General features: G+C 37.5%; 1 protein-coding gene across 4 annotated transcripts; it reads left to right on the top strand.

Moving 5' to 3' along the window:
- The first annotated feature begins 50,812 nt into the window (after positions 1 to 50,812).
- On the top strand, positions 50,813 to 267,485 carry FUT9 (fucosyltransferase 9). Of its 4 annotated transcripts, none has more exons than XR_011388612.1 (4): positions 50,813 to 51,543; positions 55,190 to 55,280; positions 162,256 to 162,344; positions 163,581 to 181,977. XR_011388612.1 is itself a non-coding variant. In XM_070073764.1 (4 exons), the coding sequence occupies exon 4, from the start codon at positions 255,238 to 255,240 to the stop codon at positions 256,315 to 256,317; it is 1,080 nt and encodes a 359-aa protein (XP_069929865.1). In that variant the 5' UTR covers positions 51,078 to 51,543; positions 55,190 to 55,280; positions 162,256 to 162,344; positions 255,230 to 255,237; the 3' UTR covers positions 256,318 to 267,485. The 4 variants fall into 4 exon arrangements, 3 of the variants coding, with proteins under 3 accessions (XP_069929865.1, XP_069929864.1, XP_069929867.1); XM_070073764.1 differs by lacking the exon at positions 163,581 to 181,977 and adding an exon at positions 255,230 to 267,485 and having other exon boundaries at positions 51,078 to 51,543; XM_070073763.1 differs by lacking the exons at positions 55,190 to 55,280; positions 163,581 to 181,977 and adding an exon at positions 255,230 to 267,485 and having other exon boundaries at positions 51,078 to 51,543.
- The last annotated feature ends 20,873 nt before the right edge of the window (positions 267,486 to 288,358 follow it).

The following is a 288,358-nucleotide window of genomic DNA, read 5'->3' as shown; positions in this document are numbered from 1 at the left end:
CTTGATTTTGAAAAAAACACATGCCTATACAAGGCTTGGATTCAAAATGAATTCTGTGATATGTGGTCAACATGAAGGAACTTCATTTATTCTGGCAAGCTTAGAGACAGGGCACCTGCTTATTTGGATGCAACTATGGTAGCAGTTTGGTATCCAGCCACCCACCATCATTGGTATGAGGAAGGAACTTGTAATGACAAAATTATTTCTAATAAAATATGCTCATCCTTCAATTGAGTAATTTTCCTGGCATATTTTTACTGTCACAGCAGTAGCAAAACATGATATTATAGCACTCACAGTGTGTCTGTGAGTTATTTGGTACATTAAAATAAATTGATTTTTGCTTATAATAGTGAAATTTTGACTCATTTTTGATAACAAAATCTTTAACAAATCCAATAGGGCAATAATAGATATATAATAAATAGATGATAGAGAGAGAGAGAGAGAAATGACAGATAATTATAATAGATGATGAGTTGTCTATAAGGCATTTATACAAATGGAAATGTCTGGATCAATGACATTTGGGACGATCTTAATCTCACTGATTTTTAAAATTGTTAATTATATTAATATTGTGCATTTGCTGCAAAGAAACTGCAATATTAGGTAGAAAATATGAAGTACAACCAGAGACTTTCTTCTTTATGCCGTATTATTAAAAGTAGAATGATCTCTATGACAGAGACTGCTCTTAAAAAAACATACTGCATATAAGCACATAAATATATGTCTGTTGCTTCTTCATGGGGACATACCCCTTGCCATGGGGTATGGATACACTGTTATCTTCATGATCACACTATAAGGATAAGCACACTATAAGGGATGCTTATACCAAACCTGACCCACATAAACATGCCATGAGCAATCCTCTATGCCCTCTGCTTCCCTCTCTAGCTGATGTTAATGCCTCTGGTGACCTTGGAATTCACATGTTGAAACAAAAAGTAACCATCAGTCTGTCCTGGATGTCTGCATAGGGAAAGCCCAACTATCTACTCAAATGACAGCCATAACTACTAGATGAGAAAGAAAACAAATCCATTTTTTTAAGACTCTGTATTTTGTTGTCTATTATGTAGCATACTCAACATTAATATAGTCTTCGAATTTCTGTTCATCTTCCATATTTTGTAGCCTTCAGTTTTTGAAATTAGGATTACTTGTAGTGTTATTCTATGCCTTTTGTTTAATTTCCCTAAAAGCTGCCTTGTTTCAGCACCTGGAGATGGTTCTTAAAACGCTTATCTGTAGTAGAACACACAGAAATTGTTCAAATTATATAGAATAATGTTGGGATGTTCCTCCAGCTTTAAAAGCAAGAAATTCTGTCCTATATTGTTATTTTTCTTAGCATTGCTACAATTTAATATATTACTAATTACCTATTCTTACACTGACATATTTTAATAAATTTTTATTTGAAATGATTTCTCTTGTAGACTATTTTTTTTAGCAACAAATTGGAATTACTTATGTAAAGAGTGGGAATAAGAGAGAGAAGAGATGTACAATTTGGGACATGCTCAAGCTGACTTGCCCCAAATGGTAGAGTTAGAAACGTGCCAGGGGATTCCAATTCAATCCCATCAAGGTGGCATGTACCAATGCCATCTCACTAGTCCAAGTGATCAATTTCAGGTCACAATTGGTCACAATGATAGGATTAAGAGTTGACATAAACAAGACTAGTGTCTGAAAATACTAACCCATAGAATAAAAAAGGGAGAGAACAATGCAACATGGGAAGTGAGATACACAGCAGACTCATAGAATGGCAGATGTCCTAAACAGCACTCTGGCCTCAGAATCAGCCCTTAAGGCATGCGGATCCAGCTGAAAAGCCCATGAGAGTATTTCAGGCATGGAAAGCCAAGACACTCTGGGGGAAAAAATGACCTAAATGAAAGATCTCTGTGAGTGAGATCCCAGTGGAAAGAACAGGTCATCAAAGAAGGAGGTACCTTTCTCTGAAGGGAGGAGAGAACTTCCACTCTGACTCCGACCTTGTCTAAATATGATCAGAGTTGGCAAACTCAAAAGGCTTCCATAGCCTTGGCAACTCATGACAAGAGCCTAGGGTGATTACTGACACCATAAACAAGAGTGTCAAATTGTTAAGTCAACAACATGAGTCACTGTGCACTTACTTCTCATGTAGGATCTCTGTCCTTAATGTGCTGTACATTGTGATTTAATGCTATAACTAGTACTCAAACAGTACTTTATACTTTGTGTTTCTGTATGGGTGCAAAGTGTTGAAATCTTTACTTAATTTATACTAAATTGATCTTCTGTATATAAAGAGAATTGAAAATGAAGCTTGATGTGAATGGAATGGGAGAGGGAGCAGGAGAGGGGAGGGTTTCGTGTGGGAGGAAAGTTATGGGGGGGAGCCATTGTCATCCATAAGCTGTACTTTGGAAATTTATATTCATTAAATAAAAGTCAAAAAAAGATTTATTTCATTTATGTGAAAGGCAATTATGGGGGGTGGAGGGGAATAAAGGGAGAGAGAGATCTTCCATCTGCTGCTTCATGCCCCAAATGGCCACAACGACCGGTGTTAAGTGAGGCTGAAACCAGAAGCCAGGACTTCATCCAGGTCTCCCATGTGGATTCAGGTGCCCAAGGATTTGGGCCATCCTCTGCTGCTTTCCCAGGCACATTAGCAGGGAGCTGGATTGGAAATGCAGCATCTGGGGCTTGAACCAGCACCCAGCACCCATATGGGATGTTGGCACTGTAGGCAGCCTATTAGCCAGCTATGCCACAACACCAACCCCTAGTGAGAGGTCTTCAGATCATTGAGAGCTTGCCCTTAGAGTGTTGTCCTTGGGAAAAAATTGGTTACTTAAGCTGAGTTCATCCTAGTTTCTCTCTCTGTGCCTGGTGGCTCACCAGATGATCGCCCCTCTGGAAAAGCTCTCCATTGCCAGTTTCCATTAGTTGCCAGAGTCATGGGACCATCTGAGCCTGATCTGTGATCCTCCCAAACTGTGAGCTGTAAAGACCATTTTCCTTCCCAAGAAGTTCTTTTCAGTTATGTCTATTTTAAGAAAGCTAATAAGCTACTGAATCAAAATTGGGGTCCATTGGAGCCAAATTCTCAGATCTGATATTGATGAATCCCTAGATTATTCAAGGTTCATCTTTACTGTGGCCTGGTTTCTTAACATTCCATGATTCCTCAAGCACATGTGCTCAATATTTTCTTTCATATATTTTTATTTATCACTGCATGTTGTGCTTTCCAGATTCAGTCTTTTTTCAGAGTCATCTTAATTTATTCTGCACTCACCATTTTTTTTTTTTTTTGGACAGGCAAAGTGGACAGTGAGAGAGAGAGAAAGAAAGGGCTTTCTTTTCCGTTGGTTCATCCCCCAATGGCTGCTGCGGCAGCCACGCTGATCCGAAGCCAGGAGCCAGGTGCTTCTCCTGGTCTCCCATGCAGGTACAGGGCCCAAGCACTTGGGCCATCCTCCACTGCACTCCTGGGCCACAGCAAAGAGCTGGACAAGAAGAAGAGCAACCAGGACAGAATCCGGCGCCCTGACCCGGACTAGAACCCAGGGTGCCTGCGCCACAGGCGGAGGATTAACCTATTGAGCCGCGGAGCCGGCCTGCACTCATAATTTAACTGCAGTCTTCTTAATTCAAGGAATGAGTTTTAGCGGTATTTTTAAAATTTACAGGCAGAGAGGAGAGAGACAGAAAAGAGAAGGGGGAGAGAAGTGAGAGGGAGAGACAGAGAGATTGCACCTACTTATTGACTCCCCAAATGCCTGCAACAGCCAGGACTAAGTCAAAATTGAATTCAAAGGCCAGGAACTCCATCCAGGTCTCCCAAGTGAATATCAGGGATCCAAGTTCCTGAACCATCACTTATGCCTCCCTGGTACACTAGCAGGGAGCTGTATCAAAAATGGAGGTCACTCCAATATAGAATAGGACTGAGCAAGTAACAGCTTAACCCACCATACCACAATGCCCATTTAGAGACAGGCTCTTATTTTTCTTTTTAATCTCCATACCTCTTATAACAATAGGATATATAGCTTTTGCTATATTTTACATATCTTTGCTGTATTTTAATTAAATTGATTTAATTAAATTGTTCACGTATTCATATTCACTTAGTATTTCTGCTTGTAACCTGCCACTAAAACCAAGTTTCCATGACAATCCTGGATGATAGAAGCCCTTTCTTCTAAGATGTGCATAGTGGTAACAAGAAAAAATGGAGTCCTATATGGAATAAGTCGAAAAAAAAAATTGTTTCTGAAATCATTAACACTAATACCTTGAGGAAAAAATAATTGAGCAGCAGTTTTGGTCACACAAAATGGGATGATTTTACACTTAGCAATATATTGATTAACAGGATTGATAGGGAATTTAACTAATTTTTCAACTTTATGTCATTTAGAAATATATTCTAATCCTCAAGTCCCAACTGAAGCTGTATATTTAGAATAAAATGCATTCTTTGCATCAAGCTTATTAAAGTAAAAGCAACTGGCACTTTTGCACAATCTGCTATCAATCCTACAAGTGTATACTCTGCAGAAATTCTCTCAGCTTAGTTGATACACCAAACATTGTACAATGATAGATCTTTTTGAAATTTTATGATAAATTTTGACAAGAAGGCTTTATGCTCTTGTCAGGTATAAGAGTTATGTAAACACCAAATATATTTGTCTTATGGAAAGCTTAAACTTAGGAAGGGAGTATAAAACTTTTCTATGTGTCAAGAGCTGTTACAGACTGAAAATGCAGGGCAGCATTTAAATAATGAAAATCCACAAACAGTATGCCATTATCTGGACTATATTGGTATATATTTTTCATGATAGGCTTAAAAGGGGGAAAAGAATAATTTTATTGATTATATTAAAATCATATAATTTAATAACAACTTTCAGTCAAATGGGATAATTTTAAACATGTTATAAATCTAGGATTTCATTTACAAAAACTTTAATTAAATGGCTTATGTGTATGCAATAGACTATTATCCATCTATAATAAAGAATTAACATGGTACAACATGGTTGAATCTTGAAAATATTATGTTAGATTATATAACTATAAACAAAAATGATACAGATTCTACTCACATGAAATTTCTAGGTATAACAATAAAAAAAACAGAAAGTAGATTAGAGTTACCAGTGACTGAGGGAGGTATGAATAAGGAGACCTTGCTTAAAGACTGCAGATTTGAGTTGATGGGGAAATTTGAAAAATAGTGAAGATGTTTACATAACATCATGAATGAAATTAATACCACTGAGTTCTATACTTTAAACTGGCTAAAGTGGCAAATATTACATTACATGATCTGTCATAGTAAAAAAGAAAACAATTAAAGTAATGAGTGGTTATATGGCAAATAATAAAAGTACCGTTGAATATTTTGTATTGTTTAGTGTTATATCTTCATTACTTTATGTAAATATATTTGAAATAGATCCAGCAGTATAATGAAATCATTCATGGATTTGAATGTCTTGAGTCTTTATTTTGCCTTCCACAAGTAAATCCTTAATCAATCATAGATTCTTTCTCTAGTTTTAAAACTTCACCATGATACTTGGAGGAAAACTTTTAAAATAATAGTACATATTCTACAGAAACTCCACAGTTACTTATTTCTGAAAGGTCTAGTTATTTTAAAAATTTCTAGTGAATATCATTTAATAGACTACTCAAAGAATTCTCATTTCTTGATTATACTCATAAATAGGAAACCATTCTAATCTAAATTTAAATGTCAAGGTACAAAATGGACTGACTTACTGGGAAACGCATACCATGAACTTCACAGTTTCAACTCTGCATGTTGATCATTATCCTTCTGACCATGCGCAGAAAGAAATAAAGAAATGTCATCATAAGAAATTTCTGATCAATGTCAAACTGCATTCTGATTACCACTGGCTTGTTGGCCTATAGTATTGATGTGCAAAACTTTCTGCAGTTATAAATTATAATCTACTTACAAATCATGAAAATTTTATCCACAGAAATGGCAGAGGTAGTCAATATGGAAGTAAAGGTGTGAACACAAACTGTTTTTACTAAAGAAGACACAAGTGGCCTGGTGTTGTGGTGCAGTGGGCTAAGACACTGCCTACTAAGCTAGCATCCCACGTGGATGCCAGTTTGAGACACGATTGCTCCACTTCTGATACAGCTCCCTGCTAATGCACCTGAGAAAGCAGTGAGATGCCCAAAGTGTTTGGCTCCTACACCCACATGGGAGACCTGAAGAAATTCTGGGCTCTTGACTTTGGCCTGGCATAGCTCTGGTCATTGAGGCCATTTGGAGAGTTGAACCCATGGTTCTAAGATCTTTATCCATGTATATCCCTCTCTCTTTCTCTGTATCTCAGCTTTTCAAATAAATGTAAATAAATAAAAACAAGGCAAGAGGATTCTTTGTGAGACTTAGGTTTCTATAGTATTTAATGTCTGGAACAAGATAGTTTTTAATGTCATGCTTCCTGTTCCCCAATAAGTAATCACAACATACATTGTGTTTCTTTCTTTGGGAATATTTGAATATTGCCTCAATGCCTGAAACAAATTGGAAACATCGATTTTGATAAAACAGTGAAATTAGTCATAAGCTTTGGTGAGGAATATCATTGCCTTTTTCCTCTTCAAAACTACATTTTGAGGTGGGTATAAAAGATAGGGATCTCACTTTCTTGGACATATATTTTCTAGCTTTCTGAAAATGTTATAATATATGTCCTCTATCATATAATTATATACTTGTGGTTTGAAGATAAAAGTACTAGAATTCCAAAGTGGCTGAATAGGGGAAAGACATACTGAATTTGACCAGGAATATATAAAAGAAAAAAAAAGTGTAAGGTGTACACTCTTAGGGGAGGGTTGGAGAGAAGTTCACAGTGGAAATTCTACAGGAAGAATGCTGTGAGGCAGTGTGAAAAGTGAAGACACTTGATGGTCGGCGGCAAGATGGCGGAATAGGAAGGGAGCACACTGATAGTCTGGGGAGAGACAGTTTAATAAAAGTGGAGATACCGCAGGTTAAAGGAAGAGTAGGGGAAGAAACAGCAGAGTAAACTCTTCCGGAACTAGTGATTCACAGTGGACCTGTGTGGAGAGCATGGGAGCCCACAGTTCGGGACACCAGTGGCAGACTCAACACACCAGCGCTGGAACGCGAGGTGAGCAGAACCGCAATAACCCAAGACACCGGCAGGCAAGTGGAAAGAGGAGACTAGAGGGAATGACCCTGTGGGGATAAGTTCACCAGGCTAACTAGAAGAGAGAGAGAGAAAAAAAAAGTGACCGATACGGACACAAGTTTCTCTCTCTGCTCACCTCTCAAAGGCGAGCAAGACAAAGAGCAGGCGCCATCTTGGACATACATCATAAGCAGGGCAACCTCAGGTCTGCACCGGCCCTGAGCCTAGCAGCAAAATCTGACTCTGGGGAGGGGGGTTAATTAACAGGAGATTAGGACCTAGTGAATGTGTGGTGCTACTGAATTGAGACTGTGAAAAAACAGATGGTGGGGGAAAGAACTCACGGAATTCATGTGAGTACTCTCCAGAGACTACAATTTGGTCCTTGGCAACCCAGTGGGAGACTGCAGAATTTGAGTGCACACTGAGGGCAGGACAGATTCCCTATGTGGTCAATTGGGAAAGAGCTTCGGATCTCTGGCTCCTGTGGGTATATCATTTGCCTGCTAACTACCTCCAATTCCATTCAGCTATGTGGAATTACTTCCCTTTTGAATCAAAAAAAAAAAAAAAAAAAAAAGAAAGAAAGAAAGAGAGAGAGGTTTACCATGCCTAAACTGGGAGTGTCACCTTTGGCATACTCTTAACCCTGAGGAACCAAACAGAGCTCTCAGGCCACACCCATCTCAAGCATCTAAGGCTCCATCAAAAACAGACTGTCCACTTAATCTAGAGTCATAGTATAACAAAAAAAACACCACAGTGAAGAAACCAAAGAATATCTCCAACATGCCAAATAACAAATGCAAAAACTGAGGTAATAAGAACAAGGAAGACACTATGACGCCCCCAAATGAAAAAGACACCCCAATTCAAGATTATGAATGTGATGACATAGAATAAATGTAAGAAGCGCATCTCAAAAGATTGATAAGAACATTAAGAAGTTCTCAAAAACAAATTCTTGAACTACAGAAATCCTTAATGGACAAGACAGAAAATCTCTCTCATGAAAATGAAATATTAAGGAGGAATCAAAATGAAATGCAGAAACCAGTAGAACATGACTGTGATACTGATAAAAATAATAATGAAATGAAGAATTCAATAGATCAAATGACAAACACATTAGAGAGCCTTAAAAACAGAATGGGTGAAGCAGAAGAGACAATATCGGACTTAGAAGACAGAGCACAGGAAAGGATACAGTCAAACCAAAGAAAAGAAGAGGAAATAAGAAATCTAAAAAATATTGTTGGGAATCTTCAGGATACTATTAAAAAAACCAACATTCGGTTCTAGCAGTTCCTGAAGGCATGGAGAGGGAGAAAAGATTAGAAGGCCTTTTTAGTGAGATACTTGCAGAAAATTTCCCAAGTTTGGAGAAGGACAGACATCCTAGTACAGGAAGCTCATAGAACCCCCAGTAAACATGACCAAAAGAGATTCTCACCATGACACGTTGTAATTGAACTCACCACAGTGAAACAGAAAGAAAAGATCCTAAAATGTGCAAGAGAGAAACGTCAGATTAATCACAGATGATCTCCAATTAGAAGTACAGCAGACTTCTCATCAGAAACCCTAAAAGGTAGAAGGGAATGGCGAAATATAGCCCAGGTACTAAGAGAGAAAAACTGCCAGGCCAGAATATTATATCCTGCTAAGCTCTCATTTGTGAACGAAGGTGAAATAAAGACTTTTCATAGCAAACAGAAATTGAAAGAATTTGTCGCCACTCGTCCAGCCCTGCAAAAGATGCTTAAAGATGTGTTACACAAAGAAACACAGAAACACGGTCATCAATATGAAAGAGGGTAAAGGAAGGAAACATCAAAGCAAAAGATCACAGGGAATTCAAAGCATATATTTATATTCGAAAATATCTTTGGCAAATGGCAGGACAAAGTTACCACTTATCAATAGTCACATTGAATGTTAATGGCCTGAACTGTCCAGTTAAAAGACACAGGTTGGCTGATTGGGTTAAGGAACAAAACCCATCTATTTTCTGCTTACAAGAAACACAGCTTTCCAACAAAGATGTATACAGACTGAAAGTGAAAGGCTGGAAAAAGATATACCATGCCAACAGAAATGAAAAAAGAGTGGGCGTAGCCATCTTAATATCAAACAACATAAACTATACCACAAAAACTGTTAAGAGAGACAAAGAGGGCACTACAAAATGATTAAGGGATCAATTCAACAGGAAGATATAACGATTATCAATGTATATGCACCTAATTACAGGACACCGGTTTATTTAAAAGATTTGTTAAGGGACTGAAAGGGAGACTTAGACCCCAATACAATAGTACTGGGGGACTTCAATACTCCACTCTCAGAAATAGACAGATCAACAGGACAGAAGATCAACAAGGAGACAGTAGATTTAAACGACACTATAGCCCAAATGGATCTAACAGATATCTACAGAACTTTTCATCCTACACAGAAAGCATTTACATTCTTCTTAGCAGTACATGGAACATTCTCTAGGAATGACCACATACTAGGCCATAAAGCAAGTCTCAGCAAATTCAAAAGAATTAGAATCATGCCATGCAGCTTCTCAGACCATAAAGGAATGAAGTTGGAAATTAGCAACTCAGGAATCCCTAGAGCATACGCAAACACATGGAGATTGAACAACATGCTCCTGAATGAACAATGGGCCATAGAAGAAATTAAATGAGAAATCAAAAATTTTCTGGAAGTAAATGAGGATAACAGCACAACATACCAAAACTTATGGGACGCAGCAAAAGCAGTGTTAAGAGGAAAGTTTATATCAATAGGTGCCTACATCAAGAAATTCGAAAGGCACCAAATAGATGAGCTTTCAATTCACCTCAAGGATTTAGAAAACCTACAGCAAAACAGACCCAAATCTAGTAGGAGAAGAGAAATAATTAAAATCACAGAAGATATCAACAGGATTGAATCCAAAAAAAAACATTACAAAAAATCAGCCAAACAAGAAGCTGGTTTTTTGAAAAAAAAAAAAAAATAAACAAAATTGACACCCCATTGGCCCAACCAACTAAAAAAAAAGAAGAGAAAAGACCCAAACCAATAAACTCAGAGATGAAAAAGGAAACGTAACAACAGACACGACAGATATAAAAAGAATAATCAGAAAGTACTACAAGGACTTGTATGCCAGCAAACAGGGAAACCTATCAGAAATGGATAGATTCCTGGACACATGCAACCTACCTAAATTGAACCAGGAAGACATCGAAAACCTAAACAGACCCATAACTGAGACAGAAATTGAAACAGTAATAAAGGCCCTCCCAACAAAGAAAAGCCCAGGACCAGATGGATTCACTGCTGAATTCTACCAGACATTTAAAGAAGAACTAACTCCAATTATTCTCAAACTCTTCAGAACAATAAAAAAAGAGGGAATCCTCCCAAATTCTTTCTATGAAGCCAGCATCACCTGAATTCCTAAGCCGGAAAAAGATGCAGCATTGAAAGGGAATTACAGACCAATATCCCTGATGAACATAGATGCAAAAATCCTCAATAAAATTCTGGCCAATAGAATGCAACAACACATCAGAAAGATCATCCACCCAGACCAAGTGGGATTTGTCCCTGGTTATGTAGGCATGGTTCAATGTGCACAAAACAATCAACGTGATACACCACATTAACAGACTGCAGAACAAAAACCATATGATTATCTCAATAGATGCAGAGAAAGCATTTGATAAAACACAACACCCTTTCATGATGAAAACTCTAAGCAAACTGGGTATGGAAGGAACATTCCTCAATAAAATCAAAGCAATTCATGAAAAACCCACGGCCAGCATCCTATTAAATAGGGAAAAGTTGGAAGCATTTCCACTGAGATCTAGTGCCAGACAGGGATGCCCACTCTCACCACTGCTATTCAATATAGTTCTGGAAGTTTTAGCCAGAGCTATTAGGCAAGGAAAAGAAATTAAAGGGATACGAATTGGGAAGGAAGAACTCAAACTATCCCTCTTTGCAGATGATATGATTCTTTATTTAGGGGATCCAAAGAACTCTACTAAGAGACTATTGGAACTCATAGAAGATTTTGGCAAAGTAGCAGGGTATAAAATCAATGCACAAAAATCAACAGCCTTTGTATACACAGGCAATGCCATGGCTGAGGAAGAATTTCTAAGATCAATCCCATTCACAATACCTACAAAAACAATCAAATACCTTGGAATAAACTTAACCACGGACGTTAAGGATCTCTACGATGAGAAGTAAAAAACCTTAAAGAAATAAATGAAGAGGATACCAAAAAATGGAAAAATCTTCCATGCTCATGGATTGGAAGAATCAATATCATCAAAATGTCAATTCTCCCAAAAGCAATTTACAGATTCAATGCAATACCAAAAAATTCCTGAAGACATGCTTCTCAGATCTGGAAAAAATGAGCTGAAATTCATATGGAGACACAGGAGACCTCCAATAGCTAAAGCAATCTTGTACAACAAAAACGAAGCTGGAGGCATCACAATACCAGATTTCAGGACATACTACAAGGTAGTTGTTATCAACACAGCATGGTACTGGTACAGAAACAGATGGATAGACCAATGGAACAGAATTGAAACACCAGAAATCAATCCCAACATCTACAGCCAACTTATATTTGATCAAGGATCCAAAACCAATCCCTGGAGTAAGCACAGTCTATTCAATAAATGGTGCTGGGAAAATTGGATTTCCATGTGCAGAAGCATGAAGCAAGACCCCTACCTTTCACCTTAGACAAAAATTCACTCAACATGGGTTAAAGACTTAAATCTATGACCCGACACCATCAAATTATTAGAGAACATTGGAGAAACTCTGCAAGATATAGGTACCGGCAAAGGCTTCTTGGAAAAGCCTCCAGAAGCACAGGCAGTCAAAGCCAAAATTAACATTTGGGATTGCATTACATTGAGAAGTGTTTGTACTTCAAAAGACACAGTCAGGAAAGTGAAGAGGCAACCAACAGAATGGGAAAAAATATTCGCAAACTATGCAGCAGATAAAGGGTTGATAACCAGAATCACAAAGAAATCAAGAAACTCCACAACATCAAAACAAACAACCCACTTAAGAGATGGGCAAAGGACCTCAATAGACATTTTTCAAAAGAGGAAATACAAAGGGCCAACAGACACATGAAAAAATGTTCAAATCCCTAACAATCAGGGAAACGCAAATCAAAACCACAATGAGGTTTCACCTCACCCCGGTTAGAATGGCTCACATTCAGAAATCTACCAACAATAGATGCTGGAGAGGAAGTGGGGACAAAGGGACACTAACCCACTGTTGGTGGGAATGCAAACTGGTTAAGCCACTATGGAAGTCAGTCTGGAGATTCCTCAGAAACCTGAATACAACCCTACCATACAACCCAGCCATACCACTCCTTGGAATTTACCCAAAGGAAATTAAATTGGCAAACAAACAAGCTGTATGCACATTAATGTTTATTGCAGCTCAATTCACAATAGCTCAGACCTGGAACCAACCCAAATTCCCATCAACAGTAGACTGGATAAAGAAATTATGGGACACGTACTCTATAGAATACTATACAGCAGTCAAAAACAACGAAACCCGGTCATTTGTAACAAGATGGAGGAATCTGGAAAACATTTTGCTGAGTGAATTAAGCCAGTCCCAAAGGGACAAATATTATATGTTCTCCCTGATTGGCGACAAATAACTGAGCACCAAAGGGGAAACCTGTTGAAGTGAAATGGTCACTATGAGAAACAGTGACTTGATCAGCTCTTGTCCTGACTGTTGATGTACAATGTAATACTTTATCCATTTTAATATTTTATCTTTGTTTTGTTCTAGTACTATTGGTTGAACTCTGTAATTAACACACAATTATTCTTAGGTGTTTAAATTTAACTGAAAAGTGATCCCTGTTAAATATAACAGTGGGAATAAGAGAAGGAGGAGATGTACAATTTGGGACATGCTCAATCGGACTTGCCCCAAATGGTGGAGTTAGAATCATGCCAGGGATCCCAATACAATCCCATCAATGTGGCATGTACCAATGCCATCTCACTAGTCCAAGTGATCAATTTCTGTTCACAGTTGGTCACACTGATAGGTCTAAGAGTCAAAGGGATCACACAAACAAGTCTAGTGTCTGCTAATACTAGCTGATAGAATCAAAAAGGCAGAGAACGATCCATCATAGGAAGCGGGATACACAGTAGACTCCTAGAATGGCAGATGTCCTAAACAGCACTCTGGCCTCAGAATCAGCCCTTAAGGCATTTGGATATGGCTGAAGAGCCCATGAGAGTATTTTAGGCATGGAAAGTCAAGACACCCTGGAAAAAAAAAAAAGAAGACCTAAATGGAAGATCGCTGCAAGTGCGATCCCAGTGGAAAGAACGGGGCCATCAAAGAAGGAGGTACCTTTCTCTGAAGGGAGGAGAGAACTTCCACTTTGACTATGACCCTGTTGGAATAAGATCGAAGTCGGTGAACTCAAAAGGCTTCCATAGCCTAGGCAATTCATGACTAGAGCCTAGGGAGATTACTGACGCCATAAACAAGAGTGTCAAATTGTTAAGTCTACAACATGAGTCACTGTGTAGTTACTTCTCATGTGGGATCTGTCCTTAGTGTGTTGTCCAATGTGAAGTAATGCTATAACTAGTACTGAAACAGTATTTTACACTTTGTGTTTCTGTGTGGGTGCAAACTGATGAAATCTTTATTTAATATATACTGAATTGATCTTCTGTATATAAAGATAATTGAAAATGAATCTTGATGTGAATGGAATGGGAGAGGGAACGGAAGATGGGAGGGATGTGAGTGGTACATGCTCAAGCTGACTTGCCCCAAATGGTAGAGTTAGAAACATACCAGGGGATTCCAATTCAATCCCATCAAGGTGGCATGTACTAATGCCATCTCACTATTCCAAGTGATCAATTTCAGTTCACAATTGATCATAATGAAAGGACTAAGAGTCAAAGGGAGCACATAAACAAGTCTAGTACCTGCTAACACTAACCGATAGAATAAATAAAGGAGAGAGTGATCCAACATGGGAAGCGAGATACTCAGCAGACTCATAGAATGGCAGATGTCCTAAATAGCACTCTGGCCTCAGAATCAGCCCTAAAGCCATTCAGATCTGGCTGAAAAGCCCATGAGAGTATTTCAGGCATGGAAAGCCAAGACACTCCGGCAAAAGATCTCTGTGAGTGAGATCCCAGTGGAAAGAACAGGTCTTCAAAGAAGGAGGTACCTTTCTCTGAAGGGAGGAGAGAACCTCCACTTTGACTATGACCTTGTCTAAACAAGATAAGAATCGGAGAACTCAGAGGGCTTCCATAGCCTTGGAAACTCATGACTGGAGCATAGGGAGATTACTGATGCCATAGACAGGAGTGTCAATTGGTAAAGTCAACAACAGGAGTCACTGTGCACTTACTCCTCATGTAGGATCTCTGTCCTTAATGTGCTGTGCATTGAGATTTAATGCTATAACGAGTACTCAAACAGTATATTTCACTTTATGTTTCTATGGGGGTGCAAACTGTTGAAATCTTTATTTAATGCATACTAAACTGATCTTCTGTAAAAAAAAAAAAAAAAAAAGGAAAGAAATTATCAATTCCCAACTTGACTCTCACTGGGATTAAACATGACAATAGGTCTGATCTGATTTCATCAGCATTTAAAAAATCATCTATTATTTTTCACTTTATGTTTCTGTGTGGGAGCAAACTGTTGAAATCCTTACTTAATGTTTACTAAGCTGATCTTCTGTATATTAAGATAATCGAAAATGAATCTTGATGTGAATGGAAGGGGAGAGGGAGTGGGAAAGGGGAGGGTTGCGGGTTGGAGGGACGGTATGGGGGGGAAGCCATTGTAATCCATAGGTCGTACTTTGGAAATTTATATTCATTAAATAAAAGTTAAAAAAAAATAAAAAAAAATAAAATGTTCACAAGAGAAATGCCAGATTGCCTTCATAGGATCTCAGGATCTCCAATTAGACTCACAGCTAATTTCTCATCAGAAACCCTACAGGCTAAGAGAGAATGAAGAGACATATTCCAAGTCTTAAGAGAAAAAAAAGTCAACCCATAATGCTGTACCCTGTAAAACTCTCAGAAGGTGAAACAACAATTTTCCATAGCAAACAAAAATTGAAAGAATTTGTCACCACTCATCCACCATTATACACACATAAAAACATAAATATAGTCATCATTAGAAAAGAATGTAAAAGCAGAAAATCTCCTAGTAAAAGTATGAAAGAAATCCGAAGCAATCATTCGAAATGTTTATGGAAAAATGTCAGGACCTAGTTGTTAATTAGCAATAGGAACCTTGAATAGAAGTGGCCTAAATTCTCAAATTAAAAGATACAGACTGGCTGAATTTGTTAAAAAAAAAAAAAAAAAGCCTATCTAATTTCTGCCTACAAGAATCTCACCAACAAAGATATATGCAGACTAAAAGTTAAAGGATGGAAAAAGATATCCCATTCTAATAGAAAGAAAAAAAAGGCAGGTGTAGCCATCCAAATAATAGGGAAACTAGATTGTAACACAAAAACTGTTAAAATAGACAAATAAATGCATTATGTAATAATTAAGGGATCAATTCAATAGGAAAATGTGCCTATAACAATTGTATATGTACCCAATGCCAGGGTGCCTGATTGTTTTAAAAAAGTATTAATGGATATAAAGGGGGACATGGATTGCAATAAAATAGTAACGGGAGATGACAACACCCTATTTTCATCAATGGACAGACGAACTAGGCAGAAAATCAACAACAAAACGACAGTTTTAGTTTATAATATGGATCAAATTGACCTGTTATTCACAGAGCATTCGACCCCACAATTAAAAAATATACCTTCTTTTCACTGGTGCATTTAACACTCTCTAAGATAGATCATATGCTAAGACATAAAGCTATTTTCAGCCAACCGGAAAAAATGAAATCATGCCATGTACCTTTTCTGACAACAATGGAACAAAGCTGGAAATTAACAACTCATGAATCTCCAGGAATTATGTAAACACATGGAGACAACAAAATGCCCCTGAATGAACTGTGCATCATAAAAGAAATCAAGAGAAAAATCAAAAAAATTCTGGAAATGAATGAAATTGGCAATACAACATATCAAGTGTTAGGGAGCCAGCACAGCGGCTCACTTGGCTAATCCTCCTCCTATGGCGCCGGTACCCCAGGTTCTAGTCCCGGTTGGGGCACCAGATTCTGTCCCAGTTGCTCCTCTTCCAGTCCAGCTCTCTGCTGTGGTCTGGGAGGGCAGTGGAGGATGGCCCAAGTACTTGGGCCCTGCACCTGCATGGGAGACCAGGAGGAAGCACCTGGCTCCTGGCTTGGATTGGCACAGCGCGCCAGCCATAGCAGCCATTTGGGGTGTGAACCAACATAAAAGGAAGACCTTTCTCTCTGTCTCTGTCTCTCTCTCTCTCTCTCTCTCTGTCTAACTCTGCCCGTCAAAAAAAAGAGTTAGGGAATATAGCAAATGCAATATTAAGAGGGAAATTTCTAGCAATTAGTGCCTGCATCAAGAAATTGTAAAGACATCAAATAAATTAGCAATAAATGCATCTTAAGGTCCTAGAAAACAGTAACAAACCAAACCCAAAACTGGTAGAAGGAAAGAAATAATTAAAATTAGAGAAGAAATAAACAAAATTGAAACCAGAAAAAGAATACAAATGATCAGTGAAATGAATAGCTGAATTTTAAAAAAAAAATAGACAAAATTGATACACCATTGGCCCAACTAACTCACCCAAAATAATAAGACCCAAATCAATAAAATCAGAAATGACAGAGTAGATGTAACAATAGATACCACAGAAATAAAAAGAATAATCAAGAATTATTACAAACATCTATATGTCAAAAAATTGGAAAATCTGGAAGAATAGGATAGATTCTATTTCAGGCAATCTACCAAAATTCAGGCATGAAGACATTTAAACCTAAACAGAACAATAACCAAGATGAAGATGGATTCTGTAACAAAGACACTCCCAAAAAAGAAAAGTCCAAGAGCAGACAACTTTGCTGCTAAATTCTACCACACTTTTAAGGAACTAATTTCAATTCTTCTCAAGCTATTCAAAACAACTATAAGGAAGGAAATCTTCCAAACTCTTAGTATGAGGCTAGAATCACCTTAATTTCAAAACCAGAAATAGAAACAAGAAAGACAGTTATAGACTAATATCACTGACAAACATAGATGCAAAAATCCTCAACAAAATACTAGCTAAGCAAATCCAAAAACACATTAAAAGATCAGTTACCTGGACTAAGTGGGATTTAACCCTATTATGTAGGGATAGTTCAACATTTGCAAATCAATATAAGTGATACATCAATTAACAAACTAAAAACAAAAACAATACAATTATCTCAATAGATGTAGAGAAAGCATTTGATAAAATGTAACATTCTTTCATGATAAAAAAAAATCTTCAGAAAATTTAGTATAGAAGGAACATTCCTCAAGACAATCAAGGCAACCTATGACAAACCCACAGCCAGCATCACACTGAATGGGGAAAAGATGGAGGCATTTCCATTAAGATCTGGAACCAGACATGGATGTCCACCTTCATCATTACTATTCAATATAGTCCTGGAAGTTTTAGCCAGAGACATTAGACAAGGAAAAAAAAAATCAAAGGAATACAAATTGGAAAGGAAGAAATTAAATTGCCCCTATTTGCAGATGACATGGTTCTCTATAAATGATTCCACTAAAAGACTATTCACATACAAGAGTTTAGTATAGCAGCAGGACATAAAATTAACACACAAAAATTAATAGCCTTTGTATACCCAGACAATACCATCACTGAGAAAGAACTTCTAAGATCAGTCCTGTTCATAATAGCTATATAAAAGTCAAATACCTTGGAGTAAATTTAAACACGGACATCAAAGATTTCTATGATGAAAATTATAATATATTGAAGAAAGAAATAGAAAACACACAAAAAATGGAAAAATCTTTCATGTTCATGGATCAAAAGAATCACTATTGGCTGGCGCCATGGCTCACTAGGCTAATCCTCCACCTGCAGTGCTGGCACCCTGGGTTCTAGTTCTGGATTGGGGCACCGGATTTTGTTCCGGTTGCTCCTCTCCCAGTCCAGCTCTCTGCTGTGGCCCAGGAGGGCAGTGGAGGATGGCCCAAGTGCTTGGGCCCTGCACCCGCATGGGAGACCAGGAAAGCACCTGACTCCTGGCTTCGGATCAGCGTGATGTACCAGCCGCAGCGCACTGGCCACGGCGGCCATTGGAGTGTGAACCAACGGCAAAAGGCAAACCTTTCTCTCTGTCTCTCTCTCACTCAGTGTCCACTCTGCCTGTCAAAAAAAAAAAAATCACTATTATCAAAATGTCCATACTACTGAAAGCAATTTACAGATTCAAAGTGATCCCAATCAAAACACCAACTCCTTTCTTCTCAGATCTAGAAAAAATGATGCTAAAATTTATATGGAAACACAAGAGAATCTGTATAGCTAAAGCAATCTTAGACAACAAAAATAAAGCCAGAGACATCATAATACCAAATTTCAAGGCATAATACATGGCAGTTATAATAAAAACAGCCTGGTACTGGCACAGAAATAAACATGAAAAAAAATGGCACAGAATAGAAATTTCAGAAATCAATCCACCCATCTTCAATCAACTAATCTTTGACAAAGGAGGTAAAATAAATACCTGAGAAAGGACAATCTCTTTAACAAGTGGTGCTAGGAAAATTAGATCACTGCATGCAGAAGTATGAAACAAGGCCTGTACCTTATACCATATAAAAATAAATCAAATGGATCAAGGACATAAATCTACAACCTGAGTACATCAGATTTACTACAGAACATTGGAGAAACTCTACAAGACATTTGCATAGGCAAAGACTTTTTGGAAAAGACCCCAGAAGTCAGTGCAAGTTTTCAGCTGATTGGATGGGGCCCATGAGCATTTAGGGAATACTCTACCTTACTCAATCCACCAATTCAAATGTTAATCTCATCTGAAAATACTGTCACAGATACAACCAAAATAATATTTTACCAATGTCTGGGCGCTTACTAGCCTAGTAAGTTATTATGAAATTTATCACAAATGGTTTTCTTTTCAGTTTGCAGATATAACCTCCATTTACATTCCATTAGACAGAAAGTAGTACAAGGTTTATATGTGTAGGAGAAATGCTGGAAAATGTAGCCTATATCTGTGTGGACATAAACTGAGCTTAAACTTGTGGAGGTGCCTGTTATTGCAATGAAAAAGAGAAGAACATACTAGAATAACTGAATCTGTATGTGTGTATTTGTGTGTGAGTGTGTGTATATGTTTCTGATGTTTACCTTCCTTTCTTCTCCTGGAGTAACACAGCAACAAAAAGGTTTTTTAAACTAATATATTATGAAAAATTTTATTTTATTTATTTATTTTTTTTGACAGGCAGAGCAGACAATGAGAGAGAGAGATAGACAGAGAGAAAGGTCTTCCTTTTGCCTTTGGTTCACCATCCAATGGCCGCCATGGCAGGCGCATCGCGCTGATCCAAAGCCAGGAGCCAGGTGCTTCTCCTGGTCTCCCATGCAGGTACAGGGCCCAAGCACTTGGGCCATCCTCCACTGCACTCCCGGGCCATAGCAGAGAGCTGGCCTGGAAGAGGGGCAACTGGGACAGAATCCGGCGCCCCGACCGGGACTAGAACCTGGTGTGCTGGCACTGCAAGGCGGAGGATTAGCCTATTGAGCCATGGTGCCGGCCAAAAAATTTTATTTTTAAGAGGTCAGTGGGCCGGCGCCGCGGCTCACTAGGCTAATCCTCCGCCTAGCGGCGCCAGCACACCGGGTTCTAGTCCCGGTCAGGGTGCCAGATTCTGTCCCAGTTGCCCCTCTTCCAGGGCAGCTCTCTGCTGTGGCCAGGGAGTGCAGTGGAGGATGGCCCAGGTGCTTGGGCCCTGCACCCCATGGGAGACCAGGAGAAGCACCTGGCTCCTGGCTCCTGCCATCGGATCAGCGCGGTACACTGGCCGCAGCGCGCTGGCCGCAGCGGCCATTGGAGGGTGAACCAACGGCAAAGGAAGACCTTTCTCTCTGTCTCTCTCTCTCACTGTCCACTCTGCCTGTCAAAAAATTAAAAAAAAAAAAAGAGGTCAGTGACGGCCTGCGCTGCGGCTCACTTGCCTAATCCTCCGCCTGCGGCATTGGCACCCTAGGTTCTAGTCCCGGTCGGGGCGCCAGATTCTGTCCGGTTGCCCCTCTTCCAGGCCAGCTCTCTGCTGTGGCCCAGGAAGGCAGTGGAGGATGGCCCAAGTACTTGGGTGCTGCACCCTCATGGGTGACCAGGAGGAAGTACCTGGCTCCTGGCTTCAAATCGGTGCAGTGCGCCGGCCATAGCAGCCATCTGGGGGGTTAACCAATGGCAAAGGAAGACCTTTCTCTCTGTCTCTCTCTCTGTCTAACTCTGCATGTCAAAAAATAAAAATAAAAAAATAAAAATAAATAAAAAAGAGGTCACTGACAAACATAATCAGCAACAAACTAAATTTTTCATCACGTTCTTCTCATATAATTCTAATAGTCTTCCTTCTTAATTCAAGCTTCTATTGTAAATAAAAACAAACCAAAAAAATTCCAAAGAGAGAAAGATAAAAGGTCTACTTCTTAATCCACATTGACTTCAAGAAAAAAAAATGAAGTCTGTAAGTGCTTGGAAATCCTCAACCAGCACCTCAGCTTTCCTCCTCCAGCCATTCCCAAGGGCAGTGAGATACCTCGATCCAATAGCATTAAAACTGCCCTGCATGTGCCCAGATCCAAAGAGGTGCTGGGGATTAAAGGTGCTGAATCCTCTTCCATTTTTATCCCTTGCCAAATATAGTTCTGGCTGCTTCATCTTTCTCCAACCTCTTCAAATACCTCACTTTCCCTATCACTTTAAAAAAGTGCAATAAGAATTCTCTAAAATTGTTTCTGAGGCTCTCTACCTTTTGTTAATCAGGTACTTGTGTCATCCTCCACTTTGAGTATTTGTTCTTTACAACCCTCTTCATTTCTGAACTCTACCAGAATTTAAATGATTTTTTGGAAAAGGATTTAAGCTAATGTGCCAATATACAAAATTTACAAAAGAGAACAGAAAATTGTGATCTAATGAAGTGAACTCAATTGCCTATTCTAAAAGAGCCTTACTTCTAAACTAGAAAGTTTCAAGTTTGGCTCAGAAACCAGGAAGGGTTTCTCCTTCAGAAATATATATATATATATATATATATATACACACACACACACATATATATATATAAATATATGTATATGTATATTTAAATTTACTTTCTTTTTTTAATTCTTTTTTTATTTAGTAAATATAAATTTTCAAAGTACAGTTAATGAATTGCAAGGGCTTCCTCCCCCATAATTTCCCTCCCAATCACATGCCTCGTATCTCCTGCTCCCTCTCCCATTCCATTCACATCAAGATTCATTTTCAATTATCTTTATATACAGAAGATCAATTCAGTATATATTAAATAAAGATTTCATCAGTTTGCACCCACACAGAAACACAAAGTGTAAAATACTGTTTCAGTACTAGTTATAGCATTACTTCACATTGGACAACACACTAAGGACAGATCCCACATGAGAAGTAACTACACAGTGATTCCTGTTGTAGAATTAACAATTTGACACTCTTGTTTATGGCATCAGTAATCCCCCTAGGCTCTAGTCATGAGTTGCCAAGGCTATGGAAGCCTTTTGAATTCACCAACTTCGATCTTATACCAACAGGGTCATAGTCAAACTGGAAGTTCTCTCCTCCCTTCAGAGAAAGGTATCTCCTTCTTTGATGGCCCCATTCTTTCCACTGGGATCTCACGCACAGCGATCTTCCATTTAGATCTTTTTTTTTCCAGATTGTCTTGGCTTTCCATGCCTAAAATACTCTCATGGGCTCTTCAGCCATATCCAAATGCCTTAAGGGCTGATTCTGAGGCCAGAGTGCTGTTTAGGACATCTGCCATTCTAGGAGTCTACTGTGTATCCCACTTCCCATGATGGATCGTTCTCTGCCTTTTTGATTCTATCAGCTAGTATTAGCAGACACTAGACTTGTTTGTGTGATCCCTTTGACTCTTAGACCTATCAGTGTGACCAACTGTGAACAGAAATTGATCACTTGGACTAGTGAGATGGCATTGGTACATGCCACATTGATGGGATTGTATTGGGATCCCTGGCATGATTCTAACTCCACCATTTGGGGCAAGTCCGATTGAGCATGTCCCAAATTGTACATCTCCTCCTTCTCTTATTCCCACTGTTATATTTAACAGGGATCACTTTTCAGTTAAATTTAAACACCTAAGAATAATTGTGTGTTAATTACAGAGTTCAACCAATAGTACTAGAACAAAACAAAGATAAAATATTAAAATGGATAAAGTATTACATTGTACATCAACAGTCAGGACAAGAGCTGATCAAGTCACTGTTTCTCATAGTGTCCATTTCACTTCAACAGGTTTCCCCTTTGGTGCTCAGTTAGTTGTCGCCGAACAGGGAGAACATATAATATTTGTCCCTTTGGGACTGGCTTAATTCACTCAGCATGATGTTTTCCAGATTCCTCCATCTTGTTACAAATGACCGGGTTTCATTGTTTTTGTCTGCTGTATAGTATTCTATAGAGTACGTGTCCCATAATTTCTTTATCCAATCTACTGTTGATGGGAATTTGGGTTGGTTCCAGGTCTGAGCTATTGTGAACTGAACTGCAATAAACATTAAGGTGCAGACAGATTTTTTGTTTGCCAATTTAGTTTCTTTTGGGTAAATTCCAAGGAGTGGGATGGCTGGGTTGAATAGTAGGGTTATATTCAGGTTTCTGAGGAATCTCCAGACTGACTTCCATAGTGGCTTAACTAGTTTGCAATCCCACGAACAGTGGGTTAGTGTCCCTTTTTCCTCACATCCTCTGGAGCATCTATTGTTGGTAGATTTCTGAATGTGAGCCATTCTAACTGGGGTGAGGTGAAACCTCATTGTGGTTTTGATTTGCATTTCCCTGATTGCTAGTGATCTTGAACTTTTTTTCAGGTGTCTATTGGATATTTTGATTTCCTCTTTTGAAAAATGTCTATTGAGGTCCTTTGCCCATCTCTTAAGTGGGTTGTTTGTTTTGATGTTGTGGAGTTTCTTGATTTCCTTGTAGATTCTGGTTATCAACCCTTTATCTGTTGCATAGTTTGCAAATATTTTTTCCCATTCTGTTGGTTGCCTCTTCACTTTCCTGACTGTTTCTTTTGAAGTACAAACACTTCTCAATGTAACGCAATCCCAAATGTTAATTTTGGCATTGACTGCCTGTTCTTCTGGGGTCTTTTCCAAGAAGCCTTTGCCAGTACCTATATCTTGCAAAGTTTTTCCAATGCTCTCTAATAATTTGATAGTGTCGGGTCATAGTTTTAAGTCTTTAACCCTGTTGAGTGAATTTTTGTTTAAGGTGAAAGGTAGGGGTCTTGCTTCATGCTTCTGCACGTGGAAATCTGATTTTTCCAGCACCATTTATTGAATAGACTGTCCTTACTCCAGGGATTGGTTTTGGATCCTTGATCAAATATAAGATGGCTGTAGATGTTGGGATTGATTTTTGGTGTTTCTATTCTGTTCCATTGGTCTATCCATCTTTTTCTGTACCAGTACCATGCTGTTTTGATAACAACTGCTCTGTAGTATGTCCTGAAATCTGGTATTGTGATGCCTCCAGCTTTGTTTTTGTTGTACAAGATTGCTTTAGCTATTGGAGGTCTCCTGTGTCTCCATATGAATTTCAGCTTCATTTTTTCCAGATATGAGAAGAATGTACTGAGGACCTGCAAAGGAACCCATCTTCTCATGACTGACAGTTTTGGAAAACAGATGCTCATGCTAAGGTTGGCAACAGAACTAGAAATGTCCTTTATTTTGGCAGTTTCATGAAATCCAGTTAAGTGCCCAGATTTTCTAGCTCACCCTTGGGATCATGGGTGCACATGTGGCATTGGTGCTGCTTTGTTTATTCTCAACTTACTTCAGACCTTTCTCTTCCTCTATGACCTTAATATTTACATTTGCATGACACTCAACACCATTCCACTCCCCAGAAGTGGGTTTAGGATCAAAGGACGCAATAATTCCAATGTTTTCACCTACAAGTTGTAAAATGAAATGGGCCACCCAGATATGAAGATTCTTTCACAAGTTCTTATTTGGAATTTGAATTGGGCAGGTGTGACCTCAGTATTCCTATGGCAATTTGACCTCAAGCCAGGTAGTACAATGCAGCCATGTACCTATTATAGGGGTTTTCTACTCCCACACCTCAGTATTATGAACTTTGGTGCCAAGGGAAGCCATCAGAAGGCCATCCAAAGGGATGTTGATCTGTTCTCATTATGATGTCTTCCTGAAATCAGAAATGTTTGTTGCTGTCTATGTTAGTTATCCATTTACATGTGTGCCTCAAATTGATCTCTGCAAGCTTAAAGTTGTACTTGAAAGCATCACAGAACAGAACACCAGCTTGTTGAGTCCTTGAGGAGAATTTCCAAAACCTGACATCCAGAATAAAATACATGTCATTATATGGGCCCTTCAATCAGAAAAGACCTGAGCCATCAAAATTCTACTCAGGAAGCTTCCTCATACTGGAGCTCACAGTCCAAGATCTGGATCTTGTAGTTCAGTCATTTTCCAGTGCCATCAATCCAGATATAAATGGTTTGGACCTTCCTATTTTTTTTTTTTTTTTGACAGGCAGAGTTAGACAGTGAGAGAGAGAGACAGAGAGAAAGGTCTTCCTTCCGTTGGTTCACTCCCCAAATGGCCGCTACAGCTGGCACGCTGCGTGGATCCGTGGATCCACGCCAGGAGCCAGGTGCTTCCTCCTGGTCTCCCATGCAGGTGCAGGGCCCAAGCACTTGGGCCATCCTCCACTGCCTTCCTGGGCCACAGCAGAGAGCTGGACTGGAAGAGGAGCAACCGGGACAGAATCCAGCGCTGCAACAGGGACTAGAACCCGGTGAGCCGGTGCCGCAGGCGGAGGATTAGCCAAGTGAGCTACGGCACCGGCCCCTTCCTATCTTAAGGCAGGACCACGTACAGTTGCCAACACCCAGATTCCCAAAAATTGAATTTTTGTCTATCAATCTAAAATTATGGCTAAAGAAAGGCAGCTGCCTCACCAGTCATTTTTCCCTTTACACATAATTGTCAGTTATCTTTGTAGATTATGTACTCACTCATTGTTTCACTCTACAAGTGTTTCAAGAGTATATCCTCTATTATTTGATAGAGATTAAGGAGATAAGAATATGCTGGGTCTGGTGTTTAGGCTAGCAGTTAAGACACTTGCTAAGACATCCCCTGTGGGAGTGTCTGTGTTTCATGCCTTGCTCCACCACCGAGTCCAGGCTTCCGGCAAGTATAGATCCTGGGAGGCGCCAGGGGATACATCAACTTGTGTCACCGTTAGCCATATGGCAGATCTAGACTGAGTGCTTGGATTCTGAATTTGGCCCCATCCCACATATTATAGGCATTTAGGGAATGAGCCTGCAGATGTGGACTCTTGCTTTCTGTCTTTCCAAATCTTAAATAAATAAATAAGCATTTAAAATACAAACCAATTATTTTTTCCTTCTGCTGTTTTCATAGTCTCATAAGGGAAATAGCCAATTATTTATAATACAAGAAAGGCCATAATTACTAGCAAAGTGGAGCTGTGAGCAAAGCAACATAAAACACAAGGGACAAAGCTGTGAGTTCCCTTGGATGGTATTTACAGAGATGCCATTTGAATTGGGCAATTCAATTGTCGCTACTGTATGGTCTACTTTTGACTTTGCTGGATTTGGGCTTTGTCCCTTTTGTCTTTTCTGTGTTCCCATATTATGTCTATGTCTATAAGTTGAGAATTTTTCAATAAAAATGATCTCAGGGCTTCTGTTTGTTCATTAGAATCCCCAGATTTTATGAAGCTGTATTAATTATTTTAAAATATTTGACTTAACTGTATTAAGAAGAAAATTATCCAAATAGGTCATATGTAATATATAATACATTAATTTTTCAGATAGGTATTTTTTTAAATACTAGAAGAGGCTGTTTAGCTATACTGTGGATATATTTGAACCTATGTGTATATTATCATTGGTTACAGAAATTACATCATTGCCACTTTTTAAATGCTCATAAATTTGTATATATGAAATACATAAAATTTGTTCACCTTAAAAATAAAAATTTTTAAAAGAAAAAAATAAGTGCAAGACAATGTGAATGAGTACCCTAACAGGATATAGTAATCTATAGCCCATATTTTATAATATCATATATCATATCATTTATAAAGATTGAGTTATAGATGTTCTTGTGATGGTATAATAAATGCATAAAATTGATAAACAAGTAGAATTACAAAAATATAGTACAATAGATCATTTTAACGTATATGTTCTAATTTTAGTATTTATAGCAAAAATATGACATTTGTGAACAAAACTGATTATAACACATAATAATGTTTATGAGTCAATATGACAAAACAATTTGAATATATTAGTGTCAGCTAATTTTTCTTTTTTTAATAAGATATATTTTTATTTTAGATATTTTTATTATTTATTTACTTGAGAGATAAAGTTACAGGCAGAGAGAGGGATAGGCAGAGAAAAAGATCTTCCATCTGCTGGTTCACTCTCCAGATAGCTGCAACAGCCAGAGCTGAGCTGAGCCGATTTGAAGCCAGGATCCAGGAGCTTCTTTTGGGTCTCCCACATGGGTGCAGGGGCCCAAGCACTTGGACCATCTTCTGCTATTTTTCCAGGCCATAGCAAAGTGCTGGAATCGAGCAGCCAGGACATGACCAGGCACCCATATAGGATTCCAGCACATCAGATGGAGGCTTTGCCCACTATGCCACAGCACCAGCCCTGTGTCAACTAATTTTTCAAGGAATACGAATGCACTAGCTCTTGAAAGTGACATTTATTAGAGTCATTCACCAAATAAATTCAGTTATCTTCCTGGGAAGCAATAGGATTAAACTTTGTACCTTTGCCATTCGGTGTGTCCATGGAGTTTGCAATACCAGAAGGGGGGTATGGAGACAGGTATTTGTTCCAGCAGTTAGGATGCCATTTGTGACACCTGCATCGCATGTATGAGTTCCTGGTTCAAGTCCTGGCTCCATTTCCAATGCCAGATTCCTCCTAATGTGAATCTTGGGAGGCAGTGGTGATGGCTCAAGAACATGCATCCTTGCTATCCACATGGAAGACCTGGATGGAGTTTCTGGCTTCCAGTTGTGGGCTGACCCAATCCAAGCTGTTGTAAGCATTTAGGGAAAGAAATAGTAAAAGATTCCCTCTCTCTCTCCTTCTCTCTCTCTCTCTCTCTCTGCCTGTCTCTCTGCCTTGGAAATAGGTACAAATCAATGAAAAATATTTTTAGAAGAAAGGGAAAGAGGACTCTATGATGGGGAAAGAGGGAACAAAGTTTTAAAGTAGGACAGAGTAAAGACCACTAAAAATCTTCTTCTCTAAAAACAGCAAGGAAATCAAAGATTTTGAAATTCCAAATTTTCAGAACTTTATAAATTAATCAAAGTCTGGACAACTTGAGGAGCCATGAATCAAGGAAAAAATGGCTAAGTCTTCATAAGGGAGACGTTTTGTGATTAGCATCTTAACATCTGTTATGCTGACTCTCTTCTCCCCAGTTCTGCATTAGCTTAAAACCAATAACCATGAAACCATGACATCTGTGAATACCAGCAGTTCAGCAGCCCCTAGAAAAAGTACACTATGAGTGGACTCCACAAAGAACCCCTTGCCCACAGAATTTTTATGATTTGACTTGTCTGATAGCTAACAAAAAGCTGTAATCAGGGCCAGCACTGTGGCATAGCGAGTAAAGCCGCCACCTGCAGTGCCAGCATCCCATATGGGCACTGGTTTGAGTCCTGGATGCTCCATTTCCAATCCATCTCTCTGCTATGGCTAGGGAGAACAGTGGAAGATGGCTAAAATGCTTGGGCCCCTGCACCCATGTGGGAGACCCAGGTGAATCTCCTGGTTCCTGACTTTGGATCAGCTATGCTCCGGCCATTGCAGCCATCTGGGGAATGAACCAGTGGATGGAAGAGTTCTCTCTATCTGCCTTTGCCTCTCTGTAACTCTGCCTTTCAAATAAATAAATAAATCTTTTTTAAAAAAAAGCTGTAATCACAAGATTTTCTTTACTTGATTGCTCTCTTTCTTCTGGAACTCACTCAGTAGGAAGACTCCACTCTACATAGTATTTGCTGAAAACAATGAGTGGTAACTGTTCAACATCTTTTCTGCCCAAGGAAGTGATATAGTTTGAAACAAGCAAGAGTCTAAGCAACAAAATAAGAAGAGAGACATGGAGAATCAGATATTCACAGAGGTATCTGAAAAGTTTCAGCATACATCAGGGGATCTATAAAGATCTAAATAAATTTAAATTAATATATATTACAAAGCTGGGTAAAGCAAAATCCAAACAAAACAAAACAAAACAAAAACCCATACAAAAAAAGTAAAGATTTAGGAAAATACAGACATAATCAAGGGCCATTTTTTTTAAAGATTTATTGTATTTATTTGAAAGAGTTACAGAAAGAGGTAGAGACAGAGAAAGAGGTCTTCCATCTGCTGGTTCACTCCCTAGATGGCCGCAATGGGCAGAGCTGCAACGATCCGGAACCAGGAGCCAGGAGCTTCTTCCAGGTCTCCCATGTGGGTGCAGGGACCCAAGGACTTGGGCCATCCTCCACTGCTATCCATGGCCATAGCAGAGAGTGAGTGGGACTAGAACTGGCACTCATATGGGATGCCAGTGCTTCAGGCCAGGGCTTTAACCCGCTGCACCACAGTGCTGGAAGGGCCATTGTTTTAAAACTTCTTTTTTGGTGCAGACATTACTGAAGTCATAACATCTTTATGAAATCACTAACCCCTGGAGCTGGAAGCCCAAATGTCTCCTTATAGTTCCTCTCCATTTCTTCTTTCCAAGGACTAGAGTAATAGTGTCATATCAAGCAGGAGATTGCATTGCCTTATATCATAACCCTTTTCTGTCAAAATACTTTTTAATGCTTTTTTTAAAGTTTCAACTATCTGAAACATAGAATGAGATAAAGAAATATGTTCAATCTGCTGGTTTATTACCCAAGTGTCAGACTGAAACCAGGAGAATTCTAAGTCTCCAATATGAGCCCAAGCACATAGTCATTATCCACTGTCCTCAGGATGCCTCAGCAGGAAGCTGGATTGGAAGTGGAGAGCAGGGACTCCAACTAGCACGCTGATATGGGGTACAAGCATACCACGCGGAGACTCAGTCTGCTCTGCCGTAATGCCTGCCCTAATGTCAAATTGTTTTAAAAACATGATAGATAGATAGATAGATAGATAGATAGATAGATAGATAGATGATAGATAGACAGACAGATAGATTGTTGGGGTAGGTATTTGACACAGGAGGTTAGACCAAAGTTTACAATGCAGGCATCTCATATCACAGTTCCAGTTGGACTCCTGGCTGCTCCACTTCCCATTGTGTTCTCTGCTAATGCACCTGGAAAAAACAGGAGAAAATGGCCCCAGTACTTGCACTGCTGCAAACCACATTGGAGACTTGTATGCTGTTTGGGCTCTTGGCTTCAGTCTGGATAGCCACAGCCATTTGCAGTCATTTGGAGAGTGAACCAGTGAATGGAAGATATTCTCTTTCTCTTTCTCTCTCTCTCTCTCTCTCTCTCTATATATATATATATATATCACAAACAAATTCAAATAAATAATAAAAATCTATTAAAAAACAAGTATTTTATCAAATGCTTTCTCGGCATCTATTGAGATAATCATATGGTTTTTCTTCTGCACTCTGTTAATGTGGTGTATCACATTGATTGTTTTGCGCACATTGAACCATCCCTGCATGCCAGGGATAAATCCCACTTGGTCTGGGTGGATGATCTTTCTGATGTGTTGTTGCATTCTATTGGCCAGAATTTTATTGAGGATTTTTGCATCTATGTTCATCAGGGATATTGGTCTGTAATTCTCTTTCAATGCTGCATCTTTTTCCGGCTTAGGAATTCAGGTGATGCTGGCTTCATAGAAAGAATTTGGGAGGATTCCCTCTTCTATTGTTCTGCATAGTTTGAGAAGAATTGGAGTCAGTTCTTCTCTAAATGTCTGGTAGAATTCAGCAGTGAATCCATCTGGTCCTGGGCTTTTCTTTGTTGGGAGGGCCTTTATTACTGTTTCAATTTCTGTCTCAGTTATGGGTCTGTTTAGGTTTTCGATGTCTTCCTGGTTCAATTTAGGTAGGTTGCATGTGTCCAGGAATCTATCCATTTCTGATAGGTTTCCCTGTTTGCTGGCATACAAGTCCTTGTAGTAATTTCTGATGATTCTTTTTATTTCTGTGGTGTCTGTTGTTACGTTTCCTTTTTCATCTCTGATTTTATTGATTTGGGTCTTTTCTTTTTTTTAATTAGTTGGGCCAATGGGGTGTCAATTTTGTTTATTTTTTCAAAAAACCAGCTCCTCGTTTGGTTGATTTTTTGTAATTTTTTTTTTGGATTCAATCCTGTTGATTTCTTCTCTGATTTTAATTATTTCTCTTCTCCTACTAGATTTGGGTCTAGTCTTCTGTAGGTTTTCTAGATCCTTGAGGTGAATTGAAAGCTCATCTATTTGGTGCCTTTCGAATTTCTTGATGTAGGCACCTATTGATATAAACTTTCCTCTTAACACTGCTTTTGCTGCGTCCCATAAGTTTTGGTATGTTGTGCTGTTATCCTCATTTACTTCCAGAAAATTTTTGATTTCTCATTTAATTTCTTCTATGACCCTTTGTTCATTCAGGAGCATGTTGTCCAATCTCCATGTGTTTGCGTATGCTCTAGGGATTCCTGAGTTGCTAATTTCCAACTTCATTCCTCTATGGTCTGAGAAGCTGCATGGTATGATTCTAATTCTTTTGAATTTGCTGAGTCTTGCTTTATGGCCTAGTATGTGGTCAATCCTAGAGAAGGTTCCATGTACTGCTGAGAAGAATGTAAATGCTTTCTGTGTAGGATGAAAAGTTCTGTAGATATCTGTTAGATCCATTTGGGCTATAGTGTCATTTAAATCTACTGTCTCCTTGTTGATCTTCTGTCCTGTTGATCTGTCTATTTCTGAGAGTGGATTATTGAAGTCCCCCAGTACTATTGTATTGGGGTCTAAGTCTCCCCTTAAGTCCATTAACAAAACTTTTAAATAAACCTTAAAGAAAGAAATAGAAGAGGATAACAAAAAATGGAAAAATCTCCCATGCTCATGGATTGGAAGAATCAATATCATCAAAATGTCCATCCTCCCAAAAACAATTTATAGATTCAATGCAATACCAATCAAGATACTTAAGACCTTCTTCTCAGATCTGGAAAAAATGATGCTGAAATTTATATGTAGACACAGGAGACCTCGAATAGCTAAAGCAATCTTGTACAACAAAAACAAAGCTGGAGGCATCACAATACCAGATTTCAGGACATACTACAGGGCAGTTGTTATCAAAACAGCATGGTACTGGTACAGAAACAGATTGATAGAACAATGGAACACAATAGAAACACCAGAAATCAACCCAAACATCTACAGCCAACTCATATTTGATCAAGGATCCAAAACCAATCCCTGGGGTAAGGACAGTCTATTCAATAAATGGTGCTGGAAAAATCAGATTTCCATGTGCAGAAGCATGAAGCAAGACCCCTACCTTTCACCTTACACGAAAATTCACTCAACATGAGTTAAAGACTTAAATCTACGACATGACACCATCAAATTATTAGAGAGCATTGGAAAAACCCTGCAAGATATAGGTACCGGCAATGACTTCTTAGAAAACCCCTAGAAGCACAGGAAGTCAAAGCCAAAATTAACATTTGGGATTGCATCACATTGAGAAGTTTCTGTACTGCAAAAGAAGCAGTCAGGAAAGTGAAGGGACAACTGACAGAATGGGAAAATATATTTGCAAACTATGCAACAGAAAAAGGGTTGATAACCAGAATCTACAAAGAAATCAAGAAACTCCACAACATCAAAACAAAAAAACCACTTAAGAGATGGGCCAAGGACCTCAATAGACATTTTTCAAAAGAGGAAATCAAAATGGCCAACAGACACATGAAAAAATGTTCAGGATCACTAGCAATCAGGGAAATGCAAATCAAAACCACAATGAGGTTTCACCTCACCCCAGTGAGAATGGCTCACATTCAGAAATCTACCAACCATTGATGCTGGCGAGGATGTGGGGACAAAGGGACACTAACCCACTGTTCGTGGGATTGCAAACTGGTCAAGCCACTGTGGAAGTCAGTCTGGAGATTCCTCAGAAACCTGAATATAACCCTACCATTCAACCCAGCCATCCCACTTCATGGAATTTACCCAAAGGAAACTAAATTAGCAAACAAACAAGCTGTATGCACATTAATGTTTATTGCAGTTCAGTTCACAATACCTAAGACCTGGAACCAACCCAAATGCCCATCAACAGTAGACTGGATAAAGAAATTATGGGACATGTACTCTATCGAATACTATACAGTAGTCAAAAACAATGAAACCGGTCATTTGCAACAAGATGGAGGAATTTGGAAAACATCATGCTGAGTGAATTAAGCCAGTCCCAAAAGGACAAATATCATATGTTCTCCCTGATCGATGACAACTATCTGAGCACCAAAGGGGAAACTTGTTGAAGTTAAATGGACACTATGAGAAACAGTGACTTGATCAGCTCTTGTCCTGACTGTTGATGTACAATGTAATACTTTATCCATTTTAGTATTTTTTTTGTTCTAGTATTATTGGTTGAACTCTGTAATTAACACACAATTATTCTTAGGTGTTTAAATTTTAACTGAAAAGTGATCCCTGTTAGGAATTTGGAAAACATGCTGAGTGAAATAAGCCAATCCCAAAGGGACAAATACCACTTGTTCTCCTTGATAGGTGACAACTAACTGAGCACCAAAAAGGAAATCTGTTAAAGTGAAATGAACACTATGAGAAACGGTGACTTGATCAGCCCTCACCCTGACTGTTGATGAGCAACTTAATAGGTTATCCCTCTTAGTATTTTTTTTGTTTGTTCTACTTAATACTTTTGGTTGAATACTGTAATCAATACACAATTCTTCTTAAGTGCTGAAATTTAACTGAAAAGTGATCACTGTTAAATATAAGACTGGGAATAAGAGAGGGAAGAGATGTGCAATTCGGGACATGCTCAAGCTGACTTACCTCAAACGGTAGAGTTAGAAACATACCAGGGGATTCCAATTCAATCCCATCAAGGTGGCATGTACCAATGTCATCTCACTAGTCCCAGTGATCAATTTCTGTTCAGAACTGATCGTAATGATAGGACTAAGAACCAAAGGGATCACATAAACAAGAATAGTGTCTGCAAATACTAGCTGATAGAATCAAAAAGGGAGAGAATGATCCAACATGGGAAGTGAGATACCCAGCAGACCCATAGAATGGCAGATGTCCTAAACAGCACTCTGGCCTCAGAATCAGCCCTTAAGGCATGCGGATCCAGCTGAAAAGCCCATGAGAGTATTTCAGGCATGGAAAGCCAAGACACTTGGGGGCGGGGGGAACCCATAATGAAAGATCTCCGCGGGTGAGATCCCAGTGGAAAGAACAGGTCATCAAAGAAGGAGGTACCTTTCTCTGAAGGGAGGAGAGAACTTCCACTTTGACCATGGCCTTGTCTAAATATGATCAGAGTCGGTGAACTCAGGGGGCTTCCATAGCCTTGGCAGCTCATGACAAGAGCCTAGGGTGATTACTGATGCCATAAACAAGAGTGTCAATTTGTTAAGTCAACAACAGGAGTCACTGTGCACTTACTCCTCATGTAGGATCTTTGTCCTTAGCGTGCTGTACATTGAGATTTAATGCTATAACTAGTACTCAAACAGTATTTTTCACTTTATGTTTCTGTGTGGGAGCAAACTGTTGAAATCTTTACTTAATGTATGCTAAACTGATCTTCTGTATATAAAGAGAATCGAGAATGAATCTTGATGTGAATGGAAGTGGAGAGGGAGTGGGAAAGGGAGCGTTGTGGGTGGGAGGGACGTTATGGGGGAGAAGCCATTGTAATCCATAAGGTGTACTTTGGAAATTTATATTCATTAAATAAAAGTTAAAAAAAAAAACAAGTATTTTCTGACAGAACATGGTAACTCCATCATCAGAGAACAGACAACACAATGAAAAGTTATTTTCTTGACAAAATAAAAGTCATTCTGATGGGAAAAGTAATATCATTATATGGAAAAGACTTTAAATAGTCCTATGTATGGTCTATTAGAGATATAGTATGCAATCAGATCTCAGAAGCAAAAATGATTGGTTCTGTAACAATAACAAAGGTCTATGAATCATGAAGGAGTAATTTTGCAAAACAATTTGGACTTTTGAAACGCAACAAATAAAGATTTGTTCATGGGAAATATAATTATTGAAAGAAACTTTTAACACTCAATAGATAGGACTAATAGAAGATAAGACAAATTGGTAAAGTGGAAATTTAAATTAATAAATAATTTCAAATGAGAACAAGAATATAGACAGATGAAAAGCTTGAAAAAGCACTGAAAATAAATAAAGACTAGATTCTACTGATTCAACAGTTGTTTCTAGTTAATCCCCAAAAGTTCGACTTATAAAACTCCAAGCATAGTATTGACAGCTAAGGTTTATTAGAGTATACAGTTACAGAACAGACGCAGTAAGGAAACGATGGGCATTGGATGGAGTCCAGAAAGATAAGTTGCAGTTTTCTTAGTCCTCTGAACTTTGAACACAAGATATTTTTCCCACAAGCAGTAAACCACAAGGACCTGTGTGAAATGTGTCTGCTCACAGAAATGTCCTGAAGTCTTTAGGGACTGAGGCCTTTGTTTGGACTTGGTCACAGAGGTATATCCTGCTAAGCAAAAAATGAATCCAGGTGCACAACATCAATCTTGATCTTTGTGCAAAGAAATCACGGCAGGTTAGACCAGCACAATTCACTCCTTTACAGGTGCAAACAAGTATCTTCAGTCATTAACATGAATAACACTCTACGGGCCACATACAAGATAATTTCCAGTAAATAGTAAAACCAGGCTCTCATGGAGGCATGCAATATCAAAGCAATCAAATATGTTGTATCAACCCTTTTCTTAAATCTATCTAATAGATATTTCAACAAGAACCAGTGTTTTTAAAATTTATCAGTAATAATTTCTAGACCCAAAGAATTAGTTTACATGGGAAAATGCTGTCAAATATCAAAGTGGCATAAAATACTGAAGTTATATTATTCAGAAAAATAAATCAAAATAAATTGCTAGACACAAACAGTGTAAAAAGATTGTTAAAAAAATTAAAATGACATTAGTGGTGGACATTTGGTCTGGCAGTTAGATGCCCAGTAGGAAACACACTTCCCATATCAAAGTGCTTGGTTTTGAGTCCCAGCTTTTCTCCCTAGTCCAGCTTCCTGATAATGGAGAACCTGGAAGACAGTGTCGATGGCACCAATAGTTGGGTCCCTGCTACCCATGGTGGAGACCCTGATTTAGTTCCCCCTACTGGCTCCAGACTGGTTCATCTAGAACCATTTGTGGACATCTGGGGAGTGAGCAAGTAAATAGAAGCACTCTCTCCCCCTCGCCTGCTCTCTGTCTCTCTGTCTCTCAAATAAATAAGTAAATAAATAGAATAACATTAGATAGAAGTCTAGCAATATCAGAAACAGTAAATCAACTATTTCTTTAACATTCTGAAGGAAACACAAGTGAAGTTACAATAATGAATTACAGTAACTCCTTTGTTTTCATAATTCAAGATTGAAGATGAAATATAGATTTCTTCAGAAACCAAGGTTAGTTTTGGAAGGTTTAATAAATATCTACGCAACCATTTAGAAAAAAGTATAAGCAGATTCCTTCAACGAAGACCTTGGAAATTGTGGTTGGTACAGAAGCATTGTAAGGCTTACAGAAACTAGATGCCAATGAATAGAAATATGTAGTCAAGACTTAGAACCATTCCTACTCTGGAACAACATGGATGGAAATGTGATGGTCCAAGAAGGGAGATGAGGCAATACAGGATATAGAAGAAGTTAACAGAGTAATCTTCTTCAGAGAGAGGTTGTTCCAGTGAATATTTTTTTATTTTGATGTAACAATATAAATCTAAGCTATTGATGTCAATAATATGAGAATAATTGCTAGAAAAAAAGGAACATAAATCTGTCAAACAATGAAGAATGGATCAAAATTCAAGGAATTTAATAAGGAAAAAATAAAAGAAACAAGAGAGGTAAATAACAATAATAAAATATGATCCAAATAATACACTTTGGGAGAGTGAAATTGAACTTATCTGCTAAAAAGTATTTTCATGGCATTTTACAAAAGATTTTATTTATAAAACATATTCTATATTTATATCACTAGTAAGACAAATGTGAAGCAAGATCTTAAGAAAAGTTTAAATATTTTGATTTAATCAAATGTTAACAAAAACAAAGCTTGTAACAATCTTCACATTAAACAAGTAGAACTAAGGAGAAAAGATAATAATAATTTAAAATACCAAGAAGAAATTTCCCTAAGGATAAATGTAAAAGAAGGATCATGAAGAAGATCAAGAGAGATATGCTGTCATTTCAGGCATGGAAAGTCAAGACTCTGTGGTAAAAAATATCCTACACTGAGGATCTCTGTGAGACCTCAGTGGAAAGAAGGGCCATCAAAGAAGGATGTACTTTTCTCTGAAGGGAGGAGAGAACATCCATTTTGCTTATGGCGGTGTCCAAATACTGATGGAGTCTAGGGTCATAAAATTCTTCCATAGCCTTGGCAGCCCATGGCAAGAGCCTCAAATGATCACTGACACCATAAATCAGAGTGTTAATTGTTCAAGGAACAACATAAGTGACTGTACACTTACTCCCCACATAGGACCTTAATGAGTTGTACTATGAAAATTTTGTTCTACTGCAAATTTTGTTCCCAAACTGTACTCTATATGTTGTGTGTGTGCGTGGGTGCAAACTGTTGAAATCTGTGCTTACCATGGAGTTGGTCCTCTATATATAAAATCAAACTAAAAATGAACCATAATGAAGAAGGGGATGGGAGAGGGAGAGGGAGGTGGGATGGGAGTTGGGGTGGGAGTGTGGGTATGGGGGAAAGAACCACCATATTCTAAAGTTGTACCTATGAAAATGTGTTAATTGAATAAAAGCTTTTAAAGAAGAGATATATGCTTGCATCTACCATTAGCATTGAAATATCTAAAATAAAAACTGACAGAACATAGCAAAACTTAATACCAAAAACAAAGGATTATACCATACACTTATTTCTAAAGAATATTTAACACACTTTTTTTAAAAAGATTTTTATTTATTTATTTGAGAAGTTGAGTTCCAGACAGTGAGATAGAGAGACAGAGAGAAAGGTTCTCCCCTCTGCTGGTTCACTCCCCAAATGGCTGCAATGGCCAGAACTGCTCCAATCTGAAGCCAGGAGCCAGGTGCCTCTTCCTGGTCTCCCATGCAGATGAAGGGGCCCAAGCACTTAGACCATCTTCTGCTGCTTTCCCAGGCCACAGCAGAGAGCTAGATTGGAAGAGGAGCAGCCAGGACTAAAACCGGTGCCCATATGGGATGCTGGTGTCGCAGGAGGAGGTCTAACCTATTGCACCACCACGCCAGCCCCAAATATTAAACACAGTTAAAAACCTTTTTTCTGAAAAAGTCTTACTTTTTTTTTTTTTTTTTTTTGATAGGCAGAGTGGACAGTGAGAGAGACAGAGAAAAAGGTCTTCCTTTTTGCCATTGGTTCACCCTCCAATGGCCGCCGTGGCCTGGCGCGCTGCGGCCTGCGCATCGCGCTGATCTGAAGCCAGGAGCCAGGTGCTTTCCTGGTCTCCCATGAGGGTGCAGGGCCCAAGGACTTGGGCCATCTTCCACTGCATGAAAAAGTCTTCCTAAAAACTCAACATGCAGCAAAAATTTAATACTGAAGTCATATTCACTGATCACAGCATAATTAAATTACACTTTTTATACATAAAATGGATTATTAAAAATTCTAAACAATTAATTAAATGATAAATAATTGTACAATAGAATTAACAAAATATTTAGGACCAAATTAAAATAAAAGAACTGTATATTGTGTCTGTGGGGTATAGCCTAAGTTGTACTCAGGAAGTTAAAGCAAAAATATACCTTCCTAAGAAAACAAATGTTTAAAAATCATAGAAGTTTCCAGCTAGGTAAATGAAATAAGAGATTAAAAGAAAAAAATCTAAAGAAGCAGCATTGTGGCAAAGCGGGTTAAGCTACCTATGAATCAGCATCCCATATAAGAGTGCTAGTTCAAATCCTGGGTGTTCAGCTTCTGATCCAGTTCCCTGCTAATGTACCCGGGAAAGCAGCAAGCGATGGCCCAAGTGCTTGGGCCCTTACCACCCAAGCAGGAGACCTACACAGAGTTTTCAGACGCTTGCCTCTTCCTAGACCAGCCCTGGTCATTGTGGCCATGTGGGGAGAAACCCAGAGATGGAAGGTTTCGATCTCTCTCTCTCTCTCTCTCTCTCTCCCCCTCTCTCTCTGCCTCTCAAATTAAACCATTTTTTTAAAAATCTGTAAATAAAATTAAAATAAAACATGAAAATGAAAAATAAAGTAGATCCACAAAATAGAAAATTGGCTCTTGGACTAAATTAATGAAATAGGACACTTTTTGAAAGTATGTTGGAGGAAAAAATAGAAAACCACTAGTAGTTATTAAAAGAGAAAAGTAGGACACACTGGAAATGTGACTACTATTCTTCACAGTAAAAGTGAATTATTTGAATAACTTCACGTAAATCCATTTGGTAAACTAGCCACAAGTGATGGTCTTCCTTTGAAACGCATATTATAATTATTGGCACAATGAGACTAGGAAAACAATCATAGAATACTGTGAACTAGTAAAAGGGTTTTAAATATGGCAAAAGCATTAGCCTTGTATTATCTTTTCTTCATTTAAGAAAATAAAATATAGAACACAGGGCTGGTGTTGTAGTATATACAGAAAGCAAAGCTGCTGCCTGTGACGCCTGCATCCCATTTGGGTGCTGTTCATGTCCTGGCTGCTCCACTTCCTTTCCACCTCCCTGCTAATAGCCTGAGTAAAGCAGCAGAAAATGGCCCAAATGTTTGAGCCCCTGCCGCCCATGTGGGAGACCCAAACGAAGCTCCTGGCTCCTGGTTCCTGACTGGCCCAGAAGCTGTTGTAGCCATTTGGAGAATGAATTAGCAGATGGAGGATTTCTCTCTCTCTCTCTCTCTTCCCCTGCCTCTCACACACTATGACTTTCAAATGAATAAATAAATCTTAAAAAAAGAGAGAGAAAAGAAAATATGGGACACTACCCAAATAATCGCACAGAATAGAACTGAAGATAAGTCCATTTGAAATAGAAAAAAAAAAATAAGGGCAGGTCAAATTCAAACAAGAATGATATGCCTTCTTATTTTGACCCTGTCAGAATATCATATTGGTCAGAGTGTGGTGATATATTAATGTTCATAAAGTAACAAAGAACAAAATCAGTGCATAGTTTTGAAAAGCATTTTAACTTTAGTTAATGGAAAGACTTATTCTAATAATTCTACTTCTGAGAATATATTCTAGAAGATCTTGTGCTCATGTATATGAGAAAACATAGACAAGGTATATTGCTCAATCAATTTTAATAATAACATGTTATAAAACTAAATGTATATCCAGGGGCAATAGATAAGTAAATGTATTAATCCATATGATAAAACACTATATAGTCATTTAAAGAAATGAAATTTAGATCTACAGAGATATTTTTAGGTAAACACATTGTAGGACTATAAATACAGTATGCTATTATTTAAATAAAATGTTCATGCACCTTATGCCATATACATATTTACATTTATATACAACCCAACTTCAGAATTATAACACATGAAAAACTGAAATGATAAAGTAATAGATTATTTTAAAGGTTATTTGAGTGGTGTTAAGTGGTCTTTCTACTTTTTACATGTTGAACGTCATAGTTAGTAGTGCATTAAGCATTTGATTATAAAGTTGAAATTATGTTATTGCAAAAATTAAAGGGAAAAGAAAGGAAGGAAGGATGCAGAACTAAGAGAGGCCGGCGCTGCGGCTCACTAGGCTAATCCTCTGCTTTGCGGCGCCGGCACACCGGGTTCTAGTCCCGGTCGGGGCGCCGGATTCTGTCCCCGTTGCTCCTCTTCCAGTCCAGCTCTCTGCTGTGGCCAGGGAGTGCAGTGGAGGATGGCCCAAGTGCTTGGGCCCTGCACCCCATGGGAGACCAGGATAAGTACCTGGCTCCTGCCATCGGATCAGCGCAGTGCACCGGCCACGGCGGCCATTGGAGGGTGAACCAACAGCAAAGGAAGACCTTTCTCTCTGTCTCTCTCACTGTCTACTCTGCCTGTCAAAAAAGGAAAAAAAGAAAGAAAAAAAAACTAAGAAAAAGGTGACAGAGGGAAGTACGGTTGGTTGCCTTCTTAGAATTGTGTCTATGAAACACATGGAATCTGTTCTCTTTATATTAAAAACCCTCTAAAAAGAGGGGGAATGACAGAAAACATCAATATTACCAAGGTACTAGTTCCACCCAACTTGATTTATAGTTTCAATGAAGTCTCAATCAAAGCCAATTATTTTAGAGATATCAACAACTGATTCTCAAGTTTATGTGGAAATACAAAAGGCTAAAAATACTCAGCACAATGTTTAAAGAGAACAAAATTGGAGGGCTGACATTACTGAAATTCAACCCCTACTGTAAAGCTACAGTAATCAAGACAGTGTGATATTGTCAGGAAAATAGACAGGCCAATGCAACAGAATAGAGAGCACAGAAATAGATCTACACAAATACAGTAAATTGATCTTTGATAAAGGAACAAAGACAATGCAGTGGAGGAAAAATAATCTTCAACAAGTGGTGTTGAAGCATTCACATGCAGAAGTAAAAGAAAAAGAATCTAGACGTAGACCTTACAACCTTCAGAAAAATTAACTCAAATAGCATCATAGTCATAAAAGAAAAATAGAAAACTGTAAAACTTCTAGAAGACCCTTTAAGACAATATTTAGATGGTCCTAGGTATGGTGAGGACTTTCAAATACAACAACAATGGTGTGATCTGTGAAAGGAATAATTGATAATGTGGACTTAATTAAAATTTAAAACTGCTGCTTAGCAAAGTACATTTTTAAGAGAATGACAGGACAAACCACATTCTAGACGAAAGTATTTGCAAAAGGTATACATGATAAGGGCTGGCATTTTAGATCAACAGGTTAAGTCGTCACCTGCAACTCAGGCATCTTTTATTGGAGTACTCATGCTCTGCTTCCAATCCAGCTCTCTATTAATGTGTATGGAAAAGCAGCAGATATTGGGCCAAGCATTTGGACCCCTGCCACCCATGTGGAAGACTGGATGGAGTTCCTGGCTCCTGACTTTCTCTTTGTTCAGTCCTGTCTGTTGCAGACTTCAGGAAGTGAACAAGCAGATGGCAGATCTTCCCCACTAACCCCAATCAGGCCTCTTTCTGTCATTCTGCCTTTCAAATAAATACATGAATATTTTAAAATATGTAGAAGTGATAAAGACTGATACCAAAAATATACAAAGAACACTCATAACTCAACAATAAGAAAACAAGCAATCTGATTAAGAAATGGATAAGAGGTGGATGTTGTGGCACAGCAGTCTGAGCCACTGTTTGCAATGTCTGGATCCCAGACTGGAGTGCTGCTTCAAGTCCTACCTATACCAGTTCTTCCCTGCTAATCCACCTGGGAAGCGAAAGATAATGACCCAAATGCCTGGATCCCTACCGCTCATGTGGAGTCCCAGGTGGAATTTCTGGCTCTTAGTTTCAAATTGGCACAGCCCTTGCTGTTGCAGTCATTTGTGGGACGGATGAAAGATAGCCCTCTCCCCTCCTTTCTCCCCTCTCTCCACTTTTCCCTTCCCCCTCTCCCATCTCCCCTCTTTCTCTGCTTTTCTTGGTTACTCTGCCTTACAAACAAATAAATAAACATATAAATAAATAGGTACATATGTTTTTTTTTAAAAAAATAGAATTCTTCAACAGATACCTCATTAAAGAAGGTCTACACAGATGTATATAGAAAAATGCTAAATATCATAGATCATAAGGTATTGAAAATTAAAGAACAATGAGATACCACTACACAACTGTTAGAATGGCCAAAATCCAAAACACTCACACCAGAAACTGCTGTCACAGATGTGGGGCAACAAGTACTTTCATTCATTGCTGATGGGTCAGCAAATTTGTGCAGTCGCTTGGAACATAGTTTGGCATTTCTTATGAAAATACACATACTCTTACAATATGACCTAGAAATCACATTCCCAAGTGTTCACCTACGTGAGGTGAAAACATGTCCACACAGAAAACTGCGCATGAATGCTTGTAGTAGCTTAATTCATAATTGCCAAAACTGGTAAGAAATCAAAATGTCCAAATGTAGGTAAATGGGTAATTAAACAGGTAAATGCAGATGATGGAATATTATTCAATACTAAAATAATGATATATCAAGCCATGAAAAAAATGTAGAAAGCTTAAAGGTATATGACTGGTGAAATAAGCCAGTCTAAAATGGCTACACATTGTATGATTCCAACCGTATGACATTATGGAAAAGGCAGACTTTGGAAAGAGTAAAAAGATCAGTGCTTGCCGGAGTTTCATAGTAAGAGATGAACAGGTACAATAGCAAAGATTTTTAGGAGAGTGAAACTATTCTGTATAATACTACAGTAATGTATACACACAAATATACATTTTTGAAAACTCATAATGTACACAACCCAAACAACGACTCCAAAGTGAACTGTAGGCATTGGATCATAATGATGTGGTAACACAGACTCACTGACTATAATGAATCTACCATGGTTGTGGAGGATTTTGAGGGAAAGAAAGCCTGTACATGTGTGTGGGCAGTGGGTTGTAGGAACCCTTTATCTTCTGCTTAATTTTCCTATAATCCTAAAATTGCTTTAAAAATAGTCTATTTTACATAAAGTGAGTGCACTCATATATCACTATTATAATTTGCAATTATTTTTAAATAGGTAACTGGTTTTGTGTATACTTTGAATTTTCAAATTGATTTTAATTCTTAGTATATATTAATAATAAAGCAAAAGAAGATAGGATATAAAAAATAATGGCAATTCTGAGAAGGGACAAAAGATGAGAACACAATAATAAATCAACACAAGGAGTTTATATTCAAGAAAATGAAAACAAGATTTATATTACTATAAAAAGTATAGTCATTTTTAATATCTTATGAAAGCTGATAGACAAAACAGATAACATTTATGAAAGGCTTATTCTCTGCCAGGCATTCTTGCTAAAGGTTTGGTATGCAATAACTCTTTTAATCAGCATGAGTAAAATCCAGTAGAATGAATACTGATATTGCATTTTTATTTTATAGATGAGGGAAGTGATGAAGTATATTAATAGATTTTCTAACATGCAGTCATCTTTAAAGTCTTTTAAAAATTACACACACACCCTTGATAACAATGCAGTGATATACTGTTAGGTTATATTTGTCAATATTTTACCAAGGATTTTTGCATTGGTGGTTCTAAGTGATATTCATCTAAAAATGTATGTAATATTTAATCTTCAATATCTTTATTCTCTGTTAATTTGGACACTCATAAATTAACAGTGTTAAAATTCCTATCAATACTATGCTTCATTCTATTTTCTTCAATATTTGTAATTTTTGGCCTAGGAATGTTGGGGCTTCATTGTCATCTTAATTGTTTTGTCCATAATTGAAAAGTATCTATTACTGTGATCATCATAAAATATGCTTGCTTATTTGTTAAACATGTTTTTGGTTTTATGTAAACTTGCCTTTCATTAGGATTCTCATTCCATCATGCTGTTTGTTTTCATTTTCCTGGTATATCTTTTTCCATTATCTTATTTTTCAAATTTTAAATGTTCATATTATAGATATAAAAATATAGAACTCTACCTTGTTTTTTGATCCAATCTATATGTCTTTTTTTTTCATAATAAATGAGATAAAATTATTTATATTCAGTGTTTACTCTTGGTTCTGTAATAATGTTTTATGTTATGTTTTCACTTTTTGTAGTTTTGCCAATTTGTTCACTCTGGTTTATTTAAAATTTTGTTCTCTGTATACTTAATATTTGTAAAGTGTTTATGTTGTGTATGCTACTTTTGCAACTATTCCTTTATAAATTAATTATGTACCTCTTTTTATGGATTGTATATATTATTTCATTAAAAAAGGCAAGGATTGTCGCTCCCCGTCTTCGTGGAGGAACGACACAGGACCCTGCGTTGTTCTTTTGTCTGCTCGGCCCTCCCCAGGTTTGCTGCTGGTTCTTCCCGGGTTGGCTACTGACCCTTCCACCTCCGTGGAAGGGCGGTTCCCCCTGGCCACTTTCCCCACTTCTGCAGGGGAGTGGCACACCGCCAGCTGGCTCTCTTGGGGGCTGCACAGGTGTTCCTTCAGATAGATGTTCCTCGGTGCATGTTGTCTCTCTCCTCCTTTATAGTCCTCTTCCACCAATCCCAACTCTGCTACCCACACGCCGAGTACGCTGCTCTCCTCCAATCAGGAGCAGGTCCTAGAGTTTATTGGTTGAACTGGAGGCAGCTGTGTAGAAGCTGTTACTCCCTTCTCAGCGCCATATTGTGGGAGAGCAGATGCATAGAATAAGTCTTAATTCCAGTAGCTTAGTCTAGTCCGAGTTGCTCCCAGTTGCTCCCCACAAAGGATAAAAATTAGTGTTTCTGTTCCTCACAATTTTCCCCCTTTCATATATCATTTGTTAAATATTATCTTAAATTTACCTTTGTATTGTTAAATACTAGACTACTTATTGGTTGATTTAAGTGATTTTCCTGTAACTACAAGTCATTACACAATCAATACCTTTATATTCCATCTTCTTTTGTCTTGCTTTTTGTCACTTTTTTGAGGTCTTTATAGTCAGATTCTATGGGATTTACTTCCATTCTGTTGCTTTCATTCTCATATTGTCATATTTTAAATACATTAATGTATTAATTTTAATAATTGATTTTTGATCTGCATATCTCTTCTATCTATCTCTGAGAAGACTGAATTTCATTCTCCACTCTAGTCATTTACTGAAGATGAGTTCATGAGAATCGTGTTCCTTGCATTCTTTCATATTCAAAACTGCTTCTTTAAATCCATTTTATTTGAAGGATTGTGTGGACAAAAAAAAAAATAAAACATAGCTCTCAAACTGTTTTCATTGGTTCTTTTAGGCTTTGCTCTGTTATCGAATGCCACTATTCCACTATGAATGTTGCATTGAAGAATTCTATCAGGACTATACAACTTAGTGATTGTTTTTGCCCATATGATCCAAAAATTCTTTTTAGTATTTATATTTAATTACTGTACTAGGACACATGCTACTGTTGATGATTTGGGGGGAATTTTCCCTAATAATCATTATTTCCTTTCAAACATTTTTTTCAAGAATCTTTCTTTTTTAAATCATATATTTTAACATTCATTTTGTCTGTCTTCTTCATCTTTTATATTCTCTCTAATCCTACTTATCTTCTACTTTGTTTCCAAGGTACTTGGCCCCTCTAATGTTTGCCTTTTCTTTTCCTCTCTGTGTCTATTTTATCTTGATAAATTCTTTCATTTTCATTCTTAAATTTGAGGTGGTGACATTTTATTTCCATTTCTTTCCTGAGTTTTGTCAGCTGTGTCATCAGCTCATGTTGTCTCATCATCCTTCCCCAACATCATGCAATTTTTCTTGTGGTTTTCCTTCATATAAACGGTTCCTTCAGTGTGCCTTTATGAAAATTTATGACAGAATGTTAGAACAAATTTGTCAACTTCTCTATGGCAACATTGTTATGGTGTGAGTATTTCAACAACTGATGCATTTTGCTACTTTTCTAGCCTTTTTTTCTGTATTATTTTTGTAGTGACACTGTGTCAATTCTTTTTTCAATTACAACTGAGTTAAATTTTTCTCATCTGGTTTTACTAGGAAAAGGAGAGGGTGAAAACAGCCTTCTGGGAATTACAAAGGTTCTGTCTTCACTGTTGATACAGAGCTGGATGGTCTTCCACAAACCTCACTTTTCTGTCTCATCTTAGTGTACCCTCTATCACTGCCCATAGGAAACATTCAGGTGGACTTCTGTCTTCAGCTGTACTCCTTATAGTCCCCACACTTAATGCCACAAAAAGAAATATGAGTTTCACAAGTCAATCAGAGTAACTTGCCTTATAAAATTGTATTTTCTTAGGGTTTGTGAAAAAGCCACAACTCAGTTCTCTCTACACAAAATATGCTTCTTCCATTCTTCCTACTTTTGCAGCTACACCCAATTCCACTTTCTGAATTCATTGTTGCAACCAAGGAAAATAAAATTTTCAAATCCAAGTGACTCTTGTCACTTGTATTGGTCCATTCCAAGACTAGATATCATTGGGCCCATGCTCTGCCCTTCCTACTACTTTCTCGTCTGAGACTTCTCATTGACCTCCAAAGTTTTGGTATCTCAGAGAGGTACTTTAGAAATTGCACATTTGCTGAAAATGGAATTTGTAGGGTCCTTTCTTCTTAACTCTTCTTGATTCCTTTGTGTGTTCCTTAGGAGGACAAAAGGAAAGCTGATAATTTTTGATAAATTTCTTGCCAAAATTAATCCATATATTCAGCAGTGCTAATCACATTATGTATATTTGTGTGTGTGTGTTTTTAACTTTTATTTAATGAATATAAATTTCCAAAGTACAGCTTATGGATTACAATGGCTTCCCCCCCATAATGTCCCTCCCACCCGCAATCCTCCCCTTTCCCACTCCCTCTCCCCTTCCATTCACATCAAGATTCATTTTCGATTCTCTTTATATACAGAAGATCAGTTTAGCATACATTAAGTAAAGATTTCAACAGTTAGCTCCCACACAGAAACATAAAGTGAAAAATACTGTTTGAGTACTAGTTATTACATTATGTATATTTTTAATAAATCTCTAAAACCTCAAATACATTTATTATTCTATATTTCTCCCCAGAGTGACAGGAAGAGACAGAGAAAGAAAGTAATCTTCCATCTGCTCATTCACTCCCCAAATGGCTGCAATGGCCAGGGCTAGGCTAGGCTAAAACCAGAAGACTAGAAGTCCATGCAGGTCTCCTACGTGGGTGCTGGGGCCCAGACACTTAGACCGTCTTCCACTGCTTTCTGAGGTACATTAGTAGGGAGTTGGATCAGAAGTGCAGCAGCTGAGACCTGAGCCAAGTGCTTTAAAGTAGAATGCCTGTGTTGCAGTGGCAATATAACCTGCTGTGTCACAATGCTACCCAAGATATTTACTTTTAAAAGTTAAGGGTTAGCAAAATTTTCCCTAACCTAATAAATAATGATTATTTCCTTACGCTGGAACAAATGTGGCTTTCTTTGCTGACCGACCGATCTTTCTTTCTTTCTTTCTTTCTTTCTTTCTTTCTTTCTTTCTTTCTTTCTTAACAGGCAGAGTGGACAGTGAGAGAGAGAGAGAAAAGGTCTTCCTTTGCCATTGGTTCACCCTCCAATGGCCGCAGCGGCCAGCGCGCTGCGGCCAGCGCACCATGCTGGAGCCAGGTGCTTCTCCTGGTCTCCCATGGGGTGCAGGGCCCAAGCACTTGGGCCATCCTCCACTGCACTCCCGGGCCACAGCAGAGAGCTGGACTGGAAGAGGGGCAACCGAGACAGAATCCGGCGCCCTGACCGGGACTAGAACCCGGTGTGCCGACACTGCAAGGCGGAGGATTAGCCTAGTGAGCTGTGGCGCCGGCCGCAATCTTGCTGTTTTTCAACAGTTCACATAAAAAGTGACTATAATAGAGGCTGATGCTGTCTTCATTTTTCTTAATCCTCTTATTTTAACAATTTAATTATATTTCTTTTGGGGGCTTGCAATCATCATCATGAGCATTATTATCACTGATCTTTATTATTGGATAGTGACCTACTAAGCCTTACAAAGGCACAGACAACTATTTTCTTGTTGTATCATCCCTGGAACCTAACGTGATGCCTGGCCATAGGCTGTGTTCATAAAATATGCATTCACTAAATAAAGGCATGGTATTTCTTTTCCTAACTATTATTTGGCATTTATGCTGTAATTATTCAAATATAGAATTTGAATCTTTCTGATGTCAGAAAATATCAGTGTGAGAATTTGTTTTTAACTAAGTAAATTCAGAAGGACAATATTTAAAACAAAGCTTTTATTTCATTAATGAATTTACTTTTGGCTTCCCATGTTGTGATGCATAACACAATGTGACATGTACTGAGACGCAGAAGGGGCAAGGCACGTAAAATGAAGAGAATGCTGTGGCAGAGGTGACAGGAACGTTTTCACCCAGCCTGAGCATCTAAATTGAAATCCGAATCCTCCAGCAGGAAAATTAGAATGTCATTCCATCTTTTATCATCCCGTTCTTGTCTCTGGTGGGCCAAGTGGTCCGGGAGGTAAATGGAGTGAGGAGTTGGAAGCTTGTCTTGCTTTGCTGTAACTGTTATCCTTTCTGTTTGCCTGACTTTAAGGGATTCTAGTTTGCGTTTTTTATACATCACTTTGGCCATAAAATGGGACTACACAGGTATGGTTATTACAGCTGCATAATCAAATATAGGAAGAATATAATAAAAATTCTCAAAGGTGAATTACTTTAGGAAGGCATGGATGAGAAATATTCTAATCAGGGATGAGAAAAGTTGAGATTTAATTAACCTTTGGTAACCACCCTCCTGCCCAAGTTGCCTCTCACATTTGTAAAATTTACTGTTCACCTGTTACACACACACCATTGAAAAGACTCAGGCAGCTGAAATGATCTGCAGGTCTCCACCAACCATTTTACTTCTATAGTCTTCTTGGAAAGAATAATAGCTGGTGAATTTGCGTGTGCACCACTGGACCTCTGGAGCCAGTAACACTGGCCTTTTAAAGCTGAGCTGTACTGGGAGAGTTTAATTCTGTTGTTTCCTTATTGGAAGTTGTTCCTGTCATTCGGGGCATTAGGTAGTTGTGAAACCAAACCTTTCTGTTAGGAGAAAGAGTCAATAGGAAAGAGTCTGGCAAACTAGAATCCCCAGACCATCAAATGGTGCTTTCTCACTAGCGCTTTTGTTCTCATGTGAGTGCATACGGGAAGATCTAGAGGCTATTCATCAACATTTGGATATCATTTATTGCATTGAAAGTGTCTTTTCACACTGCGCTTACAATCGAGAGTGCACTTATTTTACTGAGTGCATTTGTTATGTAAGACACGATTATGTAAGCTACAATGCCTAATTTATTTCTTCTAGAGACTAAGAATCTTAGGACTTTTTGAAGAACTGACGCTTCACTAACTGAACGATTACTTCAATTTTTAAACAGAACAACAAAAACAAAAATCAGAACCCTTTTCCTTCCAGCGTGCTGACGGGGAGTAACTGGATCACCTTATGCATTCAGTTATTCGAGGAGAGTTACACTAGACTTCTTTTTTTTTTTTTTCTAGTCATATCTTTTACATAGACTCTACTTGTCTCCTGCCTGTCCCGAACTACCACGTGAAGATTGTGAAACAAAATTATGGTTCATGGAAATCAGTCAATAATGTCCCGATTGTTTTTATATTTACTGAATGTTTGAATTCACTCCCTGGATCTCCTGAGTAGAAAGGGCGCTAAGTACAACATCTATTCCACTGTGAGTCATTGTGAATATGCAAGACTGATTTACAACCCAAGAGAGCAAACACAATCCACTCCTAGGAAAACCCTAAGGAAAATGAAAAACTCCGCAATAATGAGATCGAGAAATATTTCGGTTAAACGGCTGAGTCGTGCCCCTCCACCCCCTCTTTTTAAGATGTTGGGAAAAGGGAGGAGGGGAACCAAGCACCATGCCCTTCACACTTACAACCTCCCTGGATCACTGAGATCAGAGTCAGAGGCAAATGAGCCCAATTTACCTCCTTAGCTGGTCAACCCCGGTGGCAAACAAACAGCCACTCCTGTCCAGGCAACAGCTCCTAGGGGCGATGGTTGCCTGCATTGAAGCTCCCCGCCAGCACCTTCTGGCCGGACAGCCGGTGCCAAACAGCCCCAGGGAAACAAACAGCGATGGGGAGCTACACAGATGTCATGGATGCACAAACATGATCATAATCTAACCAGAAAGGGGAGAGAGCGAGGGCGGAAGCCCGCAGATCGCTTGTGGGAGCCGCCGCAATGGAGAGAGCGGCGTTGTGTGCGCGCACAGGTGCCACAGGCCAGCGGCGCGGAGAGCTGTCGCGGCTGCCTGCCGGGCTCGGCATTCCCACTAGGGCGCTGGAGCCCCGGCTGCGGCGAGCCTGGGCATCCCCCAGCCTGAGCCCGGGGAGGAACAGCCCAAAGAAAGGGCGCGAAGGGAGCAGGAGGGTGGGTAGGTGGGGGCGGGGGAGATTCATCGCCTCATTCTCGATTTCCCCCTCCACGAGCGTCTCGAGTGGGAACCTTTGCCGGGCTCGTGTGCGCCCCCTTATCCTTTCCCAACTCCGGGTGATCATCTCCCCTCTCCCCCTCGCTCTTCTCCTCGCTCCCTCTCTGGCTCCCCTCCCTTCCTACCGCGTGTCTCCTCCCCTCCCCCTCGCCTCCCTCAGCTCGGGCGGCAGCAGCCGTAGCCGCTCCAGCACAGCCGGCGATGGGCAGAGCGCGCGCGCGGCGCAGCAGCTCCGGACGCAGCGCTCTCCCTGCCCGCGGCTCGCTGCGCCCCGGCCGCCACTCTTGCTGCCTCGGCGTCCCTCGACTTCAGTCTCGCTCCTAGGATAGCGCCGCCACCGCCGCCGGGCCCTGCCTGCCGCCTGCGGCGCGCAACCCTCCCGCGCTCCCCGGATGGCGCGTTCCCCTCAGCACTGGTGAGTAGAAAGCGGAGCCCCGGGGCTCCGGAACTAGGGCTTGGCACCCAAGGAGCATCTTTTGATTTGGGAGGAAACGCAAACCACCTGCTGTGATTCTCCAACCTCGAGGCAGAAGGTCTCGGGAGGGTGCACTCTGTGGTCCCCGAGGGGATGTTTGCTTTTAACTCCACCTGCTGGCCACCTGAACCCTCTCCTTTCCAGCTACCGGGGCTTCCACAGTGGCAGGAGCAGTGTCTCCAAACAGGGTCATCTCTGCCCTCGCCACCTCCCAAGTCTCCTCCTCTGACTTCCCTCTTCTGGCAGCGCGCGAAGCCGCCCTTCACCCGATCTCGCACTGACAAAGCCTGCCCAAAGTCCGCCCCTGACCCACCTTGCCTCATTCCCCAAAGCCTGGCTCCAGCGTGGTCCTCTCGGGGAATCCTGACCTCATCCCTGGACACTAAGCTACCTCAAGAAATTGACATAGCCGCTCTGTGGTCCTGGCTAGCGTATAGTTACCGTGTTTCTTAGCACCTGGGTTGTTGTGGATATGTTTAAGCTTGAAAAAAGAAAGACAAAAACAATCTCTTTGCGACTAAACTTTTTGTCATTATTGTTTTAAAGCACACAACTGTTTGCACTGCATAGATTCCTTCTATTCATATACAGGCGTCTTAGTTAGTGGGGGACAGAATGCCCTCATGTTACCTCGTCCTCCGAGATTGGTCTTAGTCCCAGGTTGAGAAAGGAGCACCTGCCTGGTAAATTCCCTTCTGCAACATACCTACCCAAAGCTCAGCGACTCTTGAGGATAAAAAGCTTTTTCCTGAAGAGGAGAGTGGCACCAAACTTACTCCTTTAAATCTTCTTCGACACTGCAATAAGCCAAAGCCCGTGTTTTTCTTTAGGTTTAGTGGCTAAGAAAGGGATGTGGAAGGATTAGGAAACACTGCACCAAGAAGCTCCAGGCGCTATCTGGGTGCTCTGGTCTTGTGTAGAGTCTTTGCCTGGAGACAGGATTTCTGTAGAAGTTTCCTTAAGACGGCAACCTTTCCTCTGAAACCATGTTTACCGTCTTACTATTTCTCATTTGTTTGAAAGGAAATAGGGAGTTGTGTTCAGTGAATGAATATGGCCAAGGGTACCGAGGAAGTGAATGACCATAGAGAGGGAGCATTTTAATATTAAAATTTGTACCCCTTGTATTGAAATCTTAAAAATTGAAAATAATCCTACATGGTTTATGATTTCATTTTTAAGATAAAATATAAAAATGCACTGATTTTGGCATGACATGTTACTTTATAGAATCCTTGGTCATAGGGCTTGTGTTCCAAGCAATACAGGTAAGACTATATAGAAATAAATGTCAGAAACTTTAAAAGATGCCACGTTTAGGTATGCATGTGTGAACAAAAATTCCTGATGTTTTATTATTTTATTCTTATAAACATTCAGGTCACTAAGAATTAAATTGTTATTCTTACTCTTGTAGCTGGTTGAGAGAGAGAGAGATGCATCCTCACCCTACACAAGCAGGAAGGGAAAGTTGAGTAATAATCTAGGATTTTGTTTTTGTTTTTGTTTTTTTAATGGGAAGTGTCTTAAAGTCTCACTTTCTCCAATGTCAGAAATTTCTTTGCCTGTTTTGTTACTATCAAGCCGTATCCAGGGCATTCTCTTTTCTTGTATAGACATAGGCAAAAAACAATGACAAGGGGAAAGTTTCACATAAATGTAGACAGCTGCATCAAGGGTTAGGAGGGGTTAAGAATAATGACTTTATTGTTGGGTTTCTATTTTGGAAATGTTGGTTTGTTAAATATAATGTTTTACTAAGAGATTTGAACTATGTATTTAAACTTGCAATTACTTCAAATAGTCACATGTGGCTTTGTAGGTGTTTAGTAGGTAAGTTAAGAGCTGAATGAAAAGATTATTTATTTTTTTCTCTAAATATATCTATTCTTTAATAACAGTGGGATGATTAGCATGCACAGTATGTATAATAATACTGAATCAGTCTTGGAAAAGATACAACCCAGTTGAATAAAAGAGAAAGTAAGGTGTAATGCTGACTGTGATCATTTATTGTTCATAATTTTGTGAATGATCAGTTCAAGGAAGTGCATCATAACATAATTCTAATTAATTTTGGAAATATTAAAATGACCTCAGAAATAGCTATAAGAATGAAAATAATCTGCTATAAATTATGAATGAAATTCATGTAAACATTCTTAGTGAGATGAGATAAAATATTTCTGTATTGAATGCTATTGTTATCAATAAGATTATGTGAAACAATTATGTGCAACACATGGGGTAAAAGGTATTCCAATACTGGAATGGCATATTTATAGAAATATTAAAGCCTGTCTTATATTGCTCATAATTACATACTACTAAAAGATAAGTCTAACCTAAGTATTTTCAATAGTAAAGAAAAAGAGGAATTTTAAATTGTGGAAATTATGTAAATTATCTCATTGACAAGTTGTCATTAGTTGAATATTTTCATGGGCAATTATTTTCACTTTGTGTGTGTGGTGGAAAGAGAGAGAAGAATTGAGGAAGAAAAAGCATCAAGAACAGAGAGATAAATGGAAAGAATAAAATCTATAGATACTCAAATTCTTTATTCAAGTGAGGATTAACTCAATGGATGTTCTATTATTTTGGCATTTGTGGTAACAGCTGTTTCCTAACTTGGATTTTGAGAAATTCTTCTTTAATTACAGGAATAAAAATACAACTTTTTTTCTTAAACAGTGGTTGATTTTTTTCAACACAACCTAGGGATCACAGGCAGATTATTTTATGCAGTCTACCTGACTAATTAAACAAAATGAAGTTTTACAAATGTTTGAAACCAAAACCTTGAAAGAAGAAAAGCACCTCAGATCACAGTATCAGATAAAGTACTTTGGTGTCTTAGAAGCCAAAATGAATCTGTCACGAGATAAACACAGTATTCTCATAGCTTAATAGTAGTATATATTTGTTTACACTGGTTGATGAATTAATGAACTGTGGTTATTTGCATTTTTATTTATAAATGCACAGCTTATATATTATATAATGCAAATTTTGTAAATTCACAGTTGTCCTCAAGTTGCTCTTTCATGTTTCAAATTATTACATAAATGTTCACAAATGTTCTATTTCTATCTTCATTCTATAAAAGAAGGAATATTTAGCAAAAATCATTTTCAAGGAACAAATATGCAAAATGAACTAATCAAAACTATCAAGATGATTTAATACAATTAAAACTCCTACAGAAAGACACCTTTAAATTATTTGATTTTACATATGGCAGACTTGTGAAATATTCTTTTATTCATTTAGTGACAAACACAGCATTGGTATTCTTAATAGAAGGAATCACAAAACTTAAATATCATTGAGAAATATAGAGTATTTCATTTATATCATTTTACAAATTAGTTGGCATACTATTGTGTACTTAATAGAGATAAACCAGCTGTCCTGACTATGCTGTATCTAACTTTCTATAAAAGAAAAGCCAGTTTTTCTTCCTTATTTTATTATATGATGGTAATAAGGGAGAAATCGGCTTTAGTAGTGAAGAAAACCAGAAATGAAACAAAATAAAGGGCCTGTGTATATTCAGGGAGCATCTTATTATTTTGTCTTGTAGCCATCATAGTTGAAAGTAACCAGCCCAGTGTTTCTGCTCACCCTTCGCCACTTTCAGATTAAAGCTTGGGACATACTTTTAATATTAAACTGTAAGTATTCCACCTAATAACATTTTTGCAAAATTTTCCTTATAAATTCTTCACTCAAACAATATAAGTTTTTGTTTTATGGTAATAGTATGTCATGAACAGTTCCATTTTAACTTTATGGACAGTTGTCTGAAAATATTAAAAAACAGATTGTGTTTTTTTATAAGCAAAGCAAAGCAGTGGAAATGAACTTATAGTTACTTATATTTTCATCTCTGTGCTTACTCAATCTTTATGTCACCACAGAGAAAATTTGGGCATTCATATATTATTTATTTATTTGTTTTCATAGACTGTGTAGTCTATGATAGACAAGGGGAATAAATTTTTTTCACAAGGGTCCAAGTCCATGTTGAAAGCCCTGGCACTTTTAGCTTTCTCTTCACTGATGGCCAGAGGGATCAATGAAAGTGAACGACTAATGAAGAGCCATCATCATTACTTGTTAAAATAAATTTTCTAAGACACTGATGGTGAAGGTGGCTCATTAGTGTCACCTCTCCTAGAAAGAGTAACCTAGTGATATAGATTGGTATCTCAGTTACACTAGCTAAAACAACAGTGCATCATCTTTGTATGCCTGATTTGGTGGAAGTTGGGGGAATATGTGATCTCAGACTCCTGGGTGACTAGTTCAAAAGCTGAGGAGGAAAACTTGTCTTAGGAATTGGCCTTCTTTCAATCAATTAAGATGCAAATTTGGCTGAAAGAAGAAATACATCCCCAAGGCTCCTATGACCCAATTTCTTTGGAGTGCTTTTCAGCCTTATTTACTGAAGTCCTACTACATGGCAAGAGCTCAAGTGATGGCCATGGATGCATGAGTGAATATAATATAGGCTCTCAAACAGCTCAGAATTTACTGGAGAGACAGATAAGAAAAAAACAGGAAAAAGCCATGAGATACCAGCTGCCTTTAACCTATGACAGCCACCATGTTACTGCTAGAGAAAAATAAAATGACCATACTAAGGCTTGACACAAAAGTAACCTAGTTAACTTTAAAAAGCATTTATTTCTATAGCATCCTATATTAATTCCAAAGATTTTTTTAAATAATGCAGGTACTAATTAGTATAACAAATATAGAGAGTCCCATACTAATGAACCCAATTGTCAAGTCAGTCCTTATAGGTTATAGGATAATTTTCTAAAAAAACAAACAAATAAAAAACCCAAAACAAAAAAACCAGAAACAACTTATGAACATTGAACATACATTTGAAATGCCACGACTGTCTTTTGAAAACTCTGTATATTCAAGGAACATTCACAGGGAGGGGTGAAGCTTATGAACCATTTTCCCTGGATGGGTATTTGATGCAGTGGTTACAAGATGCTTCTTGGGATGTCTGCACCCCATACTGGAGTGCCTAGGTTTGAGTCTTGGCTCCTTTGTCCATTCCTGTTTCCCGCTAATCTGCACCCTGAGAGGCAACAGGTGATGGCTCTATTAGTTCCAGGTTCCTGGCTTCAGCCTGGTCCAGAGCTGGCCATTGCAGTCATTTGGGGGAGTGAACGAGCAGATGGAAGAGCTGTCCTTCTATCTCTCTCTGCCTTTTTAAGAAGATGGAAAGACAATTTACAGACTACTTTAAGAACATAGAAATAAACTTACAAGGTAATTTAAAATCTTTGTATCATATTCATTCTGATAATGCACATTTATTATGTAGTTACAACTGAGTGATAGAGAAGGAAAATGACTTAGAGCTGGGATGATAAAATGTATAGTCACAAATTAAATTGAGAAAAATTATAGAGCCACATTTTAACATTACATGCCATCCAAGCTAGAACAAGGACTGAATATGTATTTTCATAATAGCTGAAATTATTAATATTTTTATTATAAAAATAATGGCCCAAAACAGCTTTGGAAGGTGTCTGAATGATGCTACAGGAATAACTCATACATGTGAAGAGTCTGATTCATTTAGTTTCATTGTTTATTTTCCAAGAAGACAAAAGTGTTAGATTTTTATCTCTAAGGGGAAAATCTGACTCATAAGTTGTTGGCTTTGTTTTATGGATTCTATACTACTTTATATTTACAACATGTTTTATATCTAGACAGTGATGTAGCTAGATAAAACAATATAATTGTATATCATTGGGGGAAATAGGAAAACCTTTGGTAAGAGATGAGTTACAAGAAATATGGCTGTTAGTTGTGCTTCCTTGCTTTGAAAGGACTGCATCAAAGCTGCCAATCCAATGTGTCTCCTTTGTCCACTCATAGGCTGGTGACATTTTTCTTCTCCCACTGGGTGATTAAGAAGTGGCTACAGAGCCACTTTTCCACAGGAGTGGAAAAGACATCCAGAGGTGTTATTAGGTACTGTGCTTGGGAATTCAGAAGTTGGGACCATCACCTGCTATTTACAATGCATTTTTTGTTGTGATCAAGGGAACTACAGATGCATTCATGATCAGAGCTGTTTCGGGATGGCAGATGTAGCGGATGGTCAAACTTAAGGCCCCTGCAGCAGTTTGAGACAGTCATTTTTTCATGTAAATCTGAGATGACACTGGAGAGCTGGGAACTGTGGGCTTGAATATACTATTTCCATTTTGTAAGCAAAGTTCATAAGATACTCTCTCACCTTGCTAGTCATTAACTCTGTCTTGACCCATCCCAAAATGACAGCTGCAAGGCCTCTATAGGCCAAGAGTTCAGTTTTGACAAGGGCCCTGTAGCAAGCTAATAGCCATTTTTCAATAGGGACATACCTGATAGGAGTGTATCTTGCATGCAGGGCAGGTGACCAGTCTAAAACCTAGAGGGTGTCTACAAGTTGAGGCTGCTTATCTTTTCCAGAGACTTAAAAGAGAAAAATCATTGTCCACAGACTTGTAGCTCACAGATTATTTAGGCATGAGGGGCCCCAAATGTAGATAGCAGTCCATAGCCTATTGAATAACTTTTTTTTTTTTAATTTGAAAGACAGAGTTATAGAGATAGAGGCAGGGAGGGAGGGTGGGAGAGTGAGAGAGAGAGAGAGAGACAGAGAGAGAGAGACAGAGAGAGAGAGACAGAGAGAGAGAAGTCTTCCACCTGCTGGTTCACTCCCTAGATGGCTGCAGTGGCCAGGATTGGGCCAGGTTGAAGCCAGGAGCCTGGAACTTCTTTCAGGTCTCCCACACGGGTGCAGGGGCCCAGGGACTTGGGCCATCTTCTGTGCTTTCCCAGGCCATAGCAGAGAACTAGATCGGAAGTGGAGCAGCCGGGACTTGAACCAGTACCTATATGGGATGCCATTACTGCAGGCAGCAGCTTTACACACTGTGTCATAGCACCGGCCCTTGGATAACTTCTAACAGTGAGTTAGTTTGTACCTCACTCAGTGGATGCTGATTTTTTAAAATTATTTAATAAAAAGATCCAAGTAGAATTTCCAAACAAAGCATATTCCATCCCCAAAAGCTAGATGCTGATTCAGTAAGAAGTAATTGAGAATGAATAGCAAGTTTATTTGACTACTAGATGGATAAAACATTATGACTCTGCCCATATAGCCACACAATACTATTTGATGAACAGAGGTCTGAATTTTGTCTGGGGTTGTCAGTTCCTGTAGTTGATAGAAGTGTGATAACACCATAGTCAATGCCATGGCAATGGAGATTTCTGAGATGCTTTTCAACAGGACATTACCTCTGTCCTTAAAGCTGTCTCATTATAGCACCTACTGCTGATGGCAAATGGAAGAGGGATTTTAGATACCCTTGGTGTTATCTTCTAGTAATTTGAGGGGTTACTGCAAACGTGTACTGGTGGTCACCAAGGTAACTTGCTCTTTGTCCTCAGAAGCTAATAGAATAGAAAATATGGCATTAGCACAGTTTAAGATAGCATGTCAAGAATTTAGTCTATCCAATGGATTCAGTAACATGAACAACTGAGGCTTTGGATTTAACAACTGGATTTAGTTGGTGATAATCCATCCTAAGATTCCAATTTTTATTAATCTTTTTCACTGGCCATTCAGTGTAGTTGCATTAGGTATCATATTTATTACTACCTATGTTAACTTCAAATCTATGATTTCCTTTTTACCTCCTGGGATTTCAAGCTATTTCCTTTGGACCAACTGGGAAAACATAGAGAGGAAGACTAGAAAGTGATTTAAATGTTCCATTAGCATGTGGCCTTTTCCAGTTTGATAATCTTCTCAGGCATGTAATAGATGACAAAGTATATATATATATATGTGTGTGTGTGTGTGTGTGTGTGTGTGTACAACACAATTCCTACTATGCAATCAGAAAAACAGTAGAAGTAACAGTTCACTGAATGGATCCAAAAGATGTCATCCACAAGATCACATTAGTTCACCTTTACCATGGTTCATGGTGCTTAAAATGATCTTTTTCTAAAGGTGACTTGGGTGTCCATATCCAACATATTCTAAAAGTTCTACTTGTCACCTCCCTAAAGTCAATATACCTGGATGTGTGCATCTGTCCTTTGATGACCTTTGGGGATAGGGATAATTTGGCTTCATGTTTCTGTTTAAATTATCTGAGATCACAGAGAAGGGGCAGAGAAGAATGAGAGAGCAGGGTATGAGGAAGGCTTCATATGTACCTTCAGTTTCAAGTAATATGGCAGCCACTCATGGCATGAAAAAACTAACTTTGAATATTTTTTCTGGACAATACTCCATATTGGGAGTACTATTCTCATGGATGACATCCTCTCTTTCATTCTTGGGAAATTGTTGACTCAGAAATTACAGTCACATTCCTCTTTCTTCTGGGGCATGGTTTCTACAATCTAAAGCTGACTCAGTGTTGGCTTACACAGTGATGATTTTCTTTAATGAATCTACCCTAATCTAAGGCTTACACAGTGATGATTTTCTTTAATGAATCTACCCTAATCTAAGGCCTTAGCCTCCTCCACTCTGTATATAATATCTCAGTAATTTTACAATTAGGGATAGGAGTTTTTTGGTGGTTTTTTTACTTACTTCCAGAGCCCTTGAGAATTTATATAGGTTTCTTTTTCATTGTCTAGGAGGCAGTGTTTTTCAATATGGGGGGAAACGCTTCATCTATCATTTGTCTCTCAGGAAAATCTCAACAAGAGGATTACAACTCCTTTATAGCAGCAAGGACTCACTTGTATCATGCTGAGTGAAATAAGCCAGTCCCAAAGGGACAAATACCATATGTTCTCCCTGATCGGTGACGACTGACTGAACACCAAGAGGGAAACCTGTTGGAGTGAAGTGGACACTATGGGAAACGGTGGCTTGATCAGCATAGCCCTGACTGTTAATGAACAACTTAATACATTATCCCTCTTAGTAGTTTTTTTATCTGTTCTACTTAATATGACTGGTTTAGTTCTGTAATTGATGCACAGTTATTATTAAGTATTAAAAATTAACTGAAATGTGATCCCTGTTGAACATGGGAGTGGGAATGGGAGAGGGAAGAGATGTATAATTTGGGACATGCTCAGGCTGACTTGCCCCAAGTGGTGGAGTTGGAAGCATACCAGGGGATTCCAATTCAATCCCATCGAGGTGGCATGTACCAATGCCATCTCACTGTTCCAGGTGATCAGTTTCAGTTCACAGTTGGTCATGGTGGAGGGACTGGGAGTCAAAGGGAGCACATAGACAAGTCTAGTACCTGCTAACGCTAACCAATGGAGTAAATAAAGGGGAGAGTGGTCTAACATGGGAAGTGAGATACTCAGCAGACTCATAGAATGGCAGATGTCCTAAATAGCACTCTGGCCTCAGAATCAGCCCTAAAGGCATTCGGAGCTGGCTGAAAAGCTCATGAGAGTATTTCAGGCATGGAAAGCCAAGACACTCTGGCAAAAGATCTCTGCGAGTGAGATCCCAGTGGAAAGAACAGGTCATCAAAGAAGGAGGTACCTTTCTCTGAAGGGAGGAGAGAACCTCCACTTTGACTATGACCTTGTCTAAACAAGATAAGAGTCGGAGAACTCAGAGGGCTTCCATAGCCTTGGAAACTCATGACTGGAGCATAGGGAGATTACTGATGCCATAGACAGGAGTGTCAATTGGTAAAGTCAACAACAGGAGTCACTGTGCACTTACTCCTCATGTAGGATCTCTATCCTTAATGTGCTGTATATTGAGATTTAATGCTATAACGAGTACTCAAACAATATATTTCACTTTGTGTTTCTATGGGGGTGCAAACTGTTGAAATCCTTACTTAATGCATACTAAACTGATCCTCTGTAAAAAAAAAAAAAAAAAAAAAAAGAAATTATCAATTCCCAACTTGACTCTCACTGGGATTAAACATGACAATAGGTCTGCTCTGATTTCATCATCATTTAAAAAAAAATCATCTATTATTTTTCACTTTATGTTTGTGTGGGAGCAAACTGTTGAAATCCATACTTGATGTATAGTAAGCTGATCTTCTGTATATTAAGATAATCGAAAATGAATCTTGATGTGAATGGAAGGGGAGAGGGAGTGGGAAAGGGGAGGGTTGTGGGTGGGAGGGACGGTATGGGGGGGAAGCCATTGTAATCCATAAGTCGTACTTTGGAAATTTATATGCATTAAATAAAAGTTAAAAAAAAATTAAAAAAAAAAACTGTGAGAGATTTTACTGTCACTTAGAAATGAATCTAAAATAGCCTTTATGGAATGAAGAAGAGATTTAACCATGAAATATACCATTATTCCTTAGCAGTCAACTAATTCAATGCCCCTCCTTTCCCAGGTGAGCCAGTCAAGGTTCTAATGACTCATCTGGTTTCTGGTTATGAAGCTCCCCATCTTTCCCACTCAGTGTTTTTGTTTGTCTCTCTACTGTCTGAAAGGAGGCAGGCCCTTTCTATTATAAAGACCCAAGCTTAACAAGTACAAGTCTTAGTGCTAGTTGTTACAATGCTACAGATCTGAGACAGGCCTCCAGATTAGTAAGGAAGTCCTTCTACTCTAGGGGAAATATCAATGATCAGGACAGCATTCTAGCATTCTAGAATCTATACTTTACTTATTTCCTGATAGTTAGTCTAAAATGGCCTCCTTTATTCCTCCTCATTATTTATTGCCTGTTTACCATATAATTGAGTGCACAGTTTTGCTAAGGATCGCCATAGACTTCTACTAATCCCATAAATTATCTGCAGTGTCTTATCTTTCCTCTTTCAGAAGGAAAAAGACATCTTTTTTAGCATTTCATCCTATGGCTAGTATTATCAGAATATCTGAAGAATATGAGTTGTTTCTAGTTGTAAATTAAAGTGAAAGGGATGATGGTAGAAGACGTTAGGCTCCTAGGTCAGAGATGAACATTTCATTGTTTACAGTAATATCAGTAGCATGGGTATCAGCACTTCTACACAGGTTTCCTGAGCCATGATTTCCACAAGAAGCATGAAGCAGATCTAATGATACAGATGCATTGCAATAAAAGGATTCTGAATTTAAAGAATATGAAAATTTTATTGGGCAGTAAGCATTACTCCTTTTGCTTCAGAAAGAAATGCCACTTCTATGTTCCAGGACGGCTTGCTTTACAAACATCTTTTAGAAATAGTTCAGAACACAGGTAATCAATGATTCTTTCATACAATATGCAAAAATGTGGTAAACCCATAGGAAATTGCCTTCCCACAGTGATAAAAGACTTCAATAAATACTAGTTTAGAAAAGTTCCCTATCTATAGTATGATATATGTTTGTCCTGGTGACTCCCGAATGATGGAATGCTCCCAACATGTGATATCTGAGATTTATGAATCTACTCCTAAAATAGAAATGAAAAAGGAAAATTTTGGAGCAAATATATTATACTTAATGTACAATACTAGAGTTTTCCTTACTTAATTTAGACTACATGGGATATAGCATAGGACAATTTAAGAAATTGAGAAATTTTATGTAACATTTTGAGCCTAAACCACAAAATGTAAGAAATGTAGATATTGTGTAATTTTAACAGATTGTAAGTAAAAAAAAAATCATTAAGCAAAACTGTGATTTGTAGATGTTTTCCCATGGTCTTAATCTTTTTCTGTTTTACAGTTTGAAAACAGCCTAAACTTTTCAAAGTAGTCCAAGGGAAAACTTCAATACTTCAATTTTGAACAGTTTAAGACTGAGGATAGCTGTCAGTTTATTTACTAGACATCTCCAATATTCTTGCCTAGAACAAATGCTCTTTCTCTGTGTTAGCCCAATGTCCGGATATCTGATTGTAGTATAAATGTAACATCACAGTGGCCTTATATTTTTATATGGGTTTTCCCAACTACATTATTGTGAAACTAAATACTGTTGCTTATGGATCCTAAAAATCCAGGGGCTGAAACTGTGGCTCAGTGAGGTAACCTGCTTGTCTGCAGCATCAGGATCCCATATGGGTGTCAATTTGAGTCCCATCTGCTCTGCTTCCAATCCAGCTCCCTGCTAATGCACCTGGGAAAGCAGCAGAGGATGGCCCAAGTAGTTGCGCACTTGCATCCACATGAGACACCTATAAGAAGCTCCTGGCTTCAGCCTGGCCCAGTCGGGCCCACTCCTGGCCATTGCAGTCATTTGGGGAGTGAATCAGCAGAAAAAAATCTCTCTGTCTCTCACTCTCTCCCCTACCCTGTAACTCTGCCTTTCAAATAAATAAATATATCTTCAAAATACTCCTAGCACCTAGTCCCTAAAATGAAGCATTTTGAATATTCAATAAATATTTTTAGAGATGAACTGATGGTAGCAATGTCCAATAACATTGAACTTTCAGGTATTTTAGAAAATCATGTTCATAAGGAATAAATGAATGAGAGATGTACAGAATATTCAAGATACCGTAATCTATGAGTTCTCAATGGCCACTTATTTACTAAAGGTAATGGAAATAAACAAATTTTGATCCCATTCCTAATTTTGGGACATTCTGAGAAACTAAAACTATTTAGTACTTAGAGTGAAATATTAAGATTTATATAGCTTATATGCTTTTAAAAATTGGAGTCACAGAATTAAATGTAAGGTTTTGTTTAATCATTAAGAGGTTCAGACCTATTTGCTTATATTATCCTAAATTAACTTCTACCCTAACCCTCTGTCAACAATTTCAGTGTTTGAAATTTTCCTTTTATCAAAGAGATAGATGGAAAATGAGTTATTTGCCTTTCTCCTTTGGCCTTGATGCACAGGTGTTCTTTCTTCATTTCTTTCTCATACTATTTTTTTCTCTTATAGTCAAATGTCTGCTGCTCATACCTACCTTTCCAGTTTCTGTCTCTCCATGTAGCCCTGACCTCTATTGCTGCCATCACCAGTGCCAACTCTGAAGTCTGAAACACTTATCTTTCATTTGTTCATTTGTTCCAACTTTCCAATTTCTGTTGACTCTTATTGCTCCTTTATGTTCTAAAAACAGCGAACAGACAAACAAAAGGCTTGTTTTTCAAGGAGAACTGCCCCTTCCCCACTTCTATGCAGTGAGCTTGAAGGATGAGGTGGTGATATAACTGGAACACTTGTACATTGCTACAGAGGAAGCAAAATGGTACCACCATTTTGAAAAACATTTTAATAATTTCTTGCAAACTTTTTAAAAATACAAATATTGTTTGTGTCAGCAGTCTCATTTCCAGATATTTACTCAAGGTCTAGGTAAAAACCTATAATTAATATTTATATTTTCCAAACTGGAAACAATCTAAAGTTCCATCAACTGCTGAATCAAAACTAAAATGCTGTATTCATACCATGGCATGCTGTTTATCAATTAAAAAGGAATGACCTACTTACTGCCTGGTGAAAAGTCACTCAGAAAGCTACCCTACTGTACAATTATATTTATATGATATTTGGAAAAAATCAAAAGTTAAGATTAGAAAAAAAAAAAGCAGTGGTTTCCATGCTTAAGGAAGGCAAGTTGGGATTGACTTCAGAACAGCAAAGAGATTTCTTGGAGTCATGGAACTGTGCTATATTTTGACGTATGGTTGTGGTTTGTAGACATTTGTCCAAATTTGTTGAAATAATCACCTAAATAAAATTACCCTTATGTTTGTAAACAAAACTTTAGCAAAAATTTTTAAGAAAATGCATAAATACAAGGATGGGAAAAGCCCCATAGATGAGTCTATATAAATTTTATTAGCTATTTTCTACCTGTATCTAGAGAAGATTGTTTTTCATATTTACAGACATTACAATTTGAAAATTTGCGTACATATCTAAACAGCCTAACTTGCTTAAGTAATATCCATCATCATTTCAAAATACTGACACATTTTTTTCATTAAATCTTTATAATAACCTTGAAGAGTTATTGGGATAAGCTTTTTAGACTGCTATGCAGATAAGAAAACTAATCCAGAGATGTTACATGGCTTGTTGGAGGTACTCAGTATAGGAGCCAGACTAGAAACCATGTGCAAAGACATTATAATTTTTGAAGAATTGACTATTGCTCTAATGTAATGGATCCAAAATTTAAATATTTTACTTCAATTTTAAAACATTTTTGCTTCTTTTTTCCTGGTAATTTATTTCTCATTATATTTTACAAAACTCTTGATTCCTGATGGGTAGGAAATTTAAAACAAATCTAATACTTTACTACAATTACTTTGAGGTGCACTGATTCCTCGGTCATTGCACTCAACTAAACAAAAATAAGAGAAATGCAAAGACATATAACCAAAATTGGTATAGGTCTCTTACTTTAGATATTCTAAATTTGATGGTAACACATTAGAACTGGTTGTTGTCCTCACTTCTTCCAGAACCTAACTCTGGTTTACTATTATGTCTTCTGACTCCAGTGAGTCCTTTGGATTACATTAATTCTTTTTAAAATTGCACTCTCTTAGTTACCTAGTTTAAAAGATATTTTGAGAAATATTTTTGAAAATTCTAATGTTAAAACCAAATGTAGTAGAGAGGAATTTAATATAATTATCCATTCATGAAAGTAGGCAGTAAAATTTATCCATGTTTCCTATATTTTCTGTCACTAGCCAGGCTATGAAAATGGAGGATCATATCATTATTATCTCTGTCATGTGGGTTCATAGTGTTTCAGATTCCCAGTTTAAGCCAGGCCCCATCTTCAGGCAGACTTGTGTAACCCAAAAGATAAGAGCTTTCCACTGAGGTAATGTGCTTTTATTCCTAATGGCAACCTGAGGAGTAGATGAACAGTACATATTACCATAGTATTAGAGCAATTGTAGGAAAACTTCAGGCCAGATTTGCATCCTGCTGAACTGGGTGCGATTTTTGATTCCCAGAAAGAAGTTTCTCTTCTGCCAACCAGGAAAAGAACCCAAACTATTAAGAACAATTACATGTAGTTTTCAGCTCTGTACAATGGGAATTGAAATTCTTTGTAATTAATTATAGCTTATGCAGATAAAAAGAAAATAAATTTAAAAGCAAATCATTAAAGAATGGAAAATATTGGAACTCATGTTATCAGTATTTTCATAATCACAGCTAAGTGTTGTTCTAAGCCTTTGAATATATCACGTTGCATTTGATTGAAAGAAGGGAAATTGTAATACTTTCTAGTTTGTGTGACCTTATGCCTTAGACTCATTGAGAAATTTCTGATCACTAATTAAATGTGCTAACCAGCTAGTGAATTTCTGTTGAAAGGAACAATTTCTTGGCTGCTGATACAGAGGCACCTCTGAAATGGAGTAGAGAAACTCATGGGTAGAATAAAATTGCTTATTAAAAGAAATGACTCTTCATTCAATTAAAACAGCAGGGTCTAGAAAACATACAAATCTTAATTAATTACTTTGCTTGGAAATCATCCAAACTGTCCAAGGTTGATTTTTCCTTCATCCTAAAATTATTCTCCTGAAACTCACAAACATTTTATTGACATAGACCAAGCAAAATAGATCAGAAAGTTTGTTTTTCAAACCAATCAATAATGCAGAGAATATTTTTATTTTTATAAATTTATCTGTCTTCTGATATATGAAAATATAAGTATACATATATGCACTAGAATGCACACACATGTTCATACTTGTGTACAGACACAAATTGTCAAATGTATAAATAACATATATAAATATATTCACATGCAAATGCACAAATGCATAAATACTTACATATCAGTATACACATCTGTGAATACATCTAAACACTTATATGTGTGCATAACTTGCTAAGTACTCCATGTTCAGAAATAAGCAACTCCTAAATTTGCTATAAAGACAAACATACAGACTTTCAACATAGGACAAACAGGAAGATTAGAAAGATAATCCCTATACAGAGATGGAGAGAAGAATGCTTTCCCAGTATTCTTATTTCCATCTTAGCTCTTGATGCATGCAGATTCTTCCTGTCTTTTGAGTCTTTCTCTGAGCACATCAGCCCTCTGAATGAAGCAAACACAGGAGCAGAGGCTATCTCCATATCAGCTTGGGAAGTAGAGCTACATCATCTTTATAAGTAGTAGACAAGTACATAATCATTATAACTGTTAATAAAAGATAATGACATTGGTATTATGGTTAGGCACTTTAAAACCCTATTACCTACTTAGTCTCTGCTTTACCTAATAAGTGATATCGACTATGAAATCAAACCAGCAGTGCAAAATGGCAAAAATAACGAATAATAAAACAATAACTAAATTGTTAAGAATAGTTCGTGTAAGGAACACTGCATGTTCTTACATTATTTTTTGAATTGTTTTCTGTATTCACTGAACATCTGTTAAACTAGTACGTGAACATTTCAGAGTAAGACAAATGTTCTAGATTAGCAAATGAATCAACTGTCATGTATCGATTTGAGGTTGCAACAGAACTGAGTATTTCTTTGTTAGACATTTACCACTAAATTGGGCCTCCTTGGACCCCAATTTTGTCTTACATTGAAGCTAGAGTATTTGTTTAATAGGTGCAAAGAAAGTTATCAAAATTCTTAACTGAAAGTGAAGTAAGATAAATTGGCCATGATTTCTCTTGCTTTTTCAAATTTTAAGCTTGTTTTGGAGCAACTTCCTGTTATTACTCACAAAGCAGAAGCCTGCGATAAATGGACTGAGAACTAGAAATACCTGTGGCTTTGATAAGAGGTAAGAAGAAAATGGCTTTATAAAGGGATATAGGCAAGAGAGCTATACTTTCCTAAATGGTGTGATCAAAGAGAAGTGAATACTATCAACTAGACTAATTCACATGAGGGCACACAGTATCTAAAGATAAAAAGTCTTCATTGGAATAAAAATGATCCAGTCATTTTATCTAATAAATTATGCAGTTTACAGAATAAGAAAAGGGAATGTAACACATACTAAGAAGAGAAAAGAAAAGAGAAAGTGAGGAAAAACAGAAGAGAAGAGAAGAGAAGAGAAGAGAAGAGAAGAGAAGAGAAGAGAAGAGAAGAGGAGAGGAGAGGAGAGGGAGCAAGAGAGAATCTTATTTATTGTTAGAGAATTATTGAATGACTATTAACCATATACAGAAAGTGCACAAACACTTTAAAAACATGGTGTCTCCTACACTATTTATTGTCTTGCATCTGTAAATGTTTCTTTTCATTCATGCATGGAGATGCATACTCTGGTCATCTCATTTCTACTTCCTTTACATTGCATAGCATATTTTTCTCTTTTAATTATTTAATTTTCTCTTATTCATTAGTTCATTATCTCCCATGCTGCTAATACATTTACTTTCTTCCATTTTAAGGCATCATTTTAGAAATAGAGGAGTTCACAGTTTTGTAGGCTACTGTGGCATCTTCCCAGGAGAACTTCAAAAGTTGCTTTACTTTTAGGTAATATGAATGTTCAAGTGTAACATCTGCAAATAAATACTTGCAGTTCAAAATTATTCGTACATGTTTAGAGCCAAAATATTTATACTACAGAATATAGATCCTATATAAATATTAAATAGTTAAATATAAAAACCCTTGTTTTTATAGTTGAAACACCCCTTTTAATTAATATTGCTTCAGGTTTGAAAGGTTCTAAGCAGATTTCCATGCAGCAAGAGTAACAACTTATGAAGGCTAAATGTGACTCTGAAGTTTCTTACTATAATTAATTAAAATGTAGAGCAATGTTAATATGATACTTTGATTCTATCCATGGATTGCATAATCACTGGGCTGTGTGATTATTAGTCATAAATGCTAAGTGGTTCACATAAATGACTGTCACTACTTTTGTTTTTTATTCCTATGTTTTCAGTGGGACCATTAGTGGTTATAGCTTCCACAAATACTAGGTATATTTAATCATGACTAGGATTAGCTCAGACGTAACATAATGTAAAGTTGTTCTTCCTCCAAAATCTTAAATTCCTTTCATTAGCAGGCTCTTCAGTTCATCTGTGATGCTGAGACCCAGATTAAAAACATTTGCTGTGTTTTGTTTGTATCTGGGGATGTTAAGGAGAAGACAAGAGGAAAAGAAAGCACTTCTAATATAGCTTGATCATGATGTCTTCCTTTGTACTTTTACATAAAATTTATTTCAGCCAAACTTGATAACAATGCTTCTCAAACTTTAGTGACTAAATGAATCACCAGGAGATACTGGTAAATGCAGTTTCTTAATCAATAATGCAAAGGTGGGATGTGAGGTATCCAGCAGACTTCCAAGTGAACTGCCACTTGTGAACTTGGAGCTGTGTGGGTCTATGGAGCTATAAAAAAAAAAAAAAAAAACCCACCTAGTCCACTGGCCCTTAATTAAGAGACTATGAATCTCAGATGCATTCAGAGATGCGAAACTGTAAATGTGTAAGGATGTGAGCTTTTCTTGCTTTCCTGGAGGTCGTTTTGAGGTTGTTTGTAAGAGGCATATGGGTTAATGAAGGTAAGCAGCTACTGATTCAGCCCATTCCATTTTCAGGTTAGTAAACTAATGTCCAAAGAGGTTAAATGATCTGCCCGATTTACACAATTAACTAAAAAGTGATGACTTGCATCCAGCTCTCTGGTGCCTAGTTCAGGGGGATTTTGTTGGTCCCAAATTGTCTTTTGAGCATGATTGGAGAGAATAAGTTTAATTATTCAATAAATGAATTAAATAATGAAAGAAGAAATAAACAAGTGAACATGCAAATGAGTTCTTAAAGAGAAAGGGCATGAAAATACTTGGCCTAGATTCAAGGTAAAACTGTTGGTATCAATGATACTTAATGGCTTCCATATATAAGAAGGTGAGAAACCATAAATATTGGAAAGACAAAAGTTGACACAACAAGATGGAATTTAAAGATCAACCCCAACTTATCCCAAATTATCTTTATTTCAGTCTGGATAAAACTATGCAAATCCTCCATCATTAGTCTCCAGTGTGAATAAATTAAATTTATTGAATGATAAAGGAATAAAAAAAAATTCTGTATCTTCTCTGCAAAGAAATGTACTTAGTATATCAAGTTATGATATACATGTACATACTTAGTGTGTACAAGTTATATCATGTTTTCATCAGCTACTTATACCTAATTATGAATACAAAATGACAGAAGCACAGGTTCTTAAAGGAATTACTCCAGTAAAGGGTGAGATGAATGGACCAGGAATTGATCTCTAATACCATTGAAAACTGACCATAAACACTGGCCAACCTGAGAAATAACTCTATAGGTGGCAGAAGCTTCAAGATAAAGGATCTGATGGGAACCTAGAACAGACACCTGTATCACGCCTAATACCTGTATCTAATCACAGACATTGGCTTCTGTGGACAGAGAGCAGTGCTTCAGAGCATTTTCCAAAGATTAGTGAATTCTAGATACGATATGTGAGATGACAATAGAAAACCTCAGCTAAAATAAATGCAAAACTGCAATCATAAGATTTTTAAGAATGCATGGATTTCCATATAATTTCAAATTATGGAATCAAATCAGAAGAAGAGCAAAGGTTTTCAACAGAGAGATGGAGAAACATTTCATGTATTCCTGAGAGAAAACATCCTGTCATATCTTGATTAGATGGGTTCACTGCAGTTTTGAAATGGAAGACGAGTGATTTTAGAAAATAAAAACATCTCAGCCCTCTGCCAGATATCTGGCCAATAAGGAAAACCCCAAACCACTTTTTAAAGTCTTTCTTTGTGCCTTCACGTACTAAAACTATAAAGTGAATTTCGATAAGAAAAATGTTGGAGACTATAAAGGAAGTATTAGGTAACTCCTTTTAAAATTATTCTATTGTGATTAAAAGGCATCAGTAGAATATAAAAAAATAGTTCAGCCTTTCTGAAAAGGCAAGGCTTCTAGAATAGTAGTTGGAAGGAAGATGTCCCAAATGATTTTTGCCAGTGGTTGGCACTCTATTTAGAATGCAATTTTGACTATGTCCTATCTACTCTTCAGTACCTATCAGTGGCTTTTAATTGACCTCTAGAGTGTGTTCGAACAGCTTGAAGTGGCTTTGAAACCTTTCTTGACCTGCTTCTTGTTTTTGTCTCCAATATTGTTTCCGTCATGGTCACAAGTTCGTACCTGAAGTTTTGTAATACTGATCTGAACCATTGCACCATCTAGATGAGATAGCTTTTCTTTAGCTTATGCTTTCCTTCTTCTTGGATCTTTATTTGGGCATATTTAATTAACCCAATTTCCTCTTCCAGGAAACCTTCCCCAAAGCACTAGCCTGAGATAATTGATCCCCTCTCCAATCTTTCAATATCTCTACCTAAGAACTGAATATATTACTCTGAAGTTATTCTAATGCACTTGATTTTTCCTCTACGTTGTATAACTTCTATAACAAGAATATTTTTGGGGAATAAAATTGGAAATAGGGAAATAAAGAAAGCAGTAGGCTGTAAGGATACTTATGGCTGGCGCCCGCGGCTCAGTAGGCTAATCCTCCGCCTTGCGGCGAAGGCACACCGGGTTCTAGTCCCAGTCGGGGCACCGGGCTCTGTCCCGGTTGCCCCTCTTCCAGGCCAGCTCTCTGCTGTGGCCAGGGAGTGCAGTGGAGGATGGCCCAGGTACTTGGGCCCTGCACCCCATGGGAGACCAGGAGAAGCACCTGGCTCCTGCCTTTGGATAGGCGCGGTGCTCCGGCTGTAGCGCACCGGCCACGGCCGCCATTGAAGAGTGAACCAACGGCAAAGGAAGACCTTTCTCTCTGTCTCTCTCTCTCTCACTGTCCACTCTGTCTGTCAAAAAAAAAAAAAAAGGTACTTATAAAGATAAGAACACAAAATATCTTTACTGAAACACACTTGAGCTCAATTTTTGTTTTGTAGTTATGACTTCTGTTCTGTAGGATCCTAAGAAATAAAGCAGAGGGTTTCAGAGAGGAAATGCAAATGCAATAAATGTAAAACCAAATACAATAGTTCAAATGAAAAAAATCAGAAGGGAAAAAACAGTGTAGTGTGGATAGAGGACAATCTATGTAAAAAAAATCTATTTTAGAGGTAGTGCATATATTATTAAGACATGTATGATTCAATATGGAAATTTAAGTCCAGGAACCAATCTAGATGATTCTCTGGATTTGACTTGATGGTTACATTCACCAAAATAGTGGAAGAAGGACTAATTTTTTGAGGTTGATATTTTTTGAGGTTGATATTAGAATAATTTCTTTATATTTATATTCTGTGTCTTTTTTTGTTTTGTTACTACATAAAGTGTGTCATGGGAGGGTTGTACAGGAAGAGGAATGAATCCACCAGAACTCTTAAGTTTTGAACCAGAGCACTTCCTCCTTGCCTGCCCCATGTCCCCCACTATCAATTGCCTTCTCAAGGACAGGGACTGTATGCATCATGAAGTAGCTAGCATAATACCTATCATACAGCGATTTTTATATATGGAATACTCGTTGAAGTATTTTTAACACCAATAAAATCACAGTGAATGATACTATATCACACATTTCTTTCCTACTCTGCTTGGTAGAATATATGATTTGCAATCTACATGTGAATTATGTAAATTTCATGTAAATAATGCAAAAATTAAATCTAATCTTTTACTATGTCCTAAATGTAAATAGACATCTGTCCATACTGAGATAAGTGGCTTTCTTTTTTATTTTTATTTTTTGACAGGCAGAGTTAGACAGTGAGAGAGAGAGATACAGAGAGAAAGGTCTTCCTTTTATGTTGATTCACCCCCCAAATGGCTGCTACGGCCGGCGCGCTGCACCGATCCGAAGCCAGGAGCCAGGTGCTTCCTCCTGGTCTCCCATGCAGGGCCCAAGCACTTGGGCCACCCTCCACTGCACTCCCAGGCCACAGCAGAGAGCTGGACTGGAAGAGGAGCAACCGGAACAGAATCCTGTGCCTTACTCCGGGCTAGAACCCCGTGTGCCGGATTAGCCAAGGGAGTGCCGGCCGAGATAAGTGGTTTTCTATGTGGGTTCCCTTCCAAAGTCCTGTTTTAGCATAAAAAAATAATAATAACACTACAGAGGTATTGATATTGTGCTGTGGGAAAAAATGTCCTGGAACAACTGCCTCTGCATTTAACTAGTCCTGAAATTGCTAATGGCCTGGGAAAAGCAGCTGGAGATGGCCCAAGTAGTTGGGTCATTGACACCTATGTGGGAGACCTGGATGAAGCTCTCAACTCCTGACTGTGTCTTGGCCCAACCTTGGCTTTTGCAGCCCTTTGGGGAATGAACCAGCAGATGGGAGATTCTCTCTCTCTCTCTTTCTCTCTCTGTAACTCTTTCAAATGAATAAATAAATCTTTAATTTAAAATGTGTTTAAAAAGCAGAGTGTGAAAAAGAAAGAGCGAGAAAAGAACGAAAGAAAGAAAGGAAGAGAAAGGAAAGAAAAAAAGAAAGGAAAGGAAGGAAGAAAAAGAGAGAAGGAGGAAGGGAGGAAAGGAAGGGAGGGATAGGAAGAGAGGGAAGGAGGGAGGGAGGAAGGGAGGGAAGGAGGGACGGAAAGAAGGGAGATAGATTATGCTCATTAGCAGGACTCTAGATTGGAAGCAAAATAATCAGGGCTTGAACCAAGCACTCCAGTATGAGCCATAATTCCTAGTTTTCTTTAAAATTTTGCATGCTTCATATTTCTTCCATTTTATTATTAAACATTTATAACATAATTTGAAAGAATATTATGTACCCAATACTTAGATTCTACAACTAGCATGATAATTATATTTGTTTCCTGCTTGAATCTCTATCTATTCATCCCTCCTATCCATCTGTCAATCCATCTTTCTTTATGCACAATAAATTGCAGACGTCAGAACCCTCCACCTGTGTACTTTGGCACTCATATCAAACTAGAGTTCAATATGTTACAGGTTTTATTTTTATTTTGAGTTAGTTAATAAAGATTTGAGAGATGGATGTTTTAAAGACGAATAAATCTTAGATATAATGAGGCCGAAACTCTGTTTTTTGATGTTTCATTGTATTATCCCTTTGAGTTTAAGAGCACAAATATTAATTCATTGGGTTTTTTAGATGTATTAACTCATTGCATTATCAAGATGCTTCTATAAGTTATTTATTATGATGCTCATTTCACACATAAGGAAATTAGAGCCTAGATTAGTTAATTAATAAAACTTAATTTTTAAGTTTCTCCCTGCACAAATAAAATATATTCTTAGCACGTCAGAAGCTTCTACAACAGTGGTTACCGAGCATCAGTTCCTGACCAATGCAGTTCTCAACTAAGTTTTTATGAATGTGGTGAAGTAAAATAAATTAAAAAATAAATAGGGTTTTTGTAAACCTAAATTTGATCAATTCAAATGGCATTGCTTTATTATAGTTACAGTAAATGTCAGCTGTATTTGATTGGTTGTTTCTATTGGGTTGTTGTATTGCTCTTTCTGGGAATTATTGTATTTTATTTGAACACTTTCCACACATAGAATTTCCAGTGCGATTCTGTGATTTATAGCATAACTAACATTAAATTAATCTTATAAATTTAGCTTTTTGATTTAAGAATTTAGTAGAACCACATAATTGCTTTTCTTAAAAATAATTAATTTATTTGAAAGACAGAGTGACAGAAAGAGAGAAGAGAGAAATTTTCCATCTACTAGTTCACTCACCAAAAAACCTGCAACAGCTGGGTCTGGCCAGGCTGACGCCAGGGCCAAGAATTCTGTCTGGATCTCCCTTGAGAGTGGCAGAGACCCAAGCACCTTGAGCCATCATCAACTGCTCTCCCAGGCTGTTAGCAGGGAGCTGGATTAGAAGCAGAACAGCCCGGGTCTTGAACCCACATTCTGATACATTTGTAAGCAAATGTTTCATCTGCTACTCCACAATGCCAGCCCCACATAATTGCTTTTAACAAACAAAAAGGATGTTCCAGATGTGCTTTTTAATGATCTCACAGGGCTTAAGTCAGTCCTCAAGGCACCCGAATACTTGACTTTCTTGTATCCAAGAGGTAGTTTTTTAAAGAGCATAAAGCATAGAAGCCAGAAAAGGCAAAGAAAATAGGGATATCAGTATCATTAAAACAGTATTTTTTAAAAACTATTACTTGTTATTATATGTAAATATCATCAGGAATTGTCAGATTATGTAGGTTCAGGTTTCACCTTGAAATAAACCTTATTGCCTTTGACTCCATCTTGTTTTGTCTGTTTCAATGTCAATTTAGCTCAAAAATAGTGTTTTATTTTAAAGAAAACATTTAGCAGTGCTTGTATTTATACATACATGTGGGCAAGTGGCTAAGGGGAAGTGAAAAGAGAGTATCATAGGAGTTACTACCTAGATAACTTTTGTATATGTCCCACAGAAAAATTAATACACAAGTGTACAAATAAAAGTCTTTATTCTTGATTTTTTCATTATCTACAATTTGCTTCTATATTGAAAGTGGTTATTTGAGCGAAGACAGTGTGACCCAAATAATTGTCCTTAAACTTCACATGGATTCCTCATTGAATTTTCTGAATTTAATCATTTAACATTTATTTGCATAGAGAGAGAGACCTTATTTAGAAGACCGATTTGGGTTTAAAATTGCTCCTGTTTGAGTAGCAGTATTCCAGAAAATCTGTATCTAGTGAAATGATCACTCATGCCTAGTAAACTAGAATACAAATAAACACAAATAAGCAAATGAATTTTATTTTCTATGGTGTTACTGAGTCAAATATGTGACTTTTTTTTTTTTTGGTTTTATATTTACATTGGCACAGAATCTGTCAACTAGCAAAGAAGTAATAATTGAAACTCATGAGGTAGGCACTGAAATCTTGGTCAGTGGTGTGTTCTGGTTTCTTTTCCCAATTTAAACAAAGATCAAATCATACATAGAATTATGACCTCTGCTCTCTTAACTATAAAAATAATTTTACTTAGAAATATTTTTGTGAATTTGATAATTGTTATATCCAATGAATAAATGAATTTTAATAAGCTTTTATTATATCAGATATCAAAGTACTGTATACATTAATCATTTTAATTAATAATGACATCCTGAAGTGTAAGTGAATTTGCATAGTTTATTTTAACATTAATTACTTCTGGTATGTAAAATCTTATTTGTTTTACTTGTTATATGAGTTTTTCAGTATGCTTAATTTACCAGGTAGCTAATCTTATCTGATAAACTAAGGCCCTGTTTAGGGAGTAGCCATAAAATGGGTAGCACTGAAAGGTGTAGAAATGGGCCAGGTTCCTTGGAGAGGAGAATGCCAGGATCCACTGAGTTAGACCTGTGATGCATGGGCTCTTCAGTAGGATGAGATTGGCCAAACAGGTTGATACATCATCATAGTCAGAGGGCAAACCATGAAGTGAAATTGGAAAGCAAAGTCAAATCATTCTGGAAGAAAGTGACTGACGGAAGGATCAGAGCAGGGGCTAAGAAACATCCAACAGTGCTGCAAACTGAAATAAAGAAAAGTTAGTATTAGAGAAAATAAACAGCAAAAATCAAGACACTAGAACAAGTTGAAGCATTAAGTGCTAAGAGGAACTCTTAGAATGGCATGCATAATTTGGTCAGATTCTAAGATGCTGTTCCAGCTGTCTCTTATTTTAGGTTGTTCCATGTGTGCCTATATCAAATTTTTGCCATTATCACCTGATATATCCCATTTGCTAATTCCTAGATAGTTGATTCTTTCATTACTTACTCAATTTTTAGTATAATTTTAGGCCAAACACTGTACTGAACACTGATTATGTTTAAATATCCTAAGGACTGACATGTAAACAGTTATCACACAAAATACCAAATACTGGTGGAACTTGACTGGTGAGGCAGTAATCTTGCATGTGGTTGTAGAGCTTCTGCAGGGTAAATGGTACTTAGCTGTGGGAAATGTTGCGACTGTAACTTAAGCTGAGATCCACCTACAAAATTGTGCATCATGATCACCTTCATGCAGCTGACACAGACCACAGCAGCTCAGAGGAAGCTTGTTCATTCCTGGAGAGCTCTTTTCTGTAGTTTGAGAGCTTCCAGAAGACTGACTAGTTGAACCTCAGTGAGGCTACCCCAGTTATAAAATGTATTATGGTATTTAGGTCTAATTTTTAGCTTTCTAAATATATAAATTTGAACTTGATGAACAAATTAGAACAGATTAGCATTTCTAGCTTCTGTGCAACTCACATTTTTTGTATATATGTATGTATAAATATACGTGTGTGTGTGTGTGTGTATATATATATATATATATATATGGCTTAAGCCATTCCATCAATGGCTTGTTTCATATGGAATGGCATTCAAATCCCTTGACAAGTTTAAAACAGTGTCATTCAAAATTTTTTATTAGGACTCATAGGAAAAATACATTTTTATACTTTAATTCAATATACACATAGTCATAAACACAAACACTAAAGCACTCATTTTATGAAAACTGTATTCTAAAAATATGCAGTGCACGCTGATCTTTATATTTTATTCTTTTTGTTCTATTTTATTTAAGATAATTGTTGCAACTCACAAAATTGATTTCAAGACCAACACACTGGTCACAGTCTGCAGTGTGAAAAACATTTATTCCATGACCTCCTATAGCTTGACTCTGTTAAAGGTTTGAACTTGATGATCCTTCTGCTTGGTGCTCCAGAGATGTCTGCAAGAATAACTAGTGCTTTTCCTGTACATTTCTACTCAAATGCTACCATTTCAGAGAAGCCTGTCCTTATTGTCCAATTGGAGGTAGACCTTTTCTCAAACTGTGTGAAAAATGCTCCTCTTCACTTACTTGTTTACTTGTTAGTTTCATCCTCATCCTCTACCACATGAAGACGTAAGTGCTGTAGGAAAGGAAAGCTTGTCTTCTTCATTTCTCCATCTCTGTAAATCTTGGCACTATGGCAAGTGCCTAATGAAGATAAGCGCTGTGTCTATCACAGATGTGCATCTGTTCCAAAATTCCAAAAGATTCCTTTAAAGGGAAAAGTATCATTTTTGGTTGACCTAGAAAGTATTATTAGCAAAGCATTGTGACCCCCATAAACACATGCTATGTGAAAGTCATTATAAAATGAGAGAAGTTAATCATGTATATATTTTGAGGGTAGTGACATCAAAACGAATATCTTCCTGATAGTGATTTATTTCTTTGGTAACTAAAAAATTTTGTCCCTGAAACAGAGGGCTTTTTCTTACTTCTTCCATGATTGCATGGTAAAAATCAAAACTATTTGATCTTCACTTTTAGCTAAACACAGAGAGTTTCATGTTTTGCATGGCCTGAAGCTTATATAGTTGGGAGCTCCTCTTTAGGAATACAACATTACAATTAACGTCTGCTTGTATTAACATCTAAAGGAAAGGAAAATATTGTGAGGAGATGGCGAAAAAACAGAGGTGTTAACTGATTGCCATAGAAATGCCTCACATAGGCAAATCATACAAGCACAGCTGACCTTTGCCAGGTCTCACTCAGGACTAAAGAGGGGACCATCAAACAGAGGGCAATAATATTTAAGCTTCATAAGTCCAGCTGATATTTAACTCAGCTTCTTGGTATAGATTCAGCTACAAAATTGTTTCCTTCTGAAATAAAGTACATTGGTACAATTGCTATATGCTGAACTTCAATCATATCTTGTTTTATTTTCTTTTTCAGATCACTGACACCTTGTTTTGTTAAGAATTTGGGGTATTTTACTAATCTTTTAAATTCTTTTTTTATTTTTAGCTTAATTTTTCTTTTTTTTCCTTTTTTTTCTTTAGTAAATATAAATTTCCAAAGTACAGTTTATGGATTACATTGGCTTCCCCCACCCATAATTTCCCTCCCACTCACACCCCTCACATCTCCCGCTCCCTCTCCCATTCCATTCACATCAAGATTCATTTTCAATTATCTTTATATACAGAAGATCAATTTAGTATATATTAAGTAAATATTTCTTTAGTTTGCACCCACACAGAAACACAAAGTGTAAAAATACTGTTTCAGTACTAGTTATAGAATTACTTCACATTGAAAAAAAACACTAAGGACAGATCCCACATGAGAAGTAAGTACACAGAGACTTCTGTTGTTGACTTAACAATTTGACACTCTTGTTTATGGCGTCAGTAATCTCCCTAGGCTCTAGTCATGAGTTGCCAAGGCTATGGAAGCCTTTTGAGTTCTCCTACTTCGATCTTATTCAGACAGGGTCATAGTCAAAGTGGAAGTTCTCTCCTCCCTTCAGAGAAAGATACCTCCTTCTTTGATGGCCCTGTCTGTTCCACTGGGATCTCACTCGCAGAGATCTTTCATTTAGGTCTTCTTTTTTAAATTTTTTTACCCGGAGTGTCTTGGCTTTCCATGCCTGAAATACTCTCATGGGCTCTTCAGCCAGATCTGAATGCCTTAAAGGCTGATTCTGAGGCCAGGGTGCTATTTAGGAAATCTGCATTCTATGAGTCTGCTGTGTATCTTGCTTCCCATGTTGGATAGTTCTCTCCCTTGTTGATTCTGTCAGTTAGTATTAGCAGACACTAGAGTTGTTCCTGTGATCCCTTTGACTCTTAGACCTATCAGTGTGATCAACTGTGAACTGAAATTGATCACTTGGACTAGTGAGATGGCATTGGTACATGCCACCTTGATGGGATTGTATTGGAATCACCTGGCATGTTTCTAACTCCACCATTTGAAGGAAGTCCGATTGAGCGTGTCCCAAATTGTACATCTACTCCTTCTCTTACTAACACTCTTATATTTAACAGGGATCACTTTTCAGTTAAATTTAAACACCTAAGAATAATTGTGTGTTAATCACAGAGTTCAACCAATAGTACTAGAACAAAAAAAAAATACTAAAAGGGATAAAGTATTACATTGTACATCAACCGTCAGGACAAGAGCTGATCAAGTCACTATTTCTCTTAGTGTCCATTTCACTTCAACAGGTTTCCCCTTTGGTGCTCAGTTAGCTGTCATTGATCAGGGAGAACATATGATATTTGTCCCTTTGGGACTGGCTTAATTCACTCAGCATAATGTTTTCCAGATTCCTCCATCTTGTTGCAAATGACCTGGTTTCATTGTTTTTGACTGCTGTATAGTATTCGATAGAGTACATGTCCCATAATTTCTTTAATCAGTCTACTGTTGATGGGCATTTGGGTTGGTTCCAGGTCTTAGCTATTGTGAATTGAGCTGCAATAAACATTAAGGTGCAGACAGCATTTTGTTTGCCAATTTAATTTCCTTTGGGTAAATTCCAAGGAGTGGTATGGCTGGGTTGTATGTTAGGGTTGTATTCAGGTTACTGAGGAATCTCCAGACTGACTTCCATAGTGGCTTTACCAGTTTGCATTCCTACCAACAGTGGGTTAGTGTCCCTTTTTTCCCACATCCTCTCCAGCATCTATTGCTGCTAGATTTCTGAATGTGAGCCATTCTAACCGGGGTGAGGTAAAACCTCATTGTGGTTTTGATTTGCGTTTCCCTGATTGCTAGGGATCTTGAACATTTTCTCATGTGTCTGTTGGCCTCTTTTGAAAAATGTCTATTGAGGTCCTTGGCCCATCTCTTAAGTGGGTTGTTTATTTTGATGTTTTGGAGTTTCTTGATTTCTTTGTAGATTCTGGTTATCAACCCTTTATCTGTTGCATAGTTTGCAAATATATTTTCCCATTCTGTCGGTTGCCTCTACGCTTTCCTGACTGTATCGTTTGCAGTACAGAAACATCTCAATTTTGATGCAATCCCAAATGTTGATTTTGGCTTTGACTGCCTGTGCTTCTGGGGTCTTTTACAAGAAGTCTTTGCCAGTACCTATATCTTGCAGGGTTTCTCCAATGTTTTCTAATAATTTGATGTTGTCGGGTCGTAGATTTAAGTCTTTAATCCATGTTGAGTGAATTTTTGTGTAAGGTGAAACATATGGGTCTTGGTTCATGATTCTGCACGTGGAAATCCAATTTTCCCAGCACCATTTATTGAATAGACTGTCCTTTTCCAGGTATTGGTTTTGGATCCTTGATCAAATATAAGTTGACTGTAGATGTCTGGATTGATTTCTGGTGTTTCAATTCTGTTCCATTGGTCTATCCATCTGTTTCTGTACCAGTACCATGCTGTTTTGAGTACAACTGCCCTGTAGTATGTCCTGAAATCTGGTATGGTGATGCCTCCGGCTTTGTTTTCGTTGTACAAGATTGCTTTAGCGACTCAAGGTCTCCTGTGTCTCCATATGAATTTCAGCATCATTTTTTCCAGATTTGAGAAGAAGGTCTTCGGTATCTTGATTGGTATTGCATTGAATGTATAAATTGCTTTTGGAGAATGGACATTTTGATGATGTTGATTCTTCCAATCCATGAGCATGGGAGATTTTTCCACTTTTTGGTATCCTCTTCTATTTCTTTCTTTAAGGTTTTATAATTTTCATCGTAGAGATGTTTAACGTTCTTGGTTAAGTTTATTCCAAGGTATTTGATTGTTTTTGTAGCTATTGTGAATGTGATTGATCTTAGAAGTTCTTCCTCAGCCGTGGTATTGCCTGTGTATACAAAGGCTGTTGATTTTTGTGCATTGATTTTGTATCCTGCTGCTTTGCCAAACTCTCCTATGAGTTCCAATAGTCTCTTAGTAGAGTTCTTTGGGTCCCCTAAATAAAGGATCATATCATCTGTAAAGAGGGATAGTTTGAGTTCTTCCTTCCCAATTTGTATCTCTTTAATTTCTTTTTCTTGCCTAATAGCTCTGGCTAAAACTTCCAGAACTATATTGAATAGCAGTGGTACCAGATCTCAGTGGAAATGCTTCCAACTTTTCCCCATTCAAAAGGATGTTGGCTGTGGGTTTTTCATAAATTGCTTTGATTGTATTGAGAAATGTTCCTTCCATACCCAGTTTGCTTAGAGTTTTCATCATGAACGGGTGTTGTATTTTATCAAATGCTTTCTCTGCGTCTATTGAGATGATCATATGGTTTTTCTTCTGCAGTCTGTTAATGTGATGTATCACAATGATTGTTTTGCACACATTGAACCATCCCTGCATACCAGTGATGAATCCTACTTGGTCTGGGTGGATGATCTTTCTGATAGGTTGTTGCATTCTATTGGAGAGAATTTTATTGAGGATTTTTGCATCTATGCTCATCAGGGATATTGGTCTGTAATTCTCTTTCAATGCTGCATCTTTTTCCGGCTTAGGAATTAAGGTGATGCTTGCTTCATAGAAAGAATTTGGGAGGACTCCCTCTTTTTCGATTGTTCTGCATAGTTTGAGAAGAATTGGAGTCAGTTCTTCTTTAAATGTCTGGTAGAATTCAGCAGTGAATCCATCTGGTCCTGGGCTTTTCTTTGTTGGGAGGGCCTTTATTACTGTTTCAATTTCTGTCTCAGTTATGGGTCTGTTTAGGTTTTCGATGTCTTCCTGGTTCAATTTAGGTAGGTTGCATGTGTCCAGGAATCTATCCATTACTGATAGGTTTCCCTGTTTGCTGGCATACAAGTCCTTGTAGTAATTTCTGATGATTCTTTTTATTTCTGTGGTGTCTGTTGCTACGTTTCCTTTTTCATCTCTGATTTTATTGATTTGGGTCCTTTCTCTTCTTTTTTAGCTAGTTGGGCCCATGGGGTGTCAATTTTGTTTATTTTTTCAAAAAACCAGCTCCTCGTTTGGCTGATTTTTTGTAATGTTTTTCTTGATTCAATCCTGTTGATTTCCTCTCTGATTTTAATTATTTCTCTTCTACTAGATTTGGGTCTGGTTTGCTGTAGATTTTCTAGATCCTTGAGATAAATTGAATCTCATTTATTTAGGTGCCTTTCCAATTTCTTCATGTAGGCACCTATTGATATAAACTTTCCTCTTAACACTGCTTTTGCTGCGTCCCATAAGTTTTGGTCTGTTGTGCTGTTATCCTCATTTACTTCCAGAAAATTATTGATTTCTCTTTTAATTTCTTCTATGACCCTTTGTTCATTCAGGAGCATGTTGTTCAATCTCCATGTGTTTGCATATGCTCTAGGGATTCCTGAGTTGCTAATTTCCAACTTCATTCCTTTATGGTCTGAGATGCTGCATGGTATGATTCTAATTCTTTTGAATTTGCTGAGACTTGCTTTATGGCCTAGTATGTGGTCAATCCTAGAGAAGTTTCCATGTACTGCTGAGAAGAATGTAAAATCTTTAGCTGTAGGATTGAAAGTTCTGTATATATCTGTTAGATCCATTTGGGCTACAGTGTCGTTTAAATCTACTGTATCCTTGTTGATCTTCTGTCCTGTTGATCTGTCTATTTCTGAGAGTGGAGTTGAAGTCCCCCAGTACTATTGTATTGGGGTCTAAGTCTCCCTTTCAGTCCCTTAACAAATCTTTTAAATAAACTGGTGCCCTGTAATTAGGTGCATATACATTGATAATCGTTATATCTTCCTGTTGAATTGATCCCTTAATCATTATATAGTGCCTCTCTTTGTCTCTTCTAACAGTTTTTGTGGTAAAGTTTATGTTGTCTGATATTAAGATGGCTACACCTGCTCTTTTTTCATTTCTGTTGGCATGGTATATCTTTTTCCAGTCTTTCACTTTCAGTCTGTATGCATCTTTGTTGGAAAGCTGTGTTTCTTGTAAGCAGAAAATAGATGGGTTTTGGTCCTTAACCCAATCAGCCAACCTGTGTCTTTTAACTGGACAGTTCAGGCCATTAATGTTCAATGTGACTATTGATAAGTGGTAACTTTGCCCTGCCATTTGCCAAAGATATTTTCTAATATATGCTTTGAACTTCCTGTGATCTTTTGCTGTGAGGTTTCCTTCCTTTGCCTTCTTTCATATTGATGACTGTGTTTCTGTGTTTCTGTGTGTAACACATCTTTAAGTATCTTTTCCAGGGCTGGACGAGTGGCGACAAATTCTTTCAATTTCTGTTTGCTATGAAAGGTCTTTATTTCTCCTTCATTCACAAATGAGAGCTTTGCAGGATATAATATTCTGGGCTGGCAGTTTTTCTCTCTTAGTACCTGGCTGTATCTCACCATTCCCTCCTAGCTTGTGGGGTTTCTGATGAGAAGTCAGTTGTGAGTCTGATTGGAGATCCTCTGAGAGTAATCTGATCTTTCTCTCTTGCACATTTTAGGATCTTTTCTTTATGTTGCACTGCGGCAAGTTTAATTACAGTGTGTCGTGGTGAGGATCTCTTTTGGTCATGTTTATTAGGGGTTCTATGAGCTTCCTGTACTAGGATGTCTCTGTCCTTCTCCAAACCTGGGAAATTTTCTGCTAATATCTCACTAAAAAGGCCTTCTAATCCTTTCTCCCTCTCCATGCCTTCAGGAAGTCCTAGAACCCGAATGTTGGGTTTTTTTAATAGTATTCTGTAGATTCCCGACAATATTTTTTAGATTTCTAATTTCCTCTTCTTTTCTTTGGTTTGACTGTAAACTTTCCTGTTCTCTGTCTTCTAAGTCCGAAATTCTCTCTTCTGCTTCACCCATTCTGTTTGTAAGGCTCTCTAATGTGTTTGTTATTTGATCTATTGAATTCTTCATTTCATTATGATTACTTGTCCCTATCACCGTTTCCTGTTCTACTAGTTGTTTCATTTCATTTTGATTCCTCCTTAATATTTTATTTTCATGAGAGAGATTTTCTATCTTGTCCATTAAGGATTTCTGTAGTTCAAGAATTTGTTTTTGAGAACTTCTTAATGTTCTTATCAATTTTTTGAGATCTGCTTCTGGCATTTCTTCTATGTCATCATATTCATAATCTTGAATTTGGGTGTCTTTTTTATTTGGAGGCATCATAGTGTCTTTGGGAGGATTCCCCCTTCTCCTATAGTCCCATCTTCCTTGGAGCACAGCAGTAGCAGAATCTTCACTTTCAGACATCCATGTGATTGCACTCTAAAATCCATCTTTGTTGGTGTTAAAGGGCCTTAACCTAATCAAATCAGCAGTCTCTGTTGCCATATTAATAACATATTCTCAGATTTCAGGGATTTCCACCTAGATTATCTCGAGAAAGTTGTGAAATTTGTTATGACAGTGGGCATGCGGAATGATCAGAGCCATAGAAAGAGACATCAAGCAAACATGTGTGAGTGTAATTGTAAGCCATTTGGGGGCTGGGACTGTTATTCAGTGGGGGTATTGGAGAGGGTGGCTTTTTGATGTATGATATTTAGGAAGGACTGAGAAAGAGAAGCTAAGGAGAGGAAAGAAGAAAAAAGCTACTCCTACTTTTCATGCTTGAACTAAAGAGTCAATGGTAGTTCCATTAATGAAGATGACAGGTAGAGCTAAAAATAATGAATAGTGAGTTGATAACATCACATCGATTTAAAGCTTCTATGTCTTGGTGCTCCATCTGGAAGGAAATGGGTATATTCTTATGGAACTGAAACAGAAAAAGATATGCAGTGGATGCTCTGTTTAGCATGTATTCACTCTCTATCAATGTTCCTGCACACCTTTAAGTTGCAGTTGTGGGAAACAACAAGATAGGGGCTGAGCAAGTAAAATTTCCACCGCTGCAGGCAATGCTGGCTGTGCACACTGAATGAATTTCCTCGAATCATATGTGTGCTCCATTGTTACACTGTATTTTATGGCACAGGTTGACAAGTAAGGATGATGAGAACTTCAAGGCTTCAACAGTACAACTTTAAAGCAAGCGGGGGGCTCATCTGACAGCAAGACTGTTAAGATCACCCAGTCATGAGTCTGTCCCTGTGTTTAATCCAATTTCATTTGAGGTAAAAGTCAGGATTTTTAGAATATCAAAACACTATTTTCCATTTCTAACAGAAAGAGTGTTCTGTTTGCCATCATTTCCCTCAATTAAAAATGCAAGCCATGTTCAGATTTGCGGCTTAGTGTTCTAGTCATGAGCAACTGCTCTTTTCATTACCTAACCCAGTGATTTTCAAGCTATTTTAACAGGAAGAGGTATTTTCCCTACCAATCCATCACCAACTGATATTTTGTAAAACAGAAAACCACAGATTTGAATATCTTGCTCATGTAAAGCTGCTACAAAAGTACCCAAATTGCATGTCTTCTCCTCTTGAAATTGTCTGCATGAGACTCATGAACACATATTTTGCATACCACACATTGAGTAACACCAATTTAAGGAACATCTCACAAATGCATTATAATTGCAAAGGTGATTTTTTATGTTATTTTCTAGTAAGGAATTGATTAAAAGTATCATTTTAGAGTCTTAATGATAGGTGATAAAAAAAACATGTCACTGTCATTTCTTTTTTGGCTAGTTGTCCTATGAAATATTATTAAAGGATTTTTTTTTACTTTTTATTTAAATGAAGTGAACAAATTTAATGTATTTTATATATACAGTTTTAAGAGCATAATGATATTTAACACCCCAAGCTCCTTCCCGCCCTTCCTATGACAGGACTGACTTGAAATATTCTTGTGAAAACAATGAAATAGTAAATTATCTAACTGGAAATTATAAATCCAGTTTATCTGCCATATTTTTCCATGGATTAGAATTTTGATGGGGAGGAGCAAACACCCAGTGCCACTCCAAGTCTCTTAGAAAGGAACAGGGTTTCTCAAAACCCTTTGGGAAGTGTGTTTGCATAAGGAAGCATTCCTAAAAACAACTGAAGAGGCTTATCATCATTGTCACTCTCTTTTAAAATAGTATTTTACTCTGCATAGTTCCCTACTGGTTATTCCTTAACTCTTTGACATCTGAACTTCTTGGAAAATGTACTAGTTTCATCAAGTGTCTAGAAGATGTTGGAGAGATGTCTTCACTGTATTTAAAATGAAACATCGAGAAAGGATCTCTGAAAAGGAAAATAAACGTCAACTTTTCTTTATGAAAGTGGTGTGGAAGAGACAGAAGGAAAAAAAAAAAGAAAGAACATGTTGATTTGTAATATGATGAAAAGGACCAAAAAATATATTGGGGCAGGCCTTGTGGCATAGTGGGTTAAGCTACTTGGGAGGCCTATATCCCATATCAGAGTGCAGCTTCCAGTCCCAGCTACTCTGTGGCTTCTGAGCCACCTTCCTGATAATGCTCCTGGGAGGAAGTGCTTGGTGGCCCCAGTACTTGGGTTACTGCCATCCCCAGGAGAAACTCAGATGTAGTTCCTAGCTCCTGGCTTCAGCTTGGACTTGCCTTGACTATTGTAGACTTTGGAGAGTGAACCAATAGGTGGAAGATATCTCTCTCTATCACTCTGCTTTTCAAATATAAATAAAGAAATGTTAAAATAATAAATTTTAAAAGACCTAAAAATGTAAAGTCCTAAAAATAATCGGTTTTTACCTTACTCTCCTTTTCTCTCCTCTCAACTCCATTCTTTCCACTCAGTTGCCACTCAGTCAAGCACACCCCAGAGCTCAATTATCACTGAAAATATGTCAGGAGTGAAATAAATTTCAAATTTATTTAAAACTAAATACCAAATTAGATTAACTGACAAGCCTATTTCCTGGTCCATAAGAAAATAATTTATACATAGACCCAAGAGTTTCAAAATGATTCACAAGTTATATATCCATAAAATTGATCAGTCTTCAGGGACATCCTAAATTTTAGAGATTTTATGTCAAAGAAGGTTTAAAACAACACATTTTTGTCATACCATTTGTCCACTTGAGTAACTTTTGTGCTTTAGGACCATTAAACTACTATATCCAGGTGTTATTAAAGTTATGGCCACGTAAAATGGAACGAAGTCTCTCTATTCTGTAAAGGGAAAAAAAAAAGAAGAAAAGAAAAAGAAAGTTCTGAACTGTTCAACTTGAGGAAAATAAATTCATTATCAGGAACACTTAAATGAAAAATTGCAGTGTTGTCTGTTTACTATCCATTTTCCAAGGTTCTGTGGGTAAACTATTCAGTATTTTATTGGATATATCTAATAGCGTAATATATCCAGTAGCATAAGCTGTACATGATATTCATTTCTGGTATTAAATTATTATCCTGGGAAATTGCGAAGCTGTATTATTTGTAAATATGATTTGGCATGAGACATAAGGTAAATATGATAACAGATTTACTGTTACGCTTTAGAGATGTTTAATAGTGCTGCATAACACATAGGATATCCACACATGTTGAAGTATAATGTTGCTGTGATGAGTAAGGTAACCTGAAGACTAACTCCTCAACTGTTTCAGAATGCATCTTAACAACTGATAGTAGTTGTTAAGGCCTTTTTTTTTTTAAAGATTTATTTTATTTATTTGAAAGACAGAGTTACAGAGAGAGGTAGAGACAGAGAGAGAGGTCTTCCATCCGCTGGTTCACTCCCCAGTTGGCTGCAACGGCCAGAGGTGAGCTGATCCGAAGCCAGGAGCCAGGAGCTTCTTCCAGGTCTCCACTGTGGGTACAGGGGCCCAAGGATGTGGGCCATCTTCTACTTCTTTCCCAGGCCATAGCAGAGAGCTGGATTAGAAGAGGAGGAGCTGGGACTAGAACCCGTGTCCATATGGGATGCTGGCGCTTCAGGCCAGGGCTTTAACACACTGCGCCACGGCGCTGACCCCTGTTAAGGCCTTTTTGACCTAGAGATTTTATTACTAGACAGACTGCATGGACAGGATGTCCACACATTCAGTCAATCACTTCTTATTTATTAAGCCCTTTTTGTGGGCTGGGTGTTCTGCTCATGTTTGGGCTATAACAAATATGAAAGAGATAGATATGGTCTTGGCTCTTGGAGATCTTACAGATACCACAACCAAAAAACAAGTCCATCTGCTAGTGTAGAATGAGAAGTGCACTACACAGTTCATTCATTCACTCGTTCATCTCATCAGTCCATGCTTTTGGAGAAGGTATTTTGAGCAAAGATCTTTGATAGATCCTCACACTACAAAATAAACATTTTTGTACTCTTAAGGTATTCATAATCTAAAAAAAAAAAAGAAACAAAAACCAGCTCCATAACTTTCATAATTATAAACAAAAAAGATGTAACAGAATACAATATATAATTTCACCAGTGAAAAGCATAGTGTCCTTGAGGTTAGAAATTCAGGCAGAAATACTGATATCTTAGGACATGGAAGAGCCCCATCCACATATTAACTGGTGATGTTGTGTAATCTTAATCTTTCTGTGTTTCAATTTTGTAGAGATCTGAAAGAGGGAAAAATGTAGTCTCACTTCGTTTGGCTTTAAAGTGAGACTAAATGAGATATCAAAGATAATGTGCTTATAAGAGTGTCTGATACATACTGCATGCTCAATACATATTGGTTATCATTTTTCCATTTCTACCCATCCTGATTTTGTGTTTTTGCATTTCTTTTCTTCATTAGATTTGCGGTGGTTCTTTATGTTTATTTTTAATATGTAAAATATTTCCAATTCATTAAATTCTGCTCTAGTGTTTTATTATTGCTTATATTTGATTAATAAATTATAAGTGGTCTGCTTAGAGAATCAATTAACTTATTTTTATTTTTAGTTAATAAAAATATTTAATAGTCTGAATTTTCTTAACTTTAGGCATATATAATTTTGATGTACAGTATGCATATGTTCATTAATTTATAAAGATATGATTCAATTTTTTTGACTTAATAACAAAGGGCAGTGATTCAGATCTCTAGTTTATGACTGCTTAGGGCTAGTTTGTTTTTAACCATTTTTCTACTTTTACTATTTATTTAATTAATATATAATTTAACATACCATGGTCAAAGAGTATAGCATTTGTAAATTCTACTTTTGTAATTTATATTTTTTATTTGTTTGAAAGGCAGAGTTAAAGACAGAGAGTAAGCCAGAGAAGGAGAGGTCTTCCATCTGCTGGTCACTCTTCAAATGGCCACAATAGCTAGGACTGGGCCAGGCCTAAGCCATGAGTAAATAGCTTCTTTCAGGTCTCCCACGTGGGTGCAAGGGACTAATTACTTTGGTCATCCTTCAGTTCTTTCCCAGGCACCTTAGCAGAGAGCAGGATCAGCAGTGGAGAAGCCAGGACAGGAGTAGGCACCCACATGGGATGCTGGTGCTTCAGGTGGTGGCTTACCCCGCGCTGCCACAGAGCCAGCTCCTGTAATTTATTTAGATTGTCTTTATGGTGTGGCCTGTTTTCGGTTACACAGACTACATAGACTTGTAGTTCTATGGCATAAAAGTTTAATATACAGTTACTACATTTCTATTACAACTTATTATTTGTCCATTTAATATACTTATTAAAGTTATCACTTATTAAATTACTTATTATCATTTATTACTTATTATTACTTATTAAACTTATTATTACAACTTATTATTTGTCAATTTAATATAAAAATTCAATATCTGAAATAATATTTCAAAGTCTTGCATTTTTAGTTCTATTTGGCTTAAGTTATACTCTTTTAAAAGGATCTATGTTTCATATATATTGATTCTCTGCTACTACTTGAAGTTTCTTTTTTATGAAAACATTTATTTTATTTATTTGAAATACTTACAAGAGAAAGGGATCTTTCATATTCTAGCTCACTTCCCAAATGACTACCAGGCTGAAGCCAGGAGATTGGCACTCCATCCAAGCCTCGCATGTGGGTAGCATGGGCCCAAGCACTTGGACCACCATCCTCTGTTTTCTCAGGAGCATTTGCAAGGAGTTGGTTCAGAAATGGAGCAGCTGGGATTTGAACCTCCTCCTGTATGGGGAACTAGTGCTGAAGATGTAGGCATAACTCACTGAGCCACAAATGCTGGCCCCTATGTTTGAAGCATCATGCCTTTTATATATTTATTATATTAAATAGCCTCTCTTAAATGAAACAGCCATTTGCATACCATTCAGTGTTTTTTGCCTTGGAACATGTCGTACTTGAGATTAAAATAATGGTCATGTCTGCTTTGAGCTTCTGAAATACCTGCATATCTTACTTCCCACTGGGTGTGAATAAGAAAGGATAAATTGAATTGGTTAGCCTCTATGTCAAAGTCATATTTAGGAGATTTAGTAAACTGTTCTGCCAAAGTTCTTAAAGTAGCAGGTAGAGAATATGCCCTACAATCTTATAGATCTGTGTTTAGTTAGCTGTTGTTAATTGTTTATGTAATTTTGATTAAGCTCTTCTTAATCAATAAAAGGTACAACAAGCTACATGACTCTTTTTTCATGACTATCACTGATCGAATTTTTAAGGTTTTACTAGTAGAGAAGAAAACATGACCTTAAAACAGACAAATATATCTAATGTCTGAGCATCTGAACACTTCTAATTAATGATTTAATTAACTATCTGATACAGTAATTATATTGTAGTTACAATGTTTATCATTCTTGATTTCACATAGTAATACCAGTAAAAGAGCTTAGAGAGATGGAAACCATATTTTTTTACTATTAATCTTCTCTTTAATGCTCTAGAAGATAGAAAGGTGGTGAGCTATTTTAGCTTGAATGGGTGCTTCTTTAATTTTATGCTTAACATTAAAATGTTCTAAAGGATAATCAACCAGACTATTCTGGAAAGCAGAAGCTGAAGAGAATTGTATGTTCAACATGCATTCTCTTGATAATAAGTGAAAGGAAAAACAGAAACTGAACTGTTAAGCCCCTATTTAACATCTAAGAAACTCAACGTTATCAGCATTAATAATGAGCATAATTTAAATATGTTGATTAATTTTTAATTATAGATTAATTTATTTCCACTAAACTGGGTTAAAAACATATTGCTTCAAATACTGAATTGGGGAAATAAAATTTTGTCACCATTTTAGTCAAGGAAACTTAATGTCTGCACAAGATGAAGAGCAATATTTTGCATTAGAAGCTTCTGCTGGCGGGGCCGGCGCTGTGGTGCAGTGGAGCAGCAGTTTAAAGCCCTGGCCTAAAGCGCCAGCATCCCTTATGGGTTCTGGTTCTAGTCCTGACTGCTCCTCTTCCAATTCAGCTCTCTGCAATGGCCTGGGAAAGCAGTGGAAGATGGCCCAAGTTGTTGGGCCCCTCCACCCATGTGAGAGACCCGGAGAAAGCTTGTGGCTCCTGGCTTCGGATCAGTGCAGCTCCGACCGTTGCAGCCATCTGGGGAGTAAACCAGCAGATGGAAGACCTCTCTGTCTCTACCTCTCTCTGTAACTCTGACTTTCAAATAAATGAAATAAATCTTAAAAAAAAAAAGCTTCTTTTGAGTAAAACTGAATTGAAGAAGACATTAAGAGAGGCAGCAAGACATTAAGAAAGTACTTTGGATAAGTCAGATATAATAAACAGTTTGGGGAGTATTCGTCATAAAATCCCACTTCTCATAAATTTCATGCTGGCTGTGAGAAAGTTTTCATTTGGATACATTCCACAGGACTTCAGTAAAGAAAATCTTCAGTACAGAAAGTAAACAATGGCCACATCTAAAAATACAATTAAAGGTAAGAAAAAGTATTTAAACTCTAGAGGAAAAATATCACCTTCCCCATTTTGTATTTATGAACTTTATGTGACAGTATATGAGATAATAATTTTTTCTTTTCAAGAAATAGAAATGAATAAAAAATAACTTTCCTTTGTTCATATTCATAGGAAATAATATGATATGCCTACGTGCACTGGGAGTCTAAGATATTTTCAAAAATTTGATAAGCTTATGTTCTAACAGAGACTAAGATTTCTTTTATTTATTTATTTATTTATTTTTGATAAGTAGTAAGACTTTTAATTCTTGTCAAGATTATGTTTTAATCTCCCCCCAATCCCATTTATCCTTCCCTCCCTCATCCTCTCATTCATTAACAAAATTGATTTTTATAACCTAAATTAAAAATCCCTCTTTATATGAATGGGTCTTTGCTGATCTGCTGTCTCTATTGTGTGTATATAAATTTCTTCCAGACATTGTATGGCAATGGAGTAATGGTGAAAAAGAGAAAGGTGGATGCATATAAGAACCCATCTTTCTCCTTTTTTTTTTTAACTTTTATTTAATGAATATAAATTTCCAAAGTACAGCTTATGGATTACAATGGCTTCCCCCCCATAACGTCCCTCCCACCCGCAACCCTCCCCTTATCCACTCCCTCTCCCCTTCCATTCACATCAAGATTCATTTTTGATTCTCTTTATATACAGAAGATCAGTTTAGCATACATTAAGTAAAGATTTCAACAGTTTGCTCCCACACAGAAACATAAAGTGAAAAATACTGTTTGAGTACTAGTTATAGCATTAAATCTCAATGTACAGCACACTAAGGACAAAGATCCTACATGAGAAGTAAGTGCACAGTGACTCCTGTTGTTGACTTAACAATTTGACACTCTTGTTTATGGCATCAGTAATCACCCTAGGCTCTTGTCATGAGCTGCCAAGGCTATGGAAGCCCCCTGAGTTCACCGACTCTGATCATATTTAGACAAGGCCATGGTCAAAGTGGAAGTTCTCTCCTCCCTTCAGAGAAAGGTACCTCCTTCTTTGATGACCCGTTCTTTCCACTGGGATCTCATCCGCGGAGATCTTTCATTTAGTTTTTTTTTTTTTTTTTTTTTTTTTTCCCCAGAGTGTCTTGGCTTTCCATGCCTGAAATACTCTCACAGGCTTTTCAGCCGGATCCACATGCCTTAAGGGCTGATTCTGAGGCCAGAGTGCTGTTTAGGACATCTGCCATTCTATGGGTCTGCTGTGTATCTCACTTCCCATTATTTACTTATTTGAAAGTCAGAGTTACACAGAGAGAGGAGAGGCAGAGAGAGAGAGAGAGGTCTTCCATCTGATGGTGCACTGGTTCACTCCCCAATTGGCTACAATGGCCAGAGCTGTGCCAATCCAAAGCCAGGAGCCAGGAGCTTCCTCCGGGTCTCCCACATGGGTGCAGGGGCCCAAGGACCTGGGCTATCTTCTACTGCTTTTCCAGACCATAGCAGAGAGCTGGATTGGAAGTGGAGCAGCCGGGTCTCGAACAGGCGCCCATATGGGATGCCAGCACTTCAAGCCACTTCAACCCACTGTGCCACAGCACTGGCCCTCATTTCTTTATTTTTTTAAAAATGCATTTTATTAGATGTGCTTAATGGTATACATCATGTTATTATATATAATACATATATATAAGCAGTTTCTATATTCATTATGATTAATATCCATCATCTCAAAAATTTACCTGTTTTTCTTATTTTGCCACATACTTTCTGTGGGGTCCTGTACAAAATAGCATAGATCTGCGATCCTCTCTTACTCCATTTGTGCAACTATAAGAGAAGTCTACAGACTGTGTAATTTATAAAGAACATAAATGTATTTCTCACAGTTTAGGAGACTGGAGACTTCAAGATCAAGGCAAGGACAGGTTCCATTGTATGAAGAGAGCTTCCAAGAAGATGCTTTATGTTTGCATCGAAGAATACTATGTCCTTACGTGGTGGATGGCATTAGGGCCAGCTAGCAAGCTAGCCAAACACTGTATGAAGCCTCGTTTATAAAGGGCCATAATCCCAGTAATGAGGGAAAAGCCTCCATGGCCTGAACTCTCACAGGCCCCACCTCTTAACACCATCACATTGGCAACACCTGAACTTGAAAGGGGACACGTTCAAAAACCACAGTAGACATTTCCTCAGTCTAAAAATGCGTGACTTTGTCTCTCCACATTCCCACTCTAATCATATCCTTGCCTCACTTTTGCTGCCGCCTTTCTCTCTCCATTCCTTTGATCTTCCTTCCTTTGCAAGACCAACTTAAGTTCTCTCTAACGACCAATAAATGCAGCTGTAAGGAAAGGGGTAAGAATTGGGCGGGGAGCCGGCACCATGGCTCACTAGGCTAATCCTCCGCCTTGCAGCGCCGGCACACCGGGATCTAGTCCCGGTCGGGGCGCTGGATTCTGTCCGGGTTGCCCCTCTTCCAGGCCAGCTCTCTGCTGTGGCCAGGGAGTGCAGTGGAGGATGGCCCAAGTGCTTGGGCCCTGCACCCCATGGGAGACCAGGAGAAGCGCCTGGCTCCTGCCATGAGATCAGCGCGGTGCGCCGGCCACGGCAGCCATTGGAGGGTGAAGGAACGGAAAAGGATGACCTTTCTCTCTGTCTCTCTCACTGTGCACTCTGCCTGTCAAAAAAAAAAGAAAAAAAAAAAAAAAAGTTGGGCGGGGAGAAGCAGGCACGACAGCCCTCTGAGCAAAAGTACCCTTGCTTGGTAACCTTATAATGTCCTACTCCTCTTCCTTCACCAAAAGAATCAAGAATATGATCAAGAACAGGAAATACTTTCTCACCCAAACACAGGCTGTTATCCATAGCAGTTCATGTAAGGAGAAAGAGAAAGAAAAAATCTTTCTTTCTAAGTGGTTTATATACTTCATCGAAAGAGAGGTGCTAATGAGTAGTGTGCCTGTTTGGCACAGAAAATATTCACAAGATCTGAATTCTTTTCAGAAGTTTGGAAGTTTTGGTACCTAAATAATGTAACATAAAGCTATTTTAAGTAACCAGTAGAACTGTTTACACATAACAGACAATTTTCTCAAGATTTGTTGCTTTTGTCTCTCAGACTCTCACTAGAGCTCTGTCATCAGGTTTTAATTCACACGTGTGGATAACATCCAGCCTTTCTGAACATTCTCAAAGTCTGTGAATTAAAGACATTTAAAAGGAAGTCACATAATCCCATGTGGGCTGCTGCTTGATTTTGTCTGATATTCTTCAGCATTTCTTTTATTATAGGTCAATAGCAGAGGGTCTGTAATTGATCTCCTTATAGCAGAGCTGGTAGCACAGGGCAGTTTGAATTGGGTGCAGTTCCCTTCTGTTATGCTACTTCCGTTTGTCAGTAGGTAGAAACTTTTCCCATTCCCCAGAAGGCACTACCTTCTCTGAATAGTTGCTTTAGACAAGCACTCATTGTTCAGAGGGACTGATGCCCCGCTGAGCTAAAGCTCCAGCATTATAAAAATGCCAGCTTAATTTTTTTAAGCTTCAGTTTTTTAAAGCTAGAAAGGAACCCTTACTATTGAGGCAGTCTTGAAAGAAAAACTCTTTTCACAACCCCTGAAACAAGTGGGTGAAGAGGGTAAGAGTAAAAGTGCAAAGACTGGGAAACTGGCTGTTTTCCAAAAAAACTGAAAAAAAAAAAAAAAAGCCCACAGAAAAAGTAATTGAAGACTTTGGAAATCCCTCTGAAGACCTAATGCAGTGGAACTTTTTTAAATGAATAAAAGCTAAATGCATAATAATTCCATGTAAGAAAATAGAAACGAATGTTTTAACTACCAAGTAATGAATTTATAAATGTTTAATGTAGTGAGACCAAGCAGTACCAACCTTTGATACTGTGCTAAGCATTAGCAATGTTGTTTCTTGGAAGAGACAAATTAAAAGCCTGGCAAAGTTTTACTTCTTGTTACTTTGTGTTTGTTATGCTTTGCCTGGTTTATGGTGTTGATGTTATCTGTATTGATTATCTTTGTTAAGTAGAATTTGGTACACTTGCAAACTGAGTTTTGAACATAGAGAAATGGTAAAACATTTAGAATTAAGGAAAACAATTTTTGGATGTTTCATTTTGTGATTAAAGCCATGTTCAACAATCTTATGTATCACTTAAGAATAGTAGTAATGGTAGTTGCATTTGCCTAGAAAGTGTAGGAACAGATTTTTAGCTCTCTTAAATAGAGCCAACAAAATTACTTTTTAATATCTTGTTACTTACGGTGTTTTTAAAGTAAGAAGTGTGGAAATCATTGATACTTGAAGACCTTTGATAAATATGAGTGAAAGACATTGGAAGTTGAGAGCTACAATAGAAAAAGCCCCAATAGTGTTCATCACACTGATGGAGAGTGTGTTTCCTGCTAAATGCGTTATAGGACATTATGTATTTAATACAGATTCAGGTGCATACATCCCTTCTTTAAACACCCCATAGTTTCATTGTGTCAGTTTTTTTCCAGATGCATTTCTTCAGCTTGATTTACAAGAAGTTAAGCAATAATGTTAGGACAACCACCTGCATGCACACCTGTGCATCCACACACCAGCAGGCTAACATTGTTTAAATTTGAAACAGTGATTTAACTGTGGTCCATGTATACACTATAGAGGGATGATTGTTCCTGGCATAGAGGTACAGATAGCTGAAGAACAACTGGCATGGGAAACTTGAAAGAATCCTGGAACAGAAAATAATACCAGAATATTAGGGGTTTGGATGTTTGGATAGATGTTGAAAATCATCTAAAACAAGTGCTCATCTCATTGCAGCATTCATCATTCTGAGGCACATTTCTGAGTGGTGTTACCTTGGAAGATGACTATTTTCTAGTGCTTATTTTGAATTTAGTTTGTGAAATGAATTCTCAGTGTGCTCCATAGCATATCCTCTAGATGGAAAAATGTTACCTCTTTTTTATTTATTTATTTATTTTTTTGGAAAGTGTGAATGTGAAGCAATGAGGCTGATTTTCTTTTGAGTCATGTCCCATCTCTGAAAATAGTTCCTAAATTGGAGTTGCCAAATTGGAGCTGCAAAAATATTCTATGCATGGTAGCATGGTTGGAGCAAGCTTATCCAGGTGCATATTATGCTTGGTATTTCAGTACTTATTTATTATTCTCATCTCTCTATAATCATATGTTGAATGTAATCTTACTACTGAAAAGGATACATAACAAGGCATTGTGTCTATTATTTTCATTGGACAATAGCCTAATTTCTTTATTAGTAGATCCAATTTTGTGAAAACAGCATCTGACAAAATTTCATCTTGCTCTCACTTAATTACCTCAATACAAAGAATGGCCCTGCTCTGAATCAAAACTCTCTGTTTAGTGTCAAATTGAACAGATGTAAGCTCAATGATGGAGGGCCTTTCCTAGGAAATATTCTTTAATACAATAATTAGCTAATCCCAGAATATTCCTTAGAAGTGAATACTAACCTTAATTCATTTCAAATACCAAAGAATTTTTCAGTAATAACCTTTATATGCTAATTTAAATTTAATTATGCAACATAAAACATTTACAGCAATTAAATACAGAAAGAATTTTGATTGTTAAGTCCTAACATCATTCCATTTTAACATGGTTTTTTGAAATTATGGTTAACTAGTTATGTCTTACCATTGTATTTGAAATTGAAGCAGTATAATATCTATAGAGACATTAGTAGCTGGACATGTACAGCACATGAAGGATGGAATCCAAGTACTAAAAATAGCCTTTTGTCATATTGAAACAGAAATTAAGAAAGTGAACAAATGTCACCATTTTAGTTTGCTTTGAATAGTTTTGACTAAAATGTATAAATGACCAAATACATAGGCATGTAATTACATAATTTTATATTTTATATCTAATGAGTGTTAAAAGTGAGATTCACTAGTTCATGTTGTTTATCACAGAGTTATAGGAATAGGAGAGGACCTATACAGCTTTTTTCTGTCTCCTTTTAAAATTTACCTGCTACAATACATGAATATTAATCTGTATGATGGTGTCTTTAAAAGATTCTAAATTGTAAGTTATTGTAGTGTTTAACCACATCTTTTCTCAATGGTGAATTTGTATCTCTTATTCTTTGAACTTCTCAAGATACTTCTTAAGTTCTCTTGAGAGATGAGTAAATTATAATAATCATGTCATATATTATTGTTTTAGAAATGATTAAGTCTTCTCTAATATTTTTAGCATATCCTGTTTCCCATGGATCCACTTTGCAAGCATTTTCATTCCTTGTATTGCTCTTCATTTTATGTTTGACTTTGCCAAAAATGGTATCAAATTGCTTCTTAGCACCTTACAATTATTCAGAATTTTTGAATCTTTCTGATTTTATTGTTACTAAACTTTCACTATGATTTTGTGATATCCATATCCTCTCCTTTTTCCCATGTTCATAATTCAATTGGTGTTCAGCCACTTTGCTTTCTTTCTGTTTTTTGTTTGTTTGTTTGTTTATTTGTTTTAAGATTTATTTACTTACTTGAAAGAGTTATACAGAGAGAGAAGGAGAGGCAGAGAGCAAGAAGGGTCTTCCATCCGCTGGTTCATTCCCCAGTTGGCCACATCGGCCAGAGCTAAGCTAATCTGAAACCAGGATCCAGGGGTTTCCTCCAGGTCTCCCGTGTGGGTGCAGGGACCCAAAGACTTGGGCCATCTTCCACTGCTTTCCCAGGCCCACATGGGAGACTGGGAGGAAGCACCTGGCTCTTGGCTTCGGATCAGCACAGCGCTGGGCCGTGGCGACCATTAGGGGAGTGAACCCACGTGGGAGACCAGGAAGAAGCACCTGGCTCCTGGCTTCAGATTGGCGTTGCTCCGGCCGTAGCGGCCACTGTGGGGGAAACCAACGGAAGGAAGACCTTTCTCTCTGTCTCTCTCTCTCACTGTCCACTCTACCTGTTAAAAAAAAATGAAATGAAAATAAAATAATAAGATAAAAATTCCACTTACAGCTGTGCCACAATTATGATACTGTTGTGATAATGTTTAAAGTGTTTTCAGCTAACCAATCTCTTTTAATACTGGAAAGGAAAGAGATGACTTAGCTGACCTAGGATCCATTTACTGCTTTTATGAGGAAACAAAAATGCAGATGCAGCTGGTGGAAAGGGAGCAGAAAATTCGGTACAAAGATGATGACTGGCCCAACTGATAAAGAAACTAGCAATATAGCAATAAAAAAGAGACCTTATCTGTAGAATCCTCTTAGCAGATTGTTCATGGTTTAGAAGGATTTTTGGCAAATAAACCTAGAATATGTGGGCTTATGAAACATGAGAAATATGTATGCTTGCTAACCATCTGTGACATCAAATGTAGATATTTAATAACCTAAACTCCTCACTTCTGTGGGAAACAAGGAAAAGGAAGGAAGAATTTTAGGATCATGTGTAGATGAAATTATTGGATCTGGTGGGTTTACAAAGTGAGGAGCAACCAGACTTTGAGAGAAGATTTGGGGAGAATTCTACCAATTTCATTAATATCCTGTGCCGAAGGCAGCTGTCCCAAAGCAGCTCAGCCAGCTTTATCAGGAATAGGGCACGAGGAAGTTGGATATATATTAAGGCTAACAAATAAATCATAAGTAAAAACCGGTATGATTTAACAAAAAAATTAAGCAATTCTTTGTATTATTTAAAATAAGTTGAAAAGCCTTAAAATGAGATTATAGTATGACTTAAATAATTTTAAAGTACTAAGAAGCTATTTGGGGGCTGGCACTGTGGCTCACTTGGTTAATCCTCCACCTGTGGCGCCAGCATCCCATATGGGTGCCGGGTTCTAGTCCCGGTTACTTTTCTTCCAGTCCATCTCTCAGCTGTGGCCTGGGAGGGCAGTGGAGGATGGCCCAAGTGCTTGGGCCCCTGCACACGCATGGGAGACCAGGAGGAAGCACCTGGCTCCTGGCTTCAGATCGGCACAGCAGCGGCCATAGCAGCTATTTGGGGAGTGAACCAACGGAAGGAAGACAAAAAAAAAAGCTATTTGATGCTATTTTCGCAAAAATTTAAAATATGAAATGAAGAGGAATACAAGGAATGGAAATGTTTTTAAAAGCAGACCCATGGAAAACAGGCTATTCTAAAAAAAACTAGAGAAGTCTTAATGATTCCTAAAACAATAACATATAACATGTTTATTAGAATTTACCCATCTTTCAAGAGTACAGAACTTAAGAACTATCTTGAGAGATTTAAATGTATGAGCCAGCAAAATCTTGATTACACTATTAGGGATACCACATATCTCAATCCATTACAAGTAATAATGGTATGATTGTTACTAAACTGCACAGATTTGGGATAAGGGATGCGGATATTGCATTAGGATGGAACAGGTAACATTTTTGTTAGCTCAGCATTAACCGCCAAATGAAAAACATACCAACTGTCTTTGTTAGAGAACTTACCGTACACATCATGGTTAATATTATTACTAAGGTATTTGACCCATAGTATCAAAGCTCCAAGAATTAAGTCATATATAAGCTGAGTACTGAACAGTATGCTGGAAGGTGACAAGGATTAGAATACTGAATTATGTGGTAGGTGATACATTTCCTTTGAGCATTAATTACACCATGCCAGAAACACCCACATAGGATGTGATTGACAAGCAGGTGCATGGTAAGTACAGCAAAGGAAAAATGAGAGCTAATGTCATCATCATAATAAAATCTTACCAGAGTCTTCTCTTTTCCTGTGTGAGAAGCTGGCACAGGGTGTCCACTTCAAAGTAGCTTTTCTTTGGTTCCCAGCACACATGGTGACCTAAATTACAAAAATATATATATAAATATCCCTAGTACATGAATATGATGTAATCTTGACTCAGTTTGATTTATTCTGTATTCCTGTTATTTTTTATGATTCTACATAAACCATTCTTCATCTTTATCTTTCACCTTAGTGCATGCACACACATTCACTCATCTCACTCCATTGCCTCTCAACCTCAGTCCAGATTAAATATTCTATAGTTGAACTTTTTTTTTTTTTTTTTTTTTGGACAGGCAGAGTGGACAGTGAGAGAGAGACAGAGAGAAAGGTCTTCCTTTTCCGTTGGTTCACCCTCCAATGGCCGCCGCAGGAGCCAGTTACTTACTCTGGTCTCCCCATGGGGTGCAGGGCCCAAGGTCTTGGGCCATCCTCCACTGCACTCCCTGGCCACAGCAGAGAGCTGGCCTGGAAGAGGGGCAACCGGGACAGAATCCGGTGCCCCGACCGGGACTAGAACCTGGTGTGCCGGCCCCGCAAGGCGGAGGATTAGCCTAGTGAGCTGCGGCGCCGGCCTTATAGTTGAACTTCTAGGAAAATCCACTACTGAAAAAACTAACAGTAGAAAGAAGCCAAAAGATTGTTTTATGTTTATGAAGAATTATTATGACATAGAAGCATATTCTTCAATATATATTTTAGATCCTTTAGAATCCTCTAGAATGTTAGATGCATATTATCTGGCATCACTCCAGATTTGGGGCAGGGATTAAGAAATCTATATTTTTAGTAAGTGCCCCAAATCAATGATTAATAGAAAGAACATGAGATTAAGTGTTTGTGGAAGAGTTGCTAATGTCATATGCCTGCTTTTCTTCTTTCCATCTAAGTAGCCTTGGACAACCTCTAAAAATGTTCTGGCTTTCAGTTATTCATGTGTAAAATGAAGCAATTAAATACCCATGGAGGGGTATTTCAAGACTTACTAGTATAATTCATTGTTTATTTTTTCAATATAACTTCTACCATGAACTATCCGTTTAAACAGTACTCACCTTGAGAATTTGCCCTGCATTTTTTCATTTCTTATTATGTTCTGAGAAGCTTTCCATAGCCATAAAAGGAATAATATTTTTGAAAGAAAAAATGTTTATGTTGAAGGAGAGAAGTTCCAGTGTTTACAAAGGACTGACTACTTGCTCAGTGCTTTTAGTAACTGGCCATAAACAATTGAATTTGCCCAATGTGCTAATGATGAAAAGATTGCTCTATTTCCTTGTACTTCAGGTCTGTGAACTTTCTCAGGTATTCATATTCAGCTTAAAGAAATTTGAATCTAAAAAAATGTTAGTGAGTGGGATGGGAAGTGGAAATTGGGGGAGGGCATTTAATCTAATGGTTAAACACCCACTTCTCACATCTGAGAGACTGGGTTTTGTTCCCCACTTTAGCACTTTACCTCAGCTTCCAACCAGTGTAAACCTGCGAGACAGAAATTTTGGCTTAAATAATTGTACTTCTGACAGTAAATCTGGGAGACTGAATTTCCAGGCTCCTGGTTTCAGCCCATGCCCTTCTCTGAACTCCTTGCTAACATTCAGGGAGTGAACCAGTGAATGGGGTATATCTTTCCCTCTCTCTCTCTCTCTGTCTCAAATAAATAATGTTTAAAAAAAAGTTAATATTACTTTTCTTTTCATAGCATTTACATCTGGAGGAAATGTATGCAAGTAAAAGCCACAAAACTGCCCTAAGTTTACTGTTTAAAAAAAAAACTTAGTTGTAATCTACATTCCTAAAATATTCTACTTGAAAGCTTGACTGTATATGTTATAGGGCATTCTCAGTGAGAAGATTTAACAATTATAAAGTGGAAGATAAAAGAAAGAATAGGTTGTTGTCATAATATAATGACTGCTGACTGTGAGATAAATGTCAAAGCAAAGTCATTGGTCATTCTGGCCATTTATCAAAAGTAAACATTGAAGAAAAGTAGAATACATTTATCAAGCAACTGTTCTAGTACAAAAATTTATTTTTCTCATCCTAGCTAATATATGATTTATATGCTGTCATTTTACCTGCCAGATGCTTGGGCAGCTAAAAGACTTGGGTCACTGCTGCATTATTTAGTTTTGTAACCTTGATTTTTGAGTGATTATTGTATTTAGTCCAAGAGATACTCCTATTAAGAAAATAATTTTGGAAGTTAATTTATTGGACTTGGTTCTAATTTCTTCCACTTAGGAATTTTTATTTCCCCATCTTTTTCTTAAAAGTGGTTTAGTAGTTCACACTAAAATGCACATCTAATAGACCAGTAGAATAGAAATTTAAATAAAAGCTAGGACTAAGGGGAATTATACTCGAAGTTATTTTAATACAGGCATAATGATTCTAACAAGTGTACTGATTGCTCTGCACATCTTACTCCCTGATAGACATGGACTATTGAGCCACAAGCATGATATTATTTGACAGCCCTATTGTCATCCATAGACATTTATACCCATCATCACTTCTAAATTACTATAAAAAGGATGCCCATGTTCTCCTAATTTAGTATTCTTCTCCATGTTACAAACTTGATGATGATTTTGGAAACCATTTAACTTCTTAAAACAATTGTACCCATAGGCCAGCTTCCTCAAATGAAGAGCAAACTCTTGATAATTAATAAGCTGAAAAAGTATGTTACAATCTGAGTGTACTAATACCAATATAAATATATATCCTATACTTACAGAACTACTTGAGAATGGCATTATGGGGAGAATAGATAAGGCTTTCGTCATGCTATTCTCTTCTTAGAAGAAGCAGCTGAATATGATGTTGCTCTACCAGAGTGTTGCCCAGCTCCTGAATCTTAACCCTCATATTCTCTTTCAGGGGTGAGGGGAACTTATCAAAAATAATGCAGATCAAGAACCTCAAAATATGGTTACCTAAAAACTATATCACATTCTCCCCTCAATACTGTCTTCATTCATTCATGTGTTTAGTTAAAACTTAATTTAGTAGCTGCCCTATATGGGGTATTGTGCATTGCTATAATTAATAGAGATATGAACAAGGCGTAATCTGTCCATTAAGGAATTCCTAGCTTATTGAATATAGACATATGTATATGTATACAGAGGATATATTCATTAGGTTATATGTACACACACACACACATAAACATATCCTCATATAGATAAGGACAAGTGGTTCAGTGCAACCAGGAGCATGATTTTGAAGTAGCATTGAGAGGCAAATGAGGAATGTCTAGAAATATGATACAATTTTAGAATGTAGAAGAACTTGTGTATTCTGCCAAGGAGTTTGACTATTATCATGTAGGAAACAGAAAGCCAAGGAAAGATTTTAAACATGAGTCTGATGAAATCAAAATTGACAGTGTTGGAAGCATCATGGAAATACAAAATAATAGATATGGGAAGTCTACAATGCTTTAAATAAGAGCTTGAAAAAAACAAAGGGGAAGTAGAGGTGAAAAAATGAGCATTGACCATATGAGAGATCAGACTGACAGGCCTTAGTAAATTATTTAGGGATATGAAAGGAAAGAATAACTCAAGGATGACTATGATGTTTTCAATTTGGAATATGAACTGGCACCCATATGGGATGCAGGTGTCTCAGTGGTGGCTTAACCCACTGTGCCATGTTGCCCCCAGATAATCATATTTACCTTATAAAATTATTGTGAGGATTAGTTAGTACATCCTAAAATCGTGTTTAGATACAGTATATTAAGTTTATTTTTGTAATTGCTGTTCTTCATATTTTTACATCACTGTTATCATACAGTATCATTGTTGTTACCATGAAGCCATTATCTAAAATAAAGAATTTGAGCAAAGAAGATAACTTTAAAGGGAATATAATGAATCTCATTGTGGATTAATCAAACACTTTATTCAAACATCCAGACAGAAGTGGAAGTTATGTGATTAGATTTGCAGTTCTGAAAAAGATGTGAAGGGTAGTATGAAAAATTGAAAGTCTAACATGTACAGATCAAATTTGAAGCTACAAAACACCTTGGATTGCCCGAGGAGAAAGTATAAGATTATAAGGAGGCTGGCGCCCTGGCTCAATAGGCTAATCCTCCATCTGAGGCGCCGGCACACCGGGTTCTAGTCCCGGTCGGGGCGCCGGATTCTGTCCCGGTTGCCCCTCTTCCAGGCCAGCTCACTGCTGTGGCCTGGGAGGGCAGTGGAGGATGGCCCAAGTGCTTGGGCCCTGTACCCCATGGGAGACCAGGAGAAGCACCTGGCTCCTGCCTTCAGATAGGCACAGTGCGCCGGCCGCAGCGTGCCAGCTGCAGCAGCCATTGGAGGGTGAACCAATGGCAAAGGAAGACCTTTCTCTCTGTCTCTCTCACTATCCACTCTGTCAAAAAAAAAAAAAAAAGATTATAAGAAAATGGAGGAATTTACAGAAACAAAACAATCCTTCTAGAAATACAAATACTTGAGCAATGGGTATAAGACAGACTCACAGTAGCCTGAAAATAAAAAAAATATAATGAAAGGACATAGACAGACAGTTGGAATAACTAAAACATGGGATTCAATAAGGTAGAAAGTGAGGAAAACTTCATTGTCAAATTCTAAAAAAAAGAATGGTTTATTGTAATTCAACAAATTGCTGTAAATGTAGTAGTTAATTAATTTGATATATGAGAAATCATTGATGATATAGCAATCTATTTTCATCCCATTCCTATCACAATGAAGATAAATGTTAAACAAAAAAGCAATTTAAGAAATGATAAGTAGAAATCTTAGGTTTCACTTTGCTAAGATATTAATAGGGAAATGAGGAAAGGGATGCCTGGTAAAAATCAAATTGTAGACAGGATTTTCTACTAAAAGTACATTGTATGCCACCTAAATTTGCTTCTATGCTACTACTCATATCAATGTGAAATATATGATCATCTTATTTTGCCAGTATGCTGAGGAAACAGATTATCCATATATGGAGAACCCAAGAAAATTAATTGAAAAATAAAAAGTAAAAAAATTTGAGTAAAACAAATTGAAGATAAGGAAGTTAAAATCTTAAGATCTCTAGTACACAGAGATTAAAATTATAACAAGAGCTGGCGCTGTGGCACAGTAGATTAAACCTCTGCCTGCAGTGCTGGTATCCCATATGGTCACCAGTTCGAGTCCTGGCTGCTCCTCTTCCAATCCAGCTTTCTGCTACTGCCTGGTAAAGCAGTGGAAGACAGCCAAGTGCTTGTGCCCCTGCACCCACGTGGGACACCTGGAAGAAGCTCCTGGCTTCTGGCTTCTGAGAGGCTCAGTTTGGGTCATTGTGGCCATTGAGGGGTGAACTAGTGGATAGAAGACCTTTCTCTCTGTCTCTCACTGTCTGTAACTCTACCTCTCAAATAAATAAATAAAATCTTTTAAAAAAGAATTTATTTTGAAAAAATGTAGTTATAGGAAAAATGTAAAATACTGATGCTAAGAATTATATTAACAAGAAATAAATGAGAGCTACAGTATTTTGGTTGGCTAAATGGAATGATTGAACAAATTCCTGAATGAAAACTTCAGGACAATTTCCTTAGGAGATTTTCGTACATTTAATTTAAATGAAAATCTCATTAGACTTTCTTAAGTAAATTTCAAAGTCAATCCTAAAATTCGCACCAATAAACAACTTTTAGTAAGATAATTTTGCGAAAGATGGGTAAATAGGTGACCATAACAAAATGTTAAAACATATTAAAAGAAACAAAATAACAAAAACTATTTAGTTTTTAAAAATCTCAACGGACATGTTTCATGAATAAATTATAAATTACTCATCAGTTTAGAAACATAGTGACTAATGCATTATAGAATGCTAAACTTGACTAATAATGAACACAATGAGAAATTTTATTTTACCTTTATGATTAACTGAGACATAAGAGGCAATTATCCTATTAGGTTTAACAAAAATACACTTCAAACTTTCATTCTTTCTCTGATTATTTATATTTTCATGAAACCATTTTAAAGAAATTCAAATATAGAAAGACTTATATAAGTGCATTTGTTAAAACATTATTTACAATGGAAAAATATTTTTATACTACATTGTAATATTCAAATTTCATTGCAAATACTGCAGGATATAACAGGTCTTTTATTTAAATGAGAAGGTTCATTCTCATTGCCATAATTTAAGAAAAATGCTTATTTTTGCAGCTACATTATTACACGTAAGTGGCACCAATATCTGATTCAAACTCTTGTGGACCATCACAGTGTTTTTCTTTTTTTTTTAACTTTTATTTAATGAATATAAATTTCCAAAGTACAGCTTATGGATTACAATGGCTTCCGTCCCTCCCACCCGCAACCCTCCCCTTTCCCACTCCCTCTCCCCTTCCATTCACATCAAGATTCATTTTCGATTCTCTTTATATACAGAAGATCAGTTTAGCATACATTAAGTAAAGATTTCAACAGTTTGCTCCCACACAGAAACATAAAGTGAAAAATACTGTTTGAGTACTAGTTATAGCATTAAATCTCAATGTACAGCACACTAAGGACAAAGATCCTACATGAGGAGTAAGTGCACAGTGACTCCTATTGTTGACTTAACAAATTGACACTCTTGTTTATGGCATCAGTAATCAACCTAGGCTCTTGTCATGAGCTGCCAAGGCTATGGAAGCCCCCTGAGTTCACCGACTCTGATCATATTTAGACAAGGCCATGGTCAAAGTGGAAGTTCTCTCCTCCCTTCAGAGAAAGGTACCTCCTTCTTTGATGACCCGTTCTTTCCACTGGGATATCACTCATGGAGATCTTTCATTTAGGGTTTTTTTTTTTTCTTTTTCCCCCCAGAGTGTCTTGGCTTTCCATGCCTGAAATACTCTCACAGGCTTTTCAGCCGGATCCACATGCCTTAAGGGCTGATTCTGAGGCCAGAGTGCTGTTTAGGACATCTGCCATTCTATGGGTCTGCTGTGTATCTCACTTCCCGTGTTGGATCCTTCTCTCCCTTTTTGATTCTATCAGCTAGTATTTGCAGACACTATTCTTGTTTATATGATTCCTTTGGTTCTTAGTCCTATCATTATGATCAATTGTGAACAAAATTGATCATTGGGACTAGTGAGATGGCATTGGTACATGCCACTTTGATGGGATTGAATTGGAATCCCCTGGTATGTTTCTAACTCTACCGTTTGAGGTAAGTCAGCTTGAGCATGTCCCGAATTGCACATCTCTTCCCTCTCTTATTCCCATGGAAAAATATTAATACCAATATAAATGTCTCATAACATGAGAAAAGTTGATTGTGGCAATCTATATTAAATAATGCTATGCTGGCATTATAATTACATGGAAAATTATTATAAATTTTTGAATAATAACTTAGATACAGAAATATTTAAACCATATCATATGCAATATATCCTATACAGTATTCAAGCCATTTTTCTCTTTCGATCTGAATTACATATTAGTTTGCTCAGAGTGCAATAATCTAAATAGAAAAATGGAATGTATATTATATAATTAGAAGGATATCAGATACTCATTAGTCTTCTCACTTAAATTCAGTAAATACATTTAATATTACTTTCAGAGAACTTTTGAGAATCAGAGCAAGTTGCAGAATTCTGATAGCACTTGCTTCTTAGAGCAGGAAATTGCACATTAGAGGTTCTGCTCTGTATGAGCAGGCACTAGTGCAGCATTCATAAATGAGGAGCTATGTGGACCTATGTCTGGGAGCAAATCACCTCACATGGGATTTGTTCTAGTTGTCTGGCAAGCGGTAGTATGTCCTGGGAAGTGGCTACTGTGGAGCACATGAGTCTGAAAACTATGAGGCAAAATTAAATGAATTATAACAAGTTTTATGTATTTACCCAAATATGATTATTAATTTCTTGCTTACTTACTTTATTTTAATAAACAATCACATAGAAAATAATTCTGAACATGAGAACAGTTTTGTTTTATGGTAAATTGGTCTAGAAAATGAAGTTTAATAGACATTTGAGTGAAGGTGTAAAGAGCCCTGGGTGCAAAATTGAGCAGCTGGAAGCTATGCCACTTTAACCATTTCCATACACACAAACCTGAGCACGACTCACAGTTGTTGTAGGAATTCAGTTTCCACAACTGTAAAATAAGACTTTTTTTAAATTATCATTAAGATCCTTATGTGATCTGTGGAATGAGGGAATGAGACTATCTCAGTCATTCTCAGTCTGGGTACTCAAAGGTAGTAACAGAGTTCCTCAAGCTAAGCTAGAACTACTTGTAGACTTTCAATATCACAGAGTAAATGCACACTGAAACTTGCTTGCGTATTTAAAACATTTCAAAATTTAGGATCATCAATTAAAATAATGAAAGAATCCCTATCAGGATAAATGTTGTAAACCATTAGTCCAGATAGTCACTAGAGACCCTTGTTGTTATAAAAATCTATTATTTTATTATCTCAATGAATATTTGTAGTAGTTGGTATTTAATATGAAATTTTTGTAGTTCTGTACGAAATAGTATTCACACTATCCCAATTACTGAGAATGAATCCTGCTTGGCAACTACAAATGGGCCCTTAGCATAGCCATTCACATAAAATGCTAAGGTATCTTTTTTCTTTGGTTTGTTAAATTGCAAAACATGATATTTAAAATCAGAGGCATTTCTTGGAAGATAGTCAAGTAGCATAATGAAAAGAAGACTGATTTTTGAGCATGAATTTCTTGAGGCCTCGTTTATTAATATCTAGTCAGGAGTCAGATTTTTATTTAATTATAATACTCAGAAGAAGCTAAAATAGCATGCTAGTTTTTCACTTTTCTTAATTTTTAAAGATTTATTTACTTATTTGAAAGTCAGAGTTACAGATATAAAGGGAGAGACAGAAAGAGAGAGAGATAGAAAGGTCTTATGGTCAAAAAATGGCCACAAGGATCAGGGATAGGCCAGGCTGAAGCCAGGAGCCAGGAGTCTCCCACTGTGAGGAAAAGGGGAGCAGACAGATAGGAGACAGGACACAGTCTTGCAGCCAGAACGAATTTACTCAAGAGAAATAAATTCGTAGAGTTGGATGGCCAACTGCCAGTGTGAACACAGACTGAACACTTGGCAGAGGGTTCAGTCCTCAGTGGGCTGGACCTTATATATCTTCGGGTGGACTAAGAGTGCAGAGGTGGGGAGAGGGTGATAGAGATGAGTTTCTTCCTATGGGTTTTCAGATTTCCCACCAGCTTCCAAAACTGGAAAAGGTTGTAGGAGGTGGGTCAGGGAACCAAACAGGGCATGGAAATATACTAGTCTCTAAACAATTCAGGGGTAAGGAGCAAATTCCGATTAAAGGATGCAGGGGAAGGGGTAAATTCCGATTTTATCTACTTTCAGGCAAGGCGCTAGAATGGCTGAGCCTTATGTCCTTGTTCCATCAGTCCTGACTCTGTGTATACATAAGGAGATAGGGCTCTGGCTTCTTTCTGGCTACTTCTTGCTGCTTTGGGCATTGATGTGAGATGGAGTATCTATACTCTGGGTCAGACTGATTGAACAAGAGCAGCCTTGTGAGCCTGCATGATGGCTCTGAATACAGTAATTGTTCAGTCCTTTAAGAATTTTTTCAATGTTTTTTTTAAAGCTTTTATTTAATGAATGCATTTTTCAGAACTACGACTTTAGGAATATGGTGGTTCTTTCCCCCATTACCCACCCTCCCAACCAGACTCCCATCCCACCTCTTTCTCCCTCTCCCATCCCCTTCTTAATCAATGCTAATTATACATGGCAGAAATAGGAGAGCTATGATTATGAGGGCAAAAGGAGATATTAGAGACATTGCCCATGGCGGAAAAGAGGGGCAAAATGAGGACAGAGGGGAAAATAGGAAAACAAGACTACAAGTCTCTGTCCAGTGTTTGGTTGCCACAGAGAAAGAACACTCTAATTTTGTTTAGCAAGGAGTTGTGGGATGGAGGTAGTCCAGCCTGCTTCTAGTCCTGGACTCCCTCATTTCCTCCCTCTGCTTATGGAAACCCTGGCTGCTCTTAGAGGTTAGAGCAAGTACTGCTCTGACTTCTTTAATCTGAGTAGGTGTGAAGTTGGGACCCATAGTCAAGACAGGGTTCCAGCAGGAGGTAGCTTCTATTGGGGCCTCTCAGAAAATGTCTCCATTCAAGATTTCATGTGGATAGCCATCTAGAATTTCACTACTTTAATTCTGAAGGAAATAAATCTAACAGATTAAATTCACAGGGTCCAAAACAAAGGACAGAACATTATTAGAGGACCTACAAAAGGTGCTACCCAAATCATAAGGGCGTTTTATCATTGAGAGGCAAATAGAAACTGACAGGAGGGACTTGATAATAATTACTAGTTATTATGGACTGGCAGGTATATGTGAGGTCCAGACCTATCTATCTCTTCACATGAGGATACTGAAAGAGACATCACAAGAGAGGTGAGAACTCTCTTAGGGAAGACACCATGTTGACTCTCACTACCTAGCTGGCCTGGGAGCAAACTTGGCCTGAAAAGGAGATTAATATTGGATAGGTGACATCTCTAAAACTAAATTTACAGCGCTGCCTGCAATATTACTGACCCCAGGCTGTCCCCTGATGGTGGTGGTTACTTTGGAAGCTGGGCAGAGTGAAGGGCTTTTTCAGCCTAGGGAGGGACATCAGGGTCTATATCATTGGCCTGGGAGTCCTTTGATCCCAGGGCAGTTGTGTTTCCAGTGGCCCAGCTCTTGGTAGATCTGATAGGACTCTTCAGAGGCTAGCTTCTGTCATGATTGCTGTCTGTATAAGGCCCTGACTTTCCACATTGAAAACCAATGCCGTTTAGGGGTGGACTGACCTTGTTGGGTGTCCTTCATGGCAGATCACTGTATAAAGCTATTGTTAATTGGCCTGCAACCTATCCTTACATTGCTTCTGCTGCCTAGATCACTGCTGTTCCTCTTGGTCTATATTAAACTAGACCACAGAGGAAGCCTTTAGAATGTCAGCCAAGCGGTGTGCAATCCCATTCCTAATGTTTGGTGGTCTCATCTAGAAATCTAAGGCCAAGTGCATGTTGTGACAGTATTCTTCCTCTGAGATAAGACAATGCCCATGAGGAGAGCTATGTCTTTTAAGTAAGATCAAATATGATGATGACCTTTTCCAACTTGTCTATAAACATTGAAATCATTACAAAAGGTTTTTATTTCTCCCTTAGTTTGGTATAAAAAAGGGAAGTTTTGGCTGTTTACTGTGCCCATAGCACAATAAATCTAGCTGTGAAATCATATCACAATTTAAGCTCATTCAGGCTATACTATTTGGTCTTCTATATGTGGCCAGGCTATTATAACAGAAAAATGTTAGCTGTGTCTTTTTTTTGTTTTTTTTTTGAAAGGCAGAGTGGACAGTGAGAGAGAGAGAGACAGAGAGAAAGGTCTTCCTTTGCCGTTACTTCACCCTCCAATGGCCGTCAAGGCTGGCATGCTGCAGTCTGCGCACTGCGCCTATCTGAAGGCAGGAGCCAGGTGCTTCTCCTGGTCTCCCATGGGGTGCAGGGCCCAAGCACTTGGGCCATCCTCCACTGCACTCCCTGGCCACAGCAGAGAGCTGGCCTGGAAGAGGGGCAACCGGGACAGAATCTGGCGCCCCAACCGGGGCTAGAACCCGGTGTGCCAGCACCGCAAGGCAGAGGATTAGCCTACTCAGCCACGGCGCCGGCCAGCTGTGTCTTTTATAAGGTCTGAAGATCAAACTGTATGATGGAGAGTCCTTCAGAATAGAATGTTTCCCATCTTGAAGAGAATAGAGGAGAAATGAGGGGACAAGTCATGCATCTCAGATTGCTTACTGTCAATAATTCAGTATCAAGTGAAAATTTAGCAAACAATTTTAACTGTTAAGTATCAGCTTATGAAAACATTTACCAAAATATCTAATGTCTTCTATAAATTTTAAGACAAGACTATGTGTATTTGGAAACATTTCTTTAATATCTAACACAAGTGTAACTTGTTTGACCAGCAAATCCAAGAACAAAACATGTCAGTGACTTAAAAAACATTTTTAGTTTCTATAAACAAATTTAAAATAATCTATCTATTGGTGATGTATTTGGGTCATGTGAACTAAAAGGGCATTTCGGAATACTTTAACAGTTTAAATTTGTATGAGTGCTCTTTTATCTATAAGCCAATTAAATCAGAGCCCTTAATAATTTTCCCACATAAACACACAATAAGTACACACTTACAACATACATTATAGGATAAAACAATAAAGCAATTTGAGTAATAGCTTCTTAAAATCTTTAACTGCTTTTTAAAAGTTACTGTTAATCAGTTAGAATTATTTCTTGCTCTTAGTAACCTGAATTAACCATACTTTTATTCATTTAGAACTTGTAGTCCATTATTGGCTTTATTTGCTTACAGAACTGTTGCAAAGTACTGAATACAATAGAAGTCTGGGAAAAAGAAATCCTTTGAAACCTAGAAGAGGACACTTTTAAACACAGAACAAATAATGTTTTAATTTCCAGAAGTAAACCTGATTTTTTGTTTGGAGGAGAATACAGAACTGTGGATTACAAAAGACTTTAAATAGCCATGGTTAAAATTATAAAATTCATTAACCAACAAGGAGAGGCACTTTCTTACTCCATACAATATTTTTGAAAGCACTTGTAAGATTTTATAAAACATTTATCCCTTTTAGGCCTCTAGGCCTTTTTCATTGAGATAACCATCAAGACTGATATCACAAAAAGATCATTAGACTTTTGTAACTTTTGGACATTTGTATCAGTATCATTTTACATTATCAAAACTTAAAATTTAGCACCATTTCAAATCTTGATAGTACCTTGGATATCCTCCAAATAGCCTAATTAGTTGGTGTTTCTACAAGATGAGGGATATATTCTTTGACATTTCCATGGTCTCAACTTGAAATATCAAAGTCCAAAGAATTTGGAACTTTGACTTTTTTTTTAAATTCCTGTCAAAGATGCCAAGAAGTCTTAAAATATCTGGTAGAAATAATGCAGACCAGATTTGATCAGTGTTATGAAGTGATCACTCAAATGCTTTGGAATAAGTACATATTTAAACAAACTGCAACTCTTAAAACTCAGCTGTTCTTCAACACTCAGAACTTAACAGAGATAGTAGAGAACTCAGTAGATTACTTCAACAGAACACAAAACCTATGTCTCTTTGGTCTATCCCCAAAATGGAAAATAAAAACCTCAAATGTAACTTAGCACATGGAAACATCTCATAACTTGGAGCAATTTTAAGAGTCAGAAGTAATGAAGAGTTTACTGGAGCTGGCTAGAAAACTGATAAAGAGTCACCAGTTAAACAAAACGGCTAAAAGGAGATCCTGCAGTTTTTAAAAAGATCTCAAAATTACAAATTATGACTATTTCCAAATATTTCTGCTGATTCCTTTGATTTACATTTAGAAATGACCCTTTAAAAATCTCCAAATTAAGACAAAATTTTCTAAATAAAAGAATATATTGAATATCAACCTTAGTTACTTTCAACAAATTTTAACTTATTTTTCAAATATGGATAATTTATCTAAACATATTTGTTAGCAAACCCAAATGGTATTTCTCATAGAATATAAGATGCTAAGAGTACCAGAGTTTGCATTTAGACACATTTGTCTCACTTGCCTTTATTATCCTTTTAAAGATTTATTCATTTACTTGAAAGTCAGAGTTATACACAGAGAGGAGAGGCAGAGAGAGAGGTCTTCCATCCACTGGTTCACTCCCCAATTGGCCACAATGGCTAGAGCTGTGCTGATCCAAAGCCAGGAGCCAGGAATTTCTTCTGGGTCTCTGACAAGGGTGGAGGGGCCCAGAACATAGGCCACTCATTTAGCTTTACCCAATTTACATTTAGCAATTACACCTACATGACTTAAGATGCTGACATTATCTGAATTAAGGTCAAAATGGAATGTAATTCTACTCCTTTTTATAAAACTCTAGCTACAAATCAGTGACATAAACCAGAGATTAAAAAATCCACTTTATGGGGCTCTAACTAGAGCTGATTATCTATTGTTATCTCTTCAGGATATGTTAAACCAAATTACAAAACAAGTTTGGCAAGTTACTCTTTCTTCCTAGATTAAAGAAAAGAGAGAGGGGCCAGCGCTGTGGAGTAGCAGGTAAAGCCACTGCCAGTGGTGCTGGCATCCCATATGAACTCTGGTTCCAGACCCGGCTGCAGCATTTCCAATCCTGCTCCCTGCTGTTGCCTGGAAAAGCAGTAGAAGGTACCTCAAGTCCTTTGGCTCCTTCACCCACGTGGCTCATGGCTTTGGATCGGCACAGCTCTGGCCGTTGCCGCCAACTGGGGAGTGAACCGGTGGATGGAAGACCTCTCTCTTTCTCTGCCTCTCCTTCTCTCTGTGTATAACTCTGACTTTCAAGTAAATAAATAAATCTTTAAAAAAGAGAGAGAGAAATTCCTTTAAACCCAATGTCCAGTTACAGCTGAACCAAAATCCCATGCATGAGACTGTTATTTACCAAAGATATCTCTTTAGTTTTAAATTGAATTTGAGTCTAGTTTTTTACCCAAAAAACACATTAGGCCAATGGTGCCTAGTTAACAGTCAGCTTATTGGAGTTGTCTCTGAAACAAACACATGTTCAGGCAGCTGCAAAACAGGTTCCAAGGGTGGCTGTGGACCATGGGCTGGTGAACCATGAACAAGTTACTCACTGGAGATTGTTCATCATTGTTAGGTTTAACGTAGGAGGGCATCCACAGAGCAGACGGGCACCCTTCTGGATGGAGAGAGATCCGTAAGGAGGAGAATCTCATAGGTGACAAAACGAAGGGCAATTATGGAGAAGGAGATATGCCCAGACATAGTACTTAACCAGGTGAGCCTCTTAGTTTGAATGGCCAGTAGTCTTAATAATTATTCCACATAGCTTGGGAGAGTTATCATTTTCTTTCCACTCCCTGTGAAGGATCTTGCTGGGTAGAGAAGTTCCTTCATATGCAATTCCTAAAATTTCTCCCAGGACTTTACACTGGACTAGATACTCCAGTTGGTGCAGGGCTGGGAAGATGCCAAGGAGGCTAGGTTAAAGGATAGTAGGCAAGCCTCTGTCTGCATGAAATATTGGCAGAGATTTTGGCTGCCACTAGATAAGGCAGGGGGAAAGAAAAGAAGGCTAGGCTTGCAGCTTGGAGCTGAGACTGCCCTGACAGAAGGTGGGGAGGGGCGTGTCTTCATTTCTTTCGAGCCAATAAGCAGCTGCTTGTTGGGGGAGGTGCAGAGAACCACATGGGCAGATGTGAGAAAGGCTGCTTGGTGAAGTGCACAGTGCATTGTGTTGGCAGTTTGGAATGTCTCAAGTGCAGGGCTTTCCAGAGCAATAAGCATTCTACTAGCCTTTACAGTGTCTCTCTGTGCCCAGGGGGAGAGTGACAGAACAGGGGAGGAGGGATCAGGAAAAGAGGAGCCAGGCAGTTTCAGCTGTCGCTGAAGAGAAGGAAGAGTGAGGAGCCAGGCCAGGGGACGGGGTGAGTAGAGGGTCATGTTCCTGAGGTGGCAGCATCCCTGAGGAAGGAGGAAGAGTGTCCTAAGCGAAAGTAGAGAGACGGTTCCAAACCTTTTTCCTGACCCAGGGCTTGGAATGAAGAACGCTGACCTTGGAGGAGGACAAAGGCTTGGATGTAGGGGACCTCTGACTGTTTGCCGTTTATCTGTGCAAAGTTATTAAGGTCGTAGAGAATTTTGAGACAAAAAAATGCCAAATTATGGCAATTTCAGTCATTGACCAATTCATATTGAAGCCAAACTTTAGTGCAGAAGAAAATTAATCGCTTTGGTTTTATCTCCCTTTAGGTCCAACTTGTGCAAGTTTTTAATGAGACAGGCCAGAGAGGAGTTGGGTGAAATGTGAGAAATTTTTGAACCCATGGTTTAAGCAAAATAAAGCCAGAGGTAAGGGGGCTCTTTCATAAAGCATCCCCTGTAAAGAGTCACCCCAAATGAGAACCTAAATTCTGAGTCCTCTTAGAGGAGTGAGCGAGAATCCCCAAGCTTAGATCAGTGTCCCAATTCTAAGCTGTGGTGGATGAGCATTTCCACACCTCCTGGAGATATAGGAGCAGGGAAAACTGACCAAACACCCCCAGCCCTAAAAAAGATGGACTCATCACCAGCGTCAGCCCCGGAGTGCTTGAGGCAGAGGCCTGTCTTACCAATCCAATGGGTTGAGAACGAGGTCCAGTGTGGCATGCAGTGATGAGATATGGCAAAGGTCTGTGGCTGTGAATTCATAGGGAGACAAGAAAGTGCACGAAATCACAAATCGGGGTGAGGTGTTGAATGACCAAGGCAGTTTGCCACAGAAAGAAGAAAGTTTGGAGGAAGAGGGAGTCATGGTTCTTACCCAGAGAATGAAGGAGCAGCCAGTTTCTGAGGGACCATGGTGGGCAAGAGGCTGATGTCCCATGTCCTTCCTCACACTGGGCACCAAATGTAAGGAAAAGGGACAGAGAACAGAGAGGAGATAGGATAGAACTCGTAGGCAGGATGAATTTATTCAAGAAAAATAACTCTCAGAGGTGGATGGCCAACTGCCAGCATGCACACAGACCAAACATGTGGCGGAGGGCCCAGTCCTCAGTGGGCTGGGAATTATATATCTTTGGGTGGGCTAAGGGTCCAGAGGTGGGCAGGGGGATTGAAAGAGATGAGCTTCTCCATACAGTTTTTTTCAGGTTTCACATGAGCTTTCAGGTGGGAGACTGAACTGGTCTCCTGAAAGGATGCAGGGGTAAGTGGTAAATTCCTATTTAATCTACATTGGAAAGAAGCTAGAATGGCTGAGGCTTATGTCCTTGTTCCATTACCTACATGGGTGGCAGGGACCATCTGCTGCTTTCTCGAGGCCTTTAGCAGGGAGCTGCATTGGAAATGGAGCAGCCAAGACATGGACTGGCCCCCACGTGAGATGCTGCCCTCACAGGCAGTAACCTCACCTCCTACACTACATGATGGTCCTATTATTTTTTCCCCTTCTTTGTAAAAGGGATAGGATCACAAATGCTCTCACCTTGTATTATACAAAATGAATGTGTGACTGACTCCAAAAGAAATTAATACATACCTTAAAGCTTTAGACTTTTGAAACTATCAGTCTTATTTAGTCTAGGCTTCATCAGCTGAGTAGTAATCAGTTTGCTGATTCTTTGAATCTCATGTCAACTGAAGTCCACTGACATTTCACAGTTAGGTAAATGAAATAGTCCTAGAGAATTCTAAAATTTAATATGTACATTAATATAAAAAGAGAATAATAATATTTCTCTCATCCTACATGCTTTCCAGCTGGTATCAACATGTATTTATAGCCCCAAGTAACCTCGTGTTAGAAGAAACTTTGTCTTTCTTCCTCTTAAAACATACTAGAAAGGATACTTACACAAGTGCACTATTCACTCTGTGTCACCAGCCTACTATTTACTATAAATAATGGAATGGCAGGGCAGGTGGTCTAAAGTGAGCTGTTGCTTAGGGCAGTCAGTTTCTCGGTGGATTCCCAGATTCAGAAATAACCCAGTTTTTCAGTACCTTCCATTAGGAGCAGATATCACATAAAGAATGCTTGTATGCATTTTCTGTACCCAACGGTGTGTTTTAAATTGATGTTGACATTAGGGGAAATATAAGAAGATTATTTTGTGTTAAGTTACAAAAAAGAGGGCATTTCATAAAGGATTATGAAGATTTCTTTGCAAAACGTCAAGGATAGGTAATTCACTTGATAAACTTCTTTGCTGTTCATCCGGAAATTTCCAGAATGTTTTCAGATGTCTGATGAATTATTTTATCCTACTTGTAGAGTACAAATTTCAGCCTTCCTTCACCTATGGAGACAAACATAAAATAAACAAAAGTACTGTCTAATGTATGTTACTGTTTGATATGCAGAAATAAAAATAATTCCCTATAAAATTAAAACTTAAGATAGGCATGGTACAACATTTTTTACATTTACATTATTATTTTCCCTGAGGTTAAAGTGTTTCCAATAGTAATTATTAAATTCTCAAATCTACCACTGCAACAAATACTGTTGCCCTTACTTTACAAATTGTAACATTTTTGTGTCAGTTATATTTCATGTAACTAATTATAGCACAATAAGAAACTTTGATTATTAGTTCACTTATGGCTCTCTTCATTATTTTATGAATTTGGAAAGTTATGCTTACATAGCTTAAAACCATTAAAAGTTTAAAAATCCTGGGAAAACTTCAGTTCTTTGCTGAGCCCTTGTCTTCCTCTAAGTTGGCATTCCAGGTACACAATACTCACAAATACACAATACAAATGTCATTCTGGTACAATTTTCTTACATTGATGTGATTTAAATATTGAATATTTACACTGGTTTTATATTGTGTGTATGGGAAATTAGATCACAATTTGTACAAGTACCACCACCTCCCACACACATGCATGCCCCTTTTACTTGATGTAAAAATATCAGGAAGTTTAACAACCACTGTTTATAATAATAGCATTATGTAGATGCTTATTCCTGAACTGAATTTCTACTGTCCTTTCATATAGAGTTTTTATTGCTCTCACAGTTAATAATTTCTTTGTAAAATCAATTTGCATTTTTTCTATGTAATTTTCCTGATTTTTGTACAACTCATCAAAACTTTCATGTCTTTTAATATAATCACTGAAAACTCAAAAATTATTGGATAATCTATCAGTTTCCATTTTTGCTATATAAACTTTCCTCCTGGAGCTTTCTATCCTTTTCCAATTTGGCCTGACTCTTCTCTAGACTTGATGAGCAGCTGTCAATCTGGAGATGCCCCATGGCTCATGCCTTGGCCTGATTCCTGTTTCTTGAGCACTTCTTTCTCTGTTTTTCTCTCTTGCTTTTTTTTTTTTTAGCACATCCTGCACTAATATTAAGAAAAATGTAAAACAGTGTATTTGGGGAACTTTATTCATGATACCAACTTTAGTCCATCTTGATTCTCATGTGTTTGGAAAGAGCCAATTACTTGCAGCATCAGCTGCTGCCTCCCAGGATTTGAAATAGCAGAAAGCCAGAATTGGGCGTGGAGTTGGAACTCAACCCAGACACTAAGATATAGGATGTGGGTGTCTCAAGTGGGTGGTAACTGTTACCCTAAATGTCAGCCCCTATTTTTAGTTTGTTGATGAAACTCTACAGTGTTGTGCTTAATGGCTAGAGTAATTGGCATCCTTACCAACAGTGTATAAAGGTCTCAATACATCTCTTTTTAAAGCTCTGAGATAGTCAACATAGTCAATATACTTTGATTATCATTACCCTTTTTTCTCTGATTTCATGTCCTTTATTCACAACGTAAGCTTAAGCAAATGTTCCATGATCCTCAGTGATGCATTCATATTTGAAGGTAAGGTCAACAAATTAACTGAAGTTCTTTGTATATGGCTGGAATCTGTTAGATGTGTTTCGTTAATCAATGAGCTGGTTTTCTTATAGGGAGAGATCAGTTCTCTCTGTCCCCACCCCAATCTTTCAGTTTTGTTGAAAAGATCACTTGTCAGTTTCCTTCCTTAGTGGCATATCCCTCTGACTGAAGTTCTGGTATACAAGAATCCTAACATTGTTTTGGACTCTCACTCTCTGCAGCTCTGAACTGCACTGAATTTCTTCACTGTTCTTAGTGGTGTTGTGTTCAGAGTCACTGTGGTTTAATTCCTCTGGGCAGCTACCTTGTAGGGAGAAAAGACTGCAAAAACACTATATCCACTTGTTTTCTAGGTAACCCTCTATTTTTATTAACTTCAAATTTCACAATCTTCAGTACACTCAAGTACTGAGATATTCAGGATACCATGGCTATGTTAACTAGGTTTTTGTCAGTCTACTGCTGTCCAGGTGTTTAGATGGCAGCTTACATGAAATCCTTCTCCTAAAGCCAAGAAACACTTCTGTTCGTTTTCTGGTGTCCCCTGAAATTGTGAACATTTCATAGTTGTTTCCCATTCTCTTTGAGAATTTAAAAACTTTGTACTCCTTTAGTCATTTTGATGAGATTATTGAAGTAAGGAAAATAAGTTCATGAGGTCAGTACACAATTTTTAAAAGAAATACTACTTCATTAGTTTTAAATGCTGACATTGTCAGTTTACCTTCTGATGTACATAGACAAAATGTTTCTAAGGAAAATAGATGACAAATATTGTCACCTTACAGTATAATTCTAGTGTAAAAACATGACCTCATCCAGAAAAAGCAACAAAATAAGCACCAGGATTTTTTTATTACAACCTTTGTGAAACAAGCCATTTGAGAACATGAAGAATGATACCAGGACAAGGAGTTTGTTGTGGAAGCACATTGACATGGCAATGACATGTTTGAATATTTTAGAAGCAAACATACTTGCTAAATTGGAAGAATTCTGAGAAAATAAAGTCCATTTTGGGAAGACAAAGGTGAATTCAACTGGAAAAAAATGAAAAACAATAACTGTTATCACCAAAAAGAATAGCCTAACTTCACAACAACATATCTGCCAATGTTATTGCTTGTACTTGGGAAGTAAAAAAAGACCATTTAATTTCTAAAAAACATAAGCTAATATTATATATATATATCTTTCAATTGTTTTCAGAATTATTTATACTCAAACAAACCATGATGAATAAAACATTTGTTGAACAAATATTAAACATTTTATTTTTGCAGGTTGCTGCGATTTATTTCTCATAAGTTGTCACACATAAAACTTAACTGCCTTTCTAAAACAAAAGCAAAAAATGGCATTGTAATGTTTTAAAATTGTTATTTGTAAGGGGATATTAAGTGGAGCTATAACTAACCTCTTTAAAACTTATTGCAGGCTGGCGCAGCAACTCAATAGGCTAATCCTCCACTTGTGGCGCCGGCACCCCAGGTTCTAGTCCCGGTTGGGGCACCGGGTTCTGTCCCAGTTGCTCCTCTTCCAGTCCACCTCTCTGCTGTGGCCTGGGAGTGCAGTGGAGGATGGCCCAAGTGCTTGGGCCCTGCACCCCATGGGAGACCAGGAGAACCACCTGGCTCCTGGCTTCAGATCAGCACGGTGCGCTGGCTGCAGTGGCCATTGGGGGGTGAAGTAACGGCAAAGGAAGACCTTTCTCTCTGTCTCTCTCTCTCTCTGTCCACTCTGCCTGTCCAAAAAAATAAATAAATAAATAAAACTTATTTCAAATCTAGGACTCATTTTAGTAGACCTTACATAAGACCTAAGAGAGCAATAAAATAAAATCTCAAGGTGCATTTTTCAATGCTTAAGGCAATTTATTAAAGAGTAAAAGACTGAACTAAAGCAAAAAAAGCCAACCAAAATATCTGTTTGCCTACTTATTAAGTGTATTTATACTCGGGATATTATAAAAGTAGACATGAAATAAATTATTGCAAGTTAAACATAATGAAAATATGATAATTGAACAAAATAAGGTATTTAAATTTTTCAATGAATATTAAAATGGAGATATCTCATATAATTAAACTGTAATGGTAGGAGAACACATCTCGACAATGTACCCTCCTCTCTTTTGATGCACAGTCTTTCTTAAAGCACTTACATCCAGTTTATTTTTTTATTTTTAAGATTTAGTTTATTTATTTGAAAGACAGAGTTACAGAGAAAGCTAGAGACAGAGAGAGAGGTCTTTCATCCACTGGTTCACTCCCCAGATAGCTGCAATGGCCGGAGCTGCGCTGACCCGAAGCCAAGAGCCAGGAGCTTCTTCCTGGTCTCCCACATGGGTGCAGGGGGCCAAGGACTTGGGCCATCTTCTGCTGCTTTCCCAGGTCATAGCAGAGAGCTGGATGGGAAGAAGAGCAGCCAGGACTAGAACCAGCACCCATATGGGATGCCAGCACTTCAGGCCAGGGCTTTAACCAGCTGTGCCACAGGGCCAGCCCCTTACATCCAGTTTAATGGTTTACAATGAATGGTATCTATATACTCTTGACTCCTAAATATTTGTTTCCAGACTTGATCCATCTGCTTACCTCAAAAATCATATACTCAAGTACTAATTTAATATTTTCTTGGGTAACTCCATTACACATCTCAAAACTGGTAGGTCTATGAACAGAAGCCCTATTTCACCAGTAAACATGTTCCTGTTTGAATATCCAGCAGCAACATATACCTTGATTTTTTCAACCAAAAGTCTAGAATTAATTTCCAATGTCACTTTATGACTCATTTTACACATGCTGCCTATCCTGAAATCTTAGTACCAATGCCAAAACATGTATTAAGTCTGCCCATTCTATCTCAGTACTAAAATTTTAAGTAAACTCCAGGAACTTGTTTACATTTTGTGTTTATATCTATGGAATATTTCATAAAAGGCAAATATAAAATAAATATGTAATGTTTAAGAGATAGTTTTTGGTGAACACTCCTCTCAGAAACAAAACAGGGCCTAAACTTTGGAGATTCTTTGAATGTCCTGGCTACCCTTTTCCCCCAGATTCATATGTTCATAATCATGCTTTTGAATAAGTATTCCTCTGTGTTTATGTATCCAAGGCCATACATTGTTTAATTTTTAATGTTTTTAAACTTTTCTTCAACGGTATTTGCTATATATTCTCTAAGTCACTTCTTACTTTCAGCATGCTGCTTGTTAGATGTCTGTGTTGCTTTAATGTGTATTTAGTTCATGAATATTTACTCCTGCACACCAGAAAATTGTTTTAGTTCTCACAATTTATGTATTGACTCTAATTTGAGTAAATATTAGTTTATTTTTGCATCTTCTATGATTCATTTAATTTAGCATCTCAGTAATCTTTACTGTTATTGTAAAGTTCATCAATTTCATTCAAATCACTTAACACATATTTATTAGGCACTTATCACTTGCCATAGACAGTTCAATGTATGGGAAATATAGTGGTAAACTCAAATTTTTAAGTCTCACTGATTTTACATCCTTGTGAAGAGGCAGGGAATAAGTAGACACAAAGGTAAATATAAAACATTTATCAAATCATGGCAGGGCTCACAGAGAGAAACAAAATATGACAAGGGGGAAAGGGAGGAGTGGAGAACAAGAAGCACTATATTATTGTCAGAATGACAAAGTGACAGCTGGAAAATGACCTGAAGGGATTAAGAATATGATTTATGCAGACATCTGGGTGAAGAGTCTTCAAGGTGGAGAAAGAACAAGTACAAAATTCCTGAGATACGTTTGGAGAACAGCACAGAAGCTGGAAAACATGTGTTCTAAATGTGGTTAGCATGGAAATGGTGCAAACATAATGTTTAGAGACCCATGAGTTATTATCAGGATTTGGACTTTTAATCTAAAGAATAGAAAGCCACAGAGGAATTTCATCAGAGAACTAATTTGATCTGACTTTTGCTAAAATCCAACTCTAACCGATTTCTTTAAAATAAACAGCAGGGTATGAAACCCAACAAAGTCAGAAGACCACTTATGATGCTATTCCAGCAACCCAGAAAAAAAGATGATGGTGTTTAAATGAGGGCATTGGCAGAATAATGATGATATGTGCTTAGCTTCCAGATTATTTTTAAAGACAGAACTTCAGAAATTGCAGATGGATGGCACATGAGAGTGATGACTCCGCAGTTTTTAGCTAAGGCAAGAATGAAGGTATCAACTGAGATATGAAGTTAGGCAGAATAAAACTAGATATGGTGTGGCAGGATTTCCTTTTAGACATGATAAATTTCAGTGACTATTAGACTTTCAAGTTATATATAGTCATAAAATACATAGTTCTGTATTCTGAGGAAAGATGGAGGTAAAAAATTTGAAGTTATCAGGTGATTGACCATATTTGAATTATTTATATGAGGTAAGAAAGACTTATTAGTAAGTATGGAAATACAATAGTAGAGGTCTGATGATTGAACTTTGTGATATTCCAATATTTATATATCTGAATCAATACTGTAGTCTTAATGTGTTTGGTCCCCAAAATCCTAATCTTTGAGTTGATGTGTCAGAGGTTGGCCTAAAGAAGGTGGTTAGGGAACCCTAATAAACAGAATTTATGCCCTTCTGCCATATGAGGTTATAGGTGAGAAGAAAGCCAACTATGAGGCCCTCCTTTAAAAAAAAAAGATTGATTTATTTGAAAGCCATAGTTACATAGAGAGAAGAGAGGCAGAGAGAGAGAGGACTTCCATCCGACGGTTCACTGCGCAACTGGCTGCAATGGCTGGAGCTGCACTGATCCGAAGACAGGAGCCAGGAGCTTCTTCTAGGTCTCCCACTTGGGTGCAGGGGCCCAAGGACTTGGGCCATCTTTTAGTGCTTTCCCAGGCCATAGCAGGAAGCTGGATCAGAAGAAGAGCAGCCGGGTCTTGAACTGGCACTCACAAGGGATGCTGGTGCTTCAGGCCAGGGCGTTAACCCACTGTGCCACAGCGCCGGTCCCTCCTTCCTTAAACATCAAAGCTGCTGATGCCTAGATCTTGCATTTCACAGCCTACAGCATTGACAGAAATAAATTTTTATTGTCTATGAGCCATATCAGCTGTAGTTACAGCAGACCAAATGGACTAGGGCAAGTAGGAAACCTGGAGACTGTAAAGATTGTAAAGGATAATGAAACAAGTGTTCAAAAGACAATAAGGTAAGAAAAGGAGTAGGAACTAAGGATTGGATTTAACAATACAACAGTAACTTAAAAATTCTAGAGAGATAAAGATGAGGCCTGAATGAACTGAATTCAAGCAAGAATGGGAAAAGCAAGATTCTTTGAGAGTATTTCAAGGAGTCCATGTAAGAAAATGAAATTAAAGATAAAGTTAATTTCAATGCAAAAAAATGGAAATCTATGATTTTTATAAGGTGTTTTCCATGAACTCTTTGAAGATGCAGAGTATGTTGCTGCCTAAACTTTTGAGGGGGGTTGCTGAAAGAAGCTTAGATAAATGGAATAAACTGGAGAGGAATGTTGGTTTGAGCAACTTGGATTTTCAACACAGATGTTATAGTTCATTTGCTTTATTCAAATGAACTCTAACTTGAGTAAATATTTAGATGATTTCCAGGTTTTTCTTGATATTTTGTTGTAGTCATTCTGTATTGGAAGGAATACTGCTCCAAACATTTCCTGTAATGATCTGTGGTAAAAATGTATCAGAATTTCGCCAAAGTATGTATCTAGAGTAGAAAATCCAAGAGTTGAGATTTTCAAGTGTTCAAATACAATGGCTTTTGTCAGTTAAGTGTTTGTGCTTATTTGCACTCCCGTTGACAGTAGATGAACATTGTTGTTGTCTTGTTACCTTACCAATACTCACTGTTATCTCTAACTTTTGAATTTTTGCCAATGCAAAGCATATAAGAAGACATTTCTTTATGATTTTAAATCTGCATTTCCTTTCCTACATTTAATGACCATTTATGTTCCTTCTCTTTGAAATTAATATTTTTTCATGAAACAAGTTTTTAATCAATTATCTTATGATTATTAATTTGTGAAAATTCTGTACTCTCAACACTACAATTTTTGCCCAATATACTTTTGTAGATATTTTCTTACAGTTCAGTTCTCTGTTTTTACTGTTTTTATAATATACTATGATAATAAAAATATTATTTAGTGAAATTTGTCAAAGTTTTCCTTGTGAGTTTGGAATTCTTGAATCTTTTTAAGAGAGATTTTTCAAATCACAAAGCATAAGGATATCTTCTTATATCATCTAATGTTTTTAAAGTTTTGCTTTTCACTTTTAAATATTTAATACCTCTTAGAATAAATCCTGTGAATATCATATGTAGAGATTTAATTTCATTTTGTTTTGAACAATATCCAGTTTCTGGGATCATTCCTTAAGTAATCTATCCATTCTTAGTGAGCAGCAGTATAACAGATTACTTTTCCATACATGAGTGGGTCTAGCTTTAAGCTATTTATTCCAGAGGTGGCCATTTGCCACAGCTTATAATGCCACTTGGGAAAATTGAATCTTATATCAGTGTATTTGGGTTCAAGTCCCAGTTCCACCTCTGATTCCAGCCCCTAACTTAGGCACACAGCAAGTGATGGCTCAATTACCTGAGTCTCTGCCAACTGTGTAACAGACCTGGATTGAGTTCCCAGATCCTAACTTTGGCCTAGCCAAAGTTAGAGAGTGATCTGGTGGATAGAAAATGTCTGTCTTTCAAATAAATAAATTTGTAAATACATTTGAAGACCCATTGGCTATCTGCCTTCATGAAAAGTACACTGTCTGAATTCTGTAACTACAGCTTTATATTATGCCACTGATGTTTTCTACAGTGAGCTTATTTTACCTGATGCTTCTGCTGGAGAGTCTTGGCTATTATCCTCAATCTCTTCTGGTTCCTGGCTTCAGCCTTGATCAGGCCTGGTTGTTGCAGTCATTTGGGGATTCAACAAGCAGTTAGAAGATTCTCTCTCTCTGTGTGTGTCTTTCTCTCATTCTGCCTTTCAAATAAATAAATTATTTTTTTAAAAAATAAACATGTCATGCTTCTCTATGTTACTGGCAATTATTTAATGTCTTTTAATAAAGCTTTCTGCTATTCTCTAGAAGAGTTTCTACATATTTGGTTTACCTCCTTTCTTATTTTTGTGTGGCTTGCTTCTACACAATATGTTCTTGGTTGCATTAACCAGGAGGGCTTTTTCCTCCCTCTGGTTGCCTACTGTGCCATAATGGTAGAAATGAGTATTAGTACAAAGGTTTCTGAATTGGAATATTAAAATAGCTCTTACTTTATTTTCTTAGTTTCTGCTTTTTTCTCCATACAGGTAAATCTCCTCACTATCACACTCCAAAATTTCTTTATGTTGTTTATTATCTGTGGTATTTTGATAAGTCTTTTCTCATTAGAACACAACTCTCAATGATAGAAATTTTGTCTTTCCCAGTCAGCACTGTGACCAATGTCTAAAACAAAATGGACACCAAAAATTTGCTGAATGAATAAATTGCAGATACTGTTACTGTTTCACATGTTCTTAATATTTCAGAATGTAGAAATCCAGACAAGGGTCTTTATCACAAGTAGTTATATCATCTTAACTACTGATTAAGCAGCATAGGCCAACATGGTGGAATTGCATATGGAAGAGTAGTACTTATGAGTAGCAGGAATATAAATGGAACTGGTGATGCCATATTATTCTATTCTCTGGATGCACTGGCTTACAAGTTATTTATGAACATGGAGTAGAATGATACTCTGATTCACAGATCACCTATTCTACGTTTTTCCAGTTTCTAGCACCTGTACTGCATCTTGGTTGAGTGGCCGCGTATCTTCCACTTGAACTCCTTCAAAAACAGACATTACCTTCTCTCCTCAGATTTCCACTCCATTTTCAAATAACTCTAATTATGTTGGAGTTCTTCATATTTAACTAAATCCTGCTTCTCCTGAGTCACTCATTGATCTGAGTTTTGATTGCCAGATCTAAAAAAAAGAAAACAAAAAATAATTTAACCTCTTCTGGCTTAATAGATTTTCAAATATTTTAAGTAACCTACTTGGTACAATAGTTTTTCTCTTGTTTAGTCTAACTATTCCATTACTCTCATACATGCATTCTTTCAGCTACTATTAGTTGAATGGCTACCATGTGCTAAGCATAGCAAAAGTGAGCATTAATAATTTGAGAAAACATTTCTTCTCAGATGCCAATACACGGTAACTTCTAAGATTAAGCCTTAACTTTTTAGAATGTGTTTGTCAATTGAATAGGTGCTTAATAGAGATCTGGGACTTCTTAATGCTAGTCAATATGATGGTGCTGGTTTTGAAAAAAGAAAAAAGTGCCTTGCAAGTTTGAACAGAGAGTGAGAAAGAGAGAGAGAAGAAAGAGAAGCTAAGGTTTAATCATGCTGTCAGACTGTATAGAAGAGTATATCTTTCCATTTCCTTTCAATAGCTAAAATAATTTTGGGTAGATTCCCCAAAGAATTCTCTCAAAAAAAGAAAAAATCCCAAGTTTCCTGGAAAGAGCATATGGCATATTTCATAAGTGTTATGTATTTTTTAAAGCTATAGATTTAGCTCTCTAAGAAAGGCTTTTTGGATTAAAAACTAAAACCAAAAATGGCACCAAATTTCCACTTGCAATTTTAGCCCCTCTAAGTCTTGTCAATTAAAGATATAAATATAAATTGTCCACATCCATCCCTAAGCTTATCAAAGCTAAAGCCTACTTGGTTTAACCTTAAAGTGAAAAAAAAAATATGTTTCACAAAATTAGTTTTATGATACACTCATTTGAAACAGATTGCTCTAATACTATTTAAAAATTAGAGATACATATGAGTATGTGTCTCACAGAAATTGAACTGAAGTTACTAGCTGGATAAGAGCTATAAAACTTATAATTAATAACCAGTGGATGAGATTTTGAACTGTAAATCATAGAAATTATTTGGAAGTCTCAGATATTGACAGCTGCATTTCTCAGACTACTTGGAACACTAGGGTCTTCAGTCTACAGAATTCATCAATGATTATTTGAATCTTTCCACTACCCATAGACAGTAACTTAAATATTTGATATACATCCCTGACTAGATATGTGTGTGTATATCCTTGCACAATATGCTGTGTCGTATGTGTGCCTCTTTTTATTAATTTGCATGGACACTAGCTTGCATAGAGTGCTATTTGTTCAGTTTTTTTGTTTTACTAAATAATATCTATTCAGCCAGCTAAATATATGTAAATATTTTCCCATTTTGGCTATTCAAAAAAATTTACCAATTCCACTGAGTTTACTCATTTAAATCTTTTATTTAAATTCAAAGTGTAAAATATATCAAGGGACAGAGAATATGGGCAAGCATTGGAATTCCTATAAACATCCCATGTGCAAGGCGCCATTATTGGGAGAGCTCAAAAGGATGTGTTAGCTCATTCAGGCTGTTATAACAGCTGTGTAGCTTATAAAAACATAAATTTTCTTCTCAATGTTGTATAGAAGTACACAAACTGTATAGCTTATAAAAATATAAATGTATTTTCCACTGTTATGGAGACTGGGGAGCCTAAGATCAAGCTGGCAGCAGATTCACCTTCCGATACCACCACCTTGGAGGTCAGAATTTCACCATTCAAATTTTGAAGGAGCACAGACATTGAAGCAGTAATAAAAGATAAGCTTTCAGAGAGCCATTTCATGTCTTTTGACTGAATAAGCAAAATAGTTCTGTTAGACCCCAGTGGACCAGCTATAATCATCTTGGGAAAAAAAATGACTCTTGGGGCTCTCAAACACAGACACTCAGGTACCCCAGAAATAAAGGTAGAATTTTCCAGTATACTAATAAATCAACACTTTCTACTATATATATATGTGTGTGTGTGTACATACATATATGTTTGTATGTGTATGTATACATGTATATATATATACAGATTTTATAGTTTGTCATTTCTAATTGCTTTGCAGTATCTCATGGTTTGCATCCTTTACGTATTAATTGGTTACTCCCCTAAAGATGAATACACAAATTGCTTCCAGTTTCCAACTAGCTTAAACAATATTGTGGGACCGGCGCTGTGGCATAGTGGATTGGGCCCCCATCTGACGCACTGACATCCATATTGGCACAGGTTTGAGTCCGGCTGCTCTGTTTCTGATCCAGTTCTTTGCTAACGCAAGGAAAGCCTGGGAACTTGCCTGGGAAAAGCCTTAAAGATGGCCTGGGAAAGATGCTGAGATGTGGGAGACCCAGATGAAGCTCCTGGATCCTAACTCTGGCCTGGCAAGGTGCTGGTCATTGTAGCCATCTGAAGAGTAAACCAGCAGAGGAAGATTCTCTCCTTTCTGTCTCTCCTTCTCTTGCTGTAACTCTGACTTTCAAATAAATAAATAAATCCTTAAAATTGTGATACATATATCCAGAAATTTCCTCTTGTATCTATGTGAGAACTTCCCTGAGATATGCAGACTTAGAATTGCTGACTAATAATTAGGGAAATCATGTAATTCATCATACCCAGTGAATCAATTTTGAGAATGGAAAAGGTGTTATTAGTAGTTATGTTATAATAACAACATGAAAAGCAACCTGGGTAGAAGAAGGTATCTGGTCCTTAGAGTTACAGGCTGTGCACTTAATACTGCCATACTGCTCTCCAGACAACATAAACATATCCCACGTCCTTGCCAACACTTTGTGTTTGTAAATTTCTATGAAAATTTTCATGTGCAATTTTCCTTTCATTATTATCTCCACATATTTGTTATGTATGCACTCTTTTCTTCTATTTTTTGATTCAACACTGTAGTTCCGTTTTTCTACTATAAATATGAATTAGTTGTCAGCTTTATACATATCAATTATTTCTCCTCAGTTTCATCACTAACAATTCTTGACAGAAATCTTTGATTTTGATATAGCCAATTAGATTTTACTTTTATGTAATGCTCTGTGTAGCTTGTTTAAGTATTTCTCCAGGGGCTGGCCTAGTGGCACTTCAAGTTAAGCTGCTGCTTGGTACACTATATCCTTTGCCAGAGTGCGTGGGATTTAGTCTGTCGTCTGCTTCTGATCCAGCTTCCTGCTAGTATACCTGGGGAGCAGCAGCAGATGACTTGAGTACCTGAGTCCCTGCCACCCATGTGGGGACCCAAATGGAGTTCCTGGCTCCTTGTTTTAGCCTAACTCAGACCTAGATGTTCAGACATTTGGAAAATCAACCAGCAAATGGAAGATTCTCTCTCTGTCTCTCTCCATCTCTCCGCCCCCTCTCACTCCGTCTCTGTCTCTTTCTCAGCCTTCTTCTTTTTCCTTCTCTGTCATTTCACTTTTCAAATACATAAATAAATCTTAAAAAAATAAATAGCTACTCATCTTAAGGTTACAACAATACTATCTGATATTTGCTTCTCTTAACTATATAGTTTTCCTTTTCATAATTAGAGGTATAACCTACCTGGGCTTCACTTTTGTAATCACTATGAAATAAGAACCCATTTTTTTCTTGATTTCAAGAGTTTAGTTTGGACCACATAGTTCTTGATTTTCTGTAACCCTTATACTCAATAAATAATTTACTAACTGTCAGGAACTTCTGCATTTTCTCAGTTAATATTTTCCTCTACTTTTCCTGTCTTTTAAGTCCTCACATTAAAACACAACCTTTGCCCTCAGGTTTTAAAAGACACATGATGGCCTCAGGACTCTGCTGTCAGAGGGAATATGAGTCTTGCAATTCAGGAATATGTAGCCTACCAATGTTGGTTACTGCCTGTGCCTTTTGTGTAACTGGCAGAAAGACACATGCTGTCTCAACACATGAGGATCAGAAAGGAGACAAAATTACTCATGTTTGTGAAGGTCAGTTCTTTTGTTTTTAAAATATTTTAATTATTTACTTGAGAGGTAGAGTTACCTCTCAAGTGAAAGGGAGAGACAGAGAGAAAGGTCTTCCATCTGCTGGCTCATTTCCTTAACTGGCTGCAACGGCTGGAGCTGAGCTGATCCAAAGCCAGGAGCCAGGAGCTTCTTCCTGGTCTCCCACGCAGGTGCAGGGGCCCAAGAACTTGAGCCATATTCTATTACTTTCCCAGGCCATAGTAGAGAGCTGGATTGGAAAAGTAGCAGCTGGGACTAGAACTGGCAACCATATGGAATGTGGACACCAAAGGCAGAGGATTAACATACTTCACCACAATGGCAGCCCCGAAGGTCAGTTCTTAACCCTTGTCCTTCCTATCATATCAGCTTTTAAATATCTACATCTGTCTCTTGGATGGAGGAAAGTTATACTCTCATAGATCAGAATATCCTAAAAAAATGTGAGCTGCCTAGGTGCATGTAACCTTTTGTGAATGGAGTAAAATACTATTTGCCCCATCCACACAAGGCAACTTCATTGTAATTGGTTTTCTGATATTTAGTAGCACATAGAAACAATGTCCAAGTGCACAGATGATTCTTCATGTTGATTTTTATTTGAAATTTTTGAACAAAATGTCGTTTTGAGATGTAAAAGCTGAGCATAAGGAATGAGAAACATCTTTATTCTCTTATAAGTAGTGTTCTTCAACATACTTCCCAATAAACTTCCTGTATACACACAAACACACACACACACACACACATGCACACAGTGAAAGGGTTATCTGATTTTGGCCTATTTGATTAACTTTGTCATCTCCTTTATCTCTATAATGGCTTAATAACAAAAGTTTTTTGTTGTTGTTGCTTTAGGATTTATCATGTACATTGTAATTAGATGATGATCTACCTTCAAGTAGTGCTACCATAGGGTTCTGAGAACACTGCAGTAGTGGTTTCTATTTCCACACAAATTTGTACTCTTGTACATTTTACTGTCCCATATATTGAACACACAATAATGTATGATTTTTTAGTTTCACTGTAAACAATAATGCCCTTATATAGGCATTAAAGATAAATTATCTCTTGCAAGATAATTTTAATCCACTCTATGTTCATAGGCTAAATTATCCACTAATCATAGTATTCAATGAGTAAAAAGTAGGAAGACTACAGTTCCCCAAAACTATAAACACAGGCTAAAAATGTATAAAATCCCAATATGTTCATTTCATTTCTATACATTTTTTGTACTCTATATTAGTTGCTACATATAAGACATTTGTCTTTTTGAGCCTGGCTTATTTCACTAAGCATAATGGTTTCCAGTTGCATCTATTTTGTTACAAAAGGCAGGATTTAATTCTTTTTTTTATGGCTGATTAGTATTCCACAGTGTAGATGTAACACATTTTCTTTATCCAGTCATCAATTGATGGACATCTGGGTTGATTACATTTCTTAACTCTTGTGAATTGAGCTGCAATAAACATGGAGATACAAATAATTCTCTTGTATGCTGATTTCATTTCCTTTGGTTAAATTCCCAGGAGTGGGATGGTTGGGTCACATGGTAGATCTTTTCAGATCTCTGAGGAATCTCCATACTGTCATTCATAATGGTCATATTAGTTTACATTCCAACCCTTAGTAGATTAGGGTACCTTTTTCTCCACATCCTCACTGACAATTATTGTTTGTTCATTTTTGGATGATAATCATTCTAACTGGGGTGAGGTGAAACCTTATTGTGGTTTTGATTTGCATTTCCTTAATGGCTAGTGATCCTGAGCATTTTTTCATATGTCTGTTGGCCATTTGAATTTCATCCTTTCAAAAATGCTTGTTCATGTCCTTTTGCTCATTTCTTAATTGATTGTTTTGTTGTTGTGGAGTTTCTTGAATTCTTTGTAGATTCTGGATATTGATTTTTCAGTGGCATCAGTGGCATCATTTGCAAATATTTTCTCCCATTCTTTAGGTTGGTTCTTTGCTTTGTTGAATGTTTCCTTTGCGATGTGGAAACTCCTTAGTTTGATGTAATATAATTTGTCTACTTTTGATTTAGTTGCCTTTAAATTTTCTTAATTGTCTTTTCCAGGTCTTTTCCTACACCAATGTCTCACAGAGTTTCCGTGATGTCTTGATTCAAAACAGACTTAACTCCTTCCTCAAATTAGAAAAACGCTCACCATTGTTTATTTATTTTTTTCTTTCTTTCTTCCTCTACTCCTTTGGGGACTTCTATTACATGAATATTATGTGGTTTGAAGTTCCCTGTATCTAAATTATTCTCTGTTTGTTTTGTTTTTGTCTCTTTGTGTTCCACACCAGAAAGTTTTTATTCTCTTATGTTCTGTTTCATTAATCTGTCTGCTGTTGTGATTAGTCTCATTTAATGTGTCTTGGTTTCAGGAACTGCATTTTCATCTCTAGAATTAAATGTCTTTTAAAAATATCTTCCACATCCCCCATACCCTTTTTTTTGTTTGTTTAAAAAACTTTTATTTTGTTTACTTTTAAAATTTTTAGTTCTTAACATATTCAATATAGTCTGTAGATACAATTCTTTTTTTTTAACTTTTATTTAATGAATATAAATTTCCAAAGTACAGAATATGGATTACAATGGCTTCCCCCCATAACGTCCTTCCCACCCGCAACCCTCCCTTTTCCCACTCCCTCTCCCCTTCCATTCACATCAAGATTCATTTTTCGATTCTCTTTATATACAGAAGATCAGTTTAGCATACATTAAGTAAAGATTTCAACAGTTTGCCCCCACACAGAAACATAAAGTGAAAAATACTGTTTGAGTACTAGTTATAGCATTAAATCTCAATGTACAGCACACTAAGGACAAAGATCCTACATGAGGAGTAAGTGCACAGTGACTCCTGTTGTTGACTCAACAAATTGACACTCTTGTTTATGGCCTCAGTAATCAACCTAGGCTCTTGTCATGAGCTGCCAAGGCTATGGAAGCCTTTTGAGTTCACCGACTCTTATCTTATTTAGACAAGGTCATAGTCAAAGTGGAAGTTCTCTCCTCCCTTCAGAGAAAGGTACCTCCTTCTTTGATGACCCGTTCTTTCCACTGGGATATCACTCATGGAGATCTTTCATTTAGGTGTTTTTTTTTTTTTTTTTTTTTTTTTCCCCAGAGTGTCTTAGCTTTCCATGCCTGAAATAGTCTCATGGGCTTTTCAGCCAGATCCGCATGACTTAAGGGCTGATTCTGAGGCCAGAGTGCTGTTTAGGACATCTGCCATTCTGTGGGTCTGCTGTGTATCTCACTTCCCATGTTGGATCGTTCTCTCCCTTTTTTATTCTATCAGCTAGTATTTGCAGACACTAGTCTTGTTTATGTGATCCCTTTGGTTCTTAGTCCTATCATTATGATCAATTGTGAACAAAAATTGATCACTGGGACTAGTGAGATGGCATTGGTACATGCCACCTCGATGGGATTGAATTGGAATCCCCTGGTATGTTTCTAACTCTACCGTTTGGTGCAAGTCAGCTTGAGCATGTCCCGAATTGCACATCTCTTCCCTCTCTTATTCCCACTCTTATATTTAACAGTGATCACTTTCCAGTTAAGTTTCAGCACTTAAGAAGAATTGTGTATTGATTATACCCTTTTAAACATGGGATCCATTTTATTTCCTGGTTCTTTGCATGACTGGATGCTATATATTATGAATTATACCTTGTTAGATGTTGAGTATTTTTTGAACCTTGTTGTGGGGCACAGTGAATTTCCTCACATAGAGTTTGCACCTTTTTTTTGAGAATTGAGTTTAGATATTGGTTGGTAAGATGAAAGAAATAGTCATTCATAGACAATACTTTTGGGCCAGCGCTGCGGCTCACTTGGCTAATACTCTGCCTGCGATGCCGGCACACCGGGTTCTAGTCCTGGTTGGGGTGCCGGATTCTGTCCCGGTTGCTCCTCTTCCAGTCCAGCTCTCTGCTGTGGCCCGGGAATATAGTGGAGGATTGCCCAATAACTTGGGCCCTGCACCCGCATGGGAGACCAGGAGAAGTACCTGGGTCCTGGCTTCGGATCGGTGCAGCACATGCCCATAGCAGCCATTTGGGGGTGAACCAACAGTAGGAAGACCTTTCTGTATCTCTCTCTCTTATTGTCTAACTCTGCTTGTCAAAAAAAAAAGATAAATTCTAAAAATTGATATATCATGTACATGTTTTATGACCACAGCCAATAGAAATAGAAAGAAAAAGGTCACATTTTTGTATATAAATGTGAAAAGTCAATTGCTTACAAAAAAGGAAGAAATAAAAGTGAAGATTTAAAATACTTTTCTCTGATAACAATAGATTAAAAAAAAACTTCGTGATTCAGTAAAACAATACTTAGGTGGATATTTATAGATTGCACTTGATATTTTAGGGGATACTGTGGGATGGTATTCAATTTTGTAAGAGAAGAAATAATAGAATAAAACCAATGAGTTATAGTAAAATAAATAATAAAAAAGTAAATTTAAAAATAATGTAATAAAACAAATACTTGATACATCCAAGACAACAAAACCAAACAAAAGTAAAAGAAATATATCACTAGTAACAGTAAGCAAGAAAAGCAAAATATATAATATTAGGTGTGAATATTAAGATAATTGTTAAAACACGGGTACATTGTTTTAATGTGTACATGTAAATGGATTCTTTGAAAAAATAAATTACTACAATAATAGTCACACACATTCAAAACATTATAATCATTAACAGTATTTGTATACAATTTAAACAGCTAAATAAAAGAGATGTTACTTTATTAATAAGATTGAATTAAAAATAATTTACAATCCTGTTGTTACACAGCTGGGAAAAAAATGATGGGAAGGGAAACTCTTTTTAGAATCGGAAAGCCATCTGACAAAAGTAGGGAATATTATAGAGCTGTAAAATCACCAATTTTATTTTCTCTAATGTGATAATTGGTTCAGGCAAGGATCATCAATGAACTATAAAGCCATTGAGAAGATACTCATTTGGAACAAGCTATTCACATGATCTCAAACTATCACTCTGTAGATTATTTATTAATTTAAAGGAGAAAATACAGTCACATTGGAGTGTACCATCTAACCAAATGGTTGGATATAACTCATCAACTGAAAAACAACCTAATTATATGATTCTTGATATGATTCAATATGAGATGCAAAGCATTATTTTGCAGTCTTTCCATAAATGTTAACCTGAGTTTAACCATTAAATATCCAGCTACACAATTTAGGATATTTTACAAAATAAATTGACATAAAATAAAAACAATTTTATGAAAAGGATGAAACAGCCCAACAAGGTAGGGGTCATTCTAGACTAAAGAATACTAAAGAGCCAGACAGCCAAAAGCAATGATGAGCCATGATTGTTTCCTTCATTGAGAAAGAAGAGTCTGTTTTAGATACATGTTGGACACATGTAAAAAGTTACATATGAACTCTGTGTTATTTAATATATAATTATTGTTGCCTTCTTGAGCTGTGATAATGGCTGTGATTGTATGGGAGAATGACCTTTGTCTTAAGAAATTTATTTTGAAATATTTAGCTGAAAAATATTATGATATTTGCAACATGCTTTAGATAGGTAAGGTTATATAAAGAAGTGAGAAAATGTAACACAGAAATATAGTAAATATAGTAAAATGTTAGCAGTTGATGATTAGGCTAAGGATGTACAAGTAATAATGTTTAAATCTCTGTGGGTCTGAATAGTTTTCAAATAAAATGTTGGTGGAACTGAGCTTTTCCAAAACCAGCTGCTTTTACAAACAAGTTTTATTACAACTTTTAAAATTTAATGAGTGAGAAAATATTTTGAAAGATAAAGTCGCCATACTACTTGTACAATGTGAACATAATCTTGAAATTAAATTGTATTTAGACAGTTGGAGAAATTCACAAGTTAGTATACGACTATAAAGATGGCTACAAAACATTTACTTGACAAAATATGGGATTATGTTCATCAGTGCACAATAAATAATACATTACAGCCACAGAGCATATATCCTAAAAATGCAGTGATATCTTAATAGTAAAAGTTGACTAACACATTTATCAAATTAAAAAAAACATTAGGGAAAATGTTCTTTTTTTAAGATTTATTTATTTATTTGAAAGAGTTCACAGAGAGAGAAGGAGAGGGAGAGGGAAAGATAGAGAGAGAGAGAGAGAGAGAGAGAGAGAGAGAGAGAGAGAGGTCTTCCATCCTCTGGTTCACTCCCCAGTTGGCCACAACGGCCAGAGCTGTGCTGATCCGAAGCCAGGAGCTTCTTCCAGGTCTCCCACACAGGTGCAGGGGCCCAAGGAGTTGGGCCAACTTCTACTGCTTTCCTAGCTATAGCAGAGAGCTGGATTAGAGTGGAGCAGCTGGGACTCAAACCAGTGCCCATATGGGATATCAGCACTGTAGGCAGCGGCTTTACCCACTACACCACTGTTCTAGCCCCAGGAAAAACCTTTCAATCAACTAATAATTTCCAAAATAGTCCTATAATATATAGATTACTAAATAATGAATAAAATTCACTACAATTGTATTCATAAAAATGTCTGTGAAAAATAATGTTGAGTGCACCAGTCAACCATAGAATGATGCTTAGCATGTGTGGAATTTAAAAATATACAAAAGAACTATGTCATGTTTCCAGATACATGAATTCATAGCAAAGTATAAAATATGAATGTTGACAGTGTATTTTTTCATTACAGTATTCCAGTGGCTTCCTGTAACTAAAGTAAATACAGGAATCTTTACCATAGACTAAGGTTTTACATGCTCTGATTTTATTTCTAGAATTGAAAAATATTGCACTGCTAGTTGTCTGTGCTCCAGCCTGTTCTGGCCTCATGCATACACTTAGATGTCACACTACCATCCAGTATAGAACGTCCACACATGCCATTCCCTCTTTCTGGAATATGGGAGCATTACTCTTCTTCCTAGATAACTTATAGTTATGTTTCAGTTCTTATTTCATTCCTCATCTCTTCAAGAGACACAAGGTCAGAATCCCCCTTTTTACTCTTCTGATATCGCATACCAGTTGTTACTTCCTATTTATTTGTGAGTTCCTTTGATTAGTTTCCTCCCATTAGATTTGTATCTCACCACATAGAGTTAGAGGCTACCTCTGTTTTGTTGTCCAGCTGTCCAGTGTGTCCCCCATACCTAGCAGAGTTTTTTGTTTTGTTTTGTTTTTTTTTTTTTTTTGACAGGCAGAGTGGACAGTGAGAGAGTGAGACAGAGAGAAAGGTCTTCCTTTTGCCGTTGGTTCACCCTCCAATGGCTGCCGCCGCCAGGGCGCTGCAGCCGGCGCACCGCGCTGATCCGATGGCAGGAGCCAGGTACTTATCCTGGTCTCCCATGGGGTGCAGGGCCCAAGTACTTGGGCCATCCTCCACTGCACTCCCTGGCCACAGCAGAGGGCTGGCCTGGAAGAGGGGCAACTGGGACAGAATCCGGCGCCCCAACTGGGACTAGAACCCGGTGTGCCAGTGCCGCAAGGTGGAGGATTAGCCTAGTGAGCCATGGCGCCGGCCCTAGCACAGTTTTTGACACACTAAAATTCTGACCACCTATGTAGTGATTTGATGAATGAAATGACAATCACTTTCTTTCATAGGATTCTTTTATTTTGTTTACAATCTTTTTGAAAGAGATTTCTTTCTTCTAATTATCCTATGCGCTCCTCTATCTTTCCCATGTGATCAGTGCAGTCAGATATTGGTTTAGCAGTCTTGACCTGAATGAGTGAAGATAAATGCTATGATTGACAGCACCCTTTAGAACTAAAGGAGTGAGGGCCGGCGCTGAGGCACAGCAGGTTAAAGCCCTGGCCTTAAGCACCAGCATCCCATATGGGCATCAGTTCTACTCCCAGCTGTTCCTCTTCTGATTCAGCTCTCTGCTATGACCTGGGATAGCAACAGAATATCGCCCAAGTCCTAGAGCGATACCTGTGTGGGAGACCCAGAAGAGGCTCCTGGCTCCTGGCTTCAGATTGGCGCAGCTACGGCTGTTGTGGCCATCTGGGGAGTAAGCCAGCGGATTGAGGACCTCTCTGTCTCTACCTCTTTCTGTAACTCTGTCTTTCAAATAAATAAAATAAATCTTTAAAAAAGAAGAACTAAAGAAGTTAAAATGGAGCATCTCAAGAGAAAAGGAAGGGATAGATATGCTGAACTTAGCAATAAATGCAAAAAAATCACATAAAGAGCTAATAAATTAAGTTTATTAATAAGTAGGACATTTAATAGAAGGGATATCTGCAACAGAAAATAGGACTGAATACCTCTTTTTTCATGGATTCAGTGCTGAATTCTACCAGACATTTAAAGAAGAACTGACTCCAATTCTTCTCAAACTATTCAGAGCAATCGAAAAAGAGGGAATCCTCCCAAATTCTTTCTATGAAGCCAGCATCACCTTAATTTCTAAGCTGGAAAAAGATGCAGCATTGAAAGAGAATTACAGACCAATATCCCTGATGAACATAGATGCAAAAATCCTCAATAAAATTCTTGCCAATAGAATGCAACAACACATCAGAAAGATCATCCACCCAGACCAAGTGGGATTTATCCCTGGTATGCAGGGATGGTTCAATGTGCGCAAAACAATCAATGTGATACACCACATTAACAGACTGCAGAAGAAAAAACATATGATTATCTCAATAGACGCCGAGAAAGCATTTGATAAAATACAACACCCTTTCATGATGAAAACTCTAAGCAAACTGGGTTTGGAAGCAACATTCCTCAATACAATCAAAGCAATCTATGAAAAACCCACAGCCAACATCCTATTGAATGGGGAAAAGTTGGGAGCATTTCCACTGAGATCTGGTACCAGACAGTAAGACAGTTTTAATAACACTCCATACCCTATTTTACCCTGTGCTGTACTCTTTGCCTGGAGCATACATGTCCTTTTTGTGCTATATGGTTAATTTTTGTTTATATAGTAGTTCAAATATCATGTCTGCTCTTAACCTTTTGTACACACACACACACACACACACAAACACACATACACTTGATACACACAGAGAATAAGCAGTAATAATTATAATGTAATATGGTAATACTAATAACCTTTCACTTTTAATGAGTGTTCTCTTTGTTTATTCCTGGTTCAGCACATCACAAATTTCATTGAATGCTCTCAATGTTTATTTATTATCATCACTACCATTCTTTTCATTTCTTCCCTCCAGTTTCTCTGCTCCTCCTTACAGAAAATTCCATTAGAGATGTCTACACTCCTTGACTGAATCCAGTATTCCATCTCTCCCTTAAATGTACCCCACCAGGGCACGCCCCACCATTCACTATAGCTGTTACTGTCTGGCATATCCATACTGCTAATTTGATCAATCCAGGAATAGTTTCAGTCCTCAATCCTCGGTTTCCATGAATTACAGCAGCAATTCACTAAGTTGATTCTTCTTTGGAAATTCAAAGCATTTCTTCACTTATCTTCCAGGATACATTTCTTGTTTCCTTTGCATGTCAGTGGCATCTCCTTTGTAATCTAACTTTACTGATTCTCTTCATTTTTCTCTCCTGTAAATGCAGACCTTCTCTTGCCTTTGTGGTCGTTTTGTTGATGATTTTATCAAATACCATGCTGAACTAAGAGTACAGATTATGTGTCTTTGAATCCCAGTTTGGTTATTTTGTTTGAAGGGCTAGTGATCTATCTCTACCTATAGTAGTTTATCTGTGAAATCAGGAGTAACAGTAGCTACGTCATAGAGCTGTTGAGCCATTAAATGATGACTATCTTCGCAAGGGAATAGAATAATGCCCAGCACTATGTGTGTTTGTTGATACTATGATCTATACTCTGATGATCAAAATCTATACAGCCTGAATTTCTGCCATAGTCTTGTGAGTCACAAGTTCAATGATCCATACAATGTCGCTACTTAGAAACCTAATACCCATCTCAAATGTGTGACCTACAACATGGGAAGTATCACCATCACCCTTGAACTTGGGTTAGCTCTGTAAATGGCAGCTGCATCCAGTACCAAGGCCTAAGAGGCAAGGAAACTCCCAAAGTATGTGAATATGCTTACTTTTATACATTATACATATAATGACTAAAGCTGTGTATGGATACCCAAAGGTTTTGGTGCCAATTTAATTTCAGCTTTGCATGAAAATTGTGAAGTATCCTCAGATTGGAGGAATCCTGACTCTTCCCATTCCCTCAATCATCCATTCAGCCATCAAATCTATTCTGCTGGGTCCTCAAGTTATCCAGAATCTTACTGCTTCTTACCCCAAGCATTCTGATCCTTGTTCCAAGCCTTCAAGATCTCTCATCTCAATTATGGTATTAGCACCCTGCTTCCCTGTGGACTATATTTAATGCAGCAGAGTGACTATTTTAAAATGTGAATCAGGTCACATTACTCCTCTGCTCATAAACTTAGATGACTTCCTACCTCACTGATTAAAGCTGATTAAAGGTGTTACCCACCTACTCCCTGAATGTCTCTCTTCTCATCTATCATCTCTGCTTCTTGAACTCACTCTCACTGCTCTGGCCTACTCCCATATCCTCCAGCAGTCTAAGTATGCTCATCACTCAAAAACTTTTTACTTGCTGTTTTCTTTACCTATAATATAGTCTCATGCATCTGTGTGGCGTTTTCCCTCACTCAAAACTTTTTCTCAAAGTTCACCTTCCCAAGACCTTCTTCTGACTCTCCTATTGAAAATTACAATGCCATTCACTTGCCACCTGTTTTCCTTATTTTTATCCCCAGAATTGAAGATAGTCTAGTATACTGAAACTTTCATTCATTTATTTTTTTATTGTTCAACTCTCCCCTTTGGAATATATGTTAAAGAGGGCAGACATTTTTATTTCATTTGTACACAACATTATCTCCAATTCTGCACATAATAGGCACTGAACAAATATTTATAAAATAAAATTCTGCCTCCTCATGATGAATAAAGAAAAGTGAGGTTCATAGAGATAAATAATTCTCTTTCTGGTTATACAGTAAGCTTTACATTACTGTAAGGAAATACCTCAGGCAGGCTACTTTTTAAAGAAAAGGGGTTTATTGTGACTCATAGTTCTGGAGGTATAATGTCAACCCTACATCTGGTAATGGCCTTCTTTCTGGCAGAGTCCTGGGGCAGCATGTGCAATCACATGCCAAGAAACAGAGTGGAGCATACTTATGTTCTATGTGTGTCTCCCCCTCTTTTTACAAAGCCACAAGATTTCAGCTATCGAATTACACCCTGCTGAACCTATCTAGTTCTAGTCATCTCCTGAAGGCTCCACCTCTAAACTTCATTGTTATATTAACTTTCCATCCCTTAATGTCACAATAGTGGTCAAATATGAACACCTGAAGGCTTGGAGGACTGTAAAGCCATATCTGAATCATAATACTGACTGGATAACATTTGCCCAAAGGATGCAAGGTCAAATCACCTATGTCAGCTCCTCAGGTACATAGGTATAACCAATATGTAATTTACAGAGGATGATATTTTTTTTAATCATGTGCAAACTCTTCTTCATCACTAGAAAGGGAACAGCTGTAGTCCTCTTTAAACCTGGGCACCTAATACATACTTGGAATCACAGAATAGTAGAGCCTCTTCTAATTCTGCTGTCAACAGCAAATGTACATAGCTTGGTATTGGCCTTAGTCTATGTATCTACTCCATAGAAAGCAGTAGATATTAAAATTCAACCCCTTTCCTAAGAAGGTTGTTTGTTTATTATTTACCAGACAAGCACTATATAAAATAAATAATTTTTATTTTTAAAGATTATTTGTTAGTAGAGAGAGAAAGAGATTGATTTTTCCGTATGCTGGTTCACTCCCTAAATAGTCACATAGCTTATTCTTGGGAGGCAAAAGCCAGGAGCCAGGAACTATAAGTCTCCCACATTAGTGGCAGGGTCCATTATGCACTGCCTTCTGGGGTGCATTATCTGGGAGCTGGATCAGAAGTGACCTATTCAGGACTCAAACCAATACTCCAATATGAGATGCTGGCATCACAAGCGGTGATTTAACCCACCATACTACAACACTGTCCCCTGAAAGAAAGCTTTTAAAGTATTGGTGCATGAGTGAATGATTTAATGAGTGAAGTATATAAGGGAGGAAATATAGGATAAGGTGTCTTCTAGTACTCTGGTGGTGTAAAGAAGCTGAAAAAAAGGGTTCATTTTCAATGAATGTTACAAAAATAGACACAAACAAAAACAAAATCCTTCAGATAGACCATACTCAATTTCATAATCCATGAAGAAATTTTAAATCAGGGATTCTATAAATAGCACATTAAACCAGCTTTGTCTCCTCCTCCTCACTACCAGAAATAAAAATTCTGAAGACAGGGGATCCAAGGAAATGATATCTGCTTCAACAGAGCTCTACTTCTTGCATCCAGGATAATAAAAAAATAAAGTTCACGTTTCCTCCCAAGCTTAATATCCCACATACAATATTATCGTTGTGTGTTTTATCGTTGTATGTCTGTGAATATATTCACTCTTCTGTGCTCCTTAAACAATTTAAAACCACCATTTTTTAAAGATTTATTTATTTATTTGAAAGTCAGAGTTGCACAGAGAGAAGGGAGAGAGAGAGAGGTTTTCCATCTGATGGTTCACTCCCCAATTGGCCGCAATAGTCGGAGCTGCACCTTCCAAAGCCAGGAGCCAGGAGCTTCTTCCGAGTCTCCCATGTGGATGCAGGGGCCCAAGAACTTGGGCCATCTTCTACTGCTTTCCCAGGCCATAGCAGAGATCTGGATCAGAAGAAGAGCAGCCAGGATTAAAACTAGTGCCCATATAGGATGCCTGCGCTTCAGGCCAGGGCATTAACCCGCTGTGCCATAGCGCCAGCATATGATTTTTCCAGAGGAGCACAGACCTTCGAAGTTCCCACCCATAGACCCCAGGTGAAAGAACTCTGTACTAATGTGAGAGAATCTCAAGGGCAGACTATCTAATTTATTGCCTATAACTGCTGCTTAATGCTTCTCCTTTTCTAAACACTTCCCATCTTGTCAACTGTTTATTGTAAAGCAAAATTTTCAAAACCTGGATCACCAGCCTCTGGTAGTCAATATTATTGATTAATAGGTGAAAGTCAGCCTTTTCTGAATGTATAGTTCTTGTTAAATTGTTCAAGATTTCATTAATGGGGCTGGAGCTGTGGTGTAGTGGGCCAAGCCTCCACCTGTGATGCCGGAATCCCATATGGGCACCAGTTAGTGTCTCAGCTTTTCCTCTTCTGATCCAGCTCTCTGCTATGGCCTGGGAATGCAATGGAAGATGGCCCAACTACTTGGGCCCTTGCACCTGCTTGGGAGACCCAGAGGAGGCTCCTGGCTCCTGGCCTCAGATTGACTCAGCTCCAACTTTTGCAGCCATCTGGGGAGTGAACCAGTGATGGAAGACCTTCTCTCTGTCTCTCCCTCTCTCTGTGTGTAACTCTACCTTTTCACATAAATAAATGAAATCTTAAAAAATTCCATTAATATCCCAGGCAACTTTACTATCATACATGACCTACAATTTAGCTCAAACTCTAGAGTCTTTCCACTTGAAAGACTGACAAGCTAGGTTCTTTCATTTCTCTGCTTCCTCAGTAGACTTCCAAATCTAACTCTGTATTTGTACTATTAAATTCCATTGTCATTTCAATCCACTGTATAATCTCTGAATTTCTTTGTCTATTATATGACATAGCAGCTAGAACTCCCCAGTTAGAATCATCACCAAATTTGTTAAATAAGCCTAACATGTCATAAAATTATTAATTTTTAAAATAACATAGACAGAGGTTCAATAATAGAAACCAAAGACTTTCTGCAGTTTGACAGTGAGACATAAACTAGAATTGCAAAAAATATGAAATATCTTTCAGCTAAAGATTGATCATACTCCTTAGCTAGCTTACCCACATGCAAGGATACTTCAAAGAAGTTCATGGAAAACTGGAACTAAAAGTTAAGTTTATTTTGGGGCAAACATTTCTGAAGTATTCTTGTATATTTATCTCCTCCACAAGAAAATCTTAGGCATAATTTCAAGCTCTTTATTGAAATCTGTGTGATTCAGATGAGTCATTGAATCTTCTACAACGTCTTTCTCTGAAATTCAATTGTTTACATCTCTTTTGCTTTCCCATAAGATTTATGTAAAAATTTTATGTAAAATTTATAGTTCTTACTTTAATATATCTTATTTCCTTTTGTACCTGTCTCCCAACTACCGTGAAGTCCTTGGAGAATGAGTTTGTACTTTTTTAATCTCTGCATTATTGCAGCATTGTGCAGAAGAGTTAGTCAGTAAATATTCATCAAATTGCTGAGTAAATAATAGACAGTCTCATATTTTACTTTAGGATATGGAGTTCTTTATAAAGTTTGACGTTTTCTCTGAACTTACTATAGGGAGCTGATCACTAAAAAATGATTCACAACAACTTGGGGAAACATAAGAGTCACTTCATCTCCTTGTGTCTCACTTAAAAAAATTTACTATTTTAGTTTCATGCACATATGGAATTGTGACTCGGTTTTATAACAGAAAGATAATTTCAGCCTTTAAATCTAAAACTGTACATGTTATTGTGGTTATTCCTTTTTTATTCTTTTTATATTGCATCTTTTGTATTTTTTTAAATGTCAGAAACAGTCTCTCATTAACACTCTTCAGAGAAAACAGTTGCCATTGGTTCCATTCATAGACCTAATACTTGGAGGGCTTACATTGAAACCATATTAAGATGATAAAATGCAATAAATCAGTGTTCCTGAATATGCATTCTGGAATATAAAATTTATGCTGGACTTTGTGTTTCTTGCCTAAAAATAATAAACCTATTAATGCACTTAGAGTGTAAGGAGTCATTATTTTATGTATATCTTTTAATGGTCAGAGACAGATCCATTTTCTGCAAAGCCAAGTTCCTATAAGGAGGCCATCATCAATAAATATCCAGTGTTCCTGAACACAGGTTGAATAATTAGTTCCTACCATAGATTGAAAAACTCAATGGAAGGAGAACAAAATGACCTTGTACATTATGGGCAATCTTTATTAATTGAACTCTAAGCTAGCCCTTGAGATTTGCATGTAGTCTGCAACAGAAAGGTCAATGCAATATCAGTAAATCCTCTTACGTGTTGGTTCATTTTGCAAATGCTAAAGTTGAGTGAAAATTGATTCCATTTATTTGCAATGCAATACCAAAGGAGAAAATTATTTTCTTCTTACATCTTTATCCATTTAGATTTATATGGAAAGTAACATTTTCGGGAAAACTGGGGGACAATTTGTAATAACAATGAGCACACTAAAGCATGTCGAACATGTTTCTTATTTCTTACTAAAAATGATTATTTTGAATTGAAAACATTTATAAATATCTATATGTAAAAATATCATGTTGAAGGTACTGTTCTAGGCCTGCCCCAAGGATACTGCATAAATAATGTATAGTCATATCCTCAAGTCATATAATCTGATAAAGAAACAGAAAATTGGGAACTCACTCATTGTAGTAGAAAGCAAAATACGGGAAATAGTTTGCCATCAATATGAAATACATGATGGGAGCACAGAGGATTCAAATATGAAATTTTATAAAATGGATTATAAGATTTGAATTGTGTATTAGGGATTAGCAGAATTTCACTTTTTTATTTGAGAAGGGGAGAAAGAGAAGTAGAAATGGAGGTAAGGTAATGTAAGGTAAGGTAAGGTAAGATAAGGTAAAGGTAGAGGTGAGAGAGGAGGGGAAGCTTGGGAAGAGAGATGTGAGAGGGGAGGGGAGGGGTGGGAGAGATCCCATTTGCTAGTTCGCCCCCATAAGCCCACAATGGTTGGAGTTGAACTGAGTCCACAACAAACCAGGAGCCAAGTATTTAATCTAGGTCTCCCACATGAGTGGCAAGAACCCAAATATTTGACCCATCCCTGCTTCTTCTCACACCTGAATTAGCGTGAAGCTAGAGTCAAGAGCCAGAGCCAGGAAACAAACCCAAGCACTCCCATGTGAGACATGGGCATCCTAACCACTAAGGGAAATTCCTGTCCTGATTTCATAACTGTCAAAGTAACATGAGCAAAAGGAGCCTACGTTGTAGTGTAGTGGGTTAAGTCCAGACCTCAGTGATAAAAAGTTAAGACAAAGTGTGAAGTTAGATATGCCTAGAGTAAGGATGGGGCTTAAAATTTAAAGCCCTTCAGGGCCAGCGCAGTGCATAGCAGGTAAAGCTGCTGCCTGCAGTGCCAGCATCCCATATGGACACCGGTTCGAGTCCTGGCTGCTCCACTTCTGATCCAGCTCTCTACTATGGCCTGGGAAAGCAGTAGAAGATGGCCCAAGTGCTTGGGCCCCTGATCCAGCTCTCTGCTATGGCCTGGGAAAGCAGTAGAAGAGGGCCCAAGTACTTGGGCCCCTGCACCCACTTGGGAGACCGGGAAGAAGCTCCTGTCTCCTGACTTTGGATGAGCGCAGTTCTGGCCATTGCAGCCATCCGGGGAGTGAACCAGTGGCTGGAAGACCTCTCTCTCTCTCTCTCTCTCCCCCCCTTCTTCTCCTTCTCTCTCTTACAACATAGTAAGTGTAAAATTGTAATGTACGTGAAGAGGATCTTGACTGTTACAATAGAAATGAAATTGAAAGAAAGGGAAAGATATATTAGAACTAGGGAGTAGGGCCGGAGCCGTGGCTCAATAGGCTAATCCTCCACCTTGCAGCGCTGGCACACCAGGTTCTAGCCCCAGTCGGGGCGCCGGATTCTGTCCTGGATGTCCTTCTTCCAGGGCAGCTCTCTGCTATGGCCTGGGAGTGCAGTGGAGGATGGCCCAAGTGCTTGGGACCTGCACCCCATGGGAGACCAGGAGAAGCACCTGGCTCCTGGCTTCGGATCAGCGCGATGCGCCGGCTGCAGCGCGCCGGCCACTGCGGCCATTGGAGGGTGAATCAACAGCAAAAGGAAGACCTTTCTCTCTGTCTCTCTCTCTCTCTCACTGTCCACTCTGCCTGTCAAAAAGAAAAAAAAGAAAAAAGAAAAAAAAAGAGCTAGGGAGTAGAACCTAATTGTTGAATGAAAATGGAAGTCAAGAGGGCTAAAGATGGCACTGGGGTTTCTATTCAGTGTCACTGCATATAATCTTAACCAAATATTAATTCTTAGACAAAACTGAATACTTTCCTTTAATCATTTATCACTTTAAATTTTTTAATTAAATAATTTATTTATATTGTGTTTTATTTGAAAGGTGGATAGACAAAGAGGCAGAGATGTAGAAACAGACAGATCTTGCCTGCAATAAAAAGGGCTGAGCCAGACTGAAACCAGGAACCCAGAACTCTCCCACTCTAAGCTCTGAGTCATCATCTGTTGCCTCTCCAGAATATGCATTAGCATGAAGTTATATCAGAATTGGAGTAGCTGACCCTTGAGCCAGGCACTCAGATATGCGATGTGAGTGTCCCAATTGGTAATCTAACCACTCAGTCAGATGTCTATCCCACCTGCTTCCAGTTTTTAATCTGAATATTCTTAATTCCAAAGCAATTCTGAATTTGTGCATTTCTGATTAATCTTTTTCGGTTCACGCAAATATATGTGTATGTATCTTGTTTTACTGAAAGAAATCCAAGAATAATTTTAAGAGAAAATAAAGAAAAAATTTAAGAATATAAAAATGTACATTTAATTGCATGTCCAGTTATATTACTAAAGAAATCACAGGTTCTCCTTTTCTTCATGGCCTCCAGAAACTCAAATCTTTTATGCCTATGATGAACAGAAAATTTTTGTTTGTGAAGAAATATTTGAATAATAAATTGCTATTTCTGTTCATTTGATATCATATTAGGGGTATTTGTGTATGTGTATGTGTGTGTGTGTAAAATCTCAAAATATAGTAGTTAGGTGTTTCATTCCAACAGTATGCAGATAAATTCTTCTGAATTTCACATGTTTACATGGAAGTGCATAATGTTGCTCTTGCAGGGATCATTATTTATAGAAAAAATATATGCTAATGAGACATAGATATTCAAAGAATAACATAATAACCATAGTCATTACAGCGACAAAGTAAAAAATACATATCAGAAATCTTTACATACAAATAAAGCACTAAATTCATCTAAGTTTTTTAAAAATCTCACATTAATTAAACAAAATAAGCTGATATGATGTCTTATGTCTTACAGAGGTAGTTTTCTATTTCTGCTTCCTTTTTCTCATATTTGAATTCTAAGATCTATCATTGCTCTAGGGATTTTGACCAAGAAGATTTTTGGAGTCAAGTGTTCTTTATAAGAGGTCCTATAATTTCTTCCTCTCAAAGCTGCCCCAAGTAGACAATGAGCCCACTTTTGAGAAATACTTTGGTATAACACAATCGTCTTTAACTAAGACTTGTATATGTGAATGGCCTTAAGTTTATAACTTGGCTTGTAACTGTTTAACAGTCATTGAATTTGAAGACCAATGGAGTTACATCTTAAGATATAGATGTTGCTGTGTTTAATGTCTATGTCAAATATCACAAAGAAATTGTGATTTCCTCCTCTATACCAAATTTGAAGGGAAAACATTTTTCCACTATGACAAAAAGGATAGTTTGAGATTATATTCCTCCTGTACTTCCAACTACATTTGAATGGGTGACATACCATATCAGACAGGACAGATTACATAATGAGCTGGGGAGATACTTTGAGGAACTGAGAAAGGCTGGAATGAGCAGGGCCAAGAGAGGAATCATCTGGTTCTAGACTCACTCATTTATGACCAAAGCTTTAGGCTGTTGGAAAATGCCAGTCACTAACAGATACATACACTACTGACGTTCACCCTTGCAACATCAACTGAAGAAGCAAACTAAGAATGTCCTGAACACTGGAGTGGGTGGAAGTGGAGGAGGTAGAACATTTAAAAAAACATTATGAGACAGCATTATTTAAGATAATTTTAAGTTCACTCAGGATAAATGGTATCTGCATAGATATAGATGTATTTTTTAGACACTGTCTTCTTCCTCTTTGCTCTCAGTTTCCATCACCTAGGAGAACAGACATCTCATGTTGCCTTGTAGGGATGCAAGTACTCAATCCTGCATCAACCCACAATTACTCTTACCTACATCCAAATTAAATCTGTAGAAGGTATATTAATTTCCTAGGGATGCCATTATAAGTTAGCACAGCAAATTAGTATAGTAATAGCAATAAATTAGCATAATAAACCAGTAGCTTAAAACAACAGAAATTTATTCTTTCACAAGTTGGGAAACTAGAAGTCCAAAATGAGTTTCAGCAGTGCCAGACTCTCCAAATGCCCAGGAAGAATCCTTGTTCGCCTCTTCTAGCTTCTGGTGGTTGCCAGAAATCCTCGTTGTTCTTTGAGTTGCAGAAGAATAACTCCATTCTCTATCTCTGTCTTCCCATGGCTTTCTTTCTGTGTAGTCTATATCACCAAATCTCTCTGTCCTCATAGGAACAACAGCCATTGGATTTGGGGACCATTTTAAATGACCTCACCATTTTCCCAGCTTTCCTGAGGTATACGTGACAAGTAAAAATTGTACATATCTAAAATGTTTAACATGATGTTTTGATAAATGTATACATTGTGGAATGATTACTACAGTCAAGCAAACCAACATCTCCATCTTTACTTGATTCCACCTGCAAAGACCTTATTTTCACAATTTTTTCCCATTCAAATACTGGAAACTAATATTAGAGATGAAGATTTAAACATATCTTTTTGGGAGGCATAATTCAATCACAATAGTAGCTGACCTCAGCTAAGTGTTCAGAAAGGTAACTAAATTACTTTACTAAATCAATTTGTATCAAAATTAGATAAAGTTAGTATTAATTTGCATTTCTAAAGGAAGACTTTATAACAAAAATGAATCAAATAATAAATATACCACTAAGGATCAGAACATCCTCAATAACTACTGTCTGTCCAGAGCTCCCAACTCCTGATCGTCATCAAACTTAAGGTAGAAGATATACTGATCTCTCTACTCACCAGAAAGAATCAGCTACAAGATGAAAAGTAATGTTATAGGAATTTATTTATTCTTTTTTTATTTTATTTTGACAGGCAGAGTGGATAGTGAGAGAGAGAGAGACAGAGAGAAAGGTCTTCCTTTTCCGTTGGTTCACCCCCCAATGGCTGCTGCGGCCAGCGCGCCGCGCTGATCCGAAGCCAGGAGCCAGGTGCTTTTCCTGGTCTCCCATGGAGTGCAGGGCCCAAGCACTTGGGCTATCCTCCTCTGCCTTCTTGGGCCACAGCAGAGAGCTGGCTTGGAAGGGGAGCAACCTGGACAGAATCCGGTGCCCCGACCGGGACTAGAACTCCGCCGCATGCGGAGGATTAGCCTATTGAGCCACGGTGCTGGCCGATTTATTTATTCTTGATTGAAAAATAATAATTATACGTATTTTACCGGATAAAATGATGTTTTCATGTATATATATTCTAGAAATATTCAGTCTAATCATTTAATACATCTATTACCTTACTAACTTCATTTTTGTGGTAATAATGTTAAGAAGCTGTTTTTTTAGGAACTGTGAAATATCTAATACATTATTATTAATCATGGCCACCATGCAGTACCAAAGATCATGAAAACTAATTCCTCCAGTCTAACTGGGAATTTGTGTACTTTGATCAATAGTTTTGTTTCCTCATCCCTTCCTCTTGCTGCAGCCTCTGGTAATTATATTTTTATTCTGCACCTATGGGATCCACTTTTTCATATATCACATATAAATGAAATAATATGGTATTTTCTTTTTTGTGACTGGTTTATTTCACTTTACAGAATGTCCTCCAATTACATCCATTTATTACAAGTTTTCTTAGTCATCTATCTGTTGATGGACACTTAGGTTACTTTCTCATCTTAGCTATTGTGAAAACTGCTGCAGTGAGCATGGGGGTGTAGATATCCCTTTGATATACCAGCTGCAATCCCTTTGCATACATATCCAGCAGTGGTATTGCTGGATCTTACACAAAAAATTTACATTGTATGTTTTATTTACTTTTCCTGAACTACTGTTTTCATTTCAATGGTAAATGTTTAGATATTTTCTTTGGACCAAATTGTATGAATAATGACTTCACAGTTTGATTTAATTTCTCCATATTAACATGGATATAGGTTGATATATTTTCCATTCATGGTCCATATATGAAGGATATGAAGGTAACTGATGTAAAAATTTTGGCAACAGAATACTACACAAATGCAAATTCTTTTATTACCTAGAGATTTCATTTCTTCCCAAATACTTTCTAAGTGTGACTTAGAAGAGCAAATGAGGGATGGGCATTTGGTACAGCAGTTAAGACACTGCTTAGAACCTCTGCATCCCATACAGGAGGGCCTGAATTTGAGTCCTGCCTCTGCTTCTGTTTCTACTTTCCTGCTAACTCAAGTCCTGGGAGCAGAGGTTCATGGCTCAAGGATTTATATACCAGCCATCCCCATCACAGACCTGGATTTAGTTACTTGCTTCTGAATTCAGCCTGGTTAAGCCCTAGTTGTTGGAGGCTTTTGAAGAGTGAGCCAGCAGGTAGAAGAATTCTCTCTTTTTCTCTCTCCATCTGTCTTTCTCTCTTTATAAAGATAAAATAAATTGGAAATAAAAAATAGTATGAAGATAAGCAAATAAGAACAAAGTAGAGTTCCTTTCAGTGAAATTTATGTGAGTTAATCTAGATTCCTCTGTGCCTTCTTGGTATAGTCAGTATCCACTCACAATCATGGAACACTCAACTCTTAGAAGAGTTAAGGACAGGAGAATATGGATCTGCAGGCTATTAAAATGCTGATTTTATGTTTTAAAATGATTCAAAAAGAGATAAATGGTTCTTAAAGCAAAATATTTTGCTTTATATGCAATGAGTCAGAGCACAACTTTGTGGTAAAATTGTCCTACATTCTGAAGAATATAATGTATTTCATTTTTTCAATAACTGGCATATTTGAAAATCTTAAACTATCAACACACAACACACAGCTCTAATAATTGTATTTAATGCAGAAATTGTAGCTAAAATTGGAATTGACTCTTTTTTCTTTCCCAGAACTTTCATTATCTGTTTGTGAAGGTCACTTGAATAAAAAATTATAATTTTAAAAATTTCTCATCAGTTTTAACACAACTTTAGAAAGAAAAAATACATTACTCTAAATTAGGTTGCAAGATTTAGTGGTACAAAATATCTTGTTGACATTTCCCTATGGTTAGCATTTCTTTTTTATTAATGCCAAGAAAACTATGTGATATTCTATTATTTTGATTTTAAAGAGATTTTAATCTAAAAGAAAAAAGCACAGTTTATGTTTTATAATTAAAATTCACAGTGAAACATGTATTTTTCATACAATTAATTTATAGTCAAGACAAAATTTAGTAAGCATTTAAAATAAGTAGGTTTTTATAGTCCCTCTACCTCAATTATTTTGAACACTCTGGAGCTGATCTGTAATTTTTCACAGCATGATCTCCAAACAAATTCCTCTGGTTGGTAAAAGCATTTTTAGATATGGAAATTCTGAATATTAATACCCATTTATCTGTATCTCTGCAGATAACCTCTATGAATTTGTGTTCAAAACAGCCACCCAGATGATTTTTATATCTATTAGAGTTTTAGAACCCAGGATTCAAGGTGACAGATCGGGAATCCTAACAGTTTTGGCACTAACAATGTCTAGGTTGGCAGTGCACTGGTAAGACCTGTTCACTGATTGTCAGCTTCTAGAGGAACTTGTCCAATGCTCAGAGAAGGAAAACTTGAACCACCTTTTATTGCCCCCAGAGTTCTGGCAGCCTAATTAAGGATACAGATGTCATATGTTGAGCTACTCAATGTCAGTGATCCCAATAAAAATAATCAATTTCTGTTCCCTCCCTCCCTTTCTTTGCAGTGTCATCTCCATTTTTGTCAAAACTTAGAAGAGGGATAGGTGTTGGGAGGTTAGCAACAGCTTACCAAAAATCCTCCTTTATCTCACCTCCCTGGATCATTCTCCCTAAACATTCTTAACATCAAGTGCTTAAAAAGGAAAATGCCCCCCAAATTTTTGTTACTACCAGAGACAAAAAGGAAAATATAATGAAGTAAGAAGTATCACCAGCCATCTGTCCCTGGCCTATTTTCGCAAATACAGTCCCAGGAGATATCTCCCACTGAAAGGATGTGAATGATGATGGATGCAAATATATATATAGTATTTATCTTTTTTTAATTTTTTTATTTGACAGGTAGAGTTATAGATGGTGAGAGAGAGAGAGAGAGAGACAGAGAGAGAGACAGAGAGAAAGGTCTTCCCTCCATTGGATCACCCCCGAAATGGCTGCTACAGCCAGCTGCGCCAATCCGAAGCCAGGAGCCAGGTGCTTCTTCCTGGTCTCCCATGTGGGTGCAGGGGCCCAAGCACTTGGGCCATGCTCCACTGCCTTCCTGGGCCACAGCACAGAGCTAGACTGGTGAGGAGTAACCAGGACTAGAACCTGGCGCCCATATGGGATGCCGGCTCCACAGGCATAGGATTAACCAAGTGAGCCATGGCGCTGGCCCCAGACTTTATCTTTTTTTCTAAAAAAAATAAGATTTATTTAATTTTTGAAAGTCAGAGTTACAGAAAGAAACAGAACAATCTTCTTTCTGCTGGTTCACTCCTCAGATGACTGCAATGGCCACTGCTGGACCAGATCAAAGCCAGGATCCAGGAGATTCATCTGGGTCTCCCATATGGGTGGCAAGTGCTGAAGTACTTGGGCCATCTTTCACTGCTTTTCCCAGGCCATTAGCAGGGATCTGGATCAGAAGTTGCACAGCCAGGGCATGAATTGGTGCCCATATGGGATGCTGTTCTTACAAGTGGCAACTTTACCCACTACGTCACAACCCCAGTCCCTACAGTCTTTATCTTGATGTTGTTTCCTATCTCACATTTTCCAGATATTTCTTCTAAAGTGGATCTTAAGACATAAAATCAGAAAACAAATCACCATCTAAATAAGCAATAAATGAACCAGTCATTGAGAACAGCACCTGGAGTTCAACCCTGTTCTGTTCATCAGAAGCTCCCACGCTGCTGACCCATCTGTTTCTTTTAACCCTGTTACATCACATGCCCGGGCTTATCATTCATTGGATTAATTTTTCAACATCCCTTCAGAGCTAGAGAATTGAAGGGATGAGTGCTTAACCCTTTTGATTCAACTGAAAGATTTAAAAAAAAAAAACACTTTTAATTCTGTATCTCAGAGAAATTTAAAAATAAAAGTATTTATTATAATCTAAGCCAGAATTTTATAGACTAACCATTACTGAAGTCTGCTTTCACACTGCAATAGCAGAATGGTATAACACAGATATTTTGAAGTCCATGTGTAGTTTCTCATAATATGCATTTTCCATGAATTTTTGAAGACCCCTTTGCATGCATGTATTCCAAATGTCTTTGGCACCCAAATAAACACATCTTTTAATTTCATTTTTCCACAAACTTTTTTCAGTACTCTCATATATGAATCCTTACAGAGCATCCTTGATTTTGCCTCTTGGCCTATGTTGTCTAAAATGTTGGCCATTTGGCTCCTAACACACAGAATTACTAAAAGCTGGTCTAGTACAAGGTATTCATGATCTATTTTCTATAGTACCTGAATGCAAAAATATTCCTCAAATGTATTTCTTTAAAGATTTTCCATATATATGTTAAGAAAGATATATTTTCTTTGCAAACTAGCCAGTGTAAGGCAACTATAAATGCGCAAGGACAACTGTCTCAATCTCAATAGCCAGAGCAACACCTATCACCTGCAGGATTCCATAAGGATTTTGGTTAAAAAAATAAATCTTCAAAATTATATTGTATTGTGCATTTTATTTATGATATAGCTTCTTAGAATTCACTTTGTCTTCTCAAATGATTTTTTTAACAATTATTTATTTATTTGAAAGGCAGAGCTACAGAGAGGCAGAGAGAGAGAGAGAGAGAGAGAGAGAGAGAGTTCTTCCTTCTGCTAGTTCACTTCTCAGATAGCTGAAATGACCAGAGCTGACCTGATCTGATGCCATATCAGCTCAGAGCTTCTACTTGGTCTCCCCAATGGGTACAGAGGCCCAAGGACTTGAGCCATGTTCTACTGCTTTCCCAAGCCATAACAGAGAGTTGGGTTGAAATTGAAGCAACTGGGACTCGAACCGGTGGGATGGCAGCATTGCAGGTAGCAGCTTTACCTGCTAAGCCACAACACTGGCCCCTCAAATCTTTGAGTAAAATGGATGCTCCAGGAAGCATGTGCAATGGAATACTATGAACCAAAGGGAGATGCTCACAAGTTTCCCTAAATTGTTCTGCAAGTTTTGAACTGTGAGAGAAATAAATGTTTTCTGTGTATGGGTAGATTATGCAAAAGGAACACTTTATGGCATACTGTGTTGGTCATATGAGGTAGACATGTGGGGCCCAGAATGGGGCTAATAGGCTCTAGAATCAATCAATATAACTGGGTTCCTGTCTACTTATAAGCTGGTTGACCTTGGGCGAATTGCTTAACCTCTTTGTGTTTTATATTCCTTATCTCTAAAACTGGAAAAATACTACCTCATAAAGTTGTTAATATCATTGAATGAGAAAGCAATTTTATGAGATATACATTATATATGTGTATACATACATGTTCCTTGAAACTATGCATGTATGTAGTGCACATTGTTTTATTTCTAGTTATTGTTTTTATAAGCATTAATGAAGTTTAAGCTCTCAACAAAACCAATGGCCAAAGGGGCAAAGAGTTTTTCAAATACTGGGTCTTGACTTAATCTCCTCTGTTTTCTGCATGTTCCTCATTATATTTTGCATTATAGAGGGATGCTTGACCTAGCAGCTAAAACACCAATTAACCCAGCCTAGTTCTACGTTGGTGTACCTGGATTTAATAATTGTTCTGACTGCTAGCTCTAGGTTCTTGCTACTGCAGATCCCAGGAGACATCAGTGATGGCTCAGGTAGTTGAGTCTGGCAACTCATGTGAGAGAGGTCTGGACAGAATTCTCATTTCCCAGCTTCAGCCTGACCCAGCCTAGCCCTTGCAGACATTTGGAATTAGGAGTAAACTAGTGGATAGGAGCTTGCTTTCGTTTTCTTTCTTTCTTTCTCTCTCTTTCTTTCTTTCTTTCTTTCTTTCTTTCTTTCTTTCTTTCTTTCTTTCTTTCTTTCTCTTTCCTTCCTTCCTTCTCTCTTTCTCTCTTTCCCTCTCTCTTTCTTTCTCTCTCTCTCTCATATCTCTATCTCTCTGTGTGTGTATATATATATATTTTCTATTTTATTTTTCTATTAACCTCCACCAAGTAAAAGGAAATGCAGTTATATTTGTGCTCCCAGTCAGACATTTTGTACAAAATCTCTTCATTTCTCTTTCAGGGCAGGGAAAGTGTGTTAGAAATCCTTTTAGCCATTGTACCTACCAGTTCCCTGTTACATAGAAGGCATGTCAGAACATATATCTTGAATTAAAGAGAGTTTAAAGACCCAGGCTAGTAATTCTGAAGCCATAAAATTATGCTTAAAGTGTGGCCACAGGGATTGGCTCCATGACCTTTTCTGGGCCACAGGGATTGGCTCCATGACCTTTTCTGGCAGCAAATCTCATTTATTACTATAAATGACATCCAGTAATTGCCATTATTTGTTCAAAATTCAGTGTCCCTTACATCTGGTGAGTTGAATAAAGGGACTTTCTCCTATTAATAGAAATAAGCTGTTGACATATCTGGGATGTTTCTAACACTACTGTTTACAGAATTAGAAAATTTATTTTGTTTATAAGTAATACTTTATTTGGCTACTTCCCTGTTCTTTTTATTTCTACAAAAGATAGTCATTTTTTCATTGTTTACCCTATCTTTACTCAGCTGTTTCAACAATATTTGGAGATAATTATATAAAACTAATGTGTCTCCACATTTCCCCCTTTGATAAATTTTACCAAAATCTACTAAATATTCTACAGAAAGAGCTGATTTTAATTATTCAAATTAACCTACACCAAGATGATGTTTCAAAATGCATTTGCTTATGAAATGATGAAATTAATGAATAGGACTTTATACTCATATTTTCTTCAAAGCATGCGTATGTCTCTGCCTATCCAAATCCAAAGCTTCCCTCATCCTTCAACTTAATTACTGCAGTAGCCTTTGAACTGGCCCCTGCTTCCAGGCTCTCCCCTCTGCTGTCCTCAGAATATTTGAAATGATCTTATAAATTTTTAATCAGGAACAGGTGTTTAGCCTATCAGTTAAAGATGCCTGCCTCCCATATCAAAGTGCTTCTGATGCATGCCTCCAGCTCCTGATTCCAGCCTTCTACCAGTGCAGACCTTAGGAGGCAGCTGGCTACAGTTTAAGCTATTGAGTCTCAACCACCCATGTAGCACATTTGAGAAAGGAATAATTAAGAGATATTTGATTTGAAAAACAAGATATATCTATTTATTTATTTCTCCGTGTTTATATTATTGTAAGTATAACAAACTATAAAGGAGTGGCAGGTCCTTAAATAGGGAGAAAGTACCAACCGAAGTGAAAAATGAAATCATTTTCTTATGAAGCATAATCCAAACCCATATGTAATTCCACAAAAAATCAGAGTGGATTTGTTTTAAAAATCTAGTGATTCGAAGAAGTAAAAAAATTTCAATTCTTTGGGCATAAAATTGGAACAAAATATGTGTGCATGTGTGTGTGTGAGTGTGTGTGTGTGTGTGTGTGTGAGTGTGTGTAATAAGAGCAGAAAACCTCACAAGTACTTTTGGTGACCTCTAAGGATAAGCAAATAACTGGATATGTTCTACAACCAAGCTATATTTTTGACAAGGAATAAATCCCTATAACACAGTTGTAGCGTGAAAATGATATGTGTCAGGCCGGCGCCGCGGCTCAATAGGCTAATCCTCTGCCTAGTGGCGTCGGCACACTGGGTTCTAGTCCCGGTCAGGGCACCGGATTCTGTCCCGGTTGCCCCTCTTCCAGGCCAGCTCTGTGCTGTGGCCCGGGAGTGCAGTGGAGGATGGCCCAAGTGCTTGGGCCCTGCACCCCATGGGAGACCAGGAGAAGCACCTGGCTCCTGGCTCCTGCCATCGGATCAGCGCGGTGCGCCAGCTGAGGCGGCCATTGGAGGGTGAACCAATGGCAAAAGGAAGACCTTTCTCTCTGTCTCTCTCTTACTGTCCACTCTGCCTGTAAAAAAAAAAAAAAGATATGTGTCTTTATTTTATTCCAAGTTATTCCATGATTTAGAGATATTTCTTCTGCATTGAGATGATGAATCCCACTGGGTCAATTTCCTACTTTATGTTAAATCTAATCCTTATTCATTATGGAATAAATAATTCAATAAAAATTTAAACATTTGCCTCCAATTTTACTAATTATGTCTGTTGGCTGGCACATTAACATGAAATGAAATACATTTAGACAAATCATGTAATTATTTGATCTTTATTTTGCTCAGTATACAGTTATTCATAAATATTTAGACGATCTAGTAACTTTGTTTAATTTTTGGTTTTGTTGCTTGTACTGTAGACACAATTTTGTAAGTGAAAATAATCAAAAAACACAGACCATGAAATATATCTAATTATCAAGATACACTTACTTTCTTAGAATTTCTATTGGAGCATTTATTCTTTTTGATAACATTTACCTCACTGTATATTATAATATTTTAAGTGATTCAAAAGCAGTTTATCCAAAATTGAAAGAAATCATAAGTTTACATAAACAGAGGACATATATTACATAAAGATCTATGTTTATAAGATGCGTTATTTTAAATTTTTTATTTGATTATTTAACCTCATGTGTAGTACACCTACCTAGTACCTTTGACTAATATACTTCTTTATTTCTCTCTTCTCAACAGGTTTAAGATGTAATAACTAAAGGAGTTAATAACATAGTGGGATGGTTTAACAACTGTCTTTGTACTTTCCGTGATATGTCCTCTACATTGTAAGTATGTGTTTAATTATCATTCTAGTTTGACTCTGGAAGAGATTTGTTCAATTAGAATTTGTAACTTAGTTTATTTCAGAAAGTTACAAGCTAAAAGTCATCCAAGATGTAGAATAGTTTCAGAAAGTTATCTTTTTTTGGAGACATGTTCTGTAGACTTAGATCTAACACTGTACTAAAATTAATTGTCCATTGTGGTAGGATAATATACACCTGGTGTTTAATTTTTTCTTACAAATGTTATATATAATATTCAGAAATATCTTTACTATTCTTTAGTTTTGTAGAGAAATAAATAAATAGAAACATAGACATGTTTAGGTATTAAAAATTCTTGAAATATGTTTTTAATTGAGATATTTATGGGGTATAGTGTGACATTTCAACACATGTATGCAATGTGTAATAATCTAATTAGGGTAATTGGCATATCTGTCACCTCAGACGCAATCATTTCTTTTTGTAGGGAACATTCAAAAATCCTCAGTGAGCTAGTTTGGAATATGTGATTGACTGTTAATCGTGCTTGTTGTACTGTGCTAAGAGCATTGTAAGTTGTTCGTCCTATCCAGCTGCATTTGCATCCATTACTCACTATCTCTCCATCCCACCCTCCCTGATATTCTACTCAGGCTCTGATAATCACTATTCCATCCTCTACTTGAAATATATTTTTGAAAATATAATTTGCATTAATAAATTTCGATTATTTTCATTCTATATTAATTACCTTTAAAACAAATTCTTGTTTTTGGCTAGATAACACCTATATCACCAAATCACTCATATGCATGCATATATTCTTTAATAAGCTAAAAACAGAGAAGAAAATATTTGCACAGATATGAACTACTTGTGTTCACATTACTACATAATAGAAAAGGAGGAGAAAGGCTAAGATACTATGCTTTGTTTCTGAATTAAGAAGTACTAAGCAGTAAGTACTCATGACAATGAGCCCAATCTTTTTTCCTCAGAAGAAAGTAAGTCCTTCTGTAATCAGAAGTATCACTATAATTTATGAAATTCAGGGCAGTATCACTCTGTTCCTAAATCAGAATACATGAGACACATGAAATTTGTATTATACTTTAAATATAAACTTTTAAAATAAATAATATTTAATTAAAAAAAGAAATTCAGAGCATCAGGAGATACTGTTCCTTAACAACACTTAAAGCCAGACTTAGAATCTCCATATCATGTCCATTCCCCTATGCCTTTCCTTGGCAGAGCTCCTGTCGGAGGATAGAAAAGTTATCACCTTTGGCTTGGAATATAGTGAGCCCTGGTTGAAATATTTGTCCTGGTTCATCATTATGCAATTCATACAAGTATTGAAATATTGTACAGTATCTCATAGGTAGGTACAATTTCATGTCTGTTTAAAGATTTTTAAATAATAAAGTAAAATGGGAGTTTTAAAAACTCTGGCAAAGCCAAATGTTGGTCAGCATAAAGAGCAAAAAACACCCTCTTCCTTTGCAAATGGAAATTCAAAATGGCTTAGCCACTTTGGAAAAGTTTGCAAAATTCTTCTAACATCAAATACATGTTCTTCTAGACTCCCAAGGGGGTTACAACTCAGTAAACCTACTGTAACTTGGAAGTATTGTCAGAAATTACTGATGCCATACACAAGAGTGTCAATTTGTTAAGTCAACAACAGGAGTCACTGTGCACTTACTCCTCATGTAGGATCTTTGTCCTTAGTGTGCTGTACATTGAGATTTAATGCTATAACTAGTACTCAAACAGTATTTTTCACTTTATGTTTCTGTGTGGGAGCAAACTGTTGAAATCTTTACTTAATGTATGCTAAACTGATCTTCTGTATATAAAGAGAATCAAAAATGAATCTTGATGTGAATGGAAGGGGAGAGGGAGTGGGAAAGGGGAGGGTTGCGGGTGGGAGGGATGTTATGGGGGGGGAAGCCATTGTAATCCATAAGCTGTACCTTGGAAATTTATATTCATTAAATAAAAGGAAAGAAAGAAAGAAAGAAAGAAAGAAAGAAAGAAAGAAAGAAAGAAAGAAAGAAAGAAAGAAAGAAAGAAAGAAAGAAAGAAAGAAAGAAAGAAAGAAAGAAAGAAAGAAAGAAAGAAAGAAAGAAAGAAAGAAAGAAAGAAAGAAAGAAAGAAAGAAAGAAAGAAAGAAAGAAAGAAAGAAAGAAAGAAAGAAAGAAAGAAAGAAAGAAAGAAAGAAAGAAAGAGGGAGGAAGGAAGGAAGGAAGGAAGGAAGGAAGGAAGGAAGGAAGGAAGGAAGGAAGGAAGGAAGGAAGGAAGGGAAAGGAAGACTAAAATGACTTTAGTGAGTAAACTTGGGAAAATTGATTGACGTCTCCAGTTAAATTAACATCATTATATTATTTTTCTTAGTTTTGACAAATGCATCATAGTAGTGTTAACCAAAGGAGAAGTTGGATAAATTTGCTATTTGGAAGATTCTTCTCATATATAGTCTAATTCTTTCTACTATACTATAAGTACATTTTGCCATTTTTTGTGTATTTACTCAAATCCTTAAACATTTCTTCTGTTTATTTGCCATAAGAAGTATTCTTGGGGTAAGTTGCTTGGCAAAGCACTTAAGCCAGCCAGTTGGGATGCCTGTATCCCATATATTTGTACCTCAGTGTGAGACTTGGTTCCTCTCTTGATTCAACTTTCTGCTAATGTGTATCATGGGAGGCAGCAGATGATGAGTTCCTGCCAGCCATGTACGATACTTAGATCGAGTTCCTGGCTGCTAGCTTCAGCCTAGCCCAGTACCAGCCTTTATAGGCATTTGGGGGAGTAAATCAACACATTGAAGTTCTGTCTACCTTTAAAATAAATTAATTAATTAATTTAATTAAATTTCAGAATGTCTTTTAATGACAAAATTTAATGATTACAAAAGTACCTCACACAAATTTTCATTTTTAACAATGCATTTTTATAAACTACTTAAAAATTATTGATTAATTTTATTCCCTATATAGCCATTTGTACCCTGATCCTTTGGCAATTCTGTCTTAGTGCTCATATAGGCACAGCCACTTGAAAATCATTATGATTGACCTTATGCATTACATAAATGGCATATTTTAATATAATATAATTCAATAAGCTTTCCAAAATAAATGCAATACCTTTATAGAATTAAGATGAGAATTTGTCTACCTCATCAAACATGACTGATAGTATTATATCACAGGACTAAAAGTTTCTTAAAATTTTAAAGAGTTTAAAGGTTTCTGTTTATACATTTAAGCCTTACAATGGACATTTAAGTTAGAAAATTTAAGTAGCATTATTTATCTTTATACAGAAGAAAAGTCTGCAAGAATTAACTGATATACTCACACTTAGTGACTTGTATAGGGTGGCACAGCTACATAGACTAAGCCTGAATAAATTCTTAATTTCTGGACTTTGCACCATGTTATGAAGACCATGTTATATGGAAATATTCTTGTTTGATTATACTATTTTTTTAAAGATTTATTTATTTATTTGAAAGTCAGAGTTACACAGAGAGAGGAGAGGCTGAGAGAGAGAGAGAGAGAAAGAGAGAGAGATAGAGGTCTACCATCCACTGGTTCACTCCCCAACTGGCTGCAATGACCAGAGCTATGTCAATCCGAAGCCGGGAGCCAGGAGCATCTTCCAGGTCTCCCATGCGGGTTCAGGGATCCAAAGACTTGGACTATCTTGTACTGCTTTCCCAGGCCATAGCAGCGAACTGGATCAGAAATGGAGCACCTGGGTCTAGAACAGGTGCCCATATGGGATGCTGGCGCTTCAGGCCAGGGCTTTAACCTGCTGCACTACACGCTGGCTCCTATACTATTTTTTTCTTAGTTTCCAAAGATAATCAAGCTCTTTTTGTTCATTTAAATTAAATTCTAAGGGCAGGTGTTTAGCCTAGCAATAAAATGCCTATGCTGGAGTACTTGGGTTTGATTCCAGCTCCAGCTCCTGATTCCAGTTTTACGCTAACATAGATCCTGAGAGGCAGCTGTGATGGCTCCAGTAATTGAGTTGCTACCACCCACAGGCGAGACTGGACTGAGTGTCCCAGCTCCTGCCATTGGATTCCAGCTGTTGCAGGCGTTTGAATTAGTTAGGAGATGGGATCTCTCTCTCTCTCTCTCTCTCTCTCTCTCTCTCTTTCTCCATATGTTTATTATGTCTCTTTGCTTCTGAAATTTGAGATACTATAAATGAAATTCTAACAATGTTTATGTCAAGAGAAATATTTTTCACAATTAAAATCAAAATTCTCTCATGAAATAGATATTTTCCATTGAATTTCAAAGTCCCATCTAGGCTATTAGATTGACAGTTATTGTGGCTAATTTATATGCATTGTATTAAACATAAGTCAGCTTGCACTCTAAGAAAACCCAATACTAAATATCAGAACCAAAAATATCACAAAATAATAAAGACAGAGGTTGATTTTTAATTACAAAATAATCATTTGGCTCACAAAAAAGAATTTTCCATGTCTTTTCTTAGATAAGAGTCTTCCACGTGACTTTTTCCTAGGTTTATTAATAGGATTTCAGAATAAATAGATTCATTGTGTAAGTAAGAGCACACCTGATCTTGTTCTTTATGCCTGTGTTGCTATGCCTGTCTGGTGCTCTTTCTTTAAGTATGGATGATCTCATCTTTAAAATGGAAAAAAAAAATTATGGCACACTATCACCTATCAATAAATCAGGTTTCTCCCTATTGCTTTCCAATCACAATACTGACTTCTAAGGGAGCTTATTTTATTAGGCAATTTGAAAATACTTTATTAGGCTATTTGAAAAGCTTCTTGAATATGAGAGGATTATAAACAATGAATGAAGATGCACCAATAGAAAAAGGTGTTGTATATCTTCAAATAATTGTATAGTAGGCACAGGATGCAAGTGTAAAATCAATCTGACCCAACTTAAATTTAAATATCATTTGGTATCTGCTATAATTTAAAAATATGTTTTGAAAATAATACCTCCCAAAGCAACCTCTCTGCCATATATGAGTTTGAAGGCTTTCATGTATTTTTTTTTAATTTCTTCTGCTGCTGTAAAAAGCTATTTCATCTTTTGTTTGTTGGCTTTGGCTTTGTTTAAGTAGTTATTCAGAAGAGTTCCTTTTCATTAGATCCCTTTTGTACTAAGCCTTTCTATGGTACTGTCCTTTCTAAACAAGATACCATTGAGCACATTTTTAGTTAAGGAACTAGATGGGGCCAGTGTTGTGGCACAGTGTATTTAGCTGCTGCTTGCAACACCAACATCCCTTATGGGCACCAGCTTGTGTCCTGGCTGCTCCATTTCTCATCTAGATCCTTGCTAACATGCCTGGGAAAGCAGCAGAAAATGACCCAAGTACTTGGGACCCTGCCATCCACATGGGAGACCCAGATGGAGTTCTTGGCTCCTGGCTTTGGCCTGGCCCAGACCTGGCATATTCAGCCGCTTATGGAGTGAATCAGTGGCTGGAAAATTGTGTGTGTGTGTGTGTGTGTGTGAGTGTGTGTTTTTCTCCCTCTCTCTCTGTAACTCTGCCTTTCAAATAAATAAAAATAAATATATTAAAAAAAGAAATTAGACTTAATGGGTTAGATTATCTGAGAGTCATTGGGATAGTCTAGGAGGCACTGCAACTTTGAGAAGCTCCAGACCCGCAGTGTTTGTGATGACCATTTTTTACACAGCAGAAATTATTCTTGGTGTCTGAAATTACTCCTTCCCCAAGGAGAAGCAGGTGGATTATAGATGGACAGATGGATGCACAAGTCAATAGAAGAGGGTAAAGAATTGAAAAATAACTTATTCATGTATTATACCTCCAGTTGCCTTCCATACTTCAGGCAAAGTTTTATGAGATGGAAAATATATTTAAAGGAGTTGAGGAATATAAGTGGTACATTGGTATTTAATTGTATGCCTGCTGTGAAATAATACCTATCCAACTAAAACTTCAGAAATATTTCTTATCCATACATATACCTGTGTGCAAGTTTTAGACTAAATTAAAAAGATTGATTTTCACATCCAAGTTAAAGCAATCAGGAGGAAGGAATCATTTAGGGTAGAAAAGACATAAGTGGAGTTTGGAAATCTTCAGTGTAGAATTTCAAGTCCCTAAATAGTCAGGTTTTAGTAAGATCCTTGGAAATCCCAGATATCATGTGGGACATTGGACTTTCCATTGAATATAAGATGTTTGGCAAATATGCTTAAGTGCAGAGACCACTATTTACATCCAGATCACTTTGGTTATTACACAAACATTAAAGTAATATTTTAAAACTCAATAAAAGTTTCTTTCACTTAGAATCCAACCATCCTAGAAATTGAGTTATTGTCCCATGTTTTCACTTTATTTCTAACTCATGTACACATAATTTTTCATGTACAATTACAAAATTATAATTTTGTATTTTGATTTTGTATGTAATGCTACCATAAACATTTTCTTGCATTCATTATTTCATAGGTGTCCATGTAATGACTTTGCTTAACTCTTATAAGTAAGTATTTGGGTGCTCTTGGATTTTCAAGTATATAAATAACACATGAATTTAAATATTTATTGAAATTTTGTGCTTATTTTAGATCAGCTTTTTGCAGCAGAAAGAGAGCTCTGAATCTTTTTTATGGCTTAAGCGTCAGTCACTAGAGACTCAGAGTTTACTAATTGTGTGGTCATAGAAAAGATCCCAAACTTTCTAAGTCTTGCTCTTATTAAAAAAGAAGTCTAAACATGAGTAGGTCTTATATTATAGAATTGTGTGTATTAAATGCAAAACAACATACCATAATTGTTCAGAATGTCTATTTTGGGCATATTTCTAGAAATTAGTTTTCTATATATGTATTTATTTAGTTGAAAGGCAGAGTAAAAGAGAGAGGGAGAGACAGAGAAGCTTAAATCTTCCATCTGCTGGTTCACTCCTCAAATGGTGGCAGTTGGGTGGGCTCATTCAGGTGGCAGGGGCCCAAGCGCTTAGGCCATCTTCTACTACTTTTCCATGCATATTAGCGGGGAGCTGGGTTGGAAGGGAAGCAGCTGGCATTTGAACCTGTGCTCATATGGGATGCTGGCATCATAGGCAATGGTTTAAATTAAATTATTGAGGGAAAGGACTGTTGCACAAACTGTTAACTGTCAGAGTATTCTGTCACAAAGATGAGCCAGCCCTCAAATCTTAATAAAAAACACCACAAAGCTAAATGTATTGCTTACTAAAGGTACAAGCTCTCAGAAAAGAGAAGACTGCTGGTAACACAATGCAGGGTTGGAAGAAAAGTAGAATTCAGTGACTGGCAAACTTCCAGACTAATAAATCTCTTGATGTCATTTATAGAAAACAGGGTTTCTCAGGTAAGTAAGCCATTGATTAATTGCCACTGTGAAGTGTGTCCTCAAGAATCTTTTTCTGATCCAATGACTTTCAGAAGTTAGGGTTGTTACTAATTGATTGACCTACAAATATGTGTTCACTGGGGACATTGTCAATGATTCCTCAAATTTACATAAAATCAGTTTTGGTGGTTTCTAGAACTGTCATTGGGTAAGCAGTTTTAAAATCACTTCAGGTGACTATTTGCTACCCTAGCTACAGAAAAATCTCCTAAAGGGTGGAAGCATTTTATTCTCAAGCTAAATTTGCAACAAACTTGTGAGAAAAGAAATTGTCATAGGAAAATGATGGAGAGTGTCAAGAAGGGATCAGCATGAGGGATGCCAGGAAATCACTGGAAGTTTGCTACTAATGCAATATTTTTTGATTGAGAAATCTTCATTAGTATCAAACATTGAAGTAAATTTGTAAAGTTAATATTCATTGAAGTGTAAAGACTAAAATGGAAGCCTAAGTATATTTTATGCAAGTTAGCAAAGTTGTAGAAAAGTATCTTATATTTCGTTATCAAAATACTACGAAGGTTACATTTTCATGGGATCATAAATCTTATCTTTTTATTCAGCTTTTTAGTTCATAGGGTTGCTTTTCTCTAAGTTTATTTAGAGTATTTGATGACTTTACTTGTGAGTCTGGTTTTTTTTGGCATCATCTCTCCCCACTCTCCTCCCCACCCATTAATACAAAATTTGCTCTTAATTGTTGGTATTCTATTCAACAGTGGCTTCCAATCTCCTCCTAGTCGGTTTTTCCTTCCAGTTCCAAAACCCTTTCTGGCTATTGGCCTCATGAATTTGGCTCTCCACCAAAGTCAAGAATTTTAAGCACCTTCTCTTTTTTCTTTAATACCATTCAGTTTCTGAAATATTGGCTCTGTCATCCTTCTAGCATACAAAAAAAAATTAACTCTCCTCCTCTCTTATGTTGGCTAAACCTTCCAAAATAATGTTTCTTTTCTTGTTTTCATTTTTGAGAACAGTAAGATAGGTTAAGTTAAGTCTTAGCAGATGATGTCTGTGTCTCCCATTCCGTCATTCTTCTACAACCCATTTTAGCACCATCGATAGATGACTCATCAGCCTGTAAGAAAAGAGTTTGTATTCTAGAATCAATCATAATATAAACTGTGACTCACATTTCTTCCATTTAGTGGCTGATGTAATCTTATACGAGTAATTCAAGCTCTGTGAGTCTCATCTTCTTTATCAGTCACATGAGTTTTCTAGTGTAACAGATGTAATGAAATAAGGTATAGAAAACACATAACAATGGAGCAGACCTGTGGTGATGTGTTTAAGACACCACTCGGGAGGCCTGTGTGCCATGTAGGATTGCCTGTGTTCAAATCCCAGTTCTACTCTCTAGTCCAGCTTCCTGCTAATGTTCTCCCTGTGAGGCAGCAGATGATGGCTCAATGGTTGGATCTCTTTCACCCACCTGGGAGACTGGATTGAGTTCAAGGTTATTAACTTTAGCCTGGCCCCAGCTCTAGTTGTTGTGGGCTTTTGAGTTGTGAATCAATAAATAGAAGATATTGCACTCCCTCACTCTCTCTCTCTGTCTTTCATAAAATTAAAATAAATATTTACAAAATTTATAAAAAGAAAGCCCATAGCATTATTTCTACCCAGCGGGAACTACCTAAATGATAAATTGTATTTGTGTTTCTGTGGTATGATATCTTACAACATAGTTTTCTTCAGAATTGCATAATCAAAAGACAAAGGAGACTTCAAGTCAAAATCTCAATGTTTTTGCCTGTCAGCTTATTGGGATGCCAATTCATTTAATTTTGCACATTTAGGGGTAGTAATAATAGCTTCTCTATATTAATCTCATTATGAGAAGGACACACGGAAATATAATGATTACAAAATCACTTAATTATAATAACAATAACTGTTAGAATTTTTAAATTTAATATCATCTATATACAAGTCACTATCCTGGAGCTCAATCTGTGTGATTTCAGTCTATAACTACCTGCCAGGGAGCTAATATTATTGCTAATATTTTTGTGAAATATTATGTGCTAATATGTTGTTCAGGAAAGTAAAACAATTGGGCCATGTCTCTTAGTGGGTGGAAGTGGAAATGAAGTCATCTGATCATCATCCCCTGACACTCCCAAAGTCTTGGGCAAATGCTCATGGTCACAATTACATTCAGTAAGTTTCCTCTCACTAAAACCTATCTTCAGCCATTACTAGAACCATGTTCTATCAATTCCAAGCATCTATAAACATTTTTTTAAACTTATTGAGAGGCAAAGAAACAAAGTCCAGAACTTCCATCAGCTGATTCATTCCCCAAATAAATGCAACAGCTAGAGCTGGACAAGTTTGGAGCTACGAGCCAGGAATACAATCCATGTCTCCCATGTGGATAAAAACCAATTATTCGGGCCGGCGCCGTGGCTCACTAGGCTAATCCTCCGCCTTGCGGCGCCGGCACACCGGGTTCTAGTCCCGGTCGGGGCGCCAGATTCTGTCCCGGTTGCCCCTCTTCCAGGCCAGCTCTCTGCTGTGGCCAGCGCGCCGGCTGCAGCGGCCATTGGAAGGTGAACCAACGGCAAAAGGAAGACCTTTCTCTCTGTCTCTCTCTCTCACTGTCCACTCTGCCTGTCAAAAAAATAAAATAAAATAAAATAAAAATAAAAAAAGAAAACAGTTATTTGAGCCATCACCATTGCCCTCCAGAATGACACTGATAGAAGCCTGGTGTCAGGAGCCAGAGACAGAGCTGGGCATAGAACCTAAGCACTCTAATGTGGTATATGAGTGTTGTAAACACTAGGCCAAATACACACTGCCTCCCAGCTCCATTTTGCAAGCTTGTCCTCCTAAAGCCATTATAGAGTTAGATCCTGCTTTATTTTCTTGAAGTTACAGCTGTTTTGTTGGCTATATGATTAACTTATATTTTTGTAATTTCAGTGTCAGATTCTCAATTTTATGACACACACACACACACACACACACACACAGGATTTAAGCATTCAGCCGTGTACAGGTTGATCCTAGCTCCTGTTTTCCTTCCCATTCTTTGCTACTCTAAAGTTTTGAAACTTTAACAGTGTTCACTCAACCAAGATAAAAAAAATTCCTATTTATTCCACCTTCATACTTTTCTGGAGATACAGGATGTAGTGCAAATCATCAATTACATGCAATAAACATTTAGGCTTCAGTTCATTTCAAAGCAAAGGGTTCTCTGTCTCTGCTCTCCATTAGGATGCTGAGTGGCTCTATATATACTTGGGTTTGTAAATTCAGACTGTACTTTAATTAATGGCATTTTGCACTATAAACATACTTAATTCACCTAAATAAATTCCATAGAAGTAGAGGCAATACCATTGCCACATTAACTTTTCTGTAGGGATTAGAGTATGACCAGGCAGTGAATGAGAAATATGAATTGATGATTAGAATGGAAATGAACAACAACCTGTAATAACAGGTTGAGTAGAGAATTTAAAACTAGGGGTCAAGGTGTACTAACCACAATAATAATTCATAGCAAACAAATTTTATGAAAAACTTTGGATTATTATTTGGCCATAGGACTAAAATTTTCTTGCACTAGACTTTTTCCTTGAGTAATTGTGAAGTCAAATTAAAGCCAGTACCTTTAAAAATTAAGAGACTCACTATGTAATTATCAAAAACTTCAGGATTACAACACTTACTTAAACAAAATATTTTAATTGAAAAATCCAGAGATACTTGCAAAAAATAAACTTCAGTTTTTATGTTGTAATATATAAAGAATGTCTAAAAATATTTACAAAGAAAAAAGCCAATATAAATTTCTCAGGGTAAATAAAATGATCTGAAAATAAGGAAACAATACTTGATCTTATTATTTACTAAATAGACAAATGCCTTTTTTGTCTTTGTGACATTGTAAATGGTTTATAATAACCATTGTTATCAAGGTTGACGGAAAGTTGACTCTGGGTGCAGTCTTCTGGATACCATCATGGTAATATTCATAAAAATCTAAAGAATTTGACCCAGTGGTTCATCTCAGAGTAATTTGTTCATCAGAAACACATATCTACATCCCACGAGGCCTGAACAAGAATACTGCAAATCTAGAATGACAATTTTTAAAGCAATCAAAATGTCAATCAATAGAGCAAGAGTGAAATGCAAAGGTAATTTTAAAAGTTTTGACCCAAGTTGAGTTTCAGGCTCCTGTTTTCAACCTGTCCCAATCCTGGCAGTTGTAGGTATTTAGGGAAAATGCATTTTCTGGGACTGAGTTCGTGGCTCATTAGGTTGAGCTGCTTCCTACAATGCTGGCATCCTATATGGCACTGATTTCAGTCTAGCCTACTTCACTTCTGATCGAGTTCCCAGCTAATACACCTGTAAAAGATGGCCCAAGTGCTTGGGCCCCTGCACTCATGTGGAAGACCCTGATGGAGTCCTAGGCTCTTGGCTTCAAATTGGCCCACCTCTGACCATTTGTGGAGTGAAACAGCAGATTGAAGATCTGTCTTTCTATCTCACCCTCTTTCATTGTCATTCTATCTTTCAGATAAATACATATTTTAAAAAACAACAACAAAATGCATGTTATGAAAAAATATGGAGGAATTGCAAACATTTTTGCACCAGAAAAGTTATCTTTTTTGTTTTTATTTTTAACTGATGTATAAAATTGAGATATGTTCATAGGCTACCATGTGATGTTTCAAAGCTAGTATATATGGTTCATTGTGTAAATCTACATTTATTATTTCTTTATGGTGGAAGCACTCAAAATTCTTTCTTCTAGCTTTCTTTAGAAAAACATACAGAGCAGACTTCTTTCAATTCCTCTTTTCCATGAAGGTTTTACAGGATTCTGGTGTAATGGTCTATTATTATCAAGCATTACTAAAGAACACTTAAAATGATTTGGTGACTATATGAAGACATATTAAAGTATAAAAGTCAGGGTGGATATGTGGCACAGTGTTTAAGCTGCTTGGGATGTCCACATTCCATACTGGAGCATGTGAGTTTGAGTCCTGGCTCTGGTCTCCATTCCAACTTTCTGCTGGTGTACACCCTGGGAGGTGGCCTGTAATGGCTCGAGGACTTTGGACCCTCCCGCCCACATAGAAGACCCAGATTGAGTCCTTGTCCCTGGCTTCAGACCGCTTAGTGTTGGCTGCAGCAGGCATTTGGCAAGTGAAACAGAGGGTGGGAGATCTCTTTCTCTTTCTTTACATAAATAAACAAAAATTTTATAAAAAAAAAAACAAAGTAAAACTATTCCATATAAAAAGTAAATTAGAATAAAATAATGGGCGAGTCAATTATTAGGAAAAGCATGTATATACAAACATATCTGAATATTTATAAATGAGTGTAAATTTATTGAAAAACTTCCTCATGAGTGGGGTATGGATTGAAAGAGTAGAAGAATTAAATGAGCTATATTTTTACTCCATAATCTAATTTTAATAATATATTCATATATGATTTGTACACTTGCTATAAGTGAGGAATATATAAAAGAGTAAAACAAGTATAGTAAATGAATTCTGTGCAAAAGGACTTATTGGCGATTTATCAGTTAATATGTATCCTTAAGGGTTGGCATTTCTGACCATTTCTCTTTTATATAATTAAGCCTTTATTTAAAAAATACTTTCTCTGTACTTGTAAGCTTACCTTTGGCTGGAATCAAGTATTTTATGTCAGTTAGACATCAATGAAAGGGTTAGGATAGGTACTAAAAATCTCAGCATGAGCTTCGGAAGTCCAATTTTTTATTTCCTTTTTATTTGACAAAAGATGAAATTAAATTTGTCTGCAATGGGAGGCATTCTTCATATAAATATGCATATATATATATTGTAAATATTATAGAAAACAGCCTGTCTCTATGTGGTTACAAGCTCTTTTATTTAAAAATATGAAAGACTGAGGAAACCTGATGTGATGCTAATGTGTCATTAATTACATTATTAACCACTTTTTATTATTCCCTTTGTGCCATTCACATTGTATTTCTCAATAACATAATAATTTTTGTCTCCAGGGATTGTTTGAAAAGTCAAATAAGATCCCTTCCTTTTGTGAAAATACTTCTCAAAAAGGCAGAGACAGACCTCCTGGTTTTTGGACACTAAAGAAATTCTGTAGATTAACTTTAATTAATGAGCCTAAGTGAAATTTTCAGAAAATGTAATTGTTGCTACAGTTATAAATACTCAATCTGCCTATACATATTCCCCTTTAAAGCATATAAAAGTAATATTTTCCCTAAAGAGTAATACGTTACAAATTTTTGTTCTACACAATTTTAACTGAACTATATATGTATGTTATCAAATTACTGTGAGACCAGAAATGATGCTCATTATCCTTCTGATTCATTCTGAAATTGTCTCTCATAAAATCATGGTCAGCCTTGGAAATTTGCCCTTTTTCTCATTGTGACAAAGCATCCTTGTGCCTGCCACTCTGTGATCATTTCTGCATTTATTATCTCAGAAATCCTTCAAAAATGAACTGTTTTCCCCGATGCTTTTTGTAGAATCAAGATAGAATGGTGGTTACCTTGCTTGTAAAACCAGGATAATAATAGTACCAGCCTCACTAGGTTTGAAAATTACATGAGAACGTGCATATTAGTGCAAGTCTTAGCACCCAGATTATATGGATCCCTTAGCAAATAAGAGCTGTTAGCATTTGTTTTCTTCCATGAATACACTTCCATGAGTGCCTATTCCTATTCCTATTTTGCTTTTTGTCCAACTTAAATTTTATGCCAACTACCTGCTTGAAGAAAAGTGGGAAAGCTATGAACAAAATAAACCATGAATGACCATTTCTAAAAAAATAAGCATTATATAAACAACACTTGGAAGGATGGGTTGATTTTTCTCATTTGCAGATTCTTATTTTCTTTCCTTAACTTTCCATATCTATATTTTAACTGACTTCTAGTGCTAATCAATAAAGTTGTGCAGACTGAAAATTATAGTGATGTCACATTCCCCCAAACACAAACACACACACACACACATACATGCAAATAAACACATCTTTGTTTCAAGTAATTATGAACTTGAATTATTATCATAATTATCCAAACAAAAGAAGGAATTCAGGCATTTGATTCAAATTTCTGTCTCTGAATAAAAAGTTCTAGGAAGACAATTTATTCTCATTCCACTGTTTCCAGACCCTCAGAAACGATTATGTGGTTGCTTAGTAACCTCAGACGCTTTAGGGAATCCCAGCTTCCACACAAGCATTCTCACACTCCCCTGGGAATCACTCTCAAAAATGCCCCCAGAGAAATCGAGATTGAAAAATGTTTCCTACTACTTTGCAGTATGCAGGAGGCCAAAAGAAGACATCTTTCTCTTCCAACCTAATGTACAGGAAATATCTTGCAAGTAACCCATTTCTCCAAGTATCTGAAAAAGAAGAAGAGAAGGGAAAGTGATCCAAAATTCACTAAATTGCCAAAAATTTGCCCGTCTATTACAACAAATATGTTTACTATCACTAAGATCCTAAAAAAGGATTATTATAATAATCAATTTCTTTTTCTTTCTTTCTTTTTTTTTTTTTTTTTTGATAGGCAGAGTGGATAGTGAGAGAAAGAGACAGAGAGAAAGGTCTTCCTTTGCCATTGGTTCACCTCCAATGGCCGCCACAGCTGGCGCGCTGCAGATGGCGCACCGCGCTGCTCCAATGGCAGGAGCCAGGTACTTATCCTGGTCTCCCATGGGGTGCAGGGCCCAAGCACTTGGGCCATCCTCCACTGCACTCCTGGGACACAGCAGAGAGCTGGCCTGGAAGAGGGGCAACCGGGACAGAATCTGGCGCCCCGACCGGACTAGAACCCTGTGTGCCGGCACCGCAAGGCGGAGGATTAGCCCAGTGAGCCACGGCGCCGGCCAATAATCAATTTCTAATATGAACAAACCTCACGGAGGTTTGCAACACTAAATGAAGCACAAATGATGCCATTTGTTAGCTGTATTTCCCTCATTTATCCCTATAAATTTCCCGTGTTTCCCATAATACATTGTGCACAACATTTATATCTTTTGAAACAAACATGAAATTCTCCTGGTTTTTGTTTTATTTGTTAAATATTTTTCTATGAATTCTAACAGTTAAAATAGGATACATATCCTTCACTGTTCATGATTTTTTTACATTGTTTAAGATTTATTTTGTTCATTTGAAAGTCAGAGTTAGAGAGGGAGAGAGGGAAGGAGGGAAAGATAGAAAGAGAGAAGTCTTGTATCCAGTGGTTCACCCCACAAATCATCATAATGGCCACGGCTGGGCCAGGCCAAAGCTGGGTGCCAGGAGCTTCTTCCAGGTCACCCACAATGGTGCAGGGCCCCAAGCACTTGGGCTGTGCTTTGCTCCTTTCCTAGGTGCATTAGCAGGGAGCTGGATTGGAAGTGAAATAGCTGGGACTCCAACTAGCACCTATCCTGGGATGCCAGAACCTCAGGCAGCGGCTTTACACACCACAACATCATTCTGAGCAAATGAATGAAAAGCAATGCTCCAAGAACTTACATATCCAGTGTTCCTTTTCTAATCAACATTTATAAACTGTTCTTTAAAATGAGCAAAATAGCAGCCTGTGCTGTGACACAACAAGAAGCAAATCCTTGTAATGCCCGCATCCCTGTAGAGTGCTGGATGGAGTCCCAGCTGCACTAATTCTGCTCCAGCTTCCTGGAAAGGAGTTGGCAGTCATTTGGGAAGTAAACCAGCAGATGAAGATCTCTCTCTTTATGTCTCTCCCTCTCTTTTTCTGTGTGCCTTTAAAATGAATAAATAAATAAATAAATCTTCAAAAATAAATAAAATGAGCAAAATGCAAGGTCTTCTGCTCCAAATACACGTGTCTTTCTACCGTTTAAGCCTAACATTTGCAGGTCACAATCTGGTCATAATGTGTAAAAGTGCATTCTTCCCCAGAACCATGGTTTGGCTAATAGAAAAAATTGAATTAGATTGAAGAAAATACATAGTAAAGGAAATATCTTCAATATTTTTTTCTCCACAAAAAAGCTGAACTAGTAGTGCTCACTAGTAATGAAGGGGAATCAGTTGCAGTTTGGAGGCTGGTAACACAAGACTAGACACTCTTATCTAGCTACTTACACTTACTCAACTTATTTTGTTTTGTTAATTCTGCTTTAAATGATTTGACACTTTTTTTTAATAAGGGAAAGTACTTCACAGTGTATCTTGAGTTATAATAATAGAATGTAAAAAGAATAAATCAGTTCCTGTCAGTTTTCTTAAGTACTTTATGAAATATAATTACTCTAAGCAAAAATCTGTAGAATCCTACTCTAAAATTCAATGAATATACACAAAAAGCATATTTTTTTCATTCAAGACACTTTTCTTATTATTAATATTCTTGTGTATTTAAGTAAAGTATAGACTATTTGCATTTGTCTGTGTGTTTGTATGTGTGTGCTACCTAATATAAAACGTAATTCTGACTGTAGTTACTACTCAAAACCTTTAAATGTTATTGCATTATAAAGAGCATGGGAGGTAGATTTGCTAAAATAAGCTCTTCCCATATCCAGAAAGCAATCCTTTGTATTTCCTGAAATAAGTGAAACTAGTTGAAAGTAAAAAAGTGAAGTAAAACCTTAAGAAAGGAAAACAGGGAATCATTGCAAATCTTTGAATGTTCGCTTGGTCACATTTTAAAATAATACAACGATATCTTAAAATTTAGTTAATGAATGTTGAGTTCAGACCGCAGCTGTACAACGTACTGGTTGAGAACCCTGAACAAATTTATGTAGCCAATCAAGGCTGCAAATCCTCACCTAAAAAAAGAATAAAACTATCCCTGCCTCCTCAGGAAGGTATCAAAATAAAGGTGTGTACTCCAAACATGGGACTTAATGCCTTATATGTAATGCATTTTCAGTGCTATTAACTCTTGGCTCAACAACTTTACTGGGGAAATTACAAAGTACTAATTTGTAGACTTATTTGGAAAATAATTTGGGGGTCCCCCAAAGGCTTGTGTGCTGAAGTCTTCAGAGTCTTGTGCTGATGGAATAAGTATGGAAGTTAATCACATTATAGTGTCTGAAGGTGGGACCTTGGAAAGTGACTAGATTGGATTACAATGCTGGGAAGGGGCCTCCATGATTGAAGCAGTATGGCTATATAAAGAGAGCAAGACAAGTGGGTGGCTATGGCTCACTTGGCTAATCCTCCGCCTGCGGCGCCAGCACCCCAGGTTCTAGTCCCGGTCAGGGTGCCAGATTCTGTCCCAGTTGCTCTTCTTCCAGTCTAGCTCTCTGCTGTGGCCCAGGAGTGCAGTGGAGGATGGCCCAGGTGCTTGGGCCCTGCACCCGCATGGGAGACCAGGAGGAAGCACCTGGCTCGTAGCGGCCATTTATGGGGTGAACCAATGGAAAAGGAAGACCTTTCTCTCTGTCTCTCTCTCTCACTGTCTGACTCTGTCTGTCAAAAAAAAAAAAAAAAAAAAAAAAAAGTAACAGTGTGAACCCTGTGTCTCTGCTTCCTTACTTGACGTGTGATCCTCAGTATGCATTCTGCCATCCACTGCCCTCATCAGACAGGAGACTCACAGAGCCTCCTGATCTTGAGCTATGAACCTCCAACACTGCAAGCCAAAATAAACCTTCCTCCTGCCTCTCGAGTATATTAGTTGTAGTAACAAAAACTGGCCAAGACAAACATGACCTAAAATTGAGTTTTGAGGGTCTAGTTTTATAGATAGATATGGTTTAAACTTTTTTAAAATTACCTGCAAAATCAGTAATCTATCAGGTAAATTTAAATTATATCTTTCAATCTTCAAAGCAATTGTATTTATTTGTAAGGTACTTTTCTTTTCTGACAATTGGATAGGTATGGTTTCAATTTGCTTAGTTTTTTTACTGTAGAATATTAATAGTAAGAGTAAATACCTTTAAAAATCATTTCATGGGCCAGAGCTGTGGTGTAGTAGGCTAAGCATTCTCCTGTGGTGCCAGTGTCCTATATGGGCAGCAGTTCTAGTCCCTATTGCTCCAGTTCCAATCCAGCTCCCCGTTAATAGCCTGAGAAAGCAGTGGAAGATGGCCCAAGTGCTTGGGCTCCTGTACCCATGCAGGAGACCTGGAAGAAGATTCTGGATCCTGGCTTCAGATCGGCTCAGCTCTGGCCATTTTGGCCATTTGGGGAATGAAGCAGTGGATGGAAGACCTCTCTCTGTCTCTCCCTCTCTCTGTGTTTAACTCTGCCTATCAAATAAATAAATAAATCTTAAAAAATTATTTCAGAGGGGATTGTTTAATTACTTCCTTTTTCTGTTCCCAAGGAGAGAGGCACTCAAATGGTATGTTGGAAAAGATCATCAATCACCTGAGTTTTGGAGTGAGTTAAAAGAAAATAGACAGAAATTGTGAAAAATTAGAAATTGGGAAATTACTGATAAAGAAAAATTCACTTTTAAAATAAAATATTTTCTTCTTTTTAAAAGGTTTATTTATTTATTTGAAAGGTGGAGTTACAGAGAGGTAGAGGCAGAGAGAGAGAGGGAATCTTCTATCCACTGGTTCACTCCCCAATAGCCGCAAAGGCTACAGCTGGGCAACTCTGAAGGCAGGACCTAGGAGCTTCTTCCAAGTCTCCCACCGGGTGCAGGTGCCCAAGGACTTGGATCATCTTCTGCTGCTTTCCCACACACATTAGCAGGGAGCTGGATCGGAAGTGGAGCAGCCAGGACTTGAACCAGCATCCATATGGGATGCCAGCACTGTATGCAGCAACTTTACCCACCATGCCACAGCACCGGCCCCAAATAAAACATTTTATGCCTATAAAATTAATACCATGGCCGGCGCCGTGGCTCAATAGGCTAATCCTCCACCTTGCGGCGCCGGCACACCGGGTTCTAGTCCCGGTCGGGGCGCCGGATTCTGTCCCGGTTGCCCCTCTTCCAGGCCAGCTCTCTGCTATGGCCAGGGAGTGCAGTGGAGGATGGCCCAGGTGCTTGGGCCCTGCACCCCATGGGAGACCAGGAAAAAGCACCTGGATCCTGGCTCCTGCCATCGGATCAGCGCGGTGCGCCGGCTGCAGCGGCGGCCATTGGAGGGTGAACCAACGGCAAAAGGAAGACCTTTCTCTCTGTCTCTCTCTCTCACTGTCCACTCTGCCTGTCAAAAAAAAAAAAAAAAAATTAATACCTGTTCATTTCAAAACACAGTTAATACCAAAAAGTATAAAGAACAATGTTAATACATTGCTGTACAGATTTAAGAACATAATGGCACTTCCCACCCTACTTCCCACCCAATCCTGCCTCCCACCCATGCTCTCACCCTCCCTCCTCCTTCCTTCCCTATTCTTTCTTTCAATTTTTACAATGACATACTTTTAGTTTATTTTATAATCATAAACTTAATCCTCCAGTAAGTCAAGAATTCAACTAATAGTAACAAGAAAAAAACACTGTCCCTCAGCAGTAGAGACAAGGGCTCTAACAGTAATCAGATCTAAGAAGTTATTTCTTAACTCCACTGCTCAAATTGCTATAGGTCAGAGACCAACTGGCATGCCATGTCCTCACTCCATTCCCAAGTCCAGCTCCCTTCTGGTGTTTACCCTGAGAGGCAATGGGTGATGGCTCAAGTAATTGGGTCCTTGCTACTCATGTGGGAGATCTAGATTGAGTTCTGGGCTCTGCTTTTGTCCTGGTCCCATCCTGGCCTCTGAGGGTATTTGCAGAGTACAATAGTGAATAGGAGCTTTGCCTGTTCATCTCTCTATCTCCTTTTTTTCTGTCTCACTCTCTCTTTCCCTCTCAAATAAATAAAAATAAATAAATAATAAAAAATTTTAAATATGAAAAATGAAAAACAAAAGGAGAAAAGAAATAACTCTGATATTACTCTTAAACTAAAAGTCATCCTAAACGCATTTCACAAACATGACTTTTAATATCATTTATAAATATAAACTTTTAATATTATGTATGAATCAGACTTGATCTTTACAGCATGTAGACTCCATCCTAAAAATAGAGTAGGGGATGGGAAAATGGAAACCAGAAAGAATTTATAAATCTTTGATATTTACCTTTTCTTACCTTCTGTATTCATAAAGTTGAAATTTAGATTAGTAGTCATTATTGAATAAGCAAATATTTATCAAGAACTTATTAATTTGAGGATATTGTGAGGTGCTGTAATACGTGGAAATCATGAAATAGGACTTCGTTCCTCACAGACTTGAGGAGAATTCTTTATTTTCCCTTCTCTTGTGTAAATTTCTGAACTCCTTCCTTTCACACATGCTTTTGTTTGGGAGGATACAGTGACCTTCAAGTATGCCATGGTAATTGTCAAGCAGACTCTTTGTCAAGGTACCTGGGGTTTTTTGTCAGTGTATTCTCTTAACAAAAAATCAATCCTGGAGTCCTTTTGATTCCTCAACCTCCAATCGATACTTTATCCGTATAAAATATAAAGGGTTTCTAATATTCTCCAATAAAAGGAAAAAGGCCTTTTGGAGGAGTGGCTGGTTCTACAGCGAGAATAGGAAATGCACAAAATGAACCTGATGAGTCCCATTTGCCAGAAAGTAAAGATGTGATCAGAAATGGGACTATTAAGATAAAAGGGAGCCAAATGAAAGATCTCCTAATTTTGAGTAACATAAAATGGAACAATTTGAACAAGACAATAAGTTTAAAAACAAGAAAATTATAAATATTGTGGCATTTCATTATAATCCTGTGTGTTACATGAATACCCAGGAGTGCGTACTTATATGCATAAATAATTCTATAAATAAAAGAGAAAAGACAGATGTCCCATAGAGGAGAATACTTGATGACTTATATACATACCCTGCCCTTAAGGAGAAGGAATATAACTTCTAGCTGCAGTATAAGCTGCGGTGTAGACTGCACATGATGACCCCTCCCTAGAGGTGCAGCATGTAAATGGAGAGAAAAAGAAAAGAAACCTGAAAAATATGGCCTCAGACAAATGGTAAAAGTTAAAATCAACAGTGAAAATAAGGTATGTTGAAGCCATATATCCTAGGTATGATAGGATGACAGTGGCACTTCACTTTTTGGTCTTCTTTCCAAAATCTATGACCTCATGGTAACCAGGAGAATTATATCAAATAATTCAAAAGCACTGACAGTCTACATAACAGCTGACCAGCATTCCTCAGTCATTTCAAGGTCATTAACAAAGTCAGGGTCCCCATTGTGGTGGAGCAGATTAAACTGCCACAGGTAATACTTGCATCCTAATATCGGAGTGTCAATTGAAATCCCAGATTCCTACTTCCTACTAATCCAGCTTCCTACTGATGCTTCTGGGAAAGCATCAGAAGATGGCCCAAGTACTTGGGTCCCTGCTACCCATGTGGGAGACTTGGAAAGAGTCCCTTGTTCCTAGCTTTGACCTGTCCCAGTTCTGGCTCTTAATGGCCATGTGAGGAGTGAACCAATGAATAGAAGATTCCTCCTCTCTCTCTCTCTCTCTCTCTCTCTCTCTCTCCTCTCTCCTCTCTCCTGTCTCCCCTCTCTTTGTCATTCTTTCAAATAAATGATTAAATACTTTACAAAATTAGGAAAATCTGAGAAATTGTCACAGCAAAGAGGAGCCTAAATAGACATAATGGCTAAATGTAATGGGATTGTTAGGATGGGATCCTAGACAGAAGAATGACGTTAGATAACAACTAGAAAAATCTGAATAAACTATAGGGTTTAGTGAACAATAAGGTGTCAATAATGGTTCATTAATTCTGACAAATGAACAACAAGATGCAAGATAGGACAATAAGGGCAACTGGGTTTGGAATGTTAAAAACTCTGTACTCAGGAGTTTTTGTGTAAATCTAAAACTATATTGAAATTAAAATTTTTGTTTAAAAATGGCTCCTGTGGCTACAGAATAAGAAAATCTATAAAGCATACCACTGATGACTAGAAGTAAAACTTGTCTCTGCCTGCTCGTAGCTGGTTGTCTGCTTAAATACTGGATTGTTCTGTTTCTCTGGATATTCTAAATACTTGTCCACATTCTTATTGCCTCTTTTAGTGATAAGCTATTCAAAGGAATGAACATCAGTGCCTTCTTGAGTCAGTCATGCTTGTATTTTTAAAAAGACAGCAATGGTTTTCCAATACAGAACTGGATTTCACTATATTTTTAGGAAAAGTTACTTTGTAGACAAGGATAGAGGAATTTAAAGTATTTAGATGAAGTTTTTTTATACCTTTGTATATATTTACTATTTAGAGATTATTCTTGCCATCCCCTGCCCTTTATTTTTACACATATATATGTGTTTTAAAAGCTTTTAAAATAGAGACTTGATTGGTTCATCAATTTCTTCTTATCTACAGAAGACTTTTACATTTGCTCTTAGCCAAGAGTCGGAGACATCGGAAGACGTTTTAAAAAGATTCATTTATGTGGACCTGGCACTGTGGCACAGTGTGTTGGGCCACATCCTGCAGCACTGGCATCTCATATGGGTGCCAGTTCAAATCCTGGCTGCTCCCCTTCTAACCCAGCTATCCCTTCTAATCCATATTCCCTTCTTTTTTTTTCCTTTGGAAAGTTTTTATTTAATAAAAACAAATTTCATAGGTACAGCTTTAGGAATATAGCAGTTCTTCCCCCCATACTTGCTCTCCAACCCCCCTCCCCATCCCACCTCCTACTTCCTCTCACATCCCATTCTTCATTAAGATTCATTTTTAATTATCTTTATATACAGAAGACCAACTCTATACTAAGTAAAGACTTCAATAGTTTGCACCCACACAAACACACAAAGTATAAAGTACTGTTTGAAGACTAGTTTTACTGTTAATTCTCATAGTACAACACATTAAGGACAGAGGTCCTACATGGGGAGCAAGTGCACAGTGACTCCTGTTGTTGATTTAACAATTGACACTCTTTATTTATGACGTCAGTGATCACCTGAGGCTCTTGTCATGAGCTGCCAAGGCTATGGAAGGCTTTTGAGTCCACAAACTCCATCAGTATTTAGACAGGGCCATAAGCAAAGTAGAAGTCCTCTCCTCCTTTCAGAGAAAAGTACATCCTACTTTGATGGCCCCTTCTTTCCACTGGGATGTCACTCACAGAGATCCTTCATGAAGTTCATTTTTTTGTCACAGTGTCTTGGCCTCCCATGCCTGAAATGCTCTCATGATCTTTTCAGCCAGACCAGGACCTTAAGGGCTGATTCTGAGGTTAGAGTGCTGATTAGGACGTTTGTCATTCGATGAGTCTGCTGTGTGGCCTGCTTCCCATGTTGGATTGTTTTCTCCTTTTTAATTCTATCTATGGTCATTAACAGACACTTGGTCTTATTTATGTGGTTGCTTTGACACTTAATCCCATCTCTATGATCAGTTATACACTTAACATGATCAGTTTAACATGTAACATGGCATTACTACCACCCAGCTTAATGGGATTTGGAGTCCCATGGCAAGTTTTTAACTTTACCCCCAGGGGTAAGTTGGTGGGAATGTGTGCAAAATGTACATCTCCTCTCTCTTTTATTCCCACTCTTATTTTTTACTGTGAATATATATTCCTGATCTATTTTCAACTGTATTTAAACACCTATGAATAATTCTGTATCAAGTAAAGAGTTCAACCAAGGGTATTAAATAGTAAAAAAAAAAAAAAAAAGTAAAAAAATGCAATAATAAACTGTTCCTTGACAGCCAAGACAAGGGCTGTTCCAGTCATTGTTAGATGAAGATTTTTAATGATCTTAGGGAAATTTTGCTTGATTTTTGTCCTTTGCTCTGATTCATTGCTATTTTTCTTTCTCCTGTTACATTATAAAAATAGATATAATTGTCGACCAAAAAAATCATCCAAAGAAATATGTGAAGAAATATTCTTGGATAACAAAACCCAAACATGTCTGTGTTAATTTTTTTCTTCTTAACACTTCAAATTTACTAGGAACATGAAATTTAAAATGACACTTCATGCAAGAAAAAAAGAGAAGGAGAGAGTATGCAAAAAAATTTTAAGACAGATGATAACAAGGTTGAGGACACAACAAACTGTTTAAAATTATATCATTGCATAGTCTGTCAATAATTCAGAAGCTGTGGCAGCAGCAATCAGGACTGATTTGATATTAGTAATAAGACATCCTATCCCTTTACTTCCTCTGTCTTCCTCTAAAATCAGTGGTCACTATAACATACAATTTTAAGTTTCTGTGTTGGAGTTCACTAATATAAAAGGCCTATCATTTTTGCAGCATGCATTATCTCTTTTAAAGTGGAAGTTTCTTTTTCTGAAATAAGCTTAGTTTTCAGGCTTCAGGAAAGACCTCAAACAGAAAGTATCAAAGAATTCAACAACACAAAGGCAGAGATCATTCTTTCAGAGAATGCACCAACCAGTTATTGATTGTCTTCAATGCAATAAGTGCCAATCTCAGTTTAACTTCTATGTTTAAAAAATTTTTGAGTTGCTGAAAGTTAAATTTGCATGTTGGACAAGAAGAATTCTGCCTTAGGAGCCACTTTTATGGCTGAGAATATTTATATCCTACATTATAATGTCCAAATATCTAAAGTATGCCATGCATTACATATCTAAAATCTTCACAGAATGCCATTTAATCCTCTGCATGCTGAAAAATTTGTTTCAAGTCCTCTGTGCATTTTAGAATTAGTCAATAAGTAGAACACATCAACTTTGGGGTTTTCAGAGATTTTATAGGCTATCTAATGTTTTCTTTTTGCCAAGTCTAGAAAAATATGGGTTTGTTTCACTGATTTGATTAAATTTAGAGATACTCTTAAAATTGTCTCAAAGTCATTATGTTGTTACAGGTTATCTATAATGCAATATAGATGCTATCATTTAATGAGAAGAAACTTTTGAAATGTATTTTTATTACCGGTTTTCATACTTTACCAGTTTTAATCTTGATAAAATCTAGAGAAAATATAGGGGTTATTATATTATATGATTTTCTAAATACTAGAATATCACTAATTCCAAGACATTTTTGTTTTCTATTCTATAGAGAGGGAAAAAGTGTCATATGGTCTAATAAGTTTCAGAAGTGTTGCTTACCACAATTTTCCCTACATTTCTTTCCTTTTGCATGTGAAAGATTCTAGCAAGTCCTAAAGAAATGAGGTTTGCCAAAAATATTTTGAGAGCAGTCGCAGAAATTCTGCAGAAGTAAGCTGCATTCATATTATGAAGGAACATTCATGCCTTGCTGGAAAGTTTGAAGCTTTTCCAGATTTCTTCTTGCAGTGATCACTTTGGTAGCAATGTGAAAGGTGAACAGACCTGTTTAGGGAACTTTTCAGGAACCAAAACAAAACATGGAACAACATTAGTTATAATCACATTCGAATAAATAGATAGAATAAAAATGTGTTAGAGAAAAATGACAGCATTTGAAGATTGAACGTTAGGATATTAGAATTCAGTTATGAATGGAATTTATACTGTAAGTATTTAATAGATGATGGAACCTTTCATTAAGATCAGGTATGTAAAAGGGAGGATAGGGAGGATCAGAAACAGACCAGATAAAATGGACAATCTGTTTTTATGTATGTCAAGTTGAGGTACCAAATCAGTTTATATTTAGATACAGACAAATGAAATTCAAGAGAAAGACCTAGTTTATAGCCATATAGTACCAATAGGGGCTAAAGTCATAGGAATGTATCAAGTCATCCAGAGGCATTAATCAGAATGTAAACTGCAGAGGGACCAGTGCTGTGGAACAGAGGAATAAGCCACCATCTGCAATGCCAGCATTGTTGTATGTGTGCTGATTCAGTTCTCTGCTGCTCCACTTTCAATTCAGCACTTGGGAAGCAACGGAAGATGGCCCTGCTACTCTGGCTTCTGTTACCCACGTGGGAGACCCAGAAGGAATTCCATGCTCTTGGATTCAGCCAGGCCCAGACCTGGACATTGAGACCACTTGGGGAATGAAACTGAAATGGAAGATCCCTTTCTCCCTCTGTCTATGTGTCTGTGTGTTTCTCTGTCTCTCTTTGTCTCTCTCTCTCTCTCTCTCTCTCTGTCTCTCCCTCTCTAATTAACTCTGCCTTTCAAATAACTAAATGAATCTCAAAAAGTCTTTAAAAAATGAATGTGAAATGTAGAGAATAAAATAGCAGTAAACAAGTGTTAGATGACTAAGTAGATCTAGGGGCGGAAAGACATCAGCAAAAAGCATCATCATAGAACTTGAGTATGGAGAGAGTATCAAGTAGGAAGGTGTAATGGTCAATGCAAGAAAAAATTTGCATTGTATCTATCACTGAGTCAGTTGTTAGTGATTATGGCCAGCACAATATCAATGAAAAAATAAGATAAAGCCAGATAAAGAGATTAGTTGGTAAGTGTAGATGCAGAACTAGCGGATATGAGAGGGTTTTCAAAAATTCATTGAAAGAGATAGTAGGAATTTTCCATTAACTTTTAAAGAATCCTCTTTGCTATGAAAAAGAATGACAAGATAGGACAAGAGATATATAATTTTATAAAATATAAAATATTTTATAAGATAAAAATTTATAAAATACAAAAGAATATGATTTTATAACTCCTTTATTTTATACTTCTTATATTTTAACTGACATGATTTTCTACATATTTGTGGGGTACTAGGTGATGTTTATATATATATAAATATATATATCTATTATGTAATGTCCACTAAGGTAAACACATATATATCCTCAAACATTTGTAATTCCTTCGTGGAATTACATTCAAAACACTTTCCTCTATATTTTCTAGAATAACATACAGTATATTTGATCATTATTATCATTATCTGATAATACAGTTGTCCTTCTGTACAGTAAGCTAACAGAACTATTTGCTCCTATTAAACTATAACTTAGTACCCATTAAATAACTAGTCCCTATCCCTCTCTTTACCTATATTCTACTCAACCTCTGGTAATTGCCATTACACTCTCAATTTCTTTGAGGTCAACTTTTTAGCCTTACACATGTGGGTGAGATAGTATGGTCTTTCTGTCCTTGGCTTATTTTACTTACATAGCCTTCAGTACCATTTATATTATAGCAAATGACAAAACTTCAGGATGAGTATTATTGCCCAGTTTGTTAGTCTGTTTTGCTTGGAATGCCTCCATCCTATATTGTAGTGCCTGTGATAGAGTCCTATCCACCATGAGTTTCTGATCCAGCTTGCTGCCAATGCATCCGGAAGGCAGTGGATGATAGCCCAGGTGCTCAGATTGCTGCCACCTATGTGAGATATCTGAATAAAGTTCCTGGATTCTCACTGTGGCCTGGCTCAGCCTCAACTGATTCTCTGTCCCTCTTTCCCTCTGTTTTTATCTGCCTTTCAAATAAAAAAAAATAAATCTTGGGGGGAAATTGATAAGATTTCATCCTTTTATGGCTTAGTAGTTTTCCATTGGGTATATGTGCCACATTTTCCTTATCCACTCATCTGTGGATGGACATTTAGGTTTTCTCTTCATGGCAATAGTGAATAGTCCTGCAGTAAATATGGGAGTACAGAAGTCTCTTTGACAGATTATTTCATTTCTCTTGGATATATACTAGTAGTGCAATTCGTGAATCATATTATTTTTCTGTTTTTAGGTTTCTGAAGAATGCCTATACTGTTTTTCACAATTATTGTACTAATAATGTGTACTAATAAAGTGTAGATGTGTCCCTTCTATACCTAATTTGTTCAGTTTTTATCAGGAAGGAATGTTGGATTTTATAAAATTCCTTTTCTGTATATTTGATGATCACATGATTTTCTTTTTTTGTCATTTAGTTTTACTTTTAAATAATTCAGATAGTATAGAAAAGTATAGAGTTCCATAAGCACTCTTAGATTTAATAACTTTTGACATTTTGGCATATTTCCTTGCATGTGTATAGGTACATATATATTATTTTTCTTGAAAGCAGAGGTGCATATATTATTAATAGCATAACATGGGACAAAGATCTTATTTTTTTATTTTTTTTATTTTATTTGCAGATTTTTATTTTATTTTTATTTTTTTATTTTATTAAGGGACAAAGATCTTAAAGTGAGGAAAGAAGAGAATATAACTGAGTGAATATAATATTTATAAATATTTATATATGATGTAACATGTCATCTTCATACATATAAATTATATCTATACTCTCATACATGAGAAAAAAAAAAGGTGTACTGTTCGTCTTTCTGTATCTCAGATGATCCTATGATTTTTATCATTCATTCTGGTCAGATGTATCAGATATATCATGTATATTGATTTCCATATGTTGAATCTTCCTTAGATACCTAGAGTGAATCCCCCTTGATCATGATTAACAATCTTTTTAATGTCCTATCATATTTTATTTGCTAGCATTTTGTTGAATGGTTTTACATTTATGTTAATCAAGAATATTAGCATGAATCCTTCTTTGGTTTTTGCATCAAGGTAATGCCAGTCTTGTAGAATGAGTTTGCAAGAATTCTCTTCTCTTAGTATTTTTTGTTTTGAATAATAGAAGACAAATTAATAGTATTTCTTCTTTCAATGCACATTAGAATTCAATGGTAAGATTATCTAGCCCTGGACTTCTCTTTAATCAGAGCCTTTTTACTACTGATTCAATCTTGTTACTCATTATTGGTCTGTTTAGATATTCTCTTTCTTCATTATTCAATCTAGATAAGGTATATGCATGTAGGGATTTGTACATTTCCTTGCTCTGTTTCTTTATCTTATATTTTGAGAGAGGCTGGGTAAAGAGGCAATATAATATGGGGGTGATTGGTTAATCTAGATTCTGGAAGAAGCAGGAAAGAATAGAATCTGGATGAATTCATCTTTTGTGGTGCCTAAAGGAAAATGATAATAATGAGCATACATGGAAATAATCCAATAAGTTTAAAAATGGCATATTGAAGGATTTCCCACCTGTTGGATTGTGTATTCTCATAGAAATAGAAACCCAATTCTTCTCCTAAAAATGAAAATAAGTTCAAACTCTAAGGGCTTTAGGACAGTTCTGCATGCTATAAAAGAGCTTCACTGAGGAATGGATGAGAGACTGACTAAGGGCTTTATCAGGCGGCAAAAGATCCAGTTGAGTTAGGAAGAATGAATTTGTATTGATATCGTACCCTTTGGTTGAAAAAATTTCTGTGTAAGTGATCAACAATATGATTTCAAGAAATGAAAAAAACAATTGGATTGTCCCAAGTTAAGGTATAAAGGAGTTGAGGGTTTCAATGAGATAATATGTATGTAAGAAAATTGAATAAAATGGGAAGAGGATGATAACGGAATTAAAAGGTTTACAGCACAATCGAACTCAATAACACACAGTGGAAGCAAGATAATGAGAAGGGTGATGACACAAGAAGCTGTAGGAGTTGCAATTGTTGTAGTACAATATTAGGCTGCCACTCGCATTGCCAACATCCCATATGGGAGTGCCAGCTCAGCTCCTGGCTAATCCACTTCTAGTCCAGCTTCTTGCCAAAGCACCTGGGAAGGTAGCAGAGGTTGACCCAAGTACTTGGATCCCTGTTACTGATGAGAGACACCAGGTTGGAGCTCAGTTCTTTTCAGTCCAGTCCTGGAATTTTGAGTCAGAGGGCAGTGAACCTGTGGATAGGGGATTCATTCTCTCTCTCTCTCTCTCTCTCTCTCCTCCTCCTCCTCCTCCTCCTCCTCTTCCTCTCCTTCTCTCCCTTTCTTCTCCTCTCACTCTTTATCTTCCTCACTGTTTCCACATCTCTGTCACTCTTTCAAGAAAATAAGTAAATAATTTTTTTTTTAAAAATTGTAGCTTGCCGGTGCCACGGCTCACTAGCCTAATCCCCCGCCTTGTGGCGCCGGTACACCGGGTTCTAGTCTCGGTCGGGGCCCCGGATTCTGTCGCGGTTGCCCCTCTTCCAGGCCAGCTCTCTACTGTGGCCAGGGAGTGCAGTGGAGGATGGCCCAAGTGCTTGGGCCCTGCACCCCATGGGAGACCAGGAGAAGCACCTGGCTCCTGCCTTCGGATCAGCTCAGCGTGGTGCGCCAGCCGCAGCACGCCGGCCAAGGCAGCCATTGGAGGGTGACCCAACAGCAAAGGAAGACCTTTCTCTCTGTCTCTCTCTCTCTCACTGTCCACTCTGCCTATCAAAAAATAATAAAATAAAATAAAAAATAAAAAAATTGTAGCTAATGCAAGTTAAACTTTCAGTAGTTGATCCTCAGATTATGGAGTTTGGTCATGGGGATAATGGTCATGGAGAACATGCAGAAGAGGGTCGTTGGATAGGACATGGTTAAGCGACAGAGTGACAGTAATGTCTGAACACTGCAATTGTCTTGATTAGAATACGATCAGATTAGAAAGAAATGTTGGGAGCAAGAAGCCAAAAATTATAGGGATTGTTGGAAACAAATAGGAAGCGGAAAGGCAGAGGATAGGGATAGAAAGTAATTTACCTGCATAACAAGAGCATGAAAAGGCATCAGGTATTTTACCCAAAGGAAGAGCATAAATGATAAAGAGTACTGAGGAGAGAGGGATGTGAAGCAGACAGGATATAGGAGAATGAGGAGCCTCTAGGGAAAATCAAGAAGTTAATGCAAGAAAGTGGAGGGCCCCAGGAGGCAGAGAGAACCAGAGTCTTCAAAGAGGGGAAGGTGCAGCAGCAGTGAAGGGAACTATAGCGAAGAGAGAAGGTGGATTTTCACAGAGGTTTGCATTTTGTGTAGTGAGCTGGGACAGCAGGGATACTATGCATGATGAATTAACTCAGCTTTTTCTTTTTTTTCTTTTTTTTTTTTTTTTTTTTTGACAGGCAGAGTGGACAGTGAGAGAGAGAGACAGAGAGAAAGGTCTTCCTTTGCCGTTGGTTCACCCTCCAATGGCTGCCGCGGCCGGCGCACCGCGCTGATCCGATGGCAGGAGCCAGGATCCAGGTGCTTTTCCTGGTCTCCCATGGGGTGCAGGGCCCAAGCACCTGGGCCATCCTCCACTGCACTCCCTGGCCACAGCAGAGGGCTGGCCTGGAAGAGGGGCAACCGGGACAGAATCCGGCGCCCCGACCGGGACTAGAACCCGGTGTGCCGGCGCCGCTAGGCGGAGGATTAGCCTAGTGAGCCGCGGCGCCGGCCCATTAACTCAGCTTTTTCAAAGCAAACTCCAGAATTATGTTACAAACTGAGAACACAGGGGTTATGGATGATCTAGAGAGTTTAACAGTGTTAGGCCAGTCATTGCTAGGAGTAGAACTACTGATGCACTAATACTTCTCCGGATTCTGGTTGTCATCTCTGAGATCACTGGCTGCTTCATGGCTGCTTTTCTGTACTACAATTCAAAACCTCCCCCTTCCTATCTGCGGGATATATCTTTCCCTACCCAATCTTAGTCCTCCTCTGACTTACATCCCAGCCCTCCACAAAGATTAGATAGTACAAACATTCTAAACACAATGCCTAAGAAACTTTGAAAATACCCTTAAAAGATAATTGTTTCAATGATGAAACATGGTATAGGAATACAACAAAGAAAATAAATCCCAATAAATGTCCTAAAACAAGTTCTGAGGTCCTAAGTGTGTCTATACAGCTTCTTCTTCATAGTAAAAAGTGATATTAAAAGCAAGACTAATCTGGGCCTGTAGAAATACTCATATTATTTGCCTTCTGACAAAAAATAGAAAAAAGCAAATGAAGCACTTTCCAGTGATGACTAAGGGCAGCGGGCAGACAGAAGCTGGGCTAAAGCAGTGTCCAATTGCCCCAGTAACCAGAGACTCAGGGATGGCTACATCTTGCCACAAGTGACCAAGAGACTAAATGCCAGGAGGTCTGTACAAGAGAGAATGATCAGAAGCAGGACAGATTTGTATTAGGAACTATTTTCCATGTTAACTATGGATGAAGATAGCACAACTATGGGAATTTGATGCTAGGTCAAAGGCTGCTTGTCTTTTCATTATATTTTGTGCATGTCCTTCCTCCATCTAAGTAATTCATTTTCATTGTATCTGAGTCTATACTGTGTGAGGGATGTATTCTCTATATGTTGGCACTCTTGAACACTGTACATTATGATGATATCAGATACTGTTATTGATATTTAGGAAATAGCATAGGTAGGAGAGAATATATACATCATTTTCCATAATGATAAAATCAAAATCATAGCAATATATGATTTTAAAATGTATTTTCACACAGAGTGTGTGGTATGATCTTTATAAATGCCTGGGGATTTTGATAAAGCAGATTGACTATGCTTCAGAGAGAAAGAAAATTTTACTTTTATGAAGTTCATGGTTCCTGTGATCTGAATGTTTGTATCCTCCAAAATCCATGTTGAACACATGATCATCAATGGAATGGTATTAGATGAGGAATTTAGGGGCACAGAGATCAAGAAGTGGGATCAGTGTCCTCACGTAAGGTCATAGAGAGCTGCCTGGTCCCTGTCTGCCATGTGTGAGGACACAGAGAGAAGCAGGCCCTCACTATGAATACCTAATTTGCCAGCACGTGACCTTGCCCAGTTTGTGGCATTTTGTTACATAGCTCAAATGGACTAAGACAAGAATCTTTCCCTAAATGACACAAAACACCAAAGTCATGGCCGGAAATGAAGCTGACATCATTTTAACTCCAAGTCATATGCTCTTTCTACTACATCTGCATTACTAATTTTCTGTCTTCATCATAGTTTCATGAGGTTGAACTCCAAATTTTACTTCACTTTACCTGAGTTCTCTACATGGAAGTCAATACTATTGCCATGTACCTTGTAGGTTTTGTTTTGAGGATGAAACAGCATATGTAACACAAGCGCCCTCACAGTGCTGATGAGCAAGGCACTCTCACTGGTGCTACGCTCTTATTTCTTTCATATAGGGCAAGGAAAATTTAGAGAAGTTGGGGATTACTTCATAGGCATTTATTCCATAACATTCATTGTACATGTGATACAACCAGGCACTGTGCTAGGTACAGAAAAACAAGAACATAAACTTGTACCTTCTGCCCTTGAGTTATTTCTAGCCCCAGGAAGGAAAGAACTCATGCAAACTAATACTCATTAAATACATTCCAGTCATTGAGGTAGAAGCAGTAGAGAGAGAATTGTGCAGTCTCAAGCACAGTGTGGTCAAGAAAGGAAGAGTAGGACCTGTTTCCTAGAATCTGGCATTCTTGTTAGAAGAGAGGAATCAGAGCAGAGAACAGGAATTGCTTCCGTGATTTACAGACTAAGGATGATGGGCACCCAACAACACAGAAACTAGTAGTTAGCCTAGAAGGTAATTTCCCAATGAAGATAAATCATATGGCTCCTCCCTCCCTTCCTTCCTTCCCCCGTCTCCCCTTCCTTCCTTCCTTCCTTCCTTGCTTCCTTTTCTTGCTTTCTCTACCTTCCTTTCTTCTCTCTTGCTTTTATTATACTCTTTTCCCAGTGCCCCAACACTTAACCTTCAGGTATACCATATCTTCAGTATATGTGTGCTAAACATAGAGCCATTAGTAACTGTTGTACAACCAGAATTTGTTCAACAATGTTATTCTAAGATGCATATATAAGATCTTGGTAGATGGGTTGACACTTTAGACAGGTTAACAGAGTCATGTGTCTCTTTGCATAAAGATGGCAAATGGAGAGGCACTGCCCTATCAGAGGCTAGGAAGGAACCATGCAACAAAGGATCAAAAAAGATAATTTACTAAGATTCTCCCTCCCCACTCCACCTCGTCCATCTGCTTGCTTGTTTTCTTTTTCCCATTTGGAGATACATAATTCTTGCTGGGTATTGAATCAGAAAACCCCAACTCAGCAAGTGAGGAGATGAGGTTTCCACATAAAAAGTGAAATATATCACTTAAACCATATGTTCTTCCTCTCCAAACTGGGTCTCTAGTTTACCCATTCAATACTCTCACCTGGATGCCTTTTCTCAACATAGCATCTACAGCTGCAGAAGCAGGTACAACCTGCGCATATACACACAGTGAGGGGAAGCTTTATTATGACATTTGTGATAACTACTTTTGTAGAAAGTCAGTTTCTAAATGCTCTTTCTTCTTTAGTGATTTTTCTTTCCAATTAGTTAAATAAATGATAATATTTGTTTGTGGCTTCCAGTTTCTCCAATAATGAACACCAGTTATTTATTTAGGAAAATTGCCTGATGAATGCTATGCAGGGCTATTATATTTTTTTCTAATAGGAAAAAAGTGTGATATGCCAGATTGAAACAACTGGAAAAACAGATTGTTGAATTAGAAGTTAAGATATAATTAGATGTACCATCCAACAATTGGTTAGAATTGGAAGCATTTAAGTTTGTACATAATCAAATATTGCCTGTAAATGCTACAGCATCCTTATTTTATGCTAAATAGATTTTTATAGAAGGGTAATAAAGGAGGAAATCTGCTTGCTAATTTGATTAAAAACAGGATGAATCTCAGTTATTTCAGCTATTAAGACTCCAAATATGAGGAGGCTAATTAGGAAAGAAAAGAAGAAATTAATTTCATATTTAAGATCTATTATCAAACATTGCATATATTAAAGTGGAATTATTCATAACGATTGAAGATGCATTTTTGTAATTACTCTCAGAAAAGAATAGATATGTTCCTAGCTTCTCTTTAAAATGAGAAAATTCTAAACAGAAAATAGCACCATATCATCAGTATTTATGGAACAGAGAAGGCAGTTTATTGAACATATGAGCCCATTTCATAGGAAATAAATAGACCACATTCCACTTGCTGAAAACCACCAAAACCACAGATATCTAAAGTCTCATAACTAAAAGTCTGTATCCATTCATAACTTTTACCACTTAATCGCTGATAACTGTTAGTAGACACATTTTTACCATACTTTTCATCCATTTAATAGACATTTACTTGTCACCTGCTGTGTGACAGATTTACTGGAGAATGGAGAAGACAGAATTTCCTACCATCAAGGATCTTGCATTCTATTTGAAATGCATTCTATTTGAAAATGAACAATATAAGTGATAATTTGAATATGTGGTGTATTGGATAGTAATGAATGATATAGAAGATAAATATATAAATGAAACATGAAATCTGAGAGTGGATTTTAATTTTAAAGAGGATGGTCAAAGGAGACTTTTGAGTGAATATTTGAATTTGAATTTGTTCAAATTTCATATTTGAAGAAAGCCTTTAAGCAGTAGTGCAAAGGCCCTGAGGCAGGCATGTGCCTGGACTGTTGGAAGAACAATGACAAAACTGACTTTAAACATATCAAAAGGGTGCCAGGGGTGGGGGTGAGAGTATTTCAAGATCACAGTCAAGAAAATATTGTGAGTTTGAATCAAAGTGAAATGGGAAGCACCAACTTTTTGCAGAGAAGAGAAATGATCTGCTTAATGACCTTGGGCATGATCTTCCAATGTCAGGTGCTCTCTGACCCATGCAATATTGTACAATTTGCTGAGTCCCTCCTGTATAGGGTTCAGAAGAATTTCTTAAGCAAATCATAATGCCAAAGACAGTTTCATTTTTTTGATGCAATTTTTCTGCCATGCCTTAAGTAAACTGACAAAGTGCTTATTACTTAGGGTACTGATATCTTTAAGTGAACCGTACTGGCAAAGACAATCCCCATGGGAATTGCATTGTGGTGTAGTGGCTTAAGCCACCACCTGCAGCACAAATCCTATATGGGGTCTGGTTTGAGTCCAGCTGGTCCACATCCTATTCAGCTGCCTGCTAATGCACCTGGAAAAGCAGCAAGTGATTGCCCAAGTGCTTGGACCCCTGTACCACATGGGAGATCTAGATGAAGCTCCTGGCTCCTGGCTCCAGCCTGACCCATCGTCCCCTGCTGTTGCAGCCATATGGGGAGTGAATCAGTGGGTGCAAGACCTCTTTCTCTCTCTCTGTATATCTGTAACACTGTCTTTCAAATAAATCAAATTAAAAAAAGACAAATCCCATTTTCTGTTTATTCACTATCACTATACTGATTTGTAGACAGCCCAAGAATCTTTTATCTATTTCAATATTTAGTATATGACCAACACTGGAAAGTACTTATGAATGATGCTGGTTACCTTCTAACATCAAATATAAAATGTGGCTCTATTTTAAACACCCAAAAAAGATAATTTACAAACAGCAAAGGAAAACCTGACAGCTCTTGTCTGTGTACTCAGTTTAAATGTCTGTACTCATTAAAAATCATCTAATTTGGTGACAGTTTTCTTTTAAATTCTCTTAATGCATCATGCATATGGTAAGTAATTTTTGCTTTCTCTGCTCAGGAACCACATCAAATAGGAATAAAGTAATCTTGGGATGCCAATTTGTTATAGAGAGAAGCCAAGGAATACCTTTAAATGTTTATTTTATGAAACTTCTCATTCTTTCCCATGTTACAATAAAACAGTGTGACTCTTTGATGAAAGTTTTGTTTTAATGTAAAATGGTAAAATGAATTTTAAATTTATTTCAAAGGACACATCCATAAGCCACCTAAATATGCTCATTGGCCTGCTCCAACCACGGTTTTTATTACTGCTAATTGACAAGCCCAACTGTACAACACTAAATTTGGAACTGAAAATTTTTTATCTCTGAATAGCTGTAATTTAATCAAACTTGCTTTCACTCCTTTATTATTTCATAATGAAATATAAAATACCTTCTAAGCAAATGTCTCTCTTTCAGAAATTAAATACAGAGAAAAAGATTCATAGGCCAAAGAGTAACAAGCAGTGCAAACACAATTACACTGTCATGTGCAAGATAAAGCAACTCTCTCCTTTAAAAGAAAAATCCAATATCAGAGAAGCACAATCTCTTCTCCCAACTTGTACAAGAACATATTACCCTCATGTTTGTATAAAGGCAAAGAAAGAGATGAACAACTGTGCAGTATAGAAACACTAAAGCTATTAGTCTTTACCCTGAAAAGATCTAAGCTTCAGGAAGCTTTTAACTATAGACCTGAAGCCTAATGGCAGAAATAAGTTTTCTCAAGTATCTACAAGCAATATGAACATTTTGCTACTAGTAGCACCCAGAGTGAAGATTACTTAACTCTCCATCCTTCCTGTGCTAATTGAAATAATGAAGACACCAGGGGCTCGGTCAAGCAATCACCTCATACAAAGTGCAGAGGCATCACTTGGTGCTGGCTAGACTTGATGGACTCAGGCTTGCATAACTAATCTGCAGGAGTTCTTTGAAGATATTACAGTCATGCTAGATAAAAGATGTTCAGGGACTGAGATATAGTTAATATTTTAGGGAAAAAAAAGTACATGTGATGTGGTTCCACAGCAGAGATAAAGGTAAAAGAGCTACTGAACATGGGATAAAGTGTACCGAAGGGAAAATTAGTTTTGGAGACAACTACAAAGATAAGCACTTAAAAGAAACATTTATGTTGGGGAAAAAAACTTAAAAGCTAAAGCTGCATTGTCTGTGCGCAATTAATTAAATGTCAGTCCTTCATTACAAGCCTTTTTTAATGCCCAAAATATCTCAGAAAGCTGATGAAAGGTAGAATTTTTAACAGCATATTGCAGTAGATTAATCACTAAGCTAGGAATGTAAAACTCCAGGTTGTGGTTACAGAAAAATGACTAAGTGACCTTGATCAATTAACTTAACCACTGAAAGTCTCAGATTCTTACTTAAAGAATGGGAAATTAGAAACAGATACATCACCAAAGACCCTGCGTCTCCAAAATTATGTGATTCTAAGAGTTCCATAGAGCTATAGGGATTTGGGAGCATAGAAACCAGTCAACAAGTACCAGCAAAAACCAACCAAACGTAAGTAAAGAATTATCAGGCAAGTTCCTCCATTAAGATGTATAATTCAAATGAGTAAGTACTCCCTGTAGTGCATCAGGACAGACTCAGACTGCTGGTCTTTCTAATTTCACAGTTTTGCTTTTGGGAAAAATCACCAGGTATAATCAACTGAGCTGTGGAAATGTGTTATGAGGACTGTTTATTCTTGGATTCTGGAAACCTTCACAGATCTTATGAAAATGTTTAAAATTCAAAACCTGCAGTGGCCCCAGAGTAGCTCCAGTTGTAACAATTTCATATTCCCCAGGGGAGATATTGTTCTAAAAGTAAACTTTTAGCACAATTGAAAAGATATTAAAATAAGAAATACAAAGTAATGACTAGACTTGGGTAAATAAAGGAAAAATTAAGCAAATTGATTCTTTATATTTTTTTAAAGATGTATTTATTTATTTGAGAGTCAGAGTTAAACAGAGATAGGAGAGGCAGAGAGAGTGAGAGCGAGAGCGAGAGAGGTCTTCCATCCTCTGGTTCCCTCCCCAATTGGCTGCAGCGGCCGGAGCTGTGCCAATCCAAAGCCAGGAGCTAGGAGCTACGAGCTTCTTCCGGATCTCCCATTTGGGAGCAAGGGCCCAAGGACTTGGGCCATCTTCTGCTGCTTTCCCCAACCATAGGAGATAGCTGGATTGGAAGTGAAGCAGCCACTTCTAGAACCAGCGCCCATATGGGATGCAGGCGCTTCAGGCCAGGGCATTAACCCACTGCGCCACAGCGCCAGCCCCTTGATTCTTTGAGTCTATACATGCACACAACTTCTCTAATATTTATTTTATTCTATTTTATTCATTTTATTTGAAAGTGAGGAAGACAGACAGATTCCTCAAATAGGCACAATAGTTGGGTTTGGACCAGGCCAAAGTCAGGAGATAGGAATTCAACACAAGTGATTCTTATGGATATCAAGGACCCAAGTAGTTGATTTATTACATGGGACCTCCTAGAGTTTGCATTAGGTTTAGTCTGGATTAGGTGTGAGCTGGGATTCAAACTGAGGCATTCTGATAAGGTTTCTGGGCATTCCAAGGAACCTCTTAATCACTGCACCAGCAGCTCACCCCTCCCTAACATTCTGAATTACTTGAAAGAATGGACTTCCTCATTATATAATTCCCTAATATCATTTTCCTTTTTTTTAAAGATTTATTTATTTATTTATTTGAAAGGTAGAGTTATAGACAGTGAGAGGGTGAGACCAAGAGAAAGGTCTTCCTTCTATTGGTTCACTCCCCAGATGGCCTCAACGGCTGGAGCTGTGCCGATCCAAAGCCAGGATCCAGGTGCCTCTTCCTGGTCTCCCATGTGGGTGCAGGAGCCCAAGGACTTGGGCCATCTTCTACTGCTTTCCCAGGCCACAGCAGAGAGCTGGATCAGAAGAGGAACAGCAAGACTAGAACTGGCGCCCAAATGGGATGCCGGAGCAGCAGGCGGAGGATTAACCAAGTGAGCCAGGGCACCGGCCCCGATAATATCATTTTCAGTGAGCAAATCCTTTCATTTTTTATTCAATTAAATTTTTCTATCACCAGGGTGCATTTGATTTGATAGAGCACATGACTGCTAACGTAGATGACGGGTATTCTAGTGTAAGACAGACAAAATGAGTACCCATGGAAACCGCAATAGAACATGTTGGAATGAAATAAAAATATTGACTTAAAATTTATTCCACCTGGGCCACCGCTGTGGTGTAGCAGGCAAAGCCACTGCTTACGATGTTGGCCTCCCATATGGGCACCAGTTTGAGACCCAGCTGCTCCACTTCCGATCCAGCTCTGTGCTGTAGCCTGGGATAGCAGTAGAGGGTGGCCCAAGTCCTTAGGCCCCTGCACCCATGTGGGAGACCCGGAGGAAGCTCCTGGCTTCTGGCTCCTGGCTTTGGATCAGCGCAGCTCCAGTCGCTGCAGCCATGTGGGGAGTGAATCAGTGTATGGAAAACCTCTCTCTCTCTCTCTCTCTCTCTCTCTCCTCTCTCTGTGTAACTGTGACTTTCAAGTAAAATAAATAAATCTTTTAAAAAAATTATTCCATCATGCTTTTTAGCACCAAAATGGGTGAATAGTGAATAATTTTACTGTCTGAAACAAATTTTTTTTTTCAATATACTCTTCTGTGGAAGTATTATCCTTCACTAAATCACAGAACTTTGTCTCGGGTGGGCATTGTGACACAGCTGATTAAGCCGGCGCCTATGATGCCTGCGTCCCCTGTCTGAGTTCTGGTTCAAGTCCTGTGTATTCTGCTTCTGACCCAGCTCCCCACTAATGTGCCTGGGAAGCAGCAGATCATGGCTCAAGTGGTTGAGTATTTGCCCCAAACTTGGGAAACCAGCATAGAATTCCTGGCTCCTGGCTGCCACGTGGCCCAGACCCTGGCTGTTGTAGTCATTAGGGGTGTGAACCAATGAGAGATTCTCTCTCTCTCTCTCACTTTCTCTCTCTCTCAACTATTTTTTTAAAAAAAGAAATTTAATTCATTAAAATCAGGCATTTAGAACCAACACCAAGAAAAACTCAGTAACACCTATTAAATAGCAGAACTACGAATAAACCTTACTGAAATAAGAACTTTGACAGCAAAAATACCTCAGTGAGTTCCACCCAAAGCCCATGTTTCTTTGCCTAACTTTTTAACAATTTTACTCACAGAGCAAAAGATAAACTGTCCACCCGAGCCTTGGTTCCCTTAGGAGGAATGAGTCATATCATAAATGAGTCACATACAAAAAAGAGAAAATGGTATAGATTAGAAAACTTCAGATAAAGCACCATGAGACTTCAGGAGAAAGAGGAAATAATTCCAGGTGGAAAGACCTTTTTTTTTCCTTTTTGTAAAGAAATTGGTATTTTTGGTAGGCCTGGACGTTAAAATGTAGAAATTGAGAAAGGGGAGGGAGCAGGAATGATGGATTCAGCCAGCATTCTAAGTCACTAGAGCAATGTGAAGAAAAAGTAGGATGCAATGAGATGTGAGGCACACACTGAAAAGAGGACATTTTTTTAACCATAACCCTCAATGTGTGCAAAGAAGAATGATCAAGTAATAAAGGACCAGCTGGAGCAGAGCCTTGGTGGCCTGATTTTAGCTTCAAGCATGAATGTTATCTTCTCCTCCTTCTCCTTCTCCTTCTTCTTTCTTCTTCTTTTATTTGAAAGACACAGAGATAGCTCCCTTCTGCTGGTTTAGTCCTCAAATGCCTATGACAGCTGTAACCGAGCCAGGGAGCCAGGAACTTAATCCAGATCTTCTATATGGGTAGCAGGGACCCAAATATTGAGCCATCATCTGCAGAAACATTAAGAGGAGGCTGGGATTGTAAGTGGAGGTGTGACTTTGGTATGGAATGCAGGTGTCCCAAGCGGCTGTGCCAAACACCTGCCCCACGTAGAGGGTTTTAAGAAGGGGAATAACAGACTAAGAGTTGTGCTTTAGGAGATTTATTCTGGCAGCAGTGTGGAGGATTTATTGAAGAAGGTGATGCTGGCTTACTAGCTCTTTAAAGTGGAGGGAAGTCATAGTAGTAGTAACAAACTCATGTGTCCCTGAAAATCGGCCTGCAGTTCACCTGCAGCGCACAGTATGAAGACTGGCTCTGTCTTTCTGAAAGGTTCTGGATCTGTCTGCAGTCAAAACCTTTCTAGACATGAGTTGTGCAGAGCTGTCTCGGTGAGGACAATTAGAATGAAAAGCACCAATGATTCCTGGCTTTGGAGTAGAGGCAGGAGGACACTCCTAACACTTCCCCTTTGTTCCTTACTTTGAGATATGAGCTATACAACTGATACCAGCTTTCTAATTATCTTTATTGATATGGCTACAAAAGGGCAAATTATGATTCCATAATTTAGATTTACCAATAGTAAATAGGATGGCAATTGATATTTTGGAAATATGACTTCCAAATTTAATAGACACAGTAATCAGAAGAAGTCATTCTGCAGGCTAAAATAGATTTCAGTGTAGGTTCTGAAGGAAAATGAAGAGGGACATGCTTGAGGCTTAAATGATTTGATTAAACTTAATAATGTGTTGTCCTCAGGGTAACTTCTACCTCAAGATGAGCACTGTTCCATGGGCTAGGCCATTGTAATTATGTATAATAGCAAAAAATTTTTCCCAAATGAATTATGTCTGAAGGAGATAATCTCATTTTAAGAGAAAGAAAAGAAAATCTGTCAAAGAGAATGGGAGAAATTACACTCGTTTTTCTGGTCTTTGCTGCCTAAGGTGATATGAAATTGTTTGCCTGTTATCAGACCAAATGCAGAAATACCTTAAAGAAACCAGTCTTCTGTAAAGATTCCATCAGGTAAATATATATCAGTCCTGCCTTTCTACTTGCTTCAGGACACTGTAAATGGCCTCCTACACATCCATATGCTAGTTCCTTGGAAAGAATAACTCACCAAAGTTAGGCAGAACAAAACCCTCTAAGTTCTCACGGGATTAGTAACAGGAAGTTATGAGCAGAGTTTTATTAAATTCAGAATCACTGTCCTCATCTCTTATGAGTTTTGAGTTCCAAATTAAGATAGTTTGGACCTAAGGAATGTTTTACCCAATTTCTTTCTCCAGGAAGCAACCCATCCAATATAAAAGCAGTCATATAATCAAGACATAACTGTGAGCTTTGAAACTCCTTTCAACCCTCAGAGCCTGCTTCTTATCATAAAGTGATCTCTCACGCTCCATAATGGAGAATAGAAAACGATGGGAATCTTGAAGAAATACAAGCAAGGACTACAAAGAAGTAGCTGACAAGTATTCAAATAGGGATTAGAGGACACATCTATTTCAATGTTCACTTGATGTCAGACCCTATAGAAAAAAAAAAAAATATTTAGTGCCACTGAAACTGTTCCCATTTTCATGTAGGGAGAAATCAGCATTATGCTTTGAGACACCACAGTCAAGAGCCTGTTACTTAAAGGCTGGTACTATCCAGCACTCTGTCCTTGGTCATTGACTGTTCTAATGGCTTATCTCTTCCTCTGACATGGTTTTACTTATTCTGTGCTGTATATGCTGGCAACACCGAAATCTATCATTATAGTCCAGACCTAATACCTGAGGTTCCACATTTAAGTCATGACTTAGATTTACATCTGGATGTTCCCCCAACAAGCCCTGGTACTCACCTTATTTTCTAGTGCACTCTGTCCTCTCTTTACCTTGACCTGTAAGTGCTTCATTCATTGCCTAGGTCTCCCACTAGAACATAAGCCCAGGAATTCCAAGACAAGTCTGTTTTATTCATCTTTAAGGAGGCCTAGTCCCTGATACATGGCAACTGTTCAATAAGTATCTCTTGAATAAGTGAATCAGTAAAATGGGGATTGAATAAGTCTGGGTAACTAACTACACTTTCATAGTGTCCTATGTAGGCAATCTGCTCTCTAGCCACTGCCATTTAAGATGAAGAGACTCCATTAGGTCTTATCTGTATGTCTGTTTACTTAGGATCAGAGCACACACATTCAGTATGTACAGCCATCTTGGTCTATTACATACTATATGACTTTGCCTATAAATATCCTCTAAGGTACAAATAATTTGATAATAATGACCATACAATTGATGGAGTTTCAAATGAAGACCTTTTTCCCTTTCATAATAAAGCTGCTAACAATTCAAAGCAATACCTGAAGAGCATAATATGAAATGTGTTTTCATGTCCACGTGCTCGGTTCACTGAAAGCTGAGCTTTGCCTAACAGAAGTTAGGCAGATTACATGCGGGCACTTTCCAGAGAGAGTAGAAATCTAGTCAGGAATAGCACTCGATGGACTCCGAATTATCAGCTATGATAGAGAAGCTGTAAATTCTTTTCATCAGTGAAAGAAGTGACATGCCTTATAAATCAAGCCTATTCTTTTCCCTGGAGTACATATAAAAACATTTAACTGTCATAGATAATTGACAGGATAAATTTCCAAGAGTCAAATTCTAAAAAGAAATCTGTGTGAACAATTACTGAAGAGCATTCAGGGCGGCCATCTGAGGTGTGATTCCTTTCAGCTCATCAGTGTTTACGCAGTGCAGTCTCAGAGCACGCTGCTGTTTCATTTGCCCTCATTTCTATAAAAATCACAGAAGAATGTTAGGTATTAACTGATGTTTTGCATTCATCTATATTTGGGGGGTATTGAAAACATTGAGATAGTATATTTTTTCTAAGTGTGTAGTATTCCCTAGGAGTAGTTAGTGAGAGAAAAGGTATGACTATTTTGCAGCTATATTCCAGAGTGTGAAACGGAGAAATGTCTTGAAGGCTCAAGAGAAGTCAGAATGAATTTAGCTAAGAAAACATAAAATCATGTAGGTTTTACTAGTAAGCTTTGTGCATGAGGATAATGATCATTGTGTCTGAGATAAGGTTCTTCAGTCTGGCAAGATAAAAATAGTAACACTAAATTAGACTATCAAAAATATTACTTACCTCTTGAATTTATTACCATGCCATGAATCTCACCTCTACAGTTTCCTTATAGTTTTCAATTATGAATGCTAAAATCACTGCTGTCATTTTAAAAAAAAATAGCATGTCTTTATTTCTTTGTATTACCTGCATTTTAATTTCCTTCCCCTTCAGAACCATTTCTTTCGCTAAGTAATGACTAGCAGCCAATCTCAATGTGGAGAGGAAATTATTGAATTCTTAATTCTGGATGGGGAGCTACTCTATCTTTTGTTTCAGGATTTGATTATCAGACTGTAAGTTACTTCCACATTAGCCTCATATCAGCACTAATATTAGAATGAGTGAAGGAAGAAAGTGGAATAGATGCTTTCAATCAAGTGGTTAATCTTGTTTGAAACAACATTTACTTCCACAGAATAATGATGACACATTGTATATTTCTATGAATCAGAGCTCAAAGTGTTTCATGGTACCACATTAACAATATTCAGCATGCTTCCTAGAGTTGAATGTAATTGGCAAAAGTGAAAAAAATAGAACATAATAGAGGAGTGAAATTATCTTCCCAAATGGTGATCTGCAAATGCTGTTTTCAGTTCTGGTTCCCTTTAGTCATCTGCACACAACCACAAGTATGTGGTCAAGGTTTTGTTTTTAATACTTTTTTCTTGAATCCCAACAATAACTTTTAAAAAGCAAACAAATTGTACTAAGTTACTTAGAAATTATTAGTTGGAAATCATAAAATACATTACTAAACATGTTTTTATTATAAATCATATAATGTACTTCGTAAATCATCCTAAAAAGGCAGAGAAATATATAAATTTATAAAAGAGTCCAGAGATTGGTGAAGTTTTCTTATACTCTGATCAAACCTTTTGTAATATCTTTATAATCCTATCAACTCTTTTTTGTTCTGCGGAAACTTCATTCTCTGAGTTAATCTTTCTCAGAGTTACAAATAGGTACTGCATTTTATTTATTTGTTATTTAATTTTTAAAAATTTACTTCTTTATTAGAAAGGCAGAGTGGCAGTGAGAGAGATGGAGAGAGAGATCTTCTACCCATGTGCTGGTTCACTCCACGAATGGCTGCAATACCTAGGACTGGGCCTAGATGAAGCCAGGAAACAGAAACACCATCCTGGTTTCCCATGTCAGTGGCAGTGGCCCAAGGACTTGGGCAATGGCTACTGCATTTTTAGATATCATATCAACTTAGCTGCCCAAGTGTCCAGACCAAATTAATCAATCAATCGATAACAGATTAACTAAAAAGACAATTATTCTATTTCCTCATAGTCAAAAATTCCAGACTTCATCCTGCCTGAACCAAATTGCTTCAACTCCTGTTTATATGCAAATGGGAAGACAGGAGCAGGCATATTATTAGGCCTAATGGGTATTCTCTCATGAAGAGGGGTCATTCCTCCATAGTCCAGCTGTGGAAGTAATGATGGTCTCAGTACTTAACCAGGTTTCTAAATATTTCAATAAATACTTTATTAAATCTTTAAAACAGTCTCCAGATTGTATAGGAAAATAACTACATTCAGTAATGCAAAGCATCTTTCATTTCTATAATGATGAGCTTCACTTCCTCATTACAATCCCCTTCTGAATGTTCTTAGCAAGCCTATAATGATTCTAAAATCTGATTCTTTGAAATGGTAGGAAGTTACTAATTGAGAGTTATAAGGGAAAATGGTGTTAGATAATTTATTACAAACCCTCTTATTTTGTCTTCTTTGGAGTCCCTACCCCCTGAATTATGTGCACTCTAACTATTTCTGGTCAAGTACTATAACCTGGGGTTGGTTGTTTTTTGTACTATTAAATATCTGACTGTTTAAGCAATCACTTTCTATTTTCACTTCTTTTTTTAAGTTTTTATTTTTATTTATTTACAGGAAGAGTTACAGACACAGAGAGGGAGAAACAGAGAGAGGTCTTCCATCCATTGGTTCACTCCTCAAATGGGTGTAGTGGTCAAGGCCACACCAGGCCGAAGCCAGGAGCTAGAGCTTCTTCCTGGTCTCCCATGTGGGTTTAGGGGCACAAGTGCTTGGGCCATCTACAGCTGCTTTCCCAGGCATATTAGAAGAGAGATGGATCAGAAGTGGAGCAGTCAGGACTCAAACTAACACTCCTATGGGATGCTGGCAGCTAAGGTAGAGGCCTGACCCACTGTGCCACAGCGCCAGCCACCTATTTCCACTTCTTTCTTAACTTGCTTTGTTAGGTACATTCTATTTGTTGTCTAGGACTTTTTCCTTTAGTCTGTTATTTTTTTTTTATTATTTTTACACCGGCCTTGGACTAGTAAATTTATTTTCAACCTGCTAATACTTTGAGGCTCATACATATGAACTAGGAAACCTATCACAGTGATGAAGTTTCAATAATTTTAGCCTATGAGATAAAGTGACAATAGAACAACAAAATTAAGAATTTCACTATATATTTAAAGTATGGTTGGTAAGACTCAAAGAGGGTCAATATTGTTGACTAGCATAGAGGAATGGGGATTGGGCCTCCAGGGTAATGGAGGTACCAACAGCTATGGAAGTTCGGGAGAGAAGGTAGGCAATGATTTTCTTGTAAGGCACATGAAGTCAACCAGGTATCTATAGCCTGTGATAATCTCTATCTTTGTCTGGTATTGGACCCCCAATCTCTTCTTCCTGTGGGAAAGTCCTAGCAAAGAGAAACATCAGAAAGTTCAATCACTACATCCCTTTTGCTTTATTAATATAAATAGATGAAAATATCCTTTACCAAGTGAGCACTTTCAGAACCTCTCCTGTGTCTGTAAAAACCTGCAAATATACTAAAGAAATATCTCTGGAGGTGAGATATATTACCCTCCCACAACGGTCTATTTCTAATTTCTTTGTTATTGCTCCTTATTGGCACATCTTTCCCTCCTTGGGGTTTGAGGACATTGCTAAGCTTTGGTTTTGGTTTCCTAAAAGAATATCTCCTTTTATTTCATCTCATCTTAAACCCAATTCTTATAAAAATAAATGAAATCTCTCCTTTTAAATGTGTGCTGAGATTTAGGTCTTACACGTATAAATTATGATTAATCATAGCTAAAGAACTGAAGTATGTTACCATTAAATAAAATAGTAGGCAGGAAATGCTAGCTTGAAATGTTCTCTTTCTCCCTGTGTTCCCATTAAGTTTCATTTGGTTCTTTGTCAGGAAAAGAGAGAGAAATAAAAGACAGAGAGTTTGCCTAAAACCTTGTTCCAAAAGGAACCAAGTTAATTATGTCTAACCCTGGAGAAAAGCTAAACAAGATCTGGTTTCCCCTAGGATCTCTGCTTTGTGTTCTGTGATTCTATACAATAAGATCAATATCTGCATCTTCATTTTCTTATTGTGCAGTGGGTATGGTAATTATTCTGTCTAAAGTATCTCAGAAGTCTGATACCAAAATCATGGAAAATATCAAAAGGGAGACCCTTGAGTGCCTCAGAATATGTAAAATAAATGTTAAATAAGATACAATCGAAATATGCTCAGATATTTTCATAATATTTCTACTATTCTGGTGAATTTTTCTTTGTGTTTTTCCTTTAGAAGGGAATGCCGCATAAAATTCCTTGCAGATTATATACTGAGTCAGAGTGAGCAAAACTCTGAGGTTTTCACATGTTTATATTGGTTACAAGGAAATTCCAGCTTAAAATTTATTCTAGAAAAATAATAACATTTACATCAGCTGAGGTTTTTTTTTTCTTTTTTTTTTTCTTTTTGACAGGCAGAGTGGACAGTGAGAGAGACAGAGAGAAAGGTCTTCCTTTGCCATTGGTTCACCCTCCAATGGCCGCCGCGGCAGGCGCGCTGCAGACGGCGCACTGCGCTGATCCGAAGGCAGGAGCCAGGTGCTTCTCCTGGTTTCCCATGTGGGTGCAGGGCCCAAGGACATGGGCCATCCTCCACTGCACTCCCGGGCCACAGCAGAGAGCTGGCCTGGAAGAGGGGCAACCAGGACAGAATCCGGCGCCCCGACCAGGACTAGAACCCGGTGTGCTGACGCCGCAAGGCGTAGGATTAGCCTAGTGAGCCGAGGCGTTGGCCAGCTGAGGTTTTAATAGCTCATTAAATCAAGCAAAAACAAGGCAAGATAATTTAAACATTTAAGCCTCAGAAATACCAAAGGACTGTCAAGCTGATTTTACCAATGATGTCAAATGTTATATAATCTATTTTTATATTTATGCTTTCCAAAACAGGAAGTGAATTCACTTTTTAGTGAGAATTACTCAGTCCTGAAATTATGATTTAAATCAATCACATATTAATATAAAGCATACTTGCTTTGCAATTTTTTCTATTGATAACTCGAAGAATACTTGTCTTGAAATCCACTGCCCTGTTCTCTTTAGTGATAGGTTCATTAGAATATTACGGAGATTTTTGTATAAGGATATAATGCAAATGAAAGGATCTGTATTATTATAACAAATATGTGTTTTATTATAACAAGTATAATTTCTGTAGCTATTTACTTTTCTCTGTAATTCTGTAATCTCATATGTATAAATTGCATTATCCAGTCCTTAAGTTTCACTGACAAACATTAGAAAACATCATCAAAAATGGCCTCAACAATAGTGGCTTTTTGAACAAAGCAATTCTTTAATTTTAATTAATTTGTTGGAGAGGCACAGGCAGAGAGAGAGCGAGAGAGCGCCCACCTACTGGTTGACTCCCAAACACCTGCAATACCTGGAGCTCAGTGAGTTCCAAACCTGAGAGCAGGAACACAACCTAGGAACCCCACATGGGTGGCAGGAATGCAACTACCTGCTGCATCCCAGAGTGAGCAATAGCAGGAAGCTGGACTCCACAGCCAGGACTCAAGCCCAGATCCTGCAGATATACAGGCATAGAAACTGCTAGGCTAAAATGATTTTTTTTTTTTTTTTTATTTATTTGAAAGACAGAGTTACAGAGAGAGGCAGAGAGAGAGAGAGAGAGAAATGGATCTTCCATGCATGGTTCACTCCCCAAAGGGCCTCAAAGACCAAAGATGAGCCTATCCGAAGTCAGGAGCCTAGAGCTTCTTCCGAGTCTCCCATGTGGGTGCAGAGGCCTAAGGACTTGGGCCATCTTTTACTGCTTTCCCAGACCATAGCAGAGAGCTGGATCGGAAGAGGAGCAGCCAGGACTAGAACCAGCTCCCATATGGGATGCCAGCACCTCAAGCAAGGGCTTTAACCTGCTGCACCATGGCGCTGGCCCCAGATGATGATTTTACATAGCATTTTTTGATTTACTGTTCTGAAGAAACCATGACTGCTGGTAACTAGAATTTTCCCAATACTGCTTACCTAAACTTTAAATTTCAAATGGATACATCATTTTGTCATCAGCATATGCACTGAGCAGCTCAGAAATCTTGATCGTGACTCATTTCTATTTCAAGTCCCCAAAGCATCTGATGTTCTCCAAAGTTATTGTCCAGGTTTCAGGCACATTCCAGGAAAAGATGCGATTACCAGGCACCCTGGACCGGTCCAGAGCAGTTCCTGTGCAGATTACTCAAAACCTACCCAAAGGTCACCCTTTGCTTCCCTTCAAAACTAAGATCTCTGCCCCAGGAAGATAGTAAGTCTTATTACCATAACAAACCACCTGTGTTGGTGCATGTTTCTGAACTGTAGCATTATGGACTTGTTCCCACTCCTACTTGTGATGACAGGAACTTCCATTCATACTTATTTACTTGTTCTCAAAATTAAAGATACGAATTTAACTTGCTTTTGGAAGTCACAGCTTTGGAAATCATTCCCCTTTGTCTCCTTACCTGATGCAAATGTATCAGCTCCTCTGGTACATTTCTTAGAACTCACCAGGAAGCAGATCTACAGTTATTTTTTTTATTTATTGAAAAATTAATTAATTAACAGACATATCTCTCACTGACCCCATTTCTGATGCAAATTTTCCAAACAGGGAGACAGTTTAATGGCCTTTAATCATCTTTATCTCTTAATGGGCAGACTGCAAGAAGGAATCCCACCCCCACCACCGCCACTACCTCCCATCAATAGGCAGGTGTATGATGTCAAAGAAACAAACACCATACAATGAAAGTTAGACATTCTATTTTATCCCTGTATCTAGGTGTGGATACAATCTCAGGAATATACATTTTTCCTGAGACATAGTGAAATATTAGTACATGTGGTTCTTTTATTAAATATCAAATATTAATCTATTTGAATTCATGTCTTGGCAAGGGGAGTTACTAAATTCTGTTTTACAGTATTTTACAACAGGCCAAAAGGGATTGGTCTCCAATTCCTCAGTCATGACTACGGTGATTCTGGAAACAGGCACTAGTTCATCCCTCAGATAAGGAGCTTGCTCTTTCTGGTGATCATCCAGTTTCCCTGGGGGAGGCCTAAAGAATCTCTAACCATCTCTTCTGCTTCTGCAGCATTAGATTTTATGCATCACCCTGGTTGTCCATGCTATTCAATATCATTAATGTCTAAAATTCACATTCTCCCTACTTTTCCTTCTATCACCTATCTAGCTCTAAAGCACAGAATATTAGCATTATTTTTTATTTTTAAACACTTCCTTGCAGAATATCTGCTGCATCACTGGCTTTGTACTTAAATGGTAAGGTACTAACAAAGGGAAAAATAATCAAGTAACTCCAAGAATTCCTCTTAAAAATCATAGGATAAACTAAGACATGATGAATTAGAAGCTAATTTATTAAGATGGGTTCTGCAAGGCCAAATGCACAGTAAGCCTATATATCCATAAGATGATTTTAAAATGTGTAATTTGCAGAAATGTTTCCCAAAACAGGTTTTCAGAGCCAGACTAATTGCACTGACAAACCTTTTCTTATTTCTAATCTTTCACTTCTGTAAGGTTTGCCTTATGGTGTTTCAGAGCACCATATATGTTTAAATTGTCTCTGACTGGCCCTAGGATCCAAGTCCCATTCATCTCCCTATCATTTCAGTTTTTAGTATAGTGTTTTATTTAGGATCTAATGGTGGGTCAATATCTGTGAGCAAGCATTACAATTCCATAAAACAGGATTCCAAGTATATTTTTATTTGGCTTTAGAAAGAATACTTTTGGTGAATTATACTACTGATTCATACTTTATCAATGACAAAGTAAATGGTACACACTTTTTGTTATCATAGAGGTTTATTTGTTTTTTTAACTGTTGCTTTATGTTCACTAATTATTTCTTGGACATGATTTCTTCCTCTGGTTCAAATTCAGACTATCAAAAAAGGGACAAGAAATTTAACAGACTAAGCATCAGATGAAATCAGAGAAGGATGAAAGAAGCATCAGGACACTTTTGAGCTCCAGGGTGATAAGGGATCTTTCTTAGATTTTTGCCCATACAGACTTCCTGATTGATCTACTGCAAATCTTCTCAAGTTTTCTTGTGCCTCCTTCCAGCTGTTTTCTCCCGTGTGCACTGCCGTTTCTTCCTGTAGTTTCACAGAAGGGCAAAGGCAAAATGCCACAACTTCTTCAACTTTTCCTATTCCTTCTCTTTTATGGCTCCATTCTCTCTTGGTTCTTCTCACTAAAGAGCTTGACGTTTTATTCAGAATCAATCTTTTTTTTTAAACTGGAAATCATCCAATTATATTGTGTTGTGAACACTATTTGAGCTTTGAGCTCTTCACTGTTCTATTTTTCTTGATTATATGAATAATCTTTAGTAAACTGATAGCTGCTTGTTTCATTCACCTTATCCCCTGAGTTTTTTTCTCTGACTCTGGTGTCATTATGGATATGTGGAATTTTCCAAAAGATACATTCCATGTATCAGAGGCATTACCACATCTAAAGTTTTAAGGTCTGAACATGAAGAATGTATGTAAACTCTTTGCACAATTTGCTGTAGACACAGTTAAAGGTGGTGCTTGGTGGAAAGTACATTTAAGAGCTTGCAAGTATGACTGCCCTTAAAAATCAAGACGCATTCCTCTCTGACAACCCTGTTGCTGTTCTTTCCGTTCTGGAGATAGGATAGGATGATATTTACAGGATCAAAAGATAAGTAGCTAGAGTTGTCCTAGTTTAATCCTGGAGAATGTTTAGGTTGACTGACAGTTGCCTACAATTCTTTTTAAACTTTAATATACATACAATTGCCTGGGTGTTTTGCTGAAGATGGAGATTTTGTTGCAGTAGTTGTGGTGTGAGAGTCTGGATTTCTGACAAGCAATAAAGGAAAGCAGTGCCACTGGCCCGGAAACCATATTTTCTGGAGCAAGACATTAGGGTCATTCTACTCAACACAGAAGCTGTTAGCCATAAGTGGCTATCTATGATGCTATTCAGGTCAAATATATCCTTTTTGATTTTCTACCTGCTTGTTCTGTAAATTACTGAAATAGGGGTGTTAAATTCTCCAGTTATAAATATAGATTTGTCCATTTTTTTTACAATTCTATCAGTTATTGCCTCGTGTATTTTTGATGCTCTATTTAACGTACATTTTTTAAAACTTTTTTGGGTTTATTTCTTTAAAACGTATTTTATTTTATTTAATTGAAAGGCAGAGAGAGACACACAGAGAAGAGAAACAGACAGATTGAGAGGGAAATTACGTCCACTGGTTTATTCCCTATCGGACCACGACAGCTGGAGCTAACCCAGGCCAAAGCCAGGAGCCTGGAGCTGAACCTGGATCTCCCACATGGGTGGCAGGAACCCATGTACTTGAGCCAACACCTGTTGCCTCCTATGGTACACATTAGCAGATAGCTGAAATTGGAAGCAGAACTGGGAATCAATCCCAGGTACTCCAATAGAAGATGTGGGCATCCCCAGAGCATCTGTTTTTTTTGTTTGTTTGTTTGTTTGTTTTGTTTTTTTTTAAGATTTTATTTATTGATTTAACAGGTAGAATTACAAATAGAGAAAAGGAGAAACAGAGAGAAAGGTCTTCCATCCTCTGATTAACTCCCCAAATGGCCTCAATGAACGGAGCTGGGCCACTCTGAAACCAGGAGCCAGGGGCTACCAGGCAGGTACAGGGACCCAAGCACTTGGGCCATCTTCTACTGCTTCCCCAGGCCATAAGCAGAGAGGTAGATCGGGAGTGGAGCAGTTAGGACAGGAACTGGAGTCCATAAAGGACACTGGTATGGCAGGCAGAGGCTTAACCTACTGTGCCACCGTCCCAGCCCCCCCCCCCCCCCCAGGGGCATCTTAACGACGCCAAACCACTCACTCTCCTCTGGCTTTTCCAATATTTTTCTCTGTTTGATTTTTTTGAAGCTTGAAAAAAATATGCCTACATATGAGTTATCTGATTTGAACTTCTTGGTTACTGAACTTGTGGTTTAGATTCTTCAATAATTTTGGGAAATTCTCAGCCATTGTTACTTCAAATATTTCTTCTGCTCCATTTCCTTTTTTTAATGGAAATATGCTTTTAGGACTTTTTTTAAGATTTATTTATTTATTTGAAAGTCAGAGTTACACAGAGAGAGAAGGAGAGTCAGAGAGAGAGAGAGAGAGGTCTTTTATGCGCTGGTTCACTCCCCAATTGGCCAAAACTACCGGAACTGTGCCAGGAGTCAGGAGCGTCTTCCAGGTCTCCCGCAGGGGTGCAGGGGCCCAAGGACTTGGGCCATCTTTCACTGCTTTCCCAGGCCATAGTAGAGAGCTGGATTGGAAGTGGAGCAGCCAGGACTTGAACCAGTGCCCATGCGGGATGCTGGCACTGCAGGCGGCGGTTTTACTTGCTACACCACAGCGCCCTAACCTAACTTTATGCATTGTAAAATTAAAGCAGGCAGGGGGCTGGCCTTGTGGAATAGCAGGCTCCTCCATTTCCTCTTACTTCATCTGGTGAAAATCTATATTTATACATTATATATATATTTATATAGGAATATGCCACTGCTTTTGAGATTGCCCTCTATTTCTTAGATGCTCTGGTTTCTTTTTTTTCTCTCTCTCTTTGTATTTTGATTTTAGAAAATTTTATTAACATATCTTCAAACTTATTGGTTTTTCGCTTATCCATGTCTAATCCATTGATAAGGTCACCAGGCATTTTTCATTTCTATTAGAGTGATTTTGATATTTACCTTTTCTTCTTAATTCTCAGTAGAGAAGCATTCTTTATTATTATGATTAAATCCCAGTCTTCTTTTGGACTTAAGTCTCTGGGCTATTACCTTCACAGATCTTTCTTAGCTTTTTTACTTCTTTTTAGGTACTTTTGGTGGCTGAGAGGCAATGGAGCTGGGGAATGCCTTTCCTCTAATCAGATAAGGTTCTAGTAAAGTATTTCTCCTTTTAGAGGATGCCTTTTGTCATGGAAATCGCCTAAGATATTTTCACAATGATTATTTGCCCTTTCCACTGCCAGAACAAGGAAAGGATCATGGCTCTCCATTTTCAAAAACTTTTAGAGTTTCTGGAGGTAACACCCAAGAAAATGTGCGAATCCCCCCTGACTACAGACCTCAGAAGTTTTGCATTTTCATGCTAGTCTATACTCAGCTTCAGCAATTCATGAAAATTCACATTTAAATGTTCCCAGTAGCTCCTGGAGGAAGCAGCTTCTGCTCCAGGTAAGGAGACCTTGACTCAGTTCTCAGGGTTTATGTCTCTAGATTTCAGGGAGCAGTTGGGCCTACAGCCTCAGTCTTCTGTTGGATCCAAGAAAAGTCCTGATTTCATATTGCTTGGCCTTCTGTTGCATTTTAAAGATAAGAGTGAAAGTTTCTAAAGTCTTTACATGCTGTAGTTGAAACCAGAATTACCATATGAGAGTTTAAATATTTCAGTGGAAGCTAAGCAATGTTTTTTTACAAATTAAAATTTTGGTTTTTGATCACTTAGGCATATTTCAAGTGATCAGTAGCTATGTATGACAAGTGGCTATTGTATGGACATATAATAAAATATTTATCTCATCACAGAACTACTGGATTACAGAAATTCTCTAAAGACATGTGGCAACTAGAAGAGAAAAAATGGGTCAGTGTGAAGTTCATCTTGTAGGGTGGGGCTGTACATTTTTATCTCAGGTTCACCTTGTCACTAGATCAGAGAAAACTTCAGAGTAGTATATAACTATAAAGAGTTGACTCATGATAATCTCTGGCATCATGATAAGAAATGATGTCTGCTTAATACTGACAATCAAACTAAAGCTGAAAGTCTGAATTGAGACCCAGGTATACAAAAAGAACCCCACTATGTGAAGACTTTTATGTTTTTATATCATTGGAAAAGCCAAATTAGAATTTTCTGACAGTGATTACCATATGTGGATTTGAAACTGTTTTCATATCATGCAGTGTATTTTTCCTATCAGAACATTTAAAAGCTACTAGAATTTTAGATTTCACGTGAGATTTTAAATGTGTAAAAAAAATTCCATATGTGGACATTGTGGTGCAGCAGGCCTGGGATGCCTGCATCACTTACTGGAATGCTGGTGAGTTCCATTTCCTCTTTTAAGCTGATTTCCTGCTAATGCAAACCTTGGAGGCAGTTGATTATAGCTTAATACTTAGTTCTTGACACCAACATGGGAGTCTCAGAGCTTTTGGCTCCCAGCTTTGACCTGGCCCATTCCTGACTGTTGCAGGCATCAGCTGAGATATTACAGGGAGATATATTTCTGTCTCTTTCTCTCTCCCCAGTAAATAAATCTTTAAAAATCCTTAAAAAAAATAACTTTCCACGGGCATACAGTGATTTGGCTCATGAATGTTTAGAAATTGATTTCCAAATCATAAAGCATAAAACCAAAACAAAAAGAAGGAAAAAAGGAAGGAAGAAAGGAAGAGTCAAGAGGAGAGGAAAGGAGAGAGATGAAACGCAATTCGCTTGCCTCAGATATACAGGGAATAAAAAGAAAGAAGAGATCATCTATATCCTCATTTTAAAGAATGGCATAGAAGTGACAGGCTTAATGGCTCAAACCTTCCAAGCAATTATGCTACCAGAACAGTTAAATATGATAATGTAACATTAGGCTGGAGAAGCATAGTAATGTTGGCATATTCTGTATATTGCCAGTTGTTCAAAATTTATCTTACTAGCATAATACAGCAATTTAAAATATCTTTTTATTTTGTTTTGAATAATTTTACACTTGGCCTTTTAAAATTCTTATATAACGCTCTGGGTTCCTTATAGGAACTATAGGATAATTGCTTTTAACAACCTTTTTCTTTTAATTGAAGTATAAAATAAAAGGTTTATTACTTTGTCTTTTTATTTTTTTGTTTTATTTTTATCAAGAAATAAGAGCCGACAACCCTGGAATGCCATTGACTGAAAAAAAAAAATTTCCTGTACTATGATGCTGGTGTTTCGGTGCAGTGGGTTAAGCCACTGCCTGCAGTACTAGCATTCCAAATGGATATAGATTCAAGTCCTGGCTATTCCATCTCCAATCTAGCTCCCTGACATTGAGCCTAGGAAACAGCAGGGGGTGGTCTAGTGGTTGAGTCCTTGCCACCCACAAGGAAGAGCAAGATGAAGCTCCTGGTTCCTGGCTTCAACCTGGCCCAGCCATGGCTGTTGCAGCCATTTGGGGAGTGAACCAGCAGATGGAAGATTTCTCTGTCCCAATCTCTCCCTCCCTTTCAAATAAAATTTAAATATTTAAAACAAATTTTACATGAAATTTGTTCCCTTTATATAAATAGAAAAGCAAAAAAATTAAAAATAAATAAAATAAAAATGTAATTGTTGTGCAGTAACAAGTACCTAATAAATATATGTCACACTAAACATTGCCATTAGTTCACTGCAAATGTAGACTTTGGTCTGCCTAAATGCTTCCATTGCTAAGGTTGAAAAATCTTAAAAATGTGAAATGATTATTTTAGATTATGAGTAGCAATGCAATTAAGAACCACAAGACTATTTCTAAGGCTAAAAATTATTGAATGTGATCCTCAATCTGTAACAAACAACTATGTTTTAAAGCTGAAGGTAAAAATGAAAGATTGTGAACATTATTCAATACCTGAACCAACCTGACAGCAGCTATCTGTAGAATTTAATAAAGTCAGAAATGAGGAAGTTTACAAGAAATATGAAGATCATAAGATCTCATCCGTCCTCTTATAGCATCACCAGGACAGGGAGAAATATAGAAATTACCAGTGCATCCACTGTTTATACAGCTTATACATGCAGGCTTCATTCATTCACTCACCAAATATTTATCAAGTACTTGTCATGGCCCAAGAACTATTCTAGACACTAGGAACACTACACAGAGCAAAACAGGCAAGGTTCCCTGTCGTCTTGTAGTTTACATTCTTATAGAAGCCATGTGCAATAAAAAAAAATAAATAATGGATTAGTAACTTTTGACAGAATTACTAATGAAAATAAAGAGAAGAGTATGGAGTTTGGAGACGGCAGGTAAAGGTGGGTGGCTGTACATTGAGAGAGGTGGACCTCTTCGAGAAGATAACAGTGCAACAAAGACTGGAGAGAGGTGAGAGCGTCAGCTGTGGAGGTTTGGGAGACAAGGGTGTCTCCAGAGAGGAGCTGGTGCAATAGCAGAGGGTGGAGAAGGCTACCGCGCTCAAGCTGCTGCATGGAAGCCACTGTGGCTCTAAGGAGTGAGATGTGGGAAGGGGAAGACACAGGGAAGTCACTGAAGTTGAAGACAGGATTTCCTGCTGAATTACTCTGAATGAGACAAGGAATGGAGTCTTTCACATACACCAAGACTATGCTGTGAGCAACTGAAGGATAGGATTATCATCAAGTAAAATGGGGAGCAGATGTGGCAGAAGACCAGAAGTTTACTTTTTCATCCATTTCAAAATGAAGCTCAGACTTGATAATTTTTCGTTTGATGCATTTTTACTTATAAGATAGAGATGAGATAGCCAAATATCAAGTAGGTGAGTCTACAGTTCTGAAGCGATCTGGTTTGCAGATAATTTTTTGTTCAAAGATTTTATGTATGTATGTATTTAAAAGACACACAGAGAGAGTCCGTCTACTATTTAACTCCTCAAATGCTCATAACAACAGGGCAGGGCCAGGACAAAACCAGGAGTCAGGAGCTCTACATCCAGGTCTGAAATGTGAGTGGCAGGGACCCACGTACTTGGACCATCGTCTGCTGCCCTGTAGGCACATTAGGTGGAACTGGATTGGCGGCAGAGCAGCTGGAACTCAATCCCAGACATTTGTATACGGGATACGGGTATCTCATGTGGTTAACCCACTGGTTAACCCACTGTCCCACAATACCTTCTCCTGGAGATGACTTTGGATTTTATAATTTTGCATGTATATGTAGAATAAAACAGAGTTTGAACACCAGGTATTAATTTTTTGAACACTCAGACCTTGATTGTTTAAGGAAAATGAGAGTACTCAAGAAAGGGAGAGAGAAGAAATGACCAGAAAAGACAGACAAAATCTAAGAGAATATAGTGTGCTGACCCAAGAGAAGAAAGTTTAAGCAAGAAGGAAGTAGTTGTGTAAACTTCACTAGTTAAGTTAAATAAAAATAAGCAAATGAAGTTTGAGATTTGACCAATTGATTTACCTTAGAGTTTTATGAAGTTTCAAGGGAGAGTGCACTATTAGATTTTTTAGAAAGGAATAGAATCAAAAAAGTTAAAAAAGTGAACATACAGACTAGTTCAGAGTTTAGCTGCACGGTGAAATATAGGAATGAATCAGTTATCTAGTAAGGCTTTAAAATGGGAGTTTTTTTGTATTGCGATGGGAATAATCCTGTAGAAAAATAAATGATAATAGAAGGGAACACAGTATTCTTGTTTAGGCAGAAGTGATCAAATTTGTTGAACAAACCAAACCACTGGCTTTCATGGGAATAAAGCTTTTCTGTGGTACCAAGCAGGAAGAGTATGCGAGTGTGGATGCTGATAAGGATGAATAGAAGGCAGCGGGAGCTAGCTGACTTTTTCTTTACTTATAAGGTCAGCAAGGAACATGCGCAGCAACTGGGGAAATGAATGAGTTTAAGGGAACTGGATGGTGTCCCATGGGGCCCCTGCAGAGACTTACTGAGTAGTAATTCTAAGCTGCTGATGGGAAATTCCATAATGTCTGTGAAAATTCTGATGAATATCAAACAAATAGGCTGATTTTAATTTTAGCTTCAATTGGGCTGTGCTGATGGCTTCAGTTGTATTTTTAAACTCATCCCCACTTACACATAGTAAAATATGCCATTGTCATAGAGAATAGCATTATTTGAGGATTCAATGTGACAGTCCAAATAAAACACTCAGCAAAGTTATAGGCACATAACAACTATTCAATGAATATAAGCTATAATTATAAGCTAAATGGACCAATTCATAGCGCTTATAATATAATCATTTCTCTTTTTTTATTGGTAGGTATGAGATGAGTTTATTGTTTCTTGTGTTTTGTTTTTAATGCTTTGTTCATTTTTTAATTCAAAATTAGAATTGCATTTTGTCTCTCATGAAAAGTAGTTTTATTGGCCAGTGCTGTGGCTCAATAGGTTAATCCTCCACCTGTGGCACCGACACACCGGGTTCTAGTCCCGGTCGGGGCGCTGGATTCTGTCCTGGTTGCCCCTCTTCCAGGCCAGCTCTCTGCTGTGGCCCGGGAGTGCAGTGGAGTATGGCCCAAGTCCTTGGGCCCTACACCCCATGGGAGACCAGGAGAAGCACCTGGCTCCTGCCATCGGATCAGCGTGCCGGCCGCGGCAGCCATTGGAGGGTGATCCAACAGCAAAGGAAGACCTTTCTCTCTGTCTCTCTCTCTCACTGTCCACTCTGCACTCTGCCTGTCAAAAAAAAAAAAAAAAAAAAGACGTTTTATTTACTGAATGTTTGAATAATCCTTTTAAATTTAAACAGTCTCTTCTTTAGTTTAGTTTAGTTTAGTTTAGTTTAAACAGTCTCTTCTTTAGTTGAAAATGCATAGGCATATATATAATGCATAGGCATTATAAACAAGACTTTTTCTTATAGTCAAATCCTTTTTTTTTAAATTCTTGGTTCATGAAATTTTTGTCTTATGGTCTTTAAAATTGTTTATGATTTTGACTCATTAGGGGGAATTGAAATCAATATTTTTATTTTGTTGAGAAAGAGAATTAATTTCATATGGCAGAGATGAGAAAATACTTTCTGTCAACTAAATACATTTGGAACAAATGGGTGATTTTTTTTTTTTTGGTTAGCCTGTGAAAAGACTGTTTATTTCCACATGTAATCATAAGGCATGTAATTCTGACTTAATGAAATAAAAAAACCTGCAAAAAAATAAGACTCATTTGCATTTCAAACTAAATTGGATACTGAAAGATGCTTGTATTCTGATATGCACTGAAATGTCTAATGAAATTACAAAAACACATCACAGAGAAGGAAACGTGTGCAGAGGTAGCACAAGAAGCTCAAATTCACTTTGCCACTTGAAGCTTCTTTTATTTGTAAGTCACTGATGTGGAATCATGAAGGAATATTAAGTTTCCATCCAAATCGGATAGAGTAGCTAAGTTTCAAAGGAATTGAGTAAAAGGAGTTTACTGTGTTCGCTTGATGTTGTATTTTTGAGAGTTAAATGCTTTATTTGGCAAATGAAAAACCAAAGGCTGACTATGGCAGATGTTTAAATTAGCTTATAAATAAATTTTAAATATGTTTGATTATAATCATAAACTGAAAAAAAGCCACATTAATAAGTTGGAATCATGAACTACATTAAATCAAAATTTTTATTTCTTTCAAAAGTTTAGGCAATGAACTAGTTCAAATTACTACTGAACTATAAATCTGTTACATACATGCACACACATACTCACATGTGCATACAGGTTTTTGAATAGGAATAAAATAAGAAAATAATATTGTTATTTAGAATCACTGCCTTATGGAATGAAGATAATGCCTTTTGTTTGATATCTGTTTTAGGTTAATAAAGTCAATAAAGTATGTAATAAGGAGCAAAGAACCACTGTGCTTGAATTTGAAGGCAATATAATTTTCTAGTCACATGACACATTTGAAACTCTGAAAATGGGAAAATTTGGGAATTATACTTTAGGTCATGTAGGAACAGAGAAAATTCTAGTGATCTAAGAAACTCTCACATTCCCTAACTTACTGTTTAAGCACATAACTGATCTGTGTACTGTTTGTGTGACCATTTGTAGCTCACTCCATTTTTTTTCCAACTTTCCTCCATAAATCCCTCTTGTTTTAGCTTTAGTTTTACTGATAGTGAAGCCTGAGCAAAGATGACAGGCAATAATTCAGGGGTGAGGAGCAAAGAATTCTAAGGAAAAGGAATGTGGAAGTGAGGAAGGAAAGAGTGGAAAGTGAACCGAGCGTTCATTACCAAATAGGTAGCTGGAACTGAAGAGTATGGCACATTCTGAGAACGTCTCAGAGAAGTTTGCCTAGTTGCTACTCCTCAGGTATTAACCTTCCAGAACTCTGGGTTACTCACGCATGGGTCCTATGCGCAGTGCATACGAGAAGCATTAAGGCAATGAGCAGTTGGCACGTGCTCCAAGGAAAGGCATCGTGTGGTTGCGTCTGCCACACTGTTAGAGGGCTGCGTGGAGCCAGTCACCTTACTGAAGCAGGGATTACAGTTCAAGGTGAGGCTCAGAGCTTAGTGAAGTGGGGTACCATAGTTGTCTGAGGTACTCTTCTTCTTCCTTGTGAAGTCTATACTCTTTTAACTCTGCCAATTTAGGCTCTCAAACATTTTATTGTTGCCACTCTCCTCATCCTAAAATGATAGCTTTTTGAAAAGCTCATTTATTTATTTGAGACACATAAATAAATGAAATAGCTCACTAAACAAATAAGCAGAGAGACAGAAAAAGAGAGAGGTCCCATCAACTGTTTCACTCCCCAAATGCCCACAATGGTCAAGGGAGCCAGGAACTCAATCCAGTTCAACTATTTGAGTCATTGCTGCCTCCTCCCTGGGTCTGCATTAGCAAGAAACTAGAATTGGGAGCCAGCGCCAGGAACTGAACCCAGGTACTCTGACAAACAGCACAGGCATCCTTGACAAGTGGCTTAAATTTTAGGCCAAATGCCCACACCCCAAGGTGACTTTTTAAATGTGTTTTTACTCATTTGAAATGCAGAGAGACTTAGACAGACACAGAGAAAAGAGAGAAACAAATCTCCCAATCTCTGATTCACTCCTCAAATGCCCAGAACAGCCGGGCCTGGGCCAAACCGAGGCTAGGGGCCCAGAACTCAATCTGTGTCTCCCATATGGGTGGCAAGAACTCAACTACCTGAGGCATCACCAATGCTGCCCACTGTACACATGAGCAGAAAGTTGGAATTGAAAGTGGAATCAGGACTCAAACTCAAGCAGTCTGATATAAGGGTTCCCAGTCTTAACTGATTCGCCCTAAGCCAGCCCACACCAAGATGACTTTCATTTTATATGCATAGCCCTATTTTTCTAGACCCAGATATTAACAAATAGATCTTTTAAAAAGATTTATTTATTTATTTGAAAGGTGGAATCACAGAGGGAGAGAGAGAGAGAAAGAGAGGTCTTCCATCTGTTGGTCCACTCCCCAAATGGTCGCAATGGCCAGAGCTAGGCCAATCCGAAGCTGGAAGCCTGGAGCTTCCACCAGGTCTCCCAAGTGGGTGCAAGGACTTGGGCTGTCCTCTACTGCTTTCCCAGGCTACAACAGATAGCGGGATTGGAAGCAGAGCAGCTGAAACCCGATCCGGAGCCCATATGGGATGCTGGTGCTGCAAGTGGTGACTTCACTGACTATGTCACAGCACCACCACCAACAGAGCTGTCTATTGTTAAGTCCTTAAAATTTCCCGACAGGAACGTCAGAGAGAACTCATGCAGCAGAACTTTGAATCCCTCTGCATCATTAAAGTGTTCCCAACAACTCAAAATATTCTCCATCTTGGGTTGCTCTGTTCATCCCAACCTTTACATTCAGCAAGCATCTGGGAATACCGCCTTGAACCTGTCCTGAAACACTGAGGGAAATAAAGAATTTTTCTAATACTTAATTTTTTTTCAATTAGCTAATATTTGACAATTTTTATGATAGAAAATATTGTCTTCTGGGATAGGTATTTGGCTTAATAGTTAGGAAAACATTTGAGAAGCTCATGTTCCAAACTGGAGTGACTGAGTTCAATACTTGCCTTTAGTTTGTGACTCCAGCTTCCTGCTAACGTAGACCATGGGAGGCAGAAGGTGACTCTGCCACCCAAGAGAGACATGGATTGAGATCCTAGCTCAGCTTCAACCTGGGCCCAGCTTCAAGCCATCATAGGCACTCAGGGAGTCAACCAGCTGATGCAAGCTCTCTCTATATATATGTCTTTGTCTCTCTGTCTCTCTGTTTTTCTACCTCTCAAAATAAATAAATAAATATTTTTAAAAAATAATAATAAAGTCTCAAAACATCAATGTTTTATTGTGGGCAGCTATAAAAAAATTACCATAGACTGGGGGCCTTAAATGACAGAAATTTACTGCTCAGTCTAGAGACTGGGAGTTCCAGATCAGCTCTGTTTCTGGGAAGGTCCTCTTCCAGGTTGTATCTTCTCACAGCACAAAGAGAATCCTTTGGAATTTATTTAAAAAGGGCACTAATCCCATTGGTGAAGGCTCCACTTTCATAACCTGCTGACGTTCCAAAGTCTCCACTTTCCACCTAACACTTTCATATCAAGAGTTAGCATTTCAACACATTTTTTTTAGATTTATTTATTTACTTGAAAGGCGGAATTACAGGATGGTGGGGGCGGGCAAAGAGAGGAGAGGGAGGGAGAGAGAAAGTGAGATTACCCATCTGCTGGTTCATTCCACAAATGGCTGCAATGGCAGGGACTGAACCAAGCTGAAGTCAGGAGCCTGGAGTTGCATCCAGGTCGCCCCTATGCGTGGCAGGGACACCAGCATTTGGGCCATTTTCTGCTGCCCTCTCAGGGGCTTTAACAGGGAGCTGGGTCAGGAGTGGAGCAGCCAGGACTCCAACTAGTGCTTATATGTGATGGTGGCATTGCAAGCAGTGGTTTAACCCACTGGACCAAAACACTGGCACTGAAATAAATTTTAAGAGGACACAAATATTCAGTGCATTGCCATCAAGATGAGCTAACTTGAATGAAAGATTTCCTTTAACAATTTCCTTGGGCACATTGCCCTGCACTAACATATGCATTTTCTCTCTTCATTTTATTCCTGCTAAAATACTTGCTAGTGATTGTGTTTGGGTCTGAATTTAATTTTAGGTGATTGTTTCATCTCTCTTATTGGAAAGTGTTGCTACATAACTAAGACATGTTTAACTTATAAGATACTCAACCCTTGTAATACTGTAACCTTTTTCTTGGATATAAGATGCTGAGTAGTGTGAGTTCCTACATCTTACTACCAATGTTTAAAAACTGCTGTCAAAAAGTGGAAACCTTATTGTTGAAAACAAAACTGAGGCCTGCACTGTGGCTCACTAGGCTAATCCTGCGCCTGCAGCACCGGCACACCGGGTTCTAGTCCCCGTCAGGGCGCCAGATTCTGTCCCGGTTGCTCCTCTTCCACTCCAGCTCTCTACTGTGGCCCGGGAAGGCAGTGGAGGATGGCCCAAGTGCTTGGGCCCTACACCTGCATGGAAGACTGGGAGGAAGCTCCTGGCTCCTGGCTTTGGATCGGCACAGAGCTGGGCCGTGGAGACCATTAGGGGAGTGAACCAACAGAAGGAAGACCTTTCTCTCTGTCTCTCTTTCACTGTCTATAACACTGTGGTGCAGCAGGTTAACATCCTGGCTTGAAGTGCCACCATCCCATATGGGTACCAGTTTGAGACCCAGCTGCTCCACTTCTGATCCAGCTCTCTGTTTTGGCTTGAGAAAGCAGTAGAAGATGGCCCAAGTGATTGGGCCCCTGCACCCACGTGGGAGGCCCGGAAGAGGCTCCTGTGTCCCGACTTTGGATCAGCTCAGCTCCAGCCATTCCAGCCAATTAGGGAGTGAATCATAGGGTGGAAGACCTCTCTCTCTCTCTGCCTCTCTTCTTTCTGTGTAACTCTGACTTTCAAATAAATAAATCTTAAAAAAACAAAAACAAAAACAAAAAAAACTGGCAACGCTATGGCGAAGTGGGTTAACACCCTGGCCTAAGGCGCCGGCATCCCATATGGGCACCGGTTCAATACCCAGCTGCCCCACTTCTGATCCAGCTCTCTGTTATGGCCTGGGAAAGCAGTGGAGGATGGCCCAGATCCTTGGGCCCCTACACCCACCTGGCAGACCCGGAGGAAACTCCTGGCTCCTGGCTTCGGATTGGCTCAGCTCCGGCCATTGTGGCCATCTGGGAAGTGAACCATCAGATGGAATACCACCCTCTCTCTCTCTCTCTCTGCCTCTTTCAAATAAATAATTAAATCTTAAAAAAAAAAAAAAAAACTGGACAAACATTCAAAGTTAAGGCTCAGTACTGACAACTCGCAGCAAACAAGTAGGCTTTTCATCAAAACCAAGGATTAAATCTCAGGGACACATTGGTAAATTGCTCTAGCTGAGCAGTGTCAGCTGCTTTACTCTTAAAAAAAAAAAGATTTATTTATTTATTTGAAAAGCAGTCACATGCATAAGAAGCAGACACAAAGAAAGATTTCCATCTGCTGGTTCACTCCCCATAAGGTAGCACTGGCTAGGACTGGGTGAGGCTGAAGCCAGGAACCTTGAACTCCATCCAGGTCTCCCATATGGGAGGCAGGGGCCCAAGTCCTTGGGTCATCTTCCACTGCTTCCTCAGGTGCATTAGCAGGGAGCTGTATCAGAAGTCGAGCAGCCTGGATTCTGACCAGCACCCAAATGGAATGCCAACGTAGCAGGTGGCGGCTTAAGCCACTGTGCCACAACACTGACCCCAGGTTTTACATACTTTTATGGCTGTTTTTCAAAATGGTGCAGCTATTACCTCCAGAGACTTTTTTTCAATAAAAATATATTTAGAGGTAGAAAATCTAAGTTACAATTCCAGGGTCCAGACGTAAGTTCTGGTAGATTTTCAAGCAGTCTTGAGTATCTTGTTCTGTAAATATCATTTGTCCAAAAGGATTGATACCAAGGATAACTAAATTATTCGGGACATGCTCAAGCTGACTTACCTGAAACGGTAGAGTTAGAAACATACCAGGGGATTCCAAGTCAATCCCATCAAGGTGGCATGTACCAATGCCATCTCACTAGTCCCAGTGATCAATTTCTGTTCACAATTGATCATAATGATAGGACTAAGAGTCAAAGGGATCACATACACAAGAACAGTGTCTGCAAATACTAGCTGATAGAATAAAAAAGGGAAAGAACGATCCAACATGGGAAGTGAGATACACAGCAGACTCACAGAATGGCAGATGTCCTAAACAGCACTCTGGCCTCAGAATCAGCCCTTAAGGCATGCGGATCCGGCTGAAAAGCCCATGAGAATATTTCAGGATTGGAAAGCCAAGACAATCTGGGGGAAAAAAAAAAAAAAAACAAAAAACAAAAAACAAAAAACTAAATGAAAGATCTCTGCGAGTGAGATCCCAGTGGAAAGAACAGGTCATCAAAGAAGGAGGTACCTTTCTCTGAAGGGAGGAGAGAACTTCTACTTTGACCATGGTCTTGTCTAAATATGATCATAGTCGGTGAACTCAGGGGCTTCCATAGCCTTGGCAACTCATGACAAGAGCCTAGGGAAATTACTCATGCCATGAACAAGAGTGTCCATTTGTTAAGTCAACAACAGGAGTCACTGTGCACTTACTCCTCATGTAGGATCTCTGTCCTTAGTGTTCTGTACATTGAGATTTAATGCTATAACTAGTACTCAAACAGTATTTTTCACTTTATGTTTCTGTGTGGGAGCAAACTGTTGAAATCTTTACTTAATATATGCTAAACTGATCTTCTGTATATAAAGAGAATCGAAAATGAATCTGATGTGAATGGAAGGGGAGAGGGAGTGGGAAAGGGAGCGTTGTGGGTGGGAGGGACGTTATGGGGGAGAAGCCATTGTAATCCATAAGCTGTACTTTCGAAATTTATATTCATTAAATAAAAGTTAAAAAAAAGAAATATATGAAACTTGAATAAATTAAATAAAATTTTAAAAAATTTAAAAAAAATTAATATAGGGACACAATTCTCATTCCTGAAGAGAGAACTATACACTTGAAGGATGTAAGACAGCCGTGTGTGAACATTTACTTAACATGTAATTAGATGTGAAGTTTCCAAGCACCATCAACATATTCAAAAAGCACTGAGAGGGGAAAAAGTTTTGAAGTTAAAATGGTTGCTTTTAAGAATTTTGGGGAGGACTTATAGAACACAGAAGGTTTGGATTTTGATTGCTGGAGAGGGGAGGAAATATAGCTTTGTGGAGATTGATACATGACCAGTTACACGCTGTACACTGTTTATGCAATTGCAATGACATTGTCCCATTTCCTTCTATTTCTCTCTACTGTTTTTTCTCCAAATATTTGAGGTCTGGCTTCTACTTATTCAAGCTTTGCCCTAAATATCCCTATAAAATCTTATTTATGTAGGCACCTTCTAGTACTATGCTTTATTTTACTTCATTCAAAGAATTTGCCCTGATACTCTGTTATTTCCTTGTCTTTCTTGTATTGCCTGTCATCCTCTGCTAAAAGGTTAGGAATTTGTTTGTTTCCTTTACCTGCTGTCTCAAATGAAATAGTAGTCAAGACAAAATTGGTACCCAATCATATTTCCTGAGTAAATGGATGAATCTACGACATGGAATCATATGACCTTGCCTCTTCCTTGGCTAGAGCTGAGGATTGAACCTGTTCTTTGCCCAGTACTTGTGTTCACTGGTTCCTCTTCTTGTCTAATTAAAGTCTATTCAATAAAAAGAAAATTTCATAAAATATTCTTCCATCTATCAAGGCATGAACTTGGAAAGATGAAACATCTAATCTTTTATATTTACATTATTATAATTTAACATATATTATGGACATTTAAAAGAAAGTAGTGAGTAATTTTATTGATTATTGCTTTTTAAAAAAGAAATATGAACCTATATTCTGTGATATGCTTTTACACTTCATCATTATGCTTTCATTTGGAACCAGAGAGAAAACTTATATAAAGAACATAAATGTTAGAGAGGTTGATGGAGACAGAAATAAATAAGCAAACATAGGATGAATTCAGTTTTGAAGTGATCTTTGAATAATAGGAATCCACGGAATCTTTTTAATTCATATCAGTCCTAAAGTCCTGAACAACTGACCTAGAAAACATGCCAAGACACCTTGAAATTCAGTGCAAAACATTTCATATAGTATATGCATTTTTCCCCTGACCAGCATTAATTTATTCCAAAAAAGAGTAATTGACTACAAAATGTTTAAGGATTTAGACTAAATATTGTTATGGACTAATTGTATTATCATGTCAATCATGACTTTGTCTTAATAATGAGGAGTTAGAGTAAGGAAGACTTTCCTGGGGCTGGACTCAGAAAATGTCCTTGACTCTTTCGGGAATTATTACAAGCTAAAGGAATGCTCTTTGGCTCCCAATTCCCTGACACTACAGTTTAGGATATAAATCTTAGAGCTCATCAAAGAGAAAGAAACGTTGGCTCTCCAAGGCACTGACCCCATCCCCTGGTTCTCCTTTGCAGCTGGTACATTCAACTCTGCTTTATTGAATGAAAGCAAGGCATTGTATAAGGGACTTCATAAAGTTCTTGGAAAATGAAATTACATAGTTTTATTTCAAGAAGATTTTGAGATCCATGCATAGGTTTGTCATGAAGTGCATTTCCACGAACTTATGGGAGAATCCCTTACGGTTGAATTTTCTTGCTCTCTCTCTTACCTTTTGTCTCAACTAAATATAACCCCAATAGTACATTGTCTGCTAAGTTATATTTAAGAAATATGATCACTTTGAAAGAAGTAGTGAAAAATGAATGGTCTAGGTGCTAAATATAAAAATTCATTCATCAAATATGGTACCTACACTGTGGCTAGCTATGACATTTATACACAGATGTCATGAGATACCTAGTTTAAGGTAGATTTAACTGGCATGCAAAGATGAAATGTATAATTTGTTTTTTAAATCTACTATGGCCCTCTAATTGATTTATCAGATATCCAAAAGGAAAAAAAAAAAAAGGCTCACATCATGCTTTAAAGTAATTGATGCTTTCAGCTAGGAGTTGCAAATTTTCTCCATTATGGACCACAAAATAAGTATATTAGACTTTGCACATGCTACAGTCTATAATGATTTGTTTTAGATATTAACTTGACAGAATTCAGGAATATTCAGAACAATGGGAAAGCAATATTTTTGAATATTTCTGTGAAGGTGTTTTCAGAAGAGACAGGCACTTAAATTGGTGGAATGTGTAAGGAAGATTCTCTTTCACGCATTCCACTTACTGAGGGCCTGGATAGAACAAGAATGCAGAGGGAAGAATTCTCACCCCACCTCCCCACTTCCCCACCTTTATTCGGCTGTCACTCTGCCTCTAGGTCTACAACATTCACCTTTTCCTGCTCTTGAGCATCAGAACTCCACGCGCTCAGAAATGTAGTCTGCTTGAATCAACATAAGACTTGAAACCGTCTCCATTGTCTACCAACTAACAATCATTAAGAAAGGAGAAGCTAAGTCTAGACTTTGAATGATGCCATCATCTTTAGAATTATTTATGAATTTCAGTTCCTCACTTGACTAACTATTGAACTGAAACATAAACGGAAATAATGTGAACTACATGTCCAGGGGTCTCCTATGTCTATCAGTATGGTAAATAATTTAAATATAATATTCACAGTGAAACAGCATACATTTCTCTTTTCATTCTTGCATGTGATTTGGTTTTTAACTATATTTGCCTCAAAATAGCATCTACCATTAGCAATTCATGGAATCACATAGTGAAAAAATATATTCTTTTTTGTTTAGGATTCCACTTATGTTTGAATTTCACAGTTACCATCTAACAATAACAAAGAAAAACTCTGTTTGCAGTTTTGCTCACTTCATTTCTAACTGATCTGAATCTTATTTTATTTACAAAAAGGAACAGAAACACCATTCTATCAATCCATTGCAATTGTTAAGGTTGAGAATTTCCAGATGTTGGGAGATTAAGTATTGTCATCCCATATTAAATATGACCATAGACTTGTCTTTTCCACTTCAAGGAAAGAAAGAAAAAGAAGCTATAAGGATAGACAGTTCACTTGAACATTTCTTCATCCTTTGCACTTATATTAACTTGTTTAACAGAATTTATGCCTCTCATGTACTAGAAATTGTGCTATATATATACAAAGAATATAAATTAAGTTTGATTCATGCCTCTATGTCGCTTATTTTCCAACAGAGGAGGAACACAGGCAAATCCATTATAATCACATTGTAATTCAGAAGCTGGGTCAAAAAGATGTACAGCAGCTATGGGAGCACAGAACAGGAACTCCTTCTCATGAAGATACCATTTTTAAAGGTGTCTTATTCAACAGGATTTTTGTTTTTCTTATCACTTCTTTTTTTGTTTGTGAGTTCTATAAGGGAGCTTGTATTCAGTGCAATGTCCACTTGTAACATTGTCACATGAACACATAGAATTTAAAAATATTTATTAAGCATTTGTTGCTTGCAAAACTTTGAGTAAGTTGGTTTCTTGGCTGAAAAACAAGTGTAATTTCAGTATACAAGGACAATGACAGTTAAGAAAATGACAGTAAGTGAAAAATTACTTACTCCTGAAGAGAGCACCTGAAAAATATGTTTCCTGAAACTGAAGGTCAAAGAAGGGTGAAAAACATCAGAGAAAATGAGTTTCTTAATCTCAGGGGGCCAGATTTGCCTAGTGAGTATATAGCATATGACAAAATAATTGCCCAGTAATTACTCTAGAAGATGGAACAATATCAAATTAAAATGGAGCAAATTGCCTTTTGCATATGGCCAATGACTGTAATGACACATTCACACTGAAAAACAACACTTTCTTTTTGTCAGAAGTGACCTATTGCTGGATGGTTAAGTGACTAGGTTATTCTAGGTCAAATCTCCTGGATCCCTATCTCTCAGAGGAAATACACAATTTATTGCGGCTACTGCTATATGTGATAATTTCATATTCAACAATGAAAAGCATATACGTCTTAAGCAATACATAAGTATTTTTTAAAACTTTATTTATTTGACGAACAGAGATCTACCATCTGCAGCTTTATTCCCCCAAATACCACCACAGCCAAGGCTGGGCCAGACTAAAGCCAGCAGCCAGGAACTCCATCCAGGTCTTCCACTAGGTGAAAGGAGTCACAACCTGCTGCCTCCCAGGGTGTTCTTTAACGGGAAGCTGGAATCAAGCATGGAGCCTGAACTTGAACCCAGGCACTCTGACACGGTGCAAGTGTCCCAGGCAGCACCTTAACTGCTGTGCCAAGTGCTTGCTTTGCAGGGGTATTTTAAACAACTTCTAGAGTTTGTATTTACTGAGTGACTCCTATGGGCCAGAGATTGCCCTGCATAATTTATATGTTTAGGTTCATTTTACATGTACAAATATAGCAGGTGGGTACTCATCTGATATTTTTGGATGAATAACAAACTTGATGCTGAGGATGCTGCCTCAAAGCTTCACTGAAAGAGTAAGATCCAAAATTTGAAACCCGGCATGCTTAGTTGACAGTGAGTGCTGTCAGTGATAGAATGATGTGTTGTGAGCCCCCATAGTCCTCAAACCAGTTGATGGGGACAGAGAGGAGGAGGGATGGTAGTGTGGGTGAGAGGTCGGATATGGTGGGAAAAATAACTATATTCCTAAAGTTACACTTAGGAAATTCACATTAGTTAAATAAAAGCTTTCTTTGGGAAAAATAATTAAAAATAATTATACAAAGTAAAAAAATAAAATAAAGTAATGCCTTTAACAAAAGAACAGTATCTACATTATACAATGACCAGATGTGACAAACAGCTCTTACAGGTGGAAGTGTATCCAGGATATCAATTTTCTTTGTTATTTAATATGATTTCAGAAATTCTAAGCCAAAAACTAATGTTTTACTTATTAAAAATTATAAATAAAAACTTACCTACAAAGCCTATGCATATATAACTCAAAGACTCAATAAACTCAGCAGAAAATTATTAAAATTAATTCTATTCAGTGGTTCAGTAGAACATAAGACTACAAAATCATTAGTTTTTCTCTATTTATAAAATAATCAGGAGATATGAGAGATATTGTCCATTAACAGGAACATGAACAATTAAAAATGAAATGGCTCAGAAAAAAAAAGGTTCATGGGTGTCGCTCCCCCTCTTCGTGGAGGAACGACACAGGACCCTGCGCTGTTCTTTCGTCTGCTCGGCCCTCCCCGGGTTTGCTGCTGGTTCTTCCCGGGTTGGCTACTATCCCTTCCACCTCCGTGGAAGGGCAGTTCCCCCTGGCCGCATTCCCCACTTCCGCAGGGGAGCGGCACACCGCCGGCCAGCTTTCTCGGGGGCTGCACGGGTTCCCTTAGATGTTCCCCATAGATGTTCCTGGTGCATGCCGTCTCTCTCCTCCTTTATAGTCCTCCTCCGCCAATCCCAACTCGGCTGAGTACGCTGCTCTCCAATCAGGAGCAAGTCCTACAGTTAATTGGTTGAACTGGAGGCAGCTGTGCGGAAGCTGTTTACTTCTCTCCCAGCGCCATATTGTGGGAGAGCAGATGCATAGAATAAGTCCTAATTCGAGTAACTTAGTCTAGTCCGGATTGCTCCCCACACATGGGTGAAAAAAACACTAATCTATGGTAAGTACAACTTTAATACCATGTTTTCATTAAGAGGAACTATTTTTGTGTGCCTTTTTTAAAAAGCATTTATTTATTTATTTATTTTAAAGGTAGAAAAACAGAGAGGGAGAGAGACAGAAAGAGAGAGAGAGAGAGACACGTTCCATTCACTGGCTCACTCCCCAAGTGCCCACAACAGGTGGGGCTGGGCCAAGCAGAAGCCAGGAACCAGGAATTCCATCCATGTCTCTCACATGGGTGACAGGGACACACGTACTTGGGTCATCATTTGCTGGCTTGTCGGATACATTAGCTGGAACCAAGATCAGAAGCAGAATACTCAGGATTCAAGCTGGCACTGCACTGTAGGATGTGGGCACACCAGGTGGGGGCCTCCCCTGTTGCACCACAACAACTCCCTTTAGAATTTCATTTTTTAAAAACTCATTTAAATATCCATAGATACATAGAACTATTAGTTCACAATATTAACTCCAGATTTTCAAGGGTGGATTTCACAAGAGTAATTCAATAATTATGTTATTGAATAAACAAATTGTATACTACTGATTAAAAGAATAGCACACTAATGTTACTAATCTTTAGTTGTGTGGTTGATTGTAAGTATAAATACAAAATGATGCAATGTGGAAATAAGATATATAAAATTTAATATTTTTGGTAGACCCAAACATCAAAGCAAAATCAACGGATTATTTACTAAAATCCTTGAAACAAATGGGAAGCTGAAGGGCTATTATTATTGATAAATATGATTGTTAAAAAGTTTCTTCACTACAAAAAGTTAACCAGGAAAAGCAATTTTAGGAATAGACAAAGGACAATATGTTTATAAATAAATATGGAGTAACAAATATAAGCTTACTTCAGAAGTAATCAGTGAGTTAGACAGAAGCATTAAAAATCATATGCTTAACAAATATAAAAAGGGAACATACATCTTAAAAATTAATATTCAGTCTAGAATCTGAGAGAGAAGCCATTTCCTTTTCTAAGGAAAGATAATCATTTTATACCTTTTTATAACGACATATATCATTAAAATTATTCATGATTCTTCACCAGTTTCCCCCCTCTATAAATTAAATCTGAGATCATCAAAAATATAAATTCTTATATAAGTTTCATTTTATTATAATATTTATACTAGAAAAAATTAAAATGATCTTTATAACTGATAATCAGTGAATTACTAAATTAGTCATAGGATAGTCATACAATGAAATGTTATGCAGGCCAGTGCCGCGGTTTAATAGGCTAATCCTCTGCCTGCAGCACCGGCACCCTGGGTTCTAATCCCGGTCAGGGCGCCGGATTCTGTCGCGGTCTCTTCTCTTCCTGTCCAGCTCTCTGCAGTGGCCCAGGAAGGCAGTGGAGGATGGCCCAAGTGCCTGGGCCCTGCACCGGCATGGGAGACCAAAAGGAAGCACCTGGCTCCTGGTTTTGGCCGGCGCCCCGACCAGGACTAGAACCCGGGATGCCAGCACCACAGGCGGAGGATTAGCCTAGTGAGCCGCAGTGCCAGTCGGTTCTCTCTCTCTCTCTCTCTCTCTCTCTCTCGCTCTCTCTAAATAGCATACATAGTTGGTAGCTGAAATTAGTTTAAGTAAATAGTCTAGAAAATCAGATATGTCTATTAAATAGAGACTGGAAACATGCAGAAATGACTTTCTATGAATTACAACATAGACTGCTTTGATATATGTATATTTTCAGAATTGTGTGCAATAAACATTAAACTAATTCAGAAGATCATATTATCTTATCAGACTCACTTTAGTCTGCGATTTTGCCCAGCGTCAAGGTTTACCAACAGCTTAAGGAGACATTCAATGAAGAGATAGCAGAAGTCTGAAACATCCCATTGTATCGTCTTCAGCTCTCCTTCTCCCATTGGACACATAGTCTCTGGTCTGGAATAATAGAAGTTTCCACGAACACAGCAGCAAGTATTATAAACATCTCCATTATTAAAAAGATGAATTAATTTATTTGAAAGACCAAGCAATAGAGCTGGAGACATAGAAGAGACAACTTCATCCATTCATCCATGCCCTAAGTGGCCACAGCAGCTGAGTTTGAACCAGGTTGCAGCCAGGAACTATGAATTGCATCCTGGTTTCCTAGATGGGTGGCAGGAACCTAAATACCTGAGCCATCTTCTGCTGCCTTTCCAGGTGCAGTGTCAGGAAGCTGGATGGGAACTGGAGCAGGCAGCACATGATCCAACACTCCATTATCTTATGGCGCTGTCGCAAGTGGCACTTTAAGCTGTTCCACCACATTATCAGTCCCAACATCTCTATTTTATACTTCAGATTGTTGTATTGCATATGTGACATTCTGTAGGGAGTCATCCCTCATACATCTTTAATGTTATGAATATTTAATAAGCAATCCTAAACCAAGAACTTTTTTCTGAAAGTATTTCTTAAATAAGATTATCTTTTCAGGAAATATTAGTTTATTAGCCTCAAGGTCAAGTGATTGCATTTACAGAGATTAAAGCAGGTCATCAGCCATCCTGCTCCCCACTTCCCAAAAGCATCATCCTAGTACTCAAATGAAATTATAGGCTAACTTATCTAACACATTTCTCCTCAACATTAATTTTTGCAATATCTTATTTTTATTACCTATTTATTTTCATGTTATTTGAAAGGCAGAGAGACAGAGACAAATGGAGATAGATTGTCCATCAGCTGGTTCACTCTCCAAATGCTTATGATAGCCAGAGCTATGCCAGGCTAAAGCCAAGAACTCATTCTAGGTCTCCCATACGGGTGGCGGGGACCCCACAGAGCCATCTCCTGCTGCCCCCCAGGGTGCCCATCAGCAGCAAGCTGGAACTGGGGGTGAAGCCAGGACAGAAACTCAAACACTCAGATATGGGATGCGGGTATCCCAAACAGTGTCTGGACTGCAATACCAAACATCTGCCTCAAACTTTTTTCAAAGATTTATGCAGAGGGGAGAGAGAAGAATCTTCCATCCACTGGTACATTCCACAAATGGCCACAACAGTCTGGGGTCATCAAGGAAGAAACTAGGAGCTCAGACTCCATCCCTGTCTCAGATGTGCATGGTAGGGGTCCAAGTACTTAGGTTATCTGCTTTCCCAGGCACGTCGGCAGGGAGCTAGATCAGAGCTGAACAGCCAGGACTCAAGCAGCCACTTTTAGAAGGCAGCTTAACCCACTGCACTACAATGCCAGCACTCTCAAATTTTTCAAAAGAGAGATATATTTAAAAAAAAAAAGCACCCAAGCCCCAGTGCTTATTATGAATTGGAGGAAAGCAATGCCCATATCAGTTATAACCATGGTGCATGACAATAAGTTCTATAAGCCTAAACAAAGTGACAAGAGGGTACAGAAAGGGGCTGATATTTTATAAATATTATAGCATTTCAATTGACTAATATAATAATTAGTTAGATTTAGGATTAAGGCAATTGAAGAAATACTGATCTTCAGTAGGAGTCTTGGGCAGGTATGTGGGTTTTTTGTTTCAAAACAGAGAAGCAGTGTTTGGGAGGGTGGGAGAAAGATAAGAGAACTGTGATTTTATCTAAATTATGATAGAAAATAACCAGCAAAATGAAAGACGCTAGAAATGCAGGATGGTGGATGACATGAATCACTTTACTCATTGACATTTCAGAGTTTCATGGGGAGGGGATCAGTCTGGGAGACTACGACAAATGCCTTTTCCACTGTGGTGGCAGGAAAGGAAGCAAAACTGTTCTTTGATGCCTCCATTTTCTCCATTATGTCAAAAAAATGGCACTTTATTCTGAATACTTAATGACTTGATCAACTGCGTAATCAAAAGACTTGATTAGGAATGACACCAGAGTAAGAGGTTGAGAGGACCCTTGAAATGTTCCATTCTGGCTATGGAGAAGGAAGTCAGTAGAGCAAAATACTTGATACTGGAAAAGTTCTCCCCTCCAAAAATTGTGGCATTTACATCTCCCTGATTAATGGTTTCTCACCCAGATATTTTTATTCTTAATTCTATCTTTCTACCTTTTTTCTAATAATACCATTTTCTTTTAAGGGTGTTAATCAGTTCATTTTCAGATTACTCAGCAGCAAGTTGATTAAGTTTTTTATGTAAAGACTTTAGTTACACTTTTACCACGCTATTTCTCAGGCTGTTGATTTCTGGTGGCTCATTCTTTCTATTTTAGTTCTTACTCGTTTGTTCTCTTATTGTAAATTTAGCTTGCACTTTCAGGAGCTCCTCATTAACTACAGTGATGTGTTTTATTTAATCCCAGTAAAGCTGGCGCTAATTAGTTTCACACCAGTTCAAGAGATGATCAGCCTGCAAAATTTGACCTGATCCAGAAACTGTTGCCATGGCAATGCCCTGTCTAATACTGTATTTCCCTCTGTAGGTAGATGGTCTTTTGTTTACTCCATCAGCTTCTTCCTAGTATCTGTTGTCATCCTTTGATATGCACAATAGAGTTTATTTTGTAACTGTATCATTCAGAGTTCTCTAGAAAAACAGACCCAATAGGAAAGAGATGCTTTTTATACATAGAATTTCTATATAACAAGATGTATACAGAGAAAGATATTTATCTTAAGATATATATGTATATATAGGCAGAGATTTATTATATGATAATGGCATATATGGCTATGGAGGCTCAGAGATCCCATAACCTACCATCTGCAAATCGGAGACCCAGGAAAGCCAGTGGTATATGTTCAAGGCCTGAGAGTAAAGAGCCAGTGATGTAGATTCCAGACCAGGAATGAAGGCCTGGGAGCAAAGGGCATGCAGGCACAAGATACATATTCTAGCCCAACTATGCAGGATGAGAATCAGGCTCTCAGTGGGCTGAGTGATGCCAACCCACACTGAGGAAGTCCAGCAATTCTCAGATACACCCAAAAAAATAATACTTCAGCATCTGTCTGGGCATCCTGTGGGCAGTCAAGCTGACACGTCAAATGAACAATCACAAGCTGAAAGATGTAGAATTTTATATTAGGGAAAAGGGTGTAAGAAAGAACCAAATAGGATAGGGCAGTTGTTTCCTCTGGCTTCACCACCTTGCTCTGTAAACTGGACTAAATTTCTCTTGTTAACATATAAAAGCCTGGATAACAGGGGGCATGCTCTGAGAGAGATGCTATCAATGTCTCAGCAAATTCAAAGCTGCTGGAGTCAGTGCCAAAGCTCGATGGAAATAACCAGTTTTCCAACTGCAACATGAACTCAGAAGCTCTGGCAACTAAAACGTTATAGGTCAGGGAAGAGCTGCATGTGTAATTCTAGGCGCACACATTGAATGGATAGGAGCAATATTGAGGGCATGTCAAGTGCATTTTCAGATCAGTGATAGCTAAATAATAAAGGACAAGATAGGGTGGGTAGTGACTGTGCCTTCCAGAGAGGTTTGAGGTCCATATAGAATTCTTGATCTCTCACAAAAACAATTGGGAGACACTGAAGAGAAATTCCCTGTGGTAAACCCAATGAAGAATCAAACTTTCATAATATAGCATTAAAAGTGTATGACCTGGGGACAGATGTTAGGGCACCGTGGGTGAAGCCACAGCTTGGGATGGCAGTATTGCCTATCACAACACCTGGGATTGGTCCTACCTCTGCTTCTAATCCAGCATCCCACTAATGCACACCTTGGGAGGCAGAAGATAATGCCTCAAGTATTTGGGTCCCTACCAACTATGTGGAAAACCTGGTTCCTAGATCCCAACTTTAGCTTCTCCCATCCAAGGCTGTTGTAAGCATTTGGGGAGTGAACCAGCCAATAAAAGATATATCTTTCTTTGGGCCGGTGCTGTGGCACAGTGGGTTAAAGCCCTGGCCTGAAGCGCAGGCGTCCCATATAGGCACTGGTTCTATTCCCGGCTGCTCCTTTTCCAATCCAGCTCTCTGCTGTGGCCTGGGAAAGCAGTAGAAGATGACCCAAGTCCTTGGGCCCCTGCACCCACATGGGAGACCTAGAAGAAGCTCCTGGCTCCTGGCTTTGGATCAGCACAGCTCCAGCTGTTACGGCCATCTGGGAAGTGAACTAGTGGATGGAAGACCTCTCTCTCTGTCTCTACCTCTCTCTGTAACTCTTTCATATAAAATAAATCGTTAAAAAATATATCTCTTTCTGTCTTTCTCTCCCCCCCCCTCAAAAAATAAAAATAAATACTTCGAAACAAGTAAAAGCATATGACCTTATAAAGTAGTCTTGTGAGATCCACAGGATTTAAAACAAAAAAAAAATGTATAGGGGAAACTCTTTATTCTTTTTAAACATAATGGTTAAAATAAATACTAGCAAATCCTGGTAAAGCTAGACTACTTGCCTACTCAAATTGTCTTTCTATATTCTTGCAGGCAGGAGGAGAATTACCTAAAATGTTTAGTACTCTAACCTCATTGTCCCTGGTTGTTGGTTTCCAGAGGAAAGCAGAGAGGAAAGTGTTGGTGAATTTTGTCTGTTCAAGTGAACAATGGGCCGGTGCCGCGGCTCACTAGGCTAATCCTCCACCTTGCGGCGCCGGCACACCGGGTTCTAGTCCCGGTCGGGGCGCCGGATTCTGTCCCGGTTGCCCCTCTTCCAGGCCAGCCCTCTGCTGTGGCCAGGGAGTGCAGTGGAGGATGGCCCAAGTGCTTGGGCCCTGCACCCCATGGGAGACCAGGATAAGTATCTGGCTCCTGGCTTCGGATCAGCGTGGTGCGCCGGCCACAGTGCACCGGCCACGGCGACCATTGGAGGGTGAACCAATGGCAAAGGAAGACCTTTCTCTCTGTCTCTCTCTCTCACTGTCCACTCTGCCTGTCAAAGGGGAGGGTTGTGGGTGGGAGGGACGGTATGGGGGGGAAGCCATTGTAATCCATAAGTCGTACTTTGGAAAATTATATGCATTAAATAAAAGTTTAAAAAAAATAAATAAAAAAAATAAAAAAAAATGAACAATGGCTTCAGAGTGATTTGTGTAATAGCTTCAGTTTCCATTCATATAATCCATAGAAGTCTTTGCTATTTTAAGTTGGAATTTCAATTCTCACCATGTATTTTTTCTTTTTTGAAAGTTAGAGTTACACAGAGAGAGAAGGAGAGAGAGAGAGAGAGAGAGAGATCAAATTGGTAAAATCTGTATGAAAGTCTTAGTTTGCCACCTTGAGCACCATAAACAATCAGTAATTCTTAACACTTTGCTCACATCAAGAATATGCCAGGTATGATTTGGGCCCTATGGAAAGAAATATCAATAAGAACACCTTTCTCTGCTTTATAAGTCTAGTTATAGTTGAATAGAAATGAAAACATTAACAAAATATTCATGAATAAAGATGAACTTTCTACTGAGGCGAATGTGCAAATAAAACACGTGATACTACAAAACATATATTTAGGGTTTTTCATGTAGTATACTGGGGGGAGGTTGAGAGCTTATCAGGAATCTTTCCATAAGCAACTACCAGTAGAACTTAAAGGTAAAAAAGGGAAAAGAGTAAATCAGCAAGGGGAGGCGAGAAACCGATCCAGGGGAAGGGAAGTGCCAGTGCAGGGACAAGTGAGGCATTGCAGAGAGTGTTAAAGAGGTCTGCACTGAAAGTGGAGGCAGAGCCAGCATCTCCAATATACAGGACTGCTACAGACACAATTAGAGGTCTCGTGTTTGGGTTAGTGATTAACATGGTCATGTCCTATACCAGAGTATCTGGGTCTGAGTCCTGGCTCCTCTCATAAACCCAGCTTCCTGATAATGCAAACCCTGGGAAGCAGCAATGATGGCCTCAGTGAATGGAGCGCTGCCATCCACATGAGAGACTGGCGCTTGGCTTCAGCCTGCCCCAGCCCCGACTGTTGTAGGGAAGGCATTGTGGATACAAGCACTGCCCCCACCACTGCATCTCAAGTAATAATTTAAAATGCATTAGGATTTTTTTTAACTTTTATTTAATAAATATAAATTTCCAAAGTACAGCTTTTGGATTACAGTGGCTTCCCCCCCCCCATAACTTCCCTCCTACCTGCAACCCTCCTATTTCTCACTCCTTCTCCCATTCCATTCACATCAAGATTCATTTTCAATTATCTTTATATACAGAAGATCAATTTAGTATATATTAAGTAAAGATTTCATCAGCTTGCACCCTCACAGACCCACAAAGTATAAAGTACTGTTTGAGTACTAGTTATAGCCTTAATTCACATAGTACAACACATTAAGGACAGAGATCCTACGTGGGAAGTAAGTGCACAGTGACTCCTGTTGTTGACTTAACAATTGACACTCTTGTTTATGGCATCAGTAATCACCCGAGGCTCTTGTCATGAGTTTCCAAAGCTATGGAAGCCTTTTGAGTTCGCCAACTCTGATTTTATTTAGACAAGGTCATAGTCAAAGTGGAGGTTCACTCCTCCCTTATTCCGACAGGGTCATAGCCAAAGTGGAAGTTCTCTCCTCCCTTCAGAGAAAGGTACCGCCCTCTTTGATGGCCTGTTCTTTCCACTGGAATCTCACTTGCAGAGATCTTTCATTTAGGTTTTTTTTGTTTGTTTATTTTGTTTTTGTTTTTTTGTTTTGTTTTTGTTTTTGTTTTTGTTTTTGTTTTTTTTTTTTGCCAGAGTGTCTTGGCTTTCCATGCCTAAAATACTCTCATAGGCTCTTCAGCCAGATCCAAATGCCCTAAGGGCTGATTCTGAGGCCAGAGTGCTGTTTAGGACGTCTGCCATTCTATGAGTCTGCTGTGTATCCTGCTTCCCATGTTGGCTCATTCTCTCTTTTTTGATTCTATCAGTTAGTATTAGCAGACACTAGTCTTGTTTATGTGATCCCTTTGACTCTTAATCCTATCATTATGATCAATTGTGAACAGAAATTGATCACTTGGACTAGTGAGATGGCATTTGTACATGCCACCTTGTTGGGATTGAATTGGAATCCCTTGGCAGGATTCTTAAATTTTATCTTAAAGCAGTTATAATTTGTTATGTCCTTGGAGAGAGGAATAATTTGTGATCACTCTACTGCAGACATTTTTGAATTTTATTAAACATCAGAACTGCTTGAAGGGGTCTCTAAAACCTATTGTTATGCCCCACCTTATAGTTTCTGATTCTGTGTACCTAGGTTAGCGTGCAAGAATTTGCATTTTTAATAGGATTCCAACAGCAGAGGCAGGAAAGGGGATGATCTATTTTGTGCATATTACAAATGGTCATAGCCAGTATCCTTAGAATAAAAGACAATTTACCAAGAAAAGAGCATAACATATTTATTTCATCATAATTTTATGTGACATGAAAGCTTTCAGAAGACCCAAAGATCCAGGGTGTACTATCGAGTTTTTATGCTTAGGTTCAATGAAAGATGGACAGCAGTGTAGAAACGTGATTAGACAAAAATGATATGATCTAATGCTCATACTACTGAGTGGGGAAGATTCAGCAACTCGTTTCCATTAAGAATCTTGTTAATCTTTCTGTGCAGCTTCCTTTCTCGTAGGTGTTTGTCAGGATGCCTTCTGAAATGGGGGCCATATTATCTACTATCAGGCAAGGAAGATCAGACAATGTCTTTGTGGCCAGCTCCAAGACAGAAAAGCAGATTAGAGTAATAGTTTTAGCCTTTATGAAAACAGTGGTAATAGATCCTTGGATGCGCATTGGAGAAAAAAATGTCTAGTTTCTATAACTTGTCTTATGTAGGAAAAGGGGACAAGGAGACAGGAGAACAGAAAGAGAACTTCAGAGAGAAACTTTGCTTCTGAGGCCTTCATTTTGCGGTTTGTCTTTCTGAGCCCAGAAATGTTGATGTTTATGCTGCTGGTCTGGGGGCCACACTTCACTGTGAATGAATTGGAAAAACCAAAAGTGAGTACCAGGTGGACTACTAACAAAGCAATATCAGTTTGCATACAAGAGATGATAGATGTTTGACAACGGAATAGAGAAAAGTCAGTTACTGCAAGGAATAATCAGGAGATACAACTGGCAGGACTTGGTGAGGGATCTGGTATGGTTATGAATGACAGGGATGTCAACGAGGATCCATTGGGTAAATTGTTCTTCCTGTCATCTGGAAGGATTGAAATCTCATCTTTAAAGTGAGAAGAGACAGGAATGTATCAGTACAGAATGAGAGTTTTCATTTTGTTTGTTTTAAAGGGTTCTACTGGTCTTCACTGGATGGCAGCTATGGACTAAAACTTGACAGTAATCATACTAAATGCTAGTGCTGACAGCCACGTTATCAAAGACTGCGGGCCTCAAGGGAGATCAGAAAGCATGTTCTGGGAAAACGCCAGAAAGGCAGCCCCTGGCCCTGCCTGTGGCATGCCCTGTGGGTGCCTGCAGCATGAGCCTCATTGCGCTTGGGCTCTGTGTCAGATCTGATTGCTCCAGTCGCAGCAGAAGCCAGTAAATAGAGCTTCTAAAGTGAATAAAGACAGCGATTAAGAACTGGTGAATGAGTGGAGAGGAGAGGGAAGAGATGAAAGATCAGACTAAGAGAGGTTAATCTCTGAGTTGAAAAGAAAATGTCAAAGAGAGTGAAAGTGCTCGAAATAAAGGGGTTTGCCGTGCTGGAAAACTGGCAGTTGCCGGCACTCTTGCCAATGGAAACAAATGTCTGAGACGAAAATGAAAGAAAAAAAAGACATTCATTGGGCTGTCTAAAGATGAAACCGCTGCAGAATTAATTCAGAGGATTGATGGTATGTGCTAAGGCTGCTCTGAGGAGTATTTGGGAAAGGTATTGGTGACCAAAACTGGTATAGTTTCTTGGCGACTTCCCAGAGCATAAGGAAGCAAAACAAAGGCTTATCCCTGGAAATCAGGGATTATATCCAAGGATCTTTGAAAAAGTTTCACAAACATAAATTTGATAGCATTCCAGAGATCAACCGGGGCCTTCTTGCCAAAAAGTAAATGGCATTTCTCCCAAAGACAGCAGACATTTGGCTCAGAATTGAAGGGGAGAATTGTGGGAACTTAGAGCATGAAGGCCCAGGAGAGAGGTTCAGCAGAATTTGAAGTTTCAAGGGAATCTTTGAGAGTGAAATAATGAATACATAAGGTTTTGCAGTGCTTCAAAGCACAATATAATTGGGCATATAACTGTCAAAGTATGAAGCTTTTTTTTTTATAAATCTTGTACATGTTCTTTGCAAAATCAAGCAGAAACAAAAACAAACAACCAAAAGAGAAAAAAAAAGTTAGGCAATTTAAATAATGAAAATTCTATGTAGTATTTGGAAGACTTTTACAGAATCCTATAATAGAATAATACCAAAGACCATAATGATTATATGTGAGCAAATTATGCTCTGAGCCTGTTAGATTACTAATAGTTTCAAGTTCATCAACACCACCAAATACCTAAAATATAAGCAGATTCAATAATTTACAGAAGAGTCAAGAGATTATACTTTTGAGAATTTGTATGCTGTACAAGATAATTTCTTAATATCCAGATAATTATGAATATATTTTTAAATATACAGGTTATATACTTTTAATCCTGAAAAGAGGAAGCAAAAAGGAGAATATCTATTGGGCTTTCTGGGTTTTTTTGAATATCTTTTATCTGTGTTTGCATTTGTTTACCAGTAAATCATGTTAAAACTAATGTAAACAGAGATGAAATTACTGGAAAGTTACAGAGTAGCTCTTGGAACTGAAGTGCTATCTGAGTAACCAACCCCAGAAAGTGAGGATCTCTACTGTGACTAGCTCCAGGGATCCAGGTAGAAGAGTTTACATAATTATCTTCTCAGGAATCCCACTGTGATTAATCAGCTCCAACATTTTTCACCTAAATTTAGGTGGAAAAAATGAGTTTGAATAGCCTTTCTCTCTGCTCAACTTGGGATAGGAAAGGGGGAGCTATCTTTCTATCCCCCAAAAAATGACATTCAGGAGAGCAGAGATAATGTTCCAATAGGAAATTGAGGTGCTTTTGTTGGAAGAGAGTGATGGTCAGGCAGTTAAAACCAATAAATATGTGCTCCATAATGCTTTAAGTAAAATATGTTTATATAGTAACTATTTTTTAAAGATTTATTTATTTATTTGAAAGTCAGAGTTACACAGAGAAAGGAGAGGCAGAGAGAGAGCAAGAGAGAGAGAGGTCTTCCATCCGATGGTTCACTCCCTAATTGGCTGCAATGGCCGGAGCTGCACCAATCCAAAACCAGGAGCTAGGAGCTTCTTCCGGGTCTCCCACATGGGTGCAGGGGCCCAAGGACTTGGACCATCTTCTACTGCTTTCCCAGGCCATAGCAGAGAGCTGGATCGGAAGAGGAGCAGCCAGGACTAGAACCAGTGCCTATATGGAATGCTGGCGCTTCAGGCCAGGGTGTTAACCCTCTGCGCCACAGCACTATATAGTAACTTTAAAAAAAAAAACCTGCTTTCATGAACTGTTCAATGGCTTTGCTTATACACGCTAAGAAATTTTTTTCTTACATGATTTACCCATACATTGCTTATAATGTGTTACATTTGAACTTAGAAATTTTCCTGTGTAGGTACATGGCAGACATTTTGAGATTTGATGATTGTTTATAGCCTTTGTTTCTTCCATTGAGGAACAGTGTTTGTTTTTTGTTTTTTTTCTTTCTCCTTATACTATTTGTTGAACTCTTTTACTTAATGTAGGGTTAACTATACTACCATTAAGTAAACTGAAAACAGATCTTTGTGAAAAGTAAGACTGGTAATGTGAGAGGAGGAAGAAAGTTTGGGGTGTGGGCAGGATGGAGAGTAAGGGGTGGAAGTGTTATTGTGTTCCTAAATCTGTTCATATGAAATACATGAAACTTGTATAACTTAAATAAAATTTAAAAAGTAATCATTTGTGGGGCCGGCGCTGTGGTGCAGCGGTTAAAGCCCTAGCCTGAAGCACCAGCATACCATGTGGGTGCTGGTTCTAGTCCTGACTGCTCCTCTTCCGATCCAGCTCTCTGCTGTGGCCTGGGAATGCAGTGGAAGATGGCCCAAGTCCTTGGGCCCCTGTGCCCATGTGGGAGACCCGGAAGAAGCTCCTGGCTTCTGGGATTGGATCAGCGCAGCTCCCACTGTTGCGGCCATCTGGGGAGTGAACCAGCGGATGGAAGACCTCTCTCTCTCTCTCTCTCTCTACTTCTCTCTGTAACTCTATCTTTCAAATAAATAAAAAATAAATCTTTAAAAAATAATAATTTTCAAATAAAAAGAAGAGTTCCATTAATTCTAAAAGAGTTTCAGCCAAGAACTCTGATTCTTTAACAGGGAATGATACTATAACAGCATGCACATGTTTATAGATGTTTGCACTATCTAAAGCACTTTACAAATTTCATTTTATCTAATAGGGAAGAAGTCAATGTGACCATATATGACGATCCCTTTTTTTAACTATCATTTTACTTTAATACAGCTACCAAATTTTCAGTGATTAATTTCTGGTCTTTGAGGTTGGTATTTAATCATACCAATGCCTTTCACATGTTTTTACCAAGTATAACGAGTCTTAAAATGGTTTGATTGTACAGCCACACAAATAGAAAATAGTGTACTGCATAGTGATATTCAAATACATTGCCTCAAGAATATATCCAATGCTATCCTGGCTAATGCAAGGTCAGGGATGTGGATAGAAGTCAGAAGTATCTACAATCTAGGAATGATGTTCCAAGTAGCAAATGATAAGCTCAATTGTCTGTCTTTCTTAAAGTTTTAGCCAAGTACTGAATTCTGTCCTATAGTATCTTCCTATTTCTTTCCATTTAAAATAAGGATTCAGGGTTGGCACTTGGTGCAATGGTTATATCTCAGCTTGTGACTCCTCCCATATCATGGAGTCCCAGCTCCTTCACTTTTAATCCATCTTCCACTAATGCCCACCTTGCAAAGCATAAAATGATGGCTCCAGGATTTGGGCTGTAGCCACCTATGTAGGAGATACAGACTGAGTTTTCAGCTTTTGGCTTTGGCCTGGCCCAGCCACACTTGTGAGTATTGGGGAGCAAATCAGTGGATGGACCGTCTCTCTCTCTCTCTGTCTCATTATCTCTTTGACTTTCAAATAAAAAGGAAAGAATAAAAATGTAAAATAAAATATAATGAGGATTCAACTCCCCCCATCAAAAATTAAAAGGCTTAGAAGTAGACTTATCACTCCTTGAAGAGGATTCCTGATCTCCTTTGTTTCATTCCAACACCTCAACCTTAGCCTATAGTTTGAGAATCACATCTCTAACCATTTTCTGTTGCAAATACTTTTCAACTCTTTAACCGTCAGTAGAGCATCCTCAAACAATGATTGGGAGTAATCTCTTCATGGAAAATTGAAAATCAAGTATTTTTAAGCAGTATTTTTACTAAAAATTGCTATTTTCATGGAAAAGCGTTTAAATTTTATTTTCCAGTAGCATTTGAAGTATAGAATACATTGAATCATTTTAATTATCCTGTTTGGTGCTACAATTTGCTTTATGCTATAAATTTGTTGCCACCTCCAGTGGAAGCTATAGTAACACTTCCACAGATGTTTAAAAGATAGGTGGGATGGATTAACAGTTCATGAAATGTTGGGTATCCAACTGAAGTTTAGTTATCTGGAAAGGTTATGATCAGGGGATGTTAATTTGGCTAGGTGGCGAACTTTTCTGACAGTTTCGGTGTGATGCAGGAGTTACTAACTGCTTCCACTTTTTAGTAATTGATCTTAACAGCAGTGAAAAATTAAGGGGAGAGGATGTGCCGAGAGTTAACTATATTATTCACGTAATACAAAATGTTTAGAAGCAGGTGAGCTGAAAAACATGAAGAAGGATTGTTTCTGCCTGGTGATCAACTCTTCGTCATTTGACTAAAAAATACTCTTGAGATGAAAATGCACTGGATAGATGCCAGCACTGAAATACTAAAAGAGAAGCAAAACTGAAAGATTTTGTTCTTGTAGTAGTAGGAATACTTGTATGTCAAATTGAATGACGGTTATTCCAAATATGTTAAATTCACAAATAAGGTAATTAAGTACACATTCTTTCATTCATATTTGGTTCATTTTTTGTACACACAGTTATCCAGCATAGTACCGTGCATATGGTTGAGACTCAGTAATTCACACATTTATTCATACAACATATAGAGTATTTATTAAGCACCACTGTTTTCTGATGATAAGAATATAGCAATGATGAAAGTGAAGCCCCTCATGGCGCTTATATTGTGGTATCACCAAGATGATTACATCTGGAGTTGCAACCTGGGGAAAAAGTGATCACAAAATATAATCACCAGATGCCCATACTCTAGAAGCAGATGGACTGGATTTGAGAGTGTGCCCTCGCTGAGTGGCCTTCACAAGTTGCTCAACAATTTTGAGCCTCAGTTCTTTCATTAATAAAATGAGAATAATAATGGATTAAACAGGCGTGCTTAAACTCATATAGGATGAGACAATGTAAGTGTGCAGATCAGTGTTTGCCATTAAGTATCACATAAATGTCAGATATGGCTACTGTTAAAAAAAAGTTGATCTATGTTTAGCTCACAGATATGTTCCAAGTAGCAAATGATAAGCTCAATTGTCTGTCTTTCTTAAAGTTTTAGCCAAGTACTAAATTCTGTCCTATAGTATCACAGGTAAATAGTCCTTAATCATAAAGAGAAAAACCAGAGAATTTAAAATAACAAATATCTAGGTGTCAAAGCAAATGAGAAAATGATGTTACATGTCTGTACGATTTATTCAAAAAAGATTGTAGACAGCAAGAAAGAGCATAGCTCAATGGTTAATCTAGTTACTTATATTTGTGGCCTTCAATGTCCTCATCTGTGATAAAAGGCCTTCTTCATAGAGATTATATATGGATTAAAGGAAACAATGTGTGCAGGCTGCTTGGCTCAAGACCTGGTTGAGAGTGAGATTTCCTTAAACAGTGGCTATTACAATTGTAAGCTGATTATATTGAATCGACATTATTTATTTAGAGAGCTTTTGCCATTGCATTTCAATTAAAAAGGGATTTAAGGAAACTTTCAATCAGAGCATGTCTGAAAACCATTTAACATTGGTCTCACAGAAAGAAAACATTGCAAACATGCATATTGGTTCCAGTAAGAAGGGTACATGTCTGGTAAGTTTTCTCAGTGTTTGAAGCCCAGGGTCTACAAAGAATGGAGTGATTGTCCAACTACTTAAATGTAGAAAGAAGAACCAAATGTAATTAATGCCCATAAAACTATTCCAGAATTGCATCATAATATATTTTCAATGCTGTTGATTACTAAATTGTTGTATTTTTTCCTTTTTGTGTATAGTTCAGATTAACTTTTTAACAACTTTTCATTGTGTTTTTGGATAGCAAGATTGTAATTGGCTTCACAAAATGAGTAGCCCTGTCTGAAGAATGTCATCTTTTTTATTTGCTAGTATGATTTTAAAAAATAGTGATGGTATTCCTATTTATGAATTAATATCCCTCCTGCAAAAACACTCAGGCCAGTGTTTGTTTTTAATTATTTTTAATTGGCATTTATGAATGCCACTTCTCTAGTCAGAATTTCTGTATTTTTCTTTTCTTTTGCCAGTATTAGTATTCCCCTACTGGTATGAGGATACAATTGTTTTGTCAAGTCTTTCAAATTTGTTAGCATAAAATTACTTAAAATAGTCATTTTAAATTTATGTCTATGTTAAATCAGTAATTATTCATTTTTTAATATTTAATTTGAATTTCTCTTTTTTCTTTATTATCTCTGCCTAAAGGGGGTCCTAATATTTTCAGATTGTGACATTAATCATAATCTGAAATTTCTGCTCCCAATTTTAATGGCTTTCATTATTACTTTATTTTACTTCTTATATCTTTATCTTTGTTCTTTTTTAGCTTTATTAGGTTTTTTAAAATCACCCTTTTGTAAACTTTTTGTTCATTATTCATTTATTTGAGAGGAAGAGAAACAGAGAGAGAGCTCCTATTGGCTGATTTATCCCCAAATACCTGACTCCTGAACCAGGAGCTGGAAATGCAATCTTTGTCTCCAGTATGGGTGGCAGGATTCCCACCACTTGAGCCATTGTTGCTATAAAGGCTACCTTGCTGTCTCCCAGGTCCTACATTAGAAAGAAGCTGGAGTCAAGAGCCAGAGCCTGGAAGCAAACCCAGGCAGACTTTTGTGGAACCCAAACATCTTAACTACCAAGCTAAGCTCCTGTTATCTTGATTTGCTTTCCTGAGTAAACAAACGTATTAATTAATTTCCTGAAAAATATGTAAACCTACAGATTCCCATCTAAGTTTTGGCTAACCACACCACAAAATTTGGCATATAGCATTTTTGATGTCATTGAGTTCTAAGCAGTTGAGTTTCCCTTCATAATTCCTTCCTGATTTTTCTCCATAGTACAGAGGTTATCAGTAGTTTAGTTCCTGGATATATTTAATGTATACTTTCATAGCTTTCTTTTTTATTAATTAAAGAAACAAAATTAACTTTGACAGGAAGCTATAATTTTTTATTACAAAAGCTCTGGTCTTGAAGTGTTCAGGAATGCAATGTCCAGAATTTTTGGACTCACAAAGTCAAGTTTTTTTACTGAGAGAATTCCATATGCCTTAAGAAAAATTACAAAGCAGAAAATACATATTTTTTAATGTTCACATCCATTTAAATTATACATCATAATTAAATTATGGACAATTTCTCCCTTTTTTTCTGAGAGAAAATATCTAATGTTTCTATACAAGTTTTGAATGAGATTTCAAAATATTTTAATGAATCCAAAATGGATAGATAGTATTATTTTGGTGAAAACAAAAATATAAATTTCAGAGGCTCAGTAAGAATATGACTGAAAAACAGTTTTGTAGATACATTGCATTATGTTTTTGTGTTCATATTCACAAATAAACATGAATTTCAAAGAGAATAAAAACCTTTAAGACACTTTTTTTTAAGCCAAATGCTTGCAGTGTGGGCACTGAGTCTAGTAAGTTTAGGACATCCACATCCCGCATTAGAGTACCTGGGTTCAATAGCCAGCTCCATTTCCTGACAACAGCTTCCTGCCAAGGCAGACCCTGGAAGGCAGCAGTGCTGGCTTAAGTGTTTGGGTCCCTGCATTTCCACAGAAATCATGGCACAAGTTCCTGGATCGTGACCCTGGTCCTTGCCAGATCCAGCAGTTTCAGGCATTTGAAGAGTTAACCAGTAGATGGAAGTTTTCTCTCTTTCAAATAAATAAAAATATTTTAATAGGAACCTTTACTCAACTTTTTAGCCACAAAGTTTTTCCATGAAATGTAATTATTTTCTTTTAAGAATCCATTTATTTTTGTACTACCAATATGCTATTGCAAAGACAGACTTTTTTAAAACCCTAGTATCACAAAAGTGAAAATTATGTTCTAATGCAAAGAGAGAATTTGATTATTACTTGCTTGTAGATGTTGAGTACACTAACAGATTATTAAAAGTAAACAAGGAAATTTATAAGAAAAATATGTGAATAAAAATATGGCACCGAGAATTTTTGTTTTCTCAAAATTTATAACATTATACATATTTTTAAAAATAAGATGTCAAATCAAGAACAGCCATTTTGCACCAGATGATTATCCTGATGCATTTTTTTTGATAGGCAGAGTTAGTGAGAGAGACAGACAGAGAGAAAGGTCTTCCTTCCGTTGGTTCACTCCCCAAGTGGTCACTACGGCCGGCGCACTGCGCCGATCCGAAGCCAGGAGCCAGGTGCTTCCTCCTGGTCTCCCATGCGGGTGCAGGGCCCAAGCACTTGGGCCATCCTCCACTGCACTCCCGGGCCATAGCCAAGAGCTGGACTGGAAGAGGAGTAACCAGGACAGAATCCGGGGTGCTGGCGCCACAGGCAGAGGATTAGCCTGGTGAGCCACAGCACCAGCCTATGGTTATAGTGGAATCAGTATGCTGGTAAAGAAGTGATCACATCAGCTGGGAGATGTTTACAAATCTTATGGGGCGTCAAGACACTAAAAATTTCAGCGATGGCTTTCTTAATAGTTTGTGCTCTGCCACTTTTCTAGAAGTTTATAAAAACAGAATAGGTAGGGTGGCATTGGACAAAATGTAACTTGGCTTGAGGATATGATACTATTACAGGAAACTTTTTTTAAAAGTAATTTATTGGCTTATATGAAATCTGTATTTCTTTCCATGGAGTTGATTTTGTGATTGAGTGTGCTTTAGGATATGCAAACTGTTTGTGTAGAAATGCATGTATGATTATCTCTTCAGCCTTGCCCCTACCTTCCGCTCTTTCTCTATTTCACAGAAGAAATTATGACATCAACATCCAAAGGAATTCTCCGCCCATTTTTAATCGTCTGCATTGTCCTGGGCTGCTTCATGGCATGTCTGCTCATTTACATCAAGCCCACCAACAGCTGGATCTTCAGCCCAATGGAGTCAGCCAGCTCAGTGCTGAAAATGAAAAATTTCTTCTCCACCAAAACGGATTATTTTAATGAAACTACTATTCTAGTGTGGGTATGGCCATTTGGGCAGACCTTTGACCTTACATCCTGCCAAGCAATGTTCAACATCCAGGGATGCCATCTCACAACAGACCGTTCACTGTACAACAAATCTCATGCGGTTCTTATCCATCACCGAGACATCAGTTGGGATCTGACTAATTTACCTCAGCAAGCTAGGCCACCCTTCCAGAAATGGATTTGGATGAATTTGGAATCACCAACTCACACTCCTCAAAAGAGTGGAATCGAGCACCTCTTCAACCTGACTCTGACCTACCGCCGTGACTCAGATATCCAAGTGCCTTATGGCTTCTTGACGGTGAGCACAAACCCCTTCGTGTTTGAAGTGCCAAGCAAAGAGAAGCTGGTGTGTTGGGTTGTAAGTAACTGGAATCCTGAGCATGCCAGGGTCAAGTATTACAATGAGCTAAGCAAAAGCATTGAAATCCATACTTATGGGCAAGCATTTGGAGAATATGTTAATGATAAAAATTTGATTCCTACCATATCTACTTGTAAATTTTATCTTTCTTTTGAAAACTCAATCCACAAAGATTACATCACAGAAAAGCTCTATAATGCTTTTCTGGCTGGCTCTGTGCCAGTTGTTCTAGGGCCATCTAGGGAAAACTATGAAAATTATATCCCAGCAGATTCATTCATTCATGTGGAAGACTATAACTCTCCCAGTGAGCTAGCAAAGTATTTGAAGGAGGTTGACAAAAACAATAAGCTATACCTAAGTTACTTTAACTGGAGGAAAGATTTCACTGTAAATCTTCCAAGATTTTGGGAATCACACGCATGCTTGGCTTGTGATCATGTGAAAAGGCATCAAGAATATAAGTCTGTTGGTAATTTAGAGAAATGGTTTTGGAATTAAAGCTTTCCATTATTTGCATACTTGGTAAAATATTTTGATGAGATATTATCCAAGTTTTGAGGATAAGAAGAAAAACAATGTTCTTCTTTTATGTCACGATTTATTTTTATCAGTCTCTCTTGGGTAACATGTATATTTTATTGGAGATTTTGAAGAGCTCGGCATTAGCAATCATTTCATTTGATTTTAAATTATCCTGTATATACCTAATTATGTGCACTGAAAAATAATTTATTCTTCATTATCGTTTGTAAACATTGTTTTTTCACATTTCATAGTTGTCTGTAATGTAAATTGTTATTTGATTGTTGTTTCTACACTGATCAGCTGTTTAATCTATTTGAGAAATGAAAATACACATCTTAAAATATGAAAGATTTTCACTAAATATTATAATCTATAGTTCCATGTTTGCATAATATAACAAAGAGAGAATGTATTATAATTGAATTCTAACTTCTTTGACTTCAAAGTCGAACAATGTGTCAAATTGTCGGTAATGGATCTATGTTTACATATCTACCACATTTGTGAAGGCAGAGTTCACAGTGAATGAGAAGACGTGAAGCAGAACAGTCTTGTCCAGGAAGCTTTTAGGTTTCCCATTTATTTTCATTAAGTCGACTTGCAAAGGCAGTACTTATTCTCATGATCTTAGGTTAAATTATTTACCCATCTTTAAATGTCTAATTTGTTGTAACTTTGCTACCTGGGAAATAATATGAATAACACTTGAGAAAATTTAAAGTATTGCTTGATAACACTTACTGTAATAATAAAACAACTCAACAAAAAAGATATCTATAGGCATAAACCATATTTATAAATGTACCATTTATGCACAATTTTAATTACTTATCAATTGAAAGTATTTTTCTGAAGCCCCAAGATTTAAACAGTTTGATTTTACCATATGAACAAATAAGTATAGCATTTGAGAGGTATGTCCTCTCATTTATGAAAAACTTAAGTAAAACTATTATCAGATAATTGTCTGCACCACTTCCCTACATATGGTTAAAGAAGGGAGAGAGACAATAACTCAAAAACATGTCAAGAAGCCAAGCATATGAGAATATAATCCAAGATATTAGGTGGGAAAAGCCAAGGTGTTTTCAAGGAAAACACTCCCCAAAAGAATCTGTATTACTTTTATTCCATTCTGCCCATCAAAAGAATGAGAATGTTCTGATGATATCTATAAGGGTCTATCTGTAACTAGTCCTGTAACATGTTGATATCAGCAGAACTGAAACCCACAATCTTCTTCACCAAATAGAAATTTGAGAGATAAATTTTCATTCAGTAAGAGTAAAGCAGGCCCAACAATGAAGACTGCCTTGTGAGAGGGATTTCTTCCTAGTACTGGAAGAATTAGAGCAAAGGAAATTTCTTTCATTGGATATAAAATTGTTTGATTCCCAAGTTCATTTATTTAGCAGTGACCATACAATTATTCAGTGTCAGGCAGTGCCAACCATAGTCAACACAGAGATGAAGATGAGCAAGATAATATTGCTGCCTTAAAGAAGTTAACGATTAAATGGAGAAAGATATGAAAGTTTCCTTTCAACTAGAGCCTGAGTCTATGTTTATGCTTATACTTATACTACTCTCAGAGGAGTATATATGGGTCACTGTAGGTGTTATTTTAAAAAAGTATCAAATTTCTCCAATTGCTTAGCTCTTCACATGTTTCTTAGCTGCAAACTTTGTCTACTCATTTGACACAACATAGATGTCCTCCGTATTATCTCTTCTAACCAAAGTGCAACAAGAAATACAACATATGTCTGCATAGTTGCCCTCCTAGAAAAGTAAAGCTCTCCACTCATGTTTATTATATTGTCAAATTGTTAAATAGTAAATTCATGTGATTATACTTACTTTATCATTTTTTAGCCTATGAAGAATATAAGGATTTAAAGAGGATTTATTGCAAACAAGTGTAGAAAGCATCTGCTGTCTTTGAAAGTAGATAACCTGTCAGTATCTTTTCAATCTGCCTTTTCTATATGGAGAGATCTGAGGGCAGTTGCCTATGTTGTTGAATCTGGGCTTTTTCTTGAACTATGAATAGGATTATATGCTGATAATATGACCCAAATCAAGGAAATATTCCTAAGTGTTTAACTGGTGCATCTGTAAGTGCAAAACCTGTTCCCAAGGTCCTGAAGCATAAGTTTTCTGAATTTGAAATGTCAAAATGAAAGATTCAACTGAATCCTTCAGTCTGGGCCCACTGATCTGTGAGACAGGGTTAGAAGGAACTATAGCAATGCTATAAATAATTTGTTCTTTCTATTTATGAGTTAACTATATTCAGAGATATTATTTATTCAAGAAACACATTCACACACACACACACACCCCATGCCCTACAGCTACAGTAGGTAAGATTAGCATTTAAAGGCCATCTCTCTCTCTTTTTTATGAGATTCATTTATTTATTTGAGAGGCACAGATACAGAGAGAAAGACGGACAGAGATACAAATAGAGAGTGAGATCTTCCTTCTGCTGGTTGACCCCCCAAATAGCTGCAATTTGCGGAGCTGGGCTGATCCTAAGCCAGGAGCCAGGATCTTCCTCTGGGTCTCCCATGTGGGTGCAGGTGCTCAAGCACTTGGGCCATCCTACACTGCTTTCCCAGGCCATTAGCAGAGAGCTGGATCAGAAGCAGAGCAGCTGGGACTCAAACCAGCACTCATATGGGATGCTTTACCTGGTACACCTCATGCCCTATCTCCCTTAATACAAAGTTCCTTTTCATTGGATTCCAACCTCATCATGGAAGTATATCTAGATTCCTATAAATGTGAATGTCTTATTGGCATTTTTTTGGAATCTTTAGAACGATACTCTGTGTGGAAGAACTTTGGCTTTGGAGGTATACAGGAAATAAAACATTAAACTTGCTAGCATTCTTCCTGGTTTAAATAGTGTAAGAGCTGAGCTTTCTCAGAGGAAATGGGTTTTTATTATATTTAAGTTAAACATGATTTTCAAGAAGGTGCATAGTTCTTAGCCAGTCCCTTAATAAATCCTGTGGATTGCAATTCTTTCTAAGGATGTCTCATGTGAAAGATACATTGATTCAATAAAATAGTGGTTATAAGAACAAAAATTATTCCTGGGGAAATTTGTGTATATAAAAACAGGGCATTGAAAATGTTTTATTTTGAAACATCAAAAATGTTGCTTATAATGTTCTAAATATCTAAATATTAATTATTATAGGCTTTACTAATAAGACTATACTGAATTGTCAAAACCTGCAGTATTATACTCTGAAAAAGAAAGATGTGACAATCATATATTTTATGACACCATTAATTTGACTATATAAAGAAGTATCTGAAAAAAAAACTTAGTGGGAAGCTAATATCATCTTGAAATTTTTATATTTACTGTAAAATTTCTGATAGTACTAACATGTGCAGACATTATTTCAATTGTGAGAATTTAGAAAGTTCAGAGCATTTAAAGTGTAAAGCAACAGAATGTTTAGGAAATTTATTGCTGAGCCTTTAAATACTTGCCTCCAAATGGAGGCTAAATATGAAAAGAATAGGAAATGATACTACTGATATATATTTTTTGCCTGTGCATTTTCAAACTAGATTCCATGAGTCTTAAGGTAATCACCTAGAAAATGTCTTATTTTTCCTTAATTAATATGTTACTAAAACAAGTTTTAGTTCCTTCCATTATGACTTTGTGCTTGATCATATCTTTGAGTTCCCTTCAACTCTAGTCTCCTTTAGGGAAACTTCCTAACACATTATAATAAAGCTCTTAAATCACAAACTTCAGAATCTAAAGAATAAGCTTGGTGCCTTCTGCAGAGAAAGTTCTCAACAAACAATTGTTGAGTGAATAAATGAGTGTCATTCATAGTCATCAAATTGCTTTGGCTAATGTAGTGACAGTACCAACTTATTGGGACCAATAGGAGGTTTTTTATATTTATATGATTGTTCACTTTGCTGCCTGCATGCATAAGGAAGCCATTGTTTACTACATGCTAAGGCCCCAAAAGAACTAAAACTGCAAGAAAGATTTAGAAGATTTGGAACATGTTAACATTCTATTCAAATAGTAGTAACATATCAACTGTTTCAAATAACTGTTTCTAATAGTAAAGAAAATTAGTATTTATGGAGAATATAAAGTGCAAGCACTGTGAAGAGCAAATATTTATTATCAAACTATGCATGGAGAGAAATACCATTTCTCTCCTCCCTAACTTCATTTTGTTGTATTGCAAATATTAGTCAATTACAATTTTTTTCCTTGATGACTCTCATCTAGAGATTTTATAGCATTTTAAAAATGGTTGAATTCCACTACTCTCTGAAGTGATCTCCTAGTCAGTAATTCATATTGAATGCTTCCATATTCATAAGCATTTTATAAAACAGTCAACAGAACCTGAATGAAAGCAAGCTTTCTACACTAAGCATATGAATGTTATCCTAGGTTATTAGTACAACAAACTTAATCTTGAGAAATATATTTAATCTCTTTGGGACTTATTGTTGTTCATGTGTAAAGAACCTAACCTTGATTTTTTTTTTTACCAGAGCTTAAAATATAACATGTGCTCAGTTAATTAACCTTCTCCTTTATCTCTTCTCTCCCCTTAGAAATCTAAATAAGTCTTTTGTTTGTAACTCACTACTCAATGAGTTTTTACCTGCAGAAAAACAATATACTGGACATTATTTTAAAATATTTTAGGTTTTTCTGTGCTATATAATTTTTATTACATTGATCTAAAACACTTATTGATGCAAAACATTCAATGAGGTAATGAAAGCAAGTAAGGTAATCCTCAGCTGACAATAAAACAGCATAATTTCAGTAATCTATATTGAATACATTAAGAAAATTTAGTTATTTTTAACAGTTAATATACATTCATGCATTTGACTGACTTGGAAACTAATTTTTGTTTAGAAAGTACCTCTACAACACCAATCATCTTTGGTCAGTATCACAAAAACACGATTCCTACGTCACTTGATCTGAAATCACTACTGTTTATTAATAAAGCTATTCTTAGGGTCTGTCTCATGAAATTGAAATCTCTTAAAATAATTTCAAAAAAAGCATTATCTTAATATATTTCCTAAGTTATTTTGTAAGCTATCTTATCCTAAGCCACCTGTTCTCAAACACATATGACTTAGAATTTCCTGGGTCTGCCGTTTGAGAATCATTTGAAAGATTATTTACGATATGCAGCTTCAGATTTTCTGTATCTGGGATGGCTGCTGGAATCTGTGTTTTAAATATCTCCCCCAAAATTTTGTTTTGCTAACAGTTTGAGATCAGTGTCCTACCTGTAAAATGGGAAATATTCTACACTCAAATAATAAGAAATAATTGTCTTTCTTTAGTTTAGCTGAAATCATACATCAGTGGAGTATTCTTCTACTTCAAGATCCAAGACATTTTCAATGCCTAATTCTTTCATCCATGAGCTTACAACTCACTGATTTTTCTTGTTTTGGGGGGGTTAAGTTATTTATAGTCTCCAGGCATTCTTTCAAGTTGTGAGTGGCTGATAGCAGTAATTCTGAAGCCTAGATAAATATTAGGATCCTCTAGGGAAGCTTTAATTATGAGTGGTCTGTCCTCATTTCCAAAGATCTGACCCAAATGGTTTAAGGAAGGATACAGAGTCTAGAAGTTGTAAATACTCCACAGGTAATCTAATATGAAGACACTTGTGGGAACCAACACAAACAGCCGTTGGCCTGGGGGAGCTAAAAGGAGAAGAAAAGGTTACACACCTAGAACAAAATATTTCTAATTACCTTTTTAGGTTCTAATTGTATTTTTATGTTTTCAATGGGAAAGACTGGACAAAGACAATGACTAGGTTCCTTTAGAAGCACAAAATCAAATGACTTTGTGATCTCTTTATCCATTGCATGTGATTAAGAAACTGCTTCAGTGGTTCCACCATCCTTGTCTGATAGGTAGAAAGGTAATTTGAAACTGAGCTATGACAAGAAGTCATAGCACATGGATTTAGAACTAACAGCTGTCTCCTTCACTAGTTGGGTCCAAGTTCCTTGACTTCTCTTAGCCTCAGATTTTGCATTTCTGAAGTGAAGGTAACATATTTCTTATGTGCATTTTTTTGTGGAGACAAATGGAATTATATTCAAGTGATTAGATAATAAATGTTCATTTATTATGCTTTAGCTTTATGGGAGATAATTAGGAAGAATCCACAGCTATTTCCTTAATTTCAGTTCTAACACTAAGGATGTTAAGCAGATAGCTTATAAGAATCACTGCAAATTTAAACAAGCCAAAGGAATAATCTTCAGGAGGAATGAAACAAATATAGTGTGAAAGGGAGTATTCACGTCTTCTGTAATTACTAAGTAATGGAAAGGGTATGGGGAGCAGCAGAGGTGATAAATAAGCATTGTTTGCATTACTGAGCACATGTACCATTTGTTAAAATAATTGGAATCCAAGCAGGCCTAATTTGCCCTCACTGTTATGAGAAATCAGTAAATGAATAGCTTATATCCGTTGCTATAGCTCAAGTCACAGAATGGAATAGCATGAAAGTTCTCTGATTTTCTGATAAGGAAAGAAGGCTAGAAAAAGTCAATAACTTGACTTAGAGATTAGTTAATCAATGTTAGGGAAAATCATAACATCTGCATCTCCTTTTCCTAGAGTTAAAAAAAAACAATAAAAGTTACTTTTGAAAATCTGAGTATAAAATCAATATACAGGGATATATTTTATTAGTGGTGCAGAAATAAAATAATTATTATTCAAACTGTGATTGACTACTCCAATTGCTAATTGCATAATAAATAGTTCTGACATGCATTATCAGAACTGTTTATGTACACAATTTTTAAGTTGTATCATGTTAAAACTAAAGGGTAAACTTAAAGAGTCTACATCTTGTTTGAAAAAAAAGAATAATATCCAAAATAGCATTTTAAAATAATTCTTATGTTCATTTAAAGAACATTAGAAGTGTTTATTGCTAGGACATCAGAAAAATCCAAAAACAGAATTATTGTTATGAATTATCTGGCAACCAATACTTTTGAATTAGTTGTGTATATAAGATATGTACAGTTAGAGCTTGCTGGAATTTCATTGTAAAAAATAAATACAGGTTTTACCTGAAAAATTTTAAGGACAGTTTCCACAAAGAGGTATATTAACTGTAGTAATACAGATGGGTTACATTCCATTTTGATTAATGAAGGTGCAGGAGATAGAAAAGCAGGCTTGCAGAAATGATACTCAAACACTGAATTAACAACACAGGACTACTTAGGTGAGAAATATGCACGTGCCCGTGTGTCCACATTCCCAGTCTCAGGTTGGCCTCATTAGCCCTTTATTCCCTCAGCTGAGGAAATTGTGAAGACGCCATCCTCTGCCAAGGTGAGATTGCTGGAAGAAGGCCTATAGGGAGTGGAACAAATGTCTCCAGGAACTGTAATGAGGTCAGGCATTGCGCAGTGATTTTCCTCTTTAAGAGCCTTTGAGCAAGCCAAGGATATCTGGCTGTTTATGCAAAACTTAAAGCAGTCTTCTTTCAGATAATAGATGACCTGTCTCAAATAGTTTATTATTTTAAAACAATTAAACGAAAAACCATCATATTTGAGATTAAAAGCTTACTTTAAAAACTTTCAGCTTATAGATGCCCCACATTCAAATCAATGACAGCTCCTGCTCTGTAAGATTAATAGTCTACCCATCCCTGGAATTGGATCACAGAGGTTTTAAAACAGAAAAAAAGAGCAAGCAAGTCTGTATCTAGATTCAGGTTCACAAACCTGCAGAAAGGAGTAAAGTGTCAACAAGAAAAGAAGTAAACTAAGGATCAGAGCCCTAGTTCTAGTTTGCACAAACTACTGTGTAATTTCACCAGCATTTCTGGGTAACAGATTTCTCATCTGGAAGTGGAAGGAGGTGGACTATATACTAGAGTTGCCAAGAATATCTTAATACATCTCTTAGTTGATTAGAAATTATTACTCCATTTATCTGACATGGGGCATGGGCTGCCACATATTCTAGATTTTTTCTTTCATTTCTTCCTGCTCCCTACCACGTGGCCCTGTCACTGCTCTATAATGTGAACAATGAGGAAATGGGAATCATGAGAAATAGAGGAAAGAGGTTAATAGGTATTTTCTTCAGGAGCTCTGATTAAAGAGTTCTGAAAAATAAAGTTTCAATAAAGTTCTACAAGTGAAGAGTGGAGAACTTTACATGTTTCATCTCATTCCCTCAAGAACACAAATAGTGATAGACAATATCAATACCTAGTAAAAAAAAATACAACTTAACTCTAATTTTAAATAAAACAACTTACACTCAAGTAAGGAAGGGCAAAATTATCACATTAAAAGAAAATGTGCCAATTCCATCCAATATGTGAATTATAACATTCAGTAACCTATAAGCTATTTGGATGGTAATTGTATGTTTTATTGTTGTAAAATAATTTTGCACTATTGTATTGTCATATTTAAGCAAACTCTTAATATCCTGAAACCTAATGCCAAATGTACAGTTTATAGGTTCATGTTATTTCTGATAAGCATTCAATTGCATTGTGCTAGTAGTTGTTTAATGCTATTGACTTTGTGTGTACAATTGCCATGCAAACCCAATAGGGTTGTTGTAAGCACACTAAATAGTCATCTGGATTTTTATAGATAAAATCATACATTGACCAGAAATCACTTTTCTACTTATTTTTTTGTAGAGTATTTTTCCACATTTGAAAAAAAACATGGATTATTTTATATCAAACATCAGCTTTTATTTAATATTGTATTTTATTAGCCAGTGCATGTTTGAAATATGATAGAAATTATATGATATTAATGTTGTGTTTATATTAGGTTAAAATAAAATGCATGCATTTGGTTAGTCATACAGATTTGGGAATATTTACACTGCCAACTCACACATGGGCTCCATATCAATCCATGTGCATGATTCAAAAGTCCTTTCTAAACAGTTGGTAAAGTGAAAATGTCACTAGTGCTTATGAGCCAATAGCCAATGCTACTTTGCATTTTTCCCAATTTTGCAGCATATTGTGATATATTTTCCCCATAAATTTTCTTCTTGGAGTTTATTGTTGGCAGTAAAATAAAGCAAATAAAATTATTTGTTGGGAAATGATATAATTTACTGTACAGAATCTTAATATTATAAAAGCATGAAGATGTGAAAAAAATACTTAACTAGTTCTATTCTATGGACACAAAACTGTGGCAGCTTTTTCCATAGTCAACAAAGATATGTCTCTTTTTACACTGCCAAAGTCAGTACAGTACTACTGCCAGGGATGGGGATGGGGCAAGGGAATACTTGAAGCCAGGTCTGCATAACACTAAATTGAATAGTAACACAAATATTCAGGCAGTGTAGACAGCCAGTCACTATAATTGGTAGGGGAAAAAAAGTGGACCTAGCCTTTTTTCTTAGTAATTTAAATAATTTTAAAATTGTAAAAAGGGTATGAATTTTGGCTATAGAGGCATGCATTTGCATGCTGATAATTTACAGCAGTCTTTGTGAATAACAAAAAAATACTGCATTCAGAGAAGTTTGTTTTGTTTTGTTTCTAGAAAATATACTTGTGCTTTTGAAAGGGCTTAATTCCAAACAGGTAATGTGTCTGGACCAATTACCCCTTCCGAATGAATTCACTCACTGATGATAATATATTAAGACTAGAACATAGCTCTTAGTAACTTAAAACACCAATATAAGAATTTACACTGTTGGAAAGTAATTCCATTGCTCTATTATTAAGACAGTGGGAGTCCTATTTATACATTTATTTATTTATTTATTTACAGAAGATTGGTTCCTTCGAGTTCAATTTTAACAGCTTCAGTGAAGTTAGTATAATCATAAGGAAATATGACTCTAGCTACTATTCCAAGTGAAAATTATGCAACTGAGTTTTGCTGCATCCTGGGAGTTAAGCAGTAAATCAAATGAGGAGTAGCCAGTCCTAGCAGTGTGGAGGTCAACTTCACCAACCAAGATGTTGTGTATTTGTAACATACAGCAAATATTGATCTGAACTCAGTTTGCTACCGCATTGTACCATTCATTTATTCAACTTGTAAATAACATAACATTTTATGGCAGCTAATCAAATGTTTTAATAAGCCATGAAAGGCAAAATGCCATAGAAAATCTGTATATTCAGCTATTTGAAGAATCGTTCATTCCAAAAATTAAACTGGAGACACCATTTGAAATGTCTTTCCCTTAAAAAGTGCTATGACAATATAGATTCACACTCATTGCTGTCTTTCTGAGCTTATAAATATACGGTGTGACTGCTATAATTTTGTGAAATTTTGATCAGCAGTTATGGTGACTTCTGCAATCTGTGCTAAGATGCCAAGGCAGAAATACATGTATAAAAAATTTGAACCTGTATGTGTAAAAAGAAACCTCTTTCTTCGGTTATTTTTCTTATATTCAGTGTAAGTATCTCACTGATTTAACACTGGAGTTACTTCTTGGATGTGAAAATAATGATGTTCTATTCAGGCCTAATGAATTCCTGTAATGTGAATATTTAAAATAAAAAGATTTAATTTGAATGTACAATAGTTGTTGCCGGTTATTTGTGATCTATTCAAAATCATTGACTTGTGAACATTCATTTTCACTTGCATGCAAACTGAGAGTATTGGTATTGATTGAATTAAACTTTTGAAAATAAAGCAAACATATTTTCTGGATAATTCACTTAAAAAATCTGAAAAGGGCAGTCAGCATGCATCTGTGAACTGTTTATACTAGTTTGTTTCCTTAATCTTGCATTGTTTTAATGGATTCAGGACTGCAGTTAGATCCGCTCATGATTGTGCTTGTGTATACAGAGAACAGAAAACTACCAAACCCTCTTTATCTTGCCTTGATACTATCTCTGAAGATATCTCACTTTGTATCTTCAATTATCCACTCCCCTACACACTCCCCTGACTGTATTCTAAAATCCCAGGTGGATTATTATGTATTCATTATAGACTTCTCTCTTTAGCCATTTACCTCTGTCCTTTAATTGCCTACTGTCATCTAACTTCCTGCAGATCCAATGACTTGAACAGCAGACTCTGAGATGATTTCTACACCTAATGTTTCATTTACTTAATAACCTTATTATAAATTATGTTGCCTTAGTCAAATGCTTAGAAATCACAGTTGATTCTTCCTCCCCCTTTTTCTGCACATTGATTTGACCATTAAATGTCTTAAATAGGAGGTGATTTCAAAAATTCTTGGAAAATGTAATTGCAAGGTAAGTTCGTTAAAGTTTCAAAAATATTGCCACCAGGCAGAATAACAAGAAGGGTGATAGTGAGAGAGAATTCAGCAATAGTACTGAGTAATCATTCATTTTCCAAACATCATATACTTAAAATCTTTAATTCATTCTCCAATATTTGGAGGATAAATTCCTCATTTGGTATTGGGTTGCAAATTGTTCTTTAATATTTGACTTTTACCAAATTTTCTAAGTTCTTATTTGTTTTCCCTTTGCATTGGCCCATCACATTTTCTCCTCTATGATACTTCCTACATCATGCTGTGAGCTTTCAGCATCCTTAATATTACACTCAAGAGTCATATCTAGTATAATGAAAAAAATATTTGAGGTGTAAAGTACATTTCAGAGATGTTCAAAGGCCACGACAGAGGTAAGATAATTAGCATTTTGTGAAATAGTCCTTGAAGGAAGAATTTAGACAAGCAGAGAAGACATGTGGATAGACCTTCAAATGGGAACATGGATCGTCATCCTTGAAGACAGGATACATTGATTTCCAACGTGTAGTCACAAAGAAGAGTGTTAGGTAAGGCATTAGATAGTTCAAAGACGTTCAATAAATAGGCAGCTTGACACACAAACTGATAAATGTAGAGTAGCTTGATTGATTTGAATTGAATTAGTTTTAATTGATTTATACTACAGAGTGAGTCAAGTCATTGAAAATATATGAGCAGACATTTGAGTGTACAAAGCCATGAAACATCATTTTAAAATGCTGTCATTAAACAATGTAAACTATCACCATAATCTCTCATACATCCTCCTATCGAGTTTTCTATGTGTGCTAATGAAAAGCATCTCTCTTTTGCTAAAGAGAAACAGTATTGTGGTGACTCCTAGTGTCTGGGTTTGGGGCTGGACAGCTGACATTGAGCGTTCGATGACAAATGTCTTGCTTCCAATTATGTGTACTTGGGAAGATTATTTCACCTCACTTCACCTCAGCTTTCTCATGTAGAAGGCAAGTGTAATAACAACATCTTCACTACAGGATTCTTGTAAAGAATAAATGAGTTAATACATATATGAGATTTACAACAGAACCTGACAGAGTAAGCACTCAGTAAGTTAGTTGTTACCTAAAAATCAACACCAACACTGAAGGATATAGATCTTTCTTCAGTTACTTCAGTTACTGCTAAGTCATCTTCTTCTAAAAAATAGTGTTATTAAAACTTAGAACTCCAAATTAGTGCTAGATTTTTGGGTAGACCAAGACAAGTTCAAGAATATGACTGGATATATCCTAGAGACAGGAAAAATACTGTATTTTTGATGGCCTACATTCAATGGTCAGGTATCTGAAACAAAAAGAATTCATAGAAAACATGCTCTGCTTTGGAAATTACCATATCTAAAGTAAGCTGTTTGGGAGTGAGCAGTTAGCCTAGTGGTTAAGATGCCATATCAGAGTGACCAGGTGAGATTTCAGCTCCAGCTCCTGACTAGCTTCCTGCCAAGGCAGACCTTAGGAAGCAGCAACTATTGCCCAAGTAATTAGGTTCCTGTCACCCCCATGGGAGACTTGAAATGCATTCCCAACTCCTGGCTTTGTCCCTGGTCCACCCTTGGCAGTGGCAGGAATATGGGAGCAAAAAAGTAGATGGGAGCTCTCTTTCTGTTTCTCACTCTCTGTGTATCTCAATTAAAATTTTAAAATATAATAGTAATAAAGTAAGCTGGTGAAAGTGATAACTCAGAATGTATCATATTACAAGCAGCACAGAAATCATTTTGAACATGGAACTGGCCTGGGAAAAACTGCACACTCTTTTCCAAACTTGTGATGGAATTTTTTCCTCTGGTTCGTTTACATTCCCTCTATCTTTCACAGTAAAAAATTTTGAAATGGCTTCAAAAATTGATATGCTCTAGCAAGCAAGAAAATGAGCCCAATGTCCAGAATTTCTGTGACACGCAATCGCTTAAAAGGGGCAGAATAAATCAATATTTAATAGTTAGTGTCATTTTTTTTTTTTTTTGACAGGCAGAGTTAAACAGTGAGAGAGACAGAGAGAAAGGTCTTCCTTCCATTGGTTCGCCCCCAAATGGCCGCTATGGCCGGCCCGCTGCACCTTTCCAAAGTCAGGAGCCAGGTGCTTCCTCCTGGTCTCCCATGCAGGTGCAGGGCCCAAGCACTTGGGCCATCCTCCACTGCACTCCCGGGCCACAGAGCAGAGAGCTGGCCTGGAAGAGGGGCAATGAGGACAGAATCCGGCGCTGCAACGGGGACTAGAACCCGGTGTGCCGGCGCTGCAGGCAGAGGATTAGCCTAGTGAGCCGTGGCGCCAGCCTTAGTGTCATTCTCAGTTTACCAGATTTTGCGATATATAAATATTAAACCCCAAAAGCTTTAGGTAAACCCAAAACTCAGTATTTTAATCATTAAAACCATAAATACTTCAAGCAGAAATAGTATTTTAGATATTATGAATTTGAAGCATAAGAAAATGGTTGTTCAGCCATTTGTCCAATTATTAAATTTGTTAGTATATATTATTTATTTTACTTAAATGGCCATGTTTGCAAATGATAATTCAGGTTGAACACTGCATCAAATGGTGTCCCTGAAATTTATGTCTAAAGTTAGGCTAGTGTCAAATATTCATTCTTCATCTTGCTCAATGAATAAAAATTAAATCAATGGTCAAAAATACCTTTGAAAAATGCTCCAAAATATTTATATATTTAATTTTCAGAGATTCACAATGCACTATTGTCTATTCAAGTAGCCAAGATGTCCTTCAATAAAGACATTTGTTTTATTTGACCTAGCATTTCTCAAATGCATTTTAAGATAGAAACTGTTTTCTATAATGTTTACATCCCAGAAAGTAGTGGTCTAATTAACACTCTGAAAAACCCCTGCTCCAAGGCCAATTGCCTTTTGATCTACTATATCATCAGCTCAATATTATAAGTCACTTGAGTCTGAGTGGTATTTATTGATGCCTATTATATATATATATATATACATGAGAGAGAGAGAGAGAAAAAGAGAGAGAGGTTTTCCATTAGCTGATTTACTCCTCAAATTCCCACAAAAGCCAAGCTGAACCAAGCTGAAATCAGGATCCTGGAACTCAATCCAGGTCTCCCACATGGGTGGCAGGGACCGAAGTACTTTAGCCATTACCACTGCCTTCTGTAATGCGCATCAGCTGGGAGCTGGCATTAGAAACAGAACTAAAACTTGAATCTGTGCACTCTGATATGGGTTGTGGGCATCAAATGTAGCATCTTAAACATTGCACCAGAGCCCAGCCCATGTCTGACTTTTCTACTGGATTGTGAAGCATTCCCATCTAATCTGTACAGAAAAAAATGCTGTAACTGCAGATGCACAGGCTGTGCCAATCCTGGAAATCAGCAGTCCTGTTAAGATGAAACTGCAACAGGCCATAAAGACAGGACATCTGCTCTGCTTCACGAGTTCAAGTCGAAACACTCAACTAAGATGAAGTCAAACTCCCAACTCAGAAAAGCCCAGGAGCAGATGGCTTCACAGCTGAATTCCACCAAACTTCTAATAAAGAACTAATCCTGGGGCCAGCACTGGGGCTTAGTAGGTAAAGCCTCTACCTGCGGTGCCAGCAACCCATACAGGCACCAGTTCATGTCCCAGCTGCGACTTTTCCAATCCCTTTCTATGTTAATGGCTTGGGAAATCAGTGCAAGATGGCCCAAGTGCTTGGGCCCTTGCATACATGTGCGAAACCCAGAAGAAACTCCTGGCTCCTGGCTTCTGATCAACCCAGCTCCAGCTGTTGTGGCCATTTGGGCAGTGGACCAACAGACAGAAGACCTCTCTTTCTGTCTCTCCCTTTCTCTGTCTGTAACTCTGCATCTCAAATAAATAAATGAATCTTAAAAAGATAATCCCAATACTTCTTAAATTATTCAAAAGAATTGAAAGGGAGGAAACCTTCCAAACTCAATTTATGAGGACAACGTTACCTTAATTCCAAAACCAGAGAAAGATACAACAAAAATAGAAGACTATAGACCAATGAACACAGACACAGAAATTCTCAATAAAATACTGGCAAATTAAATCCAACAATACATCAAAAAGAACACCCACCAAAAGCAAGTGAGATTTATCACAGGGATGTAGGGATGGTCACCACCACAAAATCAATAAACATGATACTTCACATCAACACAATGAAAGATAAAGACCTTTTATTGGGGCCAGCACTGTGGCATAGTGGGTAAAGCCATCACCTGCAGTGCTGGCATCCCACATGGGCGCTGATTTGAATTCCGGCTGCTCTACTTCCGATCCAGCTCTCTGTTATCGCCTAGGAAAGCAGTAGAAGATGGCCCAAGTTCTTGGGCCCCTGCTCCCAAGTGAGAGACCCAGAAGAAGATCCAGGCTCCAGCTTTGGATCGGTGCAGCTCCAGCCATTGCAGCCATCTGGTGAGTGAACCAATAGATGGAAGACACTTCTCTCTCTCTCTCTCTACCTCTGCCTTTCTGGAACTCTGCCATTCAAATAAATAAATAAATCTTTTTTTAAAAAAACCATATTATTATTTCAATAGAAGCAGATAAAATACAACACCCTTTCATAATAAAAAAAACTTTAAAAATTGGGTATAGAAGAAATATACCTCAACACAAACAATAAGTGACAAACTTACAACCAGCATAATATTGAATGGGGAAAAGTTAAAAGCATTTCCACTATGATCTAGAACCAGACAAGGATACGCACTATCACCATTACTAGTCAGTACAGTTCTGGGATTTTTAGCCAGAGACATGACATAAGAAAAAGAAATCAAAGGGATGCAAATTAGAAAGAAGGAAGTCAAATTATCCCTGCTTTCTGATAACATGAATCTTTATATTGACTAACCAAAAGACTCCACTGAGAGGCTATTAGAACTCATAAGAGAATTCAGTAAAGTGGCAGGGTATAAAAGCAACACAAAAACCCAGTAGCATTCATATACATCAATAATGATCTGGTTGAGAAAGAACTTAAAAAATAAGTCGCATTCACAAAAACTGTGAAAATTTTAAGTACCTTGCAATAAATCTAACGAAGGATGTGAAAGATCTCTATAATGAAAATTGCAAAGCATTAAAGAAAAAAATGGTAGACACTCAAAAAAATGGAAAAATTTTCCATGTTCATGGGTTGGAAGAATTAATGTCACTAAAATGTACATACTACCTAAAGTAATTTACAGATTCAACAGAATCCCAATCAAAATACCAAGGACATTTTTCACAAACACACAAAAAAAATCGTTATAGAAATACAAAATAACCCTGACTTGCTAAAGCAATCTCAAACAATAAAAACAAAACGGGAGAAATCACAATACAGATTTCAAGACATGCTATGGGGCTCTTATATAGAAAACAGCCTGGTACTGGCACAAATATAGACATGTAAATCAATGGTACAGAATAGAAACTCCAGAAATTATTCCACACATCTAAACCAACTGTTGTTTGGCAAATTAGCTAAACTCATTTCCTGGAGGAAATACAGTCTCTTCAACAAATGGTGTTGGGAAAATTGGATTTCCACATACAGAAGTTTGAAACAAGATCCCTACCTTATACCCTATACAAAAACTAACTCACAGTGGATGAGGAATCTGAAACTAGAACCTGAAACCATTAACACAGGGGACATGCTGCAGACATTGGTCTGGGTAAATATTATTGCTAAGATCCCAGAAGCACAGGCAATAAAAGCAAAAATTGACAAATGGGAGTACATAAAGCTAAGATAATTCTTCATGGCAAACAAAACAATTAAAGTTAAGAGAAGGCTACAGAATGGGGAAAAATATCTGCAAACTCTGAATCTGGTGAAGGATTAATATCCAGAATATTCAAAGAGCTCAATCAACTCATAAGGGAATATCATTATGTTCTTAGAATTATGTCTACAAATCACACTGAGTCTGTTAAAAACTAGTTAAAAATTAAAAATTAAAACAAAATGAATGGGGGGCCAGTGCTATGGCATAGTAGGTTAACCTCCTTCTGCAGTGCCAGCATCCCATATGGGCTCTGGTTCATGTCTTGGCCACTTTTTTCCAATCCAGCTCTCTGCTTATGGCCTGGAAAAGCAGTGGAAGATGGTCCAAGTGGTTGGACCTCTGCACCAGTGTGGGAGACCCAGAAGAAGCTCCTGGCTCCTGGCTTCGGATCAGCTCAGCTCCAGCCTTGCAGTCATCTGGAGAGTGAACCAGCCGGTGGAAGACCTTTTTGTCTGTCAATCCCTCTCTCTGTCTGTTCAAAGTACAAAATACAAATGGCCAACTGACACTAGAAGAAATTCTCAGAATCACTAACCATAAAGGAAATGCAAATAAAAACCACAAACATCTCACCCCAGGTAGAATGGCAATAATCCCAAAAGCAAAAATAACAAACGCTAGCAAGGATGTATAGGAAAAGGAATCCTAATAACATGGTTGGTGGGGATGCAAACTGGTACAACCATTATGGAAGGCATTATGGAGATTCCTCTGAAAACTATAAATAGATCTAATATATGATGCCACTCCTGAGAATATATCCAAAAGAAATGAAATCAACATGTGAAAGAGTTATCTTAATTCTATGCTGATAGCAGCTCAATTCACAAAATAGCTAAGATATGGAATTAACCTAGATGACCTTTAACTGATGAATGGTTAAAGAAAACGTGGTGTATATACACAAAGGAATGTTACTCAGCCATAAAAATGACAAAAACCAGACATTTGCAACAAAATGGATGCAACTGGAGATAAATTAAGTGAAATAAGCTATACCCAAAAAATCTTGCTTTCTCTTATTTGTTGTAGCTAATTTATAGAGTATAAACATTGTGTGAATGTCTTATAATTTATTATACAGTTATTAAGTGTTTCACTGAATCATACCATGAAATCAACAATATACTCTTTTTTCACACATTAAAGAAATGGAGAAGGAGGAATAGTGAGGACTATTAAGGCACTAGCAGTGCTTTGCTCTTAATTTGGGTGTTGATTATGAGTGTGATCAGATGGCAAAAAAACTCATGTATCTATATACTTATGTGCATTTCTTGGTATGTACACTTCATTAATTCATCTTTCAAAAAGATTAAGCCAAAAACTGAATAATAGTTCTACTAGTTATTTCCCCAAACACCTGAGTCCATCCAGTTTCCTCATTAAACTACCTAACAGAACTGTTTCCCTAGTATATAATATGACATGACCAAGAAAATTAAAGGCTGTTCTTATATATTAGAATTTATGAATGTTGAGAGAAAAAGTATAATAACTCTGAACTCAGCACAAAATATTTTGTACAACGATGAGTATTACTGAACAAAGTTCTTTATCTTATTTCTTATCCTTGTCTCCACCCTACCATCTCTAGTATCAAAATCTTTTCAGATATGGTCTTCACTGGAGTGAAGAAACTAGGAAAATCTGAGATCTAGAATTAGTTCTGCCAAATGAAGCAGAGCAGGTACCAAAGCACTAAATCCAAATTTTCGATATTAAAAGAAAGTTTGTTCCAGAAGGTAAAGCCTTATGTGATTCTCACAGGTGAAGGAATAAAGCAGGGAAGAGGAATGAATGTATCTAAAATTGTGAGATGACTACCAAGAAAGGGAGGCAGAACATGGCAGCATAGGCAGGGGCGTATGTCAGGAACAAGAGAATGAAGGAGGAAGGGTTTCCTGGGATCTGATTCCACTCACCATGAGCAGACCTGGATTCCACAGAAAAATAAATAAATAAAAAATAGAACACTGTTAGTATCTCAGATGCCTTCCACATACCTCTTCTTAATGTATCATCTTCTGAATGATATTTTCAATAAATAATAGGGGTGATGGATGAAATTATTTAGATTATTAGGTTGTTCAGCAAGTATTTACTCCTCACACAATCATAAGACTGTTGAGGCTACCATTGTGGTGCAGGAAGTTAAGCTTTTTCTTGAGATGCCCACATCCTATATCTGAGTACCCGTTTCAGCTGCTCCACACTTCCAACACAGCTCCCTGCTAGTACAGCTGAAGGCAGCAGATGATGACCCAAGTACTTGGGTTTCTGCCATCCATCTGGGAGACCAGGATAGAGATCCAAGCTCTTGGCTTTGGACTGGCCCTGCCCTGACTATTGTAGGCATCTGAGGAGTGAACCAGCAGATGGAAGATGTCTCTTATTTTCTCCCTCTGTCTCTGTTTCACCCTCTCTTTCTGTCACTCTGTCTTTCAAATAAACTAATTAAAAAAAAAAAAAAGACTATTCATTCTACCCTGTTGATGCTGGGAGTGGTCATCTTTCTTTGACCAATGGAAGATGGGCAGAAGTAGCAGTGAGTCTATTCTGCCTAGGCTTCAAGAGGCACCACATGTTTTTGACCTCCAACACAAAAATGACATCCCTCAGGGAGCCACGGAGCCTTCATCTTAACCCAGAATAAGACACGAAACAGACTGTGTAGACAAGCGACCTGAATTAGAGCTGCCCTGGTTATCTATAAAATCTCCAGAAAAAAAAGAATGCTTTTTGTATACACTTGGCTACATAGCAATAATTATTTGCTAAATCTCAATAAAGCCTAAATGAGTGGGGGAAAAAAAAAGATTGCACAGAGATCAGGACTTGCAAAATGTCAGGGGCTCAGGAGGAGATTGGATCAAAGGAGAAATGCTGAAGTTCACTGATGAGAAGAGTCCAAATCGTGAGAGCACCTCAAAGTCTTTGGCAGAGTTCTTTACTCTTCCTGGCCTCCACCTGGACAAGTCTCTGAGCTCGTAGATGATGCTCTAGAAGCTCCTCAAGAGTAAAGAGGCCAGGAGTTCTGAATTTCCTAAAATCTCATTTTTGCAATGAGGCCTAATATATTAAAGTTCCTGCCTGTGAACACACTTAGAAGCCAACAATCTATTCCAGTGAAGCTGCAGACAAATATTGGAGTGGTTTGAGTAAACTACTTTGTCATAAGCTCGCTTCAGATGAAATCTCTCTCAAAGACATGCAGTGTTATTAACTGTTTACCCATGGAGAAGAATTTGCTGTGTTGAAGATACATTTTTTTACCCAAGTATTCATGAATAAATATGTTGAAAACTGTTTATCAAAAGCAGAAGAGCATTGTTAAAAAAATTTATTGATACAAAGAGAACAGATTTCATGAATTTCTTAGGTACAGACCCAAGAAGGTAATCATACTTCCCTCCTTCTCCTCCATATCCCCCAATCCTCCTCTTTCCAAGTCTTCTTTTCATTAATTTTACAGACAAAATTTTAATTCACTCTATAATCAAAAGCTTAATTCACCACTAACAAAATGTTCAACAAAGAAAAAGTATGAAGCCCACACTTCTACAGGAGTATAAATAAGGAGTAAAAATGAAAAAGAAATAAAATCACTTCTGAAAAGTCAACATACACAGATACAAAGACCCCCTAAGCTGTGGAGGCAAGAATTGGCTTTCTGGGGAAACAAAGGCTGCTGGTCATGTTTGCAGAGCAGAGTACCAAATAGTACAGAGGGAAGAGGGTGAGGGGAGAAGGGGCAGAAAGGAGCTCTAAGGATCTGCAGAGGGTCTTCTGTAGGCATTCAGCTGAGTGAGGACCAAAACATCTACTGGGGGCTGGTAGGAAACAACCTGTAAGAATTAGTAGGCACAATCCTTGGAACTATTGCAAGGGTGGAACTAGTTTGTGTTCCTACCAACAAGGAGAGAAAAACACTGGCATGCGTAACACTTTCAGGATTGCCTCAGCAGGAAAATTAGTAATAGAATAAGGACCGCTGTGATTTTGTCTGACAAAGTTTAAAAGTAATTCTCAACAAAATCAAACCATGTCCAAGTAATTGAATTGTGTCTAAAAGAAACTCAAAGATATTTAAATAAATTTAAAATATTTGCTATCTAAAAAGATAAAATATACAGTATCTGGCATCCAGTCAAAAGTTAATCCATATTAATAAGAAAAAATAAATAGTAATAAATCAATGCTAACAAAGTTGTTTGAGAGTGATACATTTACATACTACAGGGGAATAATAAACTTTTTTTTAAAGATTTATTTATTTGAAACACAGAGTTACAGATAGAGGTAGAGACAGAGAGAGAGGTCTTCCATCCACTGGTTCACTCCCCAGATGGCCACAATTGCCGGAACTGCGCCTGATCCGAAGCCAGGAGCTTCTTCCAGGTCTCCCATGTGGGTGCAGGGGCCTAAGGACTTGGGCCATCTTTTACTGCTATCCCAGGCCATAGCAGAGAGCTGGAATGGAAAAGGAGCAGCCGGGGTTAGAACCAGCGCACATATGGGATGCCGGTGCTCCAGTCCAGGTCTTTAACCTGCTGCACCACAGCACCAGCCCCAAATAATAACCTTTTTAAAAAGATTGTATTTATTTATTTGAAAGAGATTCAGAGAGAGAAAGAGAGAGAGAAAAAGGGGAAGAGGGAGAAAGGGAGAGAGAGAGAGAGAGAGAGAGAGAGAGAGAGACGATTGATTTTCCATCCACTGGTTAACTCCCCAAATGGCCACAATGGCCAGGCCTGGGCCAGGACTAAGCAGGAGGCAGGAGGCAGGAGCCAGGAGCTTCCTCTAGGTCTCTCACATGGGTGCAGGGTCCCAAGCACTTGGGTCATCTTCTGCTTCCACAGGCACATTGGCAAGGAGCTGGATGGCAAGTGGAGCGGCCTGAACTCAAACAGGCCTCCATATGGGATGCCAGCACTGCAGGCAGACGCTTACCTTTCTACGCCACAACGTCAGCACCAGGATAATAAACTTTTACTTATATTGAAAACAATGTAGTAATATAATTTGTACTATGGTAATACAAGATATATATATATATATATATAACCTCTCATTATTTAATATCTATTTTCCCAACAAACTTGCTTTCATCATATGTTCTAAAAAACCATTCAGTTGCAGAGAAAAAGTTATCTAACAAAGGTATTTGTTTCATTATATAGAATAAACAAAATAGAAAAGAAAAACCAAAACTCTACACAGGAGAGTTTTATAACTTACACTGATGATACATTATAAAACACCTTGAAAGTAAAATAAATAAATAAATAAATGGAAGTGAAAACACAGATGTCAATATTATGTTTGTGTTATAATTACAACTGTTTTGAAGTGTATATTTATGTATTAGAGTAACAACAAAGTCTGGATATAATATTCCAAAATAAAAATAATTTTGTTGTGTTGGGAACAATATCAATGACTGGAAAAAAAAGTCAATGTCATTGCTACATTTGTTTTACTATACTCCACTACACCTAAATGTTTCTTACAGTGTAGGTGGTCTCTTTCAAATGATCAATTCTTTGAAATAGGTTTTTCTTAGTAATGACAAATTTGCATTAATGCGTCTACATTCATTTATTTTCTCCTAATTATGTCCGAGGGCTAAAGTACAGACTACACAGAACAGTGCGAAGCACCAAAGTAGACCAAACCTCATTGCATGACATTTATCAGCTAAGTGGCCATAGAAGTAAATGCAATATAGAAACTATGATTGAGGAAGTTCCTGCTGAGGTTATTGAATTCTGTATTGTTCACTAAAAAACATAAAGCTTAGGAGAAAATGAACAAAAGCTGTAACAATACCAGAAAAAATCTGATAAATGCGTGCAGAAATTTGCATGCAGCATCTTAGTCAATTGATACTTCTTGGAGATATATATCTGTGAATATATTTGCTTCCAGTAGAATTTTGTTTTATTAAAAGCAAAACTCAGGCTTAAGATGCAACTTGCTCTCCCACTCACAGCCTCAATGAAGGAAACGTCTTCAAAGTTTCTTCAGTTGCACTCACAACAGCTTCACCAGAAAACTTAGTGGCTCTGGACACCATGAAACATGCATTCCCTCCAAACACTGCTCTGTGAAAGAGTGTTTCTGTGTGTTGCAAAATTTGTTTTTATGCTAGGAAAACTCACTCAAGAAACAACTCAGATCGTCCATTTTTACATTGACATCATTTCCCTTTTTTTTCTCTTTACCTATAACTTACTTTGCATTACAGAGATACACAAATAACTTCAGCTATCTACTAGGCGATTTATTTCAACATGCTACAACACAGTGCATTCTAGGTTCAGGGTTTCTTTTGTTGGTTTCATACAAGTTTCTAAATCTGATTTTTTTTTTTAGGATTTATTTATGTATTTGAAATTGTTACAGAGAAAGAAAGAGAGACCTAGAGAGATGTCTTCCGTCTGCTGGTTTACTCCCTAACTGGTTACAATGACTTGGGCTGGGTCAGGCCAAAGCTATGAGTCAGGAGCTTCATCCAGGTCTCCGACATGGGTGACAGGAGGCAAGCACTAGGGCCATCTTTTCTTGCTTTTCTTAGGCCATTAGTAGGGAGCTGGATCAGAAGTGGAGCAGCCAGAACAAAAGTGGGCACCCATAAAGGGTGCCAGCATCGCAGGCAGTGAGCAGCTGCACCTACTATGCCACAATGCCAGCCACCAAATATCAATCTTTATAAATTGGAAACTTTTAGAATTTATCTAATAGGATTATGATAACAGCATGTGTTTATGTATTTAGTACAGGAAAATATTTACTATTATTGCTAACTTTTATACAGGAAATATGGATTTCTAGGTAGACTAAGCCTGTTAGAACTAGCTAGTTATTTTATTAAACAATACCATTTTGCACATGGAAACATGATAACAAACATCATGAAGTTTAGGATTTGGCTATCAATATTATTAAATTTGACTTGCCAAAAATATAATATTTAACCCTAAACATTTGTACAGTATTTGGAAGATCCCGACTTTGGGGAATATTACGTTACTTCTACATTAATATCACTTTGATGTTTATTTATTAGTGTCTGACACAAAGTTATCATGCAAGAATTATTAGCAAAATGAACTAACTTGAGATACAAAGATCTTAGAAAACATTGATAAACTCCAATTTGGAGTTAAGAGTAGAGTCAATGCAGCACTAGAGTCCAGAGAAATTCTTGGAACACTTACATGGTTCATGGAAAATGTGGTTAAAAAGATATGCTTATTTTGCTATAAAAATCCTTGAAATCAGTGCACACAAGGGATCTTCAAAAATTCATGTGTATTTTTTTAAAAATACTCCTAAGCCTGTATATGTGAAATACATGAGATTTGTTCACTTTATATAAACAAAAAAAATTATTTACAAATGTGTATTGATGTAAAAAATGTATGAACCAAAATAAACATCTTTGATTTTTCTGTGAACTTTTTGAAATGCCCTAGTATCATGACAAATAAGAGAAAGCACGAAATGGAGCATCTTGTAAACATACATCATGCTTAAAATGTTATTTGTAAACCAGAGACAAAGAGTTTTCAAAACAATTTTTATTTGAAAATGAATTATGTTGTTGAGACCTAGTGCCAAATTAAAATATCTTACATATTACATGTTAATTGCTATTATTATTGTAGCACTTCAAACCAAGTTCCAATCAAAACTTCCATTAAAATGTGATTGTAATAAAGAAATAACATCTTACATAATTATTTTTTAAAAATTTGCCATTTCATCAAAGAAGGAGGTACCTTTCTCTGAAGAGAGGAGAGAGCTTCCACTTTGACTATGACCTTGTCTAAATAAGGTAAGAGTCAGTGAACTCAAAAGGCTTCCATAGCCTTGGAAACTCATGACTAGAGCCTAGGTTGAATTACTGATGACATAAACAAGAGTGTCAATTAAGTCAACAACAGGAGTCACTGTGCACTTACTCCTCATGTAGGATCTCTGTCCTTAATGTGTTGCACAATGTGAATTAACGCTATAACTAGTACTCAAACAGTACTTTATACTTTGTGTTTCTGTGTGGGTGCAAACTGTTGAAATCTTTACTCAGTATAAACTAAATTTATCTTCTGTATATAAAGATAATTGAAAATGAATCTTGATGTGAATGGAATGGGAGAGGGAGCGGGAGATGGGGGAGTTGCGGGTGGGAGGGAAATTAAGGAGGGCAAAAAGCCACTATAATCCAAAAGCTGTACTTTGGAAATTTATATTTATTACATAAAAGTTAAAAAAATAAGAAATAAAGTGAACTATAAGGAAAGAAAAAAAATCGTCATTTCAATAAAAACACTGAATACCTAGTCATCATCCATATTGTGGCTATTAATTAGTATTAGGGCTTACATATCTATTTTGTGTGAAGTAAGGATAAAACTACTCATTTACTAAATATTCAAATGGTTCTTTACTGTAAAACCTTTCATCGAAACTGAAAAATAAAGTGATAAGTTCAAAGCATTAATTCAATTATATTTTCTTCTAGTGTTAGAAGAGATATTAGACAGTACTGAATTTCAGTAACTAAACTTACTAATAAAGAAACCATGACCAAGAGACTACTCACAATTGTGGGGCTATCATGGTAAGAACAAATATACAATTTTTACATTTTTCTCATTTTTTACATAGATAGTTAAGTATATTTTAGCATATGAATCTGAAATCTTCAAACTCAGGATTAGATTCTCAAATTGATAATTACATGACTATATTGAATGATTTCTATTGAAAATATTTTCTAAATGAAATAATTTTAATCTAATTTTATAAAGTGTAGTCAAAAAAATTGATCCTTAGACCCTTTGTGTAGAGATTGTCTCATCTTCCCATCTTAAATTATATTTACTGAATTTTTAATATGAATCACAAGCCAGGTCACATGCTAAAAGAAGGAACAAATCCAGTGATAGAAATATAACAGAGAATAATAATGAAAACGGGGAGGTAATAATGATGATGCTAATAAACATGACTTTTAAGCTAGGCTTCATGTGTAAAAATTAGAAGTGCCATTTTTGAAGGAATAAATATATTATAAAGGAGAGTGGTTACAGTAAATTAAAGAGCAACTCCAGGAGCATAATTTACTGGAAAAGATTTAATGACAGATTTAACGACAGACAGAGGGAGAATCTTGTTTCATGTGCATCATTAGCCTGGAGGTTCTGGTGGGAAAGAGAAATAAAGACAAAAAGACATCTTTAATGAAAGATAAAGAAAGTCACTTTTTACTCAAAGACCAGATGGAAAAATTAGTAAGCATGGTACTTCTCATACATTTATAGCTCCCAGGACTACAGGAAGTAAAGATTAGAGAAGTCCTCTACAAACGCTTCACACTATAAACACACAAGCACGCACACACACACACACACACACACGTGCACGCATGATTGTAGGGGCAGGAAAAGGATCTGTACAGACAGACATGCACATACTCATCTTCCTAACAATGAAATGGTTATGTAGCATGGTCTCTTCTTTCTAGAACTCCCAACAGTCATCACTAACCTTCTAATCAAGTCTCTATGCCCATTCGGTTTCAATCACCCCATCGTAGACTAGTTCAGGATTCTAAAATTTTGCCCATCTTCCAATAGACTAGTTCAAAGCTGTCAGTGTCCCTGCATTAAAATGAATCAGGCAGTCAATGTCCCTAATGAGCCAGAACAAAGGAACAATATTGAATGCTCACAGATGCCCATCTGTCCACCATATACTTCTTTCTAACCAAATATCAGAATACAAAGATTGTTGGGTATGAAATAACTGGAAAAGAATTTCACTTCTCAATCATATAAGTAGTGGGTTCTTTTGATACTAAGTTTAGTCATTTGCCTGGATCTAATATATTTGTAATTTGTTCATTGGTATTATGGCAAACTATAATTCAAGTACTTACAGATTTTCTTCACATGCAGGTCACAGGGTATAAAACCAAGGCACACCCACATTTTGGAGCCTTGAATTGCTCTAGAGTAATGAAATCCAGCCTTCTGTGGCTCAGGAAGACTTATATGCATGGCATCCTCAGAAGAAACAGCTTTCATCTTCTATCATCACACATCTTTGGGAATTCAGAGATCTCTCCATCTCATTAGTTTTCTTTAAAACAGTCCTGGAGAGTAAATGAGAACAAATGATTTTCAGATAAAGAAACTGAAATGTCTAACAGAAGTATATGTATGTATATATATATGAAAAAAACAGTCCCCTGACTCTCCTACAGTGCATTTGATAGTATTGATACACAGGATTCAGTGTCTCACAATATTCAGTGAGGTGGTTGAGTTTCTACAATCAGGTTTGATCTCATAACCTTGAGATTTTACACCACTTAAGTTTTATTACCTGGAAATTACATCTAATTTATCTCCACAAATACATTGGAATCAAATAAACGTAATGTAAATCAGTAATCAGGTGGCTTTAAGACCGCCTTTTAATTAGACCTATGGTAATTTGTCTAACAAATATATCACTGTGCAATCAAATTAATGTATATAATAAATTCTAAGGTGGCTCCTGTGTCGGACTACAAGGCATGCTGCATACCAAGTAGCATCAAAGATTTCCTGGTCTGCAGCTTTTCTGCATGAGTGCCTCTCTCCATTTGGAAGTTATTAACTTAGGTTCCATGTATGTCCCCCTTTGGCATGGGTAAGCCAAAGCTATTACATGACCAAACATTCCCCGGATAGCTTTAAAGTTATGTCTTCAGCTAGTGACATCTTGCACAGCCTGCAAGCCTTTCTGTTATTAAAAATCCTCATGGAGTTATTTATAAACTATCTCAAAGGACTTCTTTGTCATCCACAACAATCCACCTGACAAGTGATGATGACAGAAGTCTGCAGAAGGGGAAATTGAGCAACAGCTTCTTCGTATACAAAAGACTACAATACAGAGACAAAAGCATCCAGTAGATTAATCCTTTTCAAGTACGTGAAACTTCACAAAGCTGCATAAGTAGGGTCATATTGAGAAGAAGCAGGTTTGTCTTCAACTTTAAATGCATTTACAATTCATCTATCCATTTCTGAGGCATCTTTCTTAAAGCAGACTTAATACTTGTGCCTTTCACTATAAACTAATAACTCAGTTCTCCTTTCAAATATTCTTTACTCCAAAATGTTGAAGACATGTCAACTCTGTCAACCACTAAAGAGCTTAATTGTTGCTTTTGTTGGTAATCTGTTCAAATTATACTTCTGAGATGAATTCTCTCAAATCATCCAGGTAAAATGTTGCTGCTCCATATTAAATTTCAGTTATTATTGGCAGATCTCATGTAACTTAAACATAGAATAAATAAATATATTATTTTAATATGGACTACTTAGGTTAAATGTAGTACTATTATTACTATCTCTATGATTATTACCTATTTTTAAAACTACCATTTATTGTGTGAATACCACGTGCATATATTATACTAGGCCTTTTGCTTCTGTTATCCTATTAATACTAAAAGAAAACTGATGCTGAATATTTTAGCTCCATTTTTCAGGTGAACAAACAGTTTCACAGAGGTTAAAGATACATGACTTATTAACTAACAGAGAAGAAACAGCTTTATTTAGCTCCAAAAAATAGCATCTATCTATTCATCAATGTTGACCCTCTCCGCAAGAGTTTCGAAAGGTTGTATATTAGGATTTAAGGGCTCCGATTTTCCACTTTATTTGTTTTCAGATTGAACAAGTATTTTCTGAGACTCTTTGGTGCTAGGCAAGAAGCAGAGCCCGGTGACACAATGGGGAAGAAATGATCTCATTCTTAAAAGTGTTTACAAACCCATAATCACACAAATAAACAGAAATTTCCAGCTGTGATCACATCTGTGAAGAAAGCACGGTTTCAGGAAGATAGGTCTTTACAACATCACTGGTGATGTGGAGGAAAAAGCATTTTCATGAATGAGGATGTGGCCGGTGACCACTATGAGGGTAGAACCAGATGAGTCTAGCAAGGCACATGTGAGGACAGGTGTAGAGAAAAAGAACACTGTTGTATACAGCCAAGGCAGTCCTGGCAGGAATCAGAAACCCACCTGGGTTGCTCACATTAACCCACATGCCTAATGTTCACGACTATGTTCAGAAGGATGAGTGAGTGGCTCCTGCAGAAATGTGAATGTTATGATTGCCCATGCTTTGAACCAGGAAGCAGACGGGCTGAGGGTTGAACTTGGGGCCGCCTCGTCTGAAACCTGGCACAGTTTTTTCACACTAACCTGACTGAAAATTTGCCTCCTACAAAGACTGCTTCAACACACAATGGTGACCATCAGCTAGAACTTTTCAAAACCAATTTTAAAAACTATTTTCTTGACAGATTTCCATGGAGAAACTACTTAGAGTCAAAGGCTGAGGTATCTGTCAAAAATGGAAATCATTTTTTAAAATAATCGCTGATACACAAAAAAAAAAGTGCTTGGCTGTGAATTAAGAAAAGCATAGCAATTCTTGCTTCCTCTTTTTTCATTCTATACTTCAACTTAGTACTCACCTGAGTTCCAAGGAATGCCGACAGTTTCACTGGAGTTCTCCCAAATAGATAAGACCAGAAATCTAAACAAAGTAACTATTGCAAGGAGAATGAATGTACCTGGGTACTTTAAAAACATGATGGAAAAATTGAATTAAAAGATAAAGTGATTTTGCTACAAAAGAATTTTTAGATCCTTGCTCAGTTTTTTCAGCAATGAAACAAATTTTCCATGAACTTTGTGACGTCTTCCTATGCAAATATTTTCAAGTAATTTAATTGTGAAGCTGTTGGAAAAAATTCACTTCTCTTTGCAATATAAAGAAATCTGAACTAGGAAATTCAGCTCATTTTTAGAGAATTTTCTAATATATCACAAACTAAAATGTGTATACATATATTTTATTTTCTTTATCCATTCATGAGATGAGAAACATCTTGGTTTGTTTCAAATTTTGGTTATTGTGAACAATGCTGCTATACATTAAAGAAACACCCACACTGTTTTGCACACTGCTGTAGTATATATACACAGTGGAATATTATTCAGCTATAAGAAATAATGAAATTCTACCATTTGCAGCAAAATGGATGCAACTGGAGGACATCACATTGAGTAAAATAAGTCAGGCCCAGAAAAACAAATACCCCATGTTCTCCCTTATATGTGGGAGCTAAAATTAAAAAAAAAAAAAAGAAAACAAATGCCTGTGTGTATCAGTATTGCTGCAAATATAGCTTTGTAACAAGCTCTGTTTTATACTTTTATTAAACCAATGGTTAAGAATGTTATACTCTATAGTTTTAATGATCTGTGATTACTTTAGAATTTACTGTTTATGGATAAAATGGTCATTTTCCCATTCAGTTGTTATTTATAGCCATTGTCTACATTTCCACTAAACTAGGGTCTTTTTGCTTTTTACTTATGAAACTTATTTTTCAGTGAAGTATTAAGCTTTTTACTTTAATGTAAATTTAAAATATGTTATCTTATAAATTAAAAGAAAAGAAAAAAGGGAGAAGGAAGGAGGTTGGGAGAGTGGGAGGGGGAGGTAAGAAGAGAATATCACTATGTCCTTAGAACTGTATCTACAAATCACATTGAACCTCTTAAAAACTAATTAAAATTAAAATAAAAACCTAAAAGCTGTTTATGTAAGATTCGTATCATGAATGTGTATAAAAACTCCTTGTTAAGTAGCCTGTGCTTTTTCGTATGTATAAAACAGCTTCCACAGCACAGCCCAAGAATGGTGGGATCACAGTCCAGGCTTCTTCAAACTCACTGTCTGAAACCCTCTACAAGCTCTCATGATCTCATAGTCTCCAGATTCTTGCTTTTGCTGAAATAGCCTTATTTCTTACAACCATTCTGGAAAGTCTTCCTCAGTTTTCAAGGTCCAGAGTAAATTCTAAATGCTTTACATCCCTTCTCAGATGTCCTTCCTATCTACAGTCTTATGAAGTGTGTTCTTCTCTACTATTACACTTATTCCAATGCGATGTATTAGAAATGTCTCATCCCATCTCACTGTAAATTCCTGAAGATCACAGATGATATTTTACAATCCTCTACACAGGACAGTGCACTAAGGCTATTTGCTGACCTATAGAATCTCCTCATTTAATTATCTAACTCTATGCAGCCACACATTTGTTTTCTTCTTTATAACGAATTGTTTAAAAATATGACTTTGGAAATACATTCCATAATGACAAGTATAATATAGCTTCTTAGGGATTGCCAAAAATTACCTACTATAATTCATTTGGCTCATCTCAAATTCTGAAAATCTTCACATACAAATCATGCAAAACATTAAAATATAGTCACACTAGAACATTTCCAGGCAAGTGCCACAGCTCAATGGGCTAATCCTCCACCTCCGGCGCTGGCACACCGGGTTCTAGTCCCAGTCAGGGCGCTGGATTCTGTCCCGGTTGCCCCTCTTCCAGTCCAGCTCACTGCTGTGGCCCAGGAGTGCAGTGGAGGATAGCCCAAGTGCTTGGGCCCTGCACCCGCATGGGAGACCAGGAGAAGCACCTGGCTCCTGGCTTTGGAACTGGAACCGCGTGGTGCGCCGGCTGCAGCGGCCATTGGAGGGTAGGAATCTTTAAAATTCTGGGGCAACTTCTTTTGTAGATGATAAAACTGAAACCAGAAGATCTAAGAGAACTTCTGAATAATCATTAAATGGTGAAATCAGGACTCCAGACTCCCAGTCTGTAACTCTCAAGGGTTGGATATAAATATAATATAAAAATATTATAAAAATAAAAAAATATTAAAAATTTTTTTTGACAGGCAGAGTGGACAATGAGAGAGAGAGACA

This window comes from Oryctolagus cuniculus, chromosome 5 (genome assembly GCF_964237555.1).
Source record: "Oryctolagus cuniculus chromosome 5, mOryCun1.1, whole genome shotgun sequence".
NCBI lineage: Eukaryota > Metazoa > Chordata > Mammalia > Lagomorpha > Leporidae > Oryctolagus > Oryctolagus cuniculus.
The sequence above is the reverse complement of the archived record's forward strand: the minus strand, read 5'-3'. Positions and strand labels throughout refer to the sequence as shown.

Bases quoted from the DNA above. Each gene is read 5' to 3' on its own strand.
- FUT9 (XM_070073763.1), top strand. From the start codon at position 255,238: ATGACATCAACATCCAAAGGAATTCTCCGCCCATTTTTAATCGTCTGC.